This window comes from Chiloscyllium punctatum, chromosome 19 (assembly GCF_047496795.1).
Source record: "Chiloscyllium punctatum isolate Juve2018m chromosome 19, sChiPun1.3, whole genome shotgun sequence".
Lineage (NCBI taxonomy): Eukaryota > Metazoa > Chordata > Chondrichthyes > Orectolobiformes > Hemiscylliidae > Chiloscyllium > Chiloscyllium punctatum.
This window is the reverse complement of record NC_092757.1, coordinates 76,295,875-76,584,232: the sequence shown is the minus strand read 5'-3', so window position 1 is coordinate 76,584,232 and position 288,358 is coordinate 76,295,875. Positions and strand designations below refer to the sequence as shown.

General features: G+C 40.8%; 2 protein-coding genes and 1 pseudogene across 7 annotated transcripts in view; 1 reads left to right on the top strand and 2 right to left on the bottom strand.

Annotated features, from left to right (window-relative positions):
* LOC140491492 (coronin-6-like) overlaps positions 1-46,018 on the bottom strand; it is a 253,791-nt gene extending 207,773 nt beyond the window's left edge. For 2 of the 4 annotated variants that reach the window (XM_072589736.1, XM_072589738.1), the window contains exon 1: positions 45,875-45,965. The gene's annotated coding sequence lies outside the window, so the exon portion shown is untranslated. Of the gene's footprint in view, positions 1-45,874 lie in introns of all 4 variants that reach the window. The other 2 variants (XM_072589739.1, XM_072589740.1) reach the window with 2 other exon arrangements.
* A 49,662-nt stretch (positions 46,019-95,680) lies between these two features.
* ssh2a (slingshot protein phosphatase 2a) lies at positions 95,681-263,986 on the bottom strand. 3 transcript variants are annotated; one of them, XM_072589735.1, is made up of 15 exons: positions 263,683-263,986; positions 217,518-217,561; positions 149,288-149,391; positions 144,825-144,889; positions 138,061-138,179; positions 134,995-135,063; positions 131,732-131,797; positions 130,414-130,608; positions 126,079-126,172; positions 125,419-125,547; positions 123,151-123,197; positions 120,579-120,725; positions 118,998-119,198; positions 102,472-103,342; positions 95,681-100,905 (listed from the first exon to the last, which is right to left on the bottom strand). In XM_072589735.1, exons 1-15 carry the CDS (start codon positions 263,743-263,745, stop codon positions 98,818-98,820), a joined length of 4,302 nt encoding a protein of 1,433 aa, XP_072445836.1. In that variant the 5' UTR covers positions 263,746-263,986; the 3' UTR covers positions 95,681-98,817. The 3 variants fall into 3 exon arrangements, with proteins under 3 accessions (XP_072445836.1, XP_072445835.1, XP_072445834.1); XM_072589734.1 differs by lacking the exons at positions 217,518-217,561; positions 263,683-263,986 and adding an exon at positions 185,875-186,502 and having other exon boundaries at positions 134,995-135,060; XM_072589733.1 differs by lacking the exons at positions 217,518-217,561; positions 263,683-263,986 and adding an exon at positions 185,875-186,501.
* On the top strand, positions 230,091-230,770 carry LOC140491254 (fibrinogen-like protein 1-like protein; annotated as a pseudogene).
* Positions 263,987-288,358: the final 24,372 nt, after the last annotated feature.

The window sequence follows — 288,358 nt, the reverse complement described above, 5'->3', positions numbered from 1 at the left end:
GTAAGGATTCTATTCTATTAAAAAAAAATTCTATCATTTAAATCTAATTTGTACGTCCAGCATAATATTCACTGGTTTGGATTGTGCGTGTCTCGGTGAAGGCTTCTTTAATCTCATTGGTTGAAAAGCCAAGCTGACAGAAAACATTGATGCCTTGTAGTGGGCACCATCATCAAAGAGGCAGCAGACGACGGAAAGCACTCTGTGGAAAGCTGTCAGCGAACCATCCATTGAGAGCTGAATCTTCAACACTGACAGTAAAATTAGGATGACAACCCTTGAAGCAAACCAGGCAGGGATTATGCTTAAATGAAGTTGTCGCAACTATAATTGATAAAACCAGTCACTGGTTTTAAAAAAAACACATAAATGAGATACACAACAGCAAGTACAGCTTGCTCGTAGCCTTAGTGCAAAGGTCAGGGTTCAAGTAGCCACTGCACTTGAATTGAGAACATAACCTTTCAGCACTTGGCTGTAACATCTTTCTGAAGCTGCCAAATTATCCTCTAGAAAATACAGATGCTTCCCAAATGTGATACCAACACATGAGCTTTTTTTCCCCAACAGACAGAAACAGCTGCAGCAGAATTTTGTGAGAGATGTAATAGTGAAAAGCAAATGGTTTAAAACATAGGCTTTAATAACAGATAGAACATTCATAGTAATGACATTACCTTAGTCTCTGCTTAAATTTTCCTAAAAGGATCAAAAATAAATCTAGATATACAGTGATAGAATAATGTTTCAGACTTCTTTTAAAAATGGGAAATTGGGGCTAAACTCCAGTAAAAAATAATAATTAATAGCATTGCATTGTCACTGTCCTGTTTCATTGCACCAATACAGAGACTCAACTAATCAATCAAGCCTAATATCTTAAAGATGTCATTGGAGAGTCAACCCAAGTGATACTTTCTCCATGTTATAACCATTTTTAAAGACTGAGGAATAAATTAGTGGTCATCTTTCACAGCGATAGAACGAAGAATGGGGTGAGATATCTGGACAAGCAATAAAATATTCTTTAAAAAATTCATTAGTGCACTTTTTGAAAAAAACTATTAAGGGAGTATTAGGAACATGCATTGTATTTAATATTGGTTGGAGGACTGAAGTTATGAAGACGTGTGGAAATGTATTTAAACATTGTTGAAAGGAGACCAGAGGTTCGAGCTTTTTGTGTTGCACTCATCAGGGTTATTATGCAAGAAACAAACTTGAGAAAAGTGTCACTAACTTATACAGCATGAGAACAGAGTGAGAGTATTGGACCATCACTAGCATGGACATGCAAGAAAAATTAACAACTGGCAATCTTAATTCTCAGACCAGGTTGGTAGATTCAAGATGGCCAGGATGTTGCCATCGGAATGCAGCAGAAGATAATCTCTATGATCCCTTTTATAAATTCCTATTGCCTACATAATCAGCTCTACAACATGCAAATACTGCTCTCACTGCTAATCTGACTATCTTAAATTGGAATGGATTTATATCAGGTTTTGTGGAAATACCTGCAGTGGTTTCCTTAAAAGAGCTCAAAAAGTTTGCCATGGAGTTACGAGGTTTTTTTTAGCTTGCTTTCCTGTAGACTCCTGCTAGGACAGTTAAGCAATGAGCGGCTTGGAGAGGTACTGATTTCATCTGGATCAGTTGGAGGGAGATCTAGAAAGAACAAACTGCCTGTCTAACCTTTGTCATGCCTGCAAAGAAAACCTATTTGTTCTTTTGGAAGAGTGACTGAAGAAACATCTCAATATTGCATTTCCTGTGTGAGCTGCATAAATTAAGAGACAACTGGTACATGGTTTTTCTGATGTTTGCAGCCATCGGACTCCAAACAGTCTATGCTCTGTCCTTCTACCTTCAAGGAAAAGACGTTGGTCAAAGTTTTCTTTATCCCAAGGTCAATCTCTGCAGAGATGTCAGTTTCTGTTTTATCCCCCAATTTTTTTTTCTGAAGAGCTGTTTTAGAAGTATTTAAATGAATAAGTGTGTATATTGACTGTGTATGATAACATTATTGCATAAGGTTTGTTTTGATAATGTACCAGTAATTGTGCTTGTCCAGAAGCCTAGTTGATATATCTTGTTACTTAAAACTTAATATGGATTAAAGGTATTCAATTGTTCAGCTTGGGAATTAAAAATGTATTTTACATTGTAACTTAGAGAATACTAGGACTAGAGCAACAACACATTCCTCTGCACAACAGCACATTACTTGTCACTTGCAGCAAAGTCCTAATTTTTGACACTGACATGCTCAGTGGAGCACAAATTATGCACAGTGATTAGATTAGATTATTAGATTCCCTGCAGTGTGGAAACAGGCCCTTCAGCCCAACAAGTCCACATCAACCCTCCAAAGAGTAAACCACCCAGACTCATTTCTCTCTGACTAATGCATGTAACACTATGGGCAATTTAGCTTGGCCAATTCACCTGACCTGCACATCTTTGGACTGTGGGAAGAAACCGGAGCACCCGGAGGAAATCCACGCAGACACGGGGAGAACGTGCAAACTCCACATAGACGACAGTTGCCTGAGGCTGGTATCGAACCTGGTGCTGTCAAGCAGCAATGCTAACCATTGAACCACTAGTGCCGCTCAAGTACATGCTTATATCACTGATGGAATAACTTTGAAAAGTGTCAGTATAATTGTGCAAGGCAATTGACAGAACTGAGGAATCAAATCGTTGACTAGAAACTGTCCAGAATAATAATATACAAGACATAAAGTCAATCAAAGTTTGCTTTTCTGCTCAAATCATTACCTTAGATTTAGGGCTTCAAAAATTATTCACTTGGCTCAAACAGGAAGTGAGAAATCTCTACTATCCCTGTCATATTAAAAGGATTTAGTGTCTTTTGACAGTGCCCTCAATCAGGACTATCCTGTTCTATTAATTTTCAGCACGCACCAGCATCAAGTGCAGTTGCCAAATTTACATACAAATATGGGGAAGGAGTAAATGTTTGATCTTATATATTTCCATACATTATAAAGTGCACTTTGTCCTCAAAAGATAATTGGATTTATTAAAGGAGGAATTTGAGTCATTTTCACTGCACAAAGCAAACCTATGTAAAACAAAATCAATGAGCAGCTTCTCTTAGTTGATCTCAGTAAGGCATGAATAATAATAGCTTCTGCTGGAGTGGCAGTCTGGAATTGCACAGCTCTGGAGATGTGATTACCAACAAACATTATTCATCACACAGGAAATGCACATCTATTGCTCCTTCCTTCCTTTGTCCTCCTAAAGATTAGGCAGATGCTGAGGTTTGATTATGTGGATACTAACATTAGCCTCCAGTAACTGACAGAGTCATAGAGCTGTACAGCACGGAAGCAGACCTTTCTTTCCAACACATCCATGTCGACCAGATTTCCTAAATTAATCTAGTCCCATTTGCCAGCATTTGGCCCATACCCCTCCAAACCCTTCCTATTCATGTACCCATTCAGATGCCTTTTAAATGTTGTAATTGTACCAGCCTCCACCACTTCCTCTGGCAGCTCATTCCATACAAGCACCAGCCTCTGCATGAAAAAGTTGCCCCTCAGGTCCCTTTTAAATCTTTCCCCTCTCATCTTAAACCTATGCCCTCTAGTTTTGGACTCCCCTGCCCTGGAGAAAAGACCTTGGTTATTCACTCTCTCTCTGATCCTCAAGATTTTATAAAACTCTGTAAGGTCACCCTTCAACTTTCCATGCTCCCAGGAAAATTGCCTCAGCCTATTCAGCCTCTCCATATAGGCTGTCCAACCCTGGCAACATTGATCAAATCATTCTTTGTGTTTTGTCCAGACCACATCTTCTTCCAAAACTAACTTTAAAATTGAAGTCCAGTTCACAGTGAGGGTGATTGTCTAATTTAATTAAAGGTGGCACAGTGGCTAGCACTGCTACCTCATTGCGCCAGGGACCCGGGTTCAATTTCAGCCTCGGGCGACTGTCTGTGTGGAGTTTGCACATTTCCCCCCCGTCTGCATGGGTTCCCTCCGGGTGTTCTGGTTTCCTCCCACAATCCAGACATTTGCAATTGGCTGTGTTAAATTGCCCATAATGTTACATGCATTAATCAGGGGTAAATATAGGGTAGGGGAATGGGTCTGGGCGGGTGACTCTTCAGAGGATCAGTGTGGCCTTGTTGGGCTGAAGGGCCTGTTTCCAAACTGTAGGGAATCTAATCTAAATTGCTTGCAGTGTTCAGGGGTGTGTAGGCTAGGTGCATTATTCAGGGGTAAATATAGGATAGGGGAATGGTTCTGGGTGGGTTACTCTTCAAAGGGTCGGTGTGGACTTGCTGGGCCGAAGGGCCTGTTTCCACACTGTAGGGATTCTAACTCTAATGGAAATTATTACAACTCACTGCTCAAAAAGCCACTCTCTGGAATTTGTGATCAGCACTGACCTTGAAGAAAGCTGTCTACAGGGATCTAGAAGCCTGTGAAACACATTTTGCCTCACTTCCAAGGACAGTCTAAATCTGGCGCTAAATGAAAAGGATTTCTTGGTGTGCTGCAGCAGTGTCAGCGTGAAGAAAAGCAGTCACATGGAAGTATTCAAACACAGCAAACCAAAACCGTAAAATCATTTAAAAACTGAAAGAACTGAGGAGGCTGTAAATCAGAGACAAATTAGAACTTGCTGGAAAAGCTCAGCAGGTTCTGGCAGCATCTGTGGAGAGAAATCAGAGTTAACGTTTCAGGTCGAGTGACCCTTTCTCAGAACGGGTCTGTTTTGAGGAAGAGTCCCTCGACCTGAAACGTTGACTCTGACTTCTCTCCACAGATGCTGCCAGACTTGCTGAGCTTTTCCAGCAATTTCTATTTTTGCCTTTAAGACCATTTAATATCTTTCATTTTTAAATGTTCAAACTGCAAACAGATTGATTAATCAAGAAATAAATTAGTTAAAGCTGAATAACTATTGTTTAAAAAAAACTGTATTTTGAAAAATGTCATTTTTTTTAAAAAAATTAGAATTTTTACATTCCATAAATATGAAATTAGTTTTTAAGGGCCAACGGGAGTATTCAGCCAAAATTATGATGTTAGTATACCATTAACACCTCATTCAACAAGGTGTACCTTTCTCAGGAGGTTTCTTTTAGAGTGAGTGACAGTGTAAGAGTGGAAGTTCAGTTCAATCAATTGGTTTCCATTGGTGTGTTTAATGGGCGGTGCTGGGGTGGGGGATCTCAACAGCGCACCCTCTGGAGAAGTATGGATCCTTCAGCCTCATCAGGGTCCTTTGTTATGCTGCGCATGTGGACTCCAGGATTTGCTGTCTGTTTTAATGGAGTAAGTACTGTCAGTTTAACCATCATTACTACCACATTATCCAGGCCAATGTCCAATTCACACTTCATTAATCGCGTTTTGGAGATAACTGAACTACTGGTGTCTTAGAGGTAACTGAACAACTGGTCTTATTTTTTTACGCTCAACTTTAGTTTTAGGCTCCTACAGAGATGATAATGAACAAAGAGAACAATGAGGTCGTTCACAGCACAGCAGTCCATCCATTTACTGGTTCCATATATAACCACAAATTTGTATCTTGTGATATCATAAAATGGAACAGCTCTGCAATGTCTCACCCTTCCTGAACAGCTGCTGAAATGATGGCACAAACTAGATATGTAAAAGACCAATTGTTTGTCAAAATTTAATTTGGAACTTTTATTTGGAAATGATAGTCACTGTCATAACGCCTGACAAAGTTGGCTAGCTCCAATCCCAGGACTGAAATCGCTGAAACTTTGCAGAGAATAAGTGAACATTTTCCCATTAAATCAGTCTGGGTCACCTGGCAGATAAAGAAAAACATTGCACATTACAACAGACAGGAATTGAGATTAACAACACTGTTCTGCATCAAAAAACAAAAATAAAAGTAAGGCACAGCAAGAGAGTCCAATAGACACAAAGTCCTACACACACAGCATTTGGCAATTTTCTCTCTTGTTGACAGACTAGTTGTGTACTGCCAGCATTTCATCTTTTTTTTAATCTCAGCAGTTCAGTCATGATCAGCTTTTGTTTGTTGTGAATTCTGTGCTCACTTTGGAGAAGGTTTTTTGACCACTGTGCTGTGGTCAGCCAGTACTCATGAATTATACAGTAACATTAAAAAGTAAAGCTCCAACATTTCAATCCATGATTACAACAGTCTGTCAATCTGCCATTTCACACTCCAAATGGATTGTGACCTCTCGGCTGAACCATCAATGACTTAGACATTTCTACATGGTCCGAGTATTATTTTTTTTAAAAAGCGGTAATTCCCTCCTCAACCTTTCATTTCTTGGAATTCCTACCTTGCAGATAGGGACCTTTCAGCCTATCAAGTATGCAACAACCCTACGAAAAGCATCCCACCCAGAACCACTTCATCGCCATAATCTTGCATATACTTTGGCTCATCCACCTAGCCTGCACAACACACAGGGAATTTATGTAGCAGGGAGGCTGCAGAAGGATTTGGATAGGTTAGGAGAGTGGGCAAAGAAGTGGCAGATGGAGGACAATGTGGGCAAGTGTGAGGTCATGCACTTTGGTACGAAGAATAGAGGCATAGACTACTTTCTAAATGGGGAGAAAATTCAGAAGCCTGAAGTGTAAAGAGATTTGGGAGTTCTAGTCTAGGATTATCGCAAGGTAAACTTGCAGGTTGAGTCAGTAGTTAGGAAGGCAAATGCGACAATGGCATTTATTTTGACAGGACATGAATATGAAATATGATGGGATGTACTTCTGAAGTTCTATAAGCCTCTGGTCAGACCTCATTTGCTGTAGTTTTGGGCCCCATATCTCAGGAAGGATGTACTAGCCCTGGAGTGTGTACAGAGGTGGTTCATGAGAATGGTCCCAGCAATGAAAAGCTTATTATATCATGAATGTTTGAGGACTCTGGGTCTATACTTGATGGAGTTTAGAAGATTGGCTGGGGAGTGTGTGTGGGGGAGTGTGTGTGTGGGGGAGTGTGTGTGTGTGTGGGGGAGTGTGTGTGTGTGGGGGAGTGTGTGTGTATGGGGGAGTGTGTGTGTATGGGTGTGTGTGTGTGTATGGGGGTGTGGCGGGGGAGAGAGGATTTAATTGAAACTTATAGAATACTGAATGGCCTGGACAGAGTTGATGTTGTGAAAATGCTTCCATTGGTAGGAGAGACGAAGACCCGAGGGCACAGCCCTAGAGTAAAAGGAAGCCCTTTTAGAATGGAGATAAGGAGAAGCTTGTTCAGCCACAGAATCATAGAGTCATAGAGGTGTACAGCATGGAAATAGACCCTTCAGTCCAACTCGTCTATGCCGACCAGAGATCCTAACATAATCTAGTCCCACTTGCCAGCACCTGGCCCATATCCCTCTAAACCCTTTCTATTCATATACCCATCCAGATGCTTTTTAAATGTTGCAATTGTACCAGCCTCCAACACTTCCTCTGGCAGCTCATTCCATAAATGTACCACCCTCTGCATGGAAAAGTTGCCCCTTAGGTCCCTTTTATATCTTTCCCCTCTCACCCTAAACCTATGCCCTCTAGTTCTGGACTCTCCCACCCCAGGGAAAAGACTTTGTCTATTTATCCTATCCATGACCCTCATGATTTTATAAACCTCTAGAAGCTCACCTCTCAGTCTCGGACGCTCCAGGGAAAACAGCCCCAGTCTGTTCAACCGCTCCCTATAGCTCAAATTCTCCAATCCTGGCAACATCCTTGTAAATCTTTTCTGAACCTTTTCAAGTTTCACAACTTCCTTCCGATAAGAAGGAGATCAGAATTATACACAATATTCTAAAAGTGGCCTAACCAATGTCCTGTACAGCTGCAACATGACCTCCCAACTCTCGTACTCAATACTCTGACCAATAAAGGAAAGCATACCAAACGCCTTCTTCACTATCCTATCTACCTGCGACTCCACTTTCAAGGAGCTATGAACCTGCACTCCAAGGTCTCTTTGTTCAGCAACACTCCCCAGGACCTTACCATTAAGTGTATAAGTCCTGCTAAGATTTGTTTTCCCAAAATGCAGCACCTTGCATTTATCTAAATTAAATTCCATCTGCCACTCCTCAGCCCAGTGGCCCATCTGATCACGATCCCGTTGTACTCTCAGGTAATCTTTTTTGGTGGACACCTCCAATTTTGGTGTCATCTGCAAACTTGCTAACTGTACCTCTTATGCTCACATCCAAATCATTTACATAAATGACAAAAAGTAGTGGACCCAGCACTGATCCTTGTGGTGGCACTCCACTGGTCACAGGCCTCCAGTCTGAAAAACAACCCTCTACCACCACCCTCTGTCTTCTACCTTTGAGTCAGTTCTGTATCCAAATAGCTAGTTCTCCCTATATTCCATGAGATCTAATTTTGCTAACCAGTCTCCCATGGGGAGCCTTGTTAAACGCCTTACAGAAGTCCATACAGATCACACCTACCACTCTGCCCTCATCAATCCTCCTGTTACTTCTTCAAAAAACTCAAAATCAAGCTTGGGATATATGATTTCCCATGTACAAAGCCATGTTGATTATCAGTCCTTGCCTTTCGAAATTCATGTAAATCCTGTCCCTCTGGATTCCTTCAAACAACTTGCCCACCAGCGACATCAGGCTCACTGGTCTATAGTTCCCTGGCTTGTCCTTACCATATTTCTTAAGTAGTGGCACCACATTAGCCAACCTCTAGTCTTCCGGCACCTCACCTGTAACTATTGATGATACAAATATTTCAGCAGGGGTCCAGCAATCACTTTCCTAGCTTCCCACAGAGTTCCAGGGTACACCTGATCAGGTTCTGGGGATTTAACCATTTTTATGAGTTTCAAGACATCCAGCACTTTCTCCTCTTGTAATATGGACATTTTTCAAGATGTCACCAACTATTTCCCTACATTCTATATGTGAGAGTGGTGAATCTATGGAATTCATTGCCACAGATGGCTGTAGAGGCCAGGTGATTAAGTATATTAAGACCGAGATAGACAGTTCTTGAATGTCAAGGGGATCTTGGGTTATGGGGAGAAAGTGGGAGAATGGGGTTGAGAAACTTATCAGCCATGATTGAATAGTGGAGCAGACTCAATGGGCTGATTGGCTGTTGCAGCTCTTTAAATTTTCAAAATGTTGAACCACACACACACCTTCTTGCTCAAGGGGGTGGCTTCTTGATTTTAAATAATACATGCCTTCTCTAAAGGGATACTGCAGGTTACATTGCAACACAGAGTGTCAGACAGTAATGTTGAGAACCATTCCCCCCACCCCATACAGCCTCATGTCTGCAGGTTGTAACCCCTGTTCCTTCAGTCATGAAATTTGACCTGCAAGGATACACACTCCTGTGTCAAGCTTAAAGTGATAAGAATATGATGCAGTGTAATGGCCCGAGCTCAGGAGACCCAGTAGTGTAATAACATCTCTCAACAAGCCAGCTATAAATTTTATAAAATTAACAGGATAGCCATTGCCATAAACAAATCCCTTTGGTCACCAACTTCCCTTCAGAATGTCAGGGGTATCTTTGTCAAAATTAGGACATCCAAGGCATCGGCTTTTTTGCATGAGGACCACCTTGACTTATTTCTGCCAAGTGAACTGTGTTCTATTTCTGTACATTCTAAGAAAATGATTTTTGTTTGACTGAAATAGCATTCTTTTGTCCTAACTGGGCACTGTTTATACCAGTGAGGCTTTACTGTTCCACAGCATTGGCAGAAACTCATAGCAGCTCCTGCTTTAACTATCTTTAGCCCTGCAAACCCTGTATCAATGTTATTTACCTCTGTAGCTGTAAAGTTTCCAGAACACTGCAATGTTGCAGTACTTCTTTTATTTTCTATGTTACTATGACAAATCAAGTAGACCATTTGGCCCATCAAGCCCAGCCTATCAGTCCACACAACCATGGTGATCCGCAAACTCAATGCCATATCCCACCCTCTCCCTATGATTGACCTTTCAGCCACCCAGCCAGTCAGCCCTAAGTGATTGTGACCAGAACCCTGAATGATAACTATACAGCACTCTGACTGTGTACCTATAACTCACTGGACCCACAGGACTAAGCGTAGTCCACTCCCCAGACTACAGAGGTAGAGCCTCCCTGATCCTAATTGCCCCAACTGGCTGAATGGCCATGTCCAAACCCCTGGACTGACAGCGGACGCTTCACTTAACTCTCTGTCAGGATCCCCTAACTTAAAGATTCCAGTGTGTTCCAAAGTGTAATGTAACAGTACAGAAGTGTAGAGGAAATGGATTTGAAATATGCAATGACAATATGGAGAGGCTGGCATGTACCAGATGCCAGTGTCTGTGGAGATGGAGTGTGTGTAGCTGCCACCTGTGCCCTGAGGTGCTGGTGCAGGATGTCCAAGATCGTGGTTCAGAGTAGCTACTAGTGAGCTTGAAAGAAAGCCATTTCTGTCAAACAAATATGACTGTCTCAGAATGTACAGAAGTAGAACACAGTTCACTTGGCAGAAGTAAGTCAAGGTGGTCCTCATGCAGAGAAGCTGATGCTATGAATGTCCTAATTTTGATGAAGATACCCCTGACATTCCGAAGGTGACCAAAAAGATTTGAATTTCATGAACTTGTTTATGGCAATGGCTATCCTGTTAATTTTATAAAATTTATAGCTGGCTTGTTGAGAGATGTTATTACACTACTGGGTCTCCTGAGCTCGGGCCATTACACTGCATCATATTCTTATCATTTTAAGCTTGACACAGGAGTGTGTATCCTTGCAGGTCAAATTTCATGACTGAAGGAACAGGGGTTACAACCTGCAGACATGAGGCTGTATGGGGTGGGGGGAATGGTTCTCAACATTACTGTCTGACACTCTGTGTTGCAATGTAACCTGCAGCCTCCCTTTAGAGAAGGCATGAATTATTTAAAATCAAGAAGCCACCCCCTTGAGCAAGAAGGCATGTGTATGGTTCAATACTTTGAAAATTTAAAGAGCTGCAACAGCTCAGTAGTAGAAGTTCCTTTAAGATAGGATTGCCATAAGATCATAAAGCATAGGAGCAGAATTAGGCCAATCAGCCCATTGAGTCTGCTCCACTATTCAATCATGGCTGATAAGTTTCTCAGCTCCATTCTCCCACTTTTTCCCCATAACCCGGAATCCCCTTGACATTCAAGGACTTATCTAACTCAGTCTTAAAGACCAGGTAAGTAGCATTGGTAACAAATATCAAGACGTCTGTCTCAAAAAGAACCACATTGACTGTGGTGTGTGTTGTACAGACTAACAGAAAGGCACAAAGTGAATCACAAAATTCTCTGGCTGCCACACTTATGAAACATCCTTCAGAAATTACAACTCAGTTAATAAATCTCAGTACATTTTCTTCTTGTCTACAGTTTCATCAAATTCTAAGGTCTTCCTGATCCTGAAGCATGGACTAAATTTCTTTTCTGGCCCTTTCATTGTATTTTTCAATTGTAATTCACGGAACTGAATATGAACAGCATCAATGCTTCTCTAACATTTCTTTGCCTTCCAGTTCAGGTCTTTGTATTGCATTTTCATAAAATTGATTCAATTTTCTTTCAGGTAACGTGAGCCTCAAAGTAGAGCACGACTCGACAAATATTAAAGGGCATCCTGTTAACCAACTCAGGAGTGTTTCTCACTGCACCTGCAATACTGGGGTCATAGTCCTCAATCCCATTGTGTGAACTCTTGCTACTTGCAGACGGACTGATACAAAACAGAATAAAGACACTCCACATGTAGAAGAGGAGTCAAGACCTGTCATCATGTAACAACCCATTAATTTCTCAGAGACCAATTACAATGTTTACTCAAAAATATCAATGCTTACATTTTTAAAAATCTGATACTTTGACAGTTTTTTTAGGCTAGATTGAGAGAATAACAAACTGACAAGGTGCTACAAGCAGTTTGTGATAATAGTTGTGATTGGACTGTGATTTATTCTCAACATTCACTTTACATTTATGAATTATTCAGGCTTTCACTTTCTCCTGATTCCTCCTTCACTCCCACTATTATTAGCACCTTGTGGTCTCCCTCAGATTTTAATAATTCTTTTCTTGGTTATTCCAAACCAGAATTTCGGAAACAACCATTCAAGAGCAAACTACAATTGAAAATATCCATGTAATGGGAAAAAAGGGCTGCAAACTATTTCATTTCAAAAGCATCCTCACTGTTATTCTAGATTGTCAATGCAAACTAACTGATTTGGGTAGAGCTTATTCCTTAATCACTATTTAACTGGGAGCTGAATTTATTTGGGAGAAAGTGAGGACTGCAGATGCTGGAGATCAGAGCTGAAAAATGTGTTGCTGGAAAAGCGCAGCAGGTCAGGCAGCATCCAAGGAGCTGAATTTATTTGTAGTGTTTCCATAAATTAGGAATAAAAGGTATTATAATCCCCAAAAGAGATCAATAACTTCTCAAAAGAAATTTGAACTTTGCCATGACCCACACAATAGGATTTCTCGTTTTAGAGCATTTATTATAACAAACGAATTAAAAGCATCGGAAAAAGTGAGGACTGCAGATTAGATTACTTACAGTGTGGAAACAGGCCCTTCGGCCCAACAAGTCCACACCGCCCCGCCGAAGCGCAACCCACCCATACCCCGACATCTACCCCTTACCTAACACTACGGGCAATTTAGCATGGCCAATTCACCTGACCTGCACATCTTTGGACTATGGGAGGAAACCGGAGCACCCGGAGGAAACCCACGCAGACACTGGGAGAACGTGCAAACTCCACACAGTCAGTCACCTGAGGCGGGGATTGAACCCAGGTCTCTGGCGCTGTGAGGCAGCAGTGCTAACCACTGTGCCACCGTGCCGCCCAAATTGCTGGAGATCAGAGTCAAAAATGCTGCCTGACCTGCTGTGCTTTGCCAGCACCACACTTTTTGACTGAAATTAAAAGCAACTCTGACTAAACATTACTTTTGTCAGCAACTTGTATTTCAAACTACAGAAATTAACATTCCCCATTGAGCTGTTCACATTTTCAAATCTCCCACTTTAAGGGCGTATTTTACACGGTTTCTCAATTGGTCATTTCTGTCTCCAGGAAACAGTCTAACGTTTTCAGCTCTGCAGGGGTGGTTTCCTTTCTTACCCTTTTCCAGGTTGATAACCTTCCAACCCAGAGCTGACTTCCAAATGTTTTCACTCCACTCAAGATAGGCAAATCTTCCACTCATTGAAATCCACTCACAAACACAGTCTCTCCATCTCAGAGGACAAATGCCTACCACATTCTGTATGGTGCCTGACAAGCATGACATGTTCTCTGTTTAAGGAGCAGGAATAGCTGATACCATCTCTCTGCTCCCTCTATCTCAGATTATTGCAGACTGCCTTGGGTCTGTAAGATTCACTGCTGTCTTAGGAAACACCTGATAACCAATACTAAAATAATTTCCTATGACATGTTCCACTCTCAAAGTCCATCTCCCTGGCAAAATGAATCATGGGGTCTTGTATTTTTTAAAAATTCATTCATGGACTGAGGCTAGGCCAGTATTTCCTGCATTTATTAAATGTTAACCACATTGCTATGGGTCTGGAGTCACATGTAGGCCAGACCAGGTGAAGCCTAATGACATTAGGGAACCAGTTGGGTTTTTCCGACAAACGACAATGGATTAATGGTCATCATTAGACTCTTAATTCTAGATTTTTATTGAATTGAAATTCCACCATCTGCCATGACAGGATTCAAACCCAGGTCCCCAGAACATTATCTAAGTCTCTGGATTAACAGTCCGGTGACAATGCCATTAGGCCATTATAGGAATTTTTAGATTAGATTAGATTAGATTACTTACAGTGTGGAAACAGGCCCTTCAGCCCAACAAGTCCACACCGCCCTGCCGAAGCGCAACCCCCCATACCCCTACATCTACCCCTTACCTAACACTACGAGCAATTTAGCATGGCCAATTCACCTGACCTGCACATCTTTGGACTGTGGGAGGAAACCGGAGCACCCGGAGGAAACCCACGCAGACACGGGGAGAACGTGCAAACTCCACACAGTCAGTCGCCTGAGGCGGGAATTGAACCCAGGTCTCTGGCGCTGTGAGGCAGCAGTGCTAACCACTATGCCACCAGGAATTAAATAGACAGTTTATAAAGTTTAATGGACTTGACCTTGCCATGAGAGATTTGAAGACAAAGGGCTAGTTTTTCCAATACCAAGGTGCGTATCACTCAGGAGTTCTCCCAACTCAGCTTAAAGTGTCACATTAGACAGAATTTGTGCTTCTGGGAGATGGAAATGGAATGGAGCCGTACCCCACCAATCTTGAAAGCAGATCCTCAATGGCCGCAGCATTGGGTGAATACTGAGACAGGATAGTTAAAAGGCCTTGCTTAGTTCTTTGGGAGTCTATCCCAATTTTTTTTTTAAACAAAATTGTTCGGCCCTTTGGCTTTCACAGACCATCAATCTACCTATCAGGGTCTTTTCATGTCAGCTCATAATGCTAGCCCACCTCCACCCTGATAGGTTTGCTCCATAGCCACTCACCCAGCATGCACCATGGGAATACCTCAGCAACCATCATGGCCTTGAAAATAAATGAAACTCTGATGAGCTGATACAGCTCTCAAACACAGACACGCTGGGAACAGCAAAAAATGGAGCTGTCTGAACTCAGCATTAAGCTCAAATAATCCAGCGTAGTCCATGTTTCTCTCCTGTGTAAATCATTCTCCATCCCCTTTCCACTCTGGCAAAATGAAACTGCCAGAAACAGCGGTGGGTCTTCTGCATTTGTCTCCCGTTGGCAATTGTTAAATGTCAGCAGAGCTTTCCCAATTCCGAAAATCCGTCCCAAAGATGTGCAGGTTAGGTTGATTGGCCGTGCTAAATTGACTACAGTGTGCAGGCAAGATGGGTTAGCTATGGAAATGCTGAGTTAGAGGGGTAGGAGTGGGTCTTGGTGGGATGCTCTTCAGGAGGTCAGTGTGGACCCGATGGGCTGAATAGCCTGCTTCCACATTGTAGGGATTCTATAAATCTATAAAAGATTGTCTATCATCAGCATAGCTGGTCCTGTCACTATTTAAAGCTGCAAACACATATATACCTTATGTGCAATAAATCCATCTGTGCCCATTGTTCCCATTGCAACCAAGACACCTAGCTTTGTCATCATGCATAACCCTGAGAAAGTGGCATGTCCTTCTTTATCAATCTATTTTACCGTAAATTAAACATTCCCACAGCATGGCACACATCCAAACTTCGTGTTTCTAACAATTGGTACTTAGGATCTTTCAATTCATTTAGTAGCTGATTGTCAATACATTTGATTTAATTAAAACCAACGCAATAAAACCAAAATAAAGGAAACAGTTTAAAACATGTATTTTACATAAACCCATATATGTGATCATCTTCTTGACATAAAATATGTGGAATTCATTGCCACGGAACGCAGTGGAGGCTGGGGCATTAAATGTCTTCAAGGCAGAGATTGATAAATTCTTGATCTCGCAAGGAATTAAGGAATACGGGAAGAATGCCCATCAGCCATGATTGAATGGTGGAGTGGACTCGATGGGCCGAATGGCCTTACTTCCACTCCCAGGGTCTTATGCTCTTATAAAATAAGATTGAGGCAACACCAATGAAACTACTTAAGTGAAATAACTCCAGAGAGGCCGATATCCTGTCACCAAGTCCCCATTTATTTACCTGTGGTGAGTCCTTGACACTGATCCAGCTCCCTCAGAGCTAGCTCTCAGAGTGAACAGGATGTCTGACACTCCTGCTTATATCAGTCAGCCAGGGCTCCCTGTTTGGACCAGAATAACATCCCAGAAAACTCATATTCTATGTCGTCCATGTGGCTATCTTCATTACAGTCATTACAAGAAGTATTGATCAAAACTAGATAACCAAGTTTGGGATCTAAATTGCTATTGTAATGCAACACTCAGTGAAGAGGTAAAAGATGAAAATGTGATTGAGATAAATAGGAAAGGTATATATATATCTTTCAATTCTTACCACAGGATGCCTCTGTACAGTGGAATGATAGGCTCCCAAATATGTTGTTTAAAATCATGTATATGAAGGAGGGAAGGGAGAAAGTAAGGAAGACATTAATTATAATGACTTCAGGACAACCTAAGGTGTTTTACAACCAATTGAATACTTCTAAAGTATCTTTATCATCAAAATCTAAAAAATATGCAGTGGCAAATTTAGATAGGGAAAAGATCCAGCAACAGTAGGGAAATAATTGGGCACATAATCTGTTGTGATTGTTGTTAAGGAATAAATATTTGCCATGACACGGGAAAAACTCCCTAGTTATGCTCTGAATAGCACCACAAGATATGATGCATTCATCAGACAGGACAATGGTGCACTGAAATGTCAGTCTGAATTATGTACGCAATTCCGTCAATATGAGGGTGATGGCACTGAACCATGGTTGACAACCTTACCTTGAACAACTATTTAAATTAAACAGCAGTGCCACTATTGCACCAGTCATCATGTTATGCAGGGGCCGGAATGAGGTACAGGATGGCCTGGATTTTGGGGTGTTAAAAGGGAAGCGTTTCAGCTCCTTTGTATGCATTTAACAGTACAAATACAGGAGCAGATGGTGCAGAATTATCATCACCTCAAAATTCAACTCAGAACAAAATCAGAAAACACTTCTTTACACAAAGAGTAGAAAAAACGTCTAACTCTCTCCTCTGAAAGACTGCGTGACTATAATTTAGAGTTCTAGAGTCATACAGCATAGAAACAGGCCCTTCAGCCCAACATATCCATACTGACTAGGTTTCCTAAACTGAACTAGTATCATTGAACTGAATTTTGCCCATATCCCTCTAAACATTTCCTATCCATGTACCTGCCAAAATCTCTGTCAGCCCATTCTATAAGCATACCATCCTGTGCATGAAAAAGTTGTCTTTTAAATCTTTCCCCTCTCACCTTAAAACTATGTCCTCTAATTTAGGGCTCCGCTACCCTGGGGAAAAGACCTTGGCTATTCACTTTATCTGTGCCCCTCATGATTTTATAAGCCTCTATAAAGGTCACCCGTCAGCCTCTAATGCTTCAGGGAAGAAAGGTTCTAGCCTATCCAACCCCTCCTTATAACTCAAACCCTGCAGTCCCGGTAACATCCTTGTGAATCTTTCATGCACCCTTTCCAGTTCAATTTCATGGTTCTGATAGCAGGGCGACCAGAATTTTGCACAGTGCTCTAAATATGGCCGAAGCAATGTCATGCATAGCTGTAACATGATGTCCCAACTCGTTTACTCAATGCCCTGACCGATGAAGGCAAGTGTGCCAAACGCCTTCTTCACCTGTCTAACTGTGATGCCCCTTTCAAGAAACTATGTAGTTGCATCCCTAGGTGTCTCTGTTTGATAACACTCCCCAGGGTCCACCATTAACTGTGTATGTCCTGCCCTGGTTTGTCTTGCCAAAACGCAACACCTCGCATTTACTTAAATTGAACTCCATCTGCCATTCCTCAGCCCATTGGCCCGAGTTGATCAGATCCCCTGTTGATCCTGTATTTGTCCGGTTAAATGCCTACAAAGGAGCAGAAACGCTTCCCTTTCAACACCCCAAAATCAGATCCCTCTTTAAATAACCTTCACCATCCATTACAGCACCAATTTCAGTGTCTCCATCCACAGAATTACTAATCATACCTCCTATGTTCTTATCCAAATTGTTTATATAAATGATGAACAACAGTGGATCCAGCACTAATCCTTGTGGAACACCACTGCTCCCAGGTCTCCAGTCTGAACAACAACCCTCTAACCACCAACCTCTTTCTCCTACTATCAAGCCAATTTTGTATCCAATTGACTTGGTCTCCCTGGATCCAATGTGATATAACTTGACTAATCAGTTAACCATGTGGACCACTGTCGAAGGCCTTGCTGAAGTCCATGTTGATAATGTGTACCACTTTGCCATCATCTATTTTCTTGGTCATCTCTTCAAAAAGCTCAAAACAACTTTGAGAGACTCGATTTCCACAGACAAAACGATGTTACTATCCCTTATCAGTGCTCACCTTTCCAAATGTATATAGACCCTTTGAAAGTTTCAGTATGCAGAGCAATAAATATTTGTTAGGTAAATGTTTCAAAGGAAATAGAAGAAAGGTTGTAAACTGAATTAAGGTACAAATTAGTCACAATCTAACTGAATGATAAAACAAGCCCTAGAATGATCAGTTTCTGTTATGATCCTAATTATTTATTTTTATAAAATCATAAAACATGGGGTTGCACTTTCTGACATTCAGGAACATGCAGTGAAATTTCTGTAATATATTGAAGAATTAAAAACATAACAAACCATTAAAAATGTTAAAAAACAATAAAAATATATAGATGAAAAGAAAAAAAAATAGATTTTTTTAAAATGATCAGCTTTATATTGGGCATTTTAAAAAAAAATCAGAAGTGAGCCTAGCAGTCTGAATTTATTGGATGGTTGGTGTCAGCAGACACATTCAAAAACTTTCTCGAAGAAGACAAAGGATTTGATACCTTTAAATGCAATAAACTTAACCAAGCTTAAGCTCAACAAAATAACAGTCAACAGTATCAAGAAACATACCTGCTTGCTGAAATGCAAACTCAGTTACATGAAAAGGACCACAGAGTTGACCACTGCATCAATACCATCTCCAAATAAGATTGGCTTATCACCTAAACTATTGCATACTACTACTTCAGAATACCAAGAATTCATTGAAAATCAAGGAGCTGGAATAGACCTAAGGATCACTATGGATGAAGAAAAGTGTTCATCACAACTTGATTGATCGATTCAGAGTCATCGTAATGCCCCTCAGTTCCATCAATGTACTATTCAATTCCTTTTCTTAGAGCTTTTTGTTTCTTGAAACAATTTGAGAATTCATTCCATAAATTGCTCAATTTGCACTTGAACAAGAATTTCCTCTTATTTATCCTGCAAGTACTCTTCTCTAATTGAACTGATGTCCACTTATTTTTCATCCATAGCTTATTGTAGTAATTCAAGGCTCTCGATGCTTAACAATTTTACAATGTCACCACATTTGGAGTACTGTGTACAATTCTAGTAGACTTACTATAGGAAGGATATTATTAAACTAGAAAGGGTGCATGGAAGGTTTACAAAGTTGTTACCGGGACTGGAGGGTATGAGTCTCCTTTCCAGGCCGAAATATCTTGAGTCTTCTCCTTGTACTCATACTTAATAATGCCCTTCACATTCAGTGAATGTAAGCTTACCTAGATACAATTTTTGCCATCATTATGTTGAAAGGGACCCAGAAGACTTAATTAAATATGTCCAAACCAACAATCAACAAAACATTCAATATTCATCCCCTGATACTGCAGATTACCCATGAAACTCTTCCCTTTACTGTCTCCATCACTTTGTCTGTTGTTCTATCTATTTTCTTGGTGATCACAATTGGTATCCAAAGTGCGGTCTGACTAAAATGAGAGAAATTTTGATCATTACTCCCACTGACATACGTTCAATCATTTTCTGTATGTAATTCAATATGGTAATATTTTGTTGATTCCTGTTGTATGTTGGTTGGACATGTTCAACTGAATCTCTTTGATGCCTTTCAAATGTATTACGGCAGTTTTGAACAAGGATCGACTTCTGTAGATAATCTCACAATACCATATTCACACTTGTGATGGGTATTATTGAATGGATTTGTAGTGTTAAAGCCTTCCATAAATAATGGTTTTATGATCAGATGTGTTGACGACTCACAGTTCAGAAAAAGTTACTGGCTGTATTTTTCTTTTGCCCACTACATGCTCCTCATGGAGTATTGATAGCTCAAGACTGGGTCAGCATTTATGTCTTTGCAAAACTTTGAAGTCTTTTTAAGGGAGCAGGCGACCTTTTCCCATTCTATAACTACATTCACAAAGAAACAGCCATGGAATAGGAAATCTTCGATCTACTGATAATATGATTTAAATAAAACCATGTAAAAGTATTTAAAATTAATCTATCCTGATGTAAAAACATTTCATTCTGAAAATGTGGCATGGGTTCATAAGCCACGTGCCAGTACCTCTTATCAATGTAACAATATCATTGCTTGCACAAGGTAACACACTAAGAAACTGCATTTTTTCAGATAGCTGCCCAATGCAGCCGAGAAGGCTGGAAAGAAAGCCATTACAAACATTAAAAAATACAAAGCACAATTCATACACAATGGAACAATTACCAGTTTCATTTGCAGATGTAAACCTTCATGAGAATTGAAGGTTTTACAGATGATTAATTGCCTACAGTGGTGACATTAGTGGAAAATAATGTCAACTAGACTGTTATGGGTCCCGTGATGGGACCGTGCCAGCATTTACTGGACAACAAAATAGAATATCGTACATAATCAGAAATGGCATAACTAATGACCAGTTCTGTAATATAAGATGGAGATAGCCTCTCATCTGTGTGTTTCTTGTGAACAGTGTAATGACTTTAAATTTCCTGCTTCTTGTGCATTACATCACTATTTACTGGTCTGTATAAAGTAAATCATCATATTTAGTAATGCGCTTTGAAGACCTGCTTATAACAATGAATTGCTTAGATACCAGAGGTACTATTGCCACTTGTAGAAACTGCTTTTGGCCATTCAGCTCCACAGCTTGTTCTGCCTTTCAATTAAATCATGACTAATCTATGCCTTTGCTCCACAAATCACCTTAGTCCCATATCACTGATAATCTATCAATCTCAGCCATCATTTGCAGCGTTTGAATTACAGAATTCTCCTGCCCTTTATGTGAAGAGGAACATTCTGATTTTGCCCTTGGATAATCTAGGTCTAATTTTAATATACATCCTCCCATTTTTGATTCCCATTGTAGTAAAGAATTTCCATCCGTCCATCTATCCTCTTAAATCTTCTTCACATTTAAACACTTCAATCAGTTCACCTCCAATGTTCAAATGAATACAAGTTTCTTTTATGAAAGTGATCAGTTCTGCAATACAAGATGGAGATAGCCTCCCATCTCTGTGTTTCTTGTGAACAGTGTAACAACTTTAAATTTCCTGCTTCATGTACATTACTTCACTACTTATTGGTCTGTAAATAATTACATTTAGAGATGTGCTTAAGCGATATTACCAATCTGATGACTCAGTGCTGTGACTCTCCCAAAATCAACATATCCTTCCTGGTCTACGGTGTCCAATACTGAACACGTGGCTTCAGGTGGAATCTAACCAAGACTCTGCACAACTGAAGCATAATTTCCTCCCATTGTAATCTAACCCCATGGGATACATTCCATCAGCTTTTTTGACTCCTTTGTATACCTGTCCACCAGCTTTAAATGATTTGTCTACTGTTCTGTACTTGACTTCTCAAACCTCCACTGTTCCTATTGCATTAGAGTAAGTTTAGAATATACTCTGACTTAAGGTCCAAAGTAAACTACCTCATATTCAAAGACCAGCCAGTCTTTTCCTGCTTGCTATTTTCACATGTAAATGTCATCTTCCGTCCTTTTGCCCACTGACCATCCATATCCCTGTGTAATATCCTGCTCTCGTCTGTACAATGCACCTTCTAATCAGTGGTATCCAGAGAATTGGATAGACAAACCTCTCTTCCTTCATCCAACCATTGCTACTTCTTAGGCTGTCCCTAGAAGGAGAGGATGACTTTCCTCCACTCCAAGGTTGAAGGTCCTGAACTATTAAGCAACCAAAACTATTAATAAATATGGTGAAAGACTGAAGCTGCAAAGCAGATCCCTGGGAGAGATGACTTGTCATAGCCCTCCAATCAGAGCAAACATCCATTTATCAGTACATACTGACTACTCTGCACATGACTAACATTAACAGAGACAAAAATAAAAGTGTTTAAACAAGCAAAGAAGCCTCTAATCCTTACAGGGAGCCCTTGTAGCACAGTGATAATGTCCCTACATTTGAATTAGGGGGCCCAGGTTCAAGTCCCACTTGCTCCAGGGTATCTCATAACATCTCGAAATATGGTGATTAGAAAATATCCATAGTTCTTTTTAAATTAACAGCCTGTGAACTAATATTATTGAGTAATATAATTGCAGAAAAAAATAATGACATATGCAGAGCTTTTAAAACCATAAAAGACCAAACTGAGAAAGGGTAGGACGTTACTTTTACAGATTGCTTTACAAACTAGTATTGGAAGTTGCTGACTCTGATTTTTTAAGTAATCAGCAACATTCAATAGTGGACAGTCGTTGCTGTACACATTATCCCTTTCTTCCTGTGCTATGTTGTGGAATTCCAAAAAAATACAAATTTCAATCCTCCATGTTAATTTTCAATACGTTACAAAACTGAGATCCTGAACAGTGACAACAGTTTGGGGAATCCAGCATACCGATTTAATCTGGAATGTTTTGGTTTCATTATATCAATCCACAATGTTACTCTACCTTGGTCTGAATGGTCAGGTGAAACTTAGTCCTCCACAAGCCCACCAAAATACAGCTCAAACTCAAACATCTGTCAATTTGCATGAACCCCCAAGAAATACTAACTCTGTGACCATTGTTCTATTGCAGTATTTTTACTTTATGTTTAGACAGCTACATGTCCTGTTCAATCACAAACACAGTCTTATTGCACATTTAGGTTAGCAGATCATCCAGAATGAAAGCAGCACCTCCAAATAACAAATCTCAGAGTGAAAACAATCACTTTATGTTTCCTTTGTGTTCTGTGGGATAACATCAAACTGCTACCAGAGCCAGAGTCATTCTTACAAATCACATATTTCAAGAACATGATATTACACTCCAACATGATTGCACTTTTTAAAAGTATGTACAGTTATTCCAAAGTTTGGAATATATTGAACATGGTTATTACACCATTGCTGTGCATGATTACACAAAGGAGAAAGTGAGGACTGCAGATGCTGGAGACCAGAGTCAAAAACTTTGTCCAAAATCAAAGTCAAAACGTGTGGTGCTGGAAAAGGGCTGCCTGGCCTGCTGCGCTTTTCCAGCACCATACTTTTCGACTCTGATTTTGGACAAAGTTTGGAAATTTACGGTGAATGCATGTTATGTCACTGACAGCGAATGGTCTTAAAATTGTAAGTTGCAAGTTGGCTAAGCACACTCATATTTGAAAACAAAACTGGGTCATCACGGTTTTTATTGATGCAACAACTCTTAACTTAAACTCTTATTATATAATCACTATGACGCTGGCCGGAAAGCTCGTATCAACATATAGTTTCAGCAAGTGAATTCAAATATAGTTCTGATGTAAAACCACAGATCTGAAACTTTAGCTCCTGCTAAACAGTTGTGAACATTCAGCTTTATAAAAGTTTTAATTCAGATATAAGTTTACTTACATCAGCAATATTCTGTTTTTCAAAACTAAATGCTCATAATATTTTCCTATTACAATGACTATTCTGTTAGTACAGTATTATATCATGCATACTTAGCTCATCAGTACCATTCTGGGTCAATGGTCCAAGGGGCAATAGTAACCAAAGAAACATGATTTCTTTGGCGATGGTGTTATTGACTTGTGGCAAAGATAATTCAGAATTCAATGGTACTTGATGTTATTAATGTGCAAATCATCCAGTGGCTTGCAGAGAAGAAAATATCCTGAGAATTCCAAATTTCTGAAAGTTGCCTCACAAAAGCAACAACTTGCCCTCAAATTCCTCTTAGGAGAGCAATACAAAAGTCCTGGGAAATGATGATGTGCCGTAACTAATGAGCCAAGTCACCTACGCCTGGGATTTTTGCTCCATAATATAGTCTGTACAACTTAGCTGCATCACTGCACTGTAGGAAATTCTGAGCCATATTAATATGTATCATCAATCAGTTCTGAAAAGGGATCTACGTCTGAAATATTATCCTGTCTACAGGAAGGTGCATTGACTATTTCCAGCAATTTGTTTTCATTTTGTGGTGTATGGTATAAAGGAACAAAGGCAATTGCTGTCACTTTTGCTTAATATTCCCTGCATCATAATTCAAATGATTTTAAACAAAATTTTCTTATACTTTTCAAACCTCAATATTTTCACTGCATTTCAATTTACTTATACACATTTTTGTTTCATGTTCTCTTTTAAATTGGACTTTTCCGTTTAATGCACCCAAAACAGAATCACATTCTCACATACTTTGGAAATACTGTTGTCTCCAGAGTCAATAAATATTAAAAGCATCTTGAAAGGATCATTAATTCCGAACACAGTAAAAGCAAACTGTAGGCCAGACTAATATATGTAACCTCTTTTATTTAGTCTGATTATGCGGGAGACATCTGGGGACAATGGTACAAAGGTTCCTTCAGAATTTCCTGTAAGGATTTTAATCTTTGTTTTTCTGTTAGTAACCTTTTGTTCCCATTGTTTAAAAAATTGAGCTGGCAACCCAATGACACATCAAAACTATTATAGTCATTTGTGACTCAGAATGTCCACCAATCCACTTGCTCCTCCCTCCTTGTTGTTACTCTTTTCCTTCCCCCCTCCTATGGCTCAAAAACATCTTTAAAAATCAATGTCTTACCATCTCACCGGCACATCACATTTACAAATCCAACCAAAATGCACCCCTCGATATCTTTAGCCAACTTTCATTCATCTCACTGACAGTCCCATTCCTATACCTGCCTAAATGCACAGTGTTGAGATTGCGTTTCAAGTACAATAAATTCCCAGGTAAGTCACTAGAGGAACAACACTGCAATTTCAAACAAACTCTTTGTCATCACTATCACCTTCATACCTAGGGTTAACCAATAACACTCTCAAACTGGAGAGACTAGCCTGTCCTATGACTAAATGCTGCAAATATGTGATAAGGATTTATTGGCTTTTGGGAATACCTGACTAGGACAAATGAAGTGGACAGGATAGCAGTACAATGGAATGTAGAGTTGAAAGCAACTCAATTTAATAGAGCCTATTCCAGTAGATACCTATCATTACGCTTCCAGGAGGGGCTGCTTAAAAGGTTACACTTGCCTTGTTAAAAAAAGGAAACGAGTACTTTACCTTCATAAAGTCAAATAAACAGACGCTTATAAATAAAGTTTCTCAACCTCAAAACTGTTCTAAAAAATGTGGCTAACTTTAAAAATTCTGAAATCATTAATTGTTAGAATATTACGTGCAATTCTGGTCTCCTTCCTATCGGAAAAATGTTGTGAAACTTGAAAGGGTTCAGAAAAGATTTACAAGGATGTTGCCAGGGTTCAGGGATCTGATCTATCGGGAGAGGCTGAACAGGCTGGGGCTGTTTTCCCTGGAGCGTCAGAAGCTGAGTGGGGACCTTACAGAGGTTTACAAAATTATGAGGGGCATGGATAGGATAAATAGACAAAGTCTTTTCCCTGGGGTCAGGGAGTCCAGAACTAGAGGGCATAGGTTTAGATTGAGAGGGGAAAGATATAAAAGAGACCTAAGGAGCATCCTTTTCACACAGAGGGTGGTACGTGTGTGGAATGAGCTGCCAGAGGCTGGTACAATTGCAACATTTAAGAGGCATTTGGATGGGTATATGAATAGGAAGGGTTTGGAGGGATATGGGCTGGGTGCTGGCAGGTGGAACTAGATTGGGTTGGGATATCTGGCCAGCATGGATGGGTTGGACCGAAGGGTCTGTTTTCATGCTGTACATCTTTATGACTCTAAGTACATTTTGAATTCTGGTATTTTTACAAAATTATTTGTGATAACATATCTAAATAGGACAGCAAAATCAGAGAAATTTAGCTGAACTAAGAGGAGTTTTTAGAATGCATCATTGAGAGTTTTCCAAACGTTCAAACTGTGTTCTATATTTGGACAGCTTAGCTTATTTTATCATTATTTTATGAAACAAACTTCTGTTTCAAAATCCTCAACCTTCTGTGTTTTTTTAATTCATTGATAGGACAGTGGCAGAATTGGCTGGCCCAACATTTTATTGTCCATCTCGAGTTCAATGCATCCTTACAGTGCAGAAAGATGCCATTCGGCCCATCAAATCTACGTTGACCTGCTGAACAGAATCCCACACCCATGACCGCACCTCAGGTTTTTGCCATGGCTAGCTTTCCTAACCTCTATGTCCCTACACTCTGGCCTATCCCACCCACTCTCAATGAAGCATTCTAAAAACTACTATAATGTTCAGCTAAATTTCCCTGATTTTGCTGTCCTATTTAGATATGTTGAATTCTTGGACTGCAGGGGAAAACAGGAGCACCCAGCAGAAACCCACACAGGTACTAGGAGAACTTGCCAACCCTACACAGTTACCCAAGGTTAGAATCAAATCTAGGTCCCTGGCACTGTGAGTTGCCCTTGAGAAAGTGATAGTGAGTTGTCTTCTTGAACTGCTACAATCCACGAGCTGTAAGTAGTCCCACAATGCTGTTAGGCAGAGAATTCCAGGATATTTACCCAGCACTACACTTCTAAATCAGGATGGATGAGTGAATCAGAGAGGAACTTCCAGGTGGTGGTGTTTTCACCTAGCTGGTAGTGGTCACGGGTTTGGTAGGTGCTATAGAGCCTTAGGGAATTTTTGAATGTGTCTTGTATGTGTACGTACTGCAGCTATGGAGCATCGGCAGGGAGGAAGTAAATGGTTATGGACATGGCACCAATTAAGTGGGCCGTTTTGATCTAGTTGGTGTCATGTTTCTTGAGAGTTGTTGTAGCTGCACTGTTCTAGGCAAGTGGGAAGTATTCCAACACATTCCTGGCTTGTGCCTTGAAATAGTGGACAGACTTTGGGGATTCAGTGATGGTAATGCCATTGGATGTCAATGCTGGAATTCTCCTTGTTGGAGATGGTCACTGCCTGGCACAGGTGTGCCACTTGTCGGCCCAAACCTGGACATTGTCCAAGTCTTTTTGCATTTAGTCACAGACTACTTCATCAGGGGGAATCGAAACATTGTGTGTTGCCTTATTTTCTTGCATTCAATATGGAGTAAAATTGGACGCTTTTTCACTCAAGTAAACCTTACAAGTGAAAAATTGTTAATAATACAAGAGGTACACAATGTCCATGAAATCATTCACAACATTAGTTCGCACCCTCAGCAGAGGAAGGAGGCTCATTTGAATTGGCTCACCTTTTCGGATGACCAAACAGGGAAGTAGAGGCAATCACCCACTTCTCTCCCAGTTGTAATAATATGTTGAAAAGCCAACACACAAATACAATCCCAAAGCAGCACATGATGCCAATTACAAAACGTTCCCTGCCATCCTGGCTTTTCTCTTCCCAATCAATCTCCAAACTTCTTCTCCAATGTTACCTCCAATTCCACACTAATAATTTTGTTAATCATCCCTTGTGCAAACGTTTTTCAAATACCTTCTAATGGCCCATAGACAATATTCCTTATCTATGATGTTTCTGACCACGTCAAAAAAAATTTAATTAGGTTAGTCAAACAAGACTTAACTCACACAAATACACAACTCTTCAATCAACTCAAGTTTGTTCCTGATAACAGATTTCAGCAACTTCCTGTAACTGATGCTAAGCTGACAAATCCTCTTAACTAACAGATTGTACAATCTAAGGTCTCATTTCCCAAACTGGAGAAGCTTTTAAAAAATTCAGACCATTAATCGCTGCAGTCTATTTAATCTTTTCTGAAAAATGCAACTCCAGTGGCAGTCAACAAGGGACATTCCAAATGCCCACCTTCTTACTCAACCAAGGATTCCCCAGCACTGTATTTGACAGGGCCTTCAATGGGTCCAACCCATCTCCCGCACTTCAGCTCTCATCCCCGCTCTTCCTTCCCACAACACCAATAGGGTCTCCCTTGTCCTCACCTACCATCCTACCAGTATCCACTTCCAGAGGATCAATCGCTGCCACCTCTGACACCTCCAGCAGGATGCCAGCACCAGACACACATTCCCCTCTCCACCCCTCCCTTGTCAGCATTCCACAAGGACCATTCCCTCCAGGGCACCCTGGTCCCAACTACCCCGCCCACAGCCCCATGGCACTTTCCCCTGCAACCGCAGAAGGTTTTACACCAGCCCATTTACCACCTCAGTATCCAAGGGCCCAAACATACCTTCCAGGTGAAGCAGCACTTTTCCTGCATTTCACTCAATCCACAATGTGGTCTCCTGTACATCGAGGAAATGAAGCATAGACTGGGTGACCGCGTTGCAGAATACCTACATTCTGCCCACAAAAAAGACCCTGACCTTCTAGTTGCCTGCCACTTTAACACACAACCCCCGTGTTTCCTGGCCAATATCTGCCTCAGGTTTGCTGCAGTGCTCCAGCTAGACTCAGTGCAAGCTGGAAGAACAGCACCTCATTTTCTGCTCGGGAACCCTACAGCCTTCTGGACTCAATATCAAGTTCAACAATTTTAGGACTTGAGCACCCTTCCCCACACTTTCCCCCAGTTGCACACACCAGGCCTTGGTATCACATGGTCTGCTGTTACACACAACCCATCATTAGCCAGTAATAGTCCCCATTAGCAGCTATTTATCCTCCTAAACTGGTCATTATCCACTCCTCTATCTGTCCAATTGTTTTTCTCTCCCATTCAGCTCAACCTTCACTTGTTGTTTACTGCTGATGCACACCCCAATCTTCTGCAGACAAACCAAGTTCTTCCTGGTTACCATCATGGTGGTCAGTGGTTAGCACTGCTGTCTCACAGTGCCAGGGTCCTAGGTTCGATTCCAGCCTTGGGTGACTGTCTGTGTGGAGCTTGCACATTCTCCCTGTGTCTGTGTGGATTTCCTCCGGGTGCTCCAGTTTCCTCCCACAGTCTAAAAATGTGCAGGTCAGGTGATTTGGCCATTCTAAACTGTCCGCAGTGTTAGGTGCATTAGTCAGAAGGTAATGGGTTGAGGTGGGTTACTCTTCGGAGGGTCGGTGTGGATTTGTTGGGCCGAAGGGCCTGTATCCACACTGTAGGGAATCTAATCTAAAACCAACAGTTCCGAAAAAGGGTCACTAGATCTGAAAGGCTAACTCTGATTTCTATGATGCTGCCAAACCTGTTAGGTATTTCCAGCAATTTCTGTTTTTGTTTCTGAGTTCCTACATCAATAGTCCATTTGTTGTTTTTCCTATTTTGGTTCTAGACTTGGATGAGAATGGTCGCATGTTGATGATGGAACATTACCTGCAATTGCCAAGCTTGGAAACAATAAACTCACATATGGAAATGCATTAACAATCATATAATTGAAGATGTTTCTTTTGGCAGAGCAAGAGGGAAGAGGCGCAGAGCTGAAAACTTGATTAACTTTCTCTCTGTCTCTGAAGAAAAAGCAGCCAACAGATTAAAAAGAAACATTAAAGGATTGAGAATTTACAGCATAACTCCAACATTTCCTTCTACTTATAGTCCAAGGCACCATCTCAGCAATCATAGTCTCAGGTTAAAACCGCCTGAATATTCTTTTATTTTCCTTTTGTATTGGACATAGCACCTTTTTAGCTTTGTAAGTGTATGTTTATGAGCATGTCTATGTGAGAGAGAGAGAGAGCGATCGAGAGAGAGATAGAGAGAGAGCGAGATAGAGATAGAGAGCGAGTGAGATAGAGACATAGAGAGCAAGATAGAGACATAAAGAGAGACATAGAGAGAGAAAGAGAGAGAGAGAGAGAGCCCAAATGACAGAGGCCATCGGCTTGATGTTATGTCTTTATTATTGTTGCAGGTTTAGCAGATACCAAAATTGTTCTTTCACTCAAGAAAACCTTGAAATTAGCTCCTTACTGCTACAGTAATTAGTTATCTACATTTTAATTGGACAGTGAGATAGCCTCATTCTAAAACGAACCTAAATTTTTATTTTTGCCAACAGGGAGGTTGTAAAGAGAGCAGCTGATTCACCCACTCTGTACCTGGTCACAACACATTCAAACAGATGTTAGCAGATAAAGGTGAAAAGAGCAAGCTTTCAATTTCATCTTCATTTTTTCAGGAAAATCAACACTAATTTTGATTCCCTCACCATTGTCTCAGCAGAAATTGACTCATTTAATCCAACCAGCATCTTTCCAGCATTACACATCATCCTAATTTACAAGGTCATCATTTGATATTCTTTTCCAGCAGAACCAGCCTATGTGTAACATTCAGTCGCAATACACACATTCTCATGGCTATCAATAGTGCCATTCACCTCCTGTATTAACGTCATCTCTCTCATAAAACCACAAAAACAGAAATTACTGGAGAAACTCAGCAGCTCTGGCAGCATCTGTGGAGAGAAAAAAGTAGAGTGAACATTCACAAGAAGGGTCACTGGACGCAAAATAATTACTATGCTTTCTCTCTACACACGCCGCCAGACCTGCTGAGTTTCTTTAGCAATTTCTGTTTTTGATTCCAAGCATCCACAGTTCTCTTTAGTTTATCTCTCATAAAACCTGCTAATTGCACAGAAACAACTTTAAGCTCCAAGGCAACCACGGAATTCTGCAACTCTTGTGCTGTTAAAACAAATCAGCTGCAAAGACCTTTAGGTGTAAGAGTGAAAAACTGCTATCGCAATCTTAACCGTTGACACAAAATTAATTCCATTCCTCAGCCCAACGGTTGTGTGAAGTCTTCAAAGGTGTCAGCACACTTTTTCCAAAATGTTAAAGATCTATAATGAGCAATCCATGAAAAAGTTATTTTCTCCAACTTTGAGTTTATGTGCAGAATTCCCCTCCCTTGGGCAAGTTGAGAAAGTTGGGAAAATATGGTGAGAATTAAAAACACAATCTAAACATTGAGAATCCTTTTTCATATTTTCTCCTTCAGTTTGAAATGGTGACTTCAGATTGTCGCCACTAAGCATTGGCCACAATACACTCGCATTCCAATAATAGTATAATCACATTATTTATGCACCACTTCCAATTCTTCTCTTCCTCAAAGATTCCAGATAACACAAGTTCCACAAGATGCAACTCACAGCAAGTACCTGAGGGCTGTGTCATTACTGACAGCCTGTCCTGTATATCATCCAATTGTGTTGCCACAATAATGTCCCTGTGTGATCAATGCCCACCATCCTCCACCATTAACCCACAGAAGCCAGCATCAGAAAACCATCCCAGTCTCACTACATCATTACACCTCCCCTCAGGGCAACTCACACACTAATTCAGATCTTCAACACTTTACTTTGGGACTCAGGGACACTATGCCTTGCCTACATTTGCCAGGTTGTTTTGTACACAAGGACGCATGCATACATCTCATTCGTCTACACCACCCTCATCCTATGGCTCTTAGCTTGCTTTCAGATTGCACATTTACCTCCTTGGAGACGGCCAGCCTTGCTATACTTCATAGCGCTTCCTTAGTGCAGGGGGAGAGGCAAGCAGCTTGACATGGTGGGGAGAACTGAACAGTCAAGGGGTGGACATGTTTCTGTAAAGGACGGTCTCACATCAACATCAAACCTGCAGCACATACAAACAGGCTACCTACTAAAAACACAGCATGTGCTTCAACCAGATGGTCAGATCTAAACTTCAAAGAGGTGCAGTCCTTAGATCAAAGCGGCGCTGCAGTCAGGCACAATGATACAGTCAGTCAAGGGTCACATCCAGTTCCAGTTCAGGGAATCGCTGGACAAGCAATCTGGGGACTACAGCTAACTCCACAGAGGGTACCAAGCAAAGATCAGGCTTGATGGGCCAGTTTGTCAAGCAATGAGAGACAGAGAGGGATTGGGTATGATGGAAGTGGAACGAAGAGCAGTTAGCGGTGATGCAGGAGCAGGAAAGATGCGAGGTGGCCCCAGTGAGTGAGCAGGAAGCACAGAAGGCAGAAGAAGTGAAACTGGTTTGTAGGTTGCACATGGAGGGTGGGGAATGAGAGCTGTTGAGTGGATGTGATACCCTCAATCCTGAGAGTTGTAATCCATGATCTTTATTGAGACATGTGTGCAGTGCCAGTGTTAGACTGGATGGTAGGTGGCACTGACTGTGTGAAATAGCAGAGAGAATGGGTAGCATTTACCCTCAAGGAACACAGCAGATCAGTGGCCTTCTTTCTGCACTGCTGGCCATTCCTTCTAACTCAGGGCACAGCACTGAACCTGGCCATTAGCTGGGTGAGGATGGCTGTGTCCATCACAGTCAGTAGGAGAAAGGACAATCCTCTCTCTTTACCAGCACCTCCATGTCCCTGTCTACAAAACAGAATGCCAGCATCTCTATCTGTGCCATAGTGGTCCCGTACCAGAGCTTGATGAGTAGATCCTGGCTCCCAGCCACTGAAGGGGGAGGTTTGCTTGGGCTCTAAACACAGCACCACGAGTGTCAACATTGCAATGTCCCAAGAACACTTTTTCTTCTCCTGCCATGCAATTCTACAAGAAGTGTGGCGAAGAGCCCAGAGTTATAACTAATTCAGTGAAAAGCAGAGTACTGCAAGAGAAAGGTTGCTGCAAGCTATGGCCGACATGAATCTCACTAGAAAAAAACCACAAATTGAAAATAAGAACATTGTAACCTATGTCCTCTTTTCTCCAATTACTGAAAGCTTTTGTCTAATCGATCATTCAACCTTCTCTCTACTACAACGAGCAATTAAATACTGCAGAATAATTCCTAATTATCAGAGCCTTGTGAAAAACAAGAGCTGAAGATCCTCACACAAACCCAAAGACCGATCATTGTGATACACTTATCACGATTCTGCTGAACTCAAAATATAATTATTGATCAAAGCTGAACGAGTGTGTGACAGCAGCACCATGTCAGGCACAACGTCATCCCAAAGCCAGTGAATTGCTGCTATCCAAAGAAAGGGCATGCCAATTGGGTAAGAATTCTGACTGCAGTTCTCATGTGAAAAGTGAGCACGTCTGCACCAAGTCCTGCTGTGCTCTTTTAACAAAGGCATTAACTCACTTAAAAATAACAGTGATCTTGCACAAATTAACACCAGCATTAAGTGTAAAATGGGGTTTGATTGCATCGAACTGTCAAGATCGCCAATCATACGTTTAACACATTTGTTCCAAATATGGATATCATCACAGTTTGTGCACCTGTGCTGAAATCACAGCTTTTTTCCTATTGTTACAACAGAAATCTTTGGTCTCATGAAGTCCTTTTATGAAAAAGACCTCTTTTGCGATGAGATTTATTGTAATCATCTGCTCATTGATGAAAGCTGCTTTTGAATCCCTGTAATTGCAGAAAAAGACTATGATTTGAGAGATATTCCTCAGAAACTGTTCAGAAATAGACACAGTGACCATCAGCTAAGGGGCAGACAATTTGTATATATCATCAAATTACACTGTACGTTTGAATTATGTTAGCCATGAGTCCTGACTGTTTATCAGAAACACACAGGTAAAGGTTGCAAGCTCCACACAATACAGTGGAGTTGTTCAATGACCTATCTGTAAGAATCCATTTAATGGTTGAGAAAATAACTGCATGGATACAATTCACAAGCAGGCAAAGTAGTACAAAGTATTTATAGCACAGAAGCAGGTCAAATGGCCCATGTTCCACACACGCCTCCACCCACTCTTCCTCACCTAACCCCATCACCATATCTATTCACCAGTACTCCTTTCGCTCTGAAAACAACAAATGCTGGAGATCACAGCAGGTCAGGTAGCATCGATGGATAGACAGCAAGCTATTGTTTCGAGTCCACAGTCACAGAGTCAGAGGTGTACAGCACGGTAACAGACAGTTTGGTCCAACTCGTCCATGCCAACCAGATAAGACCATAAGACCATAAGACATAGGAGTGGAAGTAAGGCCATTCGGCCCATCGAGTCCACTCCGCCATTCAATCATGGCTGATGCGCATTTCAGCTCCACTTGCCAGCATTCTCCCCGTAGCCCTTAATTCCTCTAGACAACAAGAACCTATCAATCTCGGCCTTGAAGACATTTAGCGTCCCGGCTTCCACTGCACTCCGTGGCAATGAATTCCACAGGCCCACCACTCTCTGGCTGAAGAAATGTCTCCGCATTTCCGTTCTGAAATGACCCCCTCTAATTCTAAGGCTGTGTCCACGGGTCCTAGTCTCCTCGCCTAACAGAAACAATTTTCTAGCATCCACCTTTTCAAAGCCATGTATTATTTTGTACGTCTCTATTAGATCTCCCCTTAATCTTCTAAACTCCAACGAATACAATCCCAGTATCCTCAGCCGTTCCTCATATGCTAGACCTGTCATTCCAGGGATCATCCGTGTGAATCTCCGCTGGACACGTTCCAGTGCCAGTATGTCCTTCCTGAGGTGTGGGGACCAAAACTGGACACAGTACTCCAAATGGGGCCTAACCAGAGCTTTATAAAGTCTTAGTAGTACATCTCTGCTTTTATATTCCAACCCTCTTGAGATAAGAGACAACATTGCATTCGCTTTCTTAATCACAGACTCAACCTGCATGTTTACCTTTAGAGAATCCTCGACTAGCACTCCCAGATCCCTTTGTGCTTTGGCTTTATTAAGTTTCTCACCATTTAGAAAGTAGTCCATTCCTATATTCTTTTTGCCAAAGTGCAAGACCTCGCACTTGCTCACGTTAAATTCCATCAGCCATTTCCTGGACCACTCTCCTAAATTAAACTAGCCCCATTTCCCCCTAAACTCTTCCTAATCATGTAACCATTCAGATGCCTTTGAAATGTTATAACTGTACCAGCCTTGACCACTTCCTCTGGCAACTCTTTCATGCACCGTCCCCTGTGTGAAAAGGTTGTCCCTTTCAAATTTTTCCCCTCTCAACCTAAGCCCATGTCGTCTAGTTCTGGACTCCCCAACCCAGGGAAAAGATGTTGTCTATTTTTTCTTTCCATGGCCCTCATGATTTTATAAACGTCCATATGGTCATCCCTCAGCCTCCGACGCTCCAGGGAAAACAGCCCCCCCACCTATTCAGCCTCTCCCTATAGCTCAAACCCTCCAACCTTGGCAACGGCCATGAAAATCTTTTCTGAACCCTTTCAAGTTTTACAACATCCTTCCTATAGCAGGGAGACCAGAATTGCACACAATATTCCAAAAGTGGCCTAACCCAATGTCTTGTACACCTGCAACATGATCTCCGTAGACGACTCTCTGAAGAAAAACTTCAGGCAGCATCTGTGGAGAGACAGCAAGCTAACATTTCAAATCTAGATTACTCTCTGATGAAGAATCATCTAGACTTGAAAGGTTAGTTTGCTCTCTCTCCATAGATGTTGCCTGGCCCGCTGTGAATTCCAGCATTTGCTGTTTTCAGTACAGATTACAACATTTGCAGTAATTTGCTCTTTTCTCTCCCATGTGTTTATCTACATTTTCCTGAAGTGCATGGATGTTATTCACCTGAAGGACTTCAAGTGGTCACAAGGCCAACATTCAGAGTGAAGAGGCTTCCTCTGAATTCCCTATCAAATTTATGGGTGCCCATTTTATACACACTCCCACATTAGCAACATCTTCTCCTCGACACCTTTTGTCAAATCCATCCATAAATTTGAGGAGCTCCATCAGTTCACCTCCAAATATTTCTTCAAGAGGTAAGAGCCTGAACTGTTCTATCTTTCTTGATCAGTACAACCTCTGCACTCAGGTATTCTTTTACAATACCATTTTTGTATCTTTTCCATGCCTCCATATCTTTTCTAGAACATGGAGGTCTCAAGTGTCCACTGTAGTCCATGTGTAGCCTTAACAATGTGATATACAAGTGTAACATAACCACTCTGCATCACCTGAGTCTATTCATCTTGGACTGAACCTCAGTGCTTTACTTGCTAGAACAATTTCTTGTTTTCCTTTTTGGTAACAGAGATATACAGATATCTCCTGCATTTCGAACATTTGCTTTATGCTAATTTGCTTTTTCGAAAGACCCGCTTTAGTACCTGTTTTTTTGCTAACTAAAAGAGGATTTTCACTTTTACAAAAAAGCGCGTGCAGTGAGAATGGCACCACCATTCCTGGGAATTACACTCAGCATCAAGCCACCATAGCTTTGAACTGTGTTTGTGAGCATCTGCGCTTTATCTCGATTTATTTTGTGCATCCATTAGCAAGATGTGTCCTAGGGTATCATAAAAGCCGAAGAGAGCTCGTACAGCTGTTACGCTGAGTATAAAACTGGATGTAATTAAGTGCTTCAATCACGGTCAACAAAATAAAAACATTGTGCATGTGTTGAACGTGCCTGCGTCCAACATTTGTACCATTTACACACAGACAGAAAGAATCTTGAAAGCTGCTGAAGTTACTATTGGTTCTGGTGGTAACAGAGTGATCTCTTTTAGTCAGCATCCAGCAATGGATAAAATGGAAAGTCTCTTGTTTGACTGGATTGATGGGTGTACAAAGCATGGTGTTCCATTAAGTTATCTGATTAGATTCCCTACAGTTTGCAAACAGGCCCTTCAGCCCAACAAATCCACACCAACCCTCCAAAGAGTAACCCACCCAGACCCATTTCCCTCCGACTAATGCTCCTTACACTCTGGGCAATTTAACATGGCCAATTCACCTGACCTGCACACCTTTGGACTGTGGGAGGAAACGGGAGCACCCAGAGGAAACTCGCGCAGACATGGGGAGAAGGTGCAATCTCCACACAGACAGTCACCCGAGGCTGGAGTCAAACCTGGGTCCCTGGTGCTGTGAGGCAGCAGTGCTAACCACTGAGCCACCGTACCGCCCTGTCTTATATTTAAGGAGAAACTGTCAGTCTTTTTGATAAACTGAAACAGAAAGCACTGGACGATGGTGATGAAAGTGTTTCGAAAGTGGAATTAAAAGGTAGTCATGGGTAGTTCGATTGATCTTTGAGACGAAGGCAGATTTACAGTTTAAAGGTTACTGGAGAGAGTGCTTCGATTGATACTGAAGCTGCCGAAAAGTTCTCAGAAGCACTGGAGAAAATAATTACAGAAGGTGGTTATTCGCATAAGCAAGTGTTTAAGTGTGACAAAGCTGGAATTTATTGCAAAAAAATGCTGAGCACGATATTTATTTCGATATAAGAAAAGCAGGCTAAGAGTCACAAGGCATCAAAGGACAGATTTACCCTAATGCCTATTATTAACGCCACTGGTGATGCTATCCTTAGGCCTCAATTAGTGTACCATTCAGAAAATCTGAGGGCACTTAAAGGTGTTGATAAGAATACACTTTCTGTTGTGTTTTGTTCACATCAAAGCGGTTGGAATACCCAAGTGATTTTTTCTGAGTACATGAGTGGATACATTAGTCCTTTTGTTGAAAAATACTGTAGTGAAAATAACCTCGATAATAGGTGTGTTGTGCTGAGTATGGCAGCAACATTTGTGTTGTATTATTACAGCCGAATACAGTGTCATTGCTGTAACTGTGTGACCAAGGCCTAATAGCCACAATTAAGACTTACTATACGCAAAATGTGATGCGTTTTATTGTAATTGCCTATAACAGATGGCAACTCTACAGCATCTTTGCGAGAGATCTGGAAACTGCTCTCGACAGGCTAAGTCTCAATGAGAAATGGCTTTTGGAGAAAACTGTGTCTCGAAGCAGTGAATGATTTTAAAGGCTTCGAACCAACAACAATAAATACAGCAATGGTGATTTTGGCTAAGGAGGCTGGGTTTGTGGAATTTGACAAAGATGATGTTGAAGAGGTTTTGGCATCCCATGACCAAGAACTGACAGATGAAGAGCTGATGCAATTGCAAAATGAAAGAATATGAATCAAAACCAAATGCAATAGCGAATGGCCCGAAAGTGGAACGTGAAGCACTTGTGTTGAGATTTTCACTACGATCGACAGTGCTGCAATGACTGCGGCAAAGTATGACTTTAATTTTGGAAGGGCATGTCGGTTTACAGCAGGTTCGCAGGATGTTTTGAGTGCCTACAGAGAACTGGATGAGAGAAAAATGCGTGAGGCTAAGCAGTCAAGCATACTGTTGTATTTCAAGCTTTCCACATCAGCTACAGCAGATGATGAACTTTGATCTTCGACATCGAGGCAGGCAGACATTGAAGAAAGTGTAGACATGTGACCTGCCTGTCCTGATGGATTCAGGCAACGATGAAATGTTAATAAATGACCCTCTTCCTCTCTCTCCTATACCCCAGTCTCCTGTACCTCCCCCCAACCCAACCTCTGACGGCATTTACTATATGTTAATTTTAGTTTAGGTTTTGTGTTTTTTTTTTGGGTCTGGGAACACAAATTTTTTTTCAATATAATTTAATGGTAATTGCCTCTTTGCTTTACACCATTTTGGCTTATGAACAGTTTCACAGGAATGCTCTTTCAGATAGCAGGGGACACCTGTAAGTAGACAATGTTGACAGACTACCCTAAGGATTCTGATACTCCTAAAAAGGAAATGATCAATATCAGCAAATGTGAGAAAGAAACAAATTTCACTGTTTGGTTTATTAATGCTGGAACCAACTGAACAGTCCAGCTAAAAACCGAATGCTTTGCCCAAGGCCAACCTTGCAACACAATGTTAACAGAAAAGATCTGGAGTTCATGAAAGAAAGCAATCATGCAAAGGAGTCTTCAGCCCAATAGGGTGAGCTTAAAAATATTTATTTAGCATTATTCAACACTGCAGAGCATCCCAAATTGCTTTACAGCCAATGAATTGCTTTACAGCCTGGTGTAAATCTCAGACCTGCTGCAGCCAATTTGCGCACACCAAGTTCCCCCAAACTGCAATGTGATAAAGACCAGATGATTCATTTTAGTGATTTCAGTTAAGAGATGAATATTGACCAAAAAACCCTTTCTTCTGCAAAACAGTGCAACTGGAACTTTTACATCAACATTTCTCACCTTTGGCAATGCAGCACTCCCTCAGCACTGCACTTTGTTTTTGGGTCTTTGCAGCTGGGACTTGACAACCTCTAACTCAGCAACGGAGTGCTACTAACTGAGGCATAGCTGACACAGCACAGTGCCACTGCTGAGGAGGAAACAGTCTGGGATAAAACGGGAACTTGACAATTCCCAAAATCAAGTCCTTCAATCGACTGAGTTACACAGGCATGACAAAAAAGTCATGTAAAAGGAAGCTCAGATGCAGAAAATAGACATGCAGCATTTATAAAATATTATACCTGAGAAAGATCATCCACTTCCAACTGGTGGTAATGAAAGTCACTGTGGCTTTCAAATTTTTGCTACAGGCACAACGGAGAAGTTTTATGAGTAGTGAAATATCTCCTGCCCTTTATCCCTGTACCCGTAATATCTTAAGCCTTCCTGTAATAGACCAATGATACCTCTCAAGTATGTGGGGATTAGGATAAAGTGATTTAATCTCATCAAGGATTGACAATTTAGTGCAATAGTCAGGGAGTGCTGCACGTTCAGAGGTGCCACTTTCAAATGTTGAATCAATACCTACCTACCCTCACATGGACGTGAAAGATGTCTTGACACTGTCTGTAAGAGTGGACAGGTTTGCCTTGCATTCAGGCCACTCAGCACATGTTATTTGATCAGTGATCACTCTGTTGTTTGCAAGATATTTAGCAGACAGTGTGGCTGTCACATTTTGCTCTGTATCACTATTTTTAAAAAGTAACTTTGGCTGTGAAGCCACTTAGGGCATTGTGAGTTAGAAAGTGTTTTGTAATACAACTTCTTTCGTTTAGTATGTACAGTGTGAATTTCCTCAGGATTATTCCCAACTGACCATTGCAATTGGCAGAGATCCTGGATCAACCGGGAATCTAGGTTTCCACCATTCTTTGGCAATGTTACAGCAGCCAAACAGGAAGAACCTGCAAAAAAATTCCAGATTATATCTTACCCTCCCTCTTCCCATTATGGTACTTCTTTACTCAATTTAGCAGATTGTTGCTGTGTTAGCGAAGATGTTATGTCATTTTATATTCTAGTCAATATTTACAATCATTTTTTTCATGTCCTCACATTGTCCATAATAGTATTCAATAAGAACTTGCATTTATATAGAGCACTTAATGCAGTAAGACGTTACAGAACATATCCATTAGAAAATATGACACTGTGGCACTTAAGGAGATATTAGGGCTAATGACCAAAAGCTTGGTTAAAGCGAGGTTTTAAGTAGCAACTTAAAGGAGGTAGGAATTAAAGTGGGGAGTTGGAGAGATTTATGAATAGAATTACACAACATTGGGTTGAGACAGCTGAACACACAGTCAGCAATGGTAGAGCAGTTTAAATCAGGGATGTTCAGGAGGCCAGAGGCATGTAAACATGTTGGAGGTTTGTAGGACACCAGAAAACAGCAGAGATAGAGAAAAGTGAACGAAGCTGAGTTAATGCTTAGTCATGTATTAATTTACATCAGGAATAATATGGCTCATGTGTGAATGGGCCTTCAAAGACCTAGGCAGAGTTTTGGATGACTGTAAGTTTGCGGAGAGTAGAACAAAAGATCATCGAGATAGTGCTGTAAATAGACAAATCTAAAATTGGTAATAGATATGGATGAGAGTTTCAGCAGCAGACAAGCTAGGGCCAAATCAGGTGTTACAAAAGGTGAAAATATACAATTTTAGCCATGACATGGATTTGAGTGGTCAGATATTCAGGCCCACATGACCCTTTATTTTTGAATTGTTGAGATGATTAAAGGGAACTCTATTTAATATGAACTATTAGGACAATCTAACAGCAGAGACTCAGAGATTTGTCCCAAAGGTTCAGCTGAGGTTAGTTAATAGCAACCATAAGTCTGAGACTGTTAGTTTATGCCCTGCCCCAGGTGCCCCAGGCCTTATCTGCACTATTAGAAATGGAATAAAAGACTGGAGTACAAGAACAAGGAAATCTTACAATTACATGGGGTTTGTAGACATCACAGGGAGACTGGTTAGCAAAGTTAGATCTCATGGAATACAGGGAGAACTAGCCAATTGAATACAGAACTGGCTTAAAGGTAAAAGACAGAGGGAGGTGGTGGAGGGTTGTTTTTCAGATTGGAGACCTGTAACCAATGGTGTGCCACAAGGATCAGTGCTGGGTCCACTCCTTTCAGTCATTTATATAAATGATTTGGATGTGAGCATAAGAGGTATAGTCAGTCAGTTTGCAGATGACACCTAAATTGGAGGTGTAGTGGACAGCAAAGAAGGTTACCTCAGATTATAAGGGGATCTTGATCAGATGGGCCAATGGGCTGAGAAGTGGCAGATGGAGTTTAAATTTAGATAACTGTGAGGTACTGCATTTTGGAAAAGCAAATCTTAGCAGAACTTATACCCTGAATGGTAAGATCCAGGGGAGTGTTGCTGAACAGAGATACCTTGGAGTGCAGGTTCATAGCTCCATGAAAGTGAAGTCACAGGTAGATAGGATAGTGAAGAAGGCGTTAGGAATGCTTTCCTTTATTGGCCAGAGTATTGAGTACAGGAGTTGGGAGGTCATGTTGTAGCTGTAAGGGACATTGGTTAGGCCACTTTTGGAATATTACGTGCAATTTTGGTCTCCTTTCTATCTGAAGGATGTTGTGAAACTTGAAAAGGTTCAGAAAAGACTTACAAGGATGTTGCCAGGGTTGGAGGATTTAAGCTGTCGAGGGGTTGAATAGGCTCGAGCTGTTTTCCTTGGAGTGTCGAAGGCTGAGGGGTGACCTTATAGAGGTTTATAAAATCATGAGGGGCATGGATAGGGCAAATAGACAAAGTCTTTTCCCTGGGGTGGGGGAGTTCAGAACTAGAGGGCATAGGTTTAGGGTGAGAGGGGAAAGATACAAAAGAGACCTAAGGGACAACTTTTTCACACAGAGGGTGGTGCATGTGTGCAATGGGCTGCCAGAAGTAGTGATGGAGGCTGGTATAATTGCAACATTTAAAAGGCATCTGGATGGGTATATGAATAGGAAAGGTTTGGAGGGATATGGGCTGGATGCAGGCAAGTGGGACAAGATTAGGTTGGGATATCTGGTCGGCATGGACGAGTTGGACTGAAGGGTCTGCTTCCATACTGTACATCTCTCTGACTCTATCTGAAATACTCAACGCAGTTCTGGTCTCCATAATCATGGAAGAATATACACACCTTGGAGACCGTACAGTAAGGTTCAGTAGATTAGACTTTTGACTGAAAGGGCTGACCTGAGATGAGAGGATGTTTACAGTTTTTGTCTCCTGACCATTGGAGGTTATACATGCAATATGAGGGTAGCAAAGGTTATTACACCGATTCCTGAAATGGCAGGTTTGTCGTACAAGAAGAGATTGTATTAACTGGGCTGGTATTTACTGGATTTTAGAAGACTGAGACGGGATGTCATTGATGCAAATAAAGTTTTAACAGGGCTGGACAAACAGGATACAGCACCAAGATTATCTTAGCCGAAGAGTCCAGAACAAGAGGGCCATGGTCTCAGGAACATGTAGTCAGCCATTTCAGATTGAGTTGAGAAGAAATGTCTTCATTCAGAGGGCAAGAACCTGTAGATTTCTCAACTACAGAAAGCTGTGGAGCCCAAGTCACTAAACACATTTAAGAAAGAAATAGTTGGATTTCTGGATGCAAAACGTTTCAAGGAGTACAGAGATAGAGAGAGAGAAAGTGTATGTTGTTGAGCCAAAGGATCAGCTATAATCAGTGGATATCAGAATGGGCATGATAGGCCGAATGGCCTACTCCTTCTTTTCTATGTTTCTAAATTGTGCCCCATAGCTTATTGAGTTCCGAAGACAGATACATCCAAGATTCTGAGGCGCTTGACAGGGTGGACACAGACACACACAAACGCTCTCTCTGCTGGCCCCTCACGATAAGGGGCCAATCATTTAGGTCTCAGATGACAAATGTGTTCACTTTGGGATCTGGAATCTTTGGAATTCTCTACCTCAGGGAATCAAGGGGTGTATGGGGAGGTGGCAAACAGGTTGGGGCAGATCAGCATGATATTGAATAGTGGAAATAATTTTGACAATCCTACTCCTATGGATGAGACAATGACACCTAGACCTTGTCGTTATTGTGGTTCTGTTCGCCGAGCTGGGAATTTGTGTTGCAGATGTTTCGTCCCCTGTCTAGGTGACATCCTCAGTGCTTGGGAGTCTCCTTTGAAGCGTTTCTGTGATGTTTCGTCCAGCATTTATAATGGTTTGTACCTGCCACTTCCAGTTGTCAGTTCCAGCTGTCAGTTCCAGCTGTCCGCTGCAGTGGCCAGTATATTGGCTCCAGGTCGATGTGCTTGTTGATTGAATCAGTGGATGAATGCCATGCCTCTAGGAATTCCCTGGCTGTTCTCTGTTTGGCTTGTCCGATAATAGTAGTGTTGTCCCAGTCGAACTCATGTTGCTTGTCATCTGCGTGTGTGGCTACTAAGGATAGCTAGCCGTGTCGTTTCGTGGCTAGTTGACGTTCATGGATGCAGATCGTTAGCTATCTTCCTGTTTGTCCTATGTAGTGTTTTGTGCAGTCCTTGCATGGGATTTTGTACACTATATTGGTTTTGCTCATGCTGGGTATCGGGTCCTTCGTCCTGGTGAGTTGTTGTCTGAGAGTGGCTGTTGGTTTGTGTGCTGTTATGAGTCCTAATTGTCGCAGTAGTCTGGCAGTCAGTTCAGAAATGTTTTTGATATATGGTAGTGTGGCTAGTCCTTTGGGTTGTGGCATGTCCTCATTCCGTTGTCTTTCCCTTCGGCATCTGTTGATGAAATTGTGGGGGTATCCGTTTTTGGCGAATACATTGTATAGGTGTTCTTCTTCCTCTTTTTGCAGTTCTGGTGTACTGCAGTGTGTTGTGGCCCTTTTGAACAGTGTCTTGATGCAACTTCTTTTGTGTGTGTTGGGGTGGTTGCTTTCGTAGTTTAGGACTTGGTCTGTGTGTGTGGCTTTCCTGTAAACCTTTGTGGTGAATTCTCCGTTCGGTGTTCTCCCAAACGTTGAACCTTTGTCTGTTCCAGTGATTTAAGTATTAAAAATCTACACCTTTATTCAAAAGAACCTCTGAATCAACTTCCAAAATAACACTGAAAGATCATTGAGCTGAAGCAATTGTTAACTTTGCCGCAGTCCACAGACACTGACTGAACTTTTTAAAAAATTCAGTAACAGGATGAGGGCCTTGCCGGACCAGCGTTTATTGCCCGTCCCTAATTGTTCAGAGGGCAGTTAAGAGTCAACACATTGCTGTCAGTCTGGAGTCATATGTAAACAAAGCCAGGTTAGGAATATTGGATTTCCTCCCTAAAACACATTAGTGAACCAGGGGATGAGTTTTTCCTGACAATCAGCAATGGCTTCACAGTCATCATTACCAGATTATTGATTGCACATTCCAACATCTGCCAAGGTGGGCTTTGGCCTGGGCCTCTGGATAATAGCACTGGGCCATTGCCTCCCCGTGAGTATTTTCTTCATTTTCTGTTTACACACCATTTGTTTGCTTTCCAAAAATAACAACTGGTAATTCGTCTCATTGCTGTTGGTGACAAGTTGCAGTGTGCAAAATGGCTGCTGTGACTGTGCCATTACAACAACTACATCCCATCGTCAAAACCACATGCACAAAACGTGGATCTGTGTGTGTGAGTAAGACAGGGTTTGAGGCTGACTCTTTCCCCCCAGCTCAAGCAGCTTTGAGCAACACAACTTTAGACAATGGTACATGGAAAACATTCCGGAGACGCTGATCTTACAAATCTCTGTTCAACCAGGCACTTCTTCCAAAAGGGTCGCCTCATTTCACCGTCAGAAGGGGGTCAGGTTTAGACCCTTGACCTTGACGGGACGGGTTGAAAAACAACTTCACAAATTACAAGTTAGGCTCAAACATCAATCACCACTGGGCTGGATCACACCGTTACACAGTGGGGATGGTGAATACAGTTTATCATCACTTTCTAGTTAAATTCACTTCAAGCAATTTAATTGGGAATCCGTTGTATTCTCCTCTTTTAAAATAACAAAATCCTGAACAAAATATTGAGTGAATTCCACATAAAAAAAACTCAAAGAGGTTATGCGATGACTTGTACAGCAGAGAATGGTTCCTGTGACAAATTTCGCGTCAGTAGCCATTCTGCTGTCACTTCAGGCTAGTTGAGATTTTTTTTTGTTTTCCTTTTAATGAAGCGTGCGTGGAGTTTGGGAATAGAAGCAGCCACCTGTATTTATTCCTAAGGTAGGGTGGGGTAAGTATTTGAATCCATTGAGAGAGACAGAGAGAGAGAGAGAGAGAGAGAAAGGGGGTGGGGGAGGGAAGGAGGGAGTGCTGTCCCGTTCACCCCAGAGTTGACACAGTTGCTGTTCACAGAGACTGACAGCTGGCTGCTGACTGACTCGTTGTCTGGTCTATTGCTGAAAAATGAACAAAACAGCGACACACACCATCAGAGCAATACAGGGGTGACAAATGGGAAAAAGCCCCCGAAACAGGAGGGGCTCCGGGTTCGGGTTCCTGGCGGTGGGAGTCAATTAACTCCATTCAGCAGCAACAAAAATCATTTGGAACGACTCGCCCATATCACTTCGGGTAAAAGCGCCGCGTCCCCCTCAGTCAGCCTCGGGAGAAGTCAGTTTCCAAATATAGAGAAAAAAAACACACTCCTGTAATCGCAGAGATCCGGAACAACGGTTCACGTTACAAGAGGGAAAGCACACGGCATTTGGTGTCTGAGATTTAAAAACCATCCTTAAATTGGCAGGTTTAGTTCGATCTTTGCCTGAATAGAATTGAATAGGGTGAGATATGGACGTGTGCTACGAGGTCACTGCAGGAGGATTGAGTACCAAGGGATGGTGGAGGGGGGAAGAGATATTAAAACGGGGGGGGGGGGGGGGGGTTGTAAAATAGAGATTGCACTTACCAAAGTGAGAGGGAGAAGTAGCGCTCCGTAGAAATGTAAGAAAGGGTTTGGTCCAGGAACTGTACCCAGCCGCAGAGTGGAGACAGCGGACGGAAAGTGACGAAGGGTCTCGGCTGACAGGAGCCGGAGAGTAAAATATGCAGAGGGCGTGAGGGAGCCAAGTGGTGTGTGAGTGAGACAGACAGACAGAGAGAGCTAACCGAGCTAGAAGGAGGCAGAACAACTGATTCAAATCCTATCGCACCAGGTTAAACATACCCATAATTAAACAAAGGGACTTCTGTCCCAAACAAACCAGAAACTCCCCCTCCCCAATATGGGTTTGACATAATCGGGGAGGGGAACAGGAAAGTCGGCGAAGCTGAATATTTCCAGTAATACTGCGCAGATTCTCAGACGAAAGGCTGACACTTGCCTTTCAATTTAATTCAAATTTAGGAAGTCAGGTGCCTTCAGCATTCTCAATCAGGCAGCTGTCACTCAGACCGGCAATGTTTACTTTAAAAGAAAAAAGAAACAACCAAATTAAAGGCAGGACGTTTGAAAGTGCAAAGTCATTGTATGGAGGGGCGTGCGAGAAGGGATCTCTGTGGCTGGGTCTGAAACACTGATAAAGGGGTGAGTTTGGAGCTGTCTCTGTTTGGGGAGCGATAAGGAGAAAGTAGGTTTTCGGTGTTTCACCTTCATTTTGAACACTGTTGTCAAGGAATGCACAATGCAGTAACTCTCCCCACTCTATTGTGTTCCTGTTGTTACAGGGAGAAGGTGGGAGCTGCTCAGGGCGTTCCAAATTTAATTCATTTCAAAAATTCGAAGCCTTCGGACTAGCTAGATTTAAAAAAAATACTATGAATCATAAAATAGAAGCCAGCAAATTCCAGTTCAAATAACCTATGCTTAAAATAAGGTCCAGAACATGGAATTGTCAGTTTCCCCACTTAGATTTTTTTAGATTAGATTCCCCACAGAGTGGAAACAGGCCCTTCGGCCCAACAAGTCCACACCGACCATCTGAAGAGTAACCCACCCAGACCCATTTCCCTCTGACTAATGCAGCAAACACTATGGGCAGTTTAGCATGGCCAATTCACCTAACCTGGACATCTTTGGATTGTGGGAGGAAACCAGAGCACCTGGAGGAAACCCACGCAAACACGGGGAGAATGTACAAACTCCACACAGACAGTCGCGCAAAGCTGGAATGGAACCTGTGACCCTGGTGCTGTGAAGCAGCAGTGCTGATCATTGTGCCACCCAAGAAATTGAACCTGACATGATCTGAACATGCAACCTTCTGATCGGGAGTCAGACACAAGAAAATTAAAGTTATCCATCCCCACAAGCTATGATCAGAAGAGAAGTTGAGTATTAGCATTGATCTCCTCAAATGGTGGCGCAGACATTTCAACTCCCTCATCCACTCGAGAACATGCAGGTCCTGGGCCTTCTCCACCACCACTCCCTCACCACCCAACGCCTGGAGGAAGAACGCCTCATCTTCTGCCTCGGAACACTTCAACACTGGACATCAATGTGGACTTCACCAGTTTGCTCATTTCCCCTCCCTCATCTTGCCCCAGTTCCAACCTTCCAGCTCAGCAATGCCCTCATGACCTATCCCACCTGTCAATCTTCCTTCCCACCTATCGGCTCCACCCTCCTCTCCAACCTACCACCATTAGCCCCACCTATTGCAATCTCAGGTATCTTCCCCTCAGCCCCACCCCCTCCCATTTACCTCTCCACCCCAAGGCTCCCAGCCTCACTCCTGATGAAGGGCTTTTGCCCAAAACATGGATTTTCCTGTTCTTGGATGCTGCCTGACCTGCTGTGTTTTTCCAGCACCACTCTAATCTTGACTCTAATCTCCAGCATCTGCAGTACCCACTTTCACCTAGACTCCTCTTTGCTCCAACTCTTGTGGTCTTTCATCTTCTTTGTAAATATTCTTCCTCTACACCTTCTGGCAAGGATGTGGAATTAATATTTTTTTCCCACCAGAGCTGTCAAACTTCCATTTTGTGGGACTAACTGATTCCACCCAGTGTCACCAATTGTCAGGATGAAGAATTCCCCCAGTATGCACCAGTAATGGGCACCATGTCCACATTAGAATTGCCAACCCTGTTTGGGTCTATTCATATCTCAAACCAACCAGTTCACACATTCTTCCATCGGGTCGACTGTGCCAAAGCAGTCTAAAGGAGATCTATTATTCAATTAGAAACATTTTCACTGTTGATGAAACATCCCTTTATGACTATCTCTGACATTTCCTTCTGTCTGGCCATTGAGGTTTCTCTTCCCCAGTACATAGGGCTGCCATCCTTCAGGCCCAACCTATCCCCTGGTGGCAGATTATGGACTATCCACCCATTACCGACAGATCAGGAGAGCTCTCCTTAGCTTTCACACACAGCCCATCTCCATATCCATAAAATGAATTAAACATCTGTCATCTTTTATATATTCCAAACATTAAACGATCAAACAAATTAGGAACAGGAATAGTCTATTTGGTTTCTTAAGCCTGCTTGGCCAATCAAACAGGATCATGGCTGATCTTATTACAGCCTCACCAAATATTCCCCAATAATGATTGACTCCCTCATTAGGAATCTGTCTCTCTGTGCCTTAAAAATATTCAATCCTCCTGCCTCCACCATTCACTTGGGAAGGGTTCCAACTCAATTCAGCCTTTCAAAGGAAACAGTATCTTCTCCATTCTAAATGGGTGACCCCTTATTTTAAAACTGCCTAAATGACACACATCCTTTTGAAATGTCACATCAAGTGGTAAAGGGAAATTAAATCATAACTTTAAAAAGACTAACCAATCACCTAAAAGTCCAAATGACCAGCTAAGTATCACAACCAGGCTCCAATCCATGGGATAACACACAATGTACCACAAAGTTTTTTGCAGGCTTACCTAATTAGTCAGAGAGTGAGTGGTGTGATGCTGAACCGGACAGATTTGATCTGTCATGAATTTGATTTTGATCAGAACAGTCATGAAAATTCTGCAGTTGGATTAGGCCAAAGCTTGGGAAAGAAAAAAAAATCTCATATTTTGGAAAGCTATTCAGTGAACACAATTGTAACCTGTACATGGTGTAAATGCCAGTGAAGTGCGGGATTGGGTTTTATTTCAAGCCAAAACAGATTCATACCTGCTATTACCACTAGGGTAGACAGGTTTACATTTTTGCGAAAATCTGTTGGGCATGGGTGTGGGAGTATGGAAGGAAACAAAAGAAGTAAGAAAGACTTGCAATTACACTGCACTTTTCATGGTACAGGGACATCCCAAAGTGTTTTGGAGAGCATGGGGTGTTTTTGAAGGAGCTTTGATGAATTTCTGCAGTGCATCTTGTAGATGGTTCTATTGCTACAGTGTTGGAGGGATTGATTGTTTGTTGAAATATTGCCAATCAAGCGGGCTGCTTTTTCCTGAGTGGTGTCAAGCTTCTTGAGTGTTATTGGAGCTCTACCATCAGGTAAGTCACTAGTATTCCATCACACTTCTCACTTGTGCCTTGCAGATGATTGTCAGACTTCAGGGAAAGGAATTATTTACTGTAGGATTCCATAGCCTATGGCCTGCTCTTGTGGTCACTGTATTTACCTGGATAATTCAGTTCAGTTTCTGGTCAATGGTAACCATCAAGATGTTGATTAATGGGTAAGTTGAATGGTAAAGCCTTCGTATGTCACAAATGATGGCTAGATAATCTCATTGGAGATTGTCATTTCCTGGGCAATTCTGTGGTTACTTGCCACTTGTCATCTCAAGACTGAATATTGTCCAGGTCTTGCTACATTTGAACAGGGATGCCACACTTGGTTAAATGCTTTGACAAAGGGTCAGTTAGACTCGAAACGTCAGCTCTTTTCTCTCCTTATAGATGCTGCCAGACCTGCTTAGATTTTTCAGCATTTTCTCTTTTTCTCACCTTCTTGCTGTCATGGACAGTCACTCTCACCCTACCTCTGCAGTTCAGCTCAATTTTTCCATGGCTGAACGAAGGCTGTAATGAGGCCTTGAACTGAGTGGCCCTGGTGGCACCCAGACTGTGTCAGTGAGTGAGCTATTGCTCAGCAAATGCTGCTTGTTGGCATCTTCGATCACTTTACTGGTGATGGAGAGTAGATTGGTTGCAATAGTTGAATTTGCCCTGTTTTTGTGTCCAGGGCATACCTGGGCAAGTTTCCACATTGTCAGTAATTGCCTGCATTGTAGTTGTACTTGGTTAAGAGTTATATTTGGAACAGCTTGGTTAAAAGTATGGTAAGTTCTGGAGTATAAATCTTTCGTACTATTGCCAGAATGTTGTCAGGGCACATGGCTTTTGCAGTATCAAATGTTTAATACAGTTTCTTGATATCACATGGAATGAATCAGATTGGATGAAAACTGACATCTGTAGATGGTACACACTGCTGTGACTGCATGATGGTGGTCAACGAGGTGAGTGTTGAAGAGAATGGATGATCTGGTAATCAAACTGATTGCTTTTCTTTCCTGTAACGTTGAGCTTCTTGAGGATTATTGGAGCTTTATCCATCCAAACAAGTGCAGAGTATTCCATTACATTCCTAACTTTTGGCTTGTAGGTAGTGGGCATGTTTTGGGGAGTCAGGAAGTGAGTCACTCACTGTAGGATTCTTAACCTTTAAAAGCTGTGGTTGCCAGTGTTTATACACCTCAGCCAGTTCAGGGCAATGATAACCCTGAGGATGATGTTAATGGAGGATTCAATGATGGTCATACCAGTGAATGTGAAGAGGAGGTATTTAGATTCTGTGTTCTTGGAGATGGTTATTGCCTGGCACTTTTGTGATGTGAATATAACTTGCCACTTATCATTCCAAGGTTCTCCTCGGCAGGGAATTGAAACCCGGTCTCATGAGTGACAGGTGGGGATACTAACCACTATGCTACTCCTCACTTGTGCCTACTTGTCATTCCAAGCCAGAACATTGTCCAGGTCTTGCCACATTTGGATATAGAGAGTGGAGGAGTCACGAATTGTGCTGAACATCGTTCAATCATCATCACTTCTGACTTTATGGTAGAGGGAACGACATTGATGAAGCAGCTGAAAATGGTTGAGCCTCAGGCACTGCCCTGAGGAACACTTAGAGTCATAGAGTCATAGAGATGTACAGCATGGAAACAGACCCTTCAGTCCAACCTGTCCATGCCGACCAGGTATCCTAACCCAATCTATTCTCACCTGCCAGCACCCGGTCCATATCCCTCCAAACCCTTCCTATTCATGTACCCATCCAAGTGCCTCTTAAATGTTGTAATTGTACCAGCCTCCACCACTACCTCTGGCAGCTCATTCCGTACACGTACCACCCGCTGCGTGAAAACATTGGTCCTTAGGTGTCTTTTATATCTTTCCCCTCTCACCCTAAACCTATGTCCTCTAGTTCTGGACTCCCTAACACCAGGGAAAAGACTTTGCCTATTTACCCTATCCATGCCCCTCATAATTTTTTAAACCTCTATAAGGTCACCCCTCAGCTTCCAATGCTCCAGGGAAAACAGCCCCAGTCTGTTCAGCCTCTCCCTATAGCTCAAATCATCCAACCCTGGCAACATCCTTGTAAATCTTTTCTGAACCTTTTCAAGTTTCACAACATCTGTCCGATAGGAAGGAGACCAGAATTGCACGCAATATTCCAACAGTGGCCTAACCAATGTCCTGTACAGCTGCAACATGACCCCCCAACTCCTGTACTCAATACTCTGACCAAGAAAGGAAAGCATACCAACGCCTTCTTCACTATCCTATCTACCTTCAATTCCACTTTCAAGGAGCTATGAACCTGCACTCCAAGGTCTCTTTGTTCAGCAACACTCCCCAGGACCTTACCATTAAGTGTATAAGTCCTGCTAAGATTTGCTTTCCCAAAATCAGCACCTCTCATTTACCAGAATTAAACTCCATCTGCCACTTCTCAGCCCATTGGCCCATCTGGTCCAGATCCTGTTGTAATCTGAGGTAACCCTCTTCGCTGTCCACTACACCTCCAATTTTGGTGTCATCTGCAAACTTACTCAGTGTACCTCTTATGTTCACATCCAAATCATTTATGTAAATGACAAAATGTCGGGACCCAGCGCCAATTCTTGTGGCACTCCACTGGTCACAGGCCTCCAGTCTGAAAAACAACCCTCCACCACCACCCTCTGTCTTCTACCTTTGAGCCAGTTCTGTATCCAAATGGCTAGATCTCCCTGTATTCCATGAGATCTAACCTTGCTAATCAGTCTCCCATGGGGAACCTTGTCGAACGCCTTACTGAAATCCATACAGATCACATCTACTGCTCTGCCCTCATCAAGCTTCTTTGTTACTTCTTCCAAAAAACTCAATCAAGTTTGTGAGACATGATTTACCACGCACAAAGCCATGTTGACTATCCCTAATCAGTCCTTGCCTTTCCAAATACATCCTGTCCCTCAGGATTCCCTTCAACAACCTGCCCACCACTGAGGTCAGGCTCACCGGTCCATAGTTTCCTGGCTTGTCTTTACTGCCGTTCTTAAACAGTGGCACCACGTTTGCCAACCTCCAGTATTCTGGCACCTCACCTGTGATTATCAATGATACAAATATCTCAGCAAGAGGCCCATCAATCACTTCTCTAGCTTCCCACAGAATTCTCGGATACACCTGATCAGGTCCTGGGGATTTATCCACCTTTAACCATTTCAAGACATCCAGCACTTCCTCCTCTGTAATCTGGATATTTTGCAAGATGTCACCATCTATTTCCCTACAGTCTATATCTTCCATATCCTTTTCCACAGTAAATACTGATGCAAAATATTCATTTAGTATCTCGCCCATTTTCTGCAGCTCCACACAAAGGCCACCTTGCTGATCTTTGTGGGGCCCTATTCTCTCCCTAGTTACCCTTTTTTCCTTAATATATTTGTAAAAATCCTTTGGATTCTCCTTAATTCTATTTGCCAAAGCTATCTCATGTCCCCGTTTTGCCCTCCTGATTTCCCTCTTAAGTATACTCCTTCTTTCTTTATACTCTTCTAAGGATTCACTCGATCTATCCTGTCTATACCTGACATATGCTTCCTTCTTTTTCTTAACCAATGTCACAATGTTCTGGCATTGAGCTGATTGGTCTCTAATGATACTCTTGCTTTATGCCAGGTATGACTCCAACCAGTGAAGAGTTTCCCCTTGATTGCCATTGGCAGTAGTTTTGCCAAGGCTTGTTGATGCCACACACAGTCAAATGCTGCATTGATGTCAAGGACAGTCACACCCACCTCACCTCAGAGTTCAGCTTTTTTGTTCCAGTTTGGACCTAGGCAAAACTGAGGTCAAGAGCTCAGGTCACAATACCACTGCAACAATTAAACAAATTTACTCCAATAGCACACCTCTGCCCTGCTACCTCTAGAACCAAGAAAGATAATTACGTTAATGCCAAGGGAACACCATCAACTCTGTTTTCCTTCATTCTGACTTCAGTGTATGCCATCACTTCTTCATTTTCATTGGGTCAATGCCTAGAAATGTCTTTCCTCAAGACATTGCATGTGGCCCATCACCACAATGTCTACAGTAATTCAAAGAGAATGTCCATCAGCAGGTTAGGCAGTACTTGCATCCTGAGAATACATTTTTAAATTGATGTAGGTTCAACAATATCAGTGTCGATTTCAACATTCGACCTTGAAACACCCTAATCTGACAGCAGATTATCTTTGACACTTCCTTTACAGTGTGGACATTGACTTCTATAGCACTGCACTGCAAGCAATGACTAATTCTGAAATGTAATCCAGTTAATTTTTGCAGTTTAAGGTCCTAGGTGGTCAAATATGATTCGAGAGTGTGGTGCTAGAAAAGCACAGCAGGTCAGGCAGCATCAAAGGAACAGGAGAATCGACAGTTCGGGCATAAGCCCTTCATCAGGAATAAGGCTTGTGGACTGGGCTGGGTGGGGGGAGGTAGAGAGATCAGTCGGAGGGGGAGTGGGACTTGGGGGAAGGTAGCTGAGAGTGCAATAGGTGGATGGAGGTGCGGGTAATGGTGATAGGTCGGAGAGGGGGGTGGAGTGGATAGGTGGGAACGAAGATGGACAGGTCATGAGGGTGGTGCCGAGTTGGAAGGTTGGAACTGGGATAAGGTAGGGGAGAGGGGAAATGAGGAAACTGGTGGAGTCCATATTGATCCCGTGTGGTTGGAGGGTCCCAAGGCGGAAGATGAGGCGTTCCTCCTCCAGACTTCGGGCGGTTGGGGATGGAGGAGGCCCAGCACCTGCATGTCCTTGGCGGAGTGAGAGGGGAAGTTAAAGTGTTCAGCCATGGGGCATTGTGGTTGCTTTGTGCACGTGTCCTGGAGATGTTCTCTGAAGCGCTCTGTGAGTAGGTGTCCTGTCTCCTCAGTGTAGAGGAGACCGCATCAGGAGCAATGGGTAGAGAAAATTACATGTGTGGAAATGCAGGTAAATCTGTGATGGATGTGGAAGGCTCCTTTGGGGCCTTGGACGGAGGTGTGGGTGCAGGTTTTGCAATTCTTGCATTGACTGGGGAAGGTGCCAGGAGGAGAGGGTGGGTTGGTGGGGGGTGTGGACCTGACAGGGAGTCATGGAGAGAATGGTCTTTATGGAATGTAGATAGGGGTGGGAAGGGAAATATATCTCTGGTGGTGGGGTCCGTTTGTAGGTGGTAGAAATGGCAGAGGATGATACGAGTATACCGAGGTTGGTAGGGTGGAAGGTGAGGACCGGGAGTTCTGTCCTTGTTGTGGTTGAAGGGGTGGTTTTCGAGGGCAGAGGGCCGGGAAGTGGATGAGATGCGCTGGACCACGTGGAAGGGGAAATTGTAGTCTTTGAAGAAGGAGGCCATCTGGTGTGTTCTGTGGTGGAACTGGTCCTCCTGGGACCAGATGTGGCGGAGGCAGAGGAATTGGGAATAAGGGTCAAATATGATTGGTTATTCTTGCTAGTAGATGGTATCAAACATCTTCGTGTGAGATCCAAATGAGATTCACAAAAGTCTTTCCATAATCTCCTTGTATTTTCCCCCCGAGAACTAGATTTAACGCTGTAGGCAATGAACTTGTGCTTTTTTTCAACACCTTATTTCACAAAGTGTAGAATTAAGAAGGGCTGGTTCTCATCAAAATTTTTGATCAACAACTTGCCCAACCACTGACATCAGGCTCACCAGTCTGTCATTCCCTGGCTTTTCCTTACCACTTTTTCTTAAATAATGGCCCCACATTAGCCACTCTCCAGTCATCCAGCATTCCACCCGTGGCTGACAACTACCTCAGCAAGGGGTCCACCAATCTCCTCCTCAGTTTCCCAAGGTGTTCTGAAATTTACCTGATCAGGTCCCGGATATTTATCTTTACTATGCATCTTAAGACCTCCGGTAGATCCTATCTATAATATGGACACTTTCAAGATGTTACTGTGTATTTTCCCAAGTTCCCTCACTTCCATGTCATTCTCCAGGGTCAAAACTGACACAAAGTATTCAGTTAGTATCTCTCCCATCTCCTGTGGTTCTTGTTGATCTTTAAGGAGCCTTATTTTCTCCCTATTTACCATTTGCCCTTAATGTATTTGTAGAATCTCTGGGATTCTCCTTAACCCTATTTGTTAAAGTTATCTCATTTCTCATTTTTGTCATCCTAATTTCCCTCTTAAGTATACACCTTCTGTCCCTGTACTCCTCTAGGGCTCCCAGCTATGTGTAACTGCCATATGCCGCCTTTTTCTTGATGAGAGTTTCAATTTCTCTAGTCATCCAGCATTCCCCACACCTGCCAGCCTTGCTCTTCGCACTAACAGGAACATATTATCTGAAATCTTGTTATCTCATTTTTAAAGGCCTCCCATTTTCCAATCGGCCCTTTATCTGCAAACAGCCTCCCCCCCCCAATCAATTTTTGAAAGTTCCTGCCTACTGCGATCAAAATTGGCCTTACTCTAATTTAGAACTTTAACATTTAGGTCCTGTCTATCCTTTTCAATAACAATTTCAAAACCAATAAAATTATGATAATTTGCTCCAAAGTGCTCCCTGACTGACACCTCAGTCACTTGGTCTACCTGATTTCCCAAGAGAAGATCAGAATTGCTCTCTCTCTAATAGAGTTCTCTGATACTGAATAAGAAAAGTTTTCTTGTGCACACTTAACAAATTCCTCTCCATCCAAGCCCTTAACACTATGGCAGTCCCAGTCTATGTTTGGAAAGTTAAAATCCCCTCCCATCACAACCCTATTATTCTTACAGATATCTGAGGTCTCCTTATGTATTTGCTTCTCAATTTTCCACTTATTATTCAGGGGGCTATAGTACAATCCTAATAAGGTGATCATCCCTTTCCTTTTTCTCAGTTCCACTTAAATAACTTCACTGGACATTCTCCCAGGAATATCCTCCCTCAGGAGAAAGCGAGGACTGCAGATGCTGGAGATCAGAGCTGAAAAATATGTTGCTGGAAAAGCGCAGCAGGTCAGGCAGCATCCAAGGAGCAGGAGAATCGACGTTTCGGGCATAAGCCCTTCTTCAGGAATGAGGAAGGTGTGCCAAGCAGGCTAAGATAAAAGGTAGGGAGGAGGGACTTGGGGAAGAGGCGTTGGGAACACGATAGGTGGAAGGAGGTTAAGGTGAGGGTGATAGGCCGGAGAGGTTGGGAAGGAGATTGCAGGTCAAGAAGGCGGTGCTGAGTCCGAGGGATGGGACTGAGATAAGGTGGGGGGAAGGGAAATGAGGAAGCTGGAGAAATCTGCTTTCATCCCTTGTGGTTGGGGGCTTCCTAGGCGGAAGATGAGGCGCTCTTCCTCCAGGCGGCGTGTTGCTATGGTCTGGTGATGGAGGAGGCCAAGGTTCCTGCATATCCTTGGCGGAGTGGGAGGGGGAGTTAAAGTGTTCAGCCACGGTGTGGTTGGGTTGGTTGGTGCGAGTGTCCCAGAGGTGTTCTCTGAAATGTTCCGCAAGTAGGCGGCCTGTCTCCCCAATGTAGAGGAGGCCACATCGGGTGCAGCGGATGCAGTAAATGATGTGTGTGGAGGTGCAGGTGAATTTGTGACGGATATGGAAGGATTCCTTGGGGCCTTGGAGGGAAGTGAGGGGAGAGGTGTGGGTGCAAGTTTTTCATTTCTTGTGGTTGCAGGGGAAGGTGCCAGGAGTGGAGGTTGGGTTGGTGGGGGGTGTGGACCTGATGAGGGAGTGGTCTTTCCGGAACGCTGATAGGGGAGGGGAGGGAAATATATCCTTGGTGGTGGGGTCTGTTTGGAGGTGGCGGAAATGACGAATGATGATACGATGTATCTGGAGGTTGGTGGGGTGGTAGGTGAGGACCAGTGGGGTTCTGTCCTGGTGGCGATTGGAGGGGTGAGGTTCAAGCGCAGAGAAGCGGGAAGTGGAGGAGGTGCGGTGGAGAGCATCGTCAACCACGTCTGAGGGGAAATTGCGGCCTTTGAAGAAGGAGGCCATCTGGGTGTTCGGTATCCTCCCTCAGTACAACCATAATGTTACCCTTAACCAAAAACACCATTCCCTTTCTCTTGCCTCCCTTTTTTATCCTTTCTATAGCATCTGTACGTTAGGACATTAATCTGCCAGTTCTGCCCTTCCCTCAGTCACGTTTCTGTGATAGCTATGATGTCCCAGTCCCATGTTCTTAATCATGCCCTAAGTTCATCTGCCTTACCTGTCAGGCCTCTTGCATTTAAATAAATGCAGTTTAATTTATCACTCTTACCTCATTCTCTGCTGCGTTCTTGCCTGCCTTCACTATTTAACTTGCTCCCCTTACTTCCTATACCCACCTCTGACTTATCTCCTTTCTCACTGTCTGTTTGGGTTACAATCCCCACTTTCTGGTTGAAAGCTCCAAGTAGCACTAGCAAATCTCGCCGTCAGGATGTTGTTCCCCTTCCAGTTCAGGTGCAAACTATCTTTTGTATACAGATCATTTCTATCCCAGAAGAGATTCCAATGGTAACAAATACGAGAATCCTTGCCCCTTACACCAGTTCCTTAGCAATGGATTCATCTGCCCTATCTTCCAATTCCTACTCTCCCTAGTTAAAAATTACACAACACCAAGTTATAGTCCAACAGGTTTTTTTGGAAGCACTAGCTTTCAGATCGCTGCTATACTCTCCCTAGCACATAGCACCAGAAGTAATCCAGATACTACTAACCTTAAGGACACACTTTTTGACCTCCAGCCTAATTTCCTATATAATCTCTGCAGAACCTCATCCTTTTCTCTACTTAAGTCATTGGTACCAACGTGTGCAACAATCTCCTGCTGGTCACTCTCCCCTTTAAGAATATTCTGCACTTCGTCCAAGATGTCCTTGTCCCTGACACCATGGAGGCAACACACCATTCTGCTGCAGCCCTGTGGCCCTGACTAGAGAGTCACTTATAAAAATTAATCGCTTGGAACCTAACATACCTCTCATTACAGTAGAGCCAGTCTCAGTACCAGGAACATGGCTGTCAGCATGTTACGCCCCTGAGAGGCCTTCATCCCCGACATTATCCTGAACAGCATGCTTGTTTGAGATGGGCACAGCAGTAATCTTTCCTAGCAGTAATCCATCTATGTAACTGCGTATGTGCAGTTTTTCTACCTTCTTGAAACAGCCATCCATCACACCCCCTGGCTCCTGTAAACTCCTCGTTGCCTCCAACTGCTACCAATCTAACTGCTAACTGCAATAAAGGAGATGATGTGTAGATATTTCACTGACGTGTGTAAAAATAATAATAAGGTAATTACATTAAAGGATTTTGACTTCCTCGACATTAATTTGGGTAGTCCTAGTGTTAAGTGGTTAGAGGGGTCAGACTTGTTGAAAAATGTACAGGACATCTTTTCATATCAATATCTAAAAGGTCCAACAAGAGACAGGGTAGTGCTGGACTTAATTCTGGGGAATGAAGCAGGATAAATGTTTCATATAGCATTGGGGTTTTTTTTTAGTGATAGCGATAACAACACTGTGCAATTTAATCTTGATATGGAAAAGAGAAAAGGTGGTCTGCAAAAAAAAATGGATTTTGGATTCAGGGAAGACAGATTTTATTAAAATAAGGCAGGATCTGGTTAAAGTAGACTAGGAACAGCTTATTCTGGATAAGTCCACAGCAGAACAATGGGGGGGGATGGCAGGGGGAGGGGGGGTGTGTGGAATGGGGAGCATTAAAAACGGAATTGGAGAGAGTGCAAGCATAACACTTCACGGTGAAATGTAGGAACAACAAGCTCAGAGAACCATGGATGTTTAGGAATATTCAGGACTGAATAAAAAGGAAAAGAGAGGCTTTTAATATGTAGAAGGAACAAATCAACAGGGATGCTAGTGGATTATCGAAAGTGTAAGGGAAGAACTTAAGGAAGCAATTCAGAGAGCAAAGAGAGAGCATGAGAGTACAATGACTGGAAAGGTTAGAGAGAATCCCAAGATATTCTATCCTGGGGAAGAGGATAAGCAGGAAAATAATAGGCCCCATTAGGGAGTAAGGAACAGTCTGCTCATGGAACTAGAGGACATTGTTAGGGTGTTAAGTGAGTATTTCACATCTGTATTCACTTGGGAGAGGGAGGATATAGTTACAGACGGTGGCTCAGTGGTTAGCACTGCTGCCTCACAGTGCCAGCGACCTGTGTTCAATTCCTGCCTTGGGCGACCATCTGTGTGGAGTTTGCACATTCTCCCTGCGCCTGTGTGGGTTTCCTCCCACAGTCCAAAGATGTACTGGTCAGGTGAGTTGGTGATGCTAAATTGCCCATAGTGTTAGGTGCATTAGTCAGGGGTAGGTGTAGGGAAATGAGTCTGGGTGGGTTACTCTTCGGAGGGTTGGTGTGGGCTTGTTGGCCCAAGGAGCCTGTTTCCACACTCTAAAGAATCTAATCCAAATTCAGAGGCAGTGAGGTTCTTGAGAAGATTGAGGAACTATTTTAGTTTTTGCTGGGCTGAGAAGTGGATAGATCCCTGGGTCCACATGAATTGTATCCCAGGCTGTTGTGGAAGGCAAGAGGCTGTGACCCAAGTTTTGAATTCCTCTGTGGCCACAGGAGGACTGAAGGACGGCTGATGTGGTTCCACACCTCAAGAAGGGTGGTAGCGACATATCATGGAATTACAGACCAGTGAGTCTCACACCAGTTGGAGAAAATTCAGAAGGAGAGAATCTCCACCTACAGAAATAAGGTTTGATCGTGGATAGTCAGTATGGCTTTGTCAGAGAGAATTCATGCCTAACAAATTTGATTAAGGTTTTTGAGGAGATGTATAGATTAGTTGATGTAGTTTACATGGATTTCATCAAAGCCTTTGTCATGCTCCCACATGGGAGACTGATGAAAATGGTGAATGCATGTGGGATCCAGGGCACCTTGGCAAGTTGGATCCAAAATTAGCGAAGTGGGAGGAGTTGGGGGTAGTGGTAGAAGGCTGTTGGTGTGCAGCAGTGTCCAGCAGGGATCAGTGCTGAGTTCCTTATTGTTCATGATATATATTAATGACTTGGAGTGGGGGAGGTGATGAGTAAGCTTGTGGATGACACAAAGATTGGCTGGGTGATTGACAGTGAGGAAGAAGATCCTAGGTCACAGGAGGATATAGATGGGTTGGTCAAATGTGCAGATTAGTGGCATTTGAAAGTTAACCCTGATAAGTGTGAGGTGATGAACTTTTGAAAAAACATCGGTCAAGGGAGTACTCAGTGAATGACAGAACACGAGGTAGCTCAGAGGAACATAGAGATCTTGGGGTGCTTGTCCATATATTCCTGAAGAAACAGAACAGGTTAAGAAGGCATATGGAACATTTGCCTTTATCAATTATGGCATTGATTATAAGAACAGCAAGGTTACATTGGAGCAGTACAATCACTTTGGTTAGGCATAGAGCTGGAGCACTGTGTGCAGTTCTATTTACTTCACTATAGGAAGGCTATGACTGCACTGGAGGGGGTGCAGAGAAAATTCACCAGAATATTGCCTTGGCTGTCGTCATTTATATAAATGATTTGGATGTGAGCATAAGAGGTACATTTAGCAAGTTTGCAGATGACACCAAAATTGGAGGTGTAGTGGACAGTGAAGACGGTTACCTCCGATTACAACAGGATCTTGATCAGATGGGCCAATGGGCTGAGAAGTGGCAGATGGAGTTTGATTCAGATAAATGCGAGGTGCTGCATTTTGGGAAAGCAAATCTTAGCAGAACTTAATGGTAAGGTCCTAGGGAGTGCTGCTGAACAAAGAGACCTTGGAACGCAGTTTCATAGCTCCTTGAAAGTCGAGTCGCAGGTAGATAGGAGAGTGAAGGTGGCGTTTGGTATGCTTTCCTTTATTGGTCAGAGTATTGAGTACAGGAGTTGGGAGGTCATATTGCGGCTGTACAGGACATTGGTTAGGCCATTGTTGGAAAATTGCATGCAATTCTGGCCTCCTTCCTTTTGGAAAGATGTTGTGAAACTTGAAAGGGTTCAGAAAAGATTTATAAGGATGTTGCCAGGGTTGGAGGATTTGAGCTATAGGGAGAGGCTGAACAGGCTGGGGCTGTTTTCCCTGGAGCGTCGGAGACTGACCTTATAGAGCTTTACAAAATTATGCGGGGCATATATAGGATAAATAGGCAAAGTCTTTTCCCTGGGGTCGGGGTGAGAGGGGAAAGATATAAAAGGGGCAATTTTTTCATGCAGAGGGTGGTACATGTATGGAATGAGCTGCCACAGGTGGAGGCTGGTACAATTGCAACATTTTTAAAAGGCATTTGGATGGTTATATGAATAGGAAGGGTTTGGAGGGATATGGGCCGAGCGCTGGCAGGTGGGACTAGATTGGGTTGGGCTATCTGGTCAGCATGGACTGGTTGGACCGAAGGGTGAAATAGGGGTTGATAGGAAGGGTGAGGGCAGTAACAAATTAAAAATACTATATATGAATGCACAAAGTATTAGAAATAAGATGCATGAGCTTGAGGCTCTTTTGGAAATTGGCAGCTACGATATCGTGAGGATCACTGAGATGTGGCGTCAAGTGGACAGGGCCTTGGAAGTGAATATTCAAGGCTATACGTGCTATCGTAAGGACAGACTGACGGGCAGAGGGGGTGGGGTGGCCATGTTGGTAAGGAATGATATTCAGTCCCTTGGGGGGGGAGCCTAGAATCAGGGGATGTAGAGTCAGTGTGGATAGAGCTGAGAAATTCTTCGGTAGAAAGACCCTCTTGGGAGTTATCTACAGACCCCCAAACAATAGTATGAAGGAATAAGGAGCTGAAATTGGCCTGTCGCAAAGATGTTACTCCAGTTGTTATGGGGGATTTCAACATGCAGGTATAGACTGGGAGAATCAGGATGGTATTGGCCCTCAAGAAAGAGACTTTGTGGAGTGCCTCCTAGATGGATTCTTAGAACATCTGTGCTGGAGCCTACCAGGGAGAAGGCAATTCTGGATCTGGTATTGTGCAACGAACCAGAATTGATCAGGGACCTCGATTTGAAGGAGCCATTGGGAGGTAGTGACCATAATACAATAAGCTTCAATCTGCAATTTGAAAGGGAGAGGGTACAATCAGTAGTGACAATATTTCAGTTGAATAAAGGGAACTATGGAGCTATGAGGAAGGAGCTGGCCAAAGTTCAGTGGTGCAATACCTTAGCAAGGTTGACAGTGGAGGAACATGGCAGATATTTCTGGGTATAATGCAGAAGATGCAGGATCAGTTCATTCCAAAAAGGAAGAAAGATCCTATGAGGAGGCAGGGGTGGCCGTGGCTGACGAGGGAAGTTAAGAAACATATAAAGTCAAAAGAGAAAAAGTATTAGATAGCAAAGATGAGTGGGAAATCAGAGGACTGGGAAGCTTTTAAAGAACAACAGAGGATTACTAAGAAGGAAATACGCAGAGAAAAAATTAGGTATGAAGGTAAACTGGCCAAAAATATAAAGGAGGATAGTAAAAACTTTTTTAGGTATGTGAAAGGGAAAAAAAATGGTTAAAACTAAAGTTGGGCCCTTGAAGACATAAACAGGGGAATATATTACAGGGAACAAAGAAATGGCAGAAAAGTTGAATTGGTACTTCAGATCTGTGTTCACTGGGGAAGACACAAGCAATCTCCCAGAAGTAACAATGGCTGAAGGACCTGAACTGAAGGGAATTTATATTTGCCAGGAATTGGTGTTGGAGAGACTGTTAGGCCTGAAGGCTGATAAGTCCCTGGGGACTGATGGTCTACATCCCAGGGTACTAAAGGAGGTGGCTCTAGAAATCGTGGATGCGTTGTTGATTATTTTCCAGAGTTCGATAGATTCAGGATCAGTTCCTGTGGATTGGAGGGTGGCTAATGTTGTACCACGTTTTAAGAAAGGAGCGAGAGAGAAAGCAGGAAATTATAGACCAGTTAGTCTGACCTCAGTGGTGGGAAAGATGCTGGAGTCAGTTATAAAGGATAAAATTACGACACATCTGGATAGCAGTAACAGGATAGGTCAGAGTCAGCATGGATTTATGAAGGGGAAATCATACTTGACTAATCTTCTGGCATTTTTTGAGGATGTAACTCTGAAGATGGACAAGAGAGATCCTGTGGATAGTGTACCTGGACTTTCAGAAAGCCTTTGATAAAGTCCAACATAGGAGGTTAGTGAGCAAAACTAGGGCGCCTGATATTGGGGGCAAAGTACTGACTTGGATTGAAAATTGGTTGGCTGACAGGAAACAAAGAGTGATGATAAACTGCTCCCTTTCGGAATGGCAGGCGGTGACCAGTGGGGTACTGCAGGGATCAGTGCGGGACAACTTTTTATAATATATATTAATGATATCGAAGATGGTATTAATAGTGACATTAGCAAATTTGCTGATGATACAAAGCTGGGTGGCAGGGTGAAATGTGAGGAGGATTTTAAGAGATTACAGGGTGACCTAGACAGGTTAGGTGAGTGGACAGATACATGGCAGATGCAGTTTAATGTGGATAAATGTATGGCTGTGCACTTTGGTGGCAAGAACAGGAAGGCAGATTCTAGAGCCACCTCCTTCAGTACCCTGAAATGGAGTTAAGTTAGGGAAAGGGCAAGTACAAAGAGATCTGGGTGTTCTTGTACATGAAGGCAAGCATGCAGGTACAGCAGGTAGTGAAGAAAGCTAATAGCATGCTGGCCTTCATAACAAGAGGGATTGAGTATAGAAGCAAAGAGGTTCTTCTGCAGCTGTACAGGGCCCTGGTGAGACCATACCTGGAATATTGTGTGCAGTTCTGGTCTCCAAATTTGAGGAAAGACATTCTGGCTATTGAGGGAGTGCAGCGTAGGTTCATGAGGTCAATTCCTGGAATGGCGGGACTATCTTTATGTTGAAAGATTGGAGCTACTGGGCTTGTATACCCTTGAGTTTAGAAGACTGAGAGAGGATCTGATTGAGACGTATAAGATTATTAAAGGATTGGACACTCTGGCAGCAGGAAACATGTGTCCGCTGATGGGTGAGTTCCGAACCAGAGGACACCGCTTAAAAATACGGGGTAGACCATTTAGGACAGAGATGAGGAGAAACTTCTTCACCCAGAGAGTGGTGGGTGTGTGGAATGCTCTGCCCCAGAAGGCAGTGGAGGCTCAGCATCTGGATTCGTTTAAGAAAGAATTGGATAGAGCTCTCAAGGATAGTGGAATCAAGGGTTATGGAGATAAGGCAGGAACAGGATACTGATTGAGGATGATCAGCCATGATCATAATGAATGGTGGTGCAGGCTCGAAGGGCAGAATGGCCTACTCCTGCACCTATTGTCTATTGTCTATTGTCTGTTTCCATGTTATGACTCTCTATGACTGGAGCAATTTACCTATGAAGGGAGATTGGATAAGCTCAGGTTGTTTTCTTTAGAGCAGAAAAGATTGAGAGAGAGGACCTCTGTGTAACAGTATGAGGGGCATGGACTGAGAGAATAGGAAGCAGCTCTTCCCCTTAGTTTAACAGTCAGAAGCAAGGGGGTATAATTTTAAGGTGTAAGGCAAGAGGTTTAGATGGGATTTGAGGAAATACTTTTCACCCAAAGGATATGGGAATCTAGAATGTACTGCCTGGGAGGGTAGTAGAACTCTCACAACCTTTAAAATGGATGTGGATGAACACTAGAAATATCATAATATTCAAGGCTATGGACAAAGTGCTTGAATATGGGATTAGTGCAGATTTAGAGTCATTCCTGTCAATGGATTGATGGGCCACAGGGTGTGCAGTGCACTGTATGATTCTATCAGTGCAAAAGATAAGGCTATAGCATTTGTCATGATCTTCAGCCAGAAGTGCTATGTGGACGATCAAATGTTCTGTCATACTCATGACCTGAGCTATGTAGATGATAGAAAGTGATGGCTATGTACATTTAGAAAGTGAAGTCATTCACCACAAAAGGGTCAGCCCTTGTCTTTTCTTTGTAAGCACAATGCTGTTGGGACTTGTCCAGTTCAGTCTCTGATCACAACTGAGTTTCATGACGTTGATGGAGGAGAACCCAATGGTGGCAGATTCTGAGCAGGAGAATTTCTCCACTGTATTAGATGTAACACTGACAAAATCATTGTTTAGTAAGTGCGTTTCAGCTTTTTTGGAAATCACTGACCGAAAGTCAGAAACCATCACACAGCGATAGCTTAAATATCTTGATAATCACATATTCAATGATGCATATGTACAGAACAATTTGGCAACGATGTTGCTAATGCAGGGCAAGGCAGGAAAGCAGCATTTGCCGGCATCTTTGAGATAAGTAGCAAGGTATCATTATGTGGCACTGACACATTGAAAACACAACATTAATTGTTGCTGATACTATTAATGGGTTCAATCGGTTTCACAAACTTCGTGCAAGTTTTGCAATCTGTAAAGTGGTTCAACTAAAATAAATTGCAAGAACATGCTGAAGTTATAGATTTACAACTTAACAAAATCAAACACATTCCATGGCAGCCAGTAGAATTTGAATTCAATGAATACACCTGAAAAATAGTGACCATGAAACCATTGTCAAATTGTTGTAAAATCCCATCTGGTTTGCTAATCCATTTCTGGTGTATATGTGACCAACTGAATTGAATTAAATTTATTGTCACATGTACCAAGGCACAGTGAAAAGCTTTGTCTTGGGAGCAATACAGGCAGATCACAGAGTTAAATAACATAGATAAGTAAATGATAGGTAAACAGCAGCAAAAAACAAATTACAGGTACAGGTAAATGCTAAGAGTTTTTGAGTCCATTCAGTATTCTAACAACAGCAGGGTAGAAACTGTTTCGAAACTGGCTGGTGCATGTGTTGAGGCTTCTGTACCTTCTCCCCAATGGTAGAGGCTGTAGGAAAACATTGCCAGGGTGGGATGGATCTTTGAGAATGCTAGTGGCCTTTCCTTGACAGCGGGCCTGGTAGGTGGATTCCATAGATGGGAGGTTGGCCTTTGTGATGGTCCAGGCTGAGTTCACCACTCTGTGTAATCGTCTCCAATCTTGAATGGGACAGTTGCCATTCAAGGTAGTGATACATCCAGACAGAAGGCTCTCGATGGCGCACCTATAAAAGTCAGCCTTCATGCCAAATTTTCTCAGCTGCCTGAGGAAGAAACACCTGAGGAAGGACCAAACACCTACATCCAGGCTTTCAGTAATTTAGTTGGCTCTTAACTGCTGTCTGAAATGTTCTAGCAAGTCACTAGCACTATTAAACTGATACAATGTCTAAATAAAACATTGAAATTAGAGAGCCCACACCACATCAGTTTTGGACGTGCCAACCTAGTCCTGTCAACTCTGCGAAGTCCTCCTTCCTAACCTCTGGAGTGCTGGTACAATTCTGGTCACTTTACATGAGGAAGGATGTTGGGAAACTGGAAAGGGTGCAAAAAAAGATTTACACTGAGACTCGAGGACTTAAGTTATAAGGAGAGGCTGGGCCTTTTTGCCCTGGGCATCGGAGGCTGAAAGATAACCTTGTAGAGGTTTATAAAATCATGAAGGGCATCAATACTTTGAATAGACAAGGTCTTTTCCCTGGGGTGGGGTGAGTCCAAAACTGGAGGGCATAGGTTCAAGGTGAGAGGGGAAAACTTTAAAAGGGACCTGAGGGGCAACCATTTCACACAGAGGGTAAGGAACGACCTGCCAGAGGAAGTGGTAGAAGAGAGTACAGTTACTATATTTAAAAGCAATTTGGATGGTATAAGGTTATTAAAGGTCTGGAGGGATATGGGCCAAATGTGGGCAGGTGGGACTAGTTCAGTTTAGGAAACCTGGTTAGCAAGGAGAAGTTGGGCTGAAGGGTCCCTTTCCATGTTGTCTGATTCTATGACTCTAAGAACCAGATGAGATACATGTTCATGTAATGCTGCACGGAATAAATTGGAGACACCTCTCATTCAATTTATTAGTTCTTCAGAAATGTATAAGAGATAAACTGATGACAGTGACACACAAAAAAGTCAGGACGACTGCCATCTCCAAAATCCATCACAAGGTTTAGGAATTAATGTATGATGTGCTTTTATAAATTGTTTCTGCTTTCACAGTTACAATAAAAGCATGGAAGTACATTTATTTATGCCCAATAGATGTGACGATGCACAGTATAACATTGTGAGATGGTGAAGATGAATGCAGCATAAAGACTCCGGAAATAGAAAAATGCAGCTGTAAAAAATGTAGCTTTAAAGAGTCAACTGACAAGCGTCTCTTCTGTCTCAAATCAAAACCACGCTGACTTCACCCATTGTGATAAACTGCACAAGAGCTTGATTATTTGCTATTCTTGCAGCATAATCAAGGAAATGATGGAGACAGCGAGCATTTTGTTACTGACACAATGAGACCCTGCACTTGCATTAATAACTACTGACTACTTCTGTTATTGTGTTGAGAAATGAGTGAAATCTTTGTGTAAAATGTTTACATTTACTTTGTGGGTGTTTTTAAAAAAACACCAATCACAATGTCAGAGTGATACTTGAGTTAATTACCTCAAATGCTTCTGCTATTAATTGACTATAAAAAATGATACCTTTTCTCTGGCTAAGTGTAATCATGGCTTTAGCTACATGAATCTAATTATTATCACAATATGCTCTCTGCTATAAAGCAAGACTGTATCTTTCCTAATGCTTCTTAATCTTCGCAAGTTGCCAGTCCCAACATGGTATCCAGGACCATATATGAATAGCGAGCTTTGATCTGGTGTGTGAAAATTACACTAGGAGTTGATTTAACATAACGCAACAGGTAGGGCACCTATAGGACTGTGTAGAATGATAAACTTATTCAACCCAAAGTTACCCATTAGAATCAATAAAAAGTAAAATTGCATAACTTGTAACAACAATGTTACACTCATTCACATCAGATCCCCAATTTGTGGGTTAGCTTCCGTCTGGCTCCAAGGGTTTCTAACCAAGCAAGTGAGGTTGAAATGCCTCCTGGAATACATTGAGACTATCACAAACCCTGTGGACAGTGACTGTTTGCCTTTTACAACATGTGTAATGCAACTGATGTATGTAGATAGTGTATTTTCATTATTTCCTGCAGTAATATGCAATAGTGATTGTACAGGTTGGTTTAGAACATATGGTCAAAATTAATAACCTTTCTAAACAGTTTCAGAGCCATGCTGTTAAGTTGGAATTGTTTAATTGTATTGCTTGAACTGGCCCAATAATACCTTGTATGAGATTTTCTTGTCTGTCAAAGTCCTCTTTCACTTTGAATTTTACATGAACTTTATGAACTATACATGAACTATGAATCAACTCATAGCTTCAATAAATTGCATCATTTAATTTATAACATTGTGTTTTAGCGCACACTGTAAAACAAATATAAACATGCTTTCATAGCTGTAATAAATCTCTGGGCTGAAATAATGTATCTGGTGAAAGCGAAGTGTTGTTCATGTTATCTGACTCCAAATTGTGTCAGATCCTTGAAAATTATACCAGCCTGTTAGTCAATGTGTGTCATAAGTTTGAAGTTGTGGTGTTGTACAGCGCAGAAAGAGACGGCCTGGTCCATTGTGTCTGTGCTGGTCATCATGCACCTATCTACGTTAGTCCCTTTTACCAACATTTAGCCCACAACTTTGTATTCTACACTTCAAATGATCATCTAAATGCTTCCTAAACGTTGTGATGGTTCCTGCTTCTACCAACCTTTCAGACAGTGAGTTCCAGATACCTAACTGGGTGAAAAAATGCTTCCTTAAATACCCCCCTCTAAACTTTCTGCCTTTTACCTTAACTCTATGCTACAGGTTATTGATCCCTTTATTAGAGGGAAAAGTTTCTTTCTATCTGCCTCTCAGAATTTTGTATATCTCAATCATATCTTCCCTCCGCCATCTCTGCTCTAAGGAAAACAGCCCCAGCCTAGACAGTCTCTCTTCATTGTTGAAATGCACCAGCCCAAGCACCATTCAGATGAATCTCCTCTGCACCATCTCGAGTGCAATCACATCCTTCCAATAGTGTGGTTAGCAGAACTGCACATAGTACTCCAGCTATGACATAACTAATGTCTTTTACAGCTTGATCATAACCTTTCAGCTTTTATATTCAGTGCCTTGAACAATAAAGCTGAAAATGTGTTGCTGGAAAAGCGCAGCAGGTCAGGCAGCATCCAAGGAGCAGGAGAATCGACGTTTCGGGCATGAGCCCTTCTTCAGGAATGAGGAAAGTGTGTCCAGCAGGCTAAGATAAAAGGGTGGGAAGAGGGACTTGGGGGAGGGGTGTTGGAAATGCGATAGGTGGAAGGAGGTTAAGGTGAGGGTGATAGGCTGGAGTGGGGGTGGGGGCAGAGAGGTCAGGAAGAAGATTGCAGGTTAGGAAGGTGGTGCTGAGTTCAAGGGTTGGGACTGAGACAAGGTGGGGGGAGGGGAAATGAGGAAACTGGAGAAATCTGAGTTCATCCCTTGTGGTTGGAGGGTTCCTAGGCGGACGATGAGGTGCTCTTCCTCCAGCTGTCGTGTTGCTATGGTCTGGCAATGGAGGAGGCCAAGGACCTGCATGTCCTTGGTGGAGTGGGAGGGGAGTTGAAGTGTTTAGCCACGGGGTGGTTGGGTTGGTTGGTCCGGGTGTCCCAGAGGTGTTCTCTGAAACGTTCCGCTAGTAGGCGGCCTGTCTCCCCAATGTAGAGGAGGCCACATTGGGTGCAGCGGATGCAGTAAATGATGTGTGTGGAGGTGCAGGTGAATTTGTGGCGGATGTGGAAGGATCCCTTGGGGCCTTGGAGGAATTAGGGGGGGAGGTGTGGGCGCAAGTTTTGCATTTCTTGCGGTTGCAGGGGAAGGTGCCGGGAGTGGAGGTTGGGTTGGTGGGGGGTATGGACCTGATGAGGGAGTTGCGGAGGGATGGTTTTTTCGAAACGCTGGTAGGGGAGGGGAGGGAAATATATCCCTGGTGGTGGGGTCTGTTTGGAGGTGGCGGAAATGACGGCAGATGATACGATGTATCTGGAGGTTGGTGGGGTGGTAGGTGAGGACCAGTGGGGTTCTGTCCTGGTGGCGATTGGAGGGACGGGGCTCAAGGGCGGAGGAGCGGGAAGTGGAGGAGATGCGGCGGAGAGCATCGTCGATCACATCTGGGGGGGAAATTGCGGTCTTTGAAGAAGGAGGCCATCTGGGTTGTACACAATTGGAACTGGTCCTCCTGGGAGCAGATGCAGCGGAGACGAAGGAATTGGGAATATGGGATGGCGTTTTTACAGGGGGCAGGGTGGGAGGAGGTGTAGTCTAGGTAGCTGTGGGAGTCAGTCGGTTTATACTAAATGTCCGTGTTGAACAATAAAGGCAAGTATCCCATATACCTTCTTAACCTTCTGCTCTGTTTCCTTAATGGATCTGTGAACATGCATGTTATCTCCCTCTGATCTTCTGTACTTCTTCGAATCCTACCATTCATCTTGTCTTGTTATCTTCCCAAAATGCATCATCTCACACTTTTCAAAATTATGTATGATTTGCCCATCTATATCGTCTAAGGCTTGTCTTCTCACTCTATATGCTACCAAAAATGTTCGTGTCCTCTGCAAACTTACTGATCAAACCTCACATGCATGTCTCGATCATTAATGTACATAACAAACAGCAAGGGACCCAACAGCAAACCCTGCAGAATGCCACTAGACAAAATCTTCTAGTCACAAAGATAACCCTTGACCATCACACAGTGACTCCTTCCGTGAAGCAATCTTTGGATCCAATTTTCCAAATTGTTTTGGATCCCATGGGTTTTTACCTTTATGACTAGTCTCCCATGCAACACCTTATTAAAGCATTACTGAAATCCATATAGACTTCATCCAACACATTACCCTTATCTACACATCTAGTCACCACCTCAAAAAACTTAGTCAAACTTATTAGACATGATCTGCACAGATAAAGCCACGCTAACTATCTTTGATTTATCCTTCCCTCCCTCCCCAAGTGTCCCTCATAAAATTTTTCAGTAATTTCTCTTATGTTAGACTTGCTGTTCTTTAATTCTCTCGTTTATCCCAAACATCCTTCTTAAATACTGATACTACACTACGTGTCTTCCAATCTTCTGGCACATCTCTTGTGTCCAGACCCTTGCAGTCTCCACCCTCCCCAGCAGCATCTCGTCTGGGTATGAGGACCTATCCAGTTTTAAGCCTATTAAAATCATTAATATCCATTCCCCCAAAGCACACCTCAGTTCTGCTCCCTGATTTCTATATCTGCACCATTGTTTCTATCGTGAATATGGAGTACTCATTTAAAATCGCACCTATGTCATGCTAATCCAACCAGAGTTTGCAACTTCAGTCCCACTCACTCCCTGGCTATCCTCTTGCCCCTAATTACTTACATAATGCCTTTAGATTTTCCTTTATTTACTTACAAGTGTTTTCTCATGCACCTTGTTTGCTTGCATAATTTCCTTTTAAGTAACTCCCAGCACTTTCTATATGACTCTGGTGTTCTGAGCCCTCAGCAGTTCTATTAGCAGTCTAATTGTTTTGTTATCCAATTCTGTACATACCTCAATATCCAGGGTGCTGAAATATTACTCCCACTCTTCACCTTTATGGGAACATGTAAAATTATTTTCTTTTCAAATGTTTCCACTGCTCTGTTGTAGATTTTCCTACCAGTTTCTGCTCCCAATCCACTTTGGCCAAATTCTCTCCTCTCATTAACCCTGGCCTCCCTCCCCCATTTTGAAACCATTATTTGGTCCATCTTTGTCCTTTTCTAAAACTATCTTGAAGCTTGCTGAGTTATGGCCACTAATACCAAACTGTTCATCCTTTGACACCCCTGCTGTTCCCTAATGTTAGGGTCAACATTAGCCTATTTTGTAGAGGACTCTCTATCTACTGCCTTAGAAATCTTTCTTGGAGATGTTAAAAATTCCACATCCCAAGCCATTCATACTTTGTCTACCCCAGTTGATATTGGGGAAGTTCAAATCCCCTATCATTTTTACATGGCTCACAAATTGGCCACATTTCTGCTTTCTATCTCTTCCTGATGGCTTGGGAGCATGCACCACAGCCCCAATAATGTAACTCTTCCTCCCCCCCCCCCCCCCCCCCCCCCCAACCACCACCCCACCTCTTTGGATAGGCATCAATTGAGAAGCCTTCTAAAATATCATTCCTTTTGCAGCAGTTGATTTTGGACGCTGATTAGTTGAGATAATGCCATGGAGAATTCTTCTACCAGAATCCACTTGCCAACTATTCAGCACCCTTACTGTATAAATTGCTGTTCCCTTTAATATTTGGCATTCATGCAATTCTGGCCTGATCAGTGCAAGATGAAAAGTTTCAACAGCATTCCTTTTTTCTTCAGCATTGCTCAAGTCTGTAACTAAAATAACGATTTCATGTGTTTCCACTGTCATTTCACACTGTGCATCCCATACTGTACCAGTATGCTCATATTTTTAAAAAATCATTTCTTACCCCACCTGTTACTTTTAGCTAATACACTTAAACCTGTGCCCTGGGTCACTGAATTAAACATCTAACACAAAATGTCCTGTATTGGTTTATGGATTTCCTTTTAGATCTTACGCTCCGGCTATCTTTACTCCAAGTAGCATGTTCGACCCTCACTTGAGCACATACTTACCTGTCTTCACCTGCTCTGGGATAAGAGGTACAAAGGAGTGATGTAAGTCAGCCATTTCTTCTTCTGATGAAACACTCAGTCTCTAGCACATGTACTCATGTCTGTTAAAAAAATCAGTAAGGGGAGAGAGGATGAAATATGAGATTAAGCTAGCTAGTAAAGCAAGATTCCAGAAGTTTTTTTAAAATGCCTAAAAGGTAAGACAGAGGCAAGAGTGGCTATTAGGCTACTAGAAAATGAACCTGGAGAAGTCCCAATGTGGAACAATGAAATGGTAAAGGAATTGAATAGATATTTTGCATCATTTTTCACAGTGGAAGACACCAGCAACATACCAGAACTTCAAGAGAGTCAGAGGGCAGAGATAAGTGTAGAGGCCATTACTAAAGAGCAGGTCATAGAGATGTACAGCATGGAAACAGACTCTTCGGTCCAACCCGTCCATGCTGACCAGATATCCAACCCAATCTAGTCCCACCTGCCAGCACCCGGCCCATATCCCTCCAAACCCATCCTATTCATATACCCATCCAAATGCCTTGCAATTGTACCAGTCTCCACCACTTCCTCTGGCAGCTCATTCCATACACGTACCACCCTTCGTGTGAAAAGGTTGCCCCTTAGATCTCTTTTATATCTTTCCCCTCTCACCCTAAACCTATGCCCTCTAGTTCTGGACTTCCAAACCCCAGGGAAAAGACTTTGCCTATTTACCCTATCCATGCGCCTCATAATTTTTCAAACCTCTATAAGGGTCACCCCTCAGCTTCCAATGCTCCAGGGAAAACAGCCCCAGCCTGTTCAGCCTCTCCCTGTAGCTCGAATCCTCAACATTCTTGTAAATCTTTTCTGAACCCTTTCAAGTTTCACAACATTGATGGGAAACCTAAAAGTTCTGAAGGTGGATACATCACCCAGACTGGAAGGACTACACCACAGTGTTCTGAAGGAGACAGCTGAGGAGATTGTGGAGGCATTGGTGGTGATGTTTAAGGAGTCAGGAAGGGTCCCAGAGGACTGGAAAATGGCTAAATGTAACACCCCTGTTTAAGGAAGGGAGGCAGAAGACAAAAAGCTGTGGGCCAATGACTCTGACCTCGGTAGTTGCTAAGGTTTTGCAGTCCATTGTTAAGGATGAGATAGTGGAGTATGTGGAAGTACATGGTAAAATAGAGCTGAATCAGCATGGTTTCATCAAGGGAAGGTTGTACACAACAAATCTGTTAGAATTCTTCGAGGAAGTAACAAGGAAGTTAGATGAAGGAGAGCAAGTGAACATGATCTGTTTGAATTTCCAGACAGGTTTGACAATTTGCCGCACAGGAGGCTGCTAAGTAAGAGCCCATAGTGTTAGGAGAAAGTGAGGACTGCAGATGCTGGAGATCAGAGCTGAAAAATGTGTTGCTGGAAAAGTGCAGCAAGTCAGGCAGCATCCAAGGAGCAGGAGAATCGACATTTCGGGCATAAGCCCTTCATCAGGCTTATGCCCGAATCATCAATTCTCCTGCTCCGTGGATGCTGCCTGACCTGCTGCGCTTTTCCAGCAACACATTTTTCAACCCATGGTGTTAGGGGCAAGGTACTGACATGGATAGAGGATTGGCTGACTGGCAAAGGGCAGAGAGTATGGTTAAAGGCATATTTTTCAGGATTGTAGCTGGTGTTCCTTCATGATCTGGATGAAGGAACTGAAGGCATTTTTGCTAAGTTTGCAAATAATACAAAGATAGATTGAGGAAGTAGGGAGGCTGTAGAAGGACTTGGACAGACTTGGAGAGTGGACAAAGAAGTAGCAAATGGAATACAAAGTGAGAAAGTGTGAGATTATGCACTTTGGTCAGAAGAACAGAGGCATAGACAATTTCCTAAATGGGGAAAGGTTTCGGACATATGAAGCACAAAGGGACTTGGGAGTCCTAGTTCAGGATTCTCTTCAAGTTAACAGGTAGGTTCAGTTGGCAGTTAGAAAGGCAAGTGCAATGTTAGCATTCATTTCAAGAGGGCTGAAATACAAGGTCAAAGATATACTGCTGAAGCTGTATAAGTCTCTGGTCAGATCACATTTAGAATATTGTGAGCAGTTTTGGGCCCAGTATCTAAGGCATTGGAGGGGGTCCAGAGGAGGATTACAAGAATGATCCCAGGGATGAAGGGCCTATCATATCAGCAGCAGTTAAGGATTCTGGGTCTGCACTCAGTGGAGGTTAGAAGGACAAGGGGGACCTGATTGAAACTTACAGAATGCTTTGATGCCTGGCTAAAGTGGATGTGGAGAAGATGTTTCCACTGGTAGGAGAGACTTGGACTTGAGGGCACAGCCTCAGAACGTTTAATATGTTCAATATGTTTAAAACTGAGATGAGAAGGAATTTCTTCAGCCAGAGGATGGGGAATCTGTGGAACTCATTGTTGCAGAAGGCTGTGGTGACCAAGTCATTGAGTGTTTTATGATGGAGACAGGTTCTTGATTAGTGAGAGGACTAAGGGTTAAGGGGAGAAGGCAGGAGAATGGGGCTGAGAAACATATCAGCCAGGATCGAATGGCAAAGCAGACTTGATGGGCTGAATGGCCTTACCTATTAGACGTATGGTACCACATGTATGCAAGGACAGGATTGTTTTTCATTAAATGTGGCCTTGCACAATAATGCAGCTAGACCAACTGGTGACACCTATTCACATTTGGAAACTCCTGGAATGTTTGACCATGTGTCAGGCTATGTATGACACATACTATATGCAGCCTGATTACAGAGCTGTTAATTGTATGAAATCTGCTCATATAATTTCCAAGAATATTGTTAAATTAGTTTTATAATGCCTACTATTGCAAACCTTCTCTTACAATTTCATTCCAGAGATTGTAGAATGGCAAGATGTAAGAATCCAAAGTTGATCCCTTGGTAAGCAAAGAAAGAAGACCTTATTTTCCAGCCTCCCTCTGATAAAACCTTCAGAATCACTGAGTGATGACTCCCACTTTACCCTGACCTGGAGGATGTAAAAACCCATGATGCCCCAACCCTACCAATTCCTGACTCCCCAGCCACCTCAGTATGTTATGGCTATCAGTATTAACAGGTGAATGGTTCAACAATTACATTTGGTGCAAAGATCCCCAATCTTGGAAAACTCCTGTTCATTCAGAATGGGGAATCTCTAAAACACTATCTGCTTTCACTCACTGTGTACATATTAACTACCATATTTCTGTAATAGTGGCCTCGCCTCAATATCAAAGGACTGCAAGGTGTTGTTGAACAGCATAGAATCGTGGAAGGCACTACATGAATATTTATTGTTTTTCTAATCCAAAAGATCCATTAAAAATATAGAAATAATGTTCATTCCACTAACAGTGCGACCATAGATTACGCAACTAAGAGAATGGCCTGGGTGAAACACAAAAGAAAACTCATAAACATGAAAAGCAGTGTTACTTAAATAAAGCCTTAAGGGCAATGAAGCTGAAAAGATATTCAGTACTTTTTACAAGGTTGTATATTCCAAAAGGTAGTTGAGAATTGAAGGCTTTATGGAATAAACTCTTGCTGCATCAGATGTGATGCAGCAGTCAGAGAAAAGATGGAGTTAGCCAGAAGTAATTCTGTGACAATGGAGAATGTGTCAACACAAGAAAACCCAAGCTTGTTGAGAAGAAGAAAAGTTCAGAAGATGCTACATGCTATCCTAGCTGATTAGTAAAGATCTATGGAAGAAAGCAGAGGATGCTAATTTAAGATGTACATCAAAAATTCCATTTATAAAGTGACATCCAGATCAGAAGATGTCAGTAGTTCAGCCATCTGATCACAGCTGAACTGTGACAGAGATCTGTTCCAAATGGCAAAGGGTAGTTGAAACAGGGTGAACCTGGGTGTGTTTGAATGACAGATTTATAGAATGGTTAAGGTTCTTCAAGGTTGGTGCCAGACAGATAAATGTGGGATAGCCAACTGAATATCATCTGGGAGAAAGTGAGAACTGCAGATGCTGGAGATCAGAGTCGAGAGTGTGGTGCCGGAAAAGCACAGCTGGTCGGGCAGCATCCAAGGAGCAGGAGAGTCGATGTTTCGGGCGTAAGCTCTTCATCAGGAACTCATCATCTGTCAGGGTTATCTACAAGCAGCAGCAGCATTAACAATATCAGAAAGTAAAAAAAATCAGCTGCAAAATGAGGATGCAACATGGGTAGAAGTCAAAGGCAACAACAAAATTGTTAGAATATTGTTAGCTCAGAAAAAAATATTTGTACTGAGCTTGTCCATGAATGTTAATCCAGTCAGATGATGATGTTGCAGATAGGAGCAGAGGGAAGCAGAATCATTGGACAGCGCCATCTCCTGATGCTAATGCACATTACACTAATATTTCGGGTCTCCAGCGAAGGTACTGTATACCACATTTCAAGAGTTTGCAAGCAGCCAGCTTGGTTAAGGGAAGGATAGTTCCAAATAAATTATTTTACAAGAGATATTCAGTTAGTGTGCAACCATATTCTAGCATAAATACTGACTTTCAGGAGACGAGAGGTGTCTTATTTATGAAACCAAATTTGGTTTTGCCTGAAGTGCTTTATGGCAACAATGGAGTTGCAGGCATAATCAAGCTGATTAACTGTTTGGTCGTTTGGAGGGTCATGAATCACGAGGGGCATGGATAAGGTAAATAGACAAAGTCTCTTCTCTGGGGTGGGGGAGTCCAGAACTAGAGGGTATAGGTTTAGGGTGAGATGGGGAAGATTTGAAAAGGACTGAAGGGGCAACTTTTTCACACAAAGGGTGGTGCTTGAATGGAATGAGCTGCCAAAGGAAATGGTGGAGACTGGTACAATTACAACATTTAAAAGGCATTTGGATGGATATATAAATATGGGTTTAGAGGGATATGGCCCAAGTGCTGGCAAATGGGAATTGATTAGGTTAGGATATCTGGTCAGCATGGATGAATTGGACGGAAGGATCTGTTTCCTTGCTGTACATCGTTATGACTCTATCACTCTCTGAGTAGACAGCTGATCCCCTAAGGAGGCTAAGCCAGGCTTTTGAGACGGTGTCCAAGAGGAATGAGAGAGAAGCACTGAGAAGAAAACCATTGATAGATCCCAAGGCTGACAGGATTGACCGTCCACTCAGTATTCCTCAGCAATCAGAGTAGTAGCGGTTGGATGAAGGTAAAGGAACGTGTGTGACCCTGAACCCCACAGCATCATCATGGCTGAATACAGGTGGCCACAATAGCTGGGGCCTGACAGGAGGGGCAGCCTCAGAATCGGTTCACAGAGCGAGGGGAACACCTTGAGGCCAAGAGTCTGCTGGATGAGCAGCTCGCTCAATACTCTGCTGTGGAAACCTGAAATATTGGTGTGTGATGGCTGAAGTGAAGTGGAGTGAGAGAGTACTGCATCCTCCTGGAGTGACTTGGGTGCTGTGAATCCAGGGGTCGCATCCAACATGAAGAGTGGGTGGTCAAGGAGGGGGGATGGAGCGTGCTACTCCCAGTTTGGAAAGTCACACTCAGAGGAGCTGCTGTGAGGCAGAAAAGAAGCAACAAGAGCCTCTGATCATACAGACTCCTGGGGCCCTGACTGACTGAGAGCCCAGTGTAGGTGATCCACCACAGAGTCTAGATTAGAGTGGTGCTGGAAAAGCACAGCAGGTCAGGCAGCATCCGAGGAGCAGGAAAATCGATGTTTCAGGCAAAAGCCCTTCATCAGGAATCAGGCTTTTGCCCAAAATATCGATTTTCCTGCTCCTCAGATGCTGCCTGACCTGCTGTGCTTTTCCAGCACTAATCTGGACTCTGATTTCCAGCATCTGCAGTCCTCACTTTTGCCTGATCCATCACAGAGCCTGGTTCCTTTAGAAGGTACCAGTACAGGAAGAGGCTGAGAAGCTCTTCATGACCAATTGTCGGATATCATTCCAACCCTTACCGTTTGCTCAGATCAGTGGAGCAAGAGAAGCGAACGTTGCCATTAATGCTGACTCAAACATTTTAGATGTTGTAGAACAATGGAACTTGCTAATCATGTAATTGCTTAGAGGTGACACCAGTGATGGAGGACACTGAGTAATTGAGCTGAACAGTTCTCCAGGACCTCCACCAGTAGGTGGCAGCAGTGATGGAGGACAGTGTGGATTTGAGCTGCTCAGTTTTTTTTAGATTAGTTTACTTACAGTGTGGAAACAGGCCCTTCGGCCCAACAAGTCCACACCGACCCGCCGAAGCGCAACCCACCCAGACCCATTCCGCTACATTTACCCTTTCACCTAACACTATGGGCAATTTAGCATGGCCAATTCACCTAACCTGCACGTTTATTTTTGGACGGTGGGAGGAAACCGGAGCACCCAGTGGAAACCCACGCAGACACGGGGAGAATGTGCAAACTCCACACAGACAGTCGCCTGAGGCGGGAATTGAACCTGGGCCTCTGGCGCTGTGATGCAGCAGTGCTAACCCACTGTGCCACTGTTTTCTGGAACCTCCACTAATAGTGGCACCAGTGTGGAAGGGCAGTAAAGTAGTTAAGTGGATTCTCATTGGAAAGAAAAGTTGTCTTTAGCTGATGGGAAGGTGAAGCAAACAAATAAAGCAAGTCCTGATGCCATGACCACAATGTAAACAGTTCTTCGTTTCTACTTAGTTTCCCTTCCTGTTTGTGTTGACTTGAGGCCAGTGGACTAAATATCTGCATCATGTTTTTGGACCGTCCCATGTGTTTAAAACTCATGTCACACTTTGGTGCGCAGTTCTAGTGTGTTATTTTCCAGCTGGTCAGATGCTATTTCCTATGGAGAAAATGAGAAATAACATTCAAAGTGGTCATTCCATTTTTTTGTATGCAAGGTTTGTAGCTCAGGTTGAGGATTAGGGTGTAGGATTGCTCGCTGAGCTGTAGGTTTGATATCCAGATGTTTCATTACCTGGCTAGGTAACATCATCAGTGGTGACCTCCAAGTGAAGCGAAGCTGTTGTCTCCTGCTTTCTATTTATATGTTTGTCCTGGATGGGGTTCCTGGGGTTTGTGGTGATGTCATTTCCTGTTCGTTTTCTGAGGGGTTGATAGATGGCATCTAGATCTATGTGTTTGTTTATGGCGTTGTGGTGGAGTGCCAGGCCTCGAGGAATTCTCTGGCATGTCTCTGCTTAACCTGTCCCAGGATAGAAGTGTTGTCCCAGTCGAAATGGTTGTTTTTTTCATCTGTGTGTAGGGCTACGAGGGAGAGGGGGGTCGTGTCTTTTTGTGGCTAGCTGGTGTTCGTGTACCCTGGTGGCTAACTTTCTTCCTGTTTGTCCTACGTAGTGTTTGTGGCAGTCCTTGCATGGAATTTTGTAGATGACGTTGGTTTTGTCCATGGGTTGTACTGGGTCTTTTAAGTTTGTTAGCTTTTGTTTGAGAGCGTTGGTGGGTTTGTGTGCTACTAGGATTCCGAGGGGTCTTAGTAGTCTGGCTGTCATTTCTGAGACTTCTTTGATGTATGGTAAGGTGGTTAGGGTTTCTGGCTGTGTTTGGTCTGCTTGTCGTGGTTTGTTCCTGAGAAATCTGCGGACTGTATTTTTTGAGTATCCGTTCTTCTTGAATACGTTGTATAGGTGGTTCTCCTCTGTTTTCCGAAGTTCGTCTGTGCTGCAGTGTGTAGTGGCTCGTTGGAATAGTGTTCTGATACAGCTTCGTTTGTGTGTGTTGGGATGGTTGCTGGTGCGGTTAAGTATTTGGTCAGTGTTTGTCGGTTTTCTGTATATGCAGGTTTGTAGTTCTCCGTTGTCCTTTCTTTTGACTGTGACGTCCAGGAATGTGAGTTTGTGATATCCAGGAATGGGACAGGCTAAGCAAAGACATGCCAGAGAATTCCTCAAGGCCTGGCACTCCAACCACAACGCCATAATCCATCCATCAACCCCTCAGAAAACAAACAGGAAATGACATCACCACAAACCCCAGGAACCCCACCCAGGACAAACATTTCAATAGAAAGCAGGAGACAACAGCTTCGCTTCACTTGGAGGTCGCCACTGATGATGTTACCTAGCCAGGTAATGAAACATCTGGATATCAAACCTACAGCTCAGCGAGCAAACCTACATCCTTTTTTTATATCTAAAGTGGTTGCTTTGGTTTTATATCTAAGATGGTTGGTTTTTTTGTACCTAAGATGGCATAGGAGAATGGCAACTCTGTAGACTTTTCACTGTACTTCAGTATCCTGGTACTTGACTACATGTGACAATAAAACCTAATTCTAATTCCATCTATTGCCCTGATTTTTCACTTACTGTCTCATTCCTTGGACTCCACTCTTGTTGCCACCAGCATGGCTGAGGTAATAAAATTATTTCCACTTTATATTTCTTTGTGTCTCCTCTATCTTTTAAGTTTAAAACATGGTCAGGATACTTTGCCCATGTGACCATTATTCATGCAGAACCCTTAGTAGCCACTTATTTCGTCACAGAGCATCACCTCACAATCCTGTCCTTGCAATGATTCACTTCTGGACAGACCCACAAGAAAACATCCAGCAGCATGAATCCTGCCTGGCGTTTCTTCCCTTAACAACTGCTGTGTGGCCTAACAATACCTCAGCTAACAATTAGCACTGAAGCTGGAATTTATATGGCTCACACAGCTTGGTTATGCCCTGAGAAATGCTTAAGAGCTTTTGGGGGGAAGACTATAATGAAGATTTAAAATGCCTACTCTCTATCATTGCATCTTTGAATTTGTTGCAAATAATTAATTTTGTTCAAAAAACACTGCTCTCATTACCTTTAAATTAGCCCAAAATAACTTCTGTTTTGTGAAAACTTCATTCCGCTCATCAATACTTTGGTAAATCTTAACTTGTAATATTAATCAGAAATTAAATATTACAAAAACAATCAAAGTAGATATACAAATTTTTGGGATTACACCTTCTGTGAGTTAAATGTGTTTTGTAAACTTGGTGTGTGGAATGCTACACACAACTCCTGGATTTTACTAAATTATATCAGCATTACTGTAGTATAGGAATGTTAGTGTTGGAATGATAATTTGCCAATGCTCTTGACCACAGTCTGTGCCAAATATGAAGTTTCTTTTTATAAAGTTTCACGTCAGAGTTGAGAGAAATTTCTTGAACTTGCAATGTGTGGTCATTCAGTGGTCAGTCCTGGAACTATATTGAGTCAGTTGACAGCAAAATTGAATGGATAAAGTTGACATAGAAATTTAAAATGGTAAGTATTCAGAGAAAAACTTGACTTAAAATGACAATATTAGAAAGCATATTTATGGACAGGAAATAGATGCTATACAATATTTTAAGAAGTGAATTTGAAATCTTAAAATTCTTTTACATTTAACATGAAGGGCACTTTATTCCTAGTTTCAGCAGCAATTGCTCTATATTTCAGTTGAAGCAGCTGTTGTTGCAGTGCACATGAAGGTGAACTCCTGATAAATCTGAATAGTTTATGCTCTCAGGACTCTTTGACCAAGTGCTTGGAAATGTCTGCTGATACAGTGTTTGGAAATCTAAATTGCAACATCAAAGTTAAAGGATGCTTTAATCTCTATTCAATGCAAGTGCAGTAACAATTGACATTAACTAGTGGAGTCTGTCATTACTCTGTAGAAACATTCCCAGAATCTTACACCATACAACATTGAGCTACACAATGTAAACCTAAGCACAAAGTGAGGGCACAAAGGTCATTTTTGTTTGATTTGGCTTCCGAGAGCACTTTGAACTCTCTGCTTCTGCATTCACAGTTTAACTCTAGCATCACACCAGTGAGGTGGTTATGGTGATAACACACTGACAAGATAAAAATAGCCCTGAGTCCGAAGAGGAGTGAAGAGGCTCGCTCCACTGGAATTTTGAAATCAGTTAAGACCTTGATCCAACCACGGGTTTAACATTTCAGAAAGCTGAAACCCTTTTGCAATGCTGTTTTCAAATTCTTTCATAGCCAAACCTTTCTTTACCTCCCTAGCCCTACAACTTTCTGAGGTGTCTGGGCTCCTTTAGTTCTGGTTCTCTTGTGTATTCCCAATCATAATTGCTACACCATTGGTGGTTGTTCCTGAGTAGCCTAGGCCTCAGTGTCTGGAATTCTTGCCCTATACCTCTTCACTTCCCAACTTACTCTCCTTCTTTACGCTACATCTTGGAAATTATCTCTGACCAACCTTTTGATAATCTGATCAAATACCTCCTTCTGTGGCTGTAGTAGTTGGAACCAGGTGGATCCTGTTGACTATGAGATCCTTGATCGGAGTTGTTAACTGGAGCCAATCAGAAAGCTTTTGCTGAACGATAAAGCCAGGGAATTCAGGCCTGGGAGTCCCTGGAGAAGGAGCACGGGGTGTCCACCAACACCCGAGATTTTCAGAGAAAGGTGGGCACCGCAGGGAGTGGAGTGTATTATTTTGTGGGTGGCACGGTGGCACAGTGGTTAGCACTACTACCTCACAGCGCCAGAGACCCGGGTTCAACTCCTGCCTCAGGCGACTGACTGTGTGGAGTTTGCACGTTCTCCCCGTGTCTGAGTGGGTTTCCTCCCACAGTCCAAAAATGTGCAGGTCAGGTGAATTAGCTATGCTAAATTGCCCGTAGTGTTAGGTAAGGGGTAAATGTAGGGGTATGGGTGAGTTGCACTTCAGCGGGTCAGTGTGGACTTGTTGGGCCGAAGGGCTTGTTTCCACACTGTAATGTAATCTAAAAAATTTAAATTTTCCCCCAAACTCTATTTTGATTTAATCCCTGCCCTCCCCCTCACTTTGATCACGCGGCATTGTTCTTTGATGAGAAAAGCAGTACTTGTCACTGGCCACTTGGGTGTTTCTTTTCTTCCTGGTATGGGAATTGAATAAAGATTTGTATACCTTGTGTCTTTCACTCTGTCTCACACCTGCACATACATACCGTGGGTACTGGGGAAAAATATAAGCACGACTGCAGTTAGGCAGTAGTGTGGGGATTTTTTTTAAGGAAAACACATATATATATATATATATATATATAACCAGGAGATTTAGAATCTCCTCAGTTTGGGGGACTGACTTTGTGCTGGCTTGGCCATAGTCGGTGTGTTATTAAAAAATAAAAGGAAAGAAAAAAAACAGGCAATTTAGAGTCTCCTCAGTTTAGAGCACTGACTCTGTGCTGGCTGGTGCTACAGTCAGTGTGTTACTGTTGCTTCTGGTTTCTGCTTTTCTTTTGAAGGAGGAGAGTTTTTCTTTCCCCATGTTTAGGGAAGACATTTGGTTAAAAAAAATAAAGCCATGGGATTCAAGCCTGGGAGTCCCTGAAAAAAGAAGCACGTGGTGTCCACCAACACCCTCGAGATTTTTAGGGAAAGGTGGGCACTGCAGGGAGTGGATTGTATTATTCCTCCCTTCAACTCTATTTTGATTTAATCCCTGCCCTCCGCCTCACTGTTTGATCACGCAGCATTGCCTTTGAGAAGGGCACTGCTTGTCACTGGCCAGTTGGGTGTTTCCTTTCTTCCTGGTGGTGGGAATTGAATAAAGATTTGTACCCCTGTTGTTCTTCACCGTGTCCGACACCTGCACACACACATGGGTCTGGGGAAAATATAAGCCCTGTTGCAGTTAGGTGGTAGTGTGGGGTAAAGAGGAAAAAAAAGAATAGGAGTGTCAGAGGTTCTGTTCACTCTGAAAGCTAGTTCTGAGGGATATAGATCACTGTCGAGTACACTCTATGTGTAAACAAAGGATGACATGGTGACAGGATACTGGTCTCTGTGGAGTTATTTCAACAAAAAGATTTTTAAAAACCAAGGGAGTCGGGCCAGTGCGTCCTTAGAGAAAGAGTATGCGGTGTTTACCAACACTCTCAAGGTTTTCAGGGAGAGGTGGGTGCCGTAGGGAGTGGAGTGTTTTATCTCCCCCTCCAGCTCTATTTTGATTTAGTCCCTGCCTTCCCCTTTCACTTTTTGCCCAATTGGGTACTTCCTTTCTTCCTGGGTGGTGAAACATGTATGAAGTTTTATGCACTCACTGTGTCTCACAAGAAGAAAAATAGAACTGGAGTGTTGAGTGTTCTGTTCACACTGAGAAAAACAAAAAGAAAATAAAAAGGGACCTCTGAGCTGCCTGTGTATTGTGCAAAAGGGTGACTTGGTGATGGGATATTAGCCTCTGTGCAGCTCAGTGTTATTGCGTCTTGTCAAGTCCAGTGGGACATTTCATTACATTAAAGGAGCTCCAATGTAGTACCCTAGGCCCAACCATCTTCAGCTGCTTCATCAATCACCTTCCCTCCAGTAGTAGGGATTTTTGCCGATGGCTGTACAGTGTTCAGCAGCATTCACGACTCCTTCGATACTGAAGCAGTCCATGATCAAATGCAACAAGATCTAGACAATATCCAGGCTTGGGCTGACAAGTCGCAAGTGTTACTTGTGCCACACAAATGGCAAGCCATAACTATTTGTAATAAGAAACAACCTAACCACTGCCCTTGACATTCAATGGTGTTACCATCATTGACCTCCATACTATCCACATCCCTGAGGTTACCATTGACCAGAAAATCAGTGACTCATCAAAATATAGCGGCTACATGAACAGTTAAGCAGCTAGGAATACCACAGCGAGTAACTCACCTCCTGAGTCCCCAGAACCTATCCATTATCTACAAGGCATGAGTCAGAATGAGTGCAATTCCAACAACACAAAAAATTTGATACCATCCAGGAAAAAGCAACTCATTTGATTCATACCACACCCACGTGCATCCACTTCCTCCATTACCAACGCATAGTAGCAGCAGTATGTACAATCTACCAGATACACTGCAGAAATTCAAACCTCTCTCAACAGCATGTTTCAAATGTATAACCACTTCCATCTAGAAGGACAAGGCCAGCAGATACATAGGAATAACATTACCTGCGAGTTCCCCTCCAAGCCACTCACCATCCTGATGTAAATATATTCTTTCAATGTTGCTGGGTCAAAATCCTGGAATTCTCTCCCTCAGGACATTCTGGGTCACCCTACAGCACATGGTCTGTTGCAGTTCAAGAAAACAGTTTATCTCCACCTTCCCAACTAGGAACGGGCAATAAATGCTGGCCATGCCTCATGATTAATAAAATAAACACAGATATTGGTATTGTTCATATTGCATGTGTGAATGGAATTCTTTTGTATCAGCTATGGATAACTTAGCAACACACACACACCTCATGATTTACTCAGTTGTGGGTTGGAACCTCACTCCAGATTAAAGTACACCATTCCAGGCTGACATTCTAGTGCAATCCTGAGGAAGTGCTACATTATTAGAGGTGCTGAATTTTGAAGAAGATATTAAAAGGTAGTACAGTGGCTCAGTGGTTAGCACTGTTGCCTCACAGCACCAACATGCCAGGTTTGATTCCAGCCTTGGGTGACTGTCTGTGTAGAGTTGGCACATTCCCCTCGTGTCTGCATGGGTTTCCTCCCACAGTCCAAACGTGTGCAGGTCAGGTGAATTGGCTATGCTAAATTGCCCATAGTGTTAGGTGCATTAGTCAGAGGGAAATGGGTCTGGTTGGGTTACTCTTCAGAGGGTCGGTGTGGACCTGTTGGGTCAAAGGGCCTGTTTCCACGCTGTAGGGAAACTAATCACATCAAAAGAAAAACTCACTACCTTGAGAAAGAGTTGGATAGCCATCACTGGTGTCCTGGCCAATATCTATCCCTCAAATCAACATCATGAAAAAGATTCTCCAATCACTATCACTTTTGCCGTGGGACTCCTGTCAATATAGTTGCCATATTTCCAACATTACAATTGAGTATATTTTAAAACTATGTCCTTGGCAGTAATATGCTTTGGGAACAAGAACAACACTAGATAAATGTACATATTTCTTTTTTATTCTCAATTAACATAAAAAATTATATGATTGTTACCACATTATTGTTATGCGATTTGCTGTGTTTAGCAGTTGTTACATTTCAAGAACAAATTCATTGACTGTGAAGTGTTTTGGAAAGGTCTGCGATCTTGAAAGACACCCTGATAATGCAAATGTCTTTTCAATGCTCTGAGCTGGCATTTCTCACTTTCACTATATTTGTACACTCATACTTAACTGGTACATCATCCTTAATTTCTCAGCCCTGCTGCAGGCAACTGTTAGTATTTCCTACTAATAGTTAGACTCCAGGGAAATATTAAATAAATTACCAGAACACAGTTTCATTAACTTACAAGCGGAGAAACAATAATTGGAACACTAATGTACTATTTTCCAACTGCTTTTTAAACTGAGTACATTAGCAAATTTTAGAAAGGGATTTTGCAGTTTAGCAGAGAAACTGTGCATATTGTTTTAGAAATGATTTTTTTCCAGCATTTTAACAGTTTTAATCGATATGCGTTACTTACAAATGAAGGACCCAGAAAAGGATGAAAATTTTACAATTATTTTCATTAAATTTTCCACTTGGGGTTTTAATTCATTTTAACTGTATACACTATTGGTGCTGTCATGGCACAGAATATGCACAGTTGGAAACACATCAAACTCTTTGTTCCAAACTTAATTTAATCTGAGAGCACACAGTGCAAGCAGCATGGGAGTGACTTCATTTTTCACATTCTCTTTCACACACCATGTCAACCAAATAGATCTTGCAGGTGTCAGTATGCATTTGGGATAGTGTAAGCAAACGTCTGTAGAAACATGATCAGACTGCCTCTCAGAAGTATATTTGCAAATGCACACTGACTGTCATCCCCCTCATTGTCCTGGGTTAATTATTGCTCGTCATCGCATGCTTTTTCATGTAGTCACTTGTCCAACAAGAATAACCAAGAGTTTTGTTGGCAAAGAACAAAATTTACTTAATATTGAAGAACACACCTTAGTTCAAGGATGGTTTGCTATTGCTAATGGGTGTAGCCCATCTCCTGGAAGATATCAGAACCCTCTGGCTGAGAGAACAAATAGAAGAGATTGTGCAAGAAGTAAACGCAATACATGAGCATTACGATTCTTTATAGGAATGAGGCAAAGTATCCAGTCAGATAGATTTTGAAATATGTGAGCCTTATATGCCTGCACTTAACGTCTGCAGAAAAGAAGCTTAAACCTGCAAAAACCTGACCCACAATATCATTTTTCAAATACCAGAGACGATAGATAGTACTGTTAATTAACACAGCGAAAGATTTACCTAGTATTGTATTTTTGTTATGATTTCATTAGCAGTACTACTATCCAGAATTGATAGATATCATGAAACTATAGTTCTACCCATTGTACTGGCTATTTATGTCCTATCGTAGTCAGTTGGTATCATTATTATACTTTACCACACCTACAAGTTTGGTATCTTTGGCAAATGTCTTGCCCACTTAAGATTAAGGCTGGTATTGCATTTCTAATTATTTTCTAGAACTGTTCATGGCAGGTTTTGAGATTTTAATGATCTTTAAGTGTATAATTCAGGAGTTTTTGGAAAACCAATGTTTCTAGCTTTTTCACCACTTACATATTTTATTCTTTTGAGGTACACAATTGATTAGCTCTCATTTGCCTTTATTCAAATCAATTTGCCACAATATTGGATGTTCGTTCAATCTGTTGTCTCCATGTAATTTGATACTTCCATCTATACTACTTCAATCTATTTATCCTTGTGTTATTGTCAGACATAAAGCACACGGTTTTACATGTTATCACCAAAGTTATTAAAAAGGTTAAGCCCCAAAACTGATCCTTGCGGGCCACCATTAGTTGCATTTTGCCAATTGGAGTGTATAACCATTATTTCTTTCACTATTTCCTCTTGCTCAGCCAATTTCTAATTAAAGAAATAATTTGCCTTCAGTTGCATTTAGTTCAATTTTAGGGACCAACCACTTCAGAGGGACTTTACCAATTCCCTTCTTGGCTAAGTCCATATAAGTAATATTCTGAGAGCTAACATTGAGAAGAGCTTGGATTGGACCAGTCATACAAATACTGTGGCTTCAAGAGCAGGTCAGAGGCTAGGAACTCTGAGGGGAGCAATTCACCTCCTGACTCCCCAAGTCTGCCCATCATCTGCAAAGCTGAAGTCAGGAGTGTAATGGAATATTCTCCACTTGCCTGGATGGGTTCAACTTCAGCATCCAAACCAGCCATCTCAACTGGCACCCAATCCACTACATTCACATTCACTCTATCCACCAGTGCGCACTTTGTCAGCAGAACATGCCTTCTACAAAGTGCAATGCAGCAACATGGCAAGTTACCTTTGACAGCACCTTCCACACCTGCAACTTATACTAGAAGGACAAGAGTAGCAAATGCATGAGGCTGTTATGAACTGTAAATACTACCTCAACTCCACCTCCACAACTTGGAACTACATGGATGGACTGTGGCACTATCAGAATCCTGCAACTCTCTTCCTAACAGACTGACTGCAGCACTCGAAGAAAGCAGCTCAGGTATCACCTACTCGAGCAATTAGGCATAGGTAAATGTTGATTGCCAATCATGCCCACAATTCACAAATTATTCTGAGATTATTCCCTCTGGTCTCTCATCTCTCTTACAAGGTGAAACAACATTTCTGAATCGATGCTAAGTCATAGAATCATAGAGACCCTTCATTCCAACCTGTCCATGTCAACCAGATTTCCTAAATTAATCTAGACCTATTTGCCAGCACTTGGCCCATATCCCTCTAAACTCTTTTAAGTGTTGTAATTGTACAAGCCTCCACAACTTCCTCTTCCAGCTCATTCCATATACACACTGCCTTCTGCAGGAAAAAAATTACTCCTTAGGTGTCTTTTATATCTTTCTCCTCTCACCTTAAATCTATGCCCTCTAGTTTTGGGCTCCCCCACCCTAAGAAAAAGACCTTGTTGATTTACTCTGGCTTCATGATTTTATAAACCTCTATAAGGTCAGCCTTTGATGCTCCAGGGAAAATACCCCAACCTATTCAGCCTCTCCCTAGATCTCAAACCCTCCAACCCTGGCAGCATTCTTCTAAACCTTTTCTGAACCCTTTCAAGTTTTACAACATCCTTCCTATAACAGGGAGGCCAGAATGGCACAGGAAACATGTATGTTTCAATAAGTTCGCCTCCCATTCTTCTAAAGAGTATAGGCCCAACCTATTCAATTTCTCCTCATAAGACAGTTCTGCCATACCCAGGATCAAACAAGTGAACTTTCTCTGGACTGCCTCCAATGCCAGTGTATCTTAGATAAAAGGACCAAAACTGTTTGCAGTATTCTAGTCGTGGTCTGATTGGTGCCTTGTACATTTTCGTAAAACCTTTCCATTTGTATCCTCCATTCCCTTTGAAATAAAGGCCAACATTTGACTTGCCTTCACCATTACCTGCTGAATGTGTATGCTAGCTTTTATGGTTTATGCACAAGAACTTTCAAATCCCTCTGAAGTTTTCTGCAGTCTTTTTTTCATTTAAATAATATTCAGCTCCTCTATTCTTCCTGCTAAAGTGCCTTTTATATTCCATATGCCCAAGTATTTGCCTACTTTTGTAACTTGCCTATATCGTTAAGCAGTTTCTTTGAGTCATCCTCAGCACTTGCCTTCCAATTTATTTTTATGGCATCCACACATTTGGATATCCCTTCTGTCTTATATTAGTTATCTATGCTAATACATTACCTCTAACACCATGTGTTCTTATCTTATTACGTCACTGACCCTATGCTAGCTTATCACTGTCTACAAATCCAAAGATATTACATCCACTGCTTCTCTTTTACTTATCCTGCTTGTTACCTCCTCGAGGAATTCATTTTTTGAGGCATGATTGATTTCCTATTGTGAAGCCATATTGACTCTCCTTGATCATATTGACAAAATTATTACTTTATCAGCAGAAATACGAAACATATTGGGTATATGGATTAAGTGGATCAAATCAAACCCTGAGTCCAGCAAAGATTTCAGACAACAGGTAGTTCATGTGATATAGGATGAACCAGTTGAGTGAAGTGTAGTCATAGAAGCCCGGACAGTGTGGAATCAGGCCATTTTGGCCCATCAAGACCACATTGACCCTCCAAAGGCCCTATCCTATTCCTGTATCCCCCATGAATAATCCACCTAACCTGCAATTTAGACAACTTAACATGACCAAACCCACCTAACTTGCACATCTTTGAATTGTGGAAGGAAACCGGAGTACTCAGGGGAAACCCAGGCAGACACTGGGAGAATATACAAACTCCACACAGTCACCAGAGACTGCAATCTAACCCAGGTTAACTGAGCCACCGTGCTGCCTCCAGTGTTGTGACAGGAAATTGAGACGATCATGAGACGTCAAAACCAAAACAAACAATTTTCACCAATTCATTTTCACATAGCAGCAGAAACAGGAGTATCCATGGTTACATTGGCAACGTTACTGAGTGCCCAATATTCCACTATTTCATATTTGGGGAGGCAGTGACAATATCGCTAGGCCAGTAATCCAGAATCTCAAACTAACATTCTGGAGACATGGATTTGAATCTCACCATAGTAGAGAGTGACATTTGAATTCAATTTTTAAAAAAATCTTAAATTAAAAAGCTGGCCTAATTTTAACCATGTAACCATTCTCAATTGTGATGGGATGGATATCAAACAACGATGAGTCAGAATACAGAAAGGAAGGATAGAGGGCTTGGTGTCATGGTGCAATGATAACAACCTCTCAATCAATGACAGCAAAACAAAAGAACTGGTCATTAACTTCAGGAAGAAAGGAGATGGACACGACCCCATCTACATCAACAGAGCTGAGGCGGAGAGGAGAGAGTGTCGTGTTCCTAGGAGTGAACAATAAGCAACAATCTATCCTGGACTTCCCAAGTAGATGCGACAGCCAACAATGCACAATAACGTCTCTTCTTCCTCAGACGGTTCAGGAAATTTGGCATGTCCATAAGGATCCTCGCCAACCTTTACAGATGTACCACAGAAAGCACACTGTCTGGGTGCATAACAGCCTGGTATGGCAACTGCTCTACCCAGGACTGTAAGAAACTACAGAAGATTGTGTGCATAGACCAGACCAGAGCTTACCTCCCATCTACGGACTCCATTCACACTTGAGTCATTCAGCTGTACAGCACAGCGATCCAACTTGCTCATGTCAACCAATATCCTAACCTAATCTAGTCCTATTTGCCGACACTTTGCCCTTATCCCTCTAAACTCTTCCTATTCATATATCCATCCAGATGACTCTTAAAATGTTATAATTTTACCATCCTCCATTACTTCCTCTGGCAGCTCATTCCATACATGCTTGATCCTCTGTGTGAAAAAGTTGCCTCTTAGGCTCCTTTTAAATATTTTCTCTTTCACCCTAAACCCATGCCCTCTAATTTTGAACTCCCAACACAAGGAAACGACCTTGTCTATTTACCCTATCCATGCTCCTCGTGATTTTATAAACCTCAATAGCCTTTCTACAGCAATGAGAAGTTATGAAAACCAAAGGCCCCTCCCACCCTGCTAATGCTCTCCTACAACCTCAGACAGAAAATACAGAAGCTTGAAGACAAACAGGAACACGTTCCAGAACAGATTCTACCCTGCTGTTATTAGGCTGATGAATGAACTAACTTTAAATAACATTGATCTTGCTTTGCGCACCTCCTGTGCAATGTAACCTGTATGCCTCAGTGTAAGCACCCTTTGATCTCTATGTCCTTCTTGCTCTGAACGGCCTGTACTGCTTGCAAAACAAAGCTTTTCAGTGTACTTAGGTACATGTGACTACAATAAATCAGATCAAATCTGGAGCAACTAGAGTCCCGATTTCCTTTAAATCTCATGTCCAGGGTCAGTCAGGTGGTTCCAAACTAAATTAACTATTGTACCTTTGGGAGAAATTCTCTCCTACTTCCTTGGAACGAATAGGTTCACTGAGTGCAGATGATGCATGGGAAGGCATGAACAATTACCAATATCACCATTTGGAGATGTGGCAAGCTCCATTCTAAAAGCAACTTTATCTAGTCTTATTACATGCATTTCTGTTCATTGAATTTCACCCCTTGAAAACAAAGATTGTTATGTAACAGCAACATTTTCATGGAAACCATACCAAGAGCCTTCTCTTGTTGAAGGGCTGAGAAATCAGAAAAGGCGACAACCATTTAATATGACCTCAATTCAGAATTTTTGAGGAAAGTGGTTTTGCCGTTAGTCAAACACCAAAATGTTTCTCAGAATATAGGATGAACACAATTCTCTTTGAGAGGATCACAGAACATTTAAAGTCCATGTGAAACATTGGAACAGATAAATGGCGCTTTGGGTTAACGCTTCATCTTGAGCAAATCCCAATCTGAACAGTTTAATATTCTGGACATTTTTGAAGGTGAATCACCATATTTAATTTTGACATTGACAAAAGTCATTGGATATTGGTGAAGATTCATGCAGCCTTGACCAGTGATTAATCTGTTGTTTTGGTTAATCTGGTTAAATGTGTTAGGATAAATGAGAGTAGTTCCAAACGATTTCTGCTGTTCAAACTAATGTTTTAGTTATGCTCTTAAAACTAGTGTAAAGGATACGAAAAGTGCAAATATTTTGAGATTCTAGGATGTAGGCCTTCAAGGTCTGAGGATTTGTCTGCCTTCAATCCCAATAGTTTGCTCCATAATTTAATCGATAGTGATGATAATTGCTGTAAGTTCGTACTTTTCCGTAACCTCTGCATTACCTTTTATATTGGTATGGTGTCCTCCATGATGAAAACTGAAGCAAGACATTGATTTAGTGACTCTGATTTCTGTGTTCCCTACTCAACGCCCAGTCTCAATCTACAAAAGGACCAATACTTATTTTAGCTATACTTCCTTTTATGTATCTACTTAGATGTAATCTTGTGCATTTTATGAAATTAGACTTTCCACCATGATTCCAGAAAAATGGTAAGCTTCCAATTATTGGGCTAGGTTAGCTGTAGCATTCAATGTCTACTTGTGGGTTCTCTAATAAGGAAGACATGGTCAAGCCAATCCATCATATTGTTCAAAGTGAGGTGTCATTGGAAACGATAACCAGATTAATGCCATTTACAAGTTTGCTGATGACATCACCATAATCAGCCCAATCTCAGATGGTGACAAAACAGATTACAGCTGGGAGGTGGAAGACCTGGAAAAATGGTGCACTGGAGAACAACCCAGCACTCAATGCCAGCAAAATCAAGGAACTCATTGACTTTTGGCAGTATGTTACTCATGCCTCCCTACACATTAACAGCAGAAGTCAAAGGAGTGTCAAGCTCCTGGGAGTGGTCATCCACAACATGCTTTCTTGCATTCTTCATGTGGAATCACTGGCTACATAGGCCCAACAATATCTCTTCTTCCTCAGGCAGCTGATGAAATTTGGCATGACTGCAAATACCCTTGCCAGATTTTACAGATGTGCCATCGAGAGCATTCTGTCTGGATGTATCACTTCCTGGTATGGCAATTGTACCATTCAAGATCGGAGACAGTTACAGAGAGTGGTGAACTCGGCCCGGACAATCACAAAGGCCAACCTCCCATCTATAAAATCCATCTACCAGGCCCACTGTCAAGGAAAGGCCGCCAGCATTCTCAAAGATCCATCCCACCCTGGCAATGTTTTTCTACAACTTCTACCACTGGGGAGAAGGTACAGAAGTCTGACACATGCACCAGCCGGTTTTGAAACAGTTTCTACCCTACTATTGTTAGAATACTGAATGGACTCTCAAACACTTAACATTTGCCTGTACCTGTGTTTTTGATTTTGCCGCTGTTTACCTGTTGGTTACTTATCTATGCTACTTAACTCTGATCTGCCTGTACTGCTTGCAAGACAAAGCGTTTCACTGTGCTTTGGTACACGTGTCAACTCGAATCAATCCAATTCAATTGGGGTGACAATTAGTAGATCAAATAACAAAGTGCAGAGTTCACAAATTGGACAGTTGTAAAAGGATAGGGGAGTTAGAAGCCATAAAGCAATTTCAGTGCATTAAGTAAACGTTGGTAATGATAAATAACCATAATCTTACCAAACCGTAGGGCAGCTCTCTCCTAAAAGAGATTACTGGTGGTGGTTTAACCTGAGGGTCATCACACCTCAGGTGAGAGTGGAGGTTGAGAAAGAGAATCCTTCAATTGTGACCTCAGTCAGCAAGGGAACTGAATCCAAACCGTTGACATCACTTTGCATGGCAAATCACCTGTCCAGACAATTGAGCTAACTGACCTCCAATGGAAGCAGTTAAAGAACAGACATGGCTTCTCTTCAATTGAACAGGAAGCCACTGGGGGAAATATGATAGAGTTCCAGCTAGGAGGTGATGAAAATGTGTTTGAGTTACATGCAGATGATTACTTGCAATGATATTATGGTGTAAATGTAAATTTTTTGTGATGGATAGAATATGGGTTTGGATTTTAACATGATCAGAATGCAGTTTGAGTGAGCTAAACAGAAGTTTCTGTCTTGCATATAAAACTGAATGAAGTTTTAAATATAGATCGACCCTTACTGAGTGTAACACTCCTAATTTTCTATTACAAATTTTACTGAGCCATGCAATACTGACAGTTTTTGTTGCACTGACATTCCAAAAAGCAAAGAACAAATTAATCCTCCAAAATAAAAATTTATTAATTTTGTAACAAGAACATTGTACTTCATACAACAGTGCATTACTTCACATTAAGCAACTTAGCACACTTGCAATAAAAAATTAAATCAGACAGTAGAACATCCCATAAATGAAAAATAGCATAGAGTGGCAGTCCAACATGAAGAGCCGAACTGATTTAAGCTTAATGAAGTGAAAATTACAGTCTGCACAACAGAGTCTGTGGAACAAAATAAATCTTCATTCTAAACATTTTTTCAGATTTATTTGAAGTCATGGTCATGACTTGTACCAAAACAAATACTCCTTACTACAGACATGAGGCTTAAGAAAATGTACCACCAATTTTTGTTAAAAAGCTAGGTATTGTGGTACTCATACTACTGTATTACAAAAACAGGGACATAAAAATGAAGTTGTATGCACACAGCACATGCAGTCACGTAATTTACAATTTTGTTGAACTAACAAATGGTGTAAAACTCAGTTTCACATGTATGAACCAAATGTGAAAACTGAATGCCAAGGCAACAGACGGCACGCAAACAGCACGTAAGGTACAGCTATATGTTAAGAAAATGTACAGCTCAATATTCACAATGTAAACAATATAATAATCACATTTAAAAAAACATATAAAAATGCCCTTTAAAAGTTGTTGAACTGCAGTGGTTTAAAAAACAAATTCCAACAGCAGGCTCCAGACTCATGACTCTGAGCATCAATGTGCTGTCTGGTCCTCCTAGCAGCTAATTTCACATCACGTTCCAGGCAAAATTCATTTGGTTATCGGTCTAATCTCTTCCTTTAATTTACAGTGGAAGTCATAATTAGACAAAAATATGGATATACAGCAGTACTAGGAGCTTGTTGGGATTACAGTTGGTACAAAAACAGTAAAAATTTCAAACACCCTGTCATTTAGCTATTTTTTGAAAGCAGTGATAAATTACATGATTTAGGGTTAGCACAGGTAAGAATCTTTAACAAGGACGTCAGAACCAAACTGACTCAACAACAGCCCATCAGTCAAAGTGATTGTGCAAATTTATCCCAACTGGCTGTATGTGCTACAGGTTGATAAGACATGAGCTAGGGTTCAGTACTCAGATGAAATGCAACTGCAAAACAGTGATGGAAAAAAAAATGACATTATCAATTCTACTTGAACAGTCTTTTGATTACAAAAGTGTGTAAGTGATAGTGGTTTACCCACTCCCCCAAATGGGAACTATGGACAACAGTGTACTCAGGGAACAGAAACATGAACAAAGATAAATTTAAACAAAAAAAATGAAGAAAAACATGTTATGCAGATTTCCAAAAACATAAATGCGGCTCTCTTGGTACAGAGCAAATACTGCTAGTTAAAGCTGGAACCCAAAATTTTATTTTGCTCTTTTACCATGATTTATACATGTTAATTCATTCTAAATATCTTGTTTTAGACAATATAGCTCTTCCAAAAACTAAATTCTCGAATGGATAGATTGGTACAATCGACTGAAATGATATTTCTGCTTAGTATGTTGTGCTAATTGCATCGCATCTGTTTATTAAAAAAGATAACTTATCCAGGTTATCCCAGTTAAACCTGAGAACACATTAATAATGGGTATAAGATGCAACCAGTATTCTGGAGAAAGTTCCATGCTTGTTGCTTAAAATCAGATAAATGTTTTAATGTACAGAATATGAACAGTGCTTACAGCTTTTATTACACAAAGTATAACTGTGCAACCTTTAGGTGGTACAGAACAACAAAAGGACTAGATGAAAATGCAGGAAAACATTGACAATTTATGTACATGGGAGAAAGTCATCATCACAAGAATATTACTGTTATCCTCAAGTTAGTTCCACAAGTCTCCAGTATAAATTCTAGCCTAGGTATCACAGTTCTAATCAGATGGAGCAGTATTCAATTATTCCTAGTAGAATGAATGTGTATTCATCCAAGGAAAATGCTGATATTCTTACAGTTGTAAAGAAACTGAAGTTATAAATGACATATTGCAATCAAGAGTTCCAGTTTAAAATAATTGTTTGCCTTATCAAATACACTCCTAGGTAGGGGAAAATATTGAACATTATATGTGGTATGAATGAAGATAGTAAATTTAGGTTCACCCATTCAACAAAATAAACACATTCAGACTAGCAATTTAGAAAACTAAAAATTGTTTTCTTTCTTTAAAAGGAGAAGTCACATTCAAAAATTAATCTCTATTAAGGTTAAGGATGAATTGCAATGGGACCAACAGATGGCACTTTAGGGGTAGAATACACAGGAATAATAAAGAAAAGGCAGAGAACAGTTATTATAAGGATTCCCCTGTGAATGGATTTGGAAGAATTTATCAAAAGCTCACTGCAGTGTTCAAGTAATAATTCAAGTATAATCCTGAATCTAGGATCTTGAAAGGAACACACAAACTAACAAAACAACATGTAAAGCCATTTCAGTGATGGAATATTAGAGAAATTCAGGAGGTCAAAAATTTTGCAGCCAGCAGTCTATATAGCCCTGCAAAGACAGGTGATCTTAAGTAAGTTTGAGGGTGATTAAGGAATAGTGCACATCTGAATTATTTTGCACACGGTGTTTCACTACAACACAGAATATACCCCAAAGGCTTAACAGCCATTTTGCAAGACTACACAATAGGGGGAAGAAATTCATAACGTCAATAGTTTCTCTCAGCAGGAAGCTTAGATTAAGGATGTAATGTATGATAGGAACGTTTGTTATTAACTAAGTAAAAGGTGACAATGACATTTGGAAATATAGTACAGAATTCATGACAAAGAGCTGGTTTTCCCTGATTTCAATTTAGAGGTATGTTAAACAACAGACTGGTTAATTTAATTGTAAGCTTGCTCCATAGTAGCTGATGTGCTCTTTTAAATAAGATCTTATGATTGAAGGGTTTAGTTTCACACAATGTTAAGTCAAAACCAATTATGGGAATAAAGAAAGCAAGAAAGAACAAACTAAAGAAGCCCAATGTCAGCATGCAATCAATTTAAAAAAATCCACTTTTAACAATATATAGAAAACAAATTGTAAAGTGCTTGTTCTATTGAAAAACACTTGCCTCTCATAAGGAAGCACAGCTTTTGGGCTTAGGGTCACATGGTGTTATATAAAGAATTGGTTGTGCGTTTTCTATCATTAACTGCTTTTAATCGCTTTAATGAATGATTTCTATGATGGTGCTGTCGAGGTGCTACAGCCATCAGTGGGGTAGGACAGGGTGCATCGGTGTCATAACGGAAGGAAGATTTTATCTGTGGAAGGTTCTCTTCTGTACTTGCCAGTGGACATTCTTGGGTTGATTCAACTGCTTTGGCATATTGTATTAAGGGCTTCCCCACAGGCTTGCTTTGTGCAATACTTTCTGATGCTTTAAGTTGTTCTGCAAAACATACTGTGGATTGAGGATCTTGAAAAAGAGAAATGGAAACACATTTCTTTTTACTGGGCTCATCTTTCACAGCACATTCAGTTCTATATTCACTTGTACTTTGCGCTGTCCATGGTGTACGCTGGATAGAGTCAAGAAACGCTTGGTAAGTTTTAGAACTATCCAACCCCTTTTTAAATAAATCATTCCTTGAAAGCTCCAGGTAACCCAGCTTAGCAATGGATGCGGAACGTTTAATCTGTGATGGAGTTGTGAGACCTGCTTGCCTTATTTTAGCTTCAATTTCCTTTGACTGTTGCTTACTCATCCCCAACGTACAACTTGGATATCCTGTACTGTCATTGCTGGGGCTATGGCTGAGATCATGGGAACATTTTTCAAATCTTGACATCTCTTGCATTTCCCGGACACTTTCATCAAATCTGCTGAAACTCAACTTTAAATCCTCGTGACTCAGAGTAATGCATCCATCACCTCTTTTCAAAGATTCAATTTTTGTGTCAACTTCCTGAAGCCCCGAATATTCCTTATCAAGAATCTCTGCATCAGTATCGGTACTGGACTCCGTGATGCCTTCCAGGTGAAGTACATGCGTTTGATTCTCTAAGCCCTTTAGTGGTAAATGGGTTGCACCACTAACAAATAAAGCAATTTCATAGTCAGAGAAGCTGTCAACTGCATCACCCGGAGGACTACCAGATTCAAAGGTCATTTCTTCAACTTCTTTGTTGTCAGTTTCAGTCAAACTCTCAGTATCCAAAGATGATAATAGTGGTGACTGACATGGAAATTCGGTTGTTTTTACTTCTATATTTTTTAGATCATCTGCAGATTGTAGTGTGGCCATATTTTCCTTTCCCAGAGATTCGACTTCAACGATGTTCTCTTCTCCCGTCGAGCAAATATCACTGTCTTCTTGAGATGGTGGTTTAAATACATGGGTGTACTCAATTATTTCAACTTTCTTTGGAAGTTGGGTATATGAATCCAGTTCCTTGGAATGGATTTTCTCAAGTTCCAGAGTGCTCAAAGAGCCAGGTTCAGCTTGTTCCAATTCCAGTCTTGATTCTAATGGATGTTCTATCATTTGTGACTGCAAGTCTGAGACCAATTCTTGATTCTGAGATACACTAAGCTCAAGTAATAAATTTGGGTCATCATCAGCGCTTTCTTTTCTTTTACCCTTGAACAAAGATAACTCAGGAACAATAGCTTCACTCTTATTTGTCACCACAAATTCACTAGCCACAGCTCCATCAATTCTGGAATTTTTACGGATTGGCAATGCTACCAATGATTGATGTTCTTGCCCTTGTTTTAATCGTTCTTCAAACTCCTGTGTTGCACGTTTTACTGAGCCAGGACACCACTTTGGCACCTGTTTTGGATGAATCCTTCCATCCTGTGCAGACTCTTTAATGACTGTCTCCTGGCATTCCTCATAGGTCTTGGCTGTTAAATGCATGTCATGACATACATCGTCTTTAGCTTCGGACAAGTCAGTGGCATTTTTAGAATCATTTTCAGCAACTAAAGAATCATTTTTGCAAAGTTTTTTTGCAGTGGTGTTGCTTTCAGAAAGCCAGTGGAAATCTGCTGGTAGCTCATGAACTGTGTTCCTCTTTGGTGTTTGGATCTGGTTATTGGCGACACTTTCCATTTTGCTTTGGCACACGCCAGAACTCTGGTTGGACTCTATTCCTGTCACTATTTCTTTCACAGAAATGACATTTAAAGACTGCGATCTTGTTAAGGAAGACTTCTTGTGGAACAATTTTGGTACTAGATTTTCCTGTGGAAAACAGAAAACAAAATGAGCTCAACATATATAACTTATATGATCGCTGCAGAAGTGAACAAATTCCCAGAGAAAGTAAATACTTGATTATAAGGGGAAAGATTAATTCAAGACTTGTACACTTTAATCACAAGATTTACATTATTTACATAATTAGAGATGGAAGCCAAAAAAGCTTAAGTAAAAAAATTCCATCTGAAAATCTCATGATCCTTTCATTGTACTAGCCATGAACACTGTAAACCTTATTTAAAATGGGAACAGAACACATCTTTACTTCTCCCAAACACTCCTTAGTTTTAAAACAAAAATGGAAGTTGATGGAAAAGCTCAGTAGGTTTGTCAGCACCTGTGAAGAGTTAATGTTTCAGGTCCAATGATACTTCCTCAGTTCTGAAATGTTACCTCTGATTTCTCTGCACAGATGCAGTCAGGCCTACTGAGCTTTTCCAGCAACTTCTTATTTTGATTTCTGATTTATAGCATCCACAGCTCTTTCAGTTTTTACTCTTCAGTTTTACATAGGAGAAAACTGATCAGTACAAAGCACAAAAGAATGAGTTTCATTAATGTGTGGTACATACCAGTTCCTATTAATGTTAAGTTACTTAGTAATACAGAACTTGAACATGGGTTTTAAAAAAAGACACGTTTTTATAATTTTTTTGTTTTGCACTCATCAGAACAGTTGGAAGATTATCAAATTGCAAAGGGAACGGCAATTTATACCCCATGACAAAGCAGCACTGATTGATTGGTTGAGGCATTGTCACAAAGAATGCATGAAGGATGGCAGCTCAGCAGCTCTTCTCAGGAATTCTCTTTGGAAATTGGACATTCCTGCACTTCTGTACTTATGAGTGTAAGATAAAAAGCCTTAAGAGCATTTCTCTTTTTTCAACAATACATTAGTGTCTATTAATTTATTTTGAAAGCCATATTTGTGTGCTCAAGGCAAGATATCAGAGGGCTAATGCACGAAGCAATTTTCCACAGTTACAATCAACAAAGCAATGCTAACCACTCAAATGTCTGCACCTGGAAGACAGTTTTTAAAAAAACTCATTCTTTACTCACTGTCTCCAATGTTTCAATTATCAACTCTTATAAAATTGTCAACTGTATCAGTGTTGTATATTTTCATTTCTCAAATTTTTGCACTCATGATTTACAGCAAGGTGCGCTAAATGGAGTAGAATTTTCTTCTGGACTTTTAAGTGATAAAAATTGGAATATACATTGCCACATTTATGAAATTGATGTAGGCCGAGAGAGAAGGATATTTACAATTCTTTGCTCTGGAATGGTATTTCCAGGTAACCATACTCTAGCCCAACATCAACTTCCAACATATTTGAAACAGAATGACTAAGTCAAAACTTAAAAATATAATACAAGACACAGACACATTTAACAGAAAAGATAATGCTTATAATAACCAACTTAGTTCATTGAAATGAAACATTACATTTTCATAAAATAATTAAAATGTTTTAACTTTATGCTAAATGTTATTGGACCTTTTGTGGCTTAATTAACAAAAAAAGTTAACATTTTTACCTTATTAGATTTTACATCATCATCTACACATTTATCTTTTATGTGAGCCGGGTTATCCAACGAAGTGTCCCCCTGACCATTTGCAATCTGTTCTTTCTCGAGGGTTTCCTGTGCAGCCACTTTTGTGGCACAATACTTCCCGCCACCAAACTCCTCTGTTTTTAAATGTGATTGGGCTCGAGCCCCATTCTCCTGCGAAAGCTCAATGAATTTTTCTCTGGCACTGAAGAAGTCAATTCGATCGGTACTTAAACTGCAAATTTCAGCGTTTACATTTGATGGTGAGACAGAGGAAGTTAGTTCCGGTGAGGCTTTACGATCCTCTGGCAGAGGTGCAGTTTCAAGCAATGGTACTGAAATATTATTCGATTTTAAATTAACATCTTTCTCTGATTCACCTGCTTCCAAATCAGTCAACACCATGGAATGGTTAGGTGAAGGAGAAAGTCCATTCTGTGATAAAACCTCTGGTGATTTGTCAGATTGGGAGTCTTGGAGAGGGAGAATATCTGAGCTGGAATCTGCTAGTAACCTCGTGGTGATACTATCAGTGACCTCCAGTCCTGACAGTACTGAAGAAGAGATGTTTGTGTTCAACTCATCGGGGTTATGTTTTAAAGATATTTCATATTCTGTATCAATTCCAAAATCTAACTCATTTTTTCCTTCTTGGACTCCAGGCAAACTCGATTCTAGGACATTTGAGAACTGGGACTGACACAGATGCTCAGTAAGTAGATCAGTTGGCATTTCTGTAGTGGAAGTACTGTCCCTTCTGTTTAAGTCAACTGTAGATTTACTAATACGCTCACGGTGATCTGAAAGGTCGCTATCTGAATGTGATCGCCACAGCTTATTGTGCCGCTGCTTGCTGCATTAAGAAACAAAGAGAAATAGAATAAATAAAAGTACTTTGCCCATAGTAAAAATGTTCCAGGCATCATACAGTATGTGGTGATGAACGCAGTGAAACAACTGAAACATTCCACAAGTATTTTTCAGATGCAATCACTGTTATGCAGACATCAAGTACAGCTGTCACTTCTTTCTCAGACACATCCCAACCAATAGCTTCTTGGAAATGTCAAATATTAACCTACAATATTGACTAGGAAGCGTTTAGTCTCTTGTTATTAATACAGTCTTCATTTCAGGTAAAAAATCCCTAAATAGAAAAAAAGTGATCTATTTTTAGTGTACAACTATCTCAATATTAAGGAAGAGGGTCAATTTCTCATTTGTTACTTGAAACACATCACTACCAATAAGTCTGGCACTTCACTAAAATGGAGTGAGCATCAGTCTAGATCGCACAATCAAGTCTTATAAGGAGGGTTTGTATTTACAATCTTCCAATTCAATTTCAAGTAAGGGATTCAGGTTAAGTCGATAACGGAGTAAAAGGAAAATGCTCCAAGAATGAAAAGTATAAGTAAACCCCATCATCTGGAAACTTCTTCCTTGGGTGAGCGTAAATGATCATATAATCTGTGGCAGCCAGACAGGCTGACTTCTTACTAGAATTAGAATCAATATAATGGTTTCCCTCCATTGCCTGTCATCAGTTTTCTACTTCAATGGCAGAAATTGCAAAAGTAGGAGAAGAGCACAGGCAAAATTTCAACTTGTTTCAAAGTGAGAAAACAAAACCAAAGCAACTAAATGAAGAGGCTTATTTGAAAAAAAATAAAGACACCGACTCTTCAAATCTGCTTTTGAAAATTGTAGTATTTGCACAAACTTCTGCAGGATGAAGAGACTAATTTATTGTTTTGCAAGTTTCAGTGGAAAACTGAAAGGATCCAAAGAGTTTCTAATGCACTATTAAGCATTGACTTCTTTACACAGAGTACCGGTTGATGTAAAGAAAATAAAGAACCAGATCATCCATACAAGTCCCGCATCTGTAGATGGAAAGATGTAAATATGTTATATTAACCCCAAAACAACTGTTTTTGGGCACACTTTTTTGTATATATATATATATATATTAACGTAGTCACATAACAATGAAGATGGTCATCTCATTTATGTCCAAGATGACAGGACTGCATGATGTTCTAATGACAACACTCCATGGTTTACAGCATAAAGTTATATTATACCCAAAGTCTCTTTATAGCCAATGGATTGTTTTCCCTACATTGGTGAGAGTTAAAATACCCAATAGGCAAGTATTTTTCCATAAACAATATTATTGATTTATTACAAAAACAAAATTCACTCAAAAGATGCAGAATTAGATAACAATTTATAATATGAAAATGTAAATGTTCACCCATTTCCTCCCATCAACTCCAAAATGAACACGCAAGAAGAACAGAGGAACATCACCGACACAATGTATTAAAAAAGGTACCCAATGAACACAGTCCACTGTTTTCTCAACAACAACCTCAAACAAGCAGACAAAACACATCCAGAAACCCTAGCCACTCTCCCCTACATCAAAGGCATCTCAGAAATGACTCTCCACCTCTTGGCATCATGGGTGCCCACAAACCCACCAACACACTAAAACAGCAGCTAATGAACATAAAAGACCCCACGCAGACAAGAAAAACAAATGTCATTTACAAAATACCTTGCAAACACTACACTAGACAAACAGGCAGAAAACTAGCTACCCGGATACATGAACATCAACGAGCCACAAAAGGACTTGACCCACTCTCACTAGTATCCTCAAACACATGAGGAAGGACACCACTTCGACTGGGACAACACATCCATCCTAGGACGAGCCAAACAGGAGACACACAAGAGAATCACCAGAAGCAGAGCATTCCAACGGGAACTGTATCAACAAACATTGACTTGGACCCGATTTATCACCGTCTGAGGACAAGAACAGGGAAATGACATCACCAACCCAAGGAAACCTAAACACACAAATAGAAAGCAGGACATAATATCAGTGCTTCACCAAAGGCTCACTGATGATGCGACGTGGTATGGTGACAAAACAACTGAAAATGAACCTTCCAGCTGAGCGAGCAAACTTACATCCACAAACACACACTTCACAGAGGAAAATGGATTGCTTGTAGAAATTTAACTTGAAAATATCATTCTATTCTGGCCAATACCAATTATTCTTGAAAGAAGGTTAGAAAAATGTGGAATGTTCTCATATCTATTGATCAGTGTTCTTGACCACATGGAGAAAGCGAGGACTGCAGATGCTGGAGATCAGAGTCAAGTGTATGGTGTTGGAAAAACACAGCAGGTCATGCAGTATCTAAGGAGCATGAGAATCGACATTGGTGGAAGCTGGTACAATTGCAACATTTTAAAGGCATTTGGATGGGTATATGAATAGGAAGGGTTGAGGAATACAGGCCAAGTGCTGGCAAAATATACTAGATTAGGTTGGGACAACTTCCTGGCATGAACAAGTTGGACCAAAGGGTCTGTTTCCGTGCCGTACATCTCTATGACTCTATGATCCTTCAAGCTCAAGTCCACAACATTTATGAAATATGAACCATGTTCATAACCATGTATAAAAACTCAGAGATCAGAGTCACACAGATGTGCAGCACAGACACAAACCCTTTAGTCCAACTCATCCATGCTGAACAGATATCCCAACTAATCTAGTCCCAGTTGCCAGCACTTGACCCATATCCCTCTATGGGAAACTAGAATAAGATCACTTGCCTCTATTGCTGACCCAGAAAAAAACACACACATTGAAAAAGCTATTTACCTTGTGCAGCAGGCAGCTTTCACCACTTTTACACAGTCAGGTTTCCTCATGCCCCAATAATCACCCAACGCACTTCAGATACCTAATTTAAATATGTAAATGAAATGCCCCACCACTTCAATGCAACAAACAGTAATGCTCTGCTTTCCACCATTGTAAATAAAAAAACAATTGGTGCATAAGTGAGGTGTTGGAGGTGCTTTTCCTAAACTGGACTCTAATCACTGTGCCCCCATAATTTCATAACCTCTGCTTTCTCATCAGGGGCCAATGTATTCAGAGCGGAATCTGAATTATTTTAAGTAGACAATAGCTCAACCATCCAAGTACAAACTCCCTGATACTACCATTTAAGAACTAAGTTCTGCATAAATGGGAAAGTTTAAACAGAAACAAACTGAAGCATGGGTAAATCAAATGATAAACATCAGTCCAATACCACACCTATCATATTACATGAGTAGTGAAAAGAACACTTGCTTAGATTATAAATGATCTGAGTGTCATTTTATTTATCTCCAGTTTGAGTATGACAGAACAGAAATTTCTTTGTAACAAGTCCAAAGATATGCAGGCCAGGTGAATGGGCCATGCTAAATTGCCCATAGTGTTAGGTACATTAGTCAGAGGGAAATGAGACTGGGTGGGTTACTCTTCGGAGGGTCAGTGTGGACTTGTTGGGCCAAAGGGCCTGTCTCTAATCTAATCTAAATTCTGACTTTTAACAATAATAACATTCCAGTATACACTAGCAAATAATGCTTTGCAGAGAACTAAAAGCTACAATTGTTGTTGATATCGATAAATGAAGCTGAAAACACAAAATATATTGCTCAAAAATACAAAGTCCTGTTTGGTATTTTCTCAGTTGCACTGTTATACGGTTATGGCCACTGTTATAAGTCAGTCAAATTAAAACCCAAATGGCAAAGTAAGTATTACAGCCCTACTCAGTGAAGCTGTTTGCATCAGTATCATGTTACCTGTTATACAATAATGTCTATTTTTAGATATGAAATGACATTTGTGTACTGGGTGCAAGTTGATTCAAGTACTTAGAAGGGGAGCAAAGTTCAGTGGGTTGTAACCTAATAGATTAAACACAAGTTTACCCTGTGATGGTGCAAAATAGTTAACATTCTTCTGGAATGGCTTGTGATGCTTATGCACAAACAAAAACATCTCAACAATAAAGTAAAACAATCTTTTGGATTCCTCTTACCTGGTCATAAAACGCAAATCAAAATTTAAGTAAGAAATGAAACCAGCAAAAGCACACAAAATTACAACCAAGAAAGGTACATCAGTAAACATAGCCAGTTATTCTAATCCATATATAAACACAATTAAACGCAATTTTTTCACCCTTCTAAACTTACATTCAGCTTAATTCCAGAAACTGAAACTAAATTCAAGCACAGATATCTCTGTGCTTTGCCACTATTTAGTCTTCAGCCATCATAACTCACTTCCAAAAGCTCTTTACTTAAGCTGTCTCTCCCACCTTTCACAACGCCTTAATATTTGACATTTCAATTAATATCTTTAAAACTATCCTTTCCAACCACTTTCTTAGTTCCAACCACTTTCCAATCATAAGTCCCCCTTTTGCAGGTTGAGAGAAGCATTTTGGGATGGTCAACAAAGACAAAGAAATATGTTTGTTATATTTTAAGTAACTTTCCAATATCCATCGAACCCACATGATTGCAAAATATGTTTGCAGAAGACCAAGAAACTAAGGCATGCACAGCTAGAAATTTCCTCAGGATAATCAAACCCTCAAAATATTATTTTACTGCAGCATGATCATTCGTTCTTTGCTGTATTTTTCAGTGAGAATAAATTAAATTCTTCTAGACCAACTGGATCAAAGACTAGTAACTATAAACTCCACATCCCAAAAGAAAATTATATTTTCACTTATTTCTTCTTGGTTGATTTATCCAGTTTGACATTTACAGCATGGGTGGCTTAAAAACAGGATGATAGGTAATTATAGGTTATTGATGAATTAAGTCAGAATACTACAGGTATTTGTAGCTTATATTTACATTCATATAAGCAGTAATTTAAGCATTCTAAGAAAGTGGAAAGTTTCCGTGGAAACCAATGGAAGCCAAAAAACCTCGACTTCCTGCTTTAGGCTTCTTTTACACATAAGCATCATTATTGGTCCCATTCAAACCCTCTAAAGCATGTTATCCCAAATATAGGAGTGCATTTTGTATTTTAACAACAATGACACTAAAACTCATCACGAGTGCTGTTCAGGTTAGATCTCACGGAATACAGGGAGAACTAGCCATTTGGATACAGAACTAGCTCAAAGGAAGAAGACAGAGGGTGGTGGTGGAGGGTTGTTTTTCAGACTGGAGGCCAATGACCAGTGGAATGCCACATGAATTGGCACTGGGCCTTCTACTTTTGTCATTTACATAAATGATTTGGATGCGAGCATAAGAGGTACACTGAGTAAGTTTGCAGATGACACCAAAATTGGAGGTGTAGTGGACAGCGAAGAAGGTTACCTCATTGTAACAGGATCTTGATCAGATGGGCCAATGGGCTGAGAAGTGGCAGATGGATTTTAATTCAGATAAATGCAAGATGCTGCATTTTGGGAAAGCAAATCTTAGCTGGACTTGTACACTTAATGGTAAGGTCCTAGGGAGTGTTGCTGAACAAAGAGACCTTGGAGTGCAGGTTCATATCTCCTTGAAAGTGGAGTCGCAGGTAGATAGCATAGTGAAGGTGGCGTATAGTATGCTTTCCTTTATTGGTCAGAGTATTGAGTACAGGAGTTGGGAGGTCATGTTGTAGCTGTACAGGACATTGGTTAGGCTACTGTTGGAATATTGTGTACAATTCTGGTCTCCTTCCTATCAGAAAGATGTTGTGAAACTTGAAAGGGTTCAGAAAAGATTTACAAGGATGTCACCAGGGTTGGAGGATTTGACAATAGACAATAGGTGCAGGAGTAGGCCATTCTGCCCTTCGAGCCTGCACCACCATTCATTATGATCATGGCCGATCATCCTCAATCAGTATCCTGTTCCTGTCTTACCTCCATAACCCTTGATTCCACTATCCTTGAGAGCTCTATCCAACTCTTTCTTAAACGAATCCAGAGAATGGGCCTCCACTGCCTTCTGGGGCAGAGCATTCCACATACCCACCACTCTCTGGGTGAAGAAGTTTCTCCTCATCTCTGTCCTAAATGGCCTTCCCCTTATTTTTAAGCTGTGTCCTCTGGTTCAGAACTCACCCATCAGCAGACACATGTTTCCTGCCTCCAGAGTGTCCAATCCTTTAATAATCTTATACGTCTCAATCAGATCCTCTCTCAGTCTTCTAAACTCAAGGGTATACAAGCCCAGTAGCTCCAATCTTTCAACATAAGATAGTCCAGCCATTCCAAGAGTTGACCTCGTGAACCTACGTTGCACTCCCTCAATAGCCAGAATGTCTTTCCTCAAATTTGGAGACCAGAACTGCACACAATATTCCAGGTGCGGTCTCACTAGGGCCCTGTATAGCTGAGAAGAACCTCTTTGCTCCTATACTCAATCCCTTTTGTTATATAGGCCAGCGAGCTATTAGCTCTCTTCACTACTTGCAAGCTTGCCTTCATTGACTGGTGTACAAGAACACCCAGATCTCTTTGTACTGCCCCTTTACCTAACTTGACTCCATTTCAGATATTAGTCTGCCTTGCTGTTCTTGCCACCAAAGTGGATAACCATACATTTATCCACATTAAACTGCATCTGCCATGTATCTGTCCACTCACCTAACTTGTCCAGGTCACCCTTTAATCTCCTAACAGCCTCCTCACATTTCACCCTGCCACCCAGCTTTGTATCATTAGCAAATTTGCTAATTTTACTATTAATACCATCTTTGATATCATTAATATATATTGTAAAAAGCTGCGGTCCCAGCACTGATCCCTGCGGTACCCCACTGGTCACCGCCTGCCATCCCGAAAGGGAATCATTTATCACTACTCTTTGTTTCCTGTCAGCCAATCAATTTTCAATCCATGTCAGTACTTTGCCCCCAATACCATGCGCCCTAATTTTGCTCACTAACCTCCTATGTTGAACTTTATCAAAGGCTTTCTGAAAGTCCAGGTACACTACATCCACTGGATCTCCCTTGTCCATCTTCAGAGTTACATCCTCAAAAAATTCCAGAAGATTAGTCAAGCATGATTTCCCCTTCATAAATCCATGCTGACTCTGACCTATCCTGTTACTGCTATCCAGATGTGTCGTAATTTTATCCTTTATAACTGACTCCAGCATCTTTCCCACCACGGAGGTCAGACTAACTGGTCTATAATTTCCTGCTTTCTCTCTTGCTCCTTTCTTAAAAAGTGGCACAACATTAGCCAACCTCCAATCCGCAAAAACTGATCCTGAATCTATTAAACTCTGGAAAATAATCACCAATACATCCATGATTTCTAGAGCCACCTCCTTCAGTACCCTGAGATGTAGACCATCAGGTCCCAGGGACTTATCAGCCTTCAGACCTAACAGTCTCTCCAACACCAATTCCGAGCAAATATAAATTCCCTTCAGTTCAGGTCCTTCAGCCACTGTTACCTCTGGGAAATTGCTTGTGTCTTCCCCAGTGAACATAGATCTGAAGTACCTATCGGGAGAGGCTGAACAGGCTGGGGCTGTTTTCCCTGGAGTGTCGGAGGCCGAGTGGCGACCTTAGAGGTTTACAAATTCATAAGGGGCATGGATCGGGTAAATAGGCAAGAACTAGAGGGCATAGGTTGAGGGTGAGAGGGGAAAGATATATAAAAAAAAAGAAAGAGACTTACTGGGCAACTTTTTCGTACAGTAGGTCTCTTTTATATCTTTCCCCTCTCACCCTCAACCTATGCCCTCTAGTTCTTGCCTATTTACCCAATCCATGCCCCTTATGATTTTGTATGGAATGAGCTGCCAGAGGAAGTGGAGGAGGCTGGTACAATTGCAATATTTAAAAAGGCATTTGGATGGGTATACGAATAGGAAGGGTTTGGACGGATATGGGCCGGGTGCTGGCAGGTGGGACTAGATTGGGCTGGGATATCTGGTCGGCATGGACGAGTTGGACTGAAGGGTCTGTCTCCATGCTGTATATCTCTATGACATTGCACTTGTGCTCACTGTTCACTCTGAATGAATAGAAGAAAATATTCTCCATGACCTAAGCTGAACATAGCACTTCAGATGAAGGTTTTCATTAACCTGGAGATTGGTGGGATGGAATGTGAGGACCAGTGGGATTATATCCTTGTTGGAGTTGGAGGCTATGGGGTTTGAGGGCAGAGGTGTGGAAATGGAAGAGAGACAGGTTTAAGGGCATCTGGGATGTGCTGGAATCGCTCATCCTGACAGCAGGTACGGCAGAGGAATTGGGAGCTACAGTCTACAAAAGGAGAAAGTGAGGACTGCAGACGCTAGAGAGAGTCAGAGTTAATATAGCGTGATGCTAGAAAAAAATATAGCAGGTTAGGCAGCATTGTCTCGGTCTCCTGTGACAGATATCTACTAGAAACCCACCGACTCCCACAGCTAACTTGACTACACTTTCTCCCACCCCCACTCCGTAAAAACACGATCCCTACTCCCAATTCCTCTGCCATACCTGCTCTCAGGATGAGCGATTCCATTCCATCCCAGCACATCCCAGGTGCCCTCAACCCTGTCTCTTCCATTTCCACACCTCTGCCCTCGAACCCCACACCCAACTCCAACAAGATTATAATCCCCCTGGTCCTCACATTCCACCTCACCAATCTCCAAATCCAGTGCATCATCCTCCACCATTTTTGCCACCTTCAGTCACACCCCAAAATATATTTCCCTCCCTACCCATACTTGCATTCCGTAGGGACTGTTCCCTCCATGACTCCCTCGTTAGGTCCCCACCAACGCCCTTTCCACTAATGGCACCTTCCCCTGCCACTGTCAAGAGGTGCAAAACCTATGCCCACACCTCCCCTCCGCAACCTCAGTCCAAGGCCCCAAAGGATCATTCCAAATCCAAAGATTTACTTGTACTTCCTCCAACCTCATTTACTGCACCCAGTGTTCTTGATGTGGTCTCCTTTGGACAGACTAAGCACAAATTCGTAAGATCATAAGGAGCCCATATGACCCATTCAGCCTGTTCCACCATTCAGTAAGATTCTAGTTAATCTCACTGTCGTCTTAAACACTACTTTCCTGCCTGCACCCCTAATCCTTGACTCTCTTCTAAATCACAATGCTGTCCAATTGAATCCTGGATGCATTCAACAGTTCAGAGAACATTTCTGGTCCATACACACTAACCAACCCCTCCTCCCTGTGGCTAACCACTTCAAATTCCCCCTCCTAAAGGCATATCCATTTTGGGCCTCCTTTACCATCTACACACAGTCACTTGCAAACTGAGGAAGAATACCTCATCTTCCACCTCGGGAGCCTCCAGCCATATGATATGAATGTTGAATTCACTGGTTTCCAAATCTCTCCTCCCCCCAATCCATCCCAGCTCAAACCATCTGACTTAGACCTGCCCTCTTGAATTGTCCAACCTGTCCATCTTCCTTCCTACCTATTTGCTCCACACTCCCCACCGATCTATCACCTCCTACCTTCACCCAACTACAGTAGCGCCTCGACTTATGAGCTTAATCCGTTCCGGGACCTGGTTCATGAACTGAATCAATTTTCCCATTTTTCGGATATTTCCGGAGTTTTTTCTTTTTTTTTGTCTTTTGGGGGTTGGTGATGCCACAAGAAAACGATCCAGAGAAACTTGTTTTTTTCCTTTGTTGCAGAATTTTCCGAAAATGGAACATCACATTGTCATTTAAAATGTTCACCTTCATTCGTACTTTGAAGCAAAATTTTACGTACAATCCTGTTCATAAACCGATCTGTTCGTGAACGGAGTCGTTCGTATGTCGAGGGCTACTGTACCTTTCCCCTATTAATCTCTCAGCCCCCTTCCCCCTCCCCAGTTCTGAAGGGTTATGCCTGAAATGTCAAATCTCTTCCTCCTTGGCTGCTGCCTGACCTGCTGTGCTTTTTCCAGTGCCATGCTTTATCAACTATTGCAGTCTACAAATCATAGTAAGATCATAAGGAGCCCATATGACCCATTCAGCCTGTTCCACCATTCAGTAAGATTCTAGTTAATCTCACTGTCGTCTTAAACACTACTTTCCTGCCTGCACCCCTAATCCTTGACTCTCTTCTAAATCACAATGCTGTCCAATTGAATCCTGGATGCATTCAACAGCTAAGCATTCAACTACATTTGAGGAGAATTCAAGAGAAGAATTTCCTTCTCATGTTAGGCTTAGATGGGGGACCCCTTTTTGTTTTAAAATGTGCTTCCTCACTGCAACTTCTTCACCACAGCAAGTATCTCACAGAACTGTGACAGCTTTCAATAAGATCACTTCTCATTATTCTAAAATCAAATGAGTAGAATTCTAATCTGCTCAATCTTTTCTTGTAAGATAACACCTTTATCACAGTGCATCTTCTGAACTGCTTTCAAGGCAAGCAGTTCTTGTGTAAGGAAACCAAAACTGTTCACGTCCTCAGCTGTAGTCTTGCCTGTTTCCTGTATGTGTAGCAAGATTTCCCCACTCTTATTATTACAAGGGGTTGTGGTAAAGATAAGATTGCAATTTTCCTCAATTATGTGCTGACCGACATGCTAACTCAGATTTGAGAGTCAACAGGCACCCAGATCCCTTTGCAATGCAACATTCAACAGTCTCTCCACTTACTTAATATTTTGCTTTGCTATTCTTCATGCCAACGTGGACAATCTCAGGTCCTACATTATATTTCAACAGGGGAACTTCTTCATGAACTTAAACCACTTATCTAAATTCCTTTGCAGACTCCACATAACTTGCTTTCTTAATTATCTTTGAAACATCAGCAAAATTGGCTATAATAGTCAATTTCTTCATCCAAGTCATTAATATAGATAAGTATTTGAAACCAAGCACAGATTCCTGTGGCACTCCATTTGTTAGTTTGCCAATTCAAAAGTGACCCATTAATCCCAACTCTTTTCTGTAGCCAATCGTCTGCACGTGGTTATAGATTTTACAGAATACCCTGCTTAAGATATTTGGAGCAGAAACCTTGTAAAATGTCACAATATATTTTAACAGTTTCCTCAAGCTTAACACCTGATCAAATTGGTGCCAATTTCGTGTGACTTCTCACTCGCGCACCCCCCCCCCCCCCAAAACAGACATTAGGCTACTCACAGCACCCAGCTAAATCAACCTGTAGCTTCTCCTTGTGCTGCACAGATGCCGGAGGATAGCAATGGCACACATTCCACACTGGGCCCTAGATTTTCTGCTGGAGTCATAGTCCACATCTTGCTAAGTCTCTGTTGCTGCTCACAACATGCCGAAGAGGCTGTGCAAGCCATAACCACTTTCAGAACCTGTGTTAACATGATAAAGCCACCCCTCCCAGACAAAAGGCGCAATCCAACCAGCAGGAAGCCAGCCATGACAGAGTTTGGTAGCCCTCACTTCCTGCCTGCCTCCCTCCATCAAGATCAGTGTTGTCATTACTGTCTGGACCAACCCAGTCAACAGTGCAGCTTCCTATACTGCCCAACCAGGCAAGCCACACTCCACCACAAGAACTCCACAGCCCTGGGTGACCCTCTAGAGGCACAGAAGAGGAGAAAAAGCCACTCTGTCCAGGCATGACCAGCACCCCAATGGCCAGCAGGAGGAAGACCAAGATCTTGTAACCAACCAGGATGTGCAGCCCCATTGAGAAGATCCTGAATGTAACTGTAGCGAGCCAGAATGAATACTCCAAACTCTCCCCAAAAAGAAAACAAAATCACCAGGTAGTGACCATGGTATGGTGAGGAATAAGTGACTTCCTCAGCAGGTGGCAAGTTGTTTTTTTCCTCTGCGAAGGAAGGCCTTACAGAAACTAATTATGGCTGAATATTGAGTATATAACATACATCTTTTATTAGATTAGATTAGATTACTTACAGTGTGGAAACAGGCCCTTCGGCCCAACAAGTCCACACCGACCCGCCGAAGCGCAACCCACCCATACCCCTACATCTACCCCTTACCTAACACTAGGGGCAATTTAGCACGGCCAATTCACCCTAACCTGCACATCTTTGGACTGTGGGAGGAAACCAGAGCACCCGGAGGAAACCCACGCAGACACTGGGAGAATGTGCAAACTCCACACAGTCAGTCGCCTGAGGCGGGAATTGAACCCAGGTCTCTGGCGCTGTGCGGCAGCAGTGCTAACCACTGTGCCACCGTGCCGCCCATCTTTCTGCCATTAAGATTGCTTCTGATACACCCTAATCTTATAGCTGCAATTTTTTTTAAGCATGACTATTGATTACCTTATGCCATTCAACAAGGTAACAGAATGCTGTTATGGTCCACAAAGGACAACTGACATTAAATACTACAAACTGGGCAGAGTTGATATTTATAGTTTTGAAAGAAAAATAATAACTTTTAGCTGTTACTAAGGAGTATATTTCTATGGTTTCTCATAAATAAGATGCCTATAAATAGTGCTCTCAAATCTGCATTTACTCAAAAAGCAGCAATTCTCAAAATCTTCTATTTTTACAATTAAACAAAATTAAAGTATGAAACTACAACAATCTAAAGTTAAAATTTACAATTTATATTTTACTGATAATTAGACAATGCAGATCTTAAGGTCCATAAATTCACAACTTACACTGTAGAAGGAAGCCAGTCTTTCATAATGTACAAGAACGACTTTTTTTTAAAATTTTTAATCTTATAATATGCCCAATATGACTCAATTCTTAAATTTCCTTGTGTGCAATTGTAACTATTAGCCTTCCCAATTCAAGTAAAATGAACAATACCCATTCTGTCAGCTTGACCCTTTGATTAGGATACCAAATTATTATAATACTATAAGTTAACAGGAGAATACACCACATGATGAGCAACCAAACTTTCCTTTGTTAACTGATGGGAATGTTCTGACATTTCATGGCCTGGTGAAAACGTAACATAGAAAGTAGAATCATTTTTGATGGTTATAAATTACAGTTTGTATTCATCAATAAAAATAGAACTTAAAGTTCCAAGCATCAAATTTACTTCCGTCTATTAAAAATACACGAAGTTCCTGTTCTATTGGAATAAAAATTGAGATGCTATAATGCAACGTGTCTCAGGATTTTTACAGATATAGTTTTGCCAACTATTTTTGGACATACTAATGCAGCATAAGCTTGAACTGATCATCATCTTGGAAGCAAAATGAGTTCATTTGCAGTGATGCATTAATCCAAATATATATTACAATAAAAACCTTTTAGAACACCATTAGAATTTGGTCAGGACTACAATACCCCCAATCCCAAATCAAAGTCCACTGTAAATGTCAGCAGCAAACACAAATGCACATAATACAGCGAAGCCAGTTCAAAAAAATAGATCACTATTTACAATGCCAAATAAACAGTGCAATGTCAATAGTAATAAATCTCAATTTCATCCATTACAAAATTTGTGAGCTGCTGCAAAAGCACACCTCATTTGTCTTTGGAAACAGGAGATTAGTTCAAAAATGGTGCATTAGCCTTCTCTGGGCCTTTACAGCATGTTGTTACTAGTACATCATAGCAAAGAGGATGCATGGGGGCAGGAGTGCCAAGACATGAAATGTGCAGGCAGAAAATCACACTTAATCACAAGCTCTGTGCGATATGCTAAACCCATCCTATTGCATTTCTTCTTTGTACTAAGTACAGGTAGTTCTCCTATAATACGAGCTTCGTAAACACATGGAGGGAGGAGATTCCGAGATTCGTGGCCCCTCATTCTCTGAGACCAGAGACCTAGCCATTCAGAGCATCCCAGCCTTTAGTCATCCCTTCAAAATAAAAAATAATTTTTACTTGCACCAAAAGAAAACCACCTGCTTTTTTATCTTCCTCTTTGGAAAAGTTTTTGGGAATACGTTTGCTGGGGAGAAATCCCATTGTTTGGAGGTTTTTATCTGCATTATGAAGTGACTTCTTAGCTGGAAATGAAAGTTAGAAGCTGCTATAGCATTGAATTCAGCAGCAGGGCCAGCACCAGCAAATTTCAAATGGGACATTATTTAATTCAGAAACCCCTTGAAGTGTTACATTTATTGTACTATTTCATTGAAATATAGGATATAAAAATGTACTTAGATTATGCTATTGTTTATGTTAGGTTAACTACTATTTTTGTTTCGATTTTGACTGATACTTTTGGTGGTTCACCTCAACCTTGTTTTTCCCCATAGGCCCCACTATTTTCATTGCACGATTTTCTAAAACATGGCATCGCATGGGAATGCAACTATCATATTATAGAAGAACTACAAGTAAGTAACAGAATGGAGTACTGGTGGTAGTGTTTCTATTTTAATCTACTCTCTAAGCACAACCCAAGCTTCTAAGAACATAATCTGAGATTGAGTGCATTTCATGGCAATCTTCGTTCAAGCAAATGTTATAGCATTTTCATACTGCCACCTTTACATGAGGCCTTGACATCCGGAGGCCTGCATGCTACCTACTAAATGACATTAGGTACAAAACTAAATTCCTACTGTAAACAAGTCTCACCATGGATTATTTAAGTGGATTAATTAAAACCGGGTACCTTACACGGAATTTTCAAGCACTGTAGGTGAAATAATTATAATAAATCAGCTAATACGGTGAGTTAGCAGATATGAAGGATGAGAGAAAAATATGAAGTTAGAGTGAGTGTATTTGGTTTAAATTATGCAGGAACCAATTAAAATTTGGGGTGGGGTGAAAACGCCGACGAAAGAAGAGAGCATAAGATTCTGGAAGATTTCAAAACATCCCAAATGTGTGACAACTACTTTTTTTCCCCTCAGCTAATTTAATGCAGATGTATATTGTTACAATAGATTGAGTGGAAATAGATTAAAGAAAATAGTGTAGTGAGAAAACTAAACTATCCCAAATTCAAGCTTTCTCCAGCTTATTGGTTAGAACTGTTCCTTTCAGAAGGCTTCACAACAAATTCAAGTTAGAGATTTTCCACTTAAAATATAAATATTTAAATATACCATATTCAGCAAGTAACAAAAAGCTTGGGTGTTTTAAATCATACAGGTTTTGCTTTATAGACCACTAATCACGTAACTGAACCATCTTTTTACAACATAGTACTTTGCACAAAAAGAAACAAAAATACAAGAACACATTGAGTACTGCAGGGCACAACAAGAATGGAGGCTGGAGTTCAAGGAACTTGCCCGTTTGTGGTTTGCTCTTAAGGAATTTAATCACCGTAATCTTGTGTTTCTCTTTTCAGATATTTCACCCAAATGAAACCAACTCTCAGAATGAGAGACCCTGATTCAAATCACAATTTGGTTTGACATTTCCACTCACAGGGAGTTGGTAATCTCACACCTGGTTTGTCTGGTTCAGGACCATGCAGACACAAGGTGCCCAGCTGACTAGGAGAGAGGGAAAATTGGCAGTGGCTCTACCTTGGGTTGCACTGCAGCACCTGGGTCTAGAGCATCATCAGTGGAAGCCGTGGAGATGTACATGGCAGCCCTGCCTGCCGTTCTATCAGACCCCATCCAGTGTGTGTGTGTGCCAGGAGGTAAATAGAGGAAAGAAAATGTGAATCAAGAAAGTAAAGACAAACAAAACACAGCACATATCTGATACTATAAATTAAGGTGAACTGAAAAAAAACTATCCAAGATGGTGTACCCACCTTGCAAGCAAGATACCCTGGTATTCTTCCAGTTGTCTCATGAAGCTCACATTAGGTTTTGTAACTGTCCGCTTCTCCTTCACATAACTGTAAGCTTTTTCCAAATTCCAGCCATATTCTTTCATTGCATATGCAATCACTGTGGACGCGGACCTGCTTATGCCCATTTTACAGTGAACAAGACATTTGGAACCATTTTTTCTGATGGAAAAAGAAATACATGTTTAAAATCAAAATTCTGAAGAAGTGGTAACTTCAGTGATAATTCTAAGAAATGTGGAATTTATATTTCGCATTCAAAACTCATTTTTCCAATTTCACAAGGGCAACTTAGCAAGAATTTTACACTCCTATTTATACAACAACATTTTTTTGCAAAGACATGTCAGAACTACAACTTACTTCACTTGGAACCCATCATTCAGGAACCAAATTACAGATGGTAGCAAGATGGTTCTGTTCGACACGATACTTCCAATAACAATTTTGTAATTTGACACTGATCACAAGTACTGATGGCAGTTAAGTTCTCCATTCTACATCAACTTGTACCAGTTCTTCTATCCCTGCTACAATGGGCCATGTTTATCTACTCATCACAGCAGCTCAGCAGCCAATTTTATTATGCTTACTGAAACAACATGCTCAAAGATGCCAACAGCAAAAATAAATGAATAGATAGGAAGTCTTAAAAAGCTTCAACATTAGAATCTGAATCGCATTCATTTTCTAAATATAAACAATAGAAAGTATTTTGTCAACAACTATCAAGACTAATATTAGTTCACATTTATTAATTATTCTGTTTCTAAAGAATGAACAATTATTCAGAATCAAACCCCATTAAATAATGATCAAAACGTTAACTGACATAAAACTTGACACATTATTAAACTTCCAATATTATAATATGCCATTTCATATGCCACTTGAACAGCTGTCATTCCTAAGGTTAAAATCAGCGCACAACTTCAACTGTTGGCACAATCCTTCAAAGCACAACTTTGTACCAAACGATTTTGAATGTGCAAAAATGTACCTTAAAGTTTGGTGGCAATGTCCAGATAGGGGTATCATTTTCATCTCAAGAACCAAAAATTAAATAAAAATAGCAACACATTTTTACAGTCCCAGCATATCCTGAAACCACTACTTTCTTTAGTATATGTTCAATATTTTTTAAAGAAAAGCTACCTTTCAATTTAACAGAAGTGCTTTTGATTCAGCTGGTTTGAAGAGGACCATTATTGTTCATAACCACTGAACATCTCAAAAGATCTTTTCAGTTCATTTCAAACAAAATAAGGTGAAAACTAGGCTGATTTTCTAATATGTATATTGATATTCTGTAGTAGGAAAGATACAATATAAATAAGTTATAGCTAAAATTAGGTAACTACAGAGACTAAACAATTAGAACGTGAAGAGTTGTGCACGAACCAACTATGCAGTAAGGGGGGGGGGCAGGTCATCTGTTACTATCAGTCAAAGCATATATCTGTATTACATTTTAAAATTTAAAGCAAGACCATATTGATAAGAACTTTCTAACATCATGAGAGATTCTGTCTAATTACATACTTTGCCTTTGAGATAAATTTGTATGTATCATTCCAATATGCAAGCAGATCGGTGGCCTCCTCATCATATACCCTGATATTATGGTACTCAAACATCCCTGGGAAGAAGTTGTCAATTTCACGGGTGATGTTCAAGATGTACCGAATCCTAAATGGAAATGCAAAGAAATTAGCACGTGAAAAGTCAGTCAGTGCTATACAGCAAGCGTTTAAATTAAATGCAACCACTATCAGAAAAAAATAAGCTTTTCTAAATTGAGACTGTAAATGTAAATATAGTTTACATGTTTGAATCGGAAGAGAATTTTGTTTTAGATGCTTCGATATTTCCCAATTAATCTGTTCCGAAATATTATGACAAATCTGCAGCAGGTGAGACTTGAACCGAGCCTCCAGGCCCAGTATAGGGATCAAACCCATGACCTTGGCATTATCAGCACCACATTCTAATCACCTGACCAGCCATGACTATTACCAAAACAAGCATGGCTGGTCTGCAGGGGAGATGTAGGGATTATGATAAAATGCAGGATGAACTAATGTGAGAACATTACTGAAGATACTTAAAAATGTATTTGTAAATTAAAAATTGACGTAAAAAACTTCCATAAGTTTCACAGGGAGGCAGTCAATAAATGTACGCTCAGTTACATTTAACACAAAAATAAATGAGGAAGTTTAGTAACTAACTGACCAATGGTGACCAAATGCAGTTTAATATTGAAACTTAAGAAACATGTCAAATTGAAAAATGCAATGAAATTCTGGCTCCATCAAGAATAGTGCTTAAAACGAAGTATCGAGTGAAGACAAAGAGGTTTCCCCACAGGGAGGATAAGAGAGAAAAATTGAACAAGCCAGGATGCTCTTAGACTCATTCTGATATACAACTCAATGAAATAGGGTCTCTGGTCTTCCCCCTCAAACAGGGAATGAAGCGAAGATATTCCTTCTAACTGTTAAGCAATAAAACTTCAACATTGCATTACAATTTGCCAATGAAAAATTAAAAATGTTCAAACAAGTGTAACATTATGGACTTGTTGGGCCAAAGGGCCTGTTTCCACACTGTAAGTAATCTAATCTAATCTGGTTTTATAAAAGTCACCAGTGGACAGCACAGTGGCACAATGGTTAGCACTGCTGCCTCACAGCGCCAGAGACCTGGGTTCAATTCCCACCTCAGGCAACTGCGTGGAGTTTGCACATTATCCCAGTGTCTGCGTGGGTTTTCTCTGGGGGCTCCAGTTTCCTCCCACAGTCCAAAAAATGTGCAGGTTAGGTGAACTGGCCATGCTAAATTGCCCGTAGTATTAGGTGAACGGTTAAATGTAGGGCAATGGGTCTGGGTGGGTTGCTCTTCAGAGGGTCAGTGTGGACTTGTTGGGCCAAAGGGAACTGACAATTACATGCCGAAAACAGGTCACAGATCATTGATTTACGATTCTTTGATGTAATGTTTATGCCTTCAGAGTAAAACAAATTTGCTCTAATCTAAACCAATAAACTTCCCAATTGCTAAAACGCAGTAAAACAGGAATCAACTGAAAAAAGCAGTTAGTTAGTTATCGCTAATCATTAAATTTAAAAAGTCAACAAAAATTTAAAACATCCTGTTCACAGCTCCTTAAATCAACGTGTTGCCTTGAATGAAAATAAATTGAGGAAAAATGCGCAGGGTTACAGGGAAGTGGTGGGGAAGTGACACAACATACTTGTTCCTCAGACATGGGCCATACGCTCTCCTACGGTGCAATCATGTGTGCAAGGATCTGATCATGCTTTTTGAGATTAACCCATATGCTGTTAGGACGACTTAAAAAATAAATGAGCGGTCAACCAAAGACTTGCAATTCTACATCCCTTGGTATACTTTTCATCCTTAGGTAGATCAGGGCATCACAGTTGGTAAAAGATGCATGATTTTGCAGATCTGTAGCTAAGAAACTTCAAAGTAAAAGCAAAATACGGGTATATGGTGGGAATCTGAAACAGTGTTGCTAATGTCAAGGTAATACCAGTCTGGCGTGATCAGAGATTGCTTGATCAGAGTAGTAAGGTCACATGAGATTGCAAAATTGAGGGGTTCAGCAAAGGAAGAAAGAAACACAAGTATCTCAAACTTGGTCTCCCCTCAGAGTACATATTACTAGATTTATGCATTTGGATTTCTCAGAGACTTCTAAATACACTCAAATGCTCAAGGTTACTAAGAATCAAATTATACATTTTTCATATGCAAACATTATCCAAAAAAATAATAATGGGGAAAATACTTTCTACAAAGTTCAAAATTTGTTCTCAGTCAAATGAACATGTCATGTTGATTTGTCCTTACAAAAATTATTTTAAAAACTTATAAAACTTGTAAAAACTTATAAACTTATAAAAACTTATAAAAATATAAAACTTATATTTTAAAAATGATCATATTCAAAAATAAAACTACTGTAGCAACAAGCACGCAGTATTTCTAAGACTAAAGTTTTTTTTTCCTTTATGCAATGTTGATCAACAGTTAGGTTCAACAATCTGGCCAACTTCTGAGCATGTTTCATTATACAGGGTCTTACCCTCGGCTCTGCAAATCTTCCAAATTGGATGCGTTCCATTCCGAGCCCTGCAAACGGAGATAAACCGGCTAATGTTGAGATCTAATAGAATAATCCAAACAAACTCCAAACATTTAGCACAGAATCAAAAGGACTTCAGGCAAGTTAGTTTCTCCCACCACATCACCATGGGTGCACATTACAATATATCAGAGCAAAAGGGAAGTTAAGTTGCCAGCAAACTTGCACCCAACTGTATCAGGTTCGTGACTAGTTTGATTGGCATATTAAACTTTTTTGGTATTGGCAACATTGGTATTACTTGCACAGCATTTCTAGTTTTGTTTAATCAAAAGTCCCAAACAATGAAATTAATGTCCATGTTTAATATTGCAGGGGAGAATAAGCATGAAGATGAGACTATACAAGATAATACAACAGTATTAATTATTAATGTGGAACTTATTTTTTAAAGCTTCACAGATAAAACATGATGTGTTTGCACAAAATTAAATTCTTAATGGGAAGCCACAAATTAACACAAGTGTCGAATGCAGAGATGTTCACTATTCCTTCATTCACCATTCCACTTGAAATCATACTTGTACAGATGATTTGATTCTTCACGAAGGAGGTGAATGGGATGAAGGAAGGGTGAAAAGGGAAAGGGAAGGAAATACTATAATAAGAAGAGCACAAGCAAGCAGAAAAGGCCGCACACTGCTTGCAGGTTATCTTCTGAATGAACTGACAATTACATGCCGAAAACAGGTCACAGATCATTGATTTACGATTCTTTGATGTAATGTTTATGCCTTCAGAGTAAAACAAATTTTCTTTGACTTTTAGGCCAGCTGACTATTGTCTATCCTTATAAAGCTGGCTGCAATTCAACATAAGCAGGCAGCAGCTGGTTTCATATTGTGAAACTTTTAGTACAGGAAACATAGCTTGATTTTGGAAAGAGAATACTCGCAAAAAAGATAAACCGCAGCAGAGATAAGTGAAGTCATGAAGAAACCATATTTACATGGAACTTAGAACATTCACAACAAATGCAGACACAAAGTTGTTCGTCAGCTGATACATTCATGTAGTACCTTATCACATCCTTTGGATATCTCAAAGAATTTTGCATCTAATGTAATACTTTTATCGCTACTTCTATTAGCGCATTTTTGGTATTTCTCCGAAATTATTCTAACATTGACAATGTTCAGGATTTGTCATAAAAAGGATAAAATTGCAATTATTTTAAAGTTATCAGTCTTTAAGGACTTTCCAACCAAGATGGTATGCCAGCATGTGGTAGCATGCCAATGTTGTTACCAGCAAAGTGTGGCAGAAAAACAACTTGCATTTATATAGTGCCTTTAATAGAGTGAAACATTCCAAGGCACTTTACAGTACTGTCGAACAAAATTGAATAGGAGGCCACCATCATCAGCATCCTTCTATTGACACAAAATGATGGTCATGTAACTAATCAAACCCTCTGGGGTGGAGTAGCTTTACTAATGTTTGGAGAGACCAATCCATGATCTTGGTTCTGCAACAAGGGCTGTGGTTATACAGTATTGCTCTGGAGTGCTGGTGCTTGCTGCCAAGTAACTGTAGCTACTTAAATACAAGACTTTATTAGAACAATTGACCAAAAGCTTGTTTTGAAGAAGTGTCTTCACACAAACAAAAAGCAAAACTGAACATAAAGCATAGGCAGCTGAAAGCAAGTTGCAATGATTAAAATCAGATGTGCACAGAAATGGGGAGGGACAAACTATGAGGGATTTTGAACAAAAGAACGTGATTTTATAACAGACTGTTTACTGACCAGAGGCTAACATAGGCCAGCAAACCAAGGTGATATGGGTGATCAAGACTTGCTGCAAGTGAAGTATAGGCAGAGTGCTAGACAAGCTTATTTCTTACTATTTCTAATAGTCACAGGCTACCACAGACAAGGAACTCAACGGAAGAAAACAAGATGCTGGATCTATATAAAAAAAACAGTAGCCTAACAATCAGGTTGCAGAAAAAAAAACTTTAGAAGTATTCTGAAGATTTACACAAACCTTCTAATTATGGTCTTGATTAGGAAACCAAGCTATCACAACTGGTAAAAGGTAGGTGAACCAAAGTTCTTTAAGGTCAGCTCAAGGAAGGGCTATTTAATTTCTTTCCTGATCACTCTTCTTAGTTCCCAGCAGTTAAAAATAATTTCATCTATCACACCTATACCCAAAGAAACAATGAACAGAAGACACATCAATTATAGTATAATGATCATACCAGGTAAACATGCTCAAATATTTCAGTCGGGTTGTCCATCTGTCTCAAGATTACAATCATTTCATTATCAATGTACTCTTTAAATTCTCGCAAGTTACAGACCATTTGCATCTCCAATTCTGTGCGAATCTGTAAAGAAGTATAAAGGATCATTTTTGAGACAGATTTTATCCAAAATGAAAACAAAATCGGCAATAAATGCAAGGTCAGAAAATACTTCAGTAGTAAGACGACAAATGAACCATCACTCTTACTGGGCAGCAAAATTTACTTTTCACCCAAATAGGATACTTCATTTAATATTTCATTTAATCTGAAACTACCCCTTTTCTGGACTCTTATTTCAGTATAAGGGCTATTACTTGGAAATTGTACATCTGCACAGAATGATGAAATTGAATCCAATCTCCAAACAGTTAAAAATAGGCAAACCCAAGTCAAGTAAGCATACTTTGTCAGTAAGAGTCTTTATAAAGCAAGATGCAGTCAATGTCTGAAATTAGAAGTTCCATCACCGAAGATCTCAAAATGCAACATGGAAAATTTTCTTAAAAATCCACATTATATTTTAATGATAAAAAAAATCATGATCAATAGATAATCAATTCAGAACCTACTTTGAATTTTGTTGATTTTCTTCAAATGAGGACGTATACCTACCTCTTTGGACGTGACATTCTCCAAATCCATCTGCATCATTACCTCTCGAAGTTTTGTCTTGATTAGTCTTTCTGTCCGTTCTCGTTCTGTTGGTCTGTAAGAGACATATAGTTATTTTGTTTTATTGAATGAAACAACAAAATACAACAAACAAATCAGCTTTCAAACGAAAAGTCCTAACTTCTGGTCACAACTAACTGTTGGTTCGCAATTCAATTTTTTTTTAAGAACACTGCAATTGAGCTTTGCTGCTGAAAACAAACTAACTTCATGACCCTTAATTTAGCAATAAAAACACTCCTTGGAACATACTTCTAAAATTCAACTTAAAATGCTAAAATATGTATTAGTTTAAAAAAATCCCTAGATGGAAATTTTAAAGATTATAGAAAGTACTTGGGATTTATTAATGTGAAGAGCTTTTAAGCAAATCTGCACTTGCAATCAAGTCAAGTAATTTGATGAAATTGGCAAAACTGAATAAGGTGATTAAATAAATTAGATTACTATGCAATTGGTAAGAATTACTCATGCAGTGGCCCAGTTATTAACTGAATTTCACATTTCAAATTATGACTTGGCAACTACTATGTAGAAAGTACCCTAAGCCATAAGGTCACAGGAGAAATAAACACATCAAACCAAAAATGGTAATAAAGGAGGTGGCCCACACCTTGGATAAACAAAGAATTTTGACCAGGAAATGAGCAGATGAGCAAAGAAGAGTTAATTCTAATGATAACCCTAGACAATGTCACTGGTAAAGCAAAAACTAAAGTCAGAGCAATCAGTACCACTGTGTCAATATCCTGCAAATCTGTTCTCAACAGCATGGTGTACCTCCACTAGATGGACTGCAGTATTCAAGCAGGCAGTTCATCATCACTTTCAAGGGCAAGCAGAAATGCAAAATAAATACAATGCCAGCCAGTGACTCCCACTCCCACGAGTGAATTTAAAAAAACCTGTTCTTCATGGGGAGGTAGTTGTGGGGTTGGATGGCATTCGAGAGATTGCGAAGAATTAGATTGTGGGAGAACTCAAAAACAGAAGAATCTTGAAATTCAGGTGTTAGGGGACAAAGAGCTAAACTAATTTTAACAAAGACGTTGGACAGGTGCCACCTGATCAAGAGTACATCATGGAGATTCCAGGTCAGCTCTAAAGGGGAAGCTTTAATTCTGGAAGCGACAAATCACAGATGAGTTTTTCAGCAGCTAATGGCTTGAGGTTAGAGAAAAGCATTACTGAAATTAAAGTAGGTGCTCTGCACATTATCTTACTCCTGGGAAGTGATTTAGGATGTTTGCCTACATGATATAAATTTTAACTGATGTTGCATTCTTATCTATTTCCTAAGCTGATCAACCACAATGGGGTTAGTACCTTAAAACTTTATTATTAATTATAGATGTAGTTGAAAGGGTGAAGGGAGCATAATGAGCCTTGATGCCTCTTTAAGGCAAGCTATACTAAAACATTTGAAGGGATTGATTTGTGTCATCTTCAGAATGCTTCCAACATTTTACTCCAGCAACATTCATTGAACACTACTTTTAATATATCTTTAGATTTTAAACCCCCATATTTACAACTAACAGTGTCACATCTGTTCACCTCCCGCAGAAAGGGTGCATCTTTAGCTTCCTAATAAGGAAGTAGATGGTGTCTGCTTGACATGCTATCTGCAGTGCCTAAATTCTTATCACAGTTAGTAAAAATAGTATTACTAATCAGCAAAGACTGTCATGCTTGGGAGCCTTTTTTCTGAACCACTAGTGGGAGAATGCTCAGATGCAAGAAATTAGAGTTCTTGATTGCTTACCAGCTTACGACTAATAAGGCACATGAGAAGAAATTAATATATCTAGAATCAAAGAAGGGAAAATTTTTCAACTAAATATTTTACCTTCTACTCAGCTATTTCATCCAGTTTACCAAATTTTTTTTAAAAATGGCCACTATGTAGGCTATTCACAAGCCTAATAAATTAAGATGTATTGAATAGTGATGGTAATACACGGCTACATTTTATTTATATACGCCATTGAATGTGTCAGCAGACGTGGCTGTCAGACAGGAAAACCTTTTGCTGTAGAGTGGGAATGAATTCTTATTTGAATGGTAAACAGTCAATACTTTTCAGAGTTATTATAGATTTTCTCTTTCCAAATTTTCTCCAGGAACTTGGCGCATGGAACGGGAATGCCAAGATACCGAAACAGGTGCAACTTGTTGATTAAAGGAACGGGCGACAAATTCAAAACAACTGGTGCGTCTGTACATCATTATTAATTGGCCAATGATTAGTACTGTATTAGGTGTATAGCTTTGCTTACATTTGAGGGAGAATAAAAGATAGAAAATATCAACAAAAGTAAACAGGCTCTTGATGGTTCTTTTGCCAGTCAAACATCATTTGCAATTCAGCATAATTCATGGGCATTCTTGATGATATTTCAAACAATTAGGATATAAGGCTTTAGAAAAGAAGGTCTCTTTAAATACAGAAACCTTCCTGGTCTATATCTCACAATCCCAAATTGAAATGTAAAATCAGCACGTCACTGTTAAAAGGTAACATGAACTCTTTGAAACCAGATTTCGTACAACAAAACAGGAATAGTCATCTTTATAAATCTGAAAAGGTCGCAAAAGGAAAATACATACAGTCTCTCTCTCTCTCTCCCTGGCCTAACCCATAACAATCACTCATGGTGCTTTGGCTGTGATCATGTTCTGCCTATCTAATTAACAAATATGCAATATATCGAATGCCTTTTGAACACTGGATAGTAGAATTGTGTGGCACAGGATGTTGGGTCTATTGTGACCTTACCAGTTGCAGCTGTAATTTTTCCCAATTATGAACATATTTTACCTTTAGAATTATAAGGTGATGCAATATTGGCAAGCAAATTTGCAATCACGAAGTCTACAGAAAGACAGACAGTATGCAATGCATATGCAAATATTCTTTCAAGGTAACTTTTGCTACTAGCTTATTCCATTCTTCCCTTTTATTCTCAATGAACATACACATTCCTAAGAAATCCATATGGATTAAAATTGAAACGTTAAGAGAAAGCATTATTTTTAGTCTCATGAGGAATAAAGATCTCTCCTTTTGACTACAACACTTTAGGACATAATTGCACCAGATGTAAATGCCTAAATATGAATATCTCTATTGAAGGGTTTAAGCATTTATATTTTACTATAGGGATAATAGCTATGTTAATTCAAATTCTTTAACATGGGTTTAAAGGGAAAATTCAATTGAAATAGAAGTTGACAGCACTAAATGAGGCCACAGATTCATTGTGCCTGTGCTCACTTGGCGAGAATGAAACAAAATTAAATCCACTGCCATGTTCTTGGAATACAGTAAAGGCGGTATGCTATTTATTCCACGAAGGGTAAAGATTAGAATGGTGCCGGAAAGGCACAGCATGGCAGGCAGCATTTGAGGAGCAGGAAAATAGACGTTTCAGGCAAAAGCCCTTCATCAGGAGCCTCAGGGCTGGAGAGAAATGTGAGGGGGTTGGGGCTGGGAGATGGGAGGGGAGGCAGCTGAGAGTGCAGTAGGTGGATGGAGGTGGGGTAAAGGTGATAGGTCAGAGAGGAGGATGCAGCAGATAGGTGGGACAGATCATGAGGACGATGCTGAGCTGGAAGGTTAGAACTAGGGTAAGGTAGGGGGAGGAGAAAATGAGGAAACTGGTGAAGCCTACATTGATGCCATGGGGTTAAGGGTTCTGAGGGAGAAGAGGTGGTGTTCTTCCTCCAGGCGTCGGGTGGTAAGGGAGTGGCGGTGGAGGCGGACCAGGACCTACATGCCCTCAGCAGAGTGGGAGGGAGAGTTGAAATGTTCAGCCACTGGGCGGTAGAATTGATTGGTGTCCCAGAGTTGTTTTCTGAAGCGCTCTGAAAGTAGGCTTCTAATCTCCCCAATGTACAGGATACCGCATTAGGAACAATGGATGCACTAAGTGACATGTGTGGAAGTGCAGCTTTGATGGATGTGGAAGGTTCCTGTGGGGCCCTGGATAGAGGTGAGGGGAGAGGTGTGGGCGCAGGTTTTGCAATTCCTACGGTGGCAGGGGAAGGTGCCGGGAGGGCTGTTGTGGGGGGGGGGGGGGAACTGACCAGGGAACTGTCTTTATGGAAAGCGGATAGGAATGGGGAGGGAAATATATTTATTCCATGAAGCTTGTTTTGTCATTCAACTGAATCAAATACACATCATTTTAGCTTCACAGAATGAAAAGGCTTTTTTTTTTTAAAAGACAGGAAACTCTGACCTCAAAAAATACAGTAATAAAAAGTACATACACATCAGTAAAGAGGACAGGTGAATCAGAGCGATGAGACTGCACATCCTGCATAGCATTCCACTCATTAATGAAGGCCTGGTTAGAATTGATACGGCTCTCATAATAACTGATCCATGTTAAATAAAGACTCCCAGGGTAGTAGTTGTGCGTTCTGGCAATCTCACAGGCTTTGTGCAAACTTTGCAAAGCTGACCTGAAAATAGAAATAATTTACATAGTCAGTGTCACAGATCAAAGGATCTTTCAAAGTACTTAAGAAATTAAATTTTATTTTGCCAGTAATGATAACAAAAAAAAAGTCCTTTGGTTGTACATCACAAAGGAAGTACACCAAGTCCCCATTATAAGTCACTGTATATTAACACTGCCGATATAACAGGACTAGGTATATGCACTTAGCATCTGTATTGACACTTAGCTGATATATATATATATATATATATATATATCTATATATATGCTGGAGTTAAACGTGTTTTCGGTTTTTATTACCATGAGTGACTCTTAAAGGGTTAAAACAGCCTTTCCGAAAGAGCCATGTAACTCGAGAAAAATGACAAGCAAGCCACCTGGTACGATAATTGAAGTGTTTACCAATTAAAGCTCATACAATCTGGAAACAGAACAGAAGCCATAAGCAGATTCAGTTCAGGACAAGAGATGCACACCAACAGATAAACTGTTCAGCAGTCTCAAAGTAATAAAGTCATGGAGATATCAATAAGTCCCTTCGTGTTTCAGGAAAAGACAGATAATCTCTTCTGGTGAACTGTGCAGAAAGTCGCTAAAAAGAAATACATGCATCAGTTGAATGAGAAACTAGAATGGAGATAGGAGTGATGCTTCACTGGGGTTGGGTGTCTGTAAAGGGCAGTGAGAAAAATGTATAATGTGCTATCCGTAGTGTTAGATAAGGGGTAGATGTAGGGGTATGGGTGGGTTTCGCTTCGGCGGGGCAGTGTGGACTTGTTGGGCCAAAGGGTCTGTTTCCACACTGTAAGTAATCTAATCTAAAAAAAAACTGTTTCAAACTCATCAGCATATAGCTAAAATCCACAAACAATAGAAGAATTTCGTCGTTTACAGGATTTCCTCAACCAAATAATCAACTGCTCCTTACTTTCACTGCCCTTCTTCTTTGCCCTGTCTCTTTCTGTAGCCGCATATAAATATATAAGTGCTATAAAACAATCGCCATGTTATTTGAGAATACAAAACCATCTTTTAGCTGAAACTTCATTAACAAACTGCCACTGGAGGAAAGCTTCAAATGAACAATGGAAAATGTACAAATACTATGTTCAAAAAGTCCTTACCACATTGCTTGTACAGACACAGGCTTAAAGATGTGAATTCTGTTCACTGTTGACACACTGAATCCCCTTGAGACAGAAAGACAAAGAAAAAAAATGACCATAACATCTAGGAGCAAAATGTGGACATTCACCTCATCCAGCCTGTTCCACCATTCGATTATGATAGCTACGTTGATCAACCCTATTCGCCTGCCTTTTCTCCATAACCCTTGATTCCCTTACTGGTCAAGAAACTATGTACGCTGTCTTAAATACATCGACTTAGTTTCCACAAACTTTTGCGGTGATGAGCTCCACAAATTCACCACCCTCTGGAAGAAATTCCTCCTCATCTCAGTTCTGAAGGGTCATCCCCTCGCTCTGATGCTGCACCCTTGGCTCCTGGTCTCTCTTACTAATAGAAACATCTTCTCAACATTCACACTATTCAAACCTCTCCGTATTCTCCAAGTTTCAAACAGACACCCTCATATCATTCTAAACTTCAACTTATACAGATCCAGAGTGCACAACCACTGCTCATATATCAAGTCCTTCATGCCTGCAATCAATATTACAAACCTCCTCTGAAGCCCTTCCAATGCAATCACATCCTTCCTGACGTATGCTCACAATATCCCCAATGCAGCTAGACCAGAGTCTAAGACAGCCTCATCAGTTCTTGTATTCTAACCCTCTTGAAATGAATGCTGAATTTTCATTTGTCTTCCTAACTCCCAAATGACCTGCATGTTAACTGTAAGAGAATCCTGAACAAGGACTCCAAAATCCCTTTATGCTTCACTTTTCCAAAGCCCTTCCCCATTTAGAAAAATAGTCCAATCCACTATTCATCCTATCAACGTGCATAACCTCACACTTTCCCACATTTGTATTCCATCTGCCACTTCTTTGGCCACTCTCCTAGGCCGTCCAAGTCATTCCACAGCCTCCCCACTTCCTCAATACTACTCGTCCCTCCACCCATCTTTTGTCATCTGCAAACTTAGCAACAACACCCTTAGTCCAGATCCTTAAATGCATAATGTGATTACTTGTGATGCTAATACTGTAGAAATCCACTAGTCACTAGCTGCCATTCTGAAAATGACTCCTTTATCCTCACTGCCTACTGCCAGTCAGCTAATCTTCTATCCATGCCAGTACCTTGCCCCTAACACCATTGGCCCTTATCTTATTTAGCAGCCTCCTGTACCACATCTTATCAAAAAGGTCTTCTGGAAATCTAAATAGATAGTGTCCACTGGCTCCCCTTATCTAATTTGCTAGCTACCACCTCAAAAGAATTCTAAATAAGTTGTCAGGTACGACCTCTCCTTGACAAAGTTGTGCTGACTCAGCCTGATTTTCCCATGCACTTCCAAGTACCCTGCAATTTCATCCTTAATTATTGACTCTAAAATCTTATCAACACCTGAGGTCAGGCTAACTGACCTAAAATTTCCTATCTTCTGCTTCTTTCCCTTCTTAAACAGGGGTGTTGCATTAGCCATTTTCCAGTCCTCTGGGACACTCCCTGACTCCAGTGATTCCTAAAAGATCACCACCAATACCTCCCCAATCTCAACTATCTCCTTCAGAACTCTGTAATCCATCTCATCTGGATTTCTTCACCTTCAGACCTTACAACTTGCCCAGCACCTAAGTGATGGCCACGACACACATCTCTTGCCCCCTGACTCTCAATATTCTAGTATGGTGACTTCCACTCAAAACTAATGCAAAGTACCTAATCAGTTCCTCTGTCATTTCTTTAGTCCCCATTACTACTTCTCCAGCCTCACTTTCCAGCAGCCCAATGCCAATCTTGCCATTTTTTTTTAAAAAAAAGGTATCTCCTTTTAGATTACTAGCTAGCTTATCGTTTTATTTAATATTTGCACCCCTTCCCCCACCCCCATTGCCTTTTTAGTCAGTCATTCTCAGCTGGATTTTAAAGCATTCCCAATCCTCTGACATTCCAATATTCAACCATTGTTTGCTTTTACTTTAATGCGGTTCCTTTCCTTCTCAACCATGCTTGCCTTATCCTCCCCTTAGTATGTTCCTTCCTCCTTCAGATGATTTTGTGCTGTGCCTCCTAAATTAACCGTAGATATTCTTGCAGCTCCACAGTCTTTCCTGCGAGGCTCTCCTTCCAATCAATTCTGGTCAACTTTTCTCTCATGTCTTTATAGTCACGCTTACTCAATTGTAATACTGTTATACCTGATTCCAGCTTCTCTTTCAAACGGAATGGCGAACTGTATCACTGCCCTCTTTGGGGTTCCTTCCTCTTAAGCTCCCTGATCAAGTCTGCCTCACTACACACCACTAAATCCAGAATTGCCAGTTCCCAGTTGGCTCTAGGACAAGTTGCTTCAAAAATAAAAAAAAATCCATTACCAACCTGATTTTCCACCTGAATATTGAGGTCCCCTGTGATTATTATAATAGTACTTTCCTTCTAATTTATTCTCTTTCCCACATCCTGACTACTGCTAGGTTCCCCAACTCTACCCACATAAAATTAGATTCTACTGCTTGCTATTGATTTAAGTTCTCACTAACAAGGCAACCCCTTCCCCTCTGCCTGTCTTTGGATATTTAGCTCCTAGTCCTGATCCCCTCACAGGCACGTCATGGTGATACCCACAATATCGTATCCTCCAATTTCAATCTGCATTACAAGCTAATTTACCTGGTTTCGGACACTGTAATAGCTGAACTGTCCACAACACTCCAAAGTTTGCTCAGACTAGTGTTTTTATTTTAAAAATTTTTTTTTTTTTTTAGGAAATATACAGAATGGACAAGAATTCAAAGTTAACTCTAAATAATTTGAGCCTGTAATTACCACATCTTTTAGATGTGGTGAAAACTAATTCCTTCCACTCAATATCTTTTAAAAAAATTGACTATCTTGACTAAAGACAGGATGTCCAGATTTCCTTGTTGCTTCTCAGATCTGCTACAATGAAACTTTGTGTAAGCTATGTAGACAGCACAAATGAATTTGAAGCACCTATGCATCAGTACATGAATTAAGGAACACAAACTTGAATCAAGGATGGTTGGATTGGCCAAGAATTCCCACTGATATTTTTTGTCAATTTCTCTCAGATAGACTCCTTACATATTAGCAGTAACAAATGCCTTTCCTTTGTGCTGTCTTGAAGGCAGTATCATGGAATTAAAAGAATTTTACTACTTGGCACTTGGTACTAGATTCTCAAGGTTCCACTAGTCAAGATTAGATGTTGTTAGGCACCCAGTGTACTTACCCATCGCCATCCAAATGGATCAATGTGTCACTCCATAAGGGAAGAACTAGGCCCATTGTGCAAGTACTGCTGCAAAGATAACATAATCTAAAATTAGTATGGTTTCTCTATACTTTGTTGCACAGTACTTTATGCAGCTATTTTCTACAGAAGCTATTACAAGAAGCCACAATTAATATAAACCATAAAGCTGCATATGGATTGTAACTAGGGTAGACCATTTGGACCTATAAGTCTGAAACATAGTTCCCATTTCATATTCCTCAGTTTTTAAATCAGAAAGAAAAAAAAGGACAGTTTTTCCATCTTTGATAAAGTAATAATATTCACTTACAACAAAACTTTACTGCATTCTTACATATGGTGACCCACAGTTCTCTTTCAAATACCAGTTACAGTTCAACATCATGTTGGTCTTCTCCATGCTTACCCATGAATATAAATAATCACAACCACATCAGCATCCTTCAGAATTCAGGCTCTGACCTTTTAACTAAATCATACAAAAAAAAACAAGTCCCTTTTCAGGTTTCCTACAATTCCGAATTGAGATAATAATTGCCATTCACCTTTGGAACAAAAATCTAAGAATTCAACGCCTAATTATAAAGCACCTTCACAAGGACTGCAGCAATTAAAAGGTGGTCATTTACTAACTTCTAAGGGAAACTAGGGTTAAATCATAAACATGGCCCAGTCAGCATCAACTACCTCTGCGAACAAATTCAAACATTGATATGCAAAAAAAACATTGACTTTGCCAGGTTAAGTTTTATGAACACCTAAAAATTAGTTATTATTTTGATTTTAGCTATGGTAAGAGACATATTAAGAGAACAGCTTATTTTAAAATGATTTGTGTTTTTAAATAAGAACAGGCAATAGGCTCCTTTTTTATGTTGTTTCAGCACTAATGCATTTGTTTACTTTGCCATCCTGGTGACTTTTGGGTTCAAGTAAGAAATGATGCGTGAAAGTGAAAATATAGATCAGAAACTACTCCTATCCATTCAGCAAATCCTCAGCATTCCATTTGGATAGCAATATCAGTAGCAGCAGACATTTTGTGGTATAAATACAACCACAAGTAGCCTGGCACCAGATTGTCACAGTGGAATAGTTACTTTCAAAATTAAATAAAATAAGGCTAAATATTTATAATGCAAGAACAAAAAAAAGTGGGCAAACTTTTATGTCAAAAAAAATTAGGTATTCAGCTATAGATTCAATGTCAATAGATAAAAAGCAACTGGCTTGTTAGAGGACATATCTGACTATTTTTTCAGTGTATTGTTCCTAATCCATAATTTTATTTTTATTCCGTAGTGGATCACCTTAATATTAGCTTTACCCAAAGGCCAGGCAGTACAGAGATACACCAGGTCTAGACACAACTACACTGGTTTTTGAGGTATGCAGATGATGTTTGAACCAGGCACTGCAAGTATAAATTAATACACACTTAAAATTCTATCAAATGATGTAGAATTTAGCATAATCACATGTACAATCAATTCTGGAAACCATGCTCCTTGTAGTTAATACATAGCATTGCTAAAGAGAGCTGCAGGGCTCAGAGACAGAGTCAACACAAATAACTTAGGTTGACTGCACAAAATGAGCTCATGGAAAGTTTTATAAAAAGCTCCCAATGATCAGAGGTTATTCTTACTTCCTCCCCCAGCCACATGCTTAAACCATTTCTAATTGCACCTTGTAACAGGATGGCATTCAAGAATTACCAATCCCATCCAAGGAACTATAAAAAGAGTGCGTGTTGTCTTGTTTACATAGCAACAAGCAGCCATTTATCAACATGAACCCGACAGATACGGCACTTTATATTTTCTTGGTCACAGAATTTGAAGTGTACTTAATACTGCATATTGTTCAGTTAAATTAGAAATAGCTACTGCAGGAAGATCTTTAGAACAATGTTTTCAGCCTTATGATAGAACATCATTGAGTAAAGCCTATAACTGTTCACTGACAACAAAAATTTAAGTGCATAAGGTGACTCAAGCCATTATCACAAGACAAAGCACGCTACACTAAGATTAGTTATGTCATAAGCAACATTTACATTTTTCTCTTATTCTTTAACACTAATATCTCTGAAGTCGGTATCATTTGATGGTGGTTTTCTGACCAAGCTTTCTGAACTTTATGAACGCAACTTAAATGCTCCAGTGCAGAGACTCAAGTAAGTTAATCTCTTAAGGTTCTGACTCCAGACTTCAGACCCTATTAAATGTGCTGCTTCAGTTGTGATTCTTGTAAAGCATATCTAAAGATTATTTTAGATTGGTTACATAATCTTGCATAAATGGGTTTACATACAAGTATATTGGCAATAAAGGTTTTCAGCAAACTTAATTCCATTTATTGAGGTCTTCACCTCAACTTGAAAATAGATACTACAGCACAACAAAAACAAAATATTAAATTGTTGGTTAAAAAAATGATATGACTAGTACGAGAATAAGTTTAAATAAACTGGGGAGAGGCACAGAGATTCAGAGACAAGCTAAACTAAACTACAATGCCAAAGGAGCAAAAACAAAATCAAAGACTCATTTCACACAATCCAAATAAATAATCGGCCTAATTAAAATTAGAATATTTGAACAGGATACAGTATTCATAAGCATTTTTAAAAATAAATATATCCAAATGGTCCAATAATGGCTAAAATCAAATCATTACTTCCAAAATTATGTTGACTGAAAGTATTTACCAAATCATTAAATTGTGCCACCTTCAGACAAAGCATTTAACAATAAAAATATGACATATATACATGAATAAATGAAATCTGTACAAAACAAACATTCTGTAACATAACATGGCAGTTGTTCCAGAGGGTTCAGGTATGACAAAAAGTAACAACTCCTCTTATGGTTAATTGTGTTAGCTTAATCACCTCAAATGATTGTTCTGCATTATCCGTTTCAGAATTTATTGTGCCAGTCAAATATCTTCACTATATTTAGCAACATTAAAAGTTCTGTTATTACTTAGGTATGCTGGTAAAATGGCAACAGTTTAAGCATGAAGTTCTCTTACCTATCCTTGAAGAAATCCATTCCCAAAACAATACTTTCCTCTGTATCTTGTCTACCATTGGTGGAAACTACCACCATGTACCGTGTCAGTTCCAGGTATGCACTTTCCAACCGCACAGCCTGGAATTATTCAAAAGAAAACTTGCTCAAAGAAGGCAGACATTTAAGTTTTGTTTCAACAAAACCAAATCCATTAAGTCAACTTATCCTTTCCAACATGGGGACAAATTTCCAGTATATTCATTTAAATGAACTGCTCTGAATGTAAGTCAACTGACATGAGAAATGCTTCTAGCCATCATGCCATCAATACAAACAGGTTTACAGCTATTTCTAATTATCCAGTTCATTTGTTGGATTCATCATTGTAACAGATGAAAAAAAACAAGTTAAAATGTGATTTCTGTTAAAAGTGAATCTACATTTTATTCGCTATAACAATAAGAAACCAGAAGAATTCACAGACATGAATGGCATTGTGTGCAGTTATAGTCATAGAGTCATAGAGTCATAGAGATGTACAGCATGGAAACAGACCCTTTGGTCCAACCCATCCATGCCAACCAGATATCCCAACCCAATCTAGTCCCACCTGCCAGCACTTGGCCCAAATCCCTCCAACCCTTCCTATTCATATACCCATCCAAATGCCTCTTAAATGTTGCAATTGTACCAGCCCCCACCACATCCTCTGGCAGCTCATTCCATACACATATCACCCTCTGCGTGAAAAAATTGCCCCTTATATCTCTTTTATATCCTTCCCCTCTCACCCTAAACCTAAGCCCTATAGTTCTGGACTCCCCCACCCCAGGAGTGCCTATTTATCCTATCCATGCCCCTCAATTTTGTAAACCTCTATAAGGTCACCCCTCAGCCTCCAATGCTCCAGGGAAAACAGCCCCAGCCTGTTCAGTCTCTCCCTGTAGCTCAGATCCTCCAACCCTGGCAACATCTTTTCTGAACGCTTTCAAGTTTCACAATATCTTTCCGATAGGAAGGAGATCAGAATTGTACGCAATATTCCAACAGTAGCCTAAACAATGTCCTGTGCAGCCGCAACATGACCTCCCAACTCCTATACACAATACTCTGACCAATAAAGGAAAGCATACTATATGCCACCTTCACTATGCTATCTACCTGCGACTCCACTTTCAAGGAGCTATGAACCTGCACTCCAAGGTCTCTTTGTTCAGCAACACTCCCTAGGACCTTACCATTAAGTGTACAGGTCCTGCTAAGATTTGCTTTCCCAAAATGCAGCACCTCGCATTTATCTGAATTAAACTCCATCTGCCACTTCTCAGCCCATTGAACCATCCGGTCAAGATCCCGTTGTAATCTGAGGTAACCCTCTTCGCTGTCCACTACACCTCCAATTTTGGTGTCATCTGCAAACTTACTAACTGTACCTCTTTTGCTCGCATCCAAATCATTTATGTAAATGACAAAAAGCACAGGGCCCAGCACTGATCCTTGTGGCACTCCATTGGTCACAGGCCTCCAGTCTGAAAAACAACCCTCCACCACCACCCTCTGTCTTCTACATTTGAGCCAGTTTTGTATCCAAATGACTATTCCATGAGATCTAACCTTGCTAATCAGTCTCCCATGGGGAACCTTGTCGAACATCTTACGAAATCCATATAGATCACATCTACCGCTCTGCCCTCATCAATCCTCTTTGTTACTTCTTCAAAAAAACTCAATCAAGTTTGTGAGACATGATTTCCCACGCACAAAGCCATGTTGACTATCCCTAATCGGTCCTTGCCTTTCCAAATACATGCACATCCTGTCCCTCAGGATTACCTCCAATAACATGCCCACCACTGAGGTCAGGCTCACCGGTCTATAGTTCCCTGGCTTGTCTTTACCGCCCTTCTTAAACAGTGGCACCAAGTTTGCCAACCTCCAGCCTTCCGACACCTCACCTGTGATTATCAATGATACAAATATCTCAGCAAGAGGCCCAGCAATCACTTCTCTAGCTTCCCAGAGTTCTCGGATACACCTAATTAGGTCCTGGGGATTTATCCACCTTTATCCGTTTCAAGACATCCAGCACTTCTTCCTCTGTAATCTGGACACTTTGCAAGATGTCAGCATCTATTTCCCTCCAGTCTATATCTTCCATATCCTTTTCCACAGTAAATACTGATGCAAAATATTCACTTAGTATCTCCCCCATTTTCTGTGGCTCCACACAAAGGCCACTTTGCTGATCTCTGAGGGGCCCCATTCTCTCCCCAGTTACCCTTTTGTCCTTAATATATTTGTAAAAACCCTTTGGATTCACCTTAATTCTATTAGCCAAAGCTATCTCATGCCCCCATTTTGCCCTCCTGATTTCCCTCTTAAGTATACTCCTACTTTCTTTATACTCTAAGGATTCACTTGATCTATCCTGTCTATACCTGACATATGCTTCCTTCTTTTTATTAAACAAAACCTCAATTTCTTTAGTCATCCAGCATTCCCTATATGTACCAGCCTTCCCTTTCACCCTGACAGGAATATACTTTCTGTGGATTCTTGTTATCTCATTTCTGAAGGCTTCCCACTTTCCAGCCGTCCCTTTACCTGCGAACATCTGCCTCCAATCAGCTTTCGAAAGTTCTTGCCTAATACCGTCAACATTGGCCTTTCTCCAGTTTAGAACTTCAACTTTTAGATCTGGTCTATCCTTTTCCATCACTAATTTAAAACGAATAGAATTATGGTCGCTGGCAAGAAACAGCAGTGGTAGATCGTGCAGCATCTAGAGTCTGCTTTGCTATTTAATAAGGCTGATCTTCAAACTCAATTCCACTTTTCCATCGTCAGAACAAATATTTCATTTACTAACATTGTTCAATAAACATTGCAAGCTTAACTGAATGAAACTTTTGTAACACTGACCTGTTACAGATTACTTTTAACTGTGGTGCTGAGACTGCAAAAATAAATACGTATAGACAGAAACAACACTGGAACAGTTTATTTAAGAACTGCTGAAAAGAGACATTTTATCTAAAATTTTCCATTTTAATCGAAAATTTTCCATCTTACAGTCATAAGGACAATTAGCAAGAAAACCAATTTATGGGGAGCCAATAATTATATTGTATGAGAGTACAGCGCTCATTGGTTGATGAGTGGACTCTGACTGTAGAAGTATTGTCACTGAGAATGTATCAGTTACTGATTGATGTTAACTGCCAGATTTTTGTTTAAATTTCAAAACAGGCAGGTTGACGACTATATGCCAAGACATTAAAAACTCTTAGAAATTTTTATAGATGCACCACAAAAAGCATCCTATCTGGATGCAAAGCATGGTATGGCAACTACTTTTCCCAAGACTAAAAGAAACTACAGAGAGTTGTGAACACAGTCAAATCCATCATGCAAACCAGACTCCCATCCACTGACTTCAACTTTGCTTCCCATTGCATCAGGAAAGCAATCCACATCAAAGACCCCTCCCCACCCGGGTATACTATCTTCCACCCTCTTCTGTCAGGCAAAGATATAAAAGTTTGTATACATGCATGAACAAATTCAATAACAGCTTCTTCGCCACTGTTATTAGACTTCTGAATGGACCTCTTTAATGTTAATGTCGATCTCTCTCTGCACCTTCTCAGCACTCTGCTCTGTTACCCTGATGCATTTGTGCAGTACAATTTGCCTATAAAGCATGCAAGGCAACACTTCACTGTACCTTGGTATGGGACAGTTATCTATTTTGTTCGCTTGAACAAGTGCAAGTGGACATGTTCTGTCTGCAAGGTACAGGGTTGGGTATTAACATGTGGCTTCTAGTACATGCAATATATTAGGTGGTTTGACAATGCTGTCAGCATAATTCTTCGTTCTGGATTAGTGGTGCTGGAAGAGCACAGCAGTTCAGGCAGCATCCAAGTAGCTTCGAAATTGACGTTTCGGGCAAAAGCCCTTCATCAGGAATGGTACAAGTCAAGATTATCCACAAACAAACATTGTCCAATTGTGGAATCTCACCTAATGTTGAACACAATGTTGCGGGTTTTGCAAGTGTGAGCTGCAGTCAAGTACCTAGTTTGGTGTGAAAACCTGGAGGAATGCGCTGTTTGATACAATCTGCCTGTTTTTGGGATGTGAAATCAAATATCTGGCATCACACAAGCACTTAAGTTTCCATACCACATTACTCATTTGAGAGGCAGAACATCCTTTTGATTTGACAACAATATCCTATTGTGTCAATTATTATTATTCCAGCAATGCTCAAGGTCTGTACGACCAGATAACTGTTTTGTTCTTTATTCTTCCTAGCGGTATGTGTGTCACTGGGTAAATGATAATTGGTTTCCTATTACTAACTGCCTTCGGACTAGGTGATTTGCTTGTCCAAGCAGTCAATCACATTGCATCATGTCTGGAGTCAAAACTGTGCCAAAGCAGATAAGAATAGCAAGTTTGCAAACCAGGTATGTTTTCACAACAATCTATGATGGCTGTCATGGTCATCAGTGCCAAGTCTAATTGTAGTCAATTCTTAGCTTATTAGCTAGATTTAAGTTATATCTGATATGGTAGCGAAAACTACAAAAACATGGAGACAATTTTAACAGCATAAATGAAACAGTCTCCAAAAATGTAGCACGATGTAAAATCTGTTGCAAAAAGGAAAAAGGGGCTTTATTTAAGCAATGTCCTTTTGGGTCATCAGTGCACTCCAACTACCACACAGAAGGTTTATAATGTCAGCTGCTCTCCACCCCACCTCTCACCCTCAGTGATGTACTAATTATTCCATGCAATGTACCTGACCACCAGCAGGTGGCTTGAACTTTGCCTTTCAGCAGTTGGCTACATGTTTCTCATGACTGTTTTGGATAAACAGCTGGCTAGGAAATCTAAGTCAGGCATGGGAAACAAGATATTCGGAGGTTCAAAATTCATATGGTTTTGTTTCTGGTTGCAGGGGTGGGGGGAATGGGCAAGTTAGAATGTATTCCCTCACCTTCCTGACGTATACCTTTAATACATTAATGTCTACAGTAGAGGCACAATGAACAACTTGGCAAGTACATTATGAACACCTGCTACATCACAAGACATATTAAAGTGCACTTAGTTTTCCCAGGAGCAGTTACAAAGTAAACTTCCTAAACATCCATACAGCAACAAGCATTATTTTTAGCCCTGTTACCAATGGCAACTGCTATTCTGTGCTATGTTTAAAAGAACCAGACTAATATAATTCACATTTATGAGGACAGACATTGTGTGGAACTGAGGTGCAAGTACAAAAAGCAGTCACCTTACTTTGTATGTTTTCTACTTATCACCCTCTTGTCTCACTATAAGACATTGCTCAGCTCCAGAAACAAGGTTGCTGTTTATTTAATCATTTAATATTATTTGTCTTGAGTCTTTTCTAGAAGATGGAAGAGAGTCCGGTTTTTAGTTGACTCTCAAGTATTAAAATCCTCTCCAGTTTAAACCAAGTTGCCAATCTAAAGACAGAGCTCAACAGATTTTTGATCAACAATGGAGTCAAATGTTATTGGGTCAAGGTAGAAATGTGAAGTTGAAGCCACAGTTAGATAAGACATGATCTTAATGACTGACAGAATAGCCTATTCCAGCTCCTAATACATATGCTTGCATCCCAAAAATACCTGAGTCAATTAAATGTAGTCACTGTTAACAAAGAATGAAACACAATATACAATTTTGCTTTCAATATGGACCCACAAAGGGCAAAAGATCCAGTGTCTGAATAAATGATCTTCATATCACTAATAGGGAACATGATAGAACTCCCCTATTCTCCTTCAAATTCTGCCATAGTACTTTACATCCATCCAAGAGGAACCACGATATAACTATTTATTTTAAAAGATGGCATCGCCAACAATATTCTTCACTATTATGCCACATTCTCTGCAATCATTTTGATAGCATAAAACCCATTTCCAGTTCTCTTTAGTTCATAAGGTGGTTATTGGATGCAAAACTCTGGACAGAGAAACAAGTTTCTTCTACACTTTGTTCTTATTCCAATAGTACAATGTTATTCAGTTTTGTGCTAGAGTGGAGTGTTAGCAGAGATAATGTACCCAAATGCTAAAGTAGAGCTTGAACACTGAACTTTCTAACTCAATAAGAGTGCAACAATTACAGGCTGTTACCTAAAGAATTCCTCTTCCCAACATTATGAAAATTTTTAACCCTTGCTTGATATCGAAGCGCTAGAGCATCTAGACAGTGCTTCATGTTGTGGGAAATAAAGCTATGAAACACTATATGGCTATATAAGGATTAAATTAAAAGCAGCATAAATGTTTTGGACTTAATGTCGCCTTTGAAATGGGCAAATGTGTTATAAACCCAAACCTCTAAAGTCTTGGTAGTTAAACAGATTATTTGCTACAAGATTCCTTATGACGACTAACAAATGGTTGTTAATTTTGATTGCTAGGAAAGGGAAGTTCCTAAACAGATTCTCACATTTTCAGCAAACACTTTACCAAAACGGCATCCATTCAGCTGCCACAATTCTACATTACTAAAAACCATGAAATAACTCATTATGATAGATCTTTAGTTAGGATGAAGGGCAACGGGTAGAGTTGCAAATTAGTGAATCAACCCAGTGTTCTTTCACAATTGTGTGTTTAATTCAAGGTTGAACACAATCCCTTACACCAAGTAAAATTTTGATTTGCTCCATTTTGATTGGCAAGGGCATCATGTGAAATGGCACAGAAATTTATATAGGTAACTCACCAATCTAATGTTGTCTTCAGGTCTAAGTAGTGTGAACATCGCTTGTAGGTGCTGTTGAAGGTCTCCTTCGAAAAAGAACAAAAAACTGAGGAGTTGCATATACAAAAATGAAATATATTCTGCCATTAATTTGGACCAAATATTTGTTCTAGCTACTGAATCGCTCTGATGATTCTCAAATAATCACAGAATCACCAGAATTGTCACATGCAGAAGACCAGTTGGTCCATCATGTCTCACCAACTCAGTATTTTAACTTTGTATTGATGTCCTGCCTTTTACCCGCAAGCTCGCGCATTCTTTTAATTGGCACCTTATAAATTGACACTCTTGATCAACTGGGAAAAATTAAATACCTCATATACTGCAAAATTTACCATATTATCACGATCTTTACAAAGTCCAAGTGGTCATCTGAGGGTGGGAGTGAAAAGGCTCTCTGCCGTAGGTTGTATTTAAGGTAAAGTTGCATTATTATTTAAGTTATTAATGCTGTGAATAAAGTAAGACAGTGATGTGTACATCTCCTGCATTACGTTTCTCTTACTTAGTAATGTTACATTGAATCTGTGAACCTTTTGATCAACCAGAATATTTGATCAATTGGCAAACCCCCACTGCCATAAAAGGTTTGTTGTCTTAAATATGCATCCAATGTCCTCTTGAATGCCTCAGTTGAAGGTGGCCTCACATTCCCAGTCAGTACATTCCATACCCTAACTACCCACAAAGTACTTTTTCTAACCTTTTACTTTTGTTTTGCAAAACCCTTAAATGGTATCCTCTAGTCATCAACCCCTCATGACTGAAAACGTTCATTGTATCTCCTCTCTAAGCAAATCATTTCCAACTAAGATGCCGAATTCCTGGAACCATTTGCATAAACCTCGACTACGCATTCTTTAAAGCGGGCACGTTCCTCCCTCTGGTGACCTAACTAGATACAGTACTCCAACTGAAGTCTAATGAGTTCATTATAACTTATAGAAGTGCATCATTAATTCCCTGTTCTTGCAGTCAAAGGGCAGGGGTGGGGGGGGGGAAGGGAAAAAGAGAGGGAGGAAGGGAAAAGGAGAGGGAGGAAGGGAAAAGGAGAGGGAGGAAGGGAAAAGGAGAGGGAGGAAGGGAAAAGGAGAGGGAGGAAGGGAAAAGGAGAGGGAGGAAGGGAAAAGGAGAGGGAGGAAGGGAAAAGGAGAGGGAGGAAGGGAAAAGGAGAGGGAGGAAGGGAAAAGGAGAGGGAGGAAGGGAAAAGGAGAGGGAGGAAGGGAAAAGGAGAGGGAGGAAGGGAAAAGGAGAGGGAGGAAGGGAAAAGGAGAGGGAGGAAGGGAAAAGGAGAGGGAGGAAGGGAAAAGGAGAGGGAGGAAGGGAAAAGGAGAGGGAGGAAGGGAAAAGGAGAGGGAGGAAGGGAAAAGGAGAGGGAGGAAGGGAAAAGGAGAGGGAGGAAGGGAAAAGGAGAGGGAGGAAGGGAAAAGGAGAGGGAGGAAGGGAAAAGGAGAATATGAATGATAATCTTAGCAAATGAAAGAACACTGGCTGAGGAAAGAATAGCAGAAATGCAATCTTTCATTCTTGCTGAAAATCATAGGTGCAAACAGGATATATAATGATATAATTAGAAATACAGTCTTGTGTAGGGTTATAGAACACAGATACCTTGGAGTTCAGGTATAATTCTTTGAAGTTTGTATCACATACAGACAGAGTGCTTTAGAAGGCATTCATCAGCACGTTCACTTTCAATGCTCAGACTTGAGTAAAGGAGTTGGGACATTATGTTGAGGTTGTAAAAGACCTCTTCTGGAGTACTGTGCCCAGTTCTGATCTCTGTTTTAGAAAGGTCATTATTAAGTTGGAGAGGGTTCAGAAGTGATTTACTCAGATGCTGCTGGGAATAGAAGGTTTGAGTTATGTGGGGAGGCTGAAGAGGCTGGGATATATTTCATTGGAGCATAGGATGTTGAGGGGTGACCTTTTTGAGCTTTAGAAAATCATGAGGCACATAGATAAGCTGTCTGGCAGGTGTCTTTTCCTTATGGTGGGGCATTCCAAGACTTGGGGGCATATCTTTAAGGTGAGAAGAGAAAGAGTTTTAAAAAATACATAAAAGGGACAATTATTTGCTTAAAACACAGTAGTTCATTTTGAATGAACTTCCAGAAGAAGTAGTGAATGCAGCTATATAGTTGCAACGTTTAAAGGAAAAACATCTGCATAAGTCCATGAACAGGAAAGGTTTGGAGGGATATGGACAGGAGTAGGCAGGTGGGACTAGTAAAATTTGGGATTATGGTCGACATGGATTGGTTGGACTAAGTCCATCTAGAAGGACAAGGACAACAGGCACTTCGGAACACGACTCGCAAGTTCCCCTCCAAGCCACTCACCACAAGTTCCCCTCCAAGCCACTCACCACCCTGACTTGGAAATATACTGCCGCTCTTTCACAGTTGTCGAATTAAAATCCTGGAAGTCCCTCCCTCCCGACATTGTGGATCAACCCACAGCAAGTGGACTGCAGCGATTCAACAAGGTAGTTCACCACCACCCTCAAGGGCAAATAGGAATGGGTCATCAATGCTGGCCAGCCAGTGATGCCCAAGTCCCACAAAATGAATTTAAAGTAGTAAACCTTAAAGAAAAGTTGCTTTTTCAGTTTCCAAGGCAACTGGACCCGAAACGGTGATTGGAACTTAAAATTTCTAGGGGGACTGAAGCTGTTTGAAACCATTAAAACTTTCAAACTTGGTAACAGATTATAATTCTGTTATACAGTGCAGGCAAGAAGAAAAAGACAGACTAGATCTAGAAACCAAGAATAAGCAAATAGACAGCTCTGCAACTGCTTACTTGAACATAACATTGGTAGATCTACATCTTCCACTGATGTAGTTTTACAGACGTGACATTTTTGGATAAGACATGCCTGTGGAATTTGGGTTGATTGTCAACTATTGCTGGCTAATATTATGTGCCAGGCTAGTTCTGAGAAGATGAGCTGAAATTCTTTGGAAAAAATACATAGTTTGAAGGACTTTTGTGACTGAGACTAATGTTATGCTGAGTGACCTGCTGTGCCAATTTACAAGACCTGTCTTAGTTGCATCTGCTGTTTAATCTGTAGTGTAGAATTCATGACCAGCAGCAGTTTTCCTGTTAATTCACGGTTAACTTCTGTTGATTATAGGTTGAGAGTGCAGTATCTAAAATAATTTCTAGCACTTGCTGCTTTGTTGTTTAGTTAAAAAAAATTCTGTTTAAACTGCAATCACGTGGCTCAATTTTGTTTTAGAAGTAAATGACTGGGATCTTTAAAAATCCCAAGTCAGTTTCAAGTGTCTACTGAAATCACAACAATGTGAACGGAAAATAATTCTTTATACTTCATATCAGATTTCACAATGCAATATTTCAATACTTTACATACCAACAAATACATGATAAACAGAAGAAAGAGCCTATACTAGCATATTGGTTACTTTCTTCAATGAAAAATTTAGTGTTTGACAAAAGGTCTTGACATGACTGCAATGAGTGCCTCTTCATCTGACATTTATTTCTGATCTCTGAAGTTCAATAGAAGGATAGAAAATGGACCACGTAAAAGTGAATCTACTGCTCCTATTTATGTTACAAAAGTTACAAACAAAACTTTGATGAAACCCTGCATGTTTTAATATTTAATAGGCTGTTGAAATTAGACTACAATATGCACTAGACTACCTGATAAGAGACAATATGCAGATTTCTACTGCTATTGGATATGAAGTGATATTATTACAAGGTACACTTCCACAGTGCAAATTACATCATTGAACTGACCACAACTTGTTGCGAAGTCATAAAAACCCTTTCAAAGAAATATTGTTGAGCAATGAAAATGTTGGTTTCCCCAAGATGACAGAGTCAGGCAAGAAATCTTGCAAGCTATCAGGTCTTACGTGTGGCTATTACTACAGCATTTGAACTGAAGTGAAAATTCTCACCCGTGTCCTGAAACTTGAAACTGAAAAGAGGAAGTTAGCTGTACTTCTGTTCTAAGAATTACAGCTGTTCCAGTATTCATCCTTCTAATAGCTTAGTTCCCTATCATGAGATAGCTTAATATATACTCCCACGCTCATTATTATGAATAAATAACCATGCTCCAGCTTTGTTAAATTGAGATGCTAACAGACATGGTAGCATCAATAACAATTTGTCAGCAAGAATGCTGAGAAAGTTACTAAGTGTAGAACAGGGCTAATCCACACCAGATGAAATGAATCACAAAACTGCATTAGGATCACGCACAAGAGAAAATAATGGGCATTGGTGTGAACATACAAGAAACAGGGGGTACATGAATCCATTGAGTGACTATTAAAAAATCTTATCGCATATTGATTTGCACTTTTTACTTAAATTCAGCATTGCTACAATTTTATGTCAAAAGTTAACTATTTCTCATTTTGTATGGCACTTACCTGCATGTTTATTGCGTTGGTGATTGATTCTGGGTGCAGTTGAGCCATTACCTCGAGGCAAGAATAGGGCAGCTCCTTTGACAGTCAGGAAACTCTCATTAATGCTGTGAAAAAGAAAACACTAATTTAGGTAAAGCAAACCAAAATATGGAATACTGCAGCAAATGATCCATCATATTCTAAAGCACAATCGTCACAAGTAATTACATATAAAGGAGGAATGTTGTATTAACTGGTTAGAGAATTTAGGATATACACAAAACAAAACTGCTCTACTTCAAAATGCAGACGCAGTGAACCTGTGTACACCTCCTTCATTAACATTGCAAACAAGACCTCGTTTCAGGATGCATCAGAAAACATAAAAAATAAAAAGGAAAGGACCTTTAAACGACTACCTCGCCTCAAATGTATGAAGTGCTGCTTAGCAATTTTAATCTTGACTTTGCTAGGCTGTGGCAGAGGTCGACGTCTCTGATTAAGGTGGGACTTGAACCCAGGTCTCCTGGTTCAGAGGTTCCGATACTACCACATCACCACAATAGCCTTAATTTCAAATTTCACCATCTACAATGGTGGGATTCAAAGAAGTGTCCAGAATGTTAGCCTGTGGCCTAGAGTGATCACATCACCACGACCTACCCATTCACACAATGGACCAGGCATATGTACACAAGGATAACTCCAAATGCTGCGACGTGGTCTTCCGACAATTTATATGAAAGAGGGAGAAAGAGAGAGAGAAAAAGAGAGAAAGAGAGAAAGAAAGAAAGAGAAAGAGAGAAGGAAAGAAGGAAAGAAAGAAAGAAAGGAAGGAGAGCTCTCAACAAAAAATGCAAGCAGGACTTCAACTACAATGTGCACAAGCTCCATGTGACAGGACATCACTATTAAATAAATAGATTATTGCGAAGTAGAGTTAGAATTAATAATGATATAAAAAGAGAGAGAAATTAAACAGTGAAATAAATAGTTTAAAAATAAACAAACAATTCTAAATAAAATTGAAATTAATTTTGATGACCATCACAAGTGAGAAAGTTGTGTTTAAAACATCCAGTTAAGATTATTGATTTACAGGTTTTAGGTTCACTAAAATTAAATTAGTTTAGAGATTACAATTCCATAGAGTCATGGACACATACAGCACGGAAATAGACCCTTCAGTCCAACTCATCCGTGCCGACCAGATATCTGAACCTAATCCAGTCCCATTTGCCAGTGCTTGGCCAATATGCCTTTAAACCCTTCCTCTATTCTTCTGCTCCTTGGATGCTGCCTGACCTGCTGTGCTTTTCCAGCACCACATTCTCAACTCTAATCTCCAGCATCTGCAGTCCTCACTTTCGCCTTGCCCATTCATATACCCATCCGGATGCCTTTTAAATGCTGCAACTGTACTATCCTCCACCACTTCCTCCGGCAGGTCACTCCATACACGCAAGAAGAAGTTGCCCCTTAGGTTCCTTTTATATCTTTCTCCGCTCATGCTAAACCTATGCCTTCTAGCTCTGGACTCCCCCACTCCCAGGGAACAGGAAAACACTCTTTTGGGACGGAAGAACTATATACACCCAAATGTTATCTCGATATCCTGAAGTACTTCACAGGTTCACAACACAAAAATCCATGCACTGGAATGTTAAGATGAGTGACCAGAAGCTGACTAACAGCAAAAACTGATCTCAACAGATTAGTAAGAAATTGAAATTCAATAGTTTAACACACTAATTCAATGTAATTAAGGACTTAAGCTACTGGCTTTGTTACTTGATAACTGACATTAATTCAGTTGAAAGAAGAGCAGCAATGATGGGCTTCAGTCATATTACAGTGTACAATTAAATACAGTCTTTAACCCACCAGTTAGACAAGAGATAAAAAGCTGATCAAGTTTAACTCTAATGTTATGAGCATGTCCAGTGGTCCAACTTCTTGCTAACATCTGGCTTTAGGGTAAATAATGAACCTGACAGCCATTAGACTGTCTGAATGGCACTGCAAAAGCAGGGAAATAAATGCAAATCCAAGGTATATGTTGACATTTTGCAAACTCAATTCTTAAGGCATATGTGCAACATTCTAAAGCCTTTTCAGTCTTGTCAATGGTAAAAATCATTAAGTATTTAATTAATAGGCAATGTGACAATATCTTGAACTAAATGCCCATTGCTCCATTTGAAACAGTTCAGGAATCTCTACTGGATGTATACCAATACTGCACGTTGTATGTAAATCAGGACAAATCTTTGAAGTGTTTACATTTTCAAATATAGAAAAATTTACCTTTGAGATGGATAGATGCATTTTAAGCTTGAATGGAATGTCTCGCAAAGAATCATAGAATCCCTAATGTGGAGACAAGCCATTTGGCCCTTCAAGTCCATGCCAATCCTCCAAGATGGAAGAATGGAGGCTGGAACACATTTTTAAAAATGCCTGTAGTTAAAATTTCAACAGGCTGTTTCAGAAGAAGAAAAAAAGAGGACAAAAGGCAAAACATCTGTTGGAGCATTTACCCTGCAAACCATTTGTACGCAAGAAATCAGCCCAATTATATGATAGAATTCTATTATTTTATGAAATGCCTCAGTTACAACTTAAAGTTGCCATAGAAATTAATTGGAATCTTAAAACAATACTGAAAATGTACAGACTAAAGTAGCAGAGGTTCCTAGATTTAAAGGAATTCCTTGGCGGGATTAGAAAAGAATTTGATAGCGAACTGTTTCACATTGTTCCAGAAGTAAACCTTCTCCCACCAACCACGAAAACCAATTACAGTGGCAAAGTTAAAAAAAAATCACAACTCCAGGTTACAGTCCAACAGGTTCATTTGGAAGTACTAACTTTCAGAGCGCTGCTCCTGCAAAAGTTTGGAATTCTAAATAAACTATAATCAGTGTGATTTTTAACTCTGTTCACCCCAGTCCAACACTAGCACCTCCGCATCATAACTACAGTGACAACAAACGGAACAGATTGAGTAATAAAACTATCCCTTAGTACTTATCATACAAAATTTCAAGATAAATACAAGCTCAGTCTATGGCATTTCCTGGCAACAGCAAAGAATGTACCAGCCCCCACAATTTTGAAACTGCTTCATGAAAGCAACTACAATACATATAATGTCATGTAGAAAGTTAGAATCTCTGGGGCAAGTTATGCAACTTGTACCAGCTCTTCAAATTTGGAAGAACAAAATGTAACTTTGACCATAAACCACAGTTTCAAACTCTGTCACAAGATTTCAATTCTCTCCAAATCTACAAAACTGACAAAATTCTTATAAACACGCCCTTTTGAAAGGAGCTCTGAAATGAATTGCAAAAGACTAACAAATTGCAAGCTTTCATCTGTGCCCATGATCAAAAATCCAATGACTCCCAGTGTTTCTGAAAGGAATAGAATTTTGAACAGCCTTCAAAAAAATATTAGTTTTCTTTTTAAAAAAGAAAATTGAGCCAATACGATTGCTAAAATAAGAAAAACCTAAATGCATTCAATATCCTGTAGAAGTTACTTAAAAAGAATAAGCTGTTTTATACTTGCTTCCTACCATTTCACAAATGATAATCTAATGCAGACTGCGTAGTCCTATGGAACATCAGAATTTCTACCTTCTGACATTTGAATTGGAACCATCTGCTGGTCTGGGCCCAACGTGTTTAATAAAGCTTTGATAATGATCAAAAAGTGATAAAACAGTATCCTTTAGTAACGATACAACAATGCCCCAAAGGACTGCTTCTTACAATGTCCAAGTACTGAAGTCAATAGAATATATAGTTAGTTGATATTCAAAATATTGCTTTAAAAACTTCATAAATATAATCCAACATTCCAACAGTTTATGGCTGATAGTAAATGTAACTTCACTCCCTTTTTATACCCATACCAAACTAAAACTGATCAATTTCAAGTCTTGAAAATTTCGGTTGACTCTGTATTCACACTATATTGTGGAAGGCACTACCAGGTTTCCATTCTCTCATGTGTGAATAAATACTCCCTGATCTTTCTTCTGATTGACCAAACACATTTCGTATCAACCCCTTATTCTAAATTTCTAGAAGAAATAGTCTTTACAGGGAAACCATCAAATCCATATATAATTTTAATCACCTCATTTCGATGACCCCTCAACTATTTATGGGTCCAGCACGGTGGCTCAGTGGCTAGCATGGCTGTCTCACAGCACCAGGGACTCTGGTTCGATTCCAGCCCAGCCTTGGGCTGTGATATTCTGGATTAGTGGTGCTGGAAGATCACAGCAGTTCAGGCAGCATCCAAGTAGCGTCAAAATCGACGTTCCGGGCAAAAGCCCTTCATCAGGAATAAAGGCAGTGAGCCTGAAGCATGGAGAGATAAGCTAGAGAAGGGTGGAGGTGGGGAGAAAGTAGCATAGAGTACAATGGGTGAGTGGGGGAGGGGATGAAAGTGATAGGTCAAGGAGGAGAGGGTGGAGTGGATAGGTGGAAAAGAAGATAGGCAGGTAGGACAAGCCCGGACAAATCATGGGGACAGTTACTGAGCTGGAAGTTTAGAACTAGGGTGAGGTGGGGGAAGGGGAAGTGAGGAAACTGTTGAAGTCCACATTGATGCCCTGGGGTTGAAGTGTTCCGAGGCGGAAGATGAGGCGTTCTTCCTCCAGGCGTCTGGTGGTGAGGGAGCGGCGGTGAAGGAGGCCCAGGACCTCCATGTCCTCGGCAGAGTGGGAGGGGGAGTTGAAATGTTGGGCCACGGGGCGGTGTGGTGGATTGGTGCGGGTGTCCCGGAGATATTCCCTAAAGCGCTCTGCTAGGAGGCGCCCAGTCTCCCCAATGTAGAGGAGACCGCATCGGGAGCAACGGATACAACAAATGATATTAGTGGATGTGCAAGTAAAACTTTGATGGATGTGGAAGGCTCTTTTAGGGCCTTGGATAGAGGTGAGGGAGGAGGTGTGGGCGCAGGTTTTACAGTTCCTGCGGTGGCACGGGAAAGTGCCAGGATTGGAGGGTGGATTATAGGGGGGCGTGGACCTGACCAGGTAGTCGCGGAGGGAACGGTCTTTGCGGAAGGCGGAAAGGGGTGGGGAGGGAAATATATCCCTGGTAGTGGGGTCTATTTGGAGGTGGCGGAAATGTCGGTGGATGATTTGGTTTATGCGAAGGTTGGTAGGGTGGAAGGTGAGCACCAGGGGCGTTCTGTCCTTGTTACGGTTAGAGGGGTGGGGTCTGAGGGCAGAGGTGCGGGATGTAGACGAGATGCGTTGGAGGGCCTCTTTAACCACGTGGGAAGGGAAATTGCAGTCTCTAAAGAAGGAGGCCATCTGGTGTGTTCTGTGGTGGAGCTGGTCCTCCTGGGAGCAGATCTGGCAGAGGCGGAGGAATTGGGAATACGGGATGGCATTTTTGCAAGAGGTAGGGTGGGAAGAGGTGTAATCCAGGTAGCTGTGGGAGTCTGTGAATTTGTAAAAAATGTCAGTGTCAAGTCGGTCGTCATTAATGGAGATGGAGAGGTCCAGGAAGGGGAGGGAGGTTGCGGAGATGGTCCAGGTAAATTTAAGGTCAGGGTGAAATGTGTTGGTGTAGTTGATGAATTGCTCAACCTCCTCACGGGAGCACGAGGTGGCGCCAATGCAGTCATCAATGTAGCGGAGGAAGAGGTGGGGAGTGGTGCCGGTGTAATTACGGAAGATCAACTGCTCTACGTAGCCAACAAAGAGACAGGCATAGATGGGGCCCATACGTGTGCCCATGGCTACCCCTTTAGTCTGGAGGAAGTGGGAGGATTCAAAGGAGAAATTGTTAAGGGTGAGGACCAGTTCAGCCAAACGAATGAGTGTGTCGGTTGAAGGGTACTGTTGGGGACGTCTGGAGAGGAAAAAATGGCGGGCTTGGAGGCCCTGGTCATGGCGGATGGAGGTGTAGAGGGATTGGATATCCATGGTGAAGATGAGGCGTTGGGGGCCAGGGAAACGGAAGTCTTGGAGGAGGTGGAGGGCGTGGGTGGTGTCTCGAACGTATGTGGGGATTTCCTGGACTGGGGGGAGAGGACAGTGTCGAGGTAGGTAGAGATGAGTTCAGTGGGGCAGGAGCATACTGAGACAATGGGTCGGCCAGGATGGTCAGGCTTGTGGATCTTGGGAAAGAGGTAGAACCGGGCAGTGCGGGGTACCCGGACTATGAGGTTGGCAGCTGTGGGTGGGAGATCTCCTGAGGTGATGAGGTTCTGTATGGTCTGGGAGATGATGGTTTGGTGATGGGGTTGGGGTCATGGTTGAGGGGGCAGTAGGAAGAGGTGTCCTCGAGTTGACATTTGGCTTCAGTGGTGTTGAGGTCAGTGCGCCAGACTACCACTGCGCCTTTATCCGCTGGCTTGATGGTGAGGTTGGGATTGCAGCAGCTCATCACCTCAGGAGATCTCCCACCCACAGCATCCAACGTCATAGTCCGGGAACCCCGCACTGCCCGGTTCTACCTCCTTCCCAAGATCCCCAAGCCTGACCACCCTGGCCGACCCATTGTCTCGGCATGCTCCTGCCCCACTGAACTCATCTCTACCTACCTCGACACTGTCCTATCCCCCCTAGTCGATTTCGAAGCTACCTGGATGCTGCCTGAACTGCTGTGCTCTTCCAGCACCACTAATCCAGAATCTGGTTTCCAGCATCTGCAGTCCTTGTTTTTACCTTGGGCTGTGAAATGTTTGCACATTCTCCCACTGTCTGCATGGGTTTCCTCTGGGTGCTCCGGTTTCCCCTCAAAGTCCAAAGATGCGCAAGTCAGTTGGAATGGCCATGCTAAATTGCCCATAGTGTTCAGGGATGTGTAGGTTAGGTGCATTAATTATGGTTAAATGTAGGGTAGGGGGAAAGTGGGTCTGAGTAGATTACTCTTCAGAGGGTTGGGTGTGGACTTGTTTGGCCAAATGACCTGTGTCCATACTGTCGGGATCCTATGATTCTATATGAAACAACTGATGCAACTTGCCTTCATAGCTCTACATCAACATGGGCACGATGGGCCAAAGGACCTGTTTCTTTGTTGTATGACTGCGACTCAAACACTTTACTGCCAGGCATGCTTCTGCTGAAGCCGTTCTAAATCACCTTCAAGCCAGAGAACAAAATAACTTAAGAATTAGACTGCATTTCTTTCAATGAAAGGGGTCTTGCAGGTAAGGCTGACGAACTCCGTGCAAGTTTGCTAACATGGGATTGGGACTGCATAGCTATTACAGAAACTTGGCTGAGGGATGGACAGGACTGGCAGCTCAATGTTCTGGGTTTCACATGCTTTAGGAAGAAAAGAGAAAGGAGACAAAAAAAAAGGGGAGGAGGAGTGGCAATTTTGATGAAGGAAAATATTGCTGCTATAACTAGAGAAGATATTTCTGAAAAATTGATCAACGAAGGTGCATGGGTTGAAATTAGAAATAAAAAAGAAATGATCACCTTGATGGAATTGTACTATAGACTCCCCAAAATTCAGAGAGAAATTGAGGAACCAATAGGTACAGAGATCTCAGATATATGCAAGAACAGTTTTAATTTTCCAAATATTGACTGGGACTTCCATACATGTTAAATCGTGAAGAATTTGTTAAGATGTGTTCAAGAATATTTTCTTTATCAATATGTGCCTACAATATAAGACAGGCAATTGACAAGTGATTTTAGGGGAACACTTTGGGTCTCGTGATCATAATTTAATTGGTTTTAAATTAGTTATAGAAAAAGACAAGACTTCCATAAAAAATAAATATTTTAATTGGAATAAGGGAAATTTTAATAGTTTGAGACAAGAAGTTTCAAAAATTGATTGGCGTAGACTGTTTGCAGGACATTTGATCTGTAGGATGCTTTGAAAAGTGTGATAAGAAAGTTCAGAGTCTTTATGTTTCTCTTAGAGCGAAAGGTAAGGCTGATAGGATTACGGACCAATGGATGAATACATGTTGAGGTTTAGTCAAGAATAAAAAGGAATCCTATATAAAATATAAATAACAAGATTCAAATGAATCTCTTCAACAGTGTAAAGGGTGTCAGATAATTTGTAAGATTAAGATCAGGAAGGTAAAAGGAGGTTATGAGATAGTCTTGGCAAATAAAGTTAAGATTAATCCAAAGAGATTCTCCAAGTACATTAAGAGTGAGCGAGAGCGAGGCTGAAGGGCCCCTTAAAGAGCAAAGCGATTGGCTTTGTGTTGGACCTCACGAAGTGGGAGAGATATCAGTTTTTATTGTGGAAAAAGAAAGGGAGGCTAAAGAACTCAGGGAAATAATACTGATGTCTTGAAAACAGCTCACATTACAGTAGTAGTAGTGCTGGAGGTCTTTGAACATCTAAAAGTAGATAAGTCTCCAGTACCTGATCTAGAACGTCCCAGAATTTTGTGGAACGTTAGGGAGGAAATTGTGGGGCCCCTTGCAGAAATATTTGTATCAATCTATAAATGTGGGTAAGGTGCTGAATGACTGGAGTGTGGCAAATGTTGCACCGTTGTTTAAGAACAGAACTGTAGAGCTGTGACTGACTTCGGCAGTGGTTAAGTTGCTGGAAGTGATCCTGAAAGATACGATTTATATGCATTTGGACAGTCAAGCAATGATTAGGGATAGTCAACATGGTTTTGTGCAAGGGAAATCATGTCTTACAAACTTGAGTTTTTTTGAGGAAGTAACCAAGAAGATTGATGAGGGTAAAGTGGTAGACATTGTTTATTTGGACTTGAGTAAACTCTTTGACAAGGTTCGTATGACAGACTAATTAGTAAAGTTAGATCACATGGGATTCAGGATGAGCTTGCCAACTGGAGACAAAATGGCGTAATGGCAGCAAACAGTGACATGCTGGATTATGTTTAGGACTAGAGGTCACAGGGATCAGTGCTGGGTCCACTTTTGTCTGTCATTTATATAGATGATTTAGATGAGAATATAGAAAGTGTGGCTACTAAATTTGCAAATTACACCAAGATTGATGACATAGTGGACAGTGAAAGAGGTTATCTAAGATTACAAAGATATTTGTGTCAATTGGGTCAATAGCTGAGGAGTGGGGGGGGGGGGGGGGGGGGGTGGAGTTTAATTTGGATAAATGCAAGGTATTGCATTTTGGTAAAATAAACAAAGGCAACACTTATTCAATTAAAAGTAAGGCCTTGTGTAGTGTTGTATAACAGAGACACCTAGGTGTTCAGGTACACAATTCTTTGAAAATTTGCATCACACAGATCGGGTAGTTAAGAAGCTAATTAGCACACTTGCCTTCATTGTTCAGATCTTTTGAGTATAGGAATTGGGATATTATGTTGAAGTTGTAGATGATGTTGGTGAGGCCTCTTCTGGAGCACTGTGTCCAGTTCTGGTCTCCCAGTTATAGGATGGATACTATTATGCTTAAGAGGGCTCAGAGATTTACCAGGATGTTGCTAGGAATGGCAGGGTTTGAGTTATAAAAGAATATGTTGGGACATTTGTTTTGAAACTGCGGGTTGAGAGGTGACCTTATAGAGGTTTATAAAATCATGACGGGCCCAGATATGGTGACTGCTATGTGCTTTTTCCCCAAGATTGGAGCATTTCAAGACTAGGGGGAATATCTTGAGGGGAGAAAGATTAAAAAAAAAGATATGAGGGACATATTGATATTCCCTGCGACAAACATGAGCCCCCCACCCCAAGAGAGGATGGCTCACTTCCAGAGCAAGTGATTGATGTTGGTACAGTTACAACGCACTTTGCCAGATGTCTTTTGAACATGAACAAGAAAGGTTTACAGGGATATAGGCCAAGCATAGGCACGGAGGACTAGTTTAGTTTGGGATTATGGCTGGCAAGGACTGGTTGGTCCAAAAGGTCTGTTTCCATGCTAGATGACTCTATAGCCCTCTTAACTTGCAGTACACAAAACTAAATGCAATACTCAAGCTGAGGTCTGATAACGGCTCTGCATCAATGAAGCTGCAGATCCTCATGGTTTTATTTCAACTTGCCTTGAATAGAAGTCCTGTACATGAATACCTCAAGCACTTTGCTCCTCTACAGCTGCTCTCTTCAATAATATAGGAGAAAGGGCCAGCTCTACTTTCTTTACACTTAGAATATTGTTGAAACTATTCAATTGAAGCTATCCTGCAGTGAAGTGCAATGCAAAATAATTTTGCAATGCTTTCTATCTTTCGTGTTGAAAAAGAATGAGGTAGCAAGATGCATTAAGAAACCTATACTTAATTAGGAAAACAAAGCTGTGAAGGCAGTGGTCATTGCCTTGTGTACTTTAGAAGTCTGCACTGTTGCACAAAGAACAAATTATTAACAAAAATTTCAAATATCTTTCAAAATTTTTTGTTATAAATAGTAGATAGGACAGCAACTCAAATAAAGAATTAATGAACTTCCTCATTGTGTATAATATAAAGAAGTGGGTCAACCTGGAATGCTTTTCTTGATTCTGCAAGACAACATTTCAAAAGTGCCCTCTTGTTGTGGAATGTACCAGAGAGGGACAAGGAAAAACAGACTAGTACAGAAATTCTTGGCAAATCAATGAGAAAGAACCAAATTAATCTTGACAATTAAAGTACAGGCTAGTTTTATTACATATTGATAGAGCAGTCATGTTTGACAAGACATTCATTCTTCTCCTTACCCACACCCAGTAGTTAAATACAAAAGTTCTTTGTCATGCGTATGCTACTAAATGTATTCTTACTTATTTTCCTCTGTACTCCATACTTCAAAATTAAATAGCATCTTCCAAATCAGAATTGGAACGAGGATAATGCAAGCACCATAGCATTAAATTTTTTTGTTTCACGTTGTTGTCAATTAACAGGAAAAAGAAAGTCGTACCAAAATGTTGACTTCAATTTGCTACTCCATGAATTCAGAAGTTCAAATTCAGAGGTTCACTGCAGGACAGCTCTGGAATAAACTCCAGTACCCCTGCTTGATTATGCAGCCTAAATCCAAATTTAGAAGGAAGAACCAAGTGCACATCAATTGTATTAAAACTTTAATGGCAAATTTAACATATTACATAGCGATGTATTAAATAGGTATTTGGTACATTTCACATTATGCTGTAAAGAAAAGCAAGCTTTACACAGACTAACTGGATACTTCAGTTTGCAAACTGAAGAGATCCCTGCCACTTCTTGAAGTCCACTCTCAACACATTACCAAACTACAGTACCCACCAAAGACATAAGGAGGAAAAAAATACTCTAATTCTAAGAGCCCATCTACAATAATTTATAAATAAGTGTGTCTCTTTTCTCAGTCCTATTTGACTCAAATTTCTACAGGCACTTGTAGATTTAACAACATATCACAAATTCCAGTGGAACCATGCTGTTATTGGAACTGGAACAACGTTACTTGCGAAAATAATTTTTAAAAAGTCTCATTATGTGGAATTTCTCAAAAAGAATGAATACTTTTTAAAAGGTACAGTTTTAAACCACTATAATGACAAATTTCATCACAAAGTACTCAATTATGACTTAAAAATTATGCACACACTTATTTTCATATTGTGTTTACAACATGGATACCATCGACACCAACTACTGGCTCAAAGTGGAGAGGGTCTCCAAGAATATCACGCATATTGACACAGATGTCAAGTTTCTGCAGAAATGCAAGAAAGCAGGAAAGATCCCAAAGGATTACGAATCACAAACCCACTCAAGTCGACTTACAACACAAAGACATAACAGCAATTTAGATTTGTTCCATATATCGTTTTAATTGCATGACACTGTGATCTTTGTTCTAAATTCTGTCTTATGATCCTGCCCCACTAGTTACCTGATGAAGGTAATACTTCCAAATAATCCTGCTGGACTATAACCTGGTGTGTGATTTTTAACTATTTTCCCATTGTTAAATCTACTTACTTAATTTACATGGAATAACACTCAATGTAAAATCATGGCCATTTAAACACTAAGATGTGTTTCGCGTTCCGTTATGATTTTTGATCAAAACAACATTTTATTCTATAATGTCCAAAAATGTGTCAATAATGTAATATGTCAAATTCATTAAACTTTCCACTTACTATATCACTTCACAGACCAAATCAGTAGCTGAATGATGACATAAAAAAAACTGACAGAAAAACTTCTATATGCCAAATATTTTGGTATGCCAAAGTCTAAATAAAAGACTTAACAAATAAAAAAGGTCCATTGCAAAATATGTTACGAACACAGACAAAGGTGGCACGGTGGCTCAGTGGTTAGCACTGCTGCTTCACAGCACCAGGGTCCCAGGTTTGATTCCAGCCTCGTGTGGAGTTTACACATTCTCCCTGTGTCTGCGTGGGTTTCCTCCAGGTGCTCCGGTTTCCTCCCACAGTCCAAAGATGTGCAAGTCAGGTAAATTGGCCATACTAAATTGCCCATAGTGTTAGGTGCATTAGTCAGAGGGGAAATGGGTCTGGGTGAGTTACTCTTCGGAGGGTCGGTGTGGACTGATTGGGCCGAAGGGCCTGTTTCCACACAGTGGGGAATCTAATCATAATCAAGCCATTAACACTTTGTTATTATCTGTACTTCTATATGAAACCCAAAGAGGTCATGATAAATTTGTGGAGGGCAATGATCAAGTCAAAGCTAGAGCACCACGTGCAGTCTTGGGTGCCCAATTTCCCTGCTGAGGAATTAGTGACAAGGGGTCATCAATTCCCTAAGAGTGACAAAAGAACTTGAGAGAAATGACTATGCAGAAAGTGTAACAAATGCTTTGCCATGGCAAATGTTTTCAGAAGTTGTGTGTTGAGAAGAACATTTGTCGATAATGTCACAGTTTTAGGGTGAAAGCTAGGCAATGTGTTTTGCATTAGTCGAGAAAGGAACGGACGTGAACAAGTTAGGGCAACTGGGCTCCTGCTGTGCTGTTAACAGCAATCGTTGCATTCAGCTCTAGGGCAGTCTAGCAATGTGATTTTACTCAGCTTAACTCTAGCTACTAATAAATGAAGTGGAAGGAGGAAACAAAAACTGCATTTATGCCATCAACTTGACATAACAGCAACGAAGTAGGAGGAGTGACACAAAATGGGAACTCTATTGTCTATTAGGCAGGGAAGCTACTCTTGTACCACTTTTACCATGAGGTCCAAATGAATGATAACAGAAAAGTAAACTTGCTGAATTTATTATGATTACTGATATGGTGTTTTTCTATTGTTCTGGTCTCTTTCCACTTAATACTTTTGTTGAAGGAGGAATACATTGGGATTTATTAGTAAGGAACATTTTTTCAATGTTTTGTGATATCGTGATACTGACAATTATACAAAGTTAAAAATCACAACACCAGGTTATAGTCCAACAGGTTTAATTGGAAGCACTAGCTTTCAGAGCGACGCTCCTTCATCAGGTGGTAGCGGAGGGCTCAATCCTAACGCACAGAATTTATGTGTGATGTAACTGAAACTATACATTGAAAAATTGATTGTCTGTTAAGCCTTTCATCTGTTAGAATACAGTGATAGTTTCACTTCTTTCATGTGTAAATTACAAAACCTTTTTTAAAAAAAAGTTGCATTCTCGGGTTAGCTGTTAACAATGATGATAGCTAGACAATATGTTGAAGGTGTTGGCCCCGTGTTCTCTGCCAATGCCGTGATGTTTAGATTGATTCTAATCTAAAAAGTGAGATAACGGAGTTCTACATGAATGCATGCAGTTATTGAGCAAAGTACAATGTAACCCTGAAAGTACAAATTCACCCCACAAAATGTGTGTGCATGTGGGTCTTTGTCTATCTTGGTGTGTGTGTCTGGGTTGGGGGTGTGAGAAAGTATGTGTGTGTGTAGTGAGTGCAGAGTATCTTAAGTCTGTGAGGGGGTGCATGTGTGAGTGTGAGGGAGGGAGGGAAGGGGGAGAGAGAGAGAGAGAGAGAGAGAGAGAGAGAGAGAGAGAGAGAGAGAGAGAGAGAGAGAGAGAATATAGTGCAATGGTTGGTCACCTGTAATGTGACATGAACCCAAGGTCCCGGTTGAAGTCCTCCCTATGGGTACTGAACTTAGCTATCGGCCTCTGCTCAGCCACTTTTCTCTGCTGCCGGTCCCGAAGTCCACCTTGGAGGATGGTCACCCGAAGCTCTGAGGCTGAATGTCCTGGACCACACATACGTGCACACAGACACCCACACTCCCACATGCACCCCCTCAGACTTTAGACACTCTGCACTCACCACACACACCTCAACCCAGACAACAAAGACCCTTGTGGGGTGAATTTGTACTTGCAGGGTTACATGGTACTTTGCTCAATAACTGCATGCATTCATGTAGAACACTGAGCTCAAAACAATGCATGAATTTATGTAAAACTCCGTTATCTCGCTTTTTAGATTAGAATCAATCTAAACATCATGGCGTAGAGAACACAGGGGGCCAACACCTTCAACATATTGTCTAGCTATCACCATTGTTAACAGCTAACCAGAGAATGCAACTTTTTAAAAAAAGGTTTTGTGATTTACACATGAAAGAAGTGAAACTATATTCTAACAGATGAAAGGCTTAATAGACAATTTTTCAATGTATAATTGCAGTTACATCACACTGTAAATTTTTGCTATAAATTCTGTGCGTTAGGATTGAGCCCTCCGCTACCACCTGATGAAGGAGTGTCACTCCGAAAGCTAGTGTGCTTCCGATTAAACCTGTTGGACTATAACCTGGTGTTGCGTAATTTTTAAACTTTGTACACCCCAGTCCAACACCGGCTTCTCCAAATCTTGACAATTATACATGCATGTTGGGGACTGGATACAAGATTATATTTATAATACTGTCTGATCAGTTCACCAGTGATCATACACATTAGAGTTCAATAAAACTACCAAAGCAAATAAACAAACATTTCATTCTTTATCAAGATATTTAACACTACAAATGTTCATCAGGATACCAGCCTTCGTCACAGCATTTAAATATGGAAATAATCAAGTAAAAAAGGGAGTTCATACCTCTGAAACTCAACTTTTCAAAATGCATTTCACTAACTGCTTCCAATACTTATTTATGCAAAAAATGTTTCCCTAGTGCAAGTTGCTGTTTTTAAAATGATTTTCATATTGTTGGAAACCAGATGGTTTGCAGTTTTATTCATTTAAAAGATATCTGACCTGTTTGTTCAGCTCAAAAGACATTATCACTAATGTGAACAAAGCACAGAACTGCACTGTTTGACAAAAGAAAACATTCTGCTTAGGTTCTCTTCTTTCACATTCATCTGAATTGAAGAAACAAAAATTCAATTTGTAGTCCATAAATATTTCAATTTGACTCACCAACAATCTCAGAATTTTATTGATGTAGCCATGAAACTGCGTAGCTTGAAAGCAAACTACTTTAGTACTGTCCCACAAAATTAGTGAAAATAAGTAAGTTTAATTGTAATTAATTTACTGTTAAGTGTGCCTATTCAATCATTCACTTTCATTTTAAAATTATAAAGAAAAGGCAGTTTGTCAAAGCCAATTCCACACTAAAGGCAACCATTATTAACAGTTTCACAATCGAGCATTCAGGCAACATCACATCAAAAGGTACATGACAAGAGTCTCTAATTATATTGAGGTGCTCAATCACACCATTCAGAAATTATTTTTTTAAAACCTGTGGTTTCCGAAAATCAAAATGAGTTTCTCAAATGGACATAAAATGTACAAAATGAAATTAACTATTACTTTGTAGATTTAATGGAATAATTCACAAGAGTTACATGTTAAAATCATGTTCAGACAGAAATAAAGAGAATGGATAGGATGTGGACATCTCTATCCATTCCTAATTGCCCAGAGGACAACTAAGAATCGCCACCGTTCTAGAGTCACATGTAGGCCAGACAAGTAAGGATATCAGATTTACTCTGTTAAACAACATTAGTGAACCAGATGGGCTTATCTTTATTTCAATTTTCTTTTACTGAATTCAAATTAGACCATCTGCCATGAGGAGATTCAAACCCACTGGCTCTGGAATACTCTGATATTACAAGTCTGCCATTGTCCTGGTATACATAACAGAGGCAAAGTAGATTTGAATTAAGAAAGTTTCTACGTTGAGGTAGACATTGTTTTACAAATCTATTAACTATAGGGGAGGGGGGGGCAGGGAAAGAGAGCAAGCATTTGGTATTATGCAAAATATAAGTTAGGTCATGCACAATGGGCCTATTAATGCATTATAGTCACTGGCTTTAAAGCTCAAACTGTTTTTATTTGACATCCTTGACTTTACCTGCATTTTTTCAAGTTTGACTAGCCAAATTATCACTTAAATAGCGAAGTTTTTCCAGAAGAAAGGCCTTTTATTTGAATTCACATAGTAGAACAGTGGTACCATTTGGATAATTTGACAGGATACAAACTGAGATAATGCAGGAAAAAAAACCAAGTTGCAAAATGAGCTGATGAGGTACAGACAAATGGGCACATCTCATAGTTTTCTCTAAATAAACCTACAGTAGTCTAGTCTCATTTGGACTAGACAGATCTCAGTTTTAGTTCCTCTCTCCTGCTGCCATGCTCACATTACAAGGGAAGCAAAGTGGCTATAATTAGCAGGTATAATGCAGTGTCAGTACATGTATAAATCTACCATAGCCAAGAATACAGCAAAGAATTTGAAGTTGCAATGTAAAAAGAGCTAAGCAAGCCACAAGAAATATTGGCCCATATCATGTTTATTTTTGGCTGTCAATTCCATTAAGTTTCAGAGGGTTCTTCTCCAGAATGCTAGCAAGCTTTCTCATTGCATCCTATCAAACTCACCTTATTAACTATCTACTCCATCCCAATGACACCCCTCACATTGATCCGAGTCACATTCTATCACTCACCCTAAATGCAACAACTTACCACTGTCGGGATATCCTGGAACGGATCGGCACCCCTACTACCAGTGCCATCTTTAAAAAGGTTGTTGTGCATACAAGCAGTGTTAGCCCAGAGCCGTCCTGCATGGTTCCTGACGTTTGCCCCAGACACGGCAGGTGAGGCAAAATCGAAGTCACATTTTACTGGCAGGTACATGGAAACAGGGTAATGCAAAAGTAAGACATTACTTCCATCATGAGAGGCAACAGAGGCCACATCAGACCATGCTAGCCTGATCCTAGATTGTTACCCTGCTCAATATAGTTTCAGCCTCTAAAGAAAAGTACAGCAATGCAGGAAGATGATCAATGACCTTCTCCATAAGTGCCATCGTTTGTCAATACCTTATTCTATCTGCTACACCATCCACCAACCACAAAAGGCTCATGTTCTAAGACTAATCAATGTTGCTCACAACATCCTCCCTCACTCACCCATCCCCACCCCAGTCCCAATATCACTAAATCCTGCACACATTTGTTGCAATGCCTACTCAGTTGCTTGGGAACCTCTCCACCAGCAAAGGTAACAACAGTGCCACACACTTATCTCCCTTAACAGTGGGGTAGCATGGTGGCTCAGTGGTTAGCACTGCTGCCTGACAGCACAAGGGCCCCAGATTCGATTCCAGCCTCGGGCGACCATCTGTGTGGAGTTTGCACATTCTCCTTGTGTCTGCATGGGTTTCCTCCCACAGTCCACAGATGTGGAGGTCAGATGAATTGGCCATGCTAAATCATAGTGTTAGGTGCATTGTCAGAGGGAGGTGGGTCGCTCTTCGGAGGGTCGGTGTTGACTGGTTGGGCTGGGGGAGGGGGGGGGGTGGGCCTGTTTCCACTCTGTGGGGAATCTAATCAGTTACCTTTCCCTTATTCAAAGGGGAAAGCAACCCACAATAGGGCAGAAAGTGTCAAAATTAGCATTGTGCTACTCAATTTTTGACTCCTAGCTAGAGAGAATCCTAACTCCAACTGCCTGACCACATCATGCCCCTCTAACTGATACTGAAGGCTGCCCTCGACCTAATGTGTCAGGACATCCTGACCAAAAGCTTTTGACTTGAGGGAGGACTCCTAACAACCATGATAAGCTTCTTGGTTTTGTATCGACACTAAACAGCACAGCCATTTTTCAGCATTGTGAACCTGGTATTTCTGGCTGAGGGACACTGAAATGGCAAGGCAAGACAAGGAAGCAACACAGAGTTCAGAGAAAGGTAGTTCTTCTATAACGCGATGGTTGCATTATTGTGCAACCCCATATTATGGAAACATCACGCTTTAGAAACAGCACTTAAACTGTTGTAATCACATTATAGCCAATACATGTTTTTAAACGTTTGTGCTTGAGAAACATCCCTAATTCATCATTCACATTATTTGCATAGAGTCATAGAGACAGACCCTTCAGGCCAACTTGTCCATGCCAACCAGATATCCCAACCCAATCTAGTCCCACCTGCCAGCACCCAGCCCATATCCCTCCAAGCTCTTCCAGATGCCTTTTAAATGGTGCAATCATACAAGCCTCCACCACTTCCTCTGGCAGCTCAGTCCATACCACATACCACCCTCTGCATGAAAAGTTGCCCCTCAGACCTCGCTTATATTTTTCCCCTCTCACCCTAAATCTATGCCCTCTAGTTCTGGACTCCCCCACCCCAGGGAAGAGACTTTGCCTATTTATCCTATCCATGACCCTCCGTGATTTTATAAACCTTTATAAGGTCACCCCTCAGCCTCCAACACTCCAGGGAAACAGCCCCAGCCTGTTCAACCTCTCCTTATAGCCCAAATCCTCCAACCCTGGCAACATCCTTGTAAATCTTTTCTGAACCCTTTCACGTTTCGCAACATCCTTCTTGATAGGAAGGAGACCAGAATTGTACGCAATATTCCAACAGTAGCCTAAACAATGTCCTGTGCAGCCGCAACATGACCTCCCAACTCCTGTACTCAATACTCTGACCAATAAAGGAAAGCATACCGAACGCCTTCTTCACTATCCCATCTACCTGCGACTCCACTTTCAAGGAGCTATGAACCTGCACTCCAAGGTCTTTTTGTTCAGCAACACTCCCTAGGACCTTACCATTAAGTGTACAAGTCCTGCTAAGATTTGCTTTTCCAAAATGCAGCACCTCCCATTTATCTGAATTAAACTCCATCTGCCATTCAGCCCATTGGCCCATCTGATCAAGATTCCATTGTAATCAGAGGTAACCTTCTTCACTGTCCATTACACCTCCAATTTTGGTGTCATCAGCAAACTTACTAACTATACCTTACGCTCACATCCAAATCATTTATGAAGATGAAGTGGACACAGCACCAATCCAACAAAATGGGGATTACAGTAGAAAGACCTGTAAGCTCAAAAAGGGACTGAGTGCGAAGATAGCAAGCAGACAGGCCAGAAAAGCAGCCTGGTTCAGCTCAGTAGCCGGGTGTGGCCTGGAGTACAAAGAGTGCTTGCTGCAGCATTACAATCATAGTTGCCATTGTGCCCTGACATGCAACATTGTTGTTAAGTTTGCAGATGACACAAAGATAAGTGGAAGGACAGATATTGTTGAGAAGGCAGAGAGGCTTCAGAAGGACCTGGATAGGCTATGGGGGTAGCAAAGAAGTGCCAGATGGAATAGAAATTTATCAAAGTGTAAGGTTATGCACTTTGGTCGGAAGAATAGAGGCATAGATTCTTTTCTAAATGGGGAAAGGCTTTGGAAATCTGAAGCACAAAGGGATTTGGGAGCCCTGGCTCAGGATTCTCTCAAGGTTAACATGCAAGTTCAGTTGGCAGGTAGGAAGGCAAAGGCAAATGCAGTGTTAGCATTCGTTTCAAAAAGATTAGAATGCAACAGTTGGGATGTAGTGCTGAGGCTGTATAAGACTCTGGTCAGACTGCATTTGGAATATTGAGAGTAATTTTAGCCCCATATTTAAGGATGGATGTGTGGCTGCTGGAGGTAGCCCAGAAAAGGTTTACAAGAATGAACCCTGGGATGAAGGGTTTGTGACATGAGGAGCAATGGAGGACTTGGTCTGTTTAGAATGAGTGGGGGAGGGGCTCTCATTTAAGCTTAGAGAATACTGACAGGCCTGAATAGAGTGGACGCAGAGAATATGTTTCCACGAGAAGAGGAGACTGGGATCCAAGGAGACTGGGATCCAAGGAGACTGGGCCTCAAAGAAAACAGACAACCCTTTAAAACTCAGATGAGGAGGAATTTCTTCAGCCAAAAGGTGGTGAATTTGTAGAATTTATTGCTGTAAAATTGGAGATGTGTCATGAGGGTTCTTAGAGGCTAAATCATATTAGATACAAATGCCCGTGAATGAGGAGAGCATGTGGCTTGTACACATGGAGCATGCCCAAAAGATATTGGTGCTTAGTGGCAAGCAGAGGTTGCCAGGCACTCACCCTGATTTCCATGTCGAACATTCGCACCATCCAGGTTGTTGTGGTGGTAGAAAAGAAAGCTGTTTATTAAATGAGGCAAGATCTGCAGTTAATAAGGTTGTTAATATGCAATAATCTGTTAAAAGACAACTCATCACTGCCTAAACGAGGCCTGAAATGTAGTTAAAAGATACAATGTGTTGTTGTTAGGATTGTAACAGTCCTCGATGGACTTTTTGCATGATTCTGCTACATTCCTCACTATAGCCCATGCCTTTCAAAGTCCCATAAAGATTTTGCTCTCCATGATACCTGTTAATCTTATGAATGCAAATACCCAGTCTTAGATTAAAAATTGCATCATGCCCTACAATGTCTATCACATCAGCAATTCTCAAAAACATTTGTCGCAACACCACAAAATGCAGAATCAAATCTCTCACCATAGTCACTCGAGTCCCTCAACAAGTTGTGAGAAATTGTACATCAGAATTGGTGCTTATTATATTGATTGACAGATCATCAATAACATGGTATATTGCGATGTTTATGCAAGAGAGCTATGAACTTCAACCCTGTTATTACATGCTTTGAAACAAAAAATCTAACTTGCAAGAAATTCCTGTCTAGCACAAGTCCTAAACTAATTAAAATTGTAATTTAAATCACTGCAAATGGGCACAAACCCTTCACATTAGACGATCAGAAGCAAACACTATCACTCCTTAAACTTTGGTTATTTTAGTAACTGCGCATAGGGACACAGCTTTTTATAGAACATGCTCCAGTTCATCATGCCTTATTTAACTAGTGCCAACTGTATAGGCAATTTACATGCAAAGAGGATGACTAAAATTTCAAAACTCATACCATTCAGTACAGAAGGGGATTCAGGTCAGCTCACTAGCATCTACCATGTCTATCCAGACCAGACTGACTATATATAGGGAGCTATGTCCAGAATTTTATAGCTAGCAGGCTGTACTCTAACTTTCCTCAGCTGGTCACTAATCACAAGAACTTGAAATGGGCAGTAACTTTGACCAGGAAAAATAATGACAAAAATAAACCTCTAATTTTCTTACAGAATCAGAATTTTCTCCAGTTAGGTTAAATCATTAACCTCTTTCCACCATTATGATTTTCCAGGATTCCAGAATGGCAGTATTATGCCATTCCCAGTTCAAAAACTGGCAAACTTTCAAACACTGCTGAGATTAGTGCTGCAGTTCTGTTTCTGCCTTTAACAAAAGTTAAATCTACAATACTGATATGTAGAACATTTACAGTTCCTTTTCCTTCAGCAGTCCAACAGGATTAAGGATGACTTTTTCCCCCCCACTGTTGAGAGTCTTGAGATATCTGAACAGTCCAATGTTGGATACACATACCCTGTCACAGATTGGGCATATGGTGTTTAATCAGGTGGTTGGGGCTATTGGGTTTTTACATGAATTTACCGCTCCATGCTTTGCCTCCACCTGGGCTTGGAGAGGTGCAAAATGGTTGGTTCCTTCATGGATGCTTCTTCTGTAGTTTAGGCATTTCTTGGGCAAGGAGGTTCTCATGAGTCAGTATGGATGTTGCAGTTTTTTCAGGTAGGCTTTGAGGCAATCCTTAGTGTTTCCTCTGCTCTCCCAGTAACTGTGATGAAGCTTAGAGCAGAGAGTTTTTTTTGGTAGTCTTGGGTCAAGCATGCAGACTAGCTAACACAGCTGAATGAGAGTAATCAGTGTTTCAGTGCTGGGAACAATGGCCTGAAAGAAAGGACACTGACACTAAAGCACCTTTCCTGCTAGTGGATTTGCCCACACCAAATCTTAACATCACTCACGATAGTTCTCAAAGGATAAATTCACTGATTTATATTGATTCATAATTTCAGTCTACAAAGAAATTTAGTTCAGAAAACTCCAGATGCACAGCTTGGTCATCTCAACTGTCTCCCCATGCCTTCCATTAACTGTATACTTATACCCAGGTTTTGGGTGAGAGTAGCTGCATTCACTCCCTCTCAATGATTTGGCTGATTATTAATAGAATGTTTGAAGTAAGGCAAAAATAAGGTTCAAGCCCCTGTGTGTGCTGTGAGTTGATCTTAGACAAAAAGGCATCAGAATAGACAGCTTGGATTCGGTAGAGATGGGGAATAAGTGGAGTCACGGTCTAGGTTGCTGCCTTTCAGTGGATCAAACCTAGGGATGGAAGAGACGGAAGTCATTTCCCAGTAATGAAACTCTCGCCATTGGAGATATATAACAATTCACTGAGACGTGAAGTACTTGAATGAAAACTCGTATGGAAAGCTGAAATCTAGATCTGACAACATCAAGTGTACGGACCAGTTATGATTATTTCAATATAAAAAGGTCCAAAAGCTTGACTGATAATCCTACATTAATTGTCAGTGTAATTCTTTGCACACTCAGGATGTCCAGCAAGTGTTATTCTATTGGAAAATCACATTTAATGATTGCGCATTTTCACGACAACATCTCTATCAGTGCCCACTTGCCAACCAGTCAGCACTTCCTGTTAGAAACCTTGCTGATTTTTGAGTTATTTTATCCTTTTTGTCATTTTAGTTTGGAGGGATAAAATGTAAGCAGAGAGCTGAAGATGGCTTTTGACTGTGATCAGCAACTTGTTTTGAAATAAATAACAAATTGTTATTTGCTTGAGAGGTTAGGCCTGAAAGTTAACTGCAGATCATCTTTTGTTACAAAGTGCTCCATAGATTTCTATTCTGGAGAGGCCTTGAGCTCAAGCAGATGTTGAACATTAACTGGGATCTCAGTTAAGCACGGAGAGGCCAGAATCTGAACTGGTTTTTGGACTATGATTCAATCAGAAGGATAGTGCCTGAAAAAGCAACAGAAGTTGGCTTCCTGGTTGTCCTCTCTTTATCCAAACAACAGAATCTCAAGAATTAAATGAATATTCCTCAGAGCCTACTAAAAGCTATCTGTATACATCTGAGCCATTAGAAACCAAACAAGATATAATCCGGTATGCTGGTGCTGTTATAGGAACCCCGCACTACCCGGTTCTACCTCCTTCCCAAGATCCACAAGCCTGACCACCCTGGCCGACCCATTGTCTCAGCATGGTCCTGCCCCACTAAACTCATCTCTACCTACCTCGACACTGTCCTATCCCCCCTAGTCCAGGAACTCCCCACATACGTTTGAGACACCACCCACGCCCTCCACCTCCTCCACGACTTCTGTTTCCCTGGCCCCCAACACCTCATCTTCACCATGGATATCCAATGCCTCTACACCTCCATCCGCCATGACCAGGGCCTCCAAGCCCTCCGTTTTTTCCTCTCCAGACGTCCCCAACAGTACCCTTCCACTGACACTCTCATTCGTTTGGACAAACTGGTCCTCACCCTTAATTTCTCCTTTGAATCCTCCTGCTTCCTCCAGACCAAAGGGGTAGCCATGGGCACACGTATGGGCCCTAGCTATGCCTGTCTCTTTGTTGGCTACGTAGAACAGTCGATCTTCCCTAATTACGCCGACACTTCTCCCCACCTCTTCCTCCGCTACATTGATGACTGCATTGGCGCCACCTCGTGCTCCCGTGAGGAGGTTGAGCAATTCATCAACTTCACCAACACATTCCACCCTGACCTTAAATTTACCTGGACCATCTCCGCAACCTCCCTCCCCTTCCTGGACCTCTCCATCTCCATTAATGACGACCGACTTGACACTGACATTTTATTACAAACCCACAGACCCCCACAGCTACCTGGATTACACCTCTTCCCACCCTACCTCTTGCAAAAATGCCATCCCGTATTCCCAATTCCTCCGCCTCCGCCGGATCTGCTCCCAGGAGGATCAGTTCCACCACAGAACACACCAGATGGCCTCCTTTTTTAGAGACTGCAATTTCCCTTCCCACGTGTTTAAAGATGTCCTCCAACACATCTCGTCCACATCCCACACCTCCGCCCTCAGACGCCACCCCTCCAACCATAACAAGGACAGAACGGCCCTGGTGCTCACCTTCCACCCTACCAACCTTCGCATAAACCAAATCATCCGCCGACATTTCCGCCACCTCCAAACAGACCCCACCACCAGGGATATATTTCCCTCCCCACCAGTTTCCGCCTTCTGCAAAGACCATTCCCTCCGTGACTACCTGGTCAGGTCCACGCACCCCTACAACCCACTCTCCAATCCTGGCACCTTCCCCTGCCACCACGGGAACTGCAAAACCTGCGCCCACACCTCCTCCATCACCTTCATCGAAGGCCCTAAAGGAGCCTTCCACATCCAAAGTTTTACCTGCACATCCACTAATATCAATTATTGTAGCCGTTGCTCCCAATGCGGTCTCCTCTACATTGGGGAGACTGGATGCCTCCTAGCAGAGTGCTTTAGGGAACATCTCCGGGACACCCGCACCAATCAACCACACCGCCCCATGGCCCAACATTTCAACTCCCCCTCCCACTCTGCCGAGGACATGGAGGTCCTGGGCCTCCTTCACCGCCGCTCCCTCACCACCAGACGCCTGGAGGAAGAACGCCTCATCTTCCGCCTCGGAACACTTCAACCCCAGGGCATCAATGTGGACTTCAACAGCTTCCTCATTTCCCCTTCCCCCACCTCACCCTAGTTCCAAACTTCCAGCTCAGCACTGTCCCCATGACTTGTCCTATCTTCTTTTCCACCTATCCACTGCACCCTCCCCCTGCCCTATCACCTTCATCCCCTCCCCCACTCACCTATTGTACTCTATGCTACTTTCTCCCCACCCCCACCCTCCTCTCACTTATCGCTCCACGCTTCAGGCTCTCTGCCTGTATTCCTGATGAAGGGCTTTTGCCTGAAATGTCAATTTTACTGCTCCTCGGATGCTGCCTGAACTGCTGTGCTCTTCCAGCGCCACTAATCCAGAATCTGTTATAGATGGAGTCTACTTAAGTGAAGTGGCCAATTATATTGCATTGTTTTTTTCCTTTTGATTTATTCCTTAACAGTTTTTCAGTCTGAGTTTGAGAGAAAGTGGGGGCTAGGATTAAAGAGATTTGGTTTAAATCATGAGCATTAATTAAATTACTTGTGGTTTAACTTGGCTCTCTGAAGCTAATAAATTGTTAAATCTTTTGTTTACACTATAAACCAGGCATCTAGTATCAGTTCTTCAGAAAGTCTATTAATAGTTGTTCAAAACTTTTGGTTCGGGACCATTGAGGTCAATTTTGAGGGTCAATGAGCACTTTAATTCCACTATATTATGAATGTAGGGTTAGGGAGGGAGATTTAATTTGGTCGGCTGTGTCTGTGCAATAATACTCGCTTGCACTATAATGTTGCTTTTTCCCTGGAATGGTCTTTTTTTCCCCCAGTGCTATATTACCAAATGGTGATAAAAAGATTTTGAAACATTTCTGCAATCAATTTTATTTTCTCCTTGCATGAATTAATTCCCTGGTTTTGATTGCTCCTAAATAAAAGTGATCCATCACCATAAAAGACTGCTCCCCATAAATTCACAAGGTAACTTTTAAAGAGCAAACTGCTTCCGTGATGCAAGTCATTTCCAACTTTTATCAGCATGGCGAGTTCCACCATGCCTTACAAATACACTGTTTAAAATAGATGTTCAAACTAGATGTGAAACTAAAAAGAATATTTAAAAATTGTAAGCAGTCACAGTACTTCTAAGACAATTCAAACCTGCTTGACAGGTTGAGGAAGTGGTTATAAAGGTATATGGGATTCTGGGCTTGAGAAATAGAGGCACTGGCATACAAACGCAAGGAACGTATATAGAACCTTTTGAAAAGGTTTTTGCTGGAACCACAGCATTGTGTCCAATACATTTTAGAGAGGTGCAGAAAAATAATTACAGGAATAATTCCAGGAATGAGGGATTTAAATTACATGGATAGATTAGAGAAGCTTGTGTTTTTTTCCCTCCCTAAGAGGGGAGAAAAAATTTGATGGAGGTGTTCAAAATTGAGGCAACCAGGGAGAATAGAGGGGAACTGTTCCTACTGGTAAAAGGGTTAAAAAAATATCAGTGGACACCTAATACAAGATGATTTAACCAGCAGTGAAATGGGTAAAAACATCTTTGCACAGCAAGTGGTCAATACCACCTCAGTGGTAAAAACAAAATTCAACTGGAACATTCATAAAGGAATTCAGCATGCATCAGAGAATTACAGGGATTGAATGGAGTTTCTCCTACAGAGAACTGGGACAGAGAGTACACTTAAGTGCCTCTTTCCATGCTTCAAGTAGTTTATAATTCTACTGAATTACAAAACTTGCAATATCCCTGGTGTTTATTTTTGATCTCTACAATTCATGATGCTCTTTCCTGCAAGTCTGCTAAAGTGGGTTCAGGTGCAGCCTTGGGTGAGTTTGTCTGGAGTTTGCATGTTCTCAGTGTCTTCATGGGTTTCTGCTGGATGCTTCAGTTTCCTTCCACACAGTCCAAAAATGTGCAAGTTAGATGGATTAGCAATAGTAAATGTGGGTTTTGGGATAGGGAGGGATGCCCTTTGGAGGCTTAGTGTAATCTCAAGAGCCAAATGATCTCTTTTCTGCACTATAACAACTCTATTTACCACAGTTCACATAAAAACCCTACCACATATTCATTAAAAAGGTATTCATAGTAAAATTTTGGATTGATACTTTTCTAGCTATATCTTCAATGGAAAGTGAAATGCTTCATGATATGTTCAAGTTGCTTTTGTTTCTAAAAGCCCCTTCTCTTAATGTTACAATGTTTAATGTCACAAGTAAGTGTTAACATGTTTTCTCTGAATGGAGCTGAATTAATGTATTCCTTAAAAATGAGTAGCTGCAATCCAGTGGATCCAAATTAACTAATTAAAGCAACTAAGCAGTAATAAATGTTTTGTGCATACCAGTTTTTTTTTAGTGCATTTCCACAGTCTACAATACCTGCATCAGATAAGACACTATTTGTTCCTTTTATTAATTTGTGCTGCATGGGTGTCACTAGCTGGCCAGCATTTATTGCTCATCCCTAGTTCCCCTGAGGTGGTGGTGGTGATGAGCTGCCCTCTTGAATCTGCAGTCCACCTACTGTGGACTGAACCCCAGTGCCATTAGGGAGGGAATTTGTTTAGTGCCCACCTGCATCAAAATGGTATGCAATAACATCTCTGAATATCTACGTTTTCTCCCATATCTCTGGACCAGGAGGCTAGGTTAAAGTCCCACCTTCCCTAGAGGGCTGGTTACAACATCTCTGAACAGGTTACTTAGAAAATATTTACATTTGTTGTCTTTAAATTCACAACCCAGTGTCCCTGGTGCAACTACTGAGCCGCACTGCTGCCATCGATCCTATGATTAGAAATAAAAACATTGCACAGAATAAATGGTGCAGTAACCACAACAGTAGTAGTTTTAAAAAGGGAAAAGGTGTAGGAGTCCAAATCATGTGCTGATGCCAAATTTTATTATGGGTTTAGTGCAGAAACTTGTTGCAGCTCAGATGTGAAGAACATACTGTGCAGGAACAGTTTATTCAAGAGCCAACAATAAAATATTTTGGTGACATTAAACATTAGGCAATGGTTCAAGAATTTACCTACGAAGCTACATTTAGAATCAGCATCAATAAACAGCTTCAAAATTAGGTTTCACTAATTTGCAGCAACATATACAAAAGGTTAAACCATGCATTACTCTCACAGAATATTAACCTTAAGACATTAATTGATTAATGTTGGATCTGTATACAAGTAGAAACACTTCTGTAATTGTATGAATCACTTCCACTGTGAAATCCACCATTGCACTCCCTCATTGTTACTGGTGGACAAGCCCCATAAAAATGAAAAAAGAAACATGCTTACATGGAAGTAGTTTATCTGAGATTTCATTTCTGATAACTGCCTAGCAGTTGGAAAACCAACGATAACTGCATCATCATAGCTATTTCTGCATTGTTGTTCAGCGAGAAAGTGGATAAAACTGTTTCTCAGGTGGATGATATCTCCAGAAAGGTTTGCTACTTGAATTATTTTATCACTGAGGCTTCAGACCACGATGTGTCAAACATGGAATTTCATTAAACTAAAAGATCTTTCCTTTGGCAATGAAATTAGCTCATTTCTGTTGTACTTATGGCACTACAGTATTCCCACTGCAAGGAAAATAATAGAACTACTACTTCTGAAGATTTGAATAACTATCAGATTCCAGGTTCTAAAGGGATCTTCTTTGAGATCACAGTCAGCTGTATTGCCAGCACATCTCAATGCTTGCATCATGCATAATAGGTAGCAATTTCAAATGAAATTATTTGGCTTCTTGACATTGGAAAATCAGTTTAGAAAGATCAAATCAACTGTAACAAATCCAAGCCTAGAGTTGCTATATGAAACACACCACAGTTTGACAGCTTTGTCATTCACACTTCACTTTAAATAAGAATGTAACACTAAAAAGGTGCAATGCTGCAGATGTACAGAACCACTGAGATGAAGTGTTACAAGAGTATACTCATGAACTGCTAATAGTTGTACTTGTTAATTTGTAGGGAGCTTCTTTAACCACTGAAGAGGTCTCATGTCCAACACACTGCACAGAATGCAAGTGGAAATCAGTTGTTTTTGTACTGTTCCATTGCTATGCAATTTGTTTCACTGAATGAGGAAATTGGATTTCATGAAAGTGCAACCATCACTAAGAGGTTGTTCCTAATATAATATAAAACTCAGTTGGTTGGGAGCACGGAATGGATGAGGCAGTTATATTAGGGATATTAATAAAAATGTCATTTTAGCAACCTCATTCTGTTAGGTTCAATTATTGTCATCTAGGTTACTTGGAAGCATTCCTCTCAAGTCAGTCAAGTTAGAGATTCAATTCTAATCATAGACATGAGAAAATAACCCAGGCAGACCCAATAAACAATAGAACATAGAACAATACAGTGTAGAACAGGCCCTTCGGCCCTCTGTGTTGCACTGACCTGTGAAATATTCTCAGCTCGTCCCCCTACACTATCCCAAAATCACCCATGTGCTTATCTAAGGATTGTTTAAATCTCCCTAATGTGGCTGAGTTGACTACATTAGCAGGTAGGGCATTCCACATCCGTACCACTCTCTGCGTAAAGAACCTGCCTCTGACATCTGTCTTAAATCTATCACCCCTCAATTTGCAGTTATGCCCCCTCATACATGCTAACGTCATCATTCTAGGAAAAAGACTTTCACTATCTATCCTATCTAATCCTCTGACCATCTTGTATGTCTCTATCAAATTCCCTCTTAGCCTTCTTCCTGCCAGTGAGAACAGGTTCAAGTCTCTCAGCCTTTCCTCATAAGACCTTCCCTCCAGACCAGGCAACATCCTGGTAAATCTCCTCTGCATCTTTTCCAATGCTTCCACATCCTTCCCGAAATATGGGGACCAGAACTGTACACAATATTCCAAGTGTGGCCGCACCAGCATTTTGTATAGTTGCAGCATGATATTGCGGCTCCGGAACTCAATCCCTCTACCAATGAAAGCTAACACACCGTATGCCTTCTTTACAGCGCTATCCATCTGGGTGGCAACTTTCAGGGATCTATGTACATGGACTCCAAGATCCCTCTGCACATCCACACTACCACGAATCTTTCCATCGACCCAGTACTCTGCCTTCCTGTTATTCTTCCCAAAGTGCATCACCTCACATTTAGCTGCATTGAACTCCATTTGCCACCTCTCAGCCCAATTCTTCAGTATATTGAAGTCCCCCTGCAACCTGTAACATTCTTCCACACTGTCCACTACTCCACCGACTTTAGTGTAGTCTGCATATTTACTAATCCATCCACTTATGCCTGTGTCTAAGTCATTTATAAAAATGACAAACAGCAGTAGCCCCAAAACAGTTCCTTGTGGCACACTAGTAACCGGACTCCAGGCTAAATATTTTCCATCAACCATCACTCGCTGCCTTCTTTCAGAAAGCCAGTTTCTAATCCAAACTGCAACATCACCCTCAATTCCATGTCTCTGCATTTTCTCCCACAGCCTACCATGTGGAAACTTATCAAAGGCTTTACTGAAGACCACGTCAACTACCCTACCCTCATCTACTAAGTAAGCATTCAATCATTAGAAACATTTTTCAAATAAAACATTAAACCAAAACGTCATTTACCTACTTGGGTAAACCTAAAATTGCTTCAGGGCTTGCAAAGCTCTTGATGCCCCGCTAACTTTCTTCCCTTAACCAACGCCACCAAAAACACATTATGTGGCCATTCCTTCACTGTTGTTCACAGGACCTTGCTTTGTATAACACGACTGCTATGATTCCCAAAATAACAATGACATCTAATGGGTTATCTTTGAAGGACAAAATATTTTAAAGATATTGAGAGAAAAAAAAAGTGTTCAGTTTCATATAAATGCAGGTTCTTTATTTATCACTCAACCTCAAGGGTGTAACTTGAAACTTTGTTAAACTCAGTTCACTGACACAGCTTGGCTTAGAAGATGCTTGATTAAATATGGTTGAATATGCAAACAGAAACAGATAAAATCTCTATAAATAAAAACTGTAATCCTATTTTACTGAAGTGGCTTGAACAATAACAAACAAGCTATGATATCCTTGAAATCAACTTTAATTATCCCTGTAGCTTTTAAACAAACTTTCTTTGTTCCCAAAGTTCCCAATTATAATCTATTTGTTTGCAGTCTTAGGCAGTTGAACACAGCACCATCCTCAATGCCTCTCCAGTGTTATCCACTTGAGTGGGACTACATTTGGTTGATTTCATTTTCATCCATTTAATTGCAGGCAGAATATTATCTGTAACGGCAGTTCTACTTCTGTATAGATAATTCTGCTGCTTCCAAGAATCTATTCCTGGGCCCCTTATTTCTTATTGAAATATTGAACATAGTCAACGTTATAAAAAACAGAATTACAGATATGATGTTACACCCACCTTTACATCAACAGCAACTTTCTCTACTCCATGTGCTACAGTGCCAGGCTTCTGGTCTGAAATTCAGTACTGGATAAGAAGATCTGTCCAATTTAATGCCAGAAATTAAAAGCTATTGCTTTCCATCACCATCACAAATCTACTCACGAACCACAAACTCCACAACCCCTTCCCCAGCAGTTATCAGAGATTGAGCCAGATTGTTTCCAACTCTCATGTCATATTTTAGGACCAAGTTGAGCTTCTGATCTCAGCCACATCACTAAAAATGCCTATTTCCTACTCTTAAAAGTTGTTTAATGCTGTACTGGGGGCGGCACGGTGGCTCAGTGGTTAGCACTACTGCCTCACAGCACGAGGGTCCCAAGTTTGATTCCAACCTTGGGTGACTGTCTGTGTGGAGTTTGCACATTCTCCCTGTGTCTACATGGGCACCCTCCGGGTGCTCCGGTTTCCTCCCACAGTCCAAAAGATGAGAGAGTCAGGTGAATTGGCCATGCAAAATTGCCCGTAGTGTTAGGTGCATTAGTTGGAGGGAAATGGGTCTGGTTGGTTACTCTTCGGAGGGTCGGTGTGGACTAGTTGGGCCGAAGGGCCTGTTTCCACACTGTAGGGAATCTAATCTATTCTAGCCTCAAATCATTAGCTGTCGAAACCCTTTTTGATGCCTTTGTAATCTCTGGACTTGACTATTTCAATTCACTCATGCCAAATTCCTACATTTTCCTATCATAAACTTTAGATAATCCAGAACTCTGCTGTTGATGTTAAATTTTCAAGAAATTTTGTTCACCCATCAGCCCGACACATGTGAACTCACATGGCTCACAGGTGGGCAATATGACAATTGTAAAATTCTCATCCTCATTTTCAAATACTTCCATGGTCGGGCTCCTCAATCTCTATTTTCTTCCAGAACCACAGTGGAATTTCTGCATTCATCTAATGCTGGTCTCTTGAACATCCTCAAGTTAACTGCTCTACAATTTGTGGCCATGCTTTCAGATGCTGTGGTGCTAGTCCACCTTTCACTTCTCCTTTAAGACACCACTCAAACCCTGTCCCTTCAACTAAGCTTGTGGCTATTTAACCTAACATCAATTATCATGGTATGGTTCAGTGTCAAATTTCTAAAAGTGCTGTGGGACATTTTATATCAGTGGGACTAAATAAAATAAGTTGCTGTTCTTGAGAAAATAATTAAACATACTCATCTGCATCAATGGTTTTTAGAGCCCCTGTGATGCAAAGGTAATGTCTCCACTTCTAGGCCAGGAGGCCTGGGTTCAAATGCCACCTTCTCCTAAACAGGATGATTAGAAAATATCCAGAATATTGGTGTCGCCATGAATTCTGCACAGCCTGTGCAGAATTTCCCCATTGGTGTGTAAGCTGTACAATGGAGGCCAGTCAAAACATATTCCAACACAACAATTATGCTTCAACAGTTGCTCACAGACAGTCCAGATCAGCTTTGAACACTGCAAACATTTCCAAAACTGACTTTCATTTGGAGTGTTTATTTGCCAATAAAGTGAAAATCAATATAGAAGCATTTTTCTTGCTAAATCAAACAAGTATCTTTACAAAGCAGGAGAGGAACAGCGATAAGTACAGTTGTCAAACAAGACTGAACTTCTGGCCTCCTGTTCAACTTGTAAGGGAGAAAGAGGGTAGTTCCAATATTAGTGTTAAAAATGAGAAAAGAATTTACAAATCAATTTCAAGTGAGTGACAAGTTTTTGATGTTTATCTGATACCCTTCACAGATGTCTGCAATTTCAAAGCATAAACTAAAAGGAAAATAAAAGGGGTCACAACCATTTTCAACACAATTAAAACCCTGCATCATAACCTACATTAGCTACTTTTATTCCAAGTACATGCCCTTCGAGTTGCCAGATGCAGAACAACTAATTTTTCCTTGTGTGCACTAACTGGTTTCTTATTTGCAATAGTAGCTGAAGTCTAGATCATAGATTCAGATTCCCTACAGTGTGGAAAGAGGCCTTTCAGCCATCAAGTCTGTACAAACCCTCCAAATAGTAGATCCACTCCCCTATCCTTTTCTCATAACCCTGCATTTATCCTCTTTGTTGCTAAATAAAATTCATAATATCAAAAAAAAGGTTAAATAAAGCTTACTGTTTTGATATGTTGGCAGAAATCTAGTAAATTGAGACTCCAAGCAAAAAGAACTTGAGGAATTATAGACATACCAATTCATTTTTGCAAAATATGATTGTATCAGCATCAACAAGAATAAACAGTGTCAAACATACCAAATACCTGATGAGAGAGATTTACTCCAGGGTGTAGCATAAAACAAGCATGAGATAAAGTTGCATTTATGCTACATTAATATCTACTCTTACAGTGCTGGCTCAACTTGATTTTTCAAGAACAGACTCAAGCTTTCATGAATTTCAGCCAGCTTAATGCAAGTGGCAGGTTGATTCAGATGCCATGAATTTGAGAGTGTATTATACAAAAACAGCTAAAATCATGAAAATTAAAAAATTACCAATGTTGATTGAAACAAGAGAATGAGAAACAGAGTTGGCAAACAAAACAGAGTACACGAGTAAGACAAATCAAAAGATGCTTTGCGGAAACACTTTACAGGCAATTAAATACTTTGAAGTACAGTTTATCTTACAAGTAACCAACAAAGCTACCAATTTATACCCTAGCCAGATCCCAGTCATTTTAAAGATTGCAACCTCATGATAAGATGAAACCACAGTAAGGTGTTTCTTAAATAAAATGCTTTTACTTCAAAACTAGAAATACCATTAAGTTTATTATTGACAGAGAACAGCAGTCAGGCCACAGAGAATTAACATTCCTGTGTATCTTAATGAAATAAAACAAAATAAATAGTCAGCTCCAAAAGGAAAGGAACCTTTCACACTATAAAGCCTAGATTATGCAGCTCTTGATCCCATATGACCTTCTGACTTAGTGGCAAGGCCCACAATTAAGTTACACATACAGTGCTTCCTAAATTTTCTCTGCCTGCGACTTCATTTTGACCCTTGAAAATTGTCATGACCCTATCAAAGCAGACACAGGAGGGAGAATCTGGGAAATTGAGGGGAGGGAGCAGAACTATACTGCAGCCAATACTGCCCCTGAACTTATAACTCCAAACTTTGACTAGCTACCCCACTTCAAGTGCTGACTCCCACTCTGGGTAAACCCTGGACAAATTGAACAGATAAAGTGTGAATTAAAATCAGTACAAAATAAACTTGCCCTCCTTGTAACAATGATTCTACAACATTCAAGAATATATCTGTATCAGTTATGAACTCTTGCAAATGTTCTGAATAGATTCTTCCCTCAGCCACCAAAAACTTAAATTGGAATTACACTTTGTCCTTTCATTAATTGTGACACCTTTCCAGTACAGACTGGCAAACACCTACAAAATAAGTTTTTCTTAAGTATTTAAATGTCCATGAAAGATTTTGGGAAATCGCAAGGGCCTCAAACACATGCCAGTTCTTTGTCATTCAACATTGACTAGTTTTGTACAAGTACTCAGAATTTCCACTACTGCAGGTTCCCCATGGGAGATTGATTAGTAAGGTTAGATTTCATAGAATACAGGGAGAACTAGCCATTTGGATACAGAACTGGCTCAAAGGTAGAAGACAGAGGGTGGTGGTGGAGGGTTGTTTTTCAGACTGGAGGCCTGTGACCAGTGGAGTGCCACAAGGATCGGTGCTGGGCCCTCTACTTTGTCATTCACATAAATGATTTGGATACAAGCATAACAGGTACAGTTAGTGGACACCAAAATTGGAGGTGTAGTGGACAGCGAAGAGGGTTACCTCAGATTACAACAGGATCTGGACCAGATGGGCCAATGGGCTGAGAAGTGGCAGATGGAGTTTAATTCAGATAAATGCAAGGTTTGCACTTTAGGAAAGCAAATCTTAGCAGGACTTATACACTTAATGGTAAGGTCCTAGGGAGTGTTGCTGAGCAAAGACCTTGGAGTGCAGGTTCATAGCTCCTTGAAAGTGGAGTTGCAGGTAGATAGGATAGTGAAGGCGGTGTATGGTATGCTTTCCTTTATTGGTCAGAGTATTGAGTACAGGAGTTGGGAGGTCATGTTGCGGCTGTACAGGATATTGTGTTAGGCCACTGTTGGAATATTGCGTGCAATTCTGGTCTCCTTCCTGTCGGAAAGATGTTGTGACACTTGAGAGGGTTCAGAAAAGATTTACAAGGATGTTGCCAGGGTTGGAGGATCTGAGCTACAGGGAGAGGCTGGAGCTGTTTTCTCTGGAGCGTCGGAGACTGAGGGGTGACCTTATAGAGGTTTACAAAAGTATGAGGGGCATGGATAGGATAAATAGACAGTCTTTTCCCTGGGGTGGGGAGTCCAGAACTAGAAGGCATAGGTTTAGGGTGAGAGGGAAAAGATATAAAAGAGACCCAAGGGACAACTTTTTCACACAGAAGGTGGTACGTGTATAGAATGAGCTGCCAGAGGATGTGGTGGAGGCTGGTACAATTGCAACATTTAAAAGGCATTTGGATGGGTATATGAATAGGAAGGGTTTGGGGGGATATGGGCCGGGTGCTGGCAGGTGGGACTAGATTGGGTTGGGATATCTGGTCAGCATGGATGGGTTGGACCGAAGGGTCTGTTTCCATGCTGTACACCTCTACGACTCTATATACATGGAAGATTGATTAAAATGTTCATAGTGGGGGATAGGACAAAGTTTCCTCACTTAGTCAGGAAAAGAAAGGCCCAGTAATTCAACACTCAACTGCTCTTCCTGGCAGATCAATTAAGCAGCAGCATTAATCCCAAGTGTGCAAATTCTACACAAATTCAGGACAGCATGGATGGGGAGGCTGCATTCTTAAAAGACAGACAGACAGGTTCTTGAATAGTAATGGGATCAAAGCATTTGGGGAGAAGGCTGAATGAGGTTGAGAATATCTCAGCTACGGCAGAGCAGACTCAAAGGGGCCAAATGACCTAATTCTGCACCTATATCTTATTCTGAAAAAAAGATTCAATTTCCCTCAACATTGCTCACTCATTAATATTTCATACAATGCTTAAGTGAAAAAGACATCGATATGATTGCAACATTGCTGCAAGTGTGGAAAAAAGCCAAGCCAGCAAATTTGTGTTATTCAACACATCTAAGTACAAGTTTCATGCAGTAAGTAACAACAGCTTTTTGAAAAAGGGAAAGTACTAAGTTACTAGGTGCTCTACACAGCACACACTTTATACGTGGTTGAAACTGTACAATATCAAATTACAGCATAATTATTTGTACTTACAGAAGGTTGATTTCATTCTGTGAAATAACCGCATTTTCTGAGAAATAAGGGGTCATCTTCACGCAACAGCAAGAACACCAGCTCCCCACCTCTGCTTTACCTTCACTCAAGATAGCGTCCAAAGTCATTTGGAGACAGCTTTGGGTGCACACTTTATATATACTTCTAAAGAGAGCTATCCTTACTTTCAAAATGAACCTCAATAAACGAACCCATTTAAATTGTTAAAATCAAACCAGAGGTCGTTTAAGTTTTGGAGAACTGGAGTCAAATCGGTTGAAAGAGTTAACCCACAGGTCGAACATGCGCTGTCTGGGTTTTGGAGGAGGACTGGATTATTTTGCCCCACAGAGTGCAAGCGAAAGAGCACCGCTGTCAAGAGTGGTTTTCAGATATGCTCAGCCCTGAACTGTGGTTCTGGCAATGCTGCCTCGAGCTGCCGTGATGCAGTTCCAATCAGGAAAACGCGTCAAATTCCGGACAAATCACATGGGTCACTGGCTCATTCTGAAGCTTGTTGGAGATTGGATTGGTAGAATCTCCAATTCTTTCCTCTTAACCTATCCGCTCTCAGTTGTTGCGAGCTTCCCCTCGATCTTTGGTCTGTGTAGAAAGCCCACGCTGATCTTACTATTTATCCGGCTCTGGTTTCCTGGTCAGCTGCGCACTTCCTCCAGAGTTTATCAGACAGACAAGCAGTGGTTGTGTAACCGTCACACAATCGCGAAAAAAAGCTCGACAGAGAGAGAAAAGAAAATTCTCCCCCCCCCGATTTCCCGGTGTCATATTTATCACAGAATAGTCACTTCGAGCCAAAATATTACCTTTTGATTTTTCCAGTACTGTAGTTCCTATGCTATCGGGATAACCGATGTGTAGCTACTTTCCACAAAATTCATGTTTTCAATAGATTAATATGGTTCAATAGTACGTAACTCAAACAAAAAAAAAAATCCACGTTCGTCTGACAACATTCCACGAGGACGACGACAAGTGTCCCACGGAACTTCATACCCACATTTTTCTTCACCTCTGCTTGGACATCTTGCTAATGACCAAGTGGAGATAAAAATCCAAATATCAAATACTGGGAACTGAAACTACCATTTACTTCAATATTCTATTTCATTTATCTTGATGTAGCAAATTTACACATATATAAAAAAAGAGTTTCTGGCTTTCCTAAAAATGTAGTGAGCAAATACATTGACTAGTATGGTTATGATTGATAAGTACAGCTTGTGTATATAATCTGTAAACTGCATTTATTGAGAACACTGATGGAGACTTGGTGCTTACTAATCACTCTGAAGTATGAACACTGTAGCAATGGGAGAGTGACATAGAGGCAGGTGTGGAATCATTGGAAGCTGTACCCACTGGATTGTACACAAGCAGCTGAGACCATATATAGTGCTTTCAAAATGTTTCTCACTGTGACCCCATAGTGAGGCCTGATAATCGCAGTGACCTCAGTGAGGTAGAAGGGAGAGGTTAGAAACAGGAGGAGAGGTCATACTGCTTGGAGTTTTTTTTATAGGCCTCCACAGAGTTCCAGGGAGGTGGAAGAGAGGATTAGCAAAATTATTCTGGGTAGGAGTGAAAGGAACAGGGTGGTCATTATGGGGGACTTTAACTTCCCCAACATTGACTGGAAATGCTATAACCCTAGTAGGTCGGATGGATCAGTTTTTGCCCAATGTGTACAGGAGGGTTTCCTGACTGTATGTCGAAGGGCCAAGAGGGGAGGCCACACTGGATCTGGTACTTGGTAATGAACCAGGCCAGGTGTTTGATTTAGTTGTGGGTGAGCACTTTGGAGAGAATGAACCATAATTCAGTTACATTTGGTTTAGCGATGGAAAGGGATAGGTACATGCCACAGGTCAAGAGATATCTATGGGGCAAGGGCAATTATAATGTGATTAGGCAAGAATTAGGATGCATAGAATGGGGTAGCAAAATGCAGGGGATGTAGACAATAGAAATGTGGAGCTGGTTTAAGGAACAGACATTGCATGCCCTTGATAGGCATGTCCCTGTCAGGCAGGGAGGAGTAATAAGGTAAGGGAACCATGGTTTATTACAGAAATTGCATCTCTTGTTAAGAAGAAGAAGGAGGCTTATGTGTTGATGAGGCAATGGAGAGTTACAGATCAGCTAGGAAGGATTTAAAAGAGAGAGTTAAGAAGAGCAAAGAGAGGACACAAGCAGTCTTTCGCAAATAGAATAAAGGAGAATCCTAAAGCTTTCTATAGGTATATGAGGAATAAAAGGATGATTAGGGTAGAAGTAGGGCCAGTCAAAGATAGAAGTGGGAAGTTGAGTGTGGACCCTGTGGAGATCGGAGAGGTGCTAAACGAACATTTCTCATCGGTTTTCACTCAGGAAAAGGAGAATATTGTAGAGGAGAAGAATGAGGTAGGAGATATTAGACTAGAAAAGATCAAGGTTAGTTACGAACAGGTGTTATCAATTCTAGGAGGAGTGGAACTGGACAAGACCCCTGGGCCGGATGGGATTTATCAGAGGATTCTCTGGGAAGCTAGGGAGGAGCCTTTGGCTTTGATATTTGAGTCGTCATTGTCTACAGGTTTAGTACCAGAGGACTGGAGGACTGCAAATGTTGTGCCCTTGTTCAAGAAAGGCAGAAGAGATGACCCAGGTAATTATAGATCAGTGAACCTTACGTCTGTTGTAGGAAAGGCTTTGGAAAGGATTATAAGATTTATAATCATCTAGCAAGTAACAATTTGATTTCAGATAGTCAACATGGTTTTGTCAAGGGCAGGTCATGTCTCACAAACCTCATTGAGTTTTTTGAGAAGGTGACCAAGCATGTAGATGAGGGTAGGGCAGTTGAACCTTTGATAAGATTCCACATGGTAGGCTGTGGGAGAAAATGCAGAGGCATGGAATTGAGGGTGATTTAGCAGTTTGGATTAGAAACTGGCTTTCTGAAAGAAGGCAGTGAGTAGTATTTGATGGAAAATGTTCAGTCTGGAATCTGGTTACTAGTGGTGTGCTACAAGGAACTGTTTTGGGACCACTGCTGTTTGTCATTTTTATAAATGACATAGGTGCAGGCATAAGTGGATGGATTAGTAAATATGCAGACTACACTAAAGTCGGAGTAGTGGACAGTTTGGAAGAAGGTTACAGGGGGACTTGGATAAATTGCAGAATTGGACTAAGAGGTGGCAAATGGAGTTCAATGCAGCTAAATGTGAGGTGATGCACTTTGGGAAGAATAACAGGAAGGCAGAGTACTGGGTCGATGGAAAGATTCGTGGTAGTGTGGATGTGCAGAGGGATCTTGGAGTCCATGTACATAGATCCCTGAAAGTTGCCACCCAGGTAGATAGTGCTGTTAAGAAGGCATACGGTGTGTTAGCTTTCATTGGTAGAGGGATTGAGTTCCGGAGCCGCAATATCATGCTGCAACTATACAAAATGCTGGTGCGGCCACACTTGGAATATTGTGTACAGTTCTGGTCCCCATATTTCGGGAAGGATGTGGAAGCATTGGAAAAGATGCAGAGGAGATTTACCAGGATGCTGCCTGGTCTGGAGGGAAGGTCTTATGAGGAAAGGCTGAGAGACTTGAACCTGTTCTCACTGGCAGGAAGAAGGCTAAGAGGGAATTTGATAGAGACATACAAGATGGTCAGAGGATTAGATAGGATAGATAGTGAAAGTCTTTTTCCTAGAATGATGACGTTAGCATGTATGAGGGGGCATAACTGCAAATTGAGGGGTAATAGATTTAAGACAGATGTCAGAGGCAGGTTCTTTACGCAGAGAGTGGTACGGGTGTGGAATGCCCTACCTGCTAATGTAGTCAACTCAGCCACATTAGGGAGATTTAAACAATCCTTAGATAAGCACATGGGTGATTTTGGGATAGTGTAGGGGGACAAGCTGAGAATACTTCACAGGTTGGCCCAACATAGAGGGCCGAAGGGCCTGTTCTATGCTGTACTGTTCTATGTTCTATGAAAGTGGGATTCAGTGCTTGTTGGAAGCCTCAAGAGCTCAGTTTTTTTTGGGAGCAAAGAACCATCTCATGAGAATACAAAAAGAGTGTTCACTTGTACAAGTAAAGGAATTCACCAATTTTGCAATAATTATTGAAGAATCCAACTCCTCCCTATCGCTAGAAAAACAACTTTCAACCACATCCTTCTGAACCATTTACTGCAAAATTTCAACCATGATCTGCTACCACTGAGTCAGAACAGCTTCAGAGAAAGGTGAATGAAATATTGATATGGTGTTTTCAATAGGACAGCTCCAAAAGAATACCAAGAATAGGACATGGAATTCTATACAACATTTATTGATCTGACCAACGTCTTTGTAGCTCAGTCAATCGCAAAGGCCATAGGAAATAGGGAAGTAGGTTTAAAAATTCCACAAAGGCATTCTCGCACATTTCTTGAATAATGATGAAGGTTCTCTGATCCAGTCCGAGTCACTAATAGTTAAAAATGGCTATATTCAAACGTCAACCCTCTTCAGCATATTTTTCTCCACCGTGCTCTCCAATGCTTTACACAATCGTAATCCTGGTGTCAAAATCATATATTGCATGGGTGGGAAGCTGCTTAATTTGAGGTTTTCTCCAGGCGAAGGTCACCAGTGACAGACTTTACAACTTCCTGTTTCCCAATGACTATGCACCGGATCCCAGTTCAGGGTTGGACATGCATTGCAGCTTGTTCTTCAATACATGCAATTACTTCAGCCTTACAATTAGCATGAAAAAAACCACTAAATTAACTGCTTCAGCAAAGTCCTATCTCAAGCTAAAGTTTTCAGCCCATGACTAGGATGTGTCAGCAGTGGATAAGCTCACTTATCTCAGCAACACACATCTCTCTCTCTCTCTCTCGGTCTTTATATTAATGACCAGATGCATGTAAGAACTGCAAATGCAAGTATAGCCTTGGTAGATTCTGAATGTCAGTCTGAGAATGTACAAGACTAAATCTGCCAACCAGCCTGACAGTTTATAGTACAATAATTCTGTCCACTCTGCTCTACACAGAAAATTTGGACTGTGTACCAGTATCACAAAGAAGTTCAAACAATTTCACTTGATCTACCTTCAAAAGCTTCTAAAAATCAGATAGCAGAAGACAATACCTGACATGGAGGTGCTCACAAACTGGTACACTAATAATCCAGACCACGCTAAGAAAATTACAGCTGGGTCGTCAAGAAGCCAAAATGCCTAATAGTGTACTTGCTTGTCCCAGTGAATCTTCTATGCAAAGCTAAAGGTTGAGATGCCTGCCACAGAGTTCAAAAAACATTCTGAAGGCTTCACTTAGGGGTTTTGTTAATAACTGATTAGTGAGAGGCTTGCTGCACCAGACAAATTAAAAGTGCAACGTCTATTGAAAGCAAGCACATATTAGAAGCAGGGAGAAAACAAAAACAGAGGCAATTCCACATCAACTTGTCCAAAACTCAATCATATTCAATCATATTTAAGTAGAAACGTTGGGCACAAATCAGCTTTAGGACTCACTTTACGTACCAACAGCACCTTATCAAACATTCCAGGTGATGAATAAGGCTAGCTTCACCTTGAAGGATAAAGAAGTCTATCTAGAGTCCTACTTGGAAGTGCATAAGTGGTAAACAAATAAGCGAAGACTAAACTCATGCCCAGCAGACTAGCAAGCTGGCAAGTTTGCAGATGCACAATAAAAAAATCACTTAATTGAAGCATCAGATTGCCAGCAAATGTGAAACTTAACCTCACCTGGAACAATGATTTGGAGAAGTAGGGATGAGAAGGAGGAAGTACATTTAAAAATATTAACTTTTAAAATACAGCAGAGACATGATAATACTCTACCTTTTCTCCCTCTTAAATTGACCCAGCTTTTGTCTCCACCTGAAGTCAAAAGTGTTATGCATACAAAGTTAGCGAGTCCCAGTACAGGATTCAACAGAGCAAAAACACAGCTGAAATGAATGTCATCCACTGCGGATTGCAAATCACATAATACATTTCCAACAGGAATCATTTGGTCACAATCAGGCAGAATATCTGGAAGATTTTTTCTGTTACCAGAACAGGAACACAGAAAGCAAAGGGATTCATTTCTGTCCTTGGCAAGAATCCACTAGCTCAGCATATGATGTGATGTATTTACACAGTGGCTGCCCTTCTTGGAATCTTTTTAACTATAAACAAATTCTTAGGAAAAATAAATTCTTAGCAGAAATTAGTCACTTGTAATAGCTTTTAAGATATCTTTTTATAGCGTATGAACATTGATACCTTTAATGTCAGAAGGGTACTATCATGAACTATTTTAAACAGCAAGCATGGATTTTGACATTTTACAGGATTTGGGAAATGATCTTGGCAATGTTTCTCTGGATAATATATTCTGCAGAGAGCTAAGCCGGCTTTTTACACCCTGAATGAAATCACCCAGTCTACATTACAGAAATTCAACTAAAGCTTATTCATTTAGTAGGACAGCGTAATTAGCAACCAGCAGTTCTTCCTTCCCTTAGAATTTCTTGCTCAGGGGAATTATTTCAGAACCATGGAAGTTTCCAGCACAGAAAGACTTCCATTTTAAATCTGTTGAATCTGGCATTTTGCTACAACAAAAATGCTTGTTTCCTTGCTCGCTTCCCATAATCCTGTAAGTTTTCCTGCATCCTGTACATATCTATTTGACTTCAAAATACAAATCATCAGTACATCTCAACTAATGCCCATGACAAGAGACCATCCACTGTAATTTCTCTCAACTTGTATTTTATTCTCTGAATAAGGCCAAGGCCATTTGACAACTGTACAGCCATTGGATTAAATCTGCCAAACATCATCTGCCAACAATGTTTACCTATAGAAAACACTTTCAAACAGATCATAGATGTTTGTGCGCAAAGTGAAGTCAGCTAGAAGCAGGCAGACATGGAACGTGACTGAAGTGCAGGAAATATCTTAAGATTTCTTAGATGAGCTGTGTTTCTTTGTCTGCCTGTTGTACAGGCTCCTTACTCTGGGGTGGCAATTCTACTTCACAGACACCAACAATCAGCTCCAAGAGGGAAATGGAAGAAGAAAGAGGGGATGATGTGTGTATGGCAGGATGGAAAGAGGGTTGTTGATTGTGAGAACGGGGCAATTGGAGTTTGGAAGAGGGTCTACCTAATATTGTCAGTGAAGGGATGAACCAGCAGTTGGGTGGAGAGTGAGAAAGAGAGAGAGCAGCATACACATAGAACGGGAGACAGAGAGCGTGAGTGCACATTTGTGTTGTTTGTAATGAAAGACAGAAAGAAACAAACTATTGGTGGTTAAGTTGTGGGGGGGGGGGGACATGGACTTTTCTGTAAATGAGAGAATATAGAAACCTCGGGTAAAACCATTGTGAGCACACAAAATAAAGGACTTTTATAAATAACTTCAAAAACAGATTCTCATATTTATGATGCAATATAGCTTGATCAATAATATAGAAGCTTTCATACTTACATGCTGCTACCCTGCTCTATTTTTATTGGCATCAGTTTTGTTTCCACTGCCTGTCAGCAGACCTCGTCCTCTCCTCTTCCCCCTCCCCCCCCCCACCCCCTCTCCTCTTTCCACCCCCCCCCCCCCTCCTCTTTTCCCCCCCCCCCCCCACGGCCAGTTTCTCACTAAAGCACTGATTGCAATTGATTGATGGACTCCCAGACCCCAACTGACAAGCTGGCCGCACTGGGCATCGGGCCTGCAGCACGGGTTGGCAATAAGCTTACTTGGAGCTGGGTTAATTCCAGCAGCCATGGGCTGAGGCCCTTAAGTGGTCTTTAACTGGCCACCTTAAATTGCTTCTGTCACCTCTCTACACATTCTAGTAACCTGTCCTCTGAAGTCTTTTACAGTATTGCATCAAAACTTTCCTACTCTTGTAGACTGAACATGTTCCATAATATAAATATGGCAACCAAAAGCTTTGAGATAAAGGTTTGGTTATATTATAACATCGGGCATCTGGACTTTTTATGGCAATTCTAATTTATGTGATCTTGAAATCAAAACAGCTTTAGTCAATATACTCAAAGGTAAACTGCTTAGTCAAATAACAAAGAATAGTGAACTTTGAGCCATTAAGAAAAATTATAAACTATTTTGAGCAAAGAATGTGATAGACCCTGGCCAGAGCTGAAGCAGATGAATTGTGCTCACAATGGTTTTACCCGAGGTTTCTATATTCTCTCATTTACAGAAAAGTCCATGCCCCCCCCCCCCTCACAACTTAACCACCAATAGTTTGTTTCTTTCTGTCTTTCATTACAAACAACACAAATGTGCACTCACGCTCTCTGTCTCCCGTTCTATGTGTATGCTGCTCTCTCTCTTTCTCACTCTCCACCCAACTGCTGGTTCATCCCTTATTTGAGGTTACAAGTTCCATCAATAAAACAAAAAGATGAAAACTAATAGTACTAATTACTCCTTTCCTACTGCTAACATGATTCTGATCACTTTAAATAATAAGTCTATTGTACAATAATTTAAAAGCTAATAGTTAAGGTCAGATTTAAATAAATCTTTTGAGCAAAATCAATACACTACTGGCACATTTAATTAGTGTAGCCCATTTGTACACAAATTAATGTAAACACCTTTGCACAATTGATTAGGTCTTAAAATTATTCCTACAGTTCCCAGGATTGACAGTTAAGTTAACACGATGGCTACAAGAACAGAACAGAGGGTGGATGTGTTGGAAAGTAACCTGACTGCCCAAGGCCAGTCTAAAACATTTACAAAGACACAAATCAGATTCGTATGGTATATTCTCCAATTGCACGACAAGTGTAGCTCCAACAACACTCAAGAAGCCAGACCATTCAGGTTCTAGGCAGTTTACTCGATATAGGTTATAAGTTTGCTTACTGAGCTGGTTGGTTTGTTCTCAGAGGTTTCGTCACCATACTAGGAAACATAATCAGTGAGCCTACGTTGAAGTGCTAATGTTCTGTCTCACTTTCTATTTGTGTGTCTTGGTCTGTTAAGGTGGGTGATATCATTTCTGGTTCTTTTTCTCAGAGGTTGGTAAATGGGGTCCAAATCAGTGTTCATTGATGGAGTTCCAGTTTGAATGCCAGGCCTCAAGGAATTCTCGTGTATGTCTTTGGTTAGCCTGTCCTAGGATGGATGTATTGTCCCAGTCGATGTGGTGTCTTTCTTCATCCGTGTGTAACGATTCCAGTGATAGTTGGTCAAGTCTTTTGGTGGGTATTGGTGCTCATGTATCCTGGTGGCTAGTTTCCTTCTGTCTGTCCGATGTAGTGTTTGTTGCAGTCCCTGCAGGGTATTTTGTATATTACATTTGTTTTGCTAACTGTTGGTACAGGGTCCTTTTGGTTCATCAATAGCTGTTTCAATGTGGTGATAAGTTTGTGGGCTACCATGATACCAAAGGGTTGGAGTAGTCTAGTCATCATCTCAGAGATGTCTTTGATGTATGGTAGCATGTCTAGAGTCTGTGGGCGTTTTGTGTCTTGTTTGAGTTTTGTTTTAACAATGGCAGACTAAGCTCATTGGGAACCCGTTTTAAAATACATTGTATAGGTATATTTCTTCTGCTGCTCATTAGTTCCCGGGTGTTGCAGTGTGTTGTGGCCCATTTACAAAAATGTCCTGATGCAGCTCCTTTTGTGGGTGTTGGGATGATTGCTCCTGTAGTTGAGTATCTGGTTAGTGTGTTACTTTCCTGTAGATGCTGGTCTGCAGTTCTCCACTAACTGTTCGTTCCACTGTGACATCTAGGAAGGCAAGTCTGTTATTGCTCTCTTCCTCTTTTTGTGAAATTAATGCCAGTAAGGATGCTGTTAATGATACTGTAGGTTTCTTCTAATTTGTTCTGTTTCGTGAGAACAAAGATGTCATCCACGTACCAGACCCAAAGCTTGGGTTGGATAGAATCTAAAATGCATTTCTGATATGAACTTGGCTATTTCATGGCCAACTAATATATACAAACATTAGATTACAATACAGGGCATACAGGAACATGCTTCAAGGACTTATAGGACAAGATGAAGCAAGAGATCTTGATGCCCTCATGTCTCATATTAATTATGAGACATAACTATTACCTCCCTCAAAAATGGGTGGTGGAAACAGAATTAGTAATAATTTTCAAAGTAAAATTGGACAAATCTACGAAAAGGTGAAATTGTCAAAACTGTGGGGAATGAGCAGAGGAATGGCATTATTTTAGTTTTTGTCGTTTGAAGAGTCAGCAATAGGCAATGGCTTCCTCCTAAGTTGTATGATTCTTAGTACTTGGGTTTTTCCAGCCTTTCCTGTTTTCAACTTGATTTGCAGCTGCTGTAGTGTTTTTTTTCTTTTTAGTCAATCCCTGATCTCTGTAAAGTTAGGCAAGCACCTAAAGGTTATGGAATTGATTTTAATTGATTCTGGGGGAAAAAGGAGGGAAGGGGATCCTGGAGAGGGTCAACATGCAGACATTAGATTGGAGCAAGATGAATCTTGATGATGATGTTCACCCTATCCCTGGGCAATTTATCATTTTGCACGGACATCTGGGCTCATATGAAGATGAGACAGTTATGTGAAGTACCAGAGAATCGCGACTGCTTAAAGACTTGAATTACAGTATAAATTAATACTTTCAATAAAAAGCCCCAGAAAAGGGGATGTAAGAATCAAAACAGTGATCTTCCTCACATGAATTTAACAAAAAAGTAAATTCACAAGTAAATTAGATTGTTTTTCATGCTTAATGGGAGTACATCATAAAGATAGTATTGTTGCCTTCTGTATTTTTGACTAGTGTTTTCTTCAAGGTTGGGTCCTTACTGAGAATAGAATCAGTGAACGTACTCTCAGAATTTAACAAAAAGAAAACAGATTTCTTCATTACTATAAAACATTAACTCTTGGAATTATTTCATTATTAAACAAACTCACTGAATAAGTTTTTGCGATAAAGGCAGTTTTGTGGAGAAATGTGATCTTCGGTATATCTCCTGCATCAGTACTTACATTAGGATGAAATGAAATGACTCTCCATGTTTTTGGTATGATGAAATCTACACTTTTGATATTCATTTTCAGCTACATAACATGATACCAATAGGCTTAACATAGTGTTGATTAAGCAATAGGGTCATGCAACATTAACATCTGTACACAAAGTACTGTAGTGCAGGATATTGTGTAGGCTTGATAACAACATTTCCTGGGAGGAGAAAAGTAAAGCTCAACATGAATATGCTTGTAACAAAAAAGGTACTTTAGGGTCAAAAACTCCCTGTACTCTTCCAAAACACATAGAAAATTTTAAATTAACTCTGATTATTTTGGTCACTATGTACACTTTGAATTGGAAATATTTGATTCCTGAAGAATTCATAAGATCGCGCCACAGAAGTGGTACATCTGAAGGCTTTTGACAATAGTGTCCACCCTACAATTGAGCTGATTTTAATTGAAGTTAGTGGAGAAATTTGAATTTCTCCAACCAGATAAGGTTGATAAACAGTGCACCATTAAAAAAGGAACAAGATGAGGCCATTTGGCCTCTCGAGCCTGCTCTGCCATGCAGTAGAATCGTGGCTGATCTGTGACTCCTAAATGTTACATTCCTATCCATACCTCAATCAGATTCTTAATCAGCAGGGGAATCAATCCCAGCCTTAAATATACACAAGGATTCTGCCCCTACAGCTCTCTGATGCAAGGAGTTCGAAAGACACACAATCCCCAGAAGAAATTGGCACCGCTTAATTCTGAGACTGTACACACTGCTCCTAAATGTTTCCATGTGGGAAAGCCCCTTAAGAGTCCTATATGTTTCAAAGAGATTATCTCTCAATTCTAAAATCCAGTAAGTAGAGTCCTAATCTGTTTACCCTTGCTCATTAGACAATCCCTTAATACTGGGAATCATCTTAGTGAATTTTCTCTGAACTGCCTCAAATGAAATGGTATCGTTCCTTAAATAAGAGGACCAAAATACTGCAGATGTGATCTCACCAGCACATTGTACAAATGCAGTAAGACATCTCCAGTCTTATACTCCAACATCCTTGAAATAAGGGCCAACATTCCATTAACGTTCCACACTGCAGATTTCTTTACATTAGAAAACTAGACAAAACAGACAATCAGGAATCAACTGATTTGGGGGAGCAGGTTCTTGGGACTTTAACTGGCTATATTAAATGTTTGCCATTGTTTTTCAATGCTAGATAATAAACTTTTTCAATCCAGTCCAGCCAACTTTGCCTTCATCCTATATAATTACATGTATACAAGTTTTGCAGAGTTCCATCAGATTGTAAATGTAGGAGCAGAATTAGCCCATTAGGCCCATTGATTCTGCTTGACTCAATGTCTGGACTGTTTCTCACTCTCATTCCCCTGCTCTTGTATTCTAGCCCTCTTGAAATGAATACTAACATTGCATTTGCCTTCCTAACTGCCAGCTGAACTTGTATGTTAGTCTTAAGAGAATCCTGAACTAGGACTCCCAAACCCCTTTGTGCTTCAGAATTCCAAAGCCTTTCCCCACTTAGAAAATAATCTACACCTTTATTCTTCCTACTAAAGTGCATAACTTCACACTTTCCCACATTTGTATTCCGTCTGCAACTTCTTTGCACACTCTCCTAGAGTATCCAAGTTCTTCTGCAGTCTCCCCATTTCCCCAACACTGTCCCTTCACCTATCTTTATGCGTTTACAAACTTAGCAACAATACCCTTAGTTCCTTCATCCAGATCCTTAACATATAACATGATTAGTTGTGGTCCCAATACTGCAGAAATCCACGAGTTACTGGGTGCCATCTTGAAAAAAAATACTCCTTTATTCTCCCTCTCTACCTGCTGCCAGCCAACTAATCTTCAATCTATTCCAGTAACTTGCCCTGAACACTGTGGGCCATCTTCTCTTATTTAGCAGCCTCTTGTACCAGACCTTGTCAAAGGCCTTCTGGGAATTCAAACAGAAAATGTCTCTTGGCTCTGCTCTATCTCCTCAAAGGAATTCTAACAGATTTGTCAGGTACAACCTTCCCTGACATGGAATGTGTTGACTCAGCTTTAGTTCACACTGCAATTCCAAATACAACCTCAATCTTAATAATGGACTCTAAAATGTTACCAGTGACGGAGGTCAGGCTAACTGGCATATGATTTCCTGTCTTCTACCTCCCTCCCTTTTTAGTAGGCATGCAGGAGGCTGGAAGAACACAGCAAGCCAGGCAGCATCAGGAGGTGAAGAAGTCGACGTTTTGGATGTATCCCTTCTTCAGGGCTCCTGAAGAAGGGTAACACCTGAAATGTTGACTTCTCCACTTCTTGATGCAGCCTGGCTTGCTGTGTTCTTCCAGCCTCCTGCCTGTCTACTTTGAATTTCAGCACCAGCAGTTTTTTTTGTCTCTCCCTTCTTAGATAGGGGTGTCATATTAGCCATTTTCCAGTCTTCCAAGGTTCAACTGATTCCTGAAAGATCACCACAAATGCGTCCACAATCTCCTCAGCTATGTCCTTCAAATCCCTGGGGGTATAGTTCATCTAGCCCAGGTGAATTATTCACCTTCAAATCCTTCAGCTTTCCCAGCGTCTCCTCCTTACTGATGGCCACTATACTCATCTCTCCTCCCTCATTTTTGAAGTTCGATATGCCCCTGGAGTCTTCCATCATGAAGACTGCTGCAAAATACCTATTCAGTTCCTCTGCCATTTTTTTGTCCCCCATTACTATTTCTCCAGCCTCACTTTCCAGTGGTCCAACGTCCTCTCTTACCTTGAAGGTGGAAAATTTGTTTAAAAACAAAGATGTTTGAAAAAACACCCCATATGTCTGTTCTTGCCCACCTTCTAAAAATCATGCAATTTATCAGCAATTGTATTTTCTTATTCTGAAAATGAAAACATACCAAATTACATTTCACTATGTCGATTTGCATCTGCCATATGTTGGCCAATTACATAATCCTGTCTAGTGTTACATCAGCGCTTATTTTCACCTTCCCCAGACCTCCCAATTGGTATTCTACAAAGCATTCTGAAGCACCATCCACTGTGAAGAAGTAAAAGCTCAATGTGATGCAAGATGAAGGTCAAGTCCACTTGAATTACAGGTGATTCAGCAGTGTACATTCAAGAACATCGAATAAGTCTACCAGCATAATGCACTGGTCTTTTCAGAGCACATTATTAATTCCTTCTGTTTAGGACAATTACCTTACTGCAGATTGCACCAATAATAGCTAACTTAAATGACAAACGTATACTGCCAGGTTGCAATTGCATTGAAGTCAAGCGACAGGACAGCGAGTTTCTGCTTTCTGAAAATTTTACAACCAAAATGACTGCCAGACTACTCAGACTTCTTAGCATCATGGTAGCCCATAGACCCACAAACACACTAAAACAGCAGTGAATGAACTTAAAAGAACTTATACAGACAATAAGCAAAACCAATGCCTTGCAAGAAACATAACAAACACTTTATTGGACAAACAGGCAGAAAACTAGCCACCAGCATACATGAACATCAAGTAGCTACAAAAAGACATGACCTACTATCACTAGTATCCTTACATACAGGTGAGGAAGGACACCACTTCAACTGGACAACACATCCATCCTAGGACAAGCCAAACAGAGACACGCACGAGCATTCAGAAAAGCACGGCATTCCAACCGGAACTCTATCAACAAACACATTAAGGAAATGGGGTCGGAGTCAGAGGATGGTAAAAGAACAGGAAAGATATCACCACAGGAAATGACATCACCAACCCAAGGAAACTTAAACACAAATAGAAAGTGGGTCACTAACACCAGTGCTTCACTGGATGCTCACTGATGTTACCTAGTATGATGACAAAACGTCTGAAAACAAACCTTCCAGCTCAGTGAGCAAACTTACATCCATCCATTTTACAGTTTGAATCTCGTTTAAATGTGGAATGGAGGAAGAAAAAGAAAATTAAAGAAATAATTATGTGCAGAAAGGACATTCTAATATCAAGTTGATGCAATTGCTCATTTGGTTGTTGTACAGGTGTGAAAAATTTCCTTCAATGGGAAAAAATTAGATCAGTGTTCTTTCTACCAGTTTTTTCCAGTATCCTTACTGGAAAGGTAATCTATATGGATGTATCTGCACATGGGAATGGTGTTTCCACTTCTGGGTGAGTCAGATCTAAGGGCTCTGTTTTAAAATTGTGAGATTACCCTTTTAGGACCAAGAAGAAGAATGGTTTTCTCTCAGACGGCCATTCACCAGCATCACTGATTACTTTTTTAAAATAAAGGTGGATAGATTCTTGTTTGGCAAGGGAATCAATGGTTATTGGAGGTAGAAGAGAAAGTGGAACTTGAAACATAAATTTCTTTGAATGGTAGAGCAGGTTCGAAAGGCAGAATGGTCTACTTCTGCTCCAAATTCATATTATACTGTATATCAGTGTATCAATTCATACCATTAGAAAACGAAGAAGAATTATTAATGGGACAAATTTGGGTGTAATGGCACTTCACATGCTCTGGTGAAATCCACAAGTACGATTAGTTTATATCGCCTTTGGAATTGTCAAATTACCTTTGTAAAGAAATAAGCAAAAAAGTTAAACATGACTCATTCAATTCTTGCTGTAATGAATCACCAAAACCAGGTGAATCGCCTACTTATGTTAAAACCCTGTCGGCATAGAAATCAGACACTACGTGTTTCTTTGCATGAGCAACAGATGAATATTGCCTGTTTGTGGAATAACTTATTTTGTCTCAAGGGCTTTTTCTTTTGGTACAATATAGCAAGATAGATAGTATTTAAAAAGTTGCCTTCAAATAATGCAGATGAACTTCTACCAATCTCTCAATTTACAATAGACTCAGATGTACAGCACGGGAACAGACCCCTTCAGTTCAATTCGTCCATGCCAACCAGATATCCCAACCTAATAAAGTAGATACTTCATAACGTGCCCAATTCAGAGCAAAATACATCCTACTCTCTTTATTAAACAGTACATTATAACTATGAAATTCCTTAATTCAAATTCAGCTGTGGTTAAGACAGCAAGCTTCAGAGTTTTCCATTGCTATTCCAGTCTAATTAGCAACAGCTCCAAGAGATCAGCACGTGCGTGATAACATGGAAATCCAGAAAGTGTTGTTATCAGTGAGCCTACGATCCTCCAGAAAGCATTATACAGTTGCCCACTAAATTTTAAAAATCCTAGTTCTTTTAAAAAAAATTAAGTTTGGTTCTTTATTTCAGTTTCCACCTTAATCCAACCATAAGTTAATTTTCAGTTAATTTTCACTTCCTGGTTTGTTTTGCATGAATATTTCAGTGTGATTTGAGTAAGGACTTACATCATTGCTGCTGAATGTCAAGGCAAGATTTAAACTGCCATTAAAGCAAGGGATAGCATGTCACAGAAATCACTCAATCTTTGTGGGCATACTTTTGAGGTTAGCAGTGCTTCTTTGCCACTACTCTCAAAATCCAGGTTATCAATTAAATAGAACTGTTACCTTAACCCAGGCTGGGTAGGTGAACTTCACAGAGCAAAGTTGGACCACTTGAGTCATCAGTTCTTCAAACCAGATATTTTAAAGCTGATAAAACTTAACAAATCAGTCAGCATTTGTGGAGAAGCTAGATCATGAAACACTAACTTATTTGATTCACTAAAGATGCTGACTGACAATAAAGAAGATTGGATTAAAACAGACTACATGGTCAGGAAGTGAAGAAATAATCACTGTTATTGCTTTTCCTGGTAAGGCCAGTTAAGTGACCAAGGACTGAATCAAAATATATGAAAGCACAAAGTATTTACATTGATAGTTAAATGTAATCCAAGACAGTTGCTGGAGCTAAGTCAGTATTCAAATCTATTCAGGTAGATTTCATGGGGCTTGCGAGTTATATAAACAGTGCAGTTCCATGAACATAATGTTCCCTCTTAAGAATTTGAAGTCTAGCATGTGCATACGTGTTAGAACTGCTGGGGTGACAAGGACAGGACAAGTAATAGAAGGACAAGAAGAAGACATAAAAGTATTTCAAAAAAGTTCAGTGAATTTGGGAACAACTCCATACTACTATATGTAAGGCAGCAGCAAGTGGATTTAAGGATGAAACCATGAACCTTCTTTCAGTGACATAAAATTATATGCAAGAATGGTGTCAATAAAAACTTTAAGCCTGGAGGAATCAAAGAAAAAAGAACACACTTCTAAAATGACATTTGGACACATTTCTTAGAAACATTCCACAGTGTCATGATTGTTGTGTGGAGATCTGAGCCATAGGTATTTTCTTTCCCCTCCAATGGAAGAGTATGCAACCACCTCTAGGTAACTGGTTATAGGAAGCACCATATCAAAATTGAGTAGGACGGGTAAATTTTAAAGAGAACTATAAACACCCTCAAAAGGACCTAGATGGCTAGTAGATGGAACAAGTGATTGCTGGTTATTTTTTAATATATGATAATGCATTTTGAGAAAGAATAAATAAAATACAAGATGCACATTGAATGATAAGACTTGAAAAGGAACAGAAACCTCTTTACAATGCTTTAGAACTGAGAACAAATTGCTAAGGTTAAATAAATCTGAGGTTTTATAAATAAGTGCACGAAGTACAAAAGAAAGCAGTCTATAACAAATCTATAAAAAGCATGTGGTAGATTGCAGTTGAAATATCGTGTTCAGTTTAGAGATTCCTATTTTGGGAATTGTGTCAAGTCAATGGAGACAGCAGAGAAAATAATCACTAAGAAGAATCAAAGGATGTGAATTTTCACTTATGAAAAGTATCTCCAAGCATGCAGAATTTGTCTATGGGACATCAGCAGTAATAGAAAAGCAGATCAAAATATCCCAGAGTTGTACAATTTCCTCACCTGTAACATCACAAGATTACTTTAACACTCAAAAATGCAGGTAAGAGTATTGTAACATTTTGCTATTTCCAGATACAATGAACAATGCTAAATGTAAGAGGCATGTCATCCATAACATGCTCTCAGTAGAATTCAAACTTCATGCAGATTTTACAGCATTCACTACAAAGGGTAATAAGTACTTTACAGGGCTCTTAAATTATTTATTGCAGTTTTTGCTTCAGTTTTGAGAAGTGGCTGTTATAAAAACGGTGGCATATGCACATTGCTGACTTTAACCTCTGGACCAAATACAAGCAAGGTGAACTAGTTTAGTTTGGGAAATTTGGTCAGCACAGGTGAGTTGATTTGAAGGTTTTGCTTCAATGCTGTATGACTCTATGACTTTATAAGGTAGAATTTTCCTTCAAACAAATGGTGAGGTATCCTAACAAGAGTTTACTTCTAAAAATTGACAAGGTGGTAACTAGAGGACATAAATTTAAGATTGCCTTCATTTAAAAAAAAGAAAGAATTGAGACTTATTAAAAAAAACACTCAGGATTGTTTGGTCATGGAACAATATCAAAAGTTGAATCAAGAATTCTTAAGAAAGGAAATGGATAAATTATACAGTGAGTAGACAAATATAGCACTAATGAGAAGTTCCCAAGAATGGCACAGACAGGGTGTATTAATGCTGCACAATGATTACAGTGTTGTGATGGGAGATGAAATATTGTCAGAATTTAGTAACAACTGTGTTTTTTCTTAAATACTTTTGATGAAACATTTATTGGCAATGTCAACCAATAAAACTAGCAATTAGGGACTTGGTTTAATTTTTCACATGAAGGGCAGCGGCCCCAAAATATTGTGCTGGAGAGTCATCTAAAACAAACAATCTGCTCAATGGCTTGAACTAAAAAATTTGAGTCAGCCAATAAGCTACTAATTGAACTGACATGTCAGCAAGATTTCTAGTCTAAGCTGTTCCAAAAAAGAAGTGTTGTCAATAGAAAGTATGGTATTTGAAACAGTGACTAAAGAAAAGTTCTAATTTATAGTACACCCTCTATTGTTTGCATGTTACATGAAAGGCACCATATTATGGAAACAAAAGATATAAAAGGGTATCACTTTTTCTCAATCTCATCTCAATATTTATTCTGGTAGAATTTAAATTATAAAGATTAAAATCACAAAGCCTTTCTTCATCAACTTTTCTAATTTAGCAATGACGCTATTTTACTGACATAAATGACTTCAACTACCTATTATTATCTCTGCAGCACCATATCTAGAAAAGGAAGTACTCACATAATATTTACAAGTCCAAAGATTACAGATAATATTCTCAATGCAGGTGATCAGGGACTTTTTTTATGCACATATGTCAGCATGTAATATCAACAAAACGCTATAAAACACCATTCTTCTCTCCACAGCCACTTGTAGTTCTGAATCCAAAGTCAAGTAAATAATCAAGCATTCAATTGAAATAAAGTTTCAAGTAACTGTAGTCACCTAACTGGAAAAGTTCACTCTTCATTACTCCCCTTCGTCCCCATCCCTCTACTGATTCATACCTGTTCTTCAAGGCACTGAAAATACCCAATTACTGTCTCTAGTTACATACTAGTTGTTTGTGATACAAGGTCTCAGTCAAAACCAAATCCAAATAGGTCAAAACCTTACTCTATTTTAAACCAAACCATTCTTAGGGACATTTTAAGAAAGTGGGTGTACTTCCCAACAGTTACATTCCACAATAAAACTAGATTCGATAAAGATTGCTAAACAGAGTAAGGAAAACACTATAACCAACTTGGCCAACCAACCAACTTGTATGTTATTCCACATTTGTTTCTCATTAAACAAAATTACTAACAATAAACCTGCAGTTAGTCATGTCAACCGGATTCCTCTTTTTGACAGAATTTCAGTCTAATTTGTAAATTATTGACCTTGTAAGAACTAATGTTTAATCAATAGCAACTTTTTAAAAAATCTTCACTAAAAGATGTTTCTGGCAATGTGAGAAGAAAAGTGTTAAGTTATTTTGGAATCTTGTTCAGAGACTTGCGTTTGCCCTTAGTTATAAGGGCTCAAAGGCAAAGAGTCAGTACATATAGAAGGTCTAACTGCCAAAGGTGTTACAAAGGGTGAGCCTGGCTACATTACTATGTGTTCCTAGTATTCAGATCCTGCCAAACCACTTATCTTTTTGAAGGGGTTTTTGTAGAAAAACACCTTTGACCTCAAGCCCATCAGGCAGTGGTCAGCATGTAATGCTCTCAAAGCCCTGCAGCAAAAGGAGATAGAAGATCCTGTCAGATGGTTCCCTCAACAGACTGTCAAACTCATCCAGTAGAATATCTCATTACCAGAATAAATAACAGGCACCAAGATGAAGCTTGACTAATGATGAGAAAGGCTCTTTCAGTCAGATCTCTCCTAAGGTCTCACCCCTTCAACACGCTGTCCTCTAGGTGACGGAGGTGGGGAAAACACCTCTTTGCAGAACCTACCTTTACCCAAAAAGTCTCGAGAGAGATGTAGTAGCTTTTGTCATGATTTTTCCTGAGCAGTGTGATGGAGGACTCTGTCTTCTATGGGCCGGTTTCAAGGTCACAAAGATAAACATCAACTGTACCTGGAAGACCATTAATTCAGAGGAAGACATTTTTTGTTGTGCTGGAGTCTTGCTCATCTTCCCATGCATGGAGCTGTCCTCAACTGAGTGTTGCAATCTTGCACATTCCAAGTTCCAGAACCCCATGCTGAGAGAATGCACCAAAGCCTGGTGCAGAGATGCAATGGGAAAAGGTCACTGTCTATGACCTTTCAGCCATACTATACCCAGGGCCCGGAAACTGTATTACTGCTCACACAGTGCAAATCAAGAGCATCAAAAATGCATTCAAGCACCTCAATGTGAAACACATTGTCAAAAGATTCCATACAAAAGTCCCCAATTTACAAACACCCGACTTACAAACATTCATACATAGGAACGGCTCCTTTATATTGTCTTGCATTGTGCACAAATCAACTTGCAAACAGGCTGCAGAATGGAATCCATTCGCAACCCAGGGACAGCCTGTATTGATTTTACTTTCTATATTTTGTAATTTACAGCATTTTCTCCAGGGCTGCATGCCTGATATGAAACACACTTACAAAGATGAAGACTATTACAATTTTGCATGCTGAATTTGTTATAACAAATGTAAAACTGAAATGTTAATGTAATGTACTGGCTGACAATTTTAGAAATATAGTAATAGGAGTAGGCTATTCAGCCCTTCAAGCTGGTTCCGCTATTCAGTAAGATCATAGGTGATGTGTGGCTTAATTCCATATCCCTGCCTTGGTCCCATATCCTTTCATACCCTTGCTTGAAAGTTTGCCAGTCTCATATTTAGTTTTAATAACTGAATTAGCATTGACCACTGTTTGAGGAAGAGAGTATTCCAAACCTCCACTACACTTGGTGTATACAAGTTTTTTCTCACATCACTCTCTGGTCTCTAATTCGTTGGTTTCCTTCTGTCCCCCTTCTTAAAGGGTGGAAAGAAATGAGCAAATTTCTGATCCAGGGAGGTACAACTCCTGAATTCATGGAACTCTGCAAGATTATGTTTAGAACATCAGCAATGTGCTCTCCTACCTACTTTAACACCTGTGGATGGAAACCAATCAGGTCTTGGGAATTTGTCACTCTTCAGTTCCATTAATTTCCCCATTATCGACAATTTGCTTAAGCTAAAATTTTATTTAGATCTTGTCCTGATCCTCTGTTAATTTCTTTGGGGGCTTCCAGCATGCTACTCTCCTTTTCTGCCGTGAATATTGAAGCAAAATAATCATTCAGCATGGCTGCTGTTTATTCATGATCATTGACAGTATTCCCATTCAGCCTTCAATGGCCCAATAGTACTCTTAACCACCTTATATATAAAAATCTCTTCTTAGTGTCTTTTGTGTCCCTTGCAAGTTTCGTTTCATAATCCTTTTTGGCTTCTCTTATAAGCCATGTTGTGCCACTTGTTGCTCTTTGTATTTGTCTCATTCTGTGGGATCCATACTATTTGCATTTTTATAAGTCCTTAGACGCCACGGTTGTTTATTCTCGAGATGGAGCTTTTCCTCCTCATAGGTACAAACTGCTTCTGAATAGCATTAAAATGTTTCTTTGTACACCATCCACTGATCCTCAGTTTCTACTAGCAGAACCTCCCAGTTTAATGTGGGCAATCTCTGCCTCATCCCATTAAAGATTGCCTTACTTAATTCCAAAATCCTAGTAACTGATCTTAGCTCACCGCTTAAGAATCCTACATGAATCCTGATCATGTTATGATCATAATGCTCACAAACAAACAACTAGGTCACCAATTATTAGATCCAATATTGCTTGCTCTTATCACATCCAAGAATATTGCCATAGGAAATTATGCCCCCCACACACACTACAAATTCACAACTTTTCTAGAAGGTGCTTGTCCATCTCTCCCAATGTTAAGATTAAATTTCCCCATTAACTACGACTTCACTGTTGCTACATAATTGCCTATTTGCTTTAGGAACAAAGTAGATCTTGAGGGTGGCAGGGAGAAGAAAAATTAAGATGTGATTTTGGGGCACAAACTAATTTTGTAATTCACCTTAAAATAGTTAGTTTGAGAAATACCTTGGTTAAGGCCATTCTTACATTTAGTTGGATGCAAAACAGCATTAGAGTAACTTGGGAGTCAGCAGGAGATCAGAGTCCTCCATTATTGAAACAGGAAAGTTCAAAACCTCCTGTAGTAGTTTGCCTCATTCTGCGTAACCTTTGTATTTGTATTAAAATTTTACAGCAAAGTTACAAAGAAGGTCCTCTCAATGATTGACACAGTCATTTAGGCATTGCTGACACTACCCTCCAGCCTTCATAGCTAGCACCTTCCACACCAGGCAACATCCTTGTAAACCTTCTCTGCACCCTCTCCAAAGTGTCCACATCTTTTTGGTAATTAGATTAGATTAGATTACTTACAGTGTGGAAACAGGCCCTTCGGCCCAACAAGTCCACACCGACCCGCCGAAGCGCAACCCACCCAGACCCAGTCCCCCAGATTTACCCCTTCACCTAACACTACGGGCAATTTAACTTGGCCAATTCACCTAACCTGCAGGTTTTTGGACTGTGGGAGGAAACCGGAGCACCCGGAGGAAAGCCACGCAGACAGGGGGAAGAACGTGCAAACTCCACGCAGTCAGTCGCCTGAGGCGGGAAATGAACCCAGGTCTCTGGCACGGTGAGGCAGCAATGCTAACCACTGTGCTGCCCACTAATGTGGCAACCAGAACTGTACACAGTATTCTAAATGTAGCCAAACCAATGTCGTGTACAATTTTAACATGACCTGCCAGTTCTTATACTCAATACCCCATCCAATGAAGGCAAGCATACCATATACCTTCTTGACCATTCCATCCACCTGCGCAGCAACCTTCAGGGTACAATGGACCTCCGCTCCCAGATCTCACTGCTCATCAACTTTTCCCAAGACTCTTCCATTCACTGTATAATTCGCTCTAGAAGTAGACTTGCCATAACACATCACCTCACAGTTGCTTGGATTGAACCTCCATCTGCCACTTCTCCACCCAACTCTCCAGTCTATCTATATTCTCATGTATTCTTGCCAGTCCCTTATGCTTTCTGTTACTCCACCAATCTTAGTGTCATCTGCAAACTTGCTGATCATACCAACAGGGGCCTCCTCCAGATCCCTGTGAAACACCACTGGTCACCTTTCTCCATTTCGAGAAACTCCCTTGAACTACCATTCTCTGTTTCCGGTTGCTCAACCAGTTCTTTATCCACCTAGCACACCATTTGACTTCATTTCCTCTATTAGTTCACCATGGGGAACCTTATTAAACAGTTTACTAAAGTCCATGTATATGACATCAACAGCCCTTCCTTTATCTACCAACTGGATGACTTCCTCAAAAGAACTCTACGAAGTTGGTAAGGCACGATGCCCCACGCACAAAACCATGTTGCCCATCATTGATAAGCCCATTTTTTTCCAAATATAAATAGATCCTATCCCTCAGTAACTTCTCCAGCATCTTTCCCACCACTGATGGCAGGCTCTCTGGTCTGTAGTTACCCGGAATATACCTACTACCTTTCTTGTACAGGGAGACAACATTAGCAACTCTCCAGTCTTCTGGCACCTCACCTGTGTTTAAGGATGCCACAAAGATATCTGTCAGGGCCCCAGCTATTTCCTCTCTCGCCTCCCTCAGCAACCTGGGGTAGTCCTGGGGATTTGTCCACCTTAATAACCTCTAGCTTACCCAACACATCTTCCCTACTTATGTCAACGTGATCCAGAGGAATCAAACTTCTATCTCTAATCTCAACATTCATCATGTCTCTCTCAGTGAATACTGATGCAAAGTAATCATTCAGAATCTCACCCATTCTCTCAGGTTCGACACATAGCTTTCCTTCATTATCCTTCAGTGGACCAATCCTTTCTCGTTACCAGTTTGCTTCTAATACAAGAATAAAAGGCTTTGGGGTTCTCCTTAATTCTGCTTGCTAAAACTATTTCATGGCCCCTTTTAGCCCACTTGATTCCTTGTTTAAGATTGGTCCTACTCTTCCGATATTCCTCCAGGGCCCATTCTGTTTTTTAGCTGCCTGGACCTTATGTACACTTCCCTTTTCCTCTTGGGACACCTTGATTTTAAGATTTTCATCTTTGTTTACAAAATCACCCATATCTACCTTTGTAATGTCCTCAAATGCCACAACATTCCAAGGTATTCATGATCATTTAATTCTGGCTTCTTCAGCAACCCCGATTTTGATTACTTCATTACTGGTGGCTATGCTTTCAAGTTCCTAGGCTCCAAGTTCCAGAATACCTGGATCTCTACCCTGTTTGCTTCCTTTAGGATGCTTAAAACCTGCCTCTTTGAACATTTCTTTCATTGGTCAACTGCCCTAATATCTCCGGTGACTCTGTCATGCTTCTTTAAAATGACTGTGCAGCAATATGATATGTTTTATGAAATTTAAAAAGCACTGTTAATGTCAAAGTTTTGTTGTATCATGCCAATGTGATCTAGTAATATTAGTCCATCATACAGAATGTTTGAGCTTCAAATTTTCTTGATTTTAATAATCTAGATAAGATATATTTCATCTGCTAAGTTTCCCAGAGATCAACGTACAACTTTGATAAAGTTTATGGAACATTTATTTCTGGGTAGAAAAATGAGCCTACCTCCCAAAATAATAAGAAGATTATTATAACTTAAAAAATAAGTGGATCAACTAGAAGTTGTTAAAACGTGCACTTTGAAGTTGAAGGGCTGTTAACAATTGCCACTGCCAGTAACAGAGAACTGATGTTCTTTCTACCAAGGAGTGGAACCACATAAAAACAGGTTTCAGTTCCAAAAAAAATTAGACTCCATATTGTTGTTATAGAATAGTGCAAGCAGTAAAAATCTCAAAGCAGTCTCACCCACCTTCTCAGTTCGAGTTGAAGCTAAATGGTCATTTAGTCACAGCATGTTACTGTTGAAGTCTGCATTCATCAGGACAGATGAAAGATTGCTAAACTTTAAACGACAATAATATGCATCCATCCCATCCACCCTCTCTGAAGCTACTTTGTTTAAAATCTTAAAGATGCAACCCATCAGGTCGAAGGGACTTATCAGCATCATCAACTTGTCCAGCACTTTTTCCTCTAGTGATAATTATTGTGCTTATTTCCATCTCCTCTCTTTAGTCTCTTGATTATTTAGTATTTTCTGGAATGCTTTCAGTGTGCTTTACAATGAAGACTGGTGCAAACTATTTATTCAACTCCTCTGCCAATTACAGGTTGTATATTATTGTTCTCTTAAGGGGCTTATTTTCACTATCCTTTCTTCCTTTAATATATTTAAAGAAGCTCTTACTGTTTTTATATTACTCGATAGTTTGCCCGTAGTATATTTTGTCCTTCATTATTGGTTGTCTTTGAAGACCTATGGACTATCCCCACCAGCATCTTCTACCACATGATAGTTCAATCCTCCACCAATATGTATTTTATATCATCTGATCCTTGCTCATTTCTTATATCTCCTATTTATTCCATCTCATAGTACCTAAGGTGCTCCACTACACTTCCATTCCTGCCTCTCCTTTTTTGAAAACTCATTAACCCTGAATATTACATGCCAGTTTTGATTTCCTTGTAACTGTGTCTCCGTAATGGCTGTAGCATCACACCTATTAATCTCACTTTGCATCACTAGTTCATTTATTTAGTTTCAAATACTACACACCTTTAAATGAGCAGCTATTAATTTCCCTTTAAACATTTTCTCCCCTCCCTTTGGCCCAATTTGCTGCTTTTTCTTTAAAAAGAAAGATTGTACACTCTACCCCTTCCTGTACCATTCCAGGTATCATTATCAAATTGTTACCCTGCAATCTTTTTGATTCACATATGCCCCCCTCCCAAAACAAAAATTATGTTAATATAACATTAGCTCCAATCTTGAAGATGAGTAACGTTTTTAATTAAATCTGCTTGTTAGTTTTTTTTGTGATTTCTGTGCTTGGACTTCCAAATCTTAGCTCATCCAAAGTTCCTAGCTTCTTACTATTTTAGAAATTATTCTGATCTACCTTTGTTGAGCTCAAAATGGATTACTCAGTTTTCCACTTTAAACTCCCTTTCACTATTACACTGACTCACTTAACCCATCAACGTCCCTTTCAAACTTTCTGACTCCACCTGCACTACTTGACACCTAACTGGTTTCAGTAAACAGTTCAGAAGAAGGGTCACTGGACACGAAACATTAACGCTGATGTCTCTCGACAGACGCTGCCAAACTTATTGAGTTTTTTTCATGATTTGGAGATACCGGTGTTGGACTGGAGTTACAAAGTTAAAAATCCCACAACCCCAGGTTATAGTCCAAAAGGTTTAATCGAAAGCACGCTACTTTTCGGAGTGCTGCTCCTTCATCAGATGGTTGTTTTTTTCAGCAATTTTGGCTTGTGTTTTTGACTTCGCAAATACACTGCCCAGAAAGGCATTATCAAAAAGATGGAATTTGAGCTTTTGCAAAGTGATTCAAACTGAGCAACTTGCACGTCTGCAAAATGTCACAAAGCATTTTTTTGTCAATTAAGTATTTTTGATATGCAGTGCTTTTTTAAAAAAAAGGGAAACACAGCAGCCAGATTGTGCATAGCAAGGCCCTACAAACAGCAATGAGGTAAAACGGGCCAGATAATCAGATTTAATTATCTTAGTTGAGAAATAAATGCTCTGTGAAAAAGAACTCCCTTTCAAATTCATCTGAAACAGCAGGCATGATCTCTGTTTATTGTATCATCCAAAGAAATGGCACAATTTACCTTGTTTGCAAAGAAGCCCAAATTTTCGATTTTTGTAAGTATAATAGAGGCCAAAGGGAAATAAAACAAGGAATAATGATTACATCCGTCTGGACAAAGCCTTTGGCACCTAGCGTACTATGGTACATCATATTTAATAAAGTATGGATCCGAATAAAGAGAGAAATTTATAACCAGACATGGTCTAACTTGCTATTATTTTCTTCCTCCTTTAGATCCTACAAATGAAAAACATAAAAGTGGCTACAGCAAATGCGATATAGAGTCATAGAGATGTACAGCACAGAAACAGACCCTTAACTCATCCATGCCAACCAGATATCCCAACCTAATCTAATCCCATTTACCAGCACTTGGCCCATATCCCTCCAAACCCTTCCTATTCATATACTCATCCAGATGCCTTTTAAATGTTGCAATTGTACCAGCCTCCACCACTTTCTCTGGCAGCTCATTCCATATGCGTACCACCCTCTGTATGAAAACATTGCCCCTTCGGTCTCTTTTATATCTTTCCCCTCTCATCCTAAACCTATGCCTACTTAGTATGTATGTGCATTATTCGTCTCAACAACTACTTATGGAGTAACTTTTGCTCTTTTACTACCAATTTATGTGAATTCGTATTACATTTATTGCTTAGTAACTTATTTATAGTTCCTAGATTTGCATTCTACACCCCTTCCCAACAAGTGGAAAGATCTCTACATTCCATCTATCTTTCAAACTCGTCACAATTTTAAGCTACAGGCTGCCCTCAACATGTTTTCTACAGAAAAGATCCCAAGCTTTTTCAGCCTTAAAATGATAAAGAATATTAATTCAGTTCTCAAATCATTGTTTTGAAAACTTTTTGTACCTTCGCCAGTTTCTCTATAGCCTTTTCGTGGGAGAACATAATTATATTCTCAGAGTACTTCAAGCAAGGTTCTGTACATGTTTAACATAACTTGCCAGCTTTTCAGTTCTATTCCCTCCAAAAATGAATCCTATCCTGTGCTTGTTCTGAAGGTTTACAGACTTTAGTCACCAATAGAAGTGAGTTATGCATCTGTATCCCTATATCCCTTTGCTCCTCTACCCAATTTAGACTCTTATTCAAGTAGGGTGTGGTTTTCTCAGTTTTACTGTGACACTATGTTTGCACATATAAAATGGCTTCAAATGTCAAAATGAAAGGGCTGACTGGGTTACCACAATGTACTTTGTCCTCAAACATCAGGACACGAGAGTGAAATATTCCCATTTTGTCCCGATTCTTTCACTGTAAATCTTTGCGTGTTCATTTTGGATAGATACCAAATTGGTACCAATAATTTATATTAATGTTACTGAAACAGCATTGTCCTGTAAATTGGTGCTCATTGTTTTATAAGCACCAACAAAAATACTTTGTTTCAAGCACAACTACCAGGGACAGGCAATAAATGCCAGCAACACACATGACCCACAGTGAATAAAGAAAAACCCTTTGCAAGCTCTGCAGAACAAAGATTGTGCCTCTAACATGCTGCTCACAAAAAAGATATGCAATCCAGCTCCACACTTCCTTCTTCCACAACCTTAGGCATATATTGAGTATTGAGTATCTGACAGAAACAAGACAGGAGGCAGTTAAAATGCTGCAGAATTGTTAGCCACTGCACTCTCTTTCCAATCTGGTCAACTCCAACTATAAACTACACGCATTAAAACACCATCAAAAATATGCTTCCTTTGATTAGTTGGCATAGCAGGACAATGTTACCTTGCAGTTCACGCTGTCCTAGCCCTGTACTTAATATTTTTCTAGTTTCTCTGTTTCCATTCACAACCTCTCCTGGTTCTTCTTGTCTACAAGACAGACTTGAGTCTCAAATATATTCTCTTAAACTACTGATTATGCAACTTATTTTGCCAGCCCTTGAGTGAATGGCTAGTTTTCCCCTCCAGATCTACTATCATAAACTTCTCTCAAAGTATTACCTTTGAAGTCTAGTATCCTTGCAAACTCCCATGTCATCTTCAATTCTCTTTTCTCTTTTACAGTTCTTAATGGTGTAATGATATCTCCCAAATCTGCTTTCTCAATTTTTGCAGTGGCCTGTTTGAACTACTCCAATCAGGTTTACACTTCTACCAGACTAATAAAATGGTCCTCAAAGTCACAATTGATATCCTATGTTACTATTGCCATGATAAAGTATTCCTTTACAAACTTCTCAACCTGTCTGGGAGTTAGGTCATTGCTTACTACTGCATCCTCTTATAATATCTCTCCCACTGTCCAGATGGGTGGGTACTGCCCCTGCTCAATTCCATTCTGATGACTTTTCTTCCCATTCCCATACTGTAACCGCTTGAGGCCACTCAAGGAGAAAGGTCTTGTTGCAGGGGTTTGTTAATCTTTGGACATAATTACCCACATAGCAGTAAAGGCTGGGTCACTGAATATATTCAAGGCAGAGTTAGACAGATTTGATCAAAAAAGGAATCTAAGATTATGACAGGCTGGCAAAACTGAAGTTAAAGCCACGATTACATCAGGTACACTCCAACTGAATGCTGAAGCAGCTTCAATTATTCAAACGGCTTAGTCCTGTTCTCGTTTCTTGTGTTACTGAGGCTTGGTGTCAAAGTTTGTTTGACTATAGCTCAGTAAAGTGCCCAGAGACATTTCACTGTCTCAAAAGGTGCCATAAAAATGCATGTTGCTGTAGAACACAATAATAACCAAAGGCCTGAGTTTGGAGCAGTGATGTCTGTTCCAAAATAAGCCAGTTATGAAAAGTGCCAGGTCTAAGAATTGGCCTAGCAGCTAGGCCCAGTTAGGAAATCTTTGGCATCATCTCACCACAGAATAATAGAAAATAATCAACCATATAACCAACATCTGAATTAGTGACAGTCCCAGTGCTCAAAGTCGTAGTGTTGGTCCCCCTGCATCTGTAGCATCGCCTTGAATGGCCAAAGTAGTTGGGACCAAGCCCTTGCAGGGAGTGCACTTAAGACTGTTGAACTTTAACCTTTGTATCTTATTTTTCCACTTAATACTAGGAAGGACGATAATGGCAACTTTTAACTTTATTTTTCTACTTATACTAAGAACAATGGTAATGCTTTTAACTTTATTTCTCTATGTTACTAATTGTACCCGTGTTTTGTGCCTAAGGTGGCACCATGTGTGGAAAAATTCTACACTCTTCACTGTACTCCTGTACTAGACTACATTGATAATAAAGCTTAAGTCAAAAGTACAATCACCCTCCTGCCTTCCAAGAAAGCATAATTGGAGTTGTATCCAAGAAATGACACTGGGCAGAATGGACAGCAATAATGCCCCACTAGATATAACACTGAGAAGAGCTGCTTGTTATCATTGCATTAATTAACAGAAAACCTGCCAAAAGAAACAGTGGTCTTTGTCAATGGTCAGCGGTCCATCACTTTCACGATGTAAAGCACAAATATGGGATTTTGTTTCTTGAAGAACAAAGTATCTGGGCACCATCTGGTGGACTTCTAATTGTAGTGCACAATGTGGATTATGGATTAAAGACAATGGCACCAGATTACATCCAAGGATCAGTTCTAATTTTGTTCTTTCTGTTTTACAGACTACGAAGAAACCAGATCTATCGTTTCTAATTTCATCACATTCTAAGTGTGCTATGCTAGACAGAAAATGCACACAGGAGAGAGAAAGAAAGATCATGTGAGAGACAGAGAGAGAGAGAGACAGAGTATCTGCAAGAGGACAGGAGCACACGGTTTGGGGTAAAAGTAGGGCCTGCGCTCACATGAGAAGGCCCATTCACAAGTGAGAGAAAGAGACAGGTCTTATGCAGGAGAGGGAGAGATATCACAAATGCACACGCTAGACAGGAGGCCAGAATGTGACAGAAATAGACAGAGAGACAGGGGATCAAGAGCACACACAGAATTGCAAATGCAAGAGCAGTGCTTCCCCCCGCCAATAAAACTGCCCTGATACCCAAGTTAACAACGAAAAAGATTCAAACTGTCGTCACCAACTATTCACCTTAACCTAATTCTTTTATGCTATTTAATACTTCTAAGGTTATCTTCGAAATAAGCTCCAAAATTGACATTTCAGTAATGATTCTTACCACAGAGTGGAGCACTTGCATCGTAGATCAATTCTTGGATTAACAATGGTTTTTAAATCATATTTCTACAGTTATTTTCAAAATATCAAGATGCTTTTAAAGGAAATTTTATGCACCCTATTTTTTGCAAGTCCTTGTAGAATAGACACTGCTTAGGAAATGAAGTGCTGCCTCTTACCTGCGTGGTTGGGATCTACGTTCTTCTTCTCCACTGTCAGCCTCCTGCAATACATTAAAAAGAATAAACTTATTTTTTAAATCTCCCAAAAAAATTTACTTGAGCAAGACAATGTGACAACTTAAATAGATTTCATCTTGGATTTGATAAGTTGATTGGTATCTCATCAAAAATAATTAATTAATGCCTATGAATGAATGGAAGAAAATGACAGGGAGATGCAAATCTCTCTTCATTAATGTAATGATCTTAATACACCAGGATAGTAATACAATTAAAGAAAAAAAAAACTGGGAGAAGAGGATAATTTTCTAGATGAGTATGTTTTTGGACCAACAGGAAAGAGACATTGCTTTATATGCTTGTGTGGAATATGGTTGGTTAGGTGGGTCAAGAGGATCAAAATATCAGCAGAGCAACATTTAGGGAGAAGAGAAAAACAAAAATCAGACAGACAACGATTATGGTATTGGTTAACTATGCGGTGTTCGAACAAAGTATCTGGGCACCATCTGGTACTTTGCCTGTAAAACATTAAACTAGGGAAGTACCAGTTTCAGTGGAGGGTGAATGGATCTCTCCCAGTAAACTGAAATCAAAACCCGACAAGTAGACAATGGACTATCTTGGGTATTGTCACAACACATTCTGACAAGGGGAAAAAAGTCAGATCTCCTTGGGTGATGAAAGAGACAGAGCAAGCAATATTAAGCACATAGGTGCATACAACAGTCATTAAGTTGATAATACAAACAAGAACAGGCTAAATACAAAAAGTTCAAAAGTGAAAAAGGAAATTATGAATTGTTACAGCGCAAGAGGCTATTCAACCAGGATCTTCACCAGCTTTTCAAATGAACATGCTCCTGCATTTTCCCCTGTAACCATCCACATTACTTACATAGAAACAATAACCTAAAACCCTCTTGAAACTCTTGACTGCCACTGCCTCCACCACACGCTGACTACGCACTGTGTGTAAAAGCTGTCCTCACATCATCTTTGCACCTTCTTGCAAATTACTTGAAACGTATGTCCTTGAACCCCACATCATTTCACAATTGGTAACAATTTCTCCCCGTCTACTATGACCAGATTCTTAATTTTAAAAACTTCCATCAAATTGCCTCTTAGCCTTACTAATGTCAAAGAAAATATCCCAACTTCTCCAATTAAATTTCATAATGGAGGTCTTTAGTCTCCAAAACCATCCTTGCAAACCTCTTTGCCACTCCTTCCAATTTTTACTGTCACGTCATAGAGTCTTTCTGACCCCTGTCGAGCTTCACAACATCCTTCCGATAGGAAGCATTCCAGAACTGCACGCAACATTCCAAAAGTGGCCTAACTGATGTCCTGTACAGCCGCAACATGACCTCCCAACTCCTGTCCTCAATACTCTGACCAATAAAGGAAAGCATACCAAACACCTTCTTCACTATCCTATCTACCTGTAATTCTACTTTCAACATCCTTCCAGAATTGTCCACAATACCAACTGAGGACTAAGTAATGTCATACAAGTTCAGCATTACCTCCTCGCCCTGGTATTCTATGCCTTTGATAATAATAAAGCTGAGGATACTGTCCACTTTATTAACTGCCCTTTCCACCAGTTCTGCCACTTTTAATAACATACACATTTTTTAAAAATCAACTTGATCCTACATGAGACATCTATGTAACCAGGTGGGACTTGAACCTGGGTCTTCTGGCACTATCACTGCACCAAAAGAGCCCCCTTATATCCATGTATACATCCAGATCTCTGTAATCTTACAGACATTTTTTATTTTATGCTGCCTTTCCATGTTCTTTCTACTGAAGGTCACCTCACACTGCCTCACATTAAGTATAAATCTGCCCCCTACTTTGCCACTCCATTAACTTGCCAATGTCCCAGTTTCAGTTAACTGGGAGAGATCCATTCACCCTCCACTGAAACTCACACCCGCTATTCACAATGCTTGCAAATTTTGTTTCAAGTGCAGTTTGAAATTGTTCCCTGAACACCAAGGCCTGAATCATGAATTCACCTATTATAAATACATATGACTGAAGGACATTACACTGTTAATGGTGTTGTCCTGTTTCTGTATCCCCGTATCAGTCGAAGCAAACATTCAGAGACACAGTACAGCTCTACCTTCTTTAGCTTTATTCCAAGCCATGAAGAGAGAGAGCGATTGCCCATGTACACAAAGACATGAGTTCTTGGTCTTCTCTCAAACAGCAGATTCTTAAGGAATCATATAGTCACTTACAGGGAACAACATTCAAATAAGGCAACATTTAGATTGAGTGGGTCATCATTACAATCAGCGAGCATCAACAGTAAGGATTAAGCTATCTGGCATTACACAATGGATGTTCTTTACCTCGTTAAACCACTACCCTTGCCTCCAGCACCTCATTGTTTACCGCAAGTTCTTATCTGGTCAAAGTCATGCTAGCTGAGCTTTTGTCAAGCAACCCTAACTTCAGTCCTTCCCTACCTGTTCACACCTTCTGTACTTTCCCAATGGTAGGGCCCTGGGGAGTGTTGTAGAAACAGAGGGAGCTGGGGGTGCAGGTTCATAATTCCTTGAAAGCAGCTTCACATATAGACAGGATGGTGAAAGAGGTATTGGCACTCTTGCCTTCATTGGTCACAACATTAAGTACAGGAGTTGGAATGTCATATTGTAACTGCACAAGACATTGGTGAGGCCACTTTTGGAATACTACATTCAATTCTAGTCAGAGCTTAAAAATGTGTTGCTGGAAAAGTGCAGCAGGTCAGGCAGCATCAAAGGAACAGGAGAATCGACGTTTCGGGCATAAGTCCTTCTTCAGGAATCGGGCTTATGCCCGAAACATCGATTCTCCTGTTCCTTTGATGCTGCCTGACGTGCTGCACTTTTCCAGCAACACATTTTTAAGCTCTGATCTCCAGCATCTGCAGTCCTCATTTTCTCCTAGTTCAATTCTAGTCACCTTGCTATAGGAAGGCTGTGGTCAAACTAGAAAGGGTGCAAAAACAATTTACAAGGATGTTGCCCGGACTAGAGGATTTGAATTAGAAGAGGAGGCTGGATTGAGTGAGACTTCTTTTACTCTGAAGCTTAGGAGGTTGAGCAGTGACAGAGCTTTATAAAATCATGAGATGCATAGATAAGGTGATAGCCAAAGTCTTTTCCCTCGGGTAGGGGAATTCAATACTGGAGGGCATGGGTTTAAAGATGAGAAGGGAAAGATTTAAAAAGGGACCTGAGGGGCAACATTTTCACGCAGAAGGTGGTCCTGTATGGAATGAGCTGCAAGAGGAAGTGGTAGAGGCTGGCACAATTACAACATTTAAAAAGACATTTGAAAAGGTACATGGATAGAAAGACTTCAAGGGATATGGACCAAATGCAGGCAGATGGGATACTTGGTTGACATGGACAAATTGGACCAAAACATTTGTTTCCATGCTGTATGACTCTATAACTCTATCTTGGATGCATCTGATTTAGTCCCAGTGTCTTGTCAACTTCAGGCACAGTCTATCCACCAGCACCACCACCACCACATCATCATTTTTTGAAGATGTCTGGTGACAGAGTTTCCTCCATGGCCTGGGTTGCATTTGCTTCCTTCATAAAGACACATGCAATGCATTCACTTCATGTTTTAGCCATACCTCCCTCCTCCCATCTTAGTTCCTAATTCAGCCCTTCTACTCTGCCTGCCATCTTTTATTATAGTTATTTTTTCAAATATTAATTCATGAAATGCAGCAGTCATTGGCTTGGTCAACATTTATTACTCATCCCTAATTAAGAGCAAACCATATTGCTCAGTGGTCTGGAGTCTCATGTAGGCCAGAACAGTAAGGTAAGCAGATTTTCTTCTTTAAAGATATTATGTACCAGACAAAACCCCCTCAAAATATATTCAGATAGCCTATAACCCATCATTTTTCTTATTTTAAGAGGAAAGTGTAAGGTACTGTGTTCCGGATGCAATTCAATTGGTCAAACTACCAGGTTTAAAACAAAACACAGGGCAGAAGTGGGTACTGCAGATGCCGGAGATTAGAGTCAAGATTAGAGTGATGCTGGAAAAGCACAGCAGGTCAGGCAGCATCCGAGTAGCAGGAAAATTGGCTTTTCGGGAATTCCTGATGAAGGCCTTTTGCCCGAAACATCGATTTTCCTGGTCCTTGGACGCTGCCTGACCTGCTGTGGTATTCTAGCACCGCTCTAATCTTGATTTAAAGCAAAATACACTTTGTTCTTAGAATCCAGTTAAACTACAGACAAAATTTGAATTTTTAAAAATTGGCTTAACTGTAACCAGCAAAATACTTCACATGTTAACTACCACCAAATAGCTGTTCCATGATAGTAACATTCCATAAACATATCCTTTGCGAAGGCAAATCCAGTGAAGTTGATTGTCTCAGATGCAATATTGCTCCAGTCCAGGAGAAAAGACCATCAAGAGAAAACTGCAAGAGTGAGACCTCAAGTGTTTTGCCTTAGCAGGGAGAGATGTATAGCATCTGTCATAACCCCAACAGCTATTGGAAGTTAAACTAAAATCCTGGTTCTATGGGAGTTTGACTCCACCCATTCAGGCTGCTTCTATTGTTCAAATGTTTTTTAAAAAACCATGGCCTCACAAGCTGTTGACTTTATTGGCTGGAAACAGATGCTTGGCAACTCTGTCTCAACCTCTCTTCTAAAACAAAAATCGGGACAAAATACATCTCAAATATCATCACAAAGGACATGAGTGACTCAGAGAGAATTTTATGACAACTAATGCTGTCCACAGTCCCTATTAGATCAACTTTTGTTTCATTTCAGATTATTATTAATTCAAATTTCACCATCTGTCAAAGTTAGGTTTGAACCCATATTCCCAGAAGAGTATCTTGATGCGCTTAGTTGCCAGTCTATAAACATCACCACTGCCACACCCCTTTCCTACATGTGTATAGAAGACTTTGAGATTTCCTTTTTATAATCCCTCTTTGCCCCTCTTTTTGCTTTTCTCCTCTGAACGTTCCGTATTCAGCTTAGCTCTCCACCTAATTTTCTACCTAACATCTGCCATAACTACACCTTCGTCTCCTGGTGCTCTGGTTTCCTCCCACAATCCAAAGATATGCAGGTTAGGTGAATTGGCCAGGCTAAATTGCCCATAGTGTTCAGGGATATGTAGTTAGGTGCATTAGTCAGGAGTAAATGTAGAGTAGTAGGATAGGGGAATGGGTCTGAGTGGGTTATCTGAGGGTCAGTGTGGACTTGTTAGACCAACTGGCCTGTTTCCACCCTGTAGGGATTCTATGTTTCTAGATGTGGACAAGACCACTGTCTGATCACCCTCTCTTAAAAGAAAGAAAAACAAGTGTCCTGCAACTGCTCCTTAAACCCTGCCACTACAGAGGCAATGCACCATCCTGAGGTTATGTCATAAATATTTGTTGCCCTACTAAGTACCACAACTGCAATTTTCTGTGCTGAGTTTAATAGGTAAAAGCAACAACTGCATGAACCCCATAGGATGGTTGAGTGAGAGGTGACATTTTGCAAAGCTAATGGCCAAATACTGCACATTTTCCAATAACTCGTAACTCAAGGTTTTCTGCCACAACATCTAGAGAATTTACATTTTAATGTCACTAATGACAGCAAAATTTGGTTGAATGAGCGCTGACCACAGAATGCACCTGGAAATCTTAAAAGCAGCTGAAGAGTATTTCCTGCCTGGTCCTGTTCTCGAAGAAGCATGTTATAATGCTTTGAAAAGCACACTGAACTAGTGAAAGGATCAGAACCACAATCCCACTGAGAATCAATTGAAGCCCAAATCCTCTTATTACTAAGAAACAGCGACTGAAACAAAGATTTCTCTACTCTGCATGATTTGTTTCCAGAAGTGCTCAAGCTAGTTTCTTTTGACTGAAAGACTATGATTGCTATAGTTACAATTAGTTATCAAAGCAGCACTTCTAAAGTACATAAACACCGTAATAAAAATATTAATGCTAGGTGTTATAAAATTGTTTTCATTGAACAGGAGGAGTAACACCAGAGGAAGTAGAAATTAAATAAAAATTATTCTGAAAGAATGAAAAAAGATCATCTAGACCCTATGGTTCATGTAGCCCTGTAATGATCTATTTATTCACTCAAACTGCATATTATTTTGTTTTTTGGCATATCAATTATTACTTCATTATTTAAAAATGATTTAATTTCATCAATTCAAAAAGATTACCAGGCAGGAACAGCAAAATGTTTGTCATGATACGGCTCCACGACAGGTCCTTAAAATATCCATTCTTTACTGCAGTTATAGATGCAAGGGATAAGAAATATTAAATAGTACGGTTATGATAAATACTCTGCAAAGCAGATTCAAATAGAAATTGATTAGAAATCTCAAAAGTAATTTTTTAAAAATGCAATTTTTCTCATGTCAGAGTCATCTGACACTGCCTAATAACAGCCCACACCCTTACATAAAATAATTCTAACATCCCTCTTTGCAAAACAACCTCCAACTTCCCCATCTGAAGCACAACTAAAATACCTGCCTCTTCAGAAGTAATTTATTTCCCTTCCACCATCTAACCAAATATAAGCCTATCCCTTTCCTCCTGGATTATTGACCATTTCTGCCCAAACAGCCAAGAAAAATCTCCTGGTGTGTGTACCACAGCCGTTTTCTTCCTCGGTTTCTCCTTACGGAACTTTCATTCACCTGTTCCCTCTTCTCCTGGCCCGAGAGAGAATAAAAAGGACAAAAGTCTATCACATATTTCCCCATTCCTTGAACAAAGATTCAGCAGTGCAACCAAAGGCTTCTCTTCCTTAAATTGATTCTTTTGTTTTTTTCCCTACTCTTGCCTGATTTCTCTTATCTGGATGCAGTTATCACCAGCCTAACAATGTTAACAAACATATTGCACTTTCTCAACTCTGTAAAAACTTGAGGTCAACAAGCAAGATAAATAAACAAACAAACAAACAAACAATCAAAAATCTGAAAGCTCAAAATGTACCTTTCCACTGGCATGCCACAAGAGGGCAGCAATAGAGGCCATCTTCCAGTCCCTTTTTTGAGAGACTTGTATTTCACATTTTGTGATGCCTCTCAAATAGACAGATGTTTTAAGATAAAATGCTTTTCAGGCCATCACGCTTGTAAGAGCTACCTCTATACTGAAGTCATTTATTCAGTTCTAATAAAATCTAGATACATGTTGTACATGTCCATAAAATTCTTCATGTGTATTTGCAACTCCTTTATAAACATTGCAGTTAGCTCAGTTAAGTCTGTTTCTACTGCATTCCAGATTACGTTAGCAAATTTTTCTTTGAACTTGCCTTTACCATTCAGGTTTGGATTTGACATTTTCTTCTGTTAAAGATTTATCAACCACTGGATATAATTAAAGGACAGAAAAGATTTTTAAAATTCAATACCAAAAAGGCAAATATACGGCCATTTCAATCATATGATATTTTGCAAACAGCAATGAGATGCATGACCAAATAATAATGGCGTTGCTGAAGGAAGGAGTATTCACAGAGATACCTGGAACACTCCGTACTTTGGTTGCAAACGACCATGTGCTAACCAAGTGTCATTTCTCACTCCCACACACACACAAACCAAAATCCTCCAGGATCATCTTTGCCCAAGATTTTCATAGTACCTCAGAAATCTCCACCATCATCCAGTTGAGCCCACAGATCTACACCCCTCCTTTAAATATATCTACAAATATACAAACTAGGAGCAAAAGTAGACCATTCAGCCCATCCAGCCTGCCCAGCCACTGAATAAGTTATTAGCCAATTTATATTTGGAATCCATATTTTTAATTACTCCTGATAGTGTTTCATTTCCTTGCCTAACAATAATGTATCTACTTCCACCTTAAAAATATGTAGACCATGCCATTATTGCCTTCTGAAGCACAGAATATCAAAGTCACAAAACAGGGAAAAAAAAATCTGCCACCTCACAATTTCAACTGCCACTCCCCCATATCCCAGTCTTTATTGAGTTATGTTGTTGTATAAAGCATACAACTTTAAAAAATGGCCACAATGAAACATATCCTAGCTGTAGGGGAATTCACCACCAGGTCTGGATTAAACTCATTTTTGTTCATGAGTACACTTTAAATGGTTAGCATAATAGGGATCACAAATGGCAAACTTAGTTGCTCATTCCCCCTCCACCCCAGTATTCTGGAAACTGAGAAAATAATTAATTACATGCCAGTTTTTCTTGTATATGATTCATCACCAGCATTTCAAGAATTTGTCAGAGATATTCAAAGCATTAGACACCCCAGAGATATTCAAAGCATTAAACAGTTAAAAGATTTAATTTACTCAAAAATAGGGGAAGCAGAAAAGAAATAATCAAGAAGGGACAGTATAAAATAATACTCTTCAGGTTCATGCAGCTAAGAACATTTATTTATCCACAGAATAATTAATGCACCAGATTAGTCTGTCATTGATATATCTTATTTTTAAAAACTGGCAAAATAGTTTTAATTCACCAATGCAAAGGTCAATAGGCAAGAGCAGAGGAAACGTTTGTAATAACATGGCTTCACTGAATTTTCTTAAACATCCCTCTCCTTCCAATGCATACATTGTTCAATGCAGTTAGAACTGTAGCAGAGAAGAACGCAAAATTAAAGGTCTGTATAGGTACTATATTTGGTCTGCAACAACAAGCAAACAGCAGCCTATATCAAAGCTCTTTCTCATTTAAAAATGAATTAAGTTTACTGATGTTTTTATAATGTGAAGCATACATCAAAATCTGCCATGCTGAATGCTGCCCAAGAAGCTTTGAGGTGCTAATTAGGATTGTTGTGATGTGCTATCAAGTATGTGGTATGATAATTATATTTTTCCCTCCCCCAACACAACACAACGTGGGAGTTTTAAGATTTCCTTCTTTGCCCAAATATGAACGGAGTTCCAAACTGGCCCAGTGGAATATCGACAATGTACTGTACACAGAGGAACTGAATGTGTGATGACAAATAGAAAATGTTCTTCCAGCAAATTCAAAATTCTACAAACTAGCTCTATTCATTACAAAATAATCACACCAATTGTGAGGGAACATGTGCCACCTTCATGTCAGCCTTCCTCCTTGGTACATCTTGAACAAAAGAAAATTCTTCAACATATCAATTCTCTTCCGATAAACAGAAAACACTCTTTGCTCAGTCCCTGAGGAATTGCTTGTCATTTTGGCTCATTACAAATATCAAGGCGTCAGCTGGCTAATCCCAACTGCAAACCTACACAGGATAATTTACTTAGCATATCAAATTGGAAGTATATAAAAGCAACTTGAGTGATTATCAGCAGCACTCCAAACAGGCTTATATTTTGCACAATTAAATGAAAATAACATTAAATAAATTAGAACATAGAACATAGAACATAGAACAATACAGCACAGAACAGGCCCTTCGGCCCACGATGTTGTGCCGAACTTCTATCCTAGATTAAGCACCCATCCATGTACCTATCCAAATGCCGCTTAAAGGTCGCCAATGAATCTGACTCTACCACTCCCACGGGCAGCGCATTCCATGCCCCCACCACTCTCTGGGTGAAGAACCCACCCCTGACATCTCCCCTATACCTTCCACCCTTCACCTTAAATTTATGTCCCCTTGTAACACTCTGTTGTACCCGGGGAAAAAGTTTCTGACTGTCTACTCTATCTATTCCTCTGATCATCTTATAAACCTCTATCAAGTCACCCCTCATCCTTCGCCGTTCCAACGAGAAAAGGCCGAGAACTCTCAACCTATCCTCGTACGACCTACTCTCCATTCCAGGCAACATCCTGGTAAATCTTCTCTGCACCCTCTCCAAAGCTTCCACATCTTTCCTAAAGTGAGGCGACCAGAACTGCACACAGTACTCCAAATGTGGCCTAACCAAAGTCCTGTACAGCTGCAACATCACCTCACGACTCTTGAATTCAATCCCTCTGCTAATGAACGATAATACTCCATAGGCCTTCTTACAAACTCTATCCACCTGAGTGGCAACCTTCAAAGATCTATGTACATAGACCCCAAGATCCCTCTGTTCCTCCACCTGACCAAGAACCCTACCATTAACCCTGTATTCCGCATTCTTATTTGTTCTTCCAAAATGGACAACTTCACACTTGGCAGGGTTGAACTCCATCTGCCACTCCTCAGCCCAGCTCTGCATCATATCTAAGTCCCTCTGCAGCCGACAACAGCCCTCCTCACTGTCCACAACTCCACCTATCTTTGTATCATCTGCAAATTTACTGACCCACCCTTCGACTCCCTCATCTAAGTCATTAATAAAAATTACAAACAGCAGAGGACCCAGAACTGATCCCTGCGGAACTCCACTTGTAACTGGACTCCATGCTGAATATTTACCATCTACTACCACTCTCTGACTTCGACCGGTTAGCCAGTTTTCTATCCAATTGGCCAAATTTCCCTCTATCCCATGCCTCCTGACTTTCCGCATAAGCCTACCATGGGGAACCTTATCAAATGCCTTACTAAAATCCATGTACACTACATCCACTGCTCTACCCTCATCCACATGCTTGGTCACCTCCTCGAAGAATTCAATAAGACTTGTAAGGCAAGACCTACCCTTCACAAATCCGTGCTGGCTGTCCCTAATCAAGCAGTGCCGTTCCAGATACTCGTAAATCCTATCCCTCAGTACCCTTTCCATTACTTTGCCTACCACAGAAGTAAGACTAACTGGCCTGTAATTCCCGGGGTTATCCCTATTCCCTTTTTTGAACAGGGGCACAACATTCGCTACTCTCCAGTCCCCTGGTACCACCCCCGTTGCCAGTGAAGACGAGAAGATCATTGCCAACGGTACTGCAATTTCCTCTCTTGCTTCCCACATAATCCTAGGATATATCCCGTCAGGCCCGGGGGACTTGTCTATCCTCAAGTTGTTCAAAATGTCCAACACATCTTCCTTCCTAACAGATATCTCTTCTAGCTTATCAGTCCGTTTCACACTCTCCTCTTCAACAATACAGTCCCTCTCGTTCGTAAATACTGAAGAGAAGTACTTGTTCAAGACCTCTCCTATCTCTTCCGACTCAATACACAGTCTCCCACCACTGTCCTTGATCGGACCTACCCTCGTTCTCGTCATTCTCAGGTTTCTCACATACGCATAGAATGCCTTGGGGTTATCCTTGATCCTATCCGCCAGGGATTTTTCATGCCCTCTCTTAGCTCTCCTAATCCCTTTCTTCAGGTCCCTTCTGGCTATCCTGTATCCCTCCACTGCTCTGTCTGAACCTTGTTTCCTCAACCTTATGTAAGCCTCCTTCTTCCTCTTTACTAGACATTCAACCTCCCTCGTCAACCAAGGCTCCCTCACACGACCATTTCTTAGGTCATATTATGGCAAAAGAACTGTACAGATTAATTAAAACATAGTATACTAATTAAAAGTCTATTTTGTTCAAAATACTGATATCATTTCACATAATATTCAAGTCTTTTTCATTTATAGAGTCATAGAGATGTATAGCATGGAAACAGACCCTTAGGTCCAACCCGCCCATGCCAACCAGCTATCCCAACCCAATCTAGTCCCACCTGCCAGCACCCACCCCATTTCCCTCGAAACCCTTCCTATTCATATACCCATCCAAATGCCTCTTAAATGTTGCAATTGAACCAGCCTCCACCACTTCCTCTGACAGCTCATTCCATACATGTACCACCCTGTGTGTGAAAACGTTGCCCCTTGTGTCTCTTTTACATCTTTCCCCTCTCACTCTAAACCTATGCCCTCTAGTTCTGGTGGACCTCAGGGAAAAGACTTTGCCTATTTATTCTATCCATGCCCCTCATAATTTTGTAAACCACTATAAGGTCACCCCTCAGCCTCCGACCTTCCAGGGAAATCAGCCCCAGCCTGTTCAGCCTCTCCCTATAGCCCAAATCTTCCAATCCTTGTGAATCTTTTCTGAACCCTTTCAAGTTTCACAAGAAGGAGACCAGAATTGCATGCAATATTCCAACAGTGGCCTAATCAATGTCCTTTACAGCCGCAACATGACCTCCCAACTCCTATACTCAATACTCTGAACGATAAGGAAAGCATACCAAACACCTTCTTCACTAGCCTATCTACCTGCTACTCCACTTTCAAGGAGCTATGAACCTACACTCCAAAGGTCTCTTTGCTCAGCAACACTCCCTAGGATCTTACCATTAAGGTGTATAAGTCCTGCTAAGATTTGCTTTCCCAAAATGCAGCATCTCACATAATATATCAGACCTGAGGATCAAAGTGCATAAATTTAAATGAATGAGAAATAGCTTTCAAAAGGTTATTAGAATGAATTTATTTGCAGAAAGACAAACATGCATGTGGAACATTTTCTCAAGCAAAGTAGTGAAGATAAATATATTAGATGGCTTGCTTCAATGAGATGAAAGGCCTTTAAGACTTTTTCATCCTTGAGTTACAAAACCTGGAGTTGTTCAGCTTATTGTATTCATTTGAGATGATGCTATTATTTGAGAGTGACCACAAACCTAGTTCCTTTCTTTCTAGGGATTATAGTGTATGGAATAAAACTGATATCGTGATTGTGTTGTTTTTAGTGCTACACGACTGCATAGAAATTATACGAAAGAACAGGAATGCTACTTCTGGGATTTTCGTCATTCAACCTGTCCAATCCCCTCCACTTGTGGTCAACTGGTTCAGGAGAAGCGACAGTGGCTGGATAGTGATTAAAAGTAGCACCAGAGGTAGCAAGATAACGTGGACGGAGAGCTGGACCACATATCAATATGGCTTTGGTGATGTACTTGAGTGATCACTGATTGGGTAATGAGTATATCCACTTTCTAACCAGACAAACTCATTACAAACAGAGAACAGAGTTTATAGATAATCATATTCCTCTTTTTACTTAGAACCTGAGAGTGGGAAGTACACAATCAGGTTTGGTCCATTTTCTGGGAATGTTATTGACCAAATGACCCAACTTAGAACCAATCAAATGATTGTTAACCAGGCTTTTACTACAAAGGATAATGATAACTACAATAGGTTTGTGCCACTGGCCATAGTGGATGATAGTTTGATGCCTGTGGTTATGCACAACTTAATAACAAGAATCCATACTGGTCTGGAATTTGCATTAAGAAAGTCACCATAATGGTTCAAGCACTGTGTTAACTGTGGCTTCACGAACAATATCAGTTTGTTTGTCACTTATTTATTCAGCGGCCATTAACATCACATTGCTATTGTCATGTTTTCCTCCTTCTCCTATTGATTTCTTCCAGGGCTTTGAGTGCAGGGACATCAGCTACTTTCTAGTATCCCTTTCAAGGGGCTGGTATTCATATAAATCTTGAAGCAAATGTGAAACCGTTGAACAAGAAAAGCATTGCATCGAATGGTGTTCTTCCTTCAGCTGCAAGCCACATCAACAACACCCTTGATTCGCAGTATTTAAATATAGAATTCGTAGCACTAACATTTCTAAGATTAGTCAAATTAGAACTGGCTGAGGTTTAAAATTTGTGCAGTTCTCTATCCCAATTCTTAAAATTCTAACTTCTGTTCTTCTTTTCACTCTGGATCTGTGCCTTCCTCCTTCTTTGCCACACTACTGACAATGGCGCTGTTAGCTGCTCTCTCAAATTTCATAATCCATTTAGCTGCATTGACCTCTTCTACCTCAACATTTTTGTCTCACCTTACTCATGCTCTCCTTTACAAATCTCCTTGAACCCACATCTCCCATCAAGCCACACATGTCCCTTCTGAACTATTTTACTGTTAAATATCCAATGTTTAACTATGAAGCACCTTGGGACTTCTACTTCCACAGGAAAAGTTTAAAAAATTTCCTTGAAAGCAAAATCCTGTCAATGCTGGATGTCTAAAATAAAAACAAAACATGCTGGAAAAACTCAGCAGCTTTAGCAGCATCTGTGGAAAACAGAGTCAACATCGAGTCAGGTATGACTTCTTCTGAAGATATATTTCATTTGAAACGAACTGTTTTTCTCTCCACAGATTCTGTAGCTTCTTTAAAATGTTACTTCACAGATGAAATCCTAAACAACGGCCTGTTCTCACATCAGCAGTGCCCTCAGTGACCTTCATCAATTCGTGATGCCCCAATGCTTCAAATTTGAAGCAGTCGAAATGCATTTTATCTCTCGATTTTTTTTGCAGTGGTCTCTTGGAGAACTCTTCTTCATCTATTTGGTTCATGTTTCAAATAAAATTCCAGCCAGCCCCTGCCTCATACCTCCACAAGTTATAATTAATTCAAACCACACAAATGTCACACTTGTGCTGCCTCCACGCTGGCCAGAGTGGTTTGTTCCACTGTACAGAGTGAATTAACCACATCTTCCAATCCTAATTTCTAATTTTCATACCTTCAGTAATAAATGTCTTGATCTCTTCTCCATCATTAACAGCTTCTTTTAGCCTCAAGATGATGCCCTCTGGATCTTCTTCTGCCATTTCCCCTTGTGTTCAAAATCTTTTGCATCAGTTGCGATCCTGGTTCACATACTAAGTATTATAATTTGTGGTCTTTTCCCAGCTTGCTTAGGATATGCTTTTCTCTCTCACTAAATATCCTCAGAGGCATCTTGGCTTATGTCTTACGCCAACAAAAGTAAAAAAAAGTTAGTCACGGTATTGTGCCTGTCTTTCAGACTCAATTTACACACATCACAACTGTAATTCTTATCTCTCTCACCACCCATCAGTAAAAAGGAACTAAGTATTTCATAGAAATATTTTCCGAAACTTGTGTCTGAACAACACTGCTAATTTTGCAGTGAATCTTGCCATGATATACAATTCTATTTGTTTGAATTTAGGTGATAAACAGGTCCTACACATATTAAATTTTCCAAGAAGGCCACAGGTGCAGACTTTATCAAAACAGAGGGAGTGCTGGATTGCTACAGACACTCCAGACAAATTGACACTATGCTTACATTCATTAGGAATATAAAGCTTAACTCCACAATCAAATTAAGTGATTTATTTTTCGCCTCTCCTCTTGAAAATGCCCACAGTGATTAGGACATGGCTTTGAAGCAACAAAAGCCAGGAATGTTCCAATCTAAAGTAAGTTAAAGGTCGACAGAAGTTGTTGAGCAATGTATGATGATTATAAATTTTAATTTCATTTGGTTTGTTGACGATGGAATAATGTTCATAACAATTGCCTACACCTGTTAAGGCAGTAATATCAGAAGAAAATAAATGTGGTATCCAATATCCATTCAATTTGTTCAAGAACTACACTGGCAGTAACTGCGCTAAAATACCTTACAAACTGATCAATTTTCAAGTTTATAGACTAGCCAATCCATGTTTTACCCCAAATATTCATGTCAGAGACGGAAGGGCATTTCTTATAAGTCACTAACTGTTCTGATGCCAGCATAAAATTATTGTGGACAATGTTAATTCTTGGCTTAGATAGTCTCATCCCTGCAGCACATCCTATAGATTATTTATTCCAGATCCTCTTTCAAAGATAGAGCATGGCACGGCCGGTCAGGCAACATCCGAGGAAGAGGAGAGTCGACGTTTCAGGCATAAGCCTCATTCCTGATGAAGGGTTTATGAGCCAAGGGGGCTGAGAGATAAATGGGAGGGGAGGGGTGGGGAAAGGTAACTGGGAGTGCAATAGGTAGATGAAGGTGGGGGTGAAAGTTATAGGTCAGAGAGGAGGGTAGAGCAGATAGTGGGAAGGAAAACGGACAGATGAGCGCTGTGAAGAGTTGGAAGGTTGGGACTGGGATAAGATGGGGGAGGGGAAATGGGGAAATTGGTGAAATCCACATTGTTCCCATGTGGTTGGAAGGTCCCAAGGCGAAAGATGAAGCGTTCTTCCTCCAGGGGTCAGATAGTTAGGGTTTGGGGATGAGAAGGCCCAGGACTTGCATGTCCTTGGCAGAGCAGGAGGGAACGTTAAAGTGAACAATCACAGGGCAGTGGGGTTGGTATGTGCAGGTGTCTCAAAGATGTTACCTCAAACTAAGTGCAAGTTGGCGTCCTGCCTCCCCAACGTAGAGATGATCACATCAGGTGTAACAGATGCATTAGGTCACAGCTGTGGAAGTACAGGTAAATTTCTGTTGGATGTGGAAGGATCTTTTGGGGCCTTGGACAGAGGTGGGGGTGTTGGTGGTGGGCACCGGTTTTGCACTTCTTGCAATGGCAAGTGAGAGGACGGTAGGTTGGAGAGGACATGAACCTAACAAGGGAGTCATGGAGGGAATGGTCTGTTGCACCCAAAGCCATCTCCTCTACACTGGGGAGACAGGACGCCAACTTGAGGATCATTTCAGAGAACATCTCTAGGACACCCACACTGACCAACCCCACCACCTTGTGGCTGAACACTTCAACTGCCCCTCCCACTTTGCCAAGGACATGCAGATTCTGGGCCTCCGCCATCAACAAACACGAACAACCCAATGCCTGGAGGAAGAACGTGTCATCGTTCACCTTGGGACACTCCAACTACATAGGATCAATGTGGATTTCACCAGTTACCCTATTTCCCCTCTCACCCCCACCTTACCCCAGTCCCAACCTTTCAACTTGCCACCGCCCTCTTGAACGCTGCTACTTATCCATCTTCCTTCCCACCTTTCTGCTTTACCCTATCACTCCCCCTACCTTCATCTACCTATCGCATTCCCAGCTACCTTCCCCACCACCCCAGCCCCACCCCTCTCCAATTTATCACTCAGCCCCCTTGGCCCACAAGTCTTATTCCTGATGAAGGGCTTATGCCTGAAACGTCGGTTCTCCTGCTCCTCGGATGCTGCCTCACCGGCCGTGCTCTTCCAGCGCCACACTCATCTTCTCCTTTTCCAAAAGGTAGTTTGCACGACTATAAGTGGCAATGTATAAAATGTTACAATTTTCTTTAAATCAGCAGGTGGAAGAGGACCTTCATGTTGGCAAGAATTGCACCACCAGCCTGAATGGAGGAATAGAAGATAATCATTCTTGAAGGCAGCAGGAAGGACTGTACTGTAATCAACCGAGTCAAAGGGAAACAGATATCCCTTAATAAAAACTTGTTTAAAAAAAATTGCTTAAATAATTCCTAATAATGTTTGTCTTTTTGGTGTGTTTTTTGAAGTTGATTCCTTTTCAAAGCATTTCATTCAGTTTTCTTCATAGACATAAATGAGACAACATCTCATCATTTATAACCTCTGAGATAGACTAAACAAAAAATCTGTCATGTGAATCGGATTGCAGAGGAATCTTTCAAATGCTCTCATGAACAAGGGGACCCTTTTAAGTAATGTTGTGAATCAATGTCTGCAGAGGTTCAAATGGTTTTGAAAGATGTAAAATATGAAACAAACAATCCAACAAAAGCAATACTGCAGAAAATATAAATACTTTCCATACTTTTCATGATTAAGTCAATTATTCTGAAGTAACCTTTTGGAATAATTTAAAAGATCAGAATATTGATCCAAATCAAAAGGAGGAAAACAAAGGAAAATACATATGAACCTACAGGTTAGCAATAGGAGTAAGCTAATGGACCACTCAAGCCTGTTCTGCTATTTAATAAGATCATAGCTGTTCTGATTGTAACTTCAACTTCACAACAACATTTTCTACATTTTTCTCCCTGAAGCAGAAGCCATGCGTTAGCATACTGACTGATGTGCATTGAGCTTCCCAGTTTCTGAGGATGTGGCTCCACATTCCCACCAACTCCAGATAACCTTCCATCCTCTTGCTTACCAAGCATCTATCCATCTCTGCCTTAAGAATATTTAAAGAGTCTGCTGCCACTGTCTTTTCTAAAATAGAATTCCAAGACTAAACTAAAAGAAAGGTTGTTGCCTCAGCGTGGTCTTAAATAGGTATGCCTTATTTTTAAAATGTGTCTCCTAGTTCTAGATTTTACCACAAAGAAAACATGGCTTCACATTGACCTAGTCTGGAACCCTCAGGGTCACACGCTTCTCAACAAAATCACCTCACCCTAGTAAACACCAGCAGATTCAAGCATAGCCTATCCACCCATACTCATTAGGCAACCCACTCCTTCCAGGTATTAGTTTGGGAAATCTTGTCTGAACTACTTGCAATGCATTTTGTTATTGACCAGGCCAAACCCCCTCAAAATAGATTAAGATGACAGCCTAGACCTTAACTTTTTCTTGAAGTGCCAGGCATTGCGTTCCAGATGCAATTCAATGGATCAAACTACCAATCTTGAAGCAAAACTTACTTCATTCATACATTTAAAAGACAACAAAAGAAGGAAGAAATTGGAATAACTAAACTTAACAGATTAATACATTGTTTTACTAAATTAACTGTTTCGATATAGTAACGTCCCATAACATACCTTTAACAAAGTCTGTTTCACTGAATTTGCCTGTCTCGTATGCAACTCAAGTAGCAGGAAGAGAACTCCCAGCTCTTAGTTGTAATCGAGAGGAAAAAACAGCTACATCCAGTTTTGAAGAGCCCAGCAGTAACTGCTACTGAAAGATTAAAGCTAAAAATGCTGGTTCTGAGAGGGTTTGAACCCACCCATTCAGGGTGCTTCGATTGTTCCAACTTGCAGTTTACTTTATTGGATTCATATTGACAGCTCGAAATCACTGTCCTAAAATCTCTCAAAAAAAGGTCGAAATACACCTCTTAAATTCATAGAATTGTCACAATTTGCATACTTCCTTAATTAAGGAACCAATACTGTACAGCATTCCCAACATGGTCTCGCCATTCTCCTGTATAAAGCTGAAGCATAAACCTCTTTACTTTTGTATTCAGTTGCCCACAATGAAATTCCATTAGCATTCCTAATTACTTACCAGCATATTAACCCTGCGATTCATTCACTAGGACCACCATTGCCTTCTGCATCCTCCTACCACTAAAATAAATAGCTCTATTTCTTCCAATCAAAATGGACAATTTCACATTTGCCAGATTTTTGCCCATTCACTTCATCTATCTGTATCCTTCTGGAGGCTTACAGATTCCTCTTTACAACTTCCTCTTTACAACTACTTTGCTGTCTATCTTTGTGTGAAAGTTAGCAATATAACAATATACCCCTATGAAAGTCATTTATACAAATTCTAAAACATCTAGGCCTAGCACAGACACCCAGAGCATACCACTCATAGAATCCCTGCACAGTGTGGAAGCAGGTCATTTGGCTCGGGTCCACAGGGACCTTCCAACAGCACCCCACTCTGTCCTTGTAACTCTGTATTCCTATGTCCAATCCACCTAATTTATACAGTCTTGAACTGTGGGAGGAATCTGGAGCACCTGAGAGGGATCCCATGCAGTCATGGCAAGAATGTGCTAACTTCACACAGTCAGTTGCCGGAGGGAGGAAACAAACCTGTATCCCTGGTGCTATGAGGCAGCAATGCTAGCCACTGAGCCACCATATTGTGCTATCAAGACTGTCATGCTGAATTTAACGTCAACATCTGCTGGAGATAAGCGGATCATCACCATAAGAAGTGCTTTATCTTAATTTTGCCATTACAAGAACATGGCGACTCAAAGCCAAGCATTATCAATCATGATAAGAAGCAAACACATTTCTTACAGAGGTGCTCAATGGTGTAACAATTTCTGCTGCTTCTTACTGTTATGATCAACAAACAAAAATAGAAGTTGCTGGAAAAGCTCATGATTTGGAGATGCTGGTGTTGGACTGGGGTGCACAAAGTTAAAAATCACACAACACCAGGTTATAGTCCAACAGGTCCACACCACCTGATGAAGGAGTAGCGCTCCGAAAGCTAGTGTGCTTCCAATTAAAACTGTTGGACTATAACCTGGTGTGTGATTCTTAACCTTGGAAAAGCTCAGCAGGTCTGGCAGCATCTGTGCAGAGAAAGCAAAACTAACATTTCGGGTCTGGTGACATTTCCTCAGAACTGGTATTATGATCCCAGAACAGACAGCTAAACTTCTGTTATTATTTTGTTATCTGGCTAGGGACCATTAACCACCTTGCCAAACAGAAAAACATCATCAATTTTTGCCTACTGTTTATTTTCATTAGCTAGCCATTCTTCTAACCATGCTAACATTTTTCACAACCTTTATTTTTCATAACAACCTCTGATGTTGCATTTAATCAAATGTCCTCAACCTAGATTATTGCTTTAAGAACATCAATAAATTAGTTAAATGTCATAGTTAAGCTATTCGGCCCATTTAACATGAATTTCTCCAAGTGCCAAGTACATTAAGTCTCAGTATGTCAGCATGAACATGCTCATGAGATCATCACTGTATCATAGCATGTGACCAGAAGATATTAGGTCTCAGACTCCATCTTAACTTAGGCTATTTGAAGCATGACACGCTGCGGGAAGCTTACTACGTTTTGCAACCAAATAGCTAAAATGTGCACCCATACACTGAAGTGCCTGTGACGAAATATCTGTATACATTAGGAAGCTGTAATAAACAAACATTCCCTGCAGTGTGGAAGCAGGCCATTCATCCCATGTCCATGCCAATCCTCCAAAGAGCATCCCATCCCAACCTAGCAGCCCCCCCCCCCCCCCAACCCTGCATTTCCCATGACTAATTCACCTAGCCTGCACATCCCTGGCCGCTATAGGGTAATTCAGCATGGCCAATTCCCGTAACCTGCACATCTTTGATTGTGGGAGGAAACCCAGACAGACAAGGGGAGAATGAGCGAATTCCACAGACAGTTGCCCAACGCTGGAACTGAAATCGGGTCCCTAGTGCTGTGAGGCAGCCGCGCTAATGACTGAGTCACCATGTTGCCCCATCTGGGAATCTTTCAATATCAATGTACCCTAGTTTGTTATGTCATGAGGGATAACAAGCATTGTCAAATCAAATAAAGATATCTCTCCGGAGACAAAAACACACATCAGTGCCATATTATATCATCAATAATAGATTCTAATATTTTTCCTCAATGAAAGATGTTAGCTAACTGGCTTGTAGTCCTGTTCTCCAACTCTCTGCTTTTTTCAATGAAGCAGTTGTTTTTGTTATTTTCCAATCTAATGGAACCTTCCCAAAATCTAGGGAATTTTGGAAACTCAAAACCAACAAATTAACTACCTCTTTAGGCACTTCTTTTTAATTATAGTCAGCTAGCATTTCCAAAAATGTCCTCAGTACTACTTCCCGAGTTTGGAATTTTCCAAAGTTTTTCTTAACTTACAATTATTTCTCAGGATGTTAGACTTGTATCCCTTATAGCAAAGAGTGATGCAATACACCCGTTCAACTCATCTGCCAACTCATTCTTCTCCATAACTAAATTCCCCAGACTCATTTTCTGGAGGACAATCATTGTGTGAATTCCTTCCCTTATTAAACTGCACAAAAACTTAGTGTTTTTGGACATTGAGATAATTTTCTCACTGATTTGACATTCATTAACATTTTCATCATGTTTTGCTTTTTAAAAAAATATTCTATTCAATCTGCCATCTGTCTTTGCACAATTACATGATTTTGTTTGTTTGATATAATCTTTAGCTTTAACTTAACTAAATTGCAGATGGTGGGCCTGTCCCTTGGAACTGCTTTTTCTCATCGGAATGTACTTTCTCAATTTGACCCATCCCATAACCTAATTTGTAATGAACTGATCATTGGGGGGGCTGGGGGAGGAGTCTGATGGTACAGTAGTCATAAACAATAGGTTTGATAATATTCAGGATGCTTTAGGAAATTAGAGCAAAAGCAAGTGTAAGTCACTGAATATTTTTCAGTCCATTAAACTGGAAGGCCAGGCCTGAAAAGTGGAAGAAACAAAGACTAAATATTGAACACATTTTACAAAAAGGCCAAAAAATAAGCATGATTCCGAGAACCTAGTTATGTAGTGGAAAAATTCTAAATTAAAGGAAGTTTATTTTGAAAGTATGATTCTACAATAACAAAAAAAAAAGTCAGGCTTATGAGATGCAGATCATACAAATGAAAGTTTTTACACAGGGAATGGAATTAATGCATATTAATAATGTCTTGGATGTAGGAATGATGACAAGGTAGTACTTACAATTAAAGATTGGGGATCAGAAAGCACAAACTGAGGGTAAATTTCAGGTAACCATGCCCCAACAAGATATGGGAAACAATAAAAATTGGCAATGAAAGTGAATATAAAAAGGTATTAACAGTTATTTTTAAATAGTTTCAGAAGTTGAATGTATGGATTTATACCCAAAGTCAAAGTAAACAGGGGTTTGAAAAAACTCAGAAAAGATTCAGCAGAGGGGAATTTATTTGTAAACTGATGACAATCCCTATTTGATGCTTAGCCGATCCTTTGCTAAATAAGGCATTGCATTAAATGAAAAAAATTAAAAATCATTAAAGTAGTTTACCAATATTTAATGTACAGTACTCAATGTAATACTGCAATTGCACTAACGAGTAAAACATTTACTTTATAAAAGAGGGAATAGAATTTAGGTTTGAAAATCTGATACGACACTGGAAAATATTAGTCAAACCACAAATTGAAACCATATACAGAGGAACCTCAATTATCCGGATATCAATTATCCAAATTTCGGATTATCTGAAGATGATCTCAAGGTCCTGCAAAAACATTACATCAAAGAGGTATGTGTATTCAATTTACCCATACTGAAGAACATGTGAAAATGCTGGCAAAAACAAAGAAACACAAGCACCTCAAGCATCAGCCACTGGATATTTTTTAGATAAGGGTTACTTACACAACCCTTTGCAAAAGTAAGTGTTTTCACTACTCCAGTCACTTTACCGGGCCGCTCATGAAAAAAAATGGCAGAGAAAAGTAAATGCATGCGCGAGGCAGTGCTTCTGTCTTTCTATCGCCACAATGAGTTTCCAGAAACTGACAAATGCTCATGCGACCGCAGAAGCTGTTTGGGACCTTGTTTATTGCTGGGATTTCATACACATACAGTATTTATGTGATGGTAAGGGTTTAGTCCTTCTCAGTTTAACCTGTAATTTGCAGAATGCAAAGGTTAGTTTGTTTAAATAGCAGACTCATTAAAATTATAGATTTAAACAAAATCTCCTTAAGAGCACAGCGTTAGATCAGTATGGCTTCCCTTGTTGAAGGTAAAATCGAATATCCAAACGAAAGTGTCCGCCCATCTCGATGCTACCACATTGGATCTTAACCATATAAAAATAAGAAATATTTTAACAAAAGCACAAATAAAAGAAGTAAAGTGCATTAATTGGAAAAGGGACTACAGTGATTATTTTGCCATGTTAAATTAATGGTGTTTTTGGTTATCTAAAATGGACTTAGTCACCAAAATACAAAAAAACTCTAAAATGCAGATGGCTGATTTGTGTTTCATCAACAATAAGTAGTCACACTACAATTCCCTTTTTATTAAGTTCGAAATATCAATCAGAACTCAGATGCATTACATAATCTGCTTTTCCCTTTGCATGTTGTGTGGTCAAGGTCAGACTGACCTGTGACACACTGAAATTGAAAAACAATGGCCCTTAAAAACCTCACTGGCACTTATTATATATTTGATTGAGAAAACATTTCAGTAATGCTTTACCATGCAACATCACTTCTGATTTGTCTGATGATAATAATAATAAAGTAAGCTTGACAATAAATAACTACAGACTTTTATCCGATACATTCGCAGCTTCCATATTTCTTAGCACTGACTGACAACAGGAAATATCGATGCTGTGAATATGAATAAAGACTAAGTGTGAATAAATAGAGATCTGTGCCCATTTATTAATTACCACAGAGAATGCCAAGAGTTTTTTTTTCTTTTAGTTACAGCATCCTCCCTCTCCATTCATGGTCACAATCATGGCTATAAAGAAAGAACACAGGAAGTAGATTCTTTGTCCACAGCTATTTGTTTAGTACTTTTGGCAATATTTCATCCATCTCTCCAGCAGGAAAATGTGTGTTAAACTCTGACTTTTTGCACAGAGGCATCCTTTGCTTTACCACCAAGTGTTACAATATATCTTTCTGGAGACCCATTTACAGAACCCAGCTACAACATATGCCGAAACCCAAAAGGTAGTCACCATTTTTTAGTTAACATTTTAAAATATAAAAAATTCTTTGGTTAAAAGTTACGAGTATACAGATAATACTCAAGTATCTACAAGATGATCTATACTCCAACAAGAAAAAGAAACAGCTATTTTACTTTTCCAAGCAATATACAGTATCTTTAACTTAATAAAGCAACTCAAGACTATTACAGTACAACAAAAATAGGAGGAAGCAACACAAAAAAAAAAGACACTAGGGCAGATGATGATCAAAGGCTTGATCAAAGATATAGATTTTAAAGAACATCTTAGAGTAGCAAGGCAAGATAGACAGGTGGAGAAGCACATGGAGGAAATTGCACAGCTCAAGTCCCAAGCAAATGAAGTCCACCAATAGTGCAGCAATTAAAATCAGGATGGTCTCAAGGCCTAAATTAGATTACCGATATTATGGACGTTTGTAAAATCAAAGAAAATGGTAGAGCAAGGTCAGAGTGGGAGTTGTAAAACAAGGATGGGAATTTTAAAATTAGGATGTTACCTGGTTGGGAGTCAATGTATTTTCTGGCAGTTCAGAGGTGAAGAAAACTGGACTTTCTGTAAGTGAAGATATAGTTGGATGGACTTGAACCTAACTACTGGTTAGTCCATAAACTCCTCTCACGTTGTTGGGAGACAGGGGAAAGAGAGATTTAAGATGATGATCAGCAATGGAGAAAAACAAAGCGAGGAGTTGTTCTGCATTCCAGAAGTGAGTATTGAACCCTTGCTGTCATCATCACTATCCATCACAAACACAGCTGTCCAGCCAACTGGACTAACTACCCCTTAATTGGGATACATGAAGAACAACGATAAGCAAACTAGAGAAAATCATATAGGAGAAAGTGAGGACTGGAGATGTTGGAGATCAGAGCTGAAAATGTATTGCTGGAAAAGCATAGCAGGTTAGGCAGCATCCAAGGAGCTGAAGAAGGGCTTATGCCCGAAACGTCGATTCTCCTGCTCCTTGGATGCTGCCTGACCTGCTGCGCTTTTCCAGCAACACATTTTAGTAGAGAAAATCATATTCACCATCTCTATCACAGTACCATTATGACACAAGTGAACTCTCTTCCCCTTCTATGCCAAAAGGAAAATCTGGTTAAACTAACAGAACTAGAGTCTTGCAGTGCTGGAAGCTCTGCCTGCTGAAGGCCAACTTATTCATCACTTTTCCTGTTTATTCTCCAATTCTTGTCTTAATTTACTGCAAGCAACATTAAGCACATAGAACTGTACAGTACAGGAACAGGCCCTTTGACCAATGATGCTGCACTGAACACGATGCCAAATTAAATTAATCCCTTCTGCCTTGGGATTCTCTTGTCAAGGTTATATCATGGCCTGTTCTTGTTCTCCTAATTCCCTTCTTCAGTTCTTTCCTGCTTTCTTTATCTTCTCCATGGGCCCTATTCGAATTTAGCTTCCTAAACTCCACATCTGTTTTTTTTCCCCTTTTGACCAAATTCACATCCTTCCTCATCATCCAAGGGTCCCTTACCTTGCCATCCTTGGTATTCCACTTTACTGGAACATGCTGGTCTTGAACTCTGATCAGGAGGTCTTTAAACAACTGCCACATGCGGACTTGCCCGATAACAGCTCCTCCCAATTACCATACCCTAGCTCCTGCCTAATACTGATGTAATTTCCCCTCCCCCACTTTAGTATCTTCCCACAAGGTCCCGACTTATCCTTATTCATAACTGTCTTAAAACTTAAGGAGTTGTGATCACTGCTTCCAAAGTTCTCTCCCACTAAAAAGGTCAGTCATCTGGCCAGGTTCATTAGCCAATACAAGGTTCAGAATGGCCCCTCTTCTAGTTGGACTATCCACATACTATTTCAAGAAATCCTCTTGGATGCACCTAAATACAGCCCCATCTCAGCCTCTTGCTGGAAGGGAATCCCAGTCAACACTGGGGAAGCTGAAGTCCCCCACTATGGCAGCTGTGTTGTTACTGCATCTTTCCATAAACTGCCTATACATTTGTTCCTCAAAGTCTCAGCGACTGTTCGGGAGCCTATAGAACAATCTTATTAGTGTGACTGCACACACCTTATTTTTGAGTTCTTAACCATATTGCCTCAGCGGATGAGCCCTCCAGTATGTCCTCAGAGTGCAGATACGACATTCTCCATGATCTTCCACCTCTTTTGCCTTCCTCTCTCTCTCATCCAAAATAACGAAAACCTGGAACGATAAGCAGCCAGTCCTGCCCCTCTCTCAATCAAGTCTCTGTAATGGCCACAACATCACAGTCCCAAGTACTGATTCTGACTGTAAACTCATCTGCTTTACTTACAATACTCCTTGTGTTGAAATAAACACACTTCAGTCCATTAGTACCATGATGTTCATTCACCTGTCTCTGCCTGCCCTTCCTTTCTGGTCCTATTATCTACCATCACCTCAATCCCTCCACTTGCTGACCTGCTGCCATGCTTCCCAGCCCCCTGCCATTCTAGTTTAAACCCTCCCGAATAGCACTAGCAAACCTACCTGCGAATATATTGGCTCCCCTCCAGTCAATACAATTTAGAAAATATAATAAATAATTTTAAAAGATTGTAAGTATCACAAAAAAATTCAGTTATTTCTAAAGGTAAAAGCTTTTGCCCATAATTGCTCCAGAAATAACATCATGTTGCATTAATTAGCAGTTACCTTGGAAACAAAGTCTTTAAAGGTATCACAGAGCCAAAAAAGCATTGAATCTAACCATGACAGTAACCATGCTTCAACTGGATATTACAGGGCAAAAACAACAGAACATTCCTTGTGAAGTTTTTTTTTGGGGGGGGCGCTATGGGTAGAGTAGAAGGGTTGACTAGAGATCTCTACAAAAAAATGTATTTTTGTGACATGCATTTACATCAGCAATTTTTCACAGCACCTATCTCTTAGGGGGAAAAAAAAGTTAAAACTCACAATTCCCATCTGTAAGCTTACATTTTATATCCTATTCTTCTTTCTTCTCTTGTTAATCTATGATACAGTATACAGAATAAAAAGGGTGAAAAACTTCAGCATAACTAGAAACTAAAAAAAAGCCAAACATATATATTTTTCACTCAGTACATTTGTTGTCTTTTGAAGTAATTCCCAGCGTAGTTACTTTCATGACATTACAATAAAAGAATAATAAATATTAATTGTTGTGTGGGGATTTAGACTTAAAACTGCAAAGTTCTTTGTGTATTTGTGAAGTGAATAACAAGCTAGTGCAAAATCAATTGGTTCCTTTGAATTTTGACTCCCTTCAGAAGACACACGCATGCTCGGTTTTGTGTGTGTGTGTGTGTGTGTGTGTGTGTGTGTGTGTGTGTGTGTGTGTGAGAGAAGAAGGAGAACAGAATACTTGTTTCCAGCAGCTTGTAAACATTGTATTGAAGCCAATAAAATCCATGAAAACAAAACACAGCTTTAAGTAACACAGGGACAAAAGAGAGTCAAGCCCTGCCCACAGAATAATGAGCTAATGTTTCAACATTGCTCTTCACCTTTTTTGGCAAGATGAATCAGCACAGATGGCACAAACATCTACGCAATCTGAACAAGTCACTCACATCTTCCCTGAGACGTAAGAAATTGGAAAGAGACAAAGTCTTATTAGATTATTGGTTTTGTGCACAGATAACTCCTATCAAATGTACTCTTAAAGCATGAGAAGCTATATTTGAAGAGTTATTTTAGAACATGTTCTTGTTAGAAAGAGTTCTTGTTAGATTAGTTGGCAAAGTGGAGAGTGTGAGATTCTGAATAGCGCCAATATCATAGGTTGGACTTCTGTTCTAGCTGAAGTAGTCTCTGGCCTGGGTCCTCACACTGCCTAAACAGTGGAAATCAACTGCAAACCACCACTGATAAAACGGCCAAGGAAATCATTCAGAATAAACCATTAGGATTAAAGGTTCTGCGTTCAAGCAGAGCACACAAACAACTGATGAAAAGGTACTTTTTGAACAAATATGAATCCACACAACTAATGGCCTATACAACACCAACCTGACTTGAACACAGATCACCAATCTTCCAATCATTGTATCAATATCCAGCAACTTCCCACCTAGCAGCACTGAGTGGACCCTAACCAAAACAGCAGCATGGCTTATGAAGGTGGCTCAGTTCTACAGCTTGGAGGACATGCTAGTAATATTTTAAACAAATAGATGTACAGCACTGAAACAGACCCTTCGAACCAACTTGTCCATGCCAACTAGATATCCTAACCTAACCTAGTTCCATTTGCCAGCAATTGGCTCATATCCCTCTAAACCCTTCCTATTCATATACCCATCTAGATGCCTTTTAAACGTTGTAATTGTACCAACCTCCACCCACTTCCTCTGGCAGTAGCACCACCCTTTGTGTGTGAAAATTGCCCCTTAGGTTCTTTTTATATCTTTCCCCTCTCACTCTAAACCTACATGCTCTAGTTCTGGACTTCCCCCCCACCCCAGGGAAAAGACCTTGTCTATTTACCCTATTCCTCATGGATAGCCTCCAACGCTCCAGGGAAAACAGCCACAGCCTATTCAGCCTCTCCCGAAAGCTCAAACCCTCCAACCCTGGCAACATAATTGTAAATCTTTTCTGAACCCTTTGAAGGTTCACAACATCCTTCCAACTGAAGTGAGATTAGAATTGCACACAATATTTCAGAAGTGACCTAATCAACGCCCTGTACAGCACAACATGACTTCCCAATGAGGGAAATAATTTGAAGAATAAGTGACAGTAGTTTAAGGAAATTGGAGAGCTTGTGCCAAGAACAAAGGGTCTATATTATATTGATTAAAATGTTCAACACTTCAAACTACAATGAAGTTTCTTTGCTGTGCAGTATCATAGTAGATAAGTAATAATCTGGAATATTTACTCAAAAGAAACAAAGTGTGTTCTCTCATTGTTGTAACATTGAACAAAAGTAGCTTAAAATTCTTTGGCTTCTCTTACGTTAGCAGAGCAGTAATGATATCTGTAAGGCCGGTTGCAAAGTCCCTCAGCCGGAAAAAAATTTAAACAATCGGAGAGTTCACATGTGGGCATTGTGTAAGTTTTGTGTTTGGCCAACTCAAGTAATTGAGCTTTCAAAGCATCGAAAATGTTCAAAATGGTAATGTGATTAAAATCTTAGTGGAACTTTTTTTGACAAGGTACGTGGTATTGTACTCCATAAAGATATAAATGGTTTCAGAAAGGAAGATGCCATAAGAAAAACTCAATACAAAAGCCAAGTTATCTGGTATAGCTCACTGAAAACAACAAAACAACTGACCTAGACAGCATTGTCAAGTTGTGGAGAAAGAATTCGATGCTGGATTCAGCCAGTGTCATAATACGTGACCTAGAGAACAGCATCACTAGGACAAACATGGAAACCTGAACACCAGCATTTTATTTACTGGAGTAAGCAAAAGAAAATAAATCAAAAGGTTGTGGCCTCTCAGCATTTATAAAGAATACACAGGATGTGGGCTTAAAGGAAGACAGTTATTTGTGAAGGTAGTGGTGAGTTGGCTTATCTCAGCCAGAATCCTGGAAGTGAGAGCATTGTAGTTGATCTCAGCACCCTGGGTTATTGTTGGATGGAACTGGAAAAAAGCTCCTACTCCAAATAATGATCCAAGGACCTTTTCTAAGAGTGCACACTATTGACAAAATGAGTAGTCTTGGCAGTAATGCGTCCCCTGTTTGAACAGTTTGTTGGTAAGATAATGAATTAAGATTCATGTTTAGATAATGGTTATTTGAGTGTCCTATCTAAAGAACAACACTGCTCACCCCTCATAGAATTCTAAAATTGTCAAAGAGGAAGAGAAAACCAAAGCAACCATTTCTTAGAGTCTCAAAGACTTGGCAGTCTGAAAATGTGTTATATTTTATTCACAACTTAATGTGTCAGACAAGTTGATGGAGACATTTACAATGTTCATCTTTGTAGAGACAAAGAAAAGACTGGCCATAAGCCAACTCACGGGTGACATTTCAAAAGTAAGCCGAATGAGATTTCTCCAGAATATCTGTGCAGTGTATTATAGAGGTTAACACTAGTTTCATATCACAGTCTTGTATATAAAATCTGCAACAGATATTTGCAAAATGTCCTACAGGTTCAAATGATGTAGACATTGCACATTTTATAATTATAATAACTGATCATTAAGGAGGTTAATGCTGTGCACGAAGAAAACCTCAAGGTAACTGAGAGGAGTTAGCATGGTTTCCCTTTGCAAAACTATGTTTATGCAAATTATTAAGAGTTATTTGAAACAATAATATGCTGCAGATAAACTGGAGTCCATTGACACATTCTATTTGAATTGCAAGGTTTATGACAAGGTCCCACACAAAAAAAAAGAGGAGCTCAAAGTAATGGTGGTGACATCCAAACATGCATAGAAGATGGGCTGGTTGGCAGAAAACAGAACATGCATAAATGTGCCTTTTTTTGACTGGCACAATCTGAAAAGTGGGGATCTCAGGGGTCTGTACTGCGGCATTTACAATTTTTGTCAGAGACTTAAATGTAGAAAAGTGGGCCTTCTTATGGCGCAGTGGTAGTGTCCCTACCCTGGGTCAGAAAGACCTGGGTTCAAGTCTCACCTCTCCAGAGGCATATAAGATGATCTTTAAACAGGTTGATGAGAAAAATAGATTAAACAAGTAAATGAAGGGAAGTGAAGGGAAGTGAAGGCAAATATTGCAACAACTCAGACAGGATAAGTATGTATGTTGCAAAAAAGTCAAAAGGAGGTTGCAGACTGACAGGTAGGTTCAATGACTGGACAAAAGTCTGGTAGGTGGACTACAATGGAAACAGAATCATTCACTTTGGCAGGAAGAATGAAAAATTGGATATTACTTAAACTGAGAATGACTGCAAAGATCCAAGGTGCAGCAGGATCGAAGTGTTTTAGTGCAGGAGTGATAATAGTTTGCACGCAGTTACAGTATTAATCAAGACAGCTAATGGCACGTTATCCCTTCTGTTCAATTGCTTTCACAATAAAAGTAGAGGCTATCCTTACAGTACCCAGTTTTGGTCTCCTTATTTAAAGGAAGAATATAAATCCGTTGGCAGTTCAGAAGAGGTTTATGAGATTGATTCTTGGAACGTGTGGGTTGTTCTTATGAGGAAATGTTGGACAGACTGGGTTCGTTTCCAGTGGAGTCTAAAACTTGATGAGTTAAGATCCTGAACTGTTTTAACAAGGTCGTCGTAGAAATGATGCTTCCTCTTGTGGGAGAGTCCAGAAATAGAGGGTACCATTTTAAAAGTAAGGGTTGCCCTTCAATGATGAAGTGATTGTTTGCCCCCCCTCTGAGGGGTTGTATGATTCTGGGAGTCTCTGCCTCAGACAGTGTGGAGGCAGGGTCATTGAATATTTAAAGATGAATGTAAATTGATTCCCTTGACTAACATGAATCTAAGGCTATAGAACAGAACAGAACAGTACAGGCCCTTCGGCCCTCGATGCTGTGCCAACTTTTTATCCTACTCTAAGATCAGACTAACCTATGTACTCTTCATTGCACTAACTTCCATGTGTCTAAGAGTAGCTCAAAATGTCCTTAATGTATCTGACTACCTCAGACATCTCCCCTAAACCTTCCTCCAATTACCTTAAAATTATGCCCCCTAGTGATAGACACTTCCGCCATGGGAAAGATTCTCTGTCTATCCACTCAGTGCCTCTCAACATCTTGTAAGCCACTATCAAGTCACCTCTTATCCTTCTTCACTCCAACGAGAAAAGCCCTAGCTCCCTCAACCTTTCTTTGTAAGACATACCCTTCAGTCCAGGCAGCAACCTCGGAATCCTCTCTAAAGCTTCCACATCTTTCCTAAAATTAGGTGACCAGAACTGAACACAATATTCCAACTGTGGTCTAACCAGGACTCTATAGAGCTGCAGCATAACCTCACGGCTCTTAAACTCAATTCCCCTGCTAATGAAAGCAATAAACCATAAACCTTAACAACTCTATCAACTTGGGTGGCAACTTTTAGGGATCTATGGATAGGGACTCCAAGATCCCTCTGTTCCTCCACACTGCCAAGAATCTGCCTTTAACCCTATATTCTACATTCAAATTTAACCTTCCAAAAGTGAATGACTTCACCCTTTTCCTGGTTGAACTCCATCTGCCACTTATCAACCCAGTTCTGCACCAGTCAACTGTGTATCAGAACATTCTCCACTTGCCTGGATCAGTGCAGCTCCAAAAAACTCAACATCAAGTACCGCAAAATAGCTCATTTGATCAACATTCCATCCTCCACCTTAAATTTTCACTTTGTCCACCTCTAGCCCACAGCTGCAGGAAGGTGTACTATTTACAAGATGCACTGCTGTAAATCCCAGATCTCTTTCAACAGCTCCTTCTGAAGCGGTGACCTCTACCACCCAGAAGAACCAGGCAGCAGACTCATGGTAAAATTACCATTTGCAAATTCTCCTCTAAGCCACATACTATCCTGACTTGGAACTATATCACTGTTCCTTCTAAGTCGCTGGGTCAAAATCCTATAACTTCATTTCAATAGTATGTGGAAAGCACTGCAGCAAGTGTCCTGCAGTGGTCCAAAATGCAAGTCACAATAAGTTTTTCCAAGCAGTGCCACAGGGATCAGTGCTGGGGCCGCAGTTATATACAATATATATTGGATGAGAAAAGTGAATATATTACAACCAAGTTTGCAGATGACACAAAAAAAAGGTGTGAAGGTCAATGGTGAGGATGACAAATGCCTGCAGCAAAATACAGATAGGTTACATTAGTGACCAAATACATGGTTGACAGAATATAATATGGAAAAATCTGTGATAGAAAAGGAAACTACCTCTCCTGCGCTAAAAGGAAAGAATCTAGGAGCAGAGAGCAAAATCTTAACGTAAGATTTTTAAGACTTGGAGGTTGTGCCATCTGATGAAGAAGCAGCGCTTCAAAAGCTACTGGCTCTAAATAAACCTGTTGGACTATAACCTGGTGTTGTGTGATCTTTAACTTTATTTATTTTTAAGACAGAAGCGAGGAGGAATTTCTTCTCTCAGAGATGAATCTGTATAATTCTTTGTCACAGAGGACATTTGAGGCTGGGCCATTAAGTATACTCAAGGCACAGATAGCTTTTTTTAACCAAGAAGGAAATCAAGAATCATTGGAAAAAGCAGGAACATGAAGTTGAGGGTTATCAGACCAGTCTTGATTAGTTGAACGGCAGAACAGACTCAATGGATTGAATGGCCTACTTCTGATCCTGGTCTTATGTTCTTAATTAGAGATGGGCAACAGACATTGGGTTTGCTAGAAACATAACATACCACAGTGACTTAAACAAAAAGCTTTTTTTATTGAATAACAAGCTTCTTTCTTTGACTCCAACACAATGCTGGAGAAATTCAGCAGATCTGGCAGCATCTATGGAGAGAGATAGAAGAGTTTACATTTAGACTCCCATAGTTTCTGCCCTCATTAGTTAGGTTTAGAACATCTGCCGAGGACATGGAGGTCCTGGGCCTCCTTCACCGCCGCTCCCTCACCACCAGACGCCTGGAGGAAGAACGCCTCATCTTCCACCTCGGAACATTTCAACCCCAGGGCATCAATGTGGACTTCAACAGCTTCCTCATTTCCCCTTCCCCCACCTCATCCTAGTTTCAAACTTCCAGCTCAGCACTGTCTCCTTGACTTGTCTGGACTTGTCCGACCTGCCTATCTCCTTTTCCACCTATCCACTCCACCCTCTCCTCCTTGACCTATCACCTTCATCTCCTCCCCCACTCACCCATTGTACTCCATGCTACTCTCTCCCCACCCCCACCCTCCTCTAGCTTATCTCTCCACGCTTCAGGCTCACTGCCTTTATTCCTGATGAAGGGCTTTTGCCCGAAACATCGATTTCGCTGCTGGTTGGATGCTGCCTGAACTGCTGTGCTCTTCCAGCACCACTAATCCAGTATTTGGTTTTCAGCATCTGCAGTCATCGTTTTTACCTTTTTAGAACATCACCTGCTTGGCCAAAATCATATTTCCTCTCCCTCTTCAAAAGGCTGAAGATGTGTGAAGTTCAGGAGAGGAGTTGTCACTGGAGCCAAAACACTGGAGCCTTTTCTCCACAGATGTTGCCAGTGTTGAAGATATTTGGTCTTTGTTCCCATGGTTCAATGAAGAGGTGATGACCTGACTACTTACATCTTTAAAACATTTAAGTACATGACTGAGACATCGAAAATATATTCAAAACTAAATATCTGTTTACACAAGAAGTACACCACCCTTTAATCATGAAAAAATTACATTCACACAAAACACCACCACAAAAGGCACTAACATCTATTCATTATTTTGCCCCTTGTACTGAAAGCTAATTCGACCCATATCATTTACACAATAATGGCATGTTACTGATCTGCTTGAACAGCATGGTACAAAGGCTAGGGTAGTACAGGTGATTATGTATAAAAGGAAATTGTGCTGCAGCTTGTAATACCATAGCAGGTACCAGAAACATTAAAGCATAACACACCAATAAAAAACTCATGCATTCATTTAAACAGAGGCAAAAAAGGTAACTTTAAAACATGGACACAGAGTTGCAGCATGTCTCTTCATGCTTTAGAGAAAGGGTTCCAACCACCATAGAAGAGAGAGGTGTAAGTATATTTCACTTGTATAGGCATTAGGAACTTAATCCGCACTGGGCAATTTCAATTCAGTTTTCTTACTTATGTGATAACTGCAACAAGGCTTATGGGGAAATCACTAATTAATCTCCCTTCGTAACAAATAATGGCCTGCCCAGTTAGAACACATCACATTAGTTCTTCATAGGCTTTTGTCCCTTCTTCCGCAGTTATGTTTGTGCCCGGGTGTGCTTGGAGAGGGAGCTCGCAATATCCATAAATGCTTTTGGTGCCTTCGGAGAGGTGGGCACTGCAGGTTACAATGCTTTATTTCCCCCAGAAAACATCCATTTTGACTTAGCGCATCCCTCTCCCCCAAACCCCTTCACTTTTGATGGTTCAAATCACCCTCAGCAGGCCTTGCATGTAATTATCTAATTGGCAACATGAGAGATTTACTGGTGGTGGTCAGTAGTTGGAGGAAGAAAATGGACATGGTGGGAATACCATTCAGTTGTATGCAAGATCATTTCCAGATTTCGAGAAAAAAAAATCAGCAAAATTTAAAGCAGACCCAGAAGGGCTTCTGTGGCAATGATAGTGTCCCTACCTCTGAGCTAGAAGGCCTATATTCAAATCCCACCTGTTCCAGAGATGTAACATTTCTGGACAGGTTGTTTAGAAACATTTATAAAGCAGACCCAGGGACAGGTCTGCAGCACTTTCTCTCTTGGACTGGGACTAACTTAATGTATGCCACGAGTCCCAACAGTTTGGAAATAGGCCATTCAACCCATCAAGCCCACAACTAACTTCCGAACACCATCCCATCCAGACCCAAAACTCTATCCTATCCATGCAACCCTGCATTTCCCATATCTAAATCACTTAGTCTATACATCCTTGGACGCTATGGGCAATTTAGGATGGCCAACCTACCTAACCTGCAATCCTGTGGAATGCAGGAGAACACCAGAGCACCCAGAGGAAATCCACGCAGCCAATCATCTGAGGATGAAATCAAATCTGGGTCCTTGGCTCTATTAGGCAGTAGTGCTAATCACTGAGCCACCATGCCCACAGTCTAAGAGCTGTTAAATTTTCCTGTTCTATTCAGCATCTCTGATTATAAAATAGCCAAAGAAAAAAATGCCCATCTAAAGTTGCAAATGTGTTAGATATTAATTGCCACTGTGTCGAGGGTGCTGTGTTAAATGTCAATAGTTCTTCAGCATAAAATTGGGAAGGTATTTAATGGAAAATGCTGGACTCTGTGGATGGAAGAACAGAGCAGATCTTTGCAGAAATCAGATATTTGTCAGTAGACAAAACTATGCAGAATTCTGTACAACTTTGTACTGTTCACATTGTTAGATGTTCATATTCCAAGTTGGAGACTTTTTAAATTATATAATGTCCTATAACCTTCGATGCAGTCATTTGACTTCATTAGACCAATGGGCAATCTTTCCCTTTTTTTAAATAAAAATGCATTGTGTCAACTCTCAAAACAGATTTGAGATGTAGTTTATTGTCATGCTACACTAAGTCGAAGCCCAACTGGGAAGGAACATTATTTATTGTTCAACACCAAAACAGAGCCACTACTTTTGGGATAACAGAGTGGCTCAGTGTTAGCATTGTTGCCTCTCAGTGTCAGGTCCAAGGTCTGATTCCACTCTCGGGTGACTGTTGAGTTTGCACATTTTCCCCATGTCTATATGGGTTTCCTCCAGGCGCTCTGGTTTCCTCCCAGAGTCTAAAAAATGCCCAAATTGCCCAATGGGCAGGTTAGGTTGATTACCCATGGGAAACACAAGGTAGGTGGTGGATCTGGTTGGGATGCTCTTCAGAGGATCGGTGTGGACTCCATGGACCAAATTTTCTGCTTCCACAGTGTATGGATTCTATGATTCTATGACTGCTGCAAGCCATCATAGATGGTGTGATGTTCTAAGACAGAGACGGTATGCCATTAACCAAAATGTTATGAGGGTTCACTCAATACCAGAGATTATTTACCAAATCGAAAGGTTCCTTGGCTTGGTTCATGTTGTGGTTATCACCTGATCAACCAGTGCAATGGTACGAGTACTCTAACTGATCTCAGCAGAAAGGGTAGAAGATTGAAACCAGGTTTCCCCCCCTCTGATCATTATCCAATTATTACGAATAATTGGTATTACTGTACAATTCAGCAATTTAAAATCTGTTGAAGCCAAATCTTGTATTAAAAGGACATTGCTCTCTGTTGAAAACAACAGGATGCATGACTGCAACCAGGAAACCAAGTAAGAGCACAGCAGGATGTGAGATGTTCTTCCATCTGTTACATAAATTTTGGCTTAAAGAAGCCGTTCAACCTGCACAGCAGAGCAGTTAAACTAAGAGAAATGCTACAGTCAGTAACTATTCCAAAACATTATTCTGTCAGTATTTTAATTTTTTTAAAAAAGTTCCAGGTGCTTTTCATGGATACAATCCAATTTAATTGTTATTGGTACCTCGTCACAAATTCAGAAACACAAATTGACGTAGACAGTTAAACAGAAGTTGACCTTTAGAAGGTTTTTGTTTGCAAAAATGTACTTTCTATATTAAAAATAGAAGTCACCTCATACTCCAATACACATGGTAGGAAAAACATATTTTTACCTATATGACAGAATCCTGTAAGCAAAAAAAAAATTTATGTTGCTGTTGCACACTTGGAAATTTGGTAGTTTTGCTTTTGTCCTGATGACAAAAAGCTTCATTGAGAATTCTTTTCCCCTGTAACACACTGCCAAGTGACAAAAAAGTTTCTAAATTGATTTGCAGCAATCAATAAAGATTGTATACTGCACAGGCAGAATAGTGAAGGAGTGCTTAAAAATAAGCCAAAAAATTTCATCCCACACCCCAACATTTCATAAAACAAAAGACCCATGAAGTGAAAAATTATTTCTCATTCTTTGGGTTTTTTGAAAGAATGAATGCTCCTTCCTGCACAAACTTGTTTTGTAATTTTTTAAAAAATCAAATATTCTGTCAACCCCAGCTTTATTTATTCAAAAGTGCAATGTTACACCATACTCTGTTTAAAAAAACTTCATTAACTTACAAATAATCAAAATCGCCCATGCGTCCATTTCCCATTTTATTTTGAAAGCATCTGATCAGCCTGATCACTTCTACTTCTAGAATGCCTCCTTGCATTTCCATAGTTCCTTTAACATTATTAAACATTACAGCACTTCACAGGAAATTTGACACCAAGGTGATACTGGGACAGATGACTGAGGCAGGTTCTAAGTGTGAGTGTCATAAAGAGAAAGAAATAAGGAGAGATAGAACTGTTCATGGATTAATTTCAGAAATTAAAGCCCAAACAACTGAAGTCACAGCAGTCAACCATATAACAAAGACTGGGAACACCAATGATACCAGAATTAAAGAAGCAGAGATCAGACAGCATTGCAGGAGACTACCGAATTTTGGTAGGGCAAGCTATTTATTAAAAGTATATAATTTGAATATGATTTAGGACAAAAAAAATTGCAAATGCTCGAATCCAAAATAGACAGGCAGGATGCTGAAAGAACACAGCAGGCCAGGCATTATCAGGAGGTGGAGAAGTCGACATTTCGGGTGTAATCTTTCTTCCAGGCTGGAAGTGGTTGTGGGGGGAGCTGCAAATAAAGTAGGTGATGGGGGCAGGATGGTGAAGCGGCAATAGGTGAAGACAGGTAGACCAACCAGGTTGTACCCTCTACCTGTCTTCATCTTATCCCCACTTCACCACCCTGGCCCCACCACTCCCTTTATTTGCAGCTCCCCTCACACCCATCCCCAGTTCTGAAGGGTTATACCAGAAACGTTGACTTCACCACCTGATGCTGCCTGGCCTATTGTGTTCTTTCAGCCTCCTGCCTGTCTATTCATTATTTGAATATGCCATTAGAACAATTCCAAATAGAGCTCAAGTCTGCCTGGACCACAAAATATCCTCATTTGTTAATTATTTTCAAAATGGAAACTGCATGTGTGCATCCCCTGACAGCTCAGTAAGTAAACACATCAGATGTAGTTCAAACGCAAGTGAATCGAAGGGCTAAGTATGAAAAAAAAAACAAAAGAACTGCAGATGCTGGAAATTAGAAACCAAAACAGAAATTGCTGGAAAGACTCAGGTCTGGCTACACGTCACTGGATCCAAAAGATAAACCCTGCTTGGTCTCCACAGATGCTGCCAAGCCTGCTGAGCATTTCCAGCAATTTTATTTTTGTCTGGGCTAATTGTGAATTTGTAGCAGATCAACTGATCGCATCCAACATCAAGGTGGCAACTAGTCAAGTTTCTCATGTTTGGACACGGTTGTGAGGTTCCCTTTTCCGAACTGAAGGATCTTATCGGCTCACTATTTGGACTAACCCTCCAAAAAATGTGATCTAGCAGAAGACACTGAAGACTGTTGGCACTCATGCAACAGTGAAGCACCCTGGAACATTTCACTAATTTAAAGGGATTACGTAAAAACAAGCTGCTGTTGGTATCACCTAGAGGAACAAAGAAGAAATAGAAAAGTCTGTGCAAACATTTCTTCACAGCTATTCTTTCAGAATAAATTACATTGTAAATTGCAATGTTGGTACAACTGCAATCTGTGGGGAGTTAACATCCTATCTGTTGAAAACACATGGCTTTAGCTCAGTACTTACTTCGATTTGACTATGGCTTTAAAACAAAAGACAGGTTTATAACAGTTATTACATACACACAATATGGAGTCTTGGGAGGCAACTCTCTCTTTCTATTCCTTTGCCCAAGAATACATTTTAAATATGCACCAAAGGAAATAGAAAACAAAACCTCTGATTCATTTCTTAAAAACTGTGCCCAATTAATTCATGACACAGAGTGCTCAATTCTGAGTTCATACAATCTGATGAGTATGAGCTCTCTGCAACTGGAATGTCTTACAATCAAAAACAAAGTGACACACCCTTCATGAGCACTGTACAAAAATTAGAATGGATACTGAATGCATCAAAAACATTTGGGAAAAAAAAACAGGTTCCCTCATTTATAACTCAAATTGGTAAACTACTTTATGGTTAATCAAGAAACCAAAATTTGTACTTCTTCCTTTGTTAATGAGCTTGTTTCACAATTGTAAGACTAATTAGGAAAAATCAGTACAAAATCTCTACACTAGACAAGGTAAAAAGGCTCAAATAGTTTTTAAGAACAGATTACCTGGAACCATTGATTATTGAGACACTCACTACTATCTGAGACACTTATCAAAAGCAATAGATCTCTCACAAATTCCAGTTATAATACAACTCCTTGGTAAAAACACCCCACTGTTGCCAGTAAAAAACTGTAATAATGACAAGCCAAACAAATCCAACCTCTTCAGTCAAGTCAGCTTTAATTCAGCCTGGACACTGTTGCTCAAGTCAGAAAACTGTAGGTTTCAGCTCCACGTCACATATTTGAATACACAACTCAGAGTTTGAGATGAAGTTGGGGACCAATTTCTTAGCTCCTAGCAATTCATTAAGATCCATAGTTTCAATTGCATTCAGAGCTGCACGTGGTGACAAACTCCCTGAATATGCAATCTGTCCATATGAGCAATTGGTGAAGTTTTAGCAGTTCATAAAGTATCTGGACACCAGTGGAACAAACAACTAGCATTTATAATAACAATAAAAACCAGATAATTTATGACTCCAGATAATTTATGACTGTTCCCACTGGTAGAACAGACCCACCCTAGGTGACAACAGAATGGCATTGGCAATCCTGATCATTGGTTCCTGATACCCATTAACCTCATGATGTCATGTCAAGGAAACTTTCTGCTGATTACCATCTACAGTCTTCCCTCAAATAATGATGAAATCAGTACTTCGCAAAGTTGATCGCCAGTTGAAAAATAACGGAGGTTTGTTTATAAAAATAAGTTATCAGTCCCTATGAAAATCATAACATGGGTCACTGATAAATTTCAAATATTTTCTACTTATCGATTGCTTCAGAATAAATACACACAAATCAACTTTGTTTTACCAAACAATCACAAAAGAGCTTCTGACACCTTGAGATATGACCATCTTTAAGGACTCAGTGAGGAAACACAGCACCATCTCAATGGTGCAATTGAGTTCAACTCAGTATTAACAAGGAACTAAGTCTTTCTAGTTTGCACAGAGCAGTACTACAGAGCAAACTGCTCATCAGGAGTGCATCATATCCTAGATTTGAAGATTTAGTCAGACCCTGGGTGTTCCAATCTTGCACATCAAGAAATCAGTAAACAACTTATCTAATAGAAAAAAAAGGGGACTATTCTGTTATCAATCAATACATTCTGTTTTTGGATGAACAGAACAAAGTTGCACCACTGTGCATATTACAGTGAACCTTGATCATTTGTTTCATCTCATTCTAGGTACTGCAGTGAAATATGAATCAGACAGTGCATGGCACAATATTTCCATTCTCAAAGAGGCAGCAGAAAAACACAAACAGAAAACAAAGGAATAATAAAAGAAAACAGTCATTACAGCAAAGAAAAAACTGATGAATCAGAAAATTCACCAGACAACAGGTATGCATGCTTGTCGTGACATAAGTTGGACTATATTTCATTGGCTTTTAAAACGCAAAACCTTTGTTCAAAACATTCTATTTTCAAGATAAAGATTCGCCATTTAAACTGTGATTACTTGTCATCATCTATCTTATGTACTTGTAGTTGTTAGAAAGTTGCAAATTGTGGCAAGGATATCCAACAGCAGCCAAGTTAAAGATTTTCAAACCGTCAAGTGGAAAATCATGTTTCTGCCAGCATAGGCAAGCTCCAGCTTGGAGCATAACCAGTCTGAAAAATGAAATTGGTCAGTGCCACTAGTACTGCCATAGGGACCCCTACCATGCACAGGTCCAGATGAAATCAGATACAAATCCACAACCACTTACTACATTTCAAGCCATTATTTGTGCTTGGTCACACAGCCATTGAGCTGTGCAGCATAGAAACAGACCTTTTGGTCCAATTCATCTATGCCAACTAGATATCCTAAATTAATCTTTCCCCACTGGCTAGCATTTGGCCCATATCCCTCCAAACCCTTCCTATTCATATATCCATCCAGATACCTTTTAAAATTTGTAACTGTACCAGCTTCTACCACTTCCTCTGATGGCTCATTCCATACATACATCACGCTCTGCGTGAAAAAGTTGCCCTTAGGTCTTTTTTACATCTCTCCCCTCTTGACTTAAACCTATTCCCTTTAGTTTTGAATTTGAGACAGTTTACTAATCTAACATCAAAATGCATATTCATTTCCTACATTTTCACCAGCATTGATGCACTATACGTTGCTTGTTATGACAAAGTTGCCAGATTTTTCACTGGGATTTAGTTTGTTGCCACATAAACAAATCCTTTCAGCTGTATCATACCAGTTTAATTGTGCCAATAAATCACACTCCAATGAGCTCATTTTCTTCATATTTCTGTCTATTCATTCAGAACCTCCACAATTCATAGTCTAATCTGAATGCTTACAGATTAATGGTCCTTAAAAAAATGTTTCCAGCCCTTCCCGTAGTAAATAAATGACCTGATTCATATCAGAGCAAAGGTAATGATGGGTGATAGAATTCTGAGCAGAGACATCAAGGAGCAGAAATTCCACAATGACTATTCACAAAAAAAATTGTCAGAAACATTCCAAACACCAGACTAGCTGCTCCCATTTACCAACTCTATACGCTCACTCAGGGCCGGACTAACCCCATGCCAACCAACAGGTCAAAACAAACTAAGTCATTCAGACTATAACTAAATTACCACAGCTACACTACATTTACTAAGATGAGGTTTATCCTCAGGCAGTGACATGGTAGGTACATTAAGGGTGAAAACAGAAAATTCATAAAGCTGGCAACAGGACAAGTTTATTACACTGGTAATGAAATAAACCAGCCAGATGCTAAGCAAAAATACCACAGATGCTGGAAAACTGGAATTAACAAAACCAAAGTGCTAGACATACTCAGCAGACTTCACCACATCTGTGGAGTGGGGGTCAATTTTGAGTTAAATAGGGTTAGGATTAGGTTTCTTGTTCTGCTGAGATGAGATGACTAAGAAGTGACTAAACTCTGGGCCTTCCGACCCTGCATAATTCATTGTCCTATGCTTCTGTGCATCTACCAATTCAATCACAAGCAGTGTGCTGAAAAGAGATACTTCAGTTTGCAAAATAACGATAAACTACACATGCACAACACAAGCTGATGCTCACTATTATCTGCTTGAAGACATTAAAAAACAGTCTCAAATCATCTGAAGCTTTTTCAGCACTACACCACTATCCTCATTTATTGATAATTGCAATAACTGGGTAGTTTCAAAAAACAATTAAAATAAATTAAGATGCATGCCACTGACTGTATATTTAACTTTTCTTTAGTTTGTGTACTTATTTTTGCATTATATAAATCTGTGGTTAAGAAGGATTTTGAACCTAAAAATGCAAACAATACTTTGAAAGTAAATAAATCCATGAGACATGCATCAGCTGGTCAATGGTAGAGCCAAAACCACACTGGTTTCTGTGGAAAAGAGAAAGGAAATATTTCAGCCTCTGTTTCACGTGATCTCAACCAAATGATCACATCTCACTTGTAATTTTTGACACTAAGGAAGGATAGCCTCGACTGTGATGTCTCAAAGAATAATAAGCTGCTGACACTCTAGTGCATAATTGGAAACAAAACCATGGTTACTTCAGTACAGGGCTTATAATAGTATAAGAGATCACCTTCAAAAGAAAACAGCAAAACAGGTGAAATTTACTCTTTTTCCATTGAAATGTTATGAAAAATCTTTTTTAAAAAATGCAACTTTAATGGGTTTGATGATCAAAACCAAAACTCTCAGTAAAATTTTTTCCACTAAATTAACAGTGTGTTGTAATCATTCTATGAGTATTATTTACCAACTTGAAACAACATTGTTTTATGCGATTCCCATTTTTCTTGCCTTTGTGCAGATTTGGTACAACAGGTCTCGGATCAAGCTAGGAATGTAAAAGTGCCTTCTAAAACTTTTAAATCAATAAACCTTAAAATTATGAATTGCAATGAATGACCAAATTTATCTCTTACACTGACTTCCACTCCCATCAAAAAGGTTAACTTACTGGATGCAAAAAAGAATGAACCTTTTGAAAACTTTTGGATTTGAAAATACAAATTACACTGGATGCAAAATAAACGGCACAAGATCAAACAAGTTAATAAACATAATACAATCCGAATATAGGAAACACGTGGAAAGTTACTGAAAAAATAAATTACATTTGCATGCAGACAAGTTGGGGAAATTAGACTGAGCTCATTAAATAATTGTTCAATTACATTAAGACAGGAGGATACTGGGGAAGAGGGTTGAGATCTAATATCAATGCACAGATCTCAAACCTAATATCACCTGATCACTGCTCTCTATGCTTCTTCTCAGCATTGGCGCTATACTCAACCACAGGCTCTCATCATTCACCTAAGGCACTTGTATGTTTAATGCCACTTAATCCAAGTTGATACCAAGCCAAGCTCTATGCACATATTTTGGCTTGTACTCCCCAGTACGACCAATACATACTGATAACCATTAAAAAAAACTTTTTCTGAAGCTTCAAGCAATAGACCGTGAGTATTTATTTGTTTTTTATTATTCATTTTATCTGATCCCCAGCACATAAGACCCATTTGGACAGCTGTACAGAGCAAAATCAAACTACACAATCTGTGACACCAGTAACTAAACTGGTCTTGCATACCAGCATGCTTGCATCCTAAAGCAAGTACAGGCATATGAACACCCTCTATGCCTTCAAGTCAATCATGAGTGGGATTCTGCAGGAAACATCAAAGAAAGCAACTTCAGGAATAAAATGAGAAGAAGAAAATTTGTTACGCCCAAAATAACTACTGCCATCCAGAATGAACTACTTATTCTGGAAAGGAACACAATTCGGAATTGGATGAGGGGTAGCATTTTGTTGCTATGGTATTTACTATACATAAGCAAAATGATGCTATTTACAGTTTGACTAAAGTGTTCTCTAATGATGCTTCTATGCTTCTAAGAGTTTACTGCATTAACAAAACCTACTTAATTTTCAGTCAAATCAATATTTAAGGTCTGGTTGGGGACTTAGTTCAGTAAGATCATTTGCAAAATAGGAATGGGTACATTAAAAATCTAAACACAGTAAACAGCCTGCCTCAGCCAAAATATTTTCAAAATGCAAGGAAATATGCAATTACTGCATGCTAGATTTAATATGTTCCTTTATTTTTGACTGAAACTTGATGTAACTACATCAGAAAGTGATAAAATCAGAATTATAATGGAATAAGGAACTGATCATTTCTGGCTAGTGACATATATAAAATTTCAGTTTTAAACGTGTCACTTGAATTGGGTGAAGTGATACATCATTGTTCTACAGTAAAAATCCAATAAATTGATGCTCTGATTCAGGAGTTTGCTGCCAATTTTAACAACCCTTCCAAATAGGCTAACAAGAAAAAGAGATGCAGAGAAGACTCGGTTTCCAGGGTTTAGAGTTACTATTTGATACACATTTATCCCAGATTACAACGGAGTACAATATTGGGGAACGCCTCCAGTTTAACAGCAGCCTTGGCAATAGCGGTTTCCAACACCAACTACGCTGCGAGGCGACCTATGATGCAAAGCGTAACGGTTGTCAATAGTTACCCCTAATTGCTCTTTCACACACAATGCATTTTGCAAAATTTTCCTTATGGATTTACTAAGTGCTAAATGGAGTTTACACCCTACGATCGTTAAAAAAAAAGCCATACTACAAATAAACGCATTTGAGGAAGCATCAATCGCTGTACACCAACCCCCAAAACAAATTAAATTTAAAAATCGTGTGAAAAATGCACGTGAACTTAAAATTACTGCTGGAAAGTCGGGCCTATCACTCGACTTTCAACCAGGAAGCACGAGCGAGAGTTTAAGTGATGCTCGATTAACCAGCTAAACGGCCATCGATGGACACTTCACCGTGCAGGAAGGTGAGAGGCGATTTATAAGCGGAACCCAAGCCAATAAACAAGTAAATTCCCCCAGTGCAAGCCATTGGGGGGCACCGAGCCATCACATTCGAAAACGTTTATTTTTAAAACCCAGTGCGCGCGATCAGCCGCTGCTGGAGCTGCGCAGGCGCACTGGGGCAACGAGCGCCTTTCTGAGGGACGGTGTTGAACGGAGGAGCAGGAGGACGACGACGACGGGTAAGTGAAGAGAAACACTCACCGAAACACAGGGGCTTGAGGTGGTGCTGGGTGTCGGAGACCGCTGGACCGTTACGAGAGCCATCTATGGAGTCCCGGGCACATCAGATCTCATTCTCATCAAAGAAGGGATATCGGCTTCCCGTTAAATCTGTCAGGGCCACTGTGACAGCAACGCCCTGCGAGCGCGATGCTTGTTCACTCGCCGAGACTCTGCCGCTTCTACCGCCGGCGGCGTGTCTGCGCATGCGCGAGGCCCTTGCTCGCCTTGTCAACAAAACTTAACTCTTTCGGGGTCGAATTTAAAAAGTCACCGGCGTGTGGAGGAAGGCTGACATGACGGGCCAGGTCTCGGCACATCCGGAACAGACCGAAGTCCAACGGCCCTGCACTATCCAACAACCCATGAAAGATTGCAAAGATCATGTAGTAGCGAGGCGGGTGAGGAGGAAAACCAACCTTCTGCAAGGCCTTGAAAGGGACAGGCATTTCCTGTTGACGTTGAGCACAAACAAAGCAAATACCCTTTCGGGGGGGTGGTGGGGGGGGGGTTTGAAATGTATTTTAAACATTACTGTTTGTCCAAAAGTTTCATGTAAAATAGGAACTCTTCCGCAACTGTTAAGAGATTTGATTTACAAACCTTGGTGTGTTCAGCGAGCTGACCTCAAATCTGCCGTACTGACCCAATCTAGAAAAGGATTGGTGGGGTCAGGGGAAACAACCAGGATTTCTGCTTTTGATGGTTTTCAACTATCCCTGGCGCAACTGGCAATGATCAATCGAAATATGCCATTCTCCACAAAACTCACGCATAAAGATTACATACCTGTGCCAAGAACTGTATTCCACTGCAATAGTTAATGAGTGCAGGATGAATATAACACTGTAATTGAGAATTATAATGATCACTATTGTGTAATTAAGGGTTTTTGCCTGATCTTCTCAGTTTCCCTTTGCCCCAACTCATGCAATAGTAATAGCTTATTTTGGGTTGCAATTCAAGAGCACAAGTGCCCTGCTGTATAATGTCCAAAATGGCTGTTACTAAAATCTTGGTTTGGACAGTGTCTATACACTCATTTCTATTCAAATCTGAGAAAATGCTGGAAAATCTCAGCAGGTCTGGCAGCATCTGTAAGGAGAAAAAAAGAGCTGATGTTTTGAGTCTAACTGACCGTTTGACTTGCAATGTCAGCTCTTTTCTCTCCTTACAGATGCTGCCAGACCTGCTGAGATTTTCCAGCATTTTCTCTTTTGGTTTCAGACTGCAGCATCCGCAGTAATTTGCTTTTGTCTATTCAAATCTGTTTGGGCCCAGCATCTAATGAATTCATGCAAAAACTAAGTCATAGAAATCTGAGGGTAAAGATAAATAAAGAAGGCTCTATTTGGTAAATAATTGATTAACTTTAAGGGGAGAAGGAAATAAAAACTTGGGTGTGACTATTGACCAGGACATAAGAAGAATTGATTCATACAGTCCCTTATCGAGTTCTTTGGATGTCAAAAAGAACTTTCACAATCTGTGAATTTCTTTTTAAATGCTTGTTAAGTACGAAAGGACAGTGGACAATTTCCACATAGCAAGTTCCCACAATTAACAAATGAAATGACTGACTATCTCAGTTGTTTTTGCTGCTGTTAGTTGAAAGAGAAATTTTGACCAGGACACAGAACTCTTTGTACTTCATAATCTTTCATGTTATCAAAATAGCAGGAACTGCACTTCAAAAGGAATTCTTTGGCTGTAATACAAGTTGGGACATCCTGAGGACATGAAAACACTCTATACAAATGCAAGTCCTTTTGTTCATTTATTCTTTAATGCTAGTTAATTGAAATTTTCTGAAGTAAGTTGGTAATTATTTGAAAGGAAGCCTTATTGAAGGTAAACTTACAGAAAGGTTATGATATTTAACACAAAATATTTCATTTCCCCAAATATATTTTGACAATACCACCATCCAGAAGAACAAGGAGAGCTAGTGTACAGACATAGGGAAATAGGAACAAGAGTAGCCTGTAAGACTCTTTGAATGTGCTCCATTATTCAATATGATTGTGGCTGAACATCTCCCATCAAATTCTTTCTCAGTCTATTGCAACTATATATCTTTGCTTGCCTCAAGTTCCCAAAAATCTACCAGTTTCAGTTTTGAATATACTAAGCAAGTAATCATTTACAGCCCACTGGGGTAGAAAATTTAGAATAGAATAGGAATTTATTGTTACGTGTACTTTCACATGAAAAATACAGAGAAAAGTTTTATAAGTCATCCCAACACTTTACACCTACAATAACACGAAATCATACATCATAATAAAAAAATGTAAAACGAAGACAGTTCATCACCATTCAGTTAATGGTTCTTGAGCTCTGGGAAAGCCAACTAAGGAATGATGGAATACCCTGAAGATGAAAATATGATGAGACCAACATTCTGAGACAAGATCACCATTTTGGTCCACTGTATTACTGGGCTAGAAGTCTCCGTCAAAGAAGACTGTCATGCCCAACTGAGACAGCCACTCCTGAATAAGACCATTTGTCAGGCCACTGGAATACCTGGAGCCAAAGATGAAGAAACCTCCACACAGGGATGAGGCCTTCATGCTGGGTCAAGGCTGCCACACAGGCTGCCGAGACCTCCGCTTCTCCTTCAGGCATCCAGGACTAGCCTATGAGCTCAGGCCTGGAAAGTCAGCCTGAGATTTGCTCCTCGATTGATGGGATGCCCCGCGCTGGGATGGAGTCATGTCCGGCTCATTCTGGTGTTGCTGCCGAGGCTGCTGGAGGCCTCCTTCACCTGCTACTCTCCAGACTTAAAAGAAGGAAAAGTGAAGAAAAAAGGAAAGAAAAAAGCTGAAGTAAAAAAGAGAAAGAAAGCTGATGGGATCTGTCAGTCCCCAAGCTTGGCCTACTTACTCCGCCAGCATCTTGGATGGGGGGGGCGGGAAGAAATGATTTGTAATCTTCTCTGAAGAAATTTCTCTTCATTTGTGCTAAACAAGTGACTTCTTACCCTGAGACTACATCTATTTGATTTGGATTCTGCAGCCAGGCAAAATAGCCCTTCAGGGTCTAACAATATGGAACCTCGCATGACACACTATGGTAGTGCACTGGAAATCAGCTCTACTATTCCCACAATTATTGCAAATTTGAAAAGGTTTCGTCAAAGTATCCAGAGTCCCCAATTTACTCAACTGATGAACTCTACTTAAAAGAAACCACTGATCAGTATAAGAAAATTTCATTAAGGAAAAAATTGTCTTCATGTATGGCATATAGGAAAAATGAATTGCTAACAGAACTATACAATTTAACCTCTGTTTAAACTTTATCCCTTCACAAACAGGCCAACATACACAGGCAGCCAAGACATGGATACTAAGAGGGGACAGAGAAACAGTGAAACATAGTTCGATAGCACCAGTCTAGATCACAGGACTTGATTAATTGTTTTTTTTTTTCCTTCCTTTTCAATTCTATTTTAATTTTTTGTTATTGACACAAGGCTATTAGCATACTGAACGTTTCTTTCATTCACTGGTTCAGAATTCATAGTTTTACTGTCTTTAAAAGGAGTTTTATTTCCTTAACAGAAAATTTGCAGAGAAAAGTGATTAGAAAGCAGTGAACAGATACTTTCCAGTACTTTCACCAAAGAAGAAGACTCAGAGGTTTTTCAATGCCTTCTCTTTGCAGGCTAGGTGGTGGTTCTCTGCTACACTCAATCTACAGAAGTCATAGGCACCTCGTCAAGAACCAATCAGAACATTGTTGTCAAGAAATTTTCCTTTAGTTCAGAACACATTGGCTCCAAGGTGTCTGCTTATGCTGTCTCTGTTCCAGGAAAATGCAACATCACGCTCAACTCAGAATGTGTTCTAGTAAACATGATTTTTAAGACTGTAGCAATCTCTTTGCACAGACTCTCTTTTAAAGCAATATCTGTAATTTTGTTTTTAGGTTTACAGTCCAAACACACAGAAAACTAAAAGACATGTTCTTTACATCACTAGAAATGTTGCACACTTGAGTTCACCTCTCATTGTTTTTTTTAGCAGACATTATTACCTAATCTATTTAACCTATCCTAATCGAGGAGTCCTCTCATCCCATCAATCTTGTGAACTTTTGTTGTCATGTCCCCATCCCGCCTCCACCAAAGGCATTATTTTTAAGGAGGGAAAACTCTCAATAAAGAAATATATAATTATAGCAAAATATTTTTACTTATGATCCAACTACTATGCAATAAGGTCTAGCACACAATTTTTCTTCCTAATTGCTTTCTAAAGCTGTACATTAACTTTCAGATTCCTCTCAATACCAACATTTACAAGCTTCACACATTTTAAAAATTATTAACGTTTTGCATTCTTCTGGCCAAACTGAATAATTTCATGCTTCCTACATAATCGCTAACTGCCACTCTTTTGCCAAATATTGACAGTTTGTATCCTTTTGCAGTCTTTTTATGTTCTCCTCATAGCTACATTCCAAACTTGCTTTGTTTCATTAGCAAACTTAGATATATCCAGTCTCCTCATCTAAGTTATTCATATAGATTATACATAGCTGAGGCCTAAAGACTGTGATTCTTGTGGTACACCACCAGTTACACCCTGCCACTCCAAAAATAATTAATTCCTCCTTTCTGTTTATATTTATTAATTAATCCTTAATATATGTTTATATATTATTCTCCAATCCTATGCTGGTGTTCCATGAGCATGAGAACACCAACACCTTCAGTTTCTCAAGTAATTTACTGTCTTGAGTTATAGAATTGTAGAATGATGATGTACAGAAGGAGGCATATATTATCATCTCTTCATCATAAGTGGGGGTTAAAATAGTGGAACTCTGCATGGAGGTAGTGTCAGCACAGACCATTGGACTATATGGCTGGTGTTTCATTAGAGAAAGATGACTAATGATGAGTTTATCCTGAAGGTAACCAGGCCTTAAATGAGAGTGCGTTTGAGAGGTGGAACCTTTGTGGTAACATTAGCTGAGGCAAGAAATGAACCAACACCGTTGGTGTCCCCAACTTCACAAACCAGCCATCCAGCCAATTGGTTGGAGAATTTTAACTTTTTATTCTCAACATTGAAAATCTGCTTATCTTATCCTAGCTTCCCAAGTAATTTGCAGTGTCATTCAGGTTCTTGGAAGTTTCTGCCCCTTCCATTCAAAAGAATTGTTTTAACCCAGCAGAAGGGTTTTATGTGTAAAGTCTGCAAAATGTGAAAATTTGTGTGAGAAGTTTTTACGGTGTCAGAACAGAGAAAATATTTAGCTTATCAGAACTATGAAAGAAATCCCCAGGCCATCAAAACTGGAGACAGTTCAGTAATAGATTAAGTAATTAAAATACAAGCGCCACTTCATTGGAATTGAGTATCTGTAAAGGATATTGCTGGGGAAAAGGTTATATCTTTGCTATTTATGTTACGATTGTTCTAAACTGTCTTATATAATAAAGCTTCATATTTTTGTATGGTAAACTTGTATCCTTTTGTTAAACAATATTGACAGCTTCATGTGCATATGTTCAGTGACCAACCACCACAGTATTCAACAATAAAAGTTAAACATATGATCAATCAAGCCAGGTTTCACTTTGAGAATTGTTCAGCATTAATCATCAATTGGGATCATTACAATGTACAGTGTGCTTGACAATCAGCTTATAAGTGGCAAGGATATTTTCTATTATGTTAACTTATAATCTTGTACAAGAATCATTGCGGCTGATTTTATTGAGCCTACGTAAATGAAATATTTGATTGTTGTATTTTTAATCAAAGCATGCTATGTTGAGAACAGTATAAAGATGCAAGCTCTGTTTTAAAGGTTTCTGTCAGTTGAGATGTATATGAATGTACACCTCATTGGGGAGGCAATGGCCTGGTAGTATTATCGCTTGACTATTAGTCAAGAAACTCAGCTTATGCTTTGGGGACCTGGGTTCGAATCCAGACATAGCAGATGGTGGAATTTAAATTCAATAAACAAAAGTCTGGAATTAACAATCTATTGATGACCATTAAATCATTAGCAATTATCAGAAAAAAAAACCCATCGGGTCCATTCATGTTCTTTAAGGTTAGGAAATCTGCCATCCCTTAACTGGTCTGGCCTACATGTGACTCCAGACCTACAGCAATGTGGCTAAGCTTGCCATTCAATTGTACCAATCACTACAAAGTCTCAAAGAAATGAAACCAGATGGATCACCTGGCATTGACCGAAGCACCAGAAAAGACAACAGCAGAAACAGCTGACACTGCAAAGTCCTCCTTACGAACATCTCGAAAGCTGCATCACAGACTTGTCAAGCAACAGCTAGAATCGTACCTTGCAGACAATGTCCATTCCCGGATATGTCCTGCCCTACCGCAAGACAAACTAAACTGAAGTGGCAGCAAGTCAGGAGGGAGTTCCCCTGCGATTCCTCAACATTGATTCGAGACCTCATGAACTGTCATGGCTTCAGATTAACCATGGCAAAGAAACCTTGTGCTGATTATGATTATGATGTACAGGCTTTTCTCGGCTGATAAATCAGTACTACTCCATGTTGAACAATACTGGGAGGAAGTACTGACGATGGCAAGGGCTCCAAATATACTCTGGGTGGGGGATTTCAATGTCTGCCACCAAGAGTAGCTCAGCAGCAGTATTACTGATTGAGCTGGTCGGTTCCTAAAAGACACAGCTGCCAGACGGGGTCTGTGGCATTTGGTGAAGGAACAAACAAGAGGGAGCAACATACTTCACACTTACATTTACCAATCTGCCAGCTGCAGATGTATGACAGTATTAGTAAGAGTGACTACTGCACATATGTTGTGGAGAGGAAGTTCCACCTTCACATTGAGGATAATGTCCATCATGTTAAAGAACATGACAGCACAGAAACAGGCCCTTTAGCACTCCAAGCCTGCACCAACACATTGTAAATCTGCACTCCAGTGAAAACAAACCCAGTCTATCCAACTTTCTTCGTAGCTAAGATTCCCCCATACCAGGGAACATCCTGGTAAACCTTTCCTGTACCTTCTGCAAAGCAACTACGTCCTTCTGGTCGAATGGTAGCCTGAATTATACACAATATTCCAAGTATGGCCTTACTAAAGTTCTACAAAACTGCAGCATAATTTGTCTATCCTTGCCCCTTCCAATGAAAGCAAGCATGCCATCAGCCTTTTTCACTACTTATCTACCTGCGCTGCCACATTCAGTGATCTGTGGACCTGTACACCCAGATCCTGCTACATACCAATACTCCAAAGGGTTCTGCCATTCACTATTATTTCCACCTGTACTTGACCTTCCAAAATGAATCACCTTGCATTTGTCCAGATTAAACTTCATCTGCCATTTTTCTGCCCATGCCTCCAACTGATCTATATCTTGCTGTATCCTCTGACAATGGGGAGTTGGTGGTACTATGCTAAATGGAACAGACTTTGAACAGCTCTAGCAACTCAAGACAGAGCATCCATAAGGCACTGTGGGCCATCAACAGCAGCAAAATTGTATTCCAGCACAATCTGTATACTCATGATCTGGCATATCCCCCATTCAACCATTATCATCAAGCCAGGGGATCAACCCTGGTTCAGTGGAGAGTGCAGGAGGGCATGTAAGGAGCAGCACCAGGCATACCTGAAGTTGAGGTGTCAACCTAGTGAAACCACCAAACTGAACTATTTGCATGCCAACCAGCATAAGCAGCAAGTGATAAACAGAACTAAGCAATCCCACAATCAACAGTTCAGATATAAGCTCTGCAGTCCTGCCATATCCAGTCATGAATGGTGGCGGCGAATTAAACAACTCACAGGAGGAGGAGGCTCCACAAATATTCCCATCCTAAATGATGGAAGAGCCCAGCACATCAGTGCAAAAGATAAGACTGAAGCTTTTGTAGCAACCTTCAGCCAGAAGTGCAGTGTGGATTATCCATCCTGGGCTCCTCCAGTGACCGCAGCAATTCAGATACCAATCTTTAGCCAATTTCATTCACTCCACATGATATCAAGAAATGGTTGGAGACACTGGATACTGCAAAGACCATGGACCCTGACAACATTCCAGCAATATTTCTGAAGGCTTGTGCTCCAGAACTTGCCACTCCCCTAGTTAAGCTGTTCCAGTACAGTTATAACACTGGCATCTATCCTACAATGTGGAAAATTGCCCAGGTGTGTCAAAGGACAGATCCAGCCCAGGCAATTACTGCCCCATCAGTCTACTCTCGATTATCAGTAAGGCAATACAAGATGTCATCAATAGTGTTGTCAAGCAGCACCAGCTCAGCAGATGCCCAGTTTAAGTCCTGACAGGGCCAGTCTGTTCCTGACCTCATTACAGCCTTGGTTCAAACGTGAACAAAAGAGCTGAAATCCAGAGGTGAGGTGAGAATGACAGCCTTTAATATCAAGGCTACATTCGACTAAGTGTGGCATCAAGGAGCCTATCAAAACTGGAATCAACAGGTATCAGTGGGCAAACTCTCTGTTCGTTGGAGTCAAACCTGGCAGAGGAAGATGGTCATAGTTGTTTGAGGTCAGTCATCTCAGCTCCAGGACATCTCTGCAGGAGTTCCTCAGGGTAGTGTCCTAGGCTCAGCCATCTTCAGCTGCTTCTTCAATGACCTTCCCTCCATCATAAAGTCAGTAGTAGAGATGATTGCTAATGATTGCACAATGGTAAAAACAGTGACTGCAGATGCTGGGAACCAGATTCTGGATTTGTGGTGCTGGAAGAGCACAGCAGTTCAGGCAGCATCCGAGGAGCAGTAAAATTGAAGTTTCGGGCAAAAGCCCTTCATCAGGATTAAAAGCAGAGAGCCTGAAGCGTGGAGAGATAAGCTAGAGGAGGGTGGGGGTGGGGAGAAAGTAGCATAGAGTACAATAGATGAGTGGGGGAGGGATGAAAGTGATAGCTCGGGGGCGGGGGGAGGGTGGAGTGGATAGGTGAAAAAAAAGATAGGCAGGTAGGACAAGTCATGGGAACAGTGCTGAGCTGGAAGTTTGGAACTAGGATGAGGTGGGGGAAAGGGAAATGAGGAAACTGTTAAAGTCCACATTGATGTCCTGGGGTTGAAGTGTTCCGAGGTGGAAGATGAGTCGTTCTTCCTCCAGGCGTCTGGTGGTGAGGAAGCGGCGGTGAAGGAGGCCCAGGACCTCCAGGTCCTCGGCAGAGTGGGAGGGGAGTTGAAATGTTGGGCCACAGGGCAGTGTGGTTGATTGGTGCGGGTGTCCCAGAGATGTTCCCTAACGCGCTCTGCTAGGAGGCGTCCAGTCTCCCCAATGTAGAGGCGACCGCATCGGGAGCAACGGATACAATAAATGATATTGGTGGATGTGCAGGTAAAACTTTGATGGATGTGGAAGGTTCCTTTAGGGCCTTGGATGGAGGTGAGGGAGGAGGTGTGGGTGCAGGTTTTGCAGTTCCTGCGGTGTAAGGGGAAGGTGCCAGGATGGAAGGGTGAGTTGTAGGGGGGCGTGGACCTGACCAGGTAGTCACAGAGGGAACGGTCTTTGCGGAAGGCAGAAAGGGCTGGGGAGGGAAATATATCCTTGGTGGTGGGGTCTTTTTGGAGGTAGTGGAAATGTCGGCGGATGATTTGGTTTATGCGAAGGTTGGTAGGGTGGAAGGTGAGCACCAGAGGCGTTCTGTCCTTGTTATGGTTGGAGGGGTGGGGTCTGAGGGCGGGAAGTGGACGAGATGTGAGGGAGGGCATCTTTAACCACGTGGGAAGGGAAATTGTGGTCTCTAAAGAAGGAGGCCATCTGGTGTGTTCTGTGATGGAACTGGTCCTCCTGGGAGCAGATACGATGGAGGCGGAGGAATTGGGAATACGGGATAGCATTTTTGTAAGAGGTAGGGTGGGAAGAAGTGTAATCCAGGTAGCTATGGGAGTCGGTGGGTTTGTAAAAAATGTCAGTGTCAAATTGGTCATCATTAATGGAGATGGAGAGGTCCAGGAAGGGGAGCGAGGTGTCAGAGATGGTCCAGGTAAATTTAAGCTCAGGGTGGAATGTGTTGGTGAAGTTGATGAATTGCTCAACCTCCTCACGGGAGCATGAGGTTGTGCCAATGTAGTCATCAATGTAGCAGAGGAAGAGGTGGGGAGTGGTGCCGGTGTAATTACGGAAGATCGACTGTTCTACATTGCCAACAAAGGGACAGGCATAGCTGGGGCCCATACGTGTGCCCATGGCTACCCCTTTGGTCTGGAGGAAGTGGGAGGATTCGAAGGAGAAATTGTAAAGGGTGAGGACCAGTTCGGCCAAACGAATGAGAGTGTCGGTGGAAGGGTATGTTGGGGATGTCGGGATAGGAACAAACAGAGGGCTTGGAGGCCCTGGTCATGGCGGATGGAGGTGTAGAGGGATTGGATATCCATGGTGAAGATGAGGCATTGTGGGCCGGGGAAACAGAAGTCTTGGAGGAGGTGGAGGGCGTGGGTGGTGCCTCGAATGTATGTGGGGAGTTCCTGGACTAGGGGGGATAGGATAGTGTCGAGGTAGGTAGAGGAGAGTTCAGTGGGGCAGGAGCATGCTGAGACAATGGGTAGGCCAGGGTGATCAGACTTGTGGATCTTGGGAAGGAGGTAGAACCGGGCAGTGCGGGGTTCCCGGACTATGAGGTTGGAAGCTGTGGATGGGAGATCTCCTGAGGTGATGAGGTTCTGTATGATCTGGCAGATGATGGTTCGGTGATGGGGGGTGGGGTCATGGTCGAGGGGGCAGTAGGAAGAGGTGTCCTCGAGTTGGCGTTTGGCTTCAGTGGTATAGAGGTTAGTGCACCAGACTACCACTGCACCCCCTTTATCTGCTGGCTTGATGGTGAGGTTGGGATTGGAGCAGAGGGATTGGAGGGCTGCGCATTATGAGGGTGAGAGATTGGAGTGGGGGTGCGGTAGACAGGTTGAGGTGGCTAATGTCCCGGCGGCAGTTGGAAATGAAGAGGTCGCGAGCAGGTAATAGGCCAGCGCGGGTGTCCAGGTGGATGCAGTGTGTTGGAGCTGGGCGAAGGGGTCCTTGGAAGGTGGGCGGGAGTCCTAATTATGAAAGTAATCTCTGAGGCAGAGGCAGTGTTCGACATCACGGCGTGTATTAAATTCATTGATGCGTGGACGGAGAGGGATGAAGGTGTGTCTTTTGCTGAGGACTGATCGTTCGTCCTCAGTGAGGGGAAGGTCTGGAGGGATGGTGAAAACTCGGCTGGGCTGGGAGCTGGGATCTGGTGTGGGTGTGGAGCTGGGAGTGGGGGTGGAGCCAGTAACCGGAGTGGGTGTGATGGTGGGGGAAATGGGGGTGGAGTCATGAGAAGGGGTGGTGTTCCCCTCAAGTTCTTCTCCAAGCCACTCACCATCCTTACTTGGAACTATATTGCCATTCCTTTACTGTAACTGGGTTAAAATCCTGGAATTCCTTTCCTCATGGCATTGTGGCTCAACCCACAGCAAGTGAACTGTAGAGCGATTCAGGAAGGTAGCTCACCACCAACTTCTCAGGGGCAACTAGGGATGAGCAATAAATGCTGGCCAGCCAACGATGCCCACATCTCACAAATGAATTTTTAAAAATACATTTTTTTATTGTTCATGGGATGTAGACATTACTTACGAGACCAGCATTCATTACCATCCCCAATTGCTACCCCCCATTCCCTCCAAGAAGGTGGCGCTGAGCTGTCTTCTTGAATTGCAGCAATCCTTGGGGTGTAGTCACTATGCTGTGGACTCTCAGTTATTTTATTACTACAAGGTCCTTGAATAAGTATAAGCTCAGGGGTTGTAATTGTAATAACATGGGAGAAACACTTTCCCAAAGACGTACCTGTTCTCAGTAACCTAGATGATCTACAGCCAAATATTACTGTTGAAATTCTTGCCTGTCTTCCAGATTTATAACTTTCCTGCTTTAGAAACAAATACAAGACTGGTGGAGCATGCTGGAAAAGTATGATTAAATATTTATGATTAAATGCTTACTGCAAATGATCAATTGCTTGGAACTAATCATAAGTATATTGTTATACAGTTCAGTCAGTCTTTACCCAGTTGTTCCACTTTAATTTTATTATGTTCCACTTTAAACCTCTACATAGTTTGAGCATTATTAACTTGTGAAGAGACATTATAAACTGTTTTGATTAAAAATTGCACTGTTGCATACTGTACATATTAGAATGTAGGTGGGTGCGGTCGCCACTTTATCAATTAAGCAAAGCCAAATTGTTTGTATATTCAAAAGCTTTATACATTTAGGTTGAGAATGGAGCCAATTTTTTTTAAAATTTCAACTACAAAGTTGTGAAGATAAATTAATACTTTATTATAACATGACTATTGTTGTTTTGAATACCAGGACTGACTGACCTGAATGTAAAAGCCAAGGTTCTTAACTGTGCTTATGGTTTGATTACTTACAGATAAGTTCCATTGTTTCAATTTTATGCTGGGAGAGAAGATCAATATTCTCAGGGTATTGTGTTGCATAGATGCCTTCTATAATATTAGTAAACATCTTGAATATTGCTCACAGTACCAGTGTGCATTATATTGAATGTTTTACCTTTGCGGGCGGCAAGGTGGCTCAGTGGTTAGTGCTGTGCCCTCACAGCACCAGGGACCTGGGTTCAATTGCAACCTTGGGTAATTGTCTGTGTGGAGTTTGCATGTTCTGCTCCTGTCTGTGTGGGTTTCCACCAGGCACTGGATTTCCTCCCATGGCCCAAAGATTTGTATTGGCTATGCTTAATTGTCTGTATTTTCCAGGGATGTATAGCCAAGTGGATTAGCCAGGGTAAATGAGGGGTTACAGGGATGGGGTGATGTTTGGAGGGACGCTGCATACTTGATGGACAGAATACCCTCCTTCTGCACTGTAGGGATTCTATGATTCCCTCTCCGTTAGAAGATCCCATTATTATATAAAAAAGGCATCAATACATTATTCTTAGTACCCTACTTCCATCTTCAAATGTTTTTAAAAATGAGAGGGGAAATAAACTTGGCTGGCCTTTCAAATTTGGGTAAAATAACTTCTTCCCAAAGTTAGGAGCTATGCTGTAGTGGAACCTATCACCTCATGAAACTTTACAAAAATGAATCTTTTAGTGAAAACTGCTTAGAATCACGATCTTATTCTTCAATTCCCAGCTAGAAAGCAGGTTTAAGCTTTCATGCAATCTCCCCTACAAGCAGTGTGAAGAGGCAGGTCCTGAAACCACCCCAGCCACAACAGGGATCAAAATATATGCTGTTGGCACCAATTTGATCCACACCACAATCCAGCCAATTGATCCTGTGAGGAGTCTGAGTTGCTAGAGCAACATACACTTTTACGTAAATGTTGTAGCCTGGAGCTGTGGCAACTTACACTTTTACTTCAATATTATACCTAGAACTATGGATAGTGATGATAAGGGCTCCAATTTCTTTCCATCACATGATCTCTCCTACTCATACTGCATGCCACTGGTGAATGTTGGCATATGCTTTGTGAAATAACTGCACAGAGGCTGGTTTCCCATCATCAAGTCACCCTTTATTACTAATGCATAGTACACAGGCTGTGGCCAGCCAGCTTGGAATCAGTCCCCAGATGAGGAGATTCTAATCTCCTGGTTATATTTTTGTTTCATGAGGCATTTTCAGCCCACACACGAGGCATTTTCTGGCCGACAGACACATGGGGCATCTATGGGCTACACACACACAGCGTCTGCGGGCCACACACATGGGGCATCTGCATCTTACACAAACAGCACTGTCAAACTTCACACACACACAGCATCTTTGCCAAGACACGGTGCTTTTGGCCTACATACAGCGCTGCTGGCCCACATATGGATGCCTGGTCTGAGGCCTACATGCTGAAATAGTGGCATAGAGGCCAGGTCCCATCACCAAGTCACCTTTCATTCACCACTGCACAGTGCACTGGCTGTGGCCAGCCAGCTCGCAGTCAATCCTCAACTGAGGAGATTCTAATCTCCTGGTTATATTGGTCAGCCACAGCTTTCCTGCTTGACCCAGGTTAACAACCCCCATCAAAAACCTCATAGTCAATGAGGTCCACTTGGTCCCAATCACTATAATTTGCAAGTTGATACTCAATCTGTTTGGCCACATTATCAATTCGAAAAGTGTGTTGCTGGAAAAGCACAGCCAATCAGGCAGTATCCAATGAGAAGGAGAGATGACTTTTCGGGCATACGCTGTTCATCAGGAATTACAGAGGGTGCCCAGGGAGGCTGAGAGATAAATGGGAAGGGGTGGGGATAGAAGGAAGGTAGCTGGGAATGCAATAGGTAGATGAAGGTGGGGGGTGATGGTGATAGGTCAGAGAGGAGGGTGGAGCAGATAGATGGGAAGGGAGATGGACAGGTAGGAGTTCAAGAGGGCAGTGCTAAGTTAGAGGGTTGGATCTGGGATAAGGGGGGTGTGCAGGAGAAATGAGGAATCTGCTGAAATCAATAGTAATCCTGTGTGGTTAGAGGAGCAAGGACAGAACCAGCACCCCCCTCCCTTAACCCATGGTCCTCACCTTCCACCCACCAACCTCTGGGAAAAAAGAATTCTCTGCAGTATTAATTCACCTTCCTAGGCAGTCAAGTCCTGGGGTGGGGTGGAATTTGAAGCCAAAACATCTGGCTCAGAGGAAGAGATAATTAATAATGCACCATAAGATCATCAAGCACCTTTTAATAACCTCAGTATATCCTAAAGACCTTTGCAGCCAATTATTTAGTTTTGAACCATTGTCGTTGTATGATAGGAATGTTGCAGAAAATTTGCGTTAAGTAAGATGCACAAGCAGTAACATGATAATGAACTGGCAATCTATTTTTTGGTGATGTTGATTTAAGGAAAGATTGTGGCTAGGACACCAGGGAAAACACCCCCACTGTTCTTTGAAATACTGTCATTGAACCTAATGTGCACCTAAGATGACAGAATAGGTCAGGGTTGAATGTCTTAGCTGAAAGATGAGAGCTCCAAGAGTACAGCACTCCCTCATTACTCTAGTAGAGCGTTAGCTTGTCAACCATACTCTTCCAGTTGGATTTGCAATGATACGTTGACACAGTTTGCCTGCCCATATCAACAAGCTGATGTAGGTGCACAAATGTAGTTAGGCACCAAATGAAAGGGAAAGAAAAACCACTGGGGCATTTAAACCAAGTTTGCAATGAGACTTTGGAACAGTTTGCCTGCCTATTGTAATGGAGAACTTTAATCTGTGGGCCCAGCTAATGAGTACTGGGAGCATTTTATCCTGGCAAATATCACTGCTGAATCTGGGCCTATTCTTGTCCAATCTCCATGTGCATACTTCCAATAGGATTCAGTGTCTAAATTTCCTCATTATATTTCAACTGCCCCTTGATCAGAACAGATAAGCAGGCATCTTCCTGATACTTATGGTCTTCTGCCATGAGCTCACAAATCCCTGTGACGTCTGTATGGAGAGTCACATCTGAAGTTAGGTCCACTTTCAATGGTATATTCTACGCTGGGGTCATACAACCTACAAATCCCACAGGAATCCCAAACTAATCCGCCACAAGCTCAGAGTGAGCCCCTTAATTGGCCATTTTGCCAGATTGGACAGTTTTCTGGATCTGCTCTTCTCTAAACAGATGGCAGGATGGCACACTAACTGACAGTGCTATATTCAGCATCTGCCCACCTTTGTTTTCACTCTCGGTAGGACCCAAAAAATCTTGCCCTTAGTTGTTACTCAGTGACTACTTAAACAGCTTTGTTTTGTTTAAATAATTGGCTTAGAATGTTCTATAAAATGCAAGCACGAACAGAATGGCAATGATAATATTACTGATATGGACATTATTATTGACAAAATTTGAATTCAGAAATTTCTTGTTTGCAAACCTAGTGCCTTGTCAACCATTGTAATTGGTATTTTTCACCTAAGTCAAAAGGCTGTGAGTTCAAGTCCCAAAAATGTGTACACATAATTCAAACTGAGGGACTGCTGCACTCTGAGGTGCCATACTGGATATGAGATATTAAACCGAGGTCCATTCTGCCCTTTTTTCAGATGTAAAAGATTCTGTGGCACTATTTCAAAGAAGAGCAATAGAGTACTCCCAAGTGTCCTAACCACATTTTATCCCTCAGCCAACATCACTGAAAGGAAGTTATTTACTATTACCACATAGTTAATGGGTTTTATGCAACTTGGCTACTGTGTTTCCTTTATTACAAAAGTGACTGCATAACAAAAGTGATTTATTGGCTGAAATACTTTGGCAGGTCATTCTGAAGTTGTGAAAGACACTATATAATTGGAAGTTTTTTCTTACTTGAAATAAACCACTGCTAACCTGATCACAAACATAATTCTATTTAATGATGCTATTTCTGCAGATTTTAAATAATACAATCCTCTTGTTATACACCTTTCTTTAATCTAAAAATGTTTTTGAAGAAACTTGTTCAAAAGATTTTCATGGAATCTATGGTTTGCATGCAATTTTGGACTAAACAATCCAGTTCTTGAATTTCTAAATCAAACCAGGAACGGCACACTTCCAACAACAACAACAGAAACAGGATTCTGAAGAAGGGTCACTGAACCCAAAATCTTTTTTTAGATTAGATTACTTACAGTGTGGAAACAGGCCCTTCGGCCCAACAAGTCCACACCGACCCGCCGAAGCGCAACCCACCCATACCCTGATATTTACCCCTTACCTAACACTACGGGCAATTTAGCATGGTCAATTCACCTGACCTGCACATCTTTGGACTGTGGGAGGAAACCGGAGCACCCGGAGGAAACCCACGCAGACACTGGGAGAACGTGCAAACTCCACACAGTCAGTCGCCTGAGGCGGGAATTGACCCCAGGTCTCTGGCGCTGTAAGGCAGCAGTGCTAACCACTGTGCCACCGTGCCGCCCTTAATTCTGCTTTCTCTCCACAGATGCTGCCAGACCTGCAGAGGTTTTACAGCAATTTCTGTTTTTGTTTCTGATAACCAGCATCACAATTCTTTGGATTTTTGTAACACATAATTTCATGTGTTCTTAAGGATGTAAGGGCTGAAAGTCAACTTCCACTGTCAAACAAATGTCAGAAATGAAGACATAATCCCTATTCTGGTCCCTTATTGGTTCTAGTAGATTCCGTATCGACTGCCATTTTGATTACAACACAAAAGGAGGCCATTATACCTGTCATGTCTCTGCTGGCACTGCATAACAATAATTTACCTACTTTCACTCTCCCACCTCCTCTCCACGGCCCTGCGCATTTTCACTTTTAGATAATAATTCAACTCCTTCTTGAATCCTTAAATTAAACTTTCCTCCATTACGCTCCAAGGCAAATCCTTACCACTTGCTGCTTGTTGAAGTTTTTCTCATATCGCTATTGCTTCTTTTGTGAACTATTTTAAATATGGACCAGTAAGGCGTTCAACAAGGTTCCGAATGGTAGACTGTTTATCAAGGTTAGATTGCATAGAATGCAGGGAGACCTAGCCACTTGAATATTGAACTGACTCAAAGGTAGGAAACAGAGGGTGGTGGTGGAGGGTTACTTTTCAGACTGGAGCCTGTGACCAACAGTGTGCCACAAGGATTGGTGCTGGTTTGACTGCTTTTTGTCATTTATATAAATGATTTTGATGTGAACTTCGGAGGTATGGATAGTAAGTTTGTAAATGACTCCAAAATTGGTGGTGTAGTGGACAGCCAAGAAGGTTACCTCAGAATGTAACAGGATCTGGATCTGGTGGGTCAAGGAGTAGCAGGTGGAGTTTAACTTAGATAAATGTAAGGTGCTGCATTTTGGAAAGGCAAATCAGGGCAGGACTTTTACACTTAATAATAAGGTCCTGGGGAGTGTTGCTGAACAAAGAGATTTGGAGTGCAGGTTTATAGTTCCTTCAAAGTACAGTCAGAGATAAATAGGATAGTGAAGAAGGTGTTTTGTTTGCTTGCCCCTATTGGTCAGTGCATTAAGTATTAGAGTTAGGAGGTGATGTTATGGCTGTACAGGATAGTCGTTAGGCTGCTTTTGCAATATCGTGTGCTAGTTTGGTCTCCCTGCTATAGGAAGGATGTTATGAAACTTTAATGGGTCAGAAAAGATTTATAATGATGTTGCTGGGTTGGTGTGTTTGAGTTAGAGGGAGAGGCTGAAGAGGTTGGGGCTATTTGCTCTAGAGTGTCGGAGGCTGAGGTGTGACCTTATAGAAGTTTATAAAATCATGAGAGGCATGGATAGGGTGAATAGCCAAAGTCCTTTCCCCAGGATAATGGAGTCCAAAACTAGAGGACATAGGTTTAAGGTGAGAGGGGAAAGATTTAAAAGGGACCTAAGGGGCAAATATTTTCATGCAGAGGGTGGTGTGTATATGGAATGAGCTGCCAGTGGAGGCTGGTACAATTACAACATTAAAAGGCATCTGGATGGGTATATAAATAGGAAGGGTTTAGAGGGACATGGTCTAAACACTGGCAAATAGGAATAGACTAATTTAGTATATCTGGTCAGCATGGACACATTGGACTACACTGTACATCTCTGTGATTCTGTGACTATGCTGCCTTTTGTTCTTGATCCTTCCACCAATGGAAACTGTCTTACAGTGTCTACTCTATGCCAGCAAAATTCATGCTTTGCTGTCATCATTTATTAATTCTTCCAATTCTTGATTTTTTTTTCTCTGGCAAAACACTAAGACATGTTGAAAACATATTGCATTAAATGATCAATTTCTTATTCGTTATGTGTTTGCAATTGGAGAGGTCATGGAGTAGTGATAATGTCACTGGACACTCAATCTGAACACTATTCTGGATGTGTGAATTCAAATTCTGCCACAGCAGATGATGGAATTTGAAATCAATAAAAGAAAGAAATATAAGGCTAGTCTATTAGCAACCATGGAACCATTATTGATAGTCATAAAAGCCTATCTGAAAGGAAAAGGAAATTTGCCATCTTTACCTAGTCTAACCTACATGTGACCCCAGACTCATGACAATGTAATTGATTCTTATCTGCCCTCTGGACAATTAGAGATGGGCCATAAAGCAAGCGATTCCCATATTTTCAACAAATAGAAACCTAATTGACTTTTCAAAATAAACACAAAAACTGCAGATGCTGGAAGTCTGAAACAAAATAAACGCTCAAGAAACACAGCAGGTCTGGTAGCACCTGTAGAGAGAAACCAGAACTAATATTTTGAGTTCAGTGAGTTCTGAGGAAGGATCACTGGACTCGAAACATTAAATCTATTTTCTTTCCATAAATGTTGTCAAACCTGTTGTGTTTCTCCAGCAGTCTGTTTTTGTGACTTCTTTGAAATGTTGGAACATTTCCTAAATCATCCAACTGTGGGTGGCACGGTGGCACAGTGGTTAGCACTGCTGCCTCACAGCGCCGGAGACCTGGGTTCAATTCCCGCCTCAGGCGACTGACTGTGTGGAGCTTGCACGTTCTCCCCGTGTCTGCGTGGGTTTATTTCCGGGTGCTCCGATTTCCTCCCACAGTCCAAAGATGTGCAGGTCAGGTGAATTGGCCATGCTAAATTGCCCGTAGTGTTAGGTATGGGGTAAATGTAGGGATGTGGGTGGCAAGTCGGTGTGGACTTGTTGGGCCGAAGGGCCTGTTTCCACACTGTAATGTAATCTAATCTAAACTTGAATCATGTGATGAGTGAATCAGTACGGGTGCTAGGTGGAGTGGACTATAAACTTGGTGATTATTTTGAGGTGGTCAAGGTCACTTTGGAGGATCATATTCAATTTACTCCCACAAATCTCTAATTCCCATTCTGGTCTTCTGGTTCCACCTGCAAGTCTGTGTAGTCCCTTGCCCATTTTTGAAGTACATAAGTAACCAGTTCCAAACTGAATTTTGTTCCTACCAAATTGGCTGAAGCCAGGTCTGTTAAGTAGCTACAGTAAAGCTAAGTGAGAGAACCTCTCCATCATAAGTGCATGGCAAAAACACATGGTCAATGGGCTAAACTGAAAAATTGGCATTGACAGCAGCGTTGTATAAATAGTGTCCTAAACCAAGGTCCATACTTGATATTGGAACAAAGGTGAAGTCAGATGGAACCACTCCAGACTTACACAACTCTGGTACTTGTATTACTGTACAGGATGCTAAATTTATGACATAATTAAATCATTTGCCTTACGTTTTTTCATAATGAGGATACGGTGCCGCACAGTGGCTCAGTGATTAGCACTGCTGCCTCACAGCCGCTTCAGGCGACTGTGTGGAGTTTGCACATTCTTCCCTTGTCTATGTCTTCCCTTTGGGTGCTGCAGTTTCCTCCCACAATCCAAAAAGATGTGCAGGTCAGGTGAATTGCCCATGCTAAATTGTCCATCGTGTTAGGTGCATTAGTCAGGGGTAAATATAGGCTTAGGGGAATGGGACCGGGTGGGTTACTCTTGGAGGGTTGGTGTGGATTTGTTGGGCTGAAGGGCATGATTCCATACTGTAGGGAATCTAATCTAATCATACCCAATAAATAAAGTTCAGTAACTTCATTTCCTGAGACCAGTTTTTCGCAGGTTAATTTTGGAAAATGTCACATCAATGTAAAGCCAGTTATTCGGGAATTTGTTCAAGTTTTATTTTCCAGTCTATGATTTTGAAATGCAGAAGTTTCTAATTACACTTCAACTAACATTTAAAACAATGTTTGGGTCGAACTTCTAAAGATTGTTGACGAACAAGCAATATGACAACATTTGAAATGCCCACCCCTCACCTTGGCAACAGGGTACCTGTGGGTCTCATCACCAGGCAGTGATGCTGTCACTCTGCACCCATCGCTTGTGACGCACTCGAATGCAAACAAGACAGCGGCACAAATGCAGTCGGTGTCAGATTGAACAGATTTTAAAACAAAACTACTCTGACACCGAACAAAACGTGACTTTCCAGCAAATGATAAAATTTACCAGAATGAAACACGAAAGCGTATTCCCCATTGCTTAGCAACTCTTAAAGGCGAACACACAACTTAGACCCGGGAAAGCAGTCGGGCAGGCATGGACCAAAGGGGCTGAGGTAGTTTTGGACGGAAACGAAAACAGAGGTAAGCAGTTTACACGAGTTGAATTTGGATCAAGTTTAATAAAACCTTTAGATAGCGACAACTGTGAGGTAAAGGGCCATCCAACATTTGTGGCGGGGAATTCACGTGAAACAGAGGGAACAGATTCAATGAGTTAAAACTTTCTCTCCACAGCAGGAATTTGTGAGGAATTAACGATATTTTGCGCATAATTATTGCATATCGGTTTTAAGATTGTGTGACATTGTCGTACTGCAGTCATTGTACACATCTTACTTCTCGCCCTTTCACGTAGTGCACTTGTCGTTATTGCTTCTGTTCATAATCCCTGCTTCTCTCTTGACAACCGGAGATGTAATTTTTAAATCGCCTTTCCGCCACTTTTTTTTTTGGTTTTCCTAGTTTTGAGTTTTGAGTCGCATTGGATAGCTATTGTTGTCTGATTCCGTTAGGATTAGATTCCAGTTAACTAGTGTTTAAAATAATCCACGCCTTGGGTTCTTAGTGCATCTCTGAGCCAGGGGGCCCGGTTCGAATCCCCTGACTAGTCCGGAGATGTATAATAACAGAAAATATCTAAACTACATGCTAAACATTCCGGCAGACTATTAAAATGCTTTAGCAGAATAGCATTATCATTTGTCATACATACTCCAAAGTAAGTTAACGTTGAACTGTATGTATGTAATTAGTAAACCTATACTATATCTTTAATTAAGACGGGAATCCTGATTTCAGTACATGTAATATTGCATTGTACTATGCTGTAAAATGTTGCCAGGGTTGGAGGATTCGAGCTATAGGGAGAGATTGAATAGGCTGGGCTGTTTTTCCTGGAGCGTCGGAGGCTGAGGGGTGACTTTATAGAGGTTTATAAAATCATGATGGGCATGGCTAGGATAAATAGACAAATTCTCTTCCCTTTGTTGGGAAAGTCCAGAACTAGAGGACATAGATTTAGGGTGAGAGGGGAAAGGTGGAAAAGACACCTAAAGGAGTAACTGTTTCATGCAACGGGTGTTTCCTTTATGGAATGAGCTGCCAGAGGAAGTGGTGGAGGCTAGTACAATTGCAACATTTAAAAGGCATCTGGATGGGTAAATGAATAGGAAGGGTTTGGTGGGGTTTGGGCTGTGTGCTGGCAGGGAGGACTAGATTGGGTTGGGTATCTGGATTAGTGGTGCTGGAAGAGCACAGCAGTTCAGGCAGCATCCAAGTAGCTTCGAAATCGACGTTTCGGACAAAAGCACTTCATCAGGAATAAAGGCAGTGAGCCTGAAGCGTGGAGTGATAAGCTAGAGGAGGGTGGGGGTGGGGAGAAAGTAGCATAGAGTACAATGGGTGAGTGGGGGAGGGGATGAAGGTGATAGGTCAGGGAGGAGAGGGTGGAGTGGATAGGTGGAAAACAGGATAGGCAGGTAGGACAAGTCCGGACAAGTCATGGGGACAGTGCTGAGCTGGAAGTTGGAACTAGGGTGAGGTGGGGGAAGGGGAAATGAGGAAACTGTTGAAGTCCACATTGATGCCCTGGGGTTGAAGTGTTCCGAGGCGGAAGATGAGGCGTTCTTCCTCCAGGTGTCTGGTGGTGAGGAAGCGGCGGTGAAGGAGGCTCAGGACCTCAAGGTCCTCGGCAGAGTGGGAGGGGGAGTTGAAATGTTGGGCCACGGGGCGGTGTGGTTGATTGGTGCGGGTGTCCCGGAGATGTTCCCTAAAGCGCTCTGCTAGGAGGCGCCCAGTCTCCCTACTGTAGAGGAGACCGCATCTGGAGCAACGGATATGATAAATGATATTAGTGGATGTGCAAGTAAAACTTTGATGGATGTGGAAGGCTCCTTTAGGGCCTTGGATAGAGGTGAGGGAGGAGGTTTTACAGTTCCTGCGGTGGCAGGGGAAAGTTCCAGGATTGGAGGGTGGGTTGTAGGGGGGCGTGGACCTGACCAGGTAGTCACGGAGGGAACGGTCTTTGTGGAAGGTGGAAAGGGGTGGGGAGGGAAATATATCCCTGGTGGTGGGGTCTGTTTGGAGGTGACAGAAATGTCAGTGGATGATTTGGTTTATGCAAAGGTTTGTAAGGTGGAAGGTGAGCACCAGGGCCGTTCTGTCCGTGTTACGGTTGGAGGGGTGGGGTCTGAGGGCGGAGGTGTGGGATGTAGACGAGATGCGTTGGAGGACGTCTTTAACCATGTGGGAAGGGAAATTTCGGTCTCTAAAGAAGGAGGCCAACTGGTGTGTCCTATGGTGGAACTGGTCCTCCTGGGAGCAGATCCGGCAAAGGCGGAGGAATTGGGAATACGGGGTGGCATTTTTGCAAGAGGTAGGGTGGGAAGAGGTGTAATCCAGGTAGCTGTGGGAGTCGGTGGGTTTGTAAAAAATGTCAGTGTGAAGTCGGTCGTCATTAACGGAGATGGAGTGGTCCAGGAAGGGGAGGGAGGTGTCAAAGATAGTCCAGGTAAATTTAAGGTCAGGGTGGAATGTGTTGGTGAAGTTGATGAATTGCTCAACCTCCTCGCGGGAGCACGAGGTGGCGCCAATGCAGTCATCAATGTAGCGGAGGAAGAGGTGGAGAGTGGTGCTGGTGTAATTACGGAAGATCAACTGCTCTACGTAGCCAACAAAGAGACAGGCATAGCTGGGGCCCATACATGTGCCCATGGCTACCCCTTTGGTCTGGAGGAAGTGGGAGGATTCAAAGGAAAAATTGTTAAGGGTGAAGATCAGTTCAGCCAAACGAATGAGAGTGTCGGTGGAAGGGTACTGTTGGGGACGTCTGGAGAGGAAACAAACGGAGGGCTTGGAGGCCCTGGTCATGGCGGATGGAGGTGTAGAGGGATTGGATATCCATGGTGAAGATGAGGCGTTGGCAGCCAGGGAAATGGAAGACTTGGAGGAGGTGGAGGGCATGGGTGGTGTCTCGTATGTATGTGGGGAGTTCCTGGACTCGGGGGGATAGGACAGTGTCGAGGTAGGTAGAGATGAGTTCAGTGGGGCAGGAGCATACTGAGACAATGGGTCGGCCAGGGTGGTCAGGCTTGTGGATCTTGGGAAGGAGGTAGAACCGGGTAGTGCGGGGTTCCCGGACTATGAGGTTGGAAGCTGTGGGTGGGAGATCTCCTGAGGTGATGAGGTTCTGTATGGCCTGGGAGATGATGGTTTGGTGATCGGGGTGTGGGGTCATGGTCGAGGGGGCAGTAGGAAGAGGTGTCCTTGAGTTGACGTTTGGCTTCAGCAGTGTAGAGGTCAGTGCGCCAGACTACCACTGCATCCCCTTTATCCGCTGGCTTGAAGGTGAGGTTGGGATTGGAGCAGAGGGATTGGAGGGATGCGCATTGTGAGGGTGAGAGATAGGAGTGGGGGAGGGAGGTCGACAGGTTGAGGCGGTTAATGTCCCGGCGGCAGTTGGAAATGAAGAGGTTGAGGGCAGCGCGGGGTATCCAGGTGGATGCAGTGTGTTGGAGGTGGGCGAAGGGGTCCTCGGAAGGTGGGCGGGAGTCCTGATTGTGAAAGTAAGCTCTGAGGCGAAGGCGACAGAAGAATTGTTCGACGTCACAGCGTGTATTAAATTCCTTGATGCGTGGA

Coding starts and splice junctions, on each gene's coding strand:
- ssh2a (XM_072589733.1), bottom strand. CDS start 186,002: ATGACTTTGGACGCTATCTTGAGTGAAGGTAAAGCAGAGGTGGGGAGC. Junction 125,548..126,078: donor AGAATGTCACGTCCAAAGAG/GTAGGTATACGT, acceptor ACTTCTTTACAG/ATTCGCACAGAATTGGAGAT. Junction 120,726..123,150: donor GAAGATTTGCAGAGCCGAGG/GTAAGACCCTGT, acceptor ATTTCCATTTAG/GATTCGGTACATCTTGAACA.